Genomic DNA, 267,791 nt, shown 5'->3' on the forward strand with positions numbered 1-267,791 from the left:
CTTAGAGACCCACGCATTCCCGAAGTCACTTAGGTCAGCACCTTCCCTCACCCCTTTCAGTGAGATGGTCTCAGCTACAAACTGTGGTGCTGGAGAAGACTCTTGAGAGTCCCTTGGACAGCAAGGAGCCCAAACCAGTAAATCCTAAAGGAAATAAACCCTGAATATTCAGTGGAAGGACTGATGCTGAAGCTGAAGCTCCAATACTTTGGCCACCTAATGTGAAGAGCTCACTCATTAGAAAAGACTCTGATGCGGGGAAAGATTGAGGGCAGGAGGAGGAAGTGGTGACAGAGGATGAGACAGTAGGATGGCATCATCGACTCAATGGATATGAGTCTGAGCAAACTCCAGGAGATAGTGAAGGACAGGGATGCCTGGCATGCTGCAGTCCACGGGGTCCCAAAGAGTTGGGCATGACTTAGTGACTGAACAACAACAACTTGTAATGTAGCTGGATTCTTCTGTCATTCCATCTGGAGATCCCCATCTCTTAAATGATCCCTTTAAATTTGCATACCTTAAGCCTCATATAGTCTCTGGGTTTTAACAAACGTACACTTTCATGTGTCCACCATTACATTACCATACAGAGTAGTCTCACTGCCCTAAAAATCCTCTGTCCTTCAGCTCTTCTTCCCTCTCCCTATCCCCACCCCTACCCTTGGTAATCATTAATCTTTTTGCTTTTTTCCAGAATGTCATATAAAAGGAATATACAGTATATAGCCTTTTCACACGGACTTTTTTCAATGTAACATGCATTTATGATTTATCCATGCTTCGTGTGACTTGACAGCTTGTTTTCCTAAATAATATTCCATTCTGTGGATGTTTCAGTTTTTTATCCACTCATATAGTGAAGGATATCTTGGTTATTTCCAGTTTGGGGCAATTATAAACGAACTTGTTAAAAATATTTGCAAGAAGGTTTTGGTTGGATGTAAGTTTTTAACTGTTGGGTAAATACCTGTCTGCATGCCTTGGTCCAGGCTGCTACGACAGAACACGCAGACTGGGTGGCTTAAGAAACAAACATTTATTTCTCACAGTCTGGAAGATGGATGGCCAAGATTGAGGCGCTGGCAGACCTGGCGTCTAATGGAAGCCGCTTCCTGACTTGCAAAGACGTCTTCTTGTGTCCTCACTTGGCAGAAAGCAGAGAGTGAGAGTGAGCTCTCAGGCCTCTTCTTAGAAGAGCATTGATCTCATCAGGTGCTCTGCTCTCCTGACCTGTTGTTGTTGTTTAGTTACTAAGTCATGTCCAACTCTTTGTCATCCCTGGAGCGCAGCATGCCAGACCTTCCTGTCCCTCACCATCTCCCGGAGCTCACCCAAGTTTGTGTCCATTGAATCGATGATGCCATCTAACCATCTTGTCCTCTGCCGCCCCTTCTTTTACCTTCAGTCTTGACCTACTCACCCCACCAAAGGTCCCACCTCCTCACACCATCACACTGGGGGCTAGGATTTCAACATAGGAAATGGCATGGGCGGGGGGGGGGGTGGGGCGGGGGGGTGCAACATTCATTCAATAGCAGGGCATGACAGCTGGATGCTGTAGTCTCTGGGCTGGTCTTGGTCTGAGCCACCATACATTCTCCAGCCACCAGTACTATAGGATTGGGGGCATGATTTCCCCTGGTCTTCTGTTTCTACTGTGCTGACAGCTTTTTAATCAGTAACAAAATAGACTAAATCTGTTCAAGACACATGTCAAGTGCTTTTCTGTCCCTATCAATTTATTCATAGAATCTTTCTCCTTTATTTATGGAATGAATTTGGATTGATGTGTTTGGTGTTAAACTAGAGAAACCCAGACCATAAGGTCTATTTCTCACTTATAATCATGAACTTTGTTCATTGGCTCCACCTCGCAGCATGTGGGATCCTAGTTCCCCGACCAGGGATAGAACCCACTCCCCCTACGATGGAAGCACAGGTTTTTAACCACCAGACTGCCAGGGAAGCCCCCTATAATTGGGCCGAATATTTTATTTCAGATGTTTTGCACCCACGTTCCTGAGTGAATGGGCCTCTCGTTTTCCCTTCCCATTTGTCTGGTTCAGAGCCAGACACAGTGAGCTGGACGCATCCCACACTCTTCCACTTTCTGGAACATTTTGTCCAAAGCAGGAATTAACTGGTCCCTGGAATCAGGGTGGGACTCAACTCACAAAGCAGCCTGACCTCCAGACTGAGAGAGAGGAGGGCATGGACCATCACTTTTTAGTTTATTGCTGTTTGCCCTTCTTTTTGTGATTATATTTTTTTTCTAAGATTTATCTACTTCATTTAGGTTTTCAATTTTATTAGTTTATGAGTGTCCCTAATTCTATTATTTTAAAATCTGTGTTGTGTCTGCATTTATTCCCTCTTTGTATGTTTTATTCGCAGTGTCGTGCTCGCCCCTTCTTTCTTGCCAGAGTGTCTTCATGTGATTGTTCTTCCAGAGAACCAGCTTAGGGTTTTGTTTATCTCCGCTCTTCCTACTCTCTCCCTCCTCCACTGATCTCTGCCCTTTCCAATTTCTTTTTGTGTTTTCTCCTTCTTGTTTCTTGGGCTTGCCATGAGTTAAACTGCATTTCTGGAAGCCATGCTTGGTTGGAGCAGAGATGGTCCTGAGTCAGCTGCCCTTCCCACCCCATCCCTCTCTCAATGTCACAGAGATTATTTCCCACAGTCGTGACTGTTGCCCTTTCCTGGGGTTTGTGCATCCTGCGTACTGCAAGACCCTGCACCACATTCTCCTCCACCTCTGCCCTGTACTCCTAGGCAGGTGTCCTCAGCCTCATTTGAGAACACTCCAAGTCTAGCCTTGATTTGACCCCAGAATCCTCAGCTCTTGTCCCAGTTCCCAGGGCACCCCTCCTGGAGGCCTCCCAAGGGAACAGGTTTCAAACTGGCCAGGGTTGGGTCATTCAACCAGACACCTTCTGCCAGCTGAGATGGTGGGGTGTTCTGGCTGGAGGGCCCCTCTGATGTCAGAGGCCCCAGCCCCCACCCTGTCAAGGACTGTGCCATGGAACCTTCCAGGTGTGTGAGGCCCCAGAGGAAGGGGTGTTCTGGACGTGCTTGTGGTCACCAGCTCACTGGTGGCATCCATAAAGGCTTTGCCCACCTGGGGCAGAATCTCGGCCCAGTGACTCACTACCCAGTCACATAGCACAGCTGGAGATGCAGAGGTTGGCAGGCGAGGGGTCTGGGCTCTACCAGCTGGCCTGTCCATGAGGCACACAGTGTGCCCACAAGAAAGGGGAGACCACCCGAGGCCAGAGAAAAGCCAGCAGCTGCAGCTCATCAGAAAGGGGATTTGAGGGTGACCCCAACTTCCTTCTGTCCAGGCTAAAACCACAGGTGCCTCAGCCGTGTGGGCATCACTCCCTGCCCATAGGCTGCCATTCCTGGAAGCTGGGACAGCATCTATAGCCCTGCCCATCCCCAGGGTGAGGAGGAGAGGGCTCTTGAGGGAGCGGTATGGACAAGTAGGGGCAGGAGCTGGTCTAGACCCCAACTAGAGGACACTCTCGATCTGCCTACAGGAGATGACTGTGGACAGAGAGTGGTGGGGTCAGGCTCTGGGCCAAGAGTAGAGGTGAGAACCCAGGAGAAAGGCCTCCTGCAGAAGGGGCTACCTCCAGAGACCCTTCTACTCATGCCAGGGCAGGGTTGGGGGCCAAAGGGGTGCTGCCCTTGGACCCCCGAGAGGCTGTAGGGACCTGCTTCCTGTCCAGGAATAGGGCTGGGGACCACTTTGGGGGAACCCTCTTGCATCCACTGACCTTGGGTGACAGCAGTGCGAGCTCTGGGAAGTACCTGCTCTTTACAGGCCTGCCTGAGCCAAGGATCCAGGCTGGAAACCAGCTCCCCAGGCTGAAAAGTAAACAGGGAACCGCAGAGAGCGGGTGGGGAGCTTGGGCTCAAAGGTCAGTGTTGATTTGCTTTCAGAGCCAGGTTGCTGCCTCAGCGCCTGCAGGCTCTCTGTCTGTCCTGTCCAAGTGCTGAGGACCTGTTGAGGCTGTGTAGCCAAGTCCCTGCCCTCCAGAGAGGCTGGGGCGGGGTTGGGGCGCTCCCGAGCTGGGCCTGCTAACACAAAGACGGAAGACATGACCCATACCCAACCTAGGTGACTGGTCGCCTCTTGAGTGTGCCCCTCCCCACGCCTCCACAGAGCTGAGGCTCAGAACTCCAAATGTCCAGTCCCCTGCCTTACAGAGAGAAGGGCAACACACTTGTGGATGTCCTTGAGCATGACCCCCACCCCCACCAGAGGCTGGCACAGTAGAGCCATCCATCCACCAGGCCTCCTCCAAGCTCCCACCCTCACCTAGCCCAGGTAAAGGACCCACGTGGGAGTCAGTGGGCAGAGATGCTAATCAGGCGCTGGGCTCCGTCTAGGGCAGGGAGCTCTCCACCTTGGCCCCTGAGACGCTTGGAGCCAGATCATTCTTACTGGGGGGTGGGGGGTGTACACTATGCGCTGTAGGATGTTGAGTGTCCTCCACCCATGAGGTGCCAGTGACCCCCTGATTGTGATAACCCAACACTGCCAAACGCTGCCCCACCACCACCCCATCCCCACACCAGTTGAGGCCCCTGGTCTCCAGCAGCCCTGCCCAAGAGAGCTTTCTGGAATGATGGAAATACTCTGTTCTATGCTGTCCAATCCAGGCATCACCAAGCACATGGAACATGGCTAGTGAGACCAAGGAACTGGGTCTTTATTTTACCTCATTTTAATGAAGCTAAATAGCTATGCATGGCTAGTGGCTGCCTCTACAGCAAATACCCCTCAGTCCTAGCCCAGCTCTGGCCTCCACCCCAGTCTGGCCTGGGCCTGGGCTGACTGTGGGAGCTTGGTTGGCGGCATGAACTCACTTCCGTTTCCTTCCTGGTGTGGGTCAGGGCTGCACACCTCTACCCGATGAGTCATGAGGCTGTCACAGAGCACCCAGAGCCTGGAAGGTTGTTCTGTCCAATCCCAGGGGTCCTCTGTCAGGCCGGGGACCCTGGATGACCCCAGTATTTTGTGGAGTTTTCCTTGGCCGGTGGCTGCGTGCTAGCTGTTTGGGAAACACTCACACATACACACACACACACACACACACACACACACACGCTGCTGGAAGCCAGAGACCATAGCCCAGTGCCCTGCTATGCCCGTCTGGAGCCTGTCTTGGAGCTCCACAGTTCACTTCCCAATGGTGGGTTCGGTCCCCTAGATAGGGATTCACTGGGCAGGTTTGGTTAATTACGTGGGGATGATAATACTAACTGGCGGCAAGGGGTGGTCACAGAACCTGCACCAGGATCTGAGCAGGAGGCTCCTGAGGAGGGCCTGGCCCTGGACTGAGATGCAGAAAGCATCCCTGCCTGGAGGGCACTCTGCTGTCTGAGATGCCCCAGAGGTTGGGAGTCAAGGATGCAGCTGGAGAAGCCAGGCCCAAAGCACAGGCAGAGTGGTTGCACTCTGGGCCTGGTCTGTGGCCCCTGAGGCAGGCCCTGCCGTGGTCCCCATGATCCCCATGCTAGCCCTACAATCATGCCCTAACCCCAGGGTCTCCTCTTGCTTCCAGGGAGAAGCTGTTAGCAGAAAAGACATGCCTTTCAGTAACAGGGAGCAAAGCTCTTAAAGTAAGGGAAGGGGAGAGGCTGAGAGCAGGCTGCATGGTGACCCCAGGGTGATGGAGACAGTCCAGGCTCTGGACCGCACCCCGGGAGAGTCGGAGCTTGGAGCAGAGAGTGAGAGGGCTGATGTGTAGGCCTACTGTTTAAAGGTCAAAGGTGGTTTCCATCAGCCAATGTGTGTGTTCCCACGAAGGAAGCACAGCTTCACCTTGGTCTCAGGGAAGAGTGAGGAAGTGAGCACTTCTTGTGGGCTGATCTTCCCCTCCCCCTCTACCCTGGGAGCAAAAGGAAGGTTGGTTGTGCTTGTCCTGGTGGCAGTGGAACCCTGGACCCATTATGCCCTCAGCTAGCCCAAGGGGAGTTTCCTCCCCACTAGGAAGGCCCAGAAGAGCAGCTCTCAGACAGCTCTTCCCAATGCTCAGATGAGAGCCCCAAGAGAGAGTTCCCAGCTCTTGGACTGCACGCCGGGCCCCTGGATGGGGAGGGGCCACAGTGAATTGTGTGTGGAAGTGGTACTCCCACCCCTGCTGACCCACAGAGGTCTCTTCATGTGCTCTCCCTTTTGAGAAACCGGCTGCTTCATCTCTCTGGGCCTGTGAATGACTGACAAGCAGAGTCTCCTCCCAGCCATGATGGGGGATAAGCAAGAAACTCTTGCTTTTTGTCCCTGGGGGCTGAGGTCTGGGGGCTGTTCGTTACTCAGCTTATCCATCCAGGCCTGACTGAGACAGTCTGTACCTATTTGATCTCAAAGTATTCAGGGCTGGGGACTGGAAGGTGGCTACCAGAAAGGGGCTGGGAACTTAGGAGCACGCCCCCCTCCCCAACTCAGGCAAGAAACACTGGTTCATTGTGGGGACTCAGGAGAAGGTCGGTCAGAGAGCAGGTGTTGGTGGGTGGCATACCCAGCCCCACAGAGAGCACTGAGGGTCCAGAACTTTGCCCACTTTCCCTGTTCTTCCTCCAGCCCCAGTTCAGTTCAGTTCAGTTGCTCAATTGTGTCCAACTCTTTGCGACCCCATGGTTGCACACCCCCCTGCAGCACACCAGGCTTCCCTGTCCATCACCAACTCCCGGAGCTTGCTCAAACTCATGTCCCTTGAGTCGGTGATGCCATCCAACCCATCTCATCCTCTGTCATCCCCTCCTCCTCCTGCCCTCAATCTTGCCCAGCATCAGGGTCTTTTCCAATGAGTCAGTTCTTCACATCAGGTAGCCACAGTATTGGAGCTTCAGCTTCACCATCAATCCTTCCAATGAATATTCAGGACTGATTTCCTGTAGGATGGACTGATTTGATCTCCTTGCAGTCCAAGGGACTCTCAAGAGTCTTCTCCAACACCACAGTTTGAAAGCATCAGTTCTCCAGCTCCAACCACCAGGGTAAAAAAGCAGACACAGGAGATGAAGGGACTCCAGTACCCAGAGCTGTAGGCAACCTGGGCCAGCGAGAGACTGGACCTGGGATCTCTGGAAGGCTGACTACCTTGGGGTTGTTGTTTTTTATTGATTTTTGGCTGTGCTGGGTCTCCGTCGCTGCTTGGGCCTTTCTCTAGTTGTGGCGAACGAGTGCTACGTTCTAGTGTGGTGCCCAGGCTTCTTACTGCAGTGGCTTCTCTTGTTGGGGAGCACGGGCTCTAGAGCTTAAGGACTTCAGTAATTGCAGCCTCCAGAGCACAGGCTTAGTAACTGTGGCACATGGGCCTAGTTGCTCAGAGGCCTGCGGGATCTTCCCAGACCAGGGATCAAACACGTGTCTCCTGCATTGGCAGGCAGATTCTTTACCAGGGAAGCCCCCTGGGACTTAGGTTTTGATAAATTAAGAGGCCAGAAACCACGGATCTGCCCAGAAAACCCATCGGGCCTGGAAAAGCAGTTTTCTCAGAGGAGGCTCGGGACAGTGGGGAGGAAGCTGCAGCTGCTCTTTGCTCTGGCCCCCAGATTCAGGCTGCCCAGCCATTCCTGGCCCTCCCTGCTCCTTCCTCTCCCCACATGGGCTCCCCTGCACTCTGCTGCTGCCCTGGAAGCCCTGCAGTATTTTCCATTCATCCATGATGTTCCTTCCCCTTCCTGATGTTAATAAGCACAGTTTTTTTTTTTTTCTGCTGTTATTTGAAAGGAAGACACCAACTATTTTTCTCACCAAGACGCTCTACTCCTCACCCTGCACCCCATAACAAGATGAAATCTGTGGAACAATCTTTCCTGTTTCCCCCTCCTAATCACATATCATGAGACCTGGGGAGGAGCCTATTCCCTGACCCCTTCCCCTCAATTTCAGATCTGGTAGTGCTAGCCTACTGATAGCGGCTTCCCCAGTGGCTAAGTCGGTAGAGTCTGCCTGCAATATGGGAAGCCCGGGTTCAATCCGGGGTCAAGAAAATCCCCTGGAGAAGGGAAGGGCTACCCACTCCAGTATTCTTGCCTGGAGAATTCCATGGACAGAGGACCCTGGTGGACTACAGTCCCTGGGGTCATAAAGAGTCAGACGTGACTGAGTGACTAACCTTCACTTTCAGTCTGCTGATAGACTTCTTGGCAGCCACCTCTATGTATCAAGGATCTTTATTTTTAACACTTACTTCCCCCAGGTCCCCAGATATGACCACTACCTATTTTCCAGCTATATGCCAGCATGCATGCGAATATATGTATGCAAACCACATGTATGTGCACATGTGTATCTGGGCACACATCTGCATGTATGTCTGTGCACATGTGTGCGTGCAGGTACACACGCATCCGTGATTGTGGTGTGCATATACACACACACCTATGTACAGGTGCACACACGCAGGCGCGCACAATGCGTCTGTCTGTGCGGGCATGCATATGTACGGATACGGGGAAAGACAGTTCAGCACAGCTCTCGTGGTTCCTTTATGTCTCCACCCAGAGATCTGGCTCTGTCTCATTCTTGTTTACCAGGAGGCCTCTCTGGGCCCCTTTCTGGTTGGGCTCAGGTTGTCAGGTGCCGGCACATGAGTTCTGGGAGTGGTCCAAGCTGTTCAAAGATGCTCTTCCCCCGCCTCTGCAGGTTTCCGGTCACATAAGGAGCCCAATGCCACTGACTGTCTTTCCTTTGTCAGCAACCTCTTTCTCAATGAAGCTTTGAAAATCTCTTTACCCGTGGGGTTTAGGAGTTTAACCAGGATGTGGCTGGGTGGGGCCTACCTTGGCCTGCCCGGAGCTCGCCAGGGCTAGCATGCCTGCAGCCTTGGATCTTCTGGGATATGTTCTATTACCTACCCAGTGCTCCTGGTTGCACTGACCACCTGTTGCTTTTGCCCCTCTGGGACTCCATCCACAACTGAGGTCTAAGCCTTTCACCTTTTCTTGTGTGCTTTGCCTCTCCTTACATTTTCCCTCTGTGATATGAGGTGTTCCTTCTACCTGGACATCCAGGTGTTCTTTGATAGCCACCTCTCCTTCAGTTCATTTTTCTAGTTCAGTTACAGGGAGTCCGCTCTGCATGTGAGCACACGTGTGTGTGTGTGTGTGTGTGTGTGTGTGTGTTCAGATGTGTGCACACAGGTTTTCTTCGTCGGAGCAGAGGGGTGGGATGTTTGCACGGCCTCCTCTGGCAGATCTTCCTCTTTGACTCCTGGGCTCGGGTCCTTGTCCCCCTGCATCGTTGCCTCATTGGTGCTGGGTCTGATGGGAGGGGATGCTGGTCTCAGCATCTGTGGTCCCACCAGCAAAGAGGACGAAGCCACCATCGTGTCCTGGACTGGTGGCTGCCCTGGGCTGGCTGCCCTGGGCTGGCCCACTTGCCCCCTTCCTGGCACCATCTCCACGGCACCTGTCGCCTCATCCACAGTCTCGGTTACAGAGTTAAAACACAAACGAACAAGCAAGACCCGAGCACACAGCACGATACTGTTGCAGCTGTGTGAAGCTCTTGGCACCCAAGTGAGGAAAGCAAGAAAGACTGGAGCCATCAGAGTTACCGCGGGCGGGGAAGGTGGGTGGGGCTGTGTGCAGGGGAGGGGTAAGAAAGAGCAGGTGCTGAAGGGGGCAAGCCTTCTAAGATGAAGGGTCCCAAGTCCCCTGGAACCTCCTCTGCCCCTCTTCCCCTCTGTCTCTTTTTCAATCCATGGATTTTTTTTTATGTGTTAAATATACATAGCATACACTCACCATTTAAACCACTAAGCGTACAGTTCAGTGGCATTAAGTACGATAAGTACATTCATGCTGCTGTGTAACCATTACCACCGTCCATCTCCAGACTCTTTTTCACCTTCCTAAACTGAGACTTTGTCTCCATTAAACACTAACTTCCCCTCTCCCTCCTCTGGGAACTTCTACTTGACTGTCGCTATGAATTTGCCTGCTCTAGGGACCTCATGTGCATGGAATCAGACTGTCCTCGGCCTTTTGTGACTGGCTGATTTCATTCAGTATAATGTCTTCAAGGTTCATCCGCGCTAAGCACTTGTTGGAATTTCCTCCCTTTTTAAAGGCTGAATGATATTCTATAGTACGTACAGGCACACCTCATTTTCCTGTGCTTTGCAGATATTGCATTTTTAACATTTATTTTTATTTTTGGCTGCACTGGGTCTTTGTTGCTTTGGGCAGGCTTTCTCTAGTTGCGGTGAGTGGGGGCTACTCTTCCTTGTAGTGTGCGGGCTTCTCACTGTTGAGAGGCTTCTCTTGTTGCCGAACACAGGCTCTAGGCTCGAGGGCTTCAGTAGCTGCAGCAGGCGGGGTCAGCAGTTGCAGCTTGCAGGTTCTAGAGCCTGGGCTCACTAGCTGTGGCACAGAGGCTTAATTGCCCCACAGCATGTGGAATCCTCCCAGACCAGGTATTGGACCCATGCCCCTGGCATTGGCAGGCAGATTCTTATCCACAGTGCCACCAGGGAAGTCCTGCTTTTTTTTTTTTTTTTTTTTTTTACAAATTTAAACATTTGTGCTCTGTGTCGAGCAAGTCTATGGACACAATTTTTCAACAGCATTGTTTTAAAATTAAGGTATAGGGACTTTCCTGGCCATCAGTGGTCAAGACCTCGCACTTCCCCTTGCGCTTCCAATGCAGAGCGCGCTGGTTTCATCTCTGGTCTGCAAACTAAGATCCCACATGCTGTGTGGTGTGGCCAAAAGATAAGTAAAATTTAAAATAAAATTGGGGTATTTTTAGCCATAATGCTTTCATACAATTAATAGACTATAGAATAGTGTAAACATAATTTTTGCTGAAGTATAGTTGTACATTATTATATGCTACAGGTGTACAATACAGTGTTTGACAATTTTTAAAAGTTATACCCCAATTGTAGCTATTATAAAATAAATGGCTATTATTTTACATTATAAAATAGTTGGCTACATCCCCTGTGTTGTGCAATATATCCATATTTCTTACTTTATACATAATAGTTTGTATTTCTTAGTCCCCTACCCCTATATTTTTCTTCTCCTTTTCCTCTCCCCACTGGTAATCACTAGTTTGTTCTCTATCTCTGTGGGTCTGTTTCTTTTTTCACTAGTTTGTTATATTTTCTAGATTCCACATATAGGTGCTATCTACAGTATTTGTCTTTCTCTGTCTAACTTATTTCACTTAGCATGATATCCTCCAAGCCATCCATGTTGTTACAAATGGCAAGATTTAATTCTTTCTTTTTTTTTTGTTATTAAGTCGCTCAGTCTTATCTGACTGTTTGCAATCCCATGGACTGTAGTCTATCAGGCTTCTCTGTCCATGGGATTTTCCAGGCAAGAATACTGGAGTGGGTTACCATTTCCTTCTCCAGGGGATCTTCCTGACCCAGGGATTGAACCTAGGTCTCCTGCATTGCAGGCAGATGCTTTACCCTCTGAGCCACCAATAGTCCGTTATACATATATACATATCTTCTTTTTTTCCAGTTTTATTTATTTATTTATTTTACTTTACAATATTGTATTGGTTTTGCCATACATTGACATGAATCCGTCATGGGTGTACATGTGTTCCCTATCCTGAACCCTCCTCCCACCTCCCTCCCCATCCCATCCCTCTGGGTCATCCCAGTGCACCAGCCCTGAGCACCCTGTATCATGCATTGAACCTGGACTGGCGATTCGTTTCACATGTGATAATTTACATGTTTCAATGCCATTCTCCCATATCATCCTGCCTTTGCCCTCTCCCACAGAGTCCAAAAGACTGTTCTATACATCTGTGTCTCTTTTGCTGTCTCACATACAGGGTTATCATTACCCATCTTTCTAAATTCCATATATATGTGTTAGTATACTGTATTGGTGTTTTTCTTTCTGGCTTACTTCACTCTATATAATAGGCTCCAGTTTCATCCACCTCATTAGAACTGACTCAAATGTATTCTTTTTAATGGCTGGGTAATATTCCATTGTATACACATCTTCTTTACCCATTCATCTGTTGATGGACGCTTAGGTTGCTTCCATATCTTGGCCACTGTAAATAATGCTATGAACATTGGGGTCCCTGTATCTTTTTGAATTTGTGTTTTCATATTCTTTATATTCTACACCCAGAAGTGAAATTGCCGGGTCACATGGTAGCTCTATTTTTAGATTTCAGAGAAACTTCCATACCGTTTTCTACAGTGATTGCACCAATTTATATTCCCATAAACAGTGAACCGGGGTTCCCTTTTCTCCACATCCTCACCAACATTTGTTATTTGTATTCTTTTTGATGATAGCCATTCTGACAGGTGTGAGGTGGTATCTTGTTGTGGTTTTGCTCGCATGTCCCTGATGATTAGTGATGTTGAACATCTTCTCACTTGCTTGTTGGCCATCTACATTTCCTCTCTGGAAAAAGTGTAAACACAGCTTTCATATGCACTGTTGTTGTTCAGTTGCTAAGTCATGTCTGACTCTTTGCAACCCCATTGACTGCAGGATCCCAGGCTTCCCTGTCCTTCACTATCTCCTGGAGTTTGCTCAAACTCATGACAAATGAGTTAGTGATGCCATGTAACCATCTCATCCTGCCCTCAATCTTTCCCAGCATCAGGGTCTTTTCCAATGTGTTGGCTCCTTGCATAAGGTGGTGAAAGTATCGGAGCTTCAGTTTCAGCCCCAGTCCTTCCAATGAATATTCAGGGTTGATTTCCTTCAGGATTGACTGATTGGATCTCCCTGCTGTCCAAGGGACTCTCAAGAGTCTTCTCCAGCATCATAGTTCAAAAGCATCAATTCTTTGGCACTCAGCCTTCTTCAAATGCACTAGGAAACCCCAAAATTCAGGTGACTGACTTTACTGTGATATTTGTTTTGTTTTGATAGCCTGGACCTGAACCTGAAATATCTCCCAGGTGTCCTGTCTATCTATGCTACATTTTGTTTATCCCTTTATCCATCTTGGGTTGCTTTTGTCTTTTGGTTATCCCATCCTCTCTTGAATCTCTTGGCATTTGTTAAAATCACAGAGACGTCAAAATTGCAGGTGCCCTGGAAAATCTCAGAATTTTAGTCAGATGGCCTCTCTGGGCCTGTTTCTGCATCTTGTAATGATGTAATGATGATCTCTAAGGGAACAACATGAATCAGCATTCCTATGGTTTGTTGACATGTAGCAGAAAGGAGGAGAATCACTCCTGGGTGCTCCGGTAGGAGCCAGTCAAGGAAGGTGGTCATCAGGTCAGCCTTCCCTCCAGGGTGTGAGCCTGGGCCACAAAACCCCTCCTTGGTGACCCTGGGCCGCCCCAAGCTCTGACCAAGGGGAAACCACAGGTGGATACAATTTGCAAATAGCCTTGGCCCCTATGATAGCTTATGGTGAACAAAGTCGGATTTGTGATCTCTGAAGAAGATTTAGCTTCAGGACCAGGGACCAGGCTGATCACTCAAAAACTTTCGTGTAGCAGAGTTTTATTAAAGTGAAAAAGGGACAGAGAAAGCTTCTGAGGACAGAAAGTGCTCCCACTTACTAGTCTTACCAAGGCCTTGTATACTTTACCAGACCCACTCCTACAACATACATCTTAACAAGATCAGAACTAACAGAAAGGTCTTACCAGACCCACCCCCACAACATATGTCTTAAGATAACAAGATTAGTCAGAAAAACTTGTTAAGGAGAAGCATGTCCTTGAGAAAGATACATTGGTATATTGACTAAAACAAAGCAAAGTAGAAAAAAACCTTTTATCTTCATGACCCAGATAACCACCATGGTATGATTACTGGGCTAGAGCCAGACATCCTGGAATGGGAAGTCAAGTGGGCCTTAGGAAGCATCACTACGAACAAAGCTGGTGGAGGTGATGGAATTCCAGTTGAGCTATTTCAAATCCTAAAGGATGCTGTTAAAGTGCTGCTTTAATATTTCAGCAAATTTGGAAAACTCAGCAGTGGCCACAGGACTGGAAAAGGTCAGTTTTCATTCCAATCCCAAACAAATTCAATGCCAAAGAATGCTCAAACCACCACACAATTGCACTCATCTCACATGCTAGTAAAGTAATGCTCAAAATTCTCCAAGCCAGGCTTCAACAGTACATAAACCATGAACTTTCAGATGTTCAAGCTGGATTTAGAAAGGGCAGAGGAATCAGAGATCAAATTGCCAACATTCATTGGATCATCAAGAAAGCAAGAGAGTTCCAGAAAATTGACTATGCCAAAGTCTTTGACTGTGTGGATCACAACAAACTGTGGAAAATTCTGAAAGAGATGGGAATACCAGACCACCTGACCTGAGCAATTTGTATGCAGGTCAAGAAGCAACAGTTAGAACTGGACATGGAACAACAGACTGGTTCCAAATCAAGAAAGGAGTACGTCAAGGCTATATATTTAAATAACCCTGCTTATTTAACTTATATGCAGAGTACATCATGAGAAACCCTGGGCTGGATGAAGCACAAGCTGAATCAAGATTGCTGGGACAAATATCAATAACCTCAGATATGTAGATGACACCACCCTTATGGCAGAAAGCAAAGAAGAACTAAAGAGCCTCTTGTTGAAGTAAAAGAGAAGAATGAAAAAGTTGGCTTAAAACTCAACATTCAAAAAACGAAGATCATGGCATCCGGTCCTATCACTTCATGGCAAATAGATAAGGAAACAATGGGAACAGTGACTTTACTTTGGGGGCTCCAAAATCACTGCAGATGGTGACTGCAGCCATGAGGTTAAAAGACACTTGCTCCTTGGAAGAAAAACTATGACCAACCTAGATGGCATATTAAAAAACAGAGACATTACTTTGCCAATAAAGGTCCATCTAGTCAAAGCTATAGTTTTTCTAGTAGTCATGTATGGATGTGAGAGTTGGACTATAAAGAAAGCTGAGGGCTAAAGAATTTATGCTTTTGAACTGTGGTGTTGGAGAAGACTCTTGAGAGTCCCTTGGACTGCAAGGAGATCCAACCAGTCCATCCTAAAGGAAATTTATTGGAAGGACTGATGCTAAAGCTGAAACTCCAATACTTTGGCCATCTGATGCGAAGAACTGACTCATTAGAAAAGACCCTGATGCTGGGCAAGATTGAAGACAGGAGAAGGGGACGACAGAGGATGAGATGGGTTGGATGGCATCACCAATTTAATGGACATGAGTTTGAGCAAGCTCCAGGAGTTGGTGATGGACAGGGAAGCCTGTTGTGCTGCAGTCCATGGGGTTGCAAAGAGTCGGATATGACTGAGCGACTGAACTGAAAACAAAGCAATGTAGAATAAAACATCTGTCTTTTTCTCCTTGAGAGCCCCAGACCCTTTTCTCCTCCTTGGGGACCCTGGACTTCTTTTCAACCTACCTAGGAATTGACTCTCTCACCTAACCCATTAATTGACTCTTGCCAGTGACCCGTGACCTGGGGCAGAAAAAGAACCAAGGACCAAGAGCAGTCAGTCAGCTGAAGATGGCACAGCAGGGTGGTCAGGGGAGCTCAGGGACAGAAATTACCTGAAGCCAGAGCAGCTAGCCAGAGGAGGAAGGAGAACAGAGGCAGTGGCTGGGAGGTATGGGGCTACAGTGAGATACAGCAGCCAGAGGACCCAGAGCATCTCCCAGATCCTACCCAGGCCCAGGTCAGGTGTCCTTCCAAGCACACAGGCACATTCATATGCCTCGTGTCTCTGGAGACTGCGGTGTGTATCTATCCCTCTCCCTCAAAAGGGTCTGACAACCCACAGCATGATGCCAGGATGGGATAAGGGAGGTGTGTGCTCTCAGGGGACAGGAAAATGCAGACCTTTGCAGCCTGATGTCAGCCCTGGTCTGACCTCAGAGAACACAATGGCTTCATTCATGCATGGGACATGCAGGAGTAGGTGTGGGGTATGGGCTTCTTTTGGGGGTGATGAAAATGTAAAATTGACTGTGATGGTGGTTGCTATATACTAAAAACCACTGGACTGTGCATGAATTGTATACTCCGAAAGGGTGAAATGCGGTTTATCAACTCGATCTTGATAAAGCCACTCACAGAGGCGCACAGTCGTACCCAGCAGAAGCCCAGGAACCCTCTGCATACCGAAACACACAAGGTCTCAGCTTGCTTCCTTCTCGCTCTGCTTTCACGTGAGGGCAGAGGACAGGCTGGGCAGCCCCCTCCCTCAGAAGCTTCCTCACCTACCCAGGAAGTCACAGGGAGTTTGGGTTAAAGCAAAGGGGACCACGTGTTTGGAAGTGCATTAAAACTGCAGTGCCAGGTGGAGCGGGGATGGTCTGCACAGAGAGACGCAGGGCTCTGACAGCGACACGCAGGGGATGGAAAGCAGTGTCAGGGACCCATGGGGAAATCTGGGCAGCAGAGAGGGGCCAGGAGGGAGAGGATCGGGTGAAAGGCCTCCAGCCTTCCAGCCCCCACTCCCCAGCCTTTTGGATAAGACTTTCCTTCTGCAGTTTTAGATTAAAATAAAAAGACGCTGGGCAGAGGCAGATGGGCCCCCAGCCCATTGAGGAACACACCTGGGGCAACCTGAGTGTGAGTGAGTTTTTGCGGGGGAGTGCTGGTAAAGTCAGTGTCCCTGCTGGAAGCAGAATCATGAGTCTTGGAGGGGCGCACTGAAACCCACCCTGGCTGTGAAAGTGGGGTCTGAACCTGGCAGTTCTGCTTGGAAGTGGCCTGGCCTAGGAGCTGGAAGTTCATCCATGTGAGTCATTCATGAAGTCAGGGTTTACTGAGTGCCTACTATATGCCAGGTGCAACCTGGGTGTCAGCTTGGAATCAGCCTGAGCTGGGATGCTAATGAGGCCATTTCCAACAAAAAGAACACTCACGTATGTGGCAGACTCCAGGCCACATGCCAGCTTTCCGGCCATGTTATTCCCGGTCCTGATACCATGCCCCAAGGGAGGGTCTAGGGCACTGACTTTCACCTTCTCAGGGTCACACAAGAGCAGGGATAGAGGGCAGAACATGAGCACAGAGAGCATTGTGATTCCCAAAGGTGTATTAGGCCCCGTCCCAGGAGGCCAGAAGTGGGGAAGCAGCTCTCACTGCACAGCCTCTGCAAGCCCTGGCCCGTGGAAGGGTGCTTCACAAATGGGAAACTGAGGCACACACAGCAGATGGCCATGGGATTACCCTGACCAATTCTGGGGGCGGAGGGAAAAGGAGAAGCAGGCAGAATCCTGGGGCATGAGAGGAGCCCAAAGAGCTGCAGCTTCTTGTTGAGAAAGGACACTGAGGCCCCAGCAGGGGACTGCTGACCAGCAATCAGCCACAGGGCAGCTAAGGGAGTGGCCAGTCCAGTATTTCCAGGAAGCTGGGGCCAGGCCCCTTTCTGTTTCTAGCCTGCACTCATGGTTTCTCTGATGGGGGGACTGGGCACCTCAACAGCATATTCTGCCAGCAAGGCTATTTTTCACTAGTTTGCCAAAAATCTTCCCAACCCCCTAAGACTGAGAAACTAGGTTCACCACTGTGCATGGATATGACATGGTCCTGATTGCCCACCACTCATTAGTGGTTGACCCCAGTTTGCCTTGAAGCCTCTCATACTGTCTTCCGGCACTACTATGTAACATTCAGGAACTGATGCTTGCTCCTCCAACCTGACCACCAATAGTGTTCAAACAGGGGCTGCACTACTGTGGCAGAGTGGTGGAGAGGGAAGACTTGAGAATGGAGAGACCAGGCAGTTTCCTCCTCTGCAACTAGAGATGATGATCCAGAATCAACAGCCTGTGCAGCTATCTCACTCACACCTCTATGTAACCCCTGTGCTCAGAGTAGTATGTCTGTTGGCTGTCCAAAAATATGCAATAACAGCTTGTTCATGGTTCCTTCTTTTTGGTTGGGGTAGGAGATAGGCCGAGAGAAGAATCCAGGTGAAACTCATTTCCTTTTGGTTCAGGGGCCTCTCTGAAGAGCCAAAGCAGATTAAATGAAAACGGAGATCCAGTTTCCAGGAGACAGAACTGGAGAGGCAGGCGATGCAGGTCTCATCCTCTGAACCACGGTAACGTCAGCTTCACCTTTCAGTCTGACGCCAGAGGTCCTAGGACTGCTCCTCCTTCCGACAGAGGCTTGAGCTTGCTGTCGGCCCTTGAGCCTGCTGTAGGCCCGGGGCTTGGCTCATAGGGTGGGAGGGGAACTGCACAGTGCACGCCCTGGCCAGCCCAAGAAACCTGTGCACACTTGTGTCCCGGCCTGTGTCACTTCCTGCAGGCACCTGTGCAGGGAAGGGCGTCCCCACTCCCACCACCCCAGCCGCCGAGAGTCCCAAAGGCGTGGGTCTGGGGCCTGGAGAGACAGGCTGTCCCCTCTCTCCCTCCGGCAAAGGGCAGTGCCTGGAAGCCTGTCCCATGCCTGTCGCGAGGAGACGCTGGCTTCCCAGACACCTGCGGGGACAAACGAAGTCCCTGCGAGAGCACGTGGATCCTGCATGCGGAAAGGGACCAGGCAGGGGGCTCTCGGCCAGGGACTGCTGGACGGGGGTGGGCAGGGGGCAAGGAAAGGGGAGGACTGAGACACCCGTGAGTCGCGACTACGCGACACAGCACTGGCTCCAGGCCCAGCCCTCACCCAGGCTCTCTCCCGAGGCCCCGGCCGCGCCCCTAACCCCGCCCCTAGCCCTGCCCCTAGGCTGCGCGGTCTCGCCGCCTGCCCCTCCGCCCGAAGCCGCGGCCCCGCCCCTCGGCCAGCACAGCCCCGCCCCACTGGGTTGCTAGGGGAAGTGACGTCACAGCGCGATGGCGGCGGCTCCTTCAGGCAGCTGAAGGGAGATTTAGGCCCGGGAGATCCGAGTCCATCCGCGGCGGGGAGAGGGCGAGCGGGGCCGGCGGGGGCCGGGACAGGGGCGGCGGCGCTCGAACTGTCTCATCCGCCCCGTATTGAGGCGCTGGGAGCGGCGGGGCGACCGAAAAGCGATGGTGAAAGCGGGGCCGTGAGGGGGGCGGAGCCGGCAGCCGGACCCGCAGTAGCGGCAGCAGCGGCGCCGCCTCCCCGAGCTCAGACCCAGGAAGCGGCCGGGAGGGCAGGAGTAAACCGGTCCCGCCGCCGCCGTCATGGAGCTTAGAGTGGGGAACAGGTACCGGCTGGGCCGGAAGATCGGCAGCGGCTCCTTCGGAGACATCTATCTCGGTGAGGCGCCCCTCCCCCCGGCGCGGGCCACCCCAAACCGGCGTCCGCCGGCCCCGGTTCCGCTCCGGCCTCCGCCCCGGCGACCCCGCCCCCGACGACTCGAACCCCAGGCCCGACCCTCTTCGCCGCGGGCGGTGAGCCGGGTACCCGCTGGTTCGGATCTCCCAGCTCCCCAGGCAGGAACTTCTGGCCTTTTTGACCCTCGCCCCTCCACCCCACCACCCCACTCCGAGGGCACCTGCTTAACCTGAGCTCGCGGCCTCTGAGCAGTGGCCGGGAGCCTCGGTTAGGCCCTCGCTGCCCGCTCTGCCTGCCCCGCCTGGTGTCCGCTCCCAGTGGCCCCCCCAGGCAGACAAAGGCCGTCGGCTAGTGCGGCTCCCACGTCCTACGCCCGTGCGGCGGGCACGAGAAGAGTCCGGGGCTGGCCGAGGCTTCCTCGGCGCTCCTCGTGACGGTGCGGCCTCAGCTGACCAGCCCCTCTGGCTCGGAGCCTGGGTCGTAGACCGCAGGTGGCGCACAGGGTCGCCTGGGGGCCAGTCGAGTGGTCGTAGAGAACATGTTGAGCATCCAAGTTCCGTACTAGGTACCTCGGCTTAATCGAGAATGACATTCAGGTGATTCTGGACAAAGTCAGCGTTAGGGTGTTGGCAGACTTAGAGGCAAATAAAGTGGCAAAGGTCTACTCATTAGCTTACCCTTTTGCTATGAAAATTCTTCCAGGTAGACGAGGGGAAAGATTAGAACGTTCCGGATGGCTTCAGATTTCCAGTGAAAGAAAGCGCATATACTTGTGTGTAATAAAAGGTGGTCTTGAGTCTTACAGTTGAAAGTTTAAAAATACCTTATTGGGTTTTCCCAAAGGAATAATTGTATATAAGTTACTCCTACCCCCACATTTGGGGACGTCCAGCCTGGCACGCGGTGCGTGTGCAGAGGGACTCTCATTGCGCAAGTTTGGGGGTAAACATGCTCTGTGCTTGCGCAGCCCGCTCTGGTGTTTTTGTTTGGCTGGTGTCAGGGAGGGTCAGGAATAGCTTCGTTTGTCAGTAATGCTTCTGGGTTATGCCTTTCAGATGGTCCCAAGTCCGTGTGCTCACTGCCCCATCCTTGGCTATAGTTCCCAAAAGGATGCACAACCTCCTGGGCTGACAGTGTAAGAGGAATCAGCACTTAGGGGAGTTCCTAACTGTTTTTGGTACCCTTACCATACAGGGAAACCTGTCACATCCGTGTGTGCTGTACTGCCCTGCTGAGTAGAATACACTTTAGAGACACTTGGGTTTTGCTGTTTAAATATTTATGTCCGGTAGTCAGCAGTTGCCTTCTCAGCAGTGTTTTGGGAGGCAAAGTGCTGGGTAAATGCATGCTGTTTGCCTTATTTATAGAACAATAGATTTTGGCAAAAGTTTTAACCTAGGATCTAGGAGCCATACTGAAAAGCCAATCCATTAGCCACCTTTACACTGATAGGAAAAAGTCAGTGTTTTGAAACTTTGTGTTCTCTGGTCTGAAACCTTGCCAGACAGCCCTCTGCTTTCCAAAACTTTGTTCAGTCAGAGTGTGGAACACTGTCACCAGGTCATTCACAAAGAAGTTGAGAGTTTTGCAGGAGACCCTGTAGGCTTATTCACAAGTGTGTCCTTTGGGCCTCACCTTGTTCTGGACACACCAGTGGTGCTTGATACAGATCATCATGCTGACTGGTCCCAGAGGGATCTGTCTTCAGTTTTCTCCTTCACATTTATCCTAAGATGGATTGACTGTGCCTCTTGAGCGCTAGTTATGAGTACCCACATGGCCCAGCCATTGGAGTACACTTAGAGTTACTTGTGTGCAGTTGGATACAACCAGTTATTTTCATCAGCCTTGGCTCTTGGCACCATGTAGTGGTGGCTTCAGGCTACATGCTACCTCACTGAGAAAAATGTGACATGGTCTTGTTAGATTGAGATGTGACTGGAAAAGTGGGTCAGAGGTGGTTCAGTCGCTAAGTCGTGTCTGACTCTGTGACCCTGTGGATTGCAGCACCAGGCTCTCTGTCCTCCACTATATCCCAGAGTTTGCTCAGAATCATGTCCATTGAATTGGTGATGCCATCGAACCATCTTACCCTCTGCTGCACCCCGTTCTTTTGCCTTTAGTCTTTCCCAGCATCAGGGTGTTTTCCAGTGAGTTGGGTCTTCACATCAGGTGGCCAAAGTATTGGAGCTTCAGCATCAGTCCTTCCAATGAATATTCAGGGTTGATTTCTTTTAGGATTGACTGGTTTAATCTCCTTGCAGTCCAAGGGACTCTCAAGAGTCTTCTCTAGCACCACCATTCGAAAGCATCAATTCTTCAGCTCTCAGTCTTTTTTATGGTCCAAGGACCATGGGATGTATTGAGTCATCTGTACCACTGTTGTTTCTGGGTTTGTTGGTTTTTTTTTTTTTTTCCCATTTTTTAGGCAATTAATTAGTCATTAGTTGAGGAATGAGGAATTTGGTTCTCATCTTAAAATTATGTCCCACAAATTATAGTATGATGACAATTAAAAGTTGTTCCAATTGCTGTCACTTTGCTATAGGTCAGATCACTCTGGACGACTCCTCCTCCACCTTGCTTTGAGTGTGGGGTTTGGGGTCTTCTTGGACTTTGTAGCGCTTTCAGATGTTTGAAGCTGAGGGTTAAGAGCTGTCCTTCAGCTTGCTAAATGCCTTATGAACCAAGAAGGCCCAGAGCTGGCCTCCCTTCCCAGCAGCCTGCTGTGCTGACATGCGCACTCAGCACAGTGCCCTGCAGTTTGTTCCAGTCTTTCCCAAACTGTGAGCCCCCTGTTCTCATGGAGCTCTATTCTTGTCCATGTTTGGCTTGTAGAGGTGATTACAGTACCTTGGACCCACCCCGCTTTGTGATTGGTGTAATGGAGGAGGTTTTCTTCCTACCAGCTGTTGGCATTTGTACTTGATCCTGACAATCAGTTTGTCAGAGGATGGCCTCATCTGTCCAGTGTTCAACCCAGGTGGACTTTGCAGTTTGACTTTATCATATACACAGACACTTTGGGGGAGCTAAAGCTTAGTAACCTCTTCATACTTGTTTTCATGTTTTTTCACTTCTCTGACTTTCATTTTTCTTCAGTGGGGTGTCTGGCACGCAGTAGAGGTTCCAAAATGGTGGCTGACTGGGCAGGAGAGGAAAGCTGTTGCCAGTATGCAGCTCTTGTAGTCATACGCCTGTGTCCTTTACGGTGGTGGCTTGAGTGTTTGCAGATACCAGGTCAGCTGCTTTGTCAGTGGTTGTCCTGCAAGAGTAACTTTTGACCTGCTGTTGAGAGGCCTCTCCCTATTTCTTAAGATAAGACAGCCATCAATGTGAGTTAACCTTTCTCTTCCAGGAAAGGGCTAAGCTTAGAGTTAAGTTCACTTCATTTATTCTCTGTCTTTGCTGTCAACTTGAGGGACATAATTTTGTTTTCCTAGGACCAGCATTAACCTGTGTCTAAACATAGACTAGTGAGAGGGAACTCTTGTCTGACCAGCAGTGGAACTGCGCAAAAGAGCTGAGGTTGTTGGGGGATAAAACATCTCACTATAAACAAACATTAAGAGTAATCATGATGTGCCATTTGGTTTTGACGTGCTCTGAATCTAGAACCCAGAGCTAAGTAATACCTTTCAAATTTTTTTGTTCCCCATCTAGAAATATTTATAAAAGTTACCTGTTGTGGAAGAACCAAGTTTTGTCATTTCCAGTTGTGGCAGATGAGCACTTTTGTTAAATAAGATTAAAATGCAGCAGTGTCATGTTGCCATCAGAGCTCTTGGGTGCTTCCTCACTATCCTGTATTTCCCCTTTGTGGATTCGTGGCAGTTTGAGGACAAGACGTGGGCCAGCACTGGTGGTAGAGCACAGCGGCTGCTGTCAGCCAGGGGGGTTGGGACAGGACTGCAGGGCTCCAGGGTGGTTCACCTCAGTTTTGCTCAGGGGTCTCTCACGTTTAGTTCCCATGGAACATACAGAACTTGAAGCTCTGCTTCTTCACCCAGCGGTGAAGACCTTTGAGAGGAGACAGCCTGGAGTGGGTGCTGCCCTCAAGTCTGTTTGGCAGAGAACCCATGTCCAGCCTTTCCTCTTTCAGTCATCAGACTCAGGGCACCGTTCACATCTGTGATGCTGTAGAGGGCTGACTCTGTTGCTGATATGATCGTGGCGGGGATGGACTCTGTGTCCTGGTGTAATTCTAGGGCAGGCTGACTCTGTTTGCTGGTGTAATCATAGAGGAGGTGAGCTGTTTCCTGGTGTAATCTTAGGTGAAGCTGACTCTTGCTCTGTGTGGTCTTGGGGGAGGCTGGCTTTGTTGCTGGTGTGATGTTAGGGGAGGCTGGAATTCAATTGTGTTTCAGAGTTGCCTGTGGTCATTTGTCAGTATTGCAGGGTGACTCAGATGTTAGCTTTATCAACCATGATACAGTGGAGCTAGAAGTGTTCTCAGCCTTCTTGAAGGTGCACGTTCAGTAGGTAGCCTGTGCAGGCTCAGGCTGTGTTGTCATTGAGATGCCTCTTGGCAAGGTTGACAGAACAGACACAGTTGAAAGAGCAAGAGTGCTATAGTCAGAGACTTTCTGATGCTCCTGCTTTGGGAGAGTAGCTGAGGCAACTAGAAAGATGAGTCACCCCTTCCTCATGGGCTGGCAAGTTCAGTTCAGAGTTCCAGGTCCTCACAGGAACTCAGAGGTCATTTTCCATTTACACAGTACATTTTAAAATGACATCATTTCTCTTGTGATTATGTAAATTATCCCAGTCTGAGGCAGGAAGCACAAAATGTATTAACTATCTTTCTTCGCAGTGCCCAGGAGTTTTTGTGGCATGTTAAATGGAGTTTTTCAATTCAAGGTGGTCACTGACAGTGATCAAATGGTAGTTATTCCCATGGAACCCCAGCACTGGTGACCAGCTTTGTACCTAGGGCCACTAGAAATGGATACATTTCAAGTACCTGTCTGAGCAGACTAGAGGAGAAAGTTTCTCTTTCTTGGGCATTTACTGGGTTCGTGAATATCAAGCAGACAACTCTCCTGCAGGTCTTCATTGTTATAGTGCTTGCTGACCTTACTCTGCCTTTTGTCCCGGAGTCTCAGTGTGCTTTGTAACCAGCAACCCATTCATCCCCACAACTCCAAGAAACAGACTCCTGGTCTCCCCTCTGAACTCAGATGGAGAGAGAAACTTGAGTTCCCAGGGACAGGCAACATTGCTTTGCCCAGCGTGGGTCTAGGTTTCGTCTGGGCTGCTGGAGCCAGTGTTAATTCCTTCACAAACAACCGTACTTCTGGGAAGAATTAAAGTGCTTTAACTTAGAACTGGTGAGGAAAGCAAGGGGAGACCTAGGTATGTGCTTTCTAAGACTGCTTTTCCTATTCTCTAGTGAATGTGCCTTGGGAGGGCAAGGGGGGTCTTGCAGCATAGCTTTGAGTCAGACTGGCACTCAGGAACATTTGTGTGATAAGCCTGCATGGGTAGTAGTTGTCACGTATGTAAGTCCACATTGTAGTAAAGAAGAGAATGGGATCGTGAGGTTAAACCTCTGATCTTCAGTCATGGGCTGGTGATCAGGAGGTGTGAGCAGATATGTTGCTAGTTTGTTTGCACAAAATTGGCAAAAGATGAGTGACAAGTATGTATTGCATTGGTGTGATTAGGGCTTTGAGGACAAAACCCAGTCCAGATCCAGTGTCTGTAGGAGACACAGAGCAGTGTTCTGGTCCCTGGGAGGGAAGGGATGTGCTGGGTCTCCCTGGGCCTGACCTGTGTTGGGCAAATGATGGCTCCTGCCGTGTCGTGGGAACCAAGCCCCCTTGAGAACCACCCTGCTGTTTGTGGCTTGGTACTTGGGCCGCATGGACTGAGATGGGCTTAGACCATGTGGTTATTCAGTGGAAACCCAGCTTTCCCTCTGGAGAGAGGATTGTACACCCTTGAGGCCTCTCAAGGAAGCATGGAGAAATGGGGTCGACATGAAATGTGTTGCCCTGGGACTCCCTATGGTCTAGCTTAGGATGGGTGAATGCAAGGCTGACCAGCAGGCTGGGTGAGAAGGTTCAGACCAAGTAGAGGTCCTGTGGAGAGAACTGTACAGCCTGTCTCCGGGTCTCTGGTGATGAGCGGAGGACCATATGGAAGTGGGTGATGCAATGCCATGTAAGATTTTTCTATACATGTTACATACTCCTGTTTTAAAAAGTGAAAATAAGGTGATTTTCCCACAAGGATTTGTCTGCTGCTGACACCATTTTGTAGTAGAAAGAGGAGTACATCCATCAGCTGGTTGTCCTCAGAAGATTCTCATAGCACTGGTTTCTCCAATGTGTTGTAACATTGGGTTAGGTGGGAGATACCAGATGATTAACATTTGTGTTTTTTTTCCTTTGCCAAGGTACGGACATTGCTGCAGGAGAAGAAGTTGCCATCAAGCTTGAATGTGTCAAAACCAAACACCCTCAGCTCCACATTGAGAGCAAAATCTACAAAATGATGCAGGGAGGAGGTAACGATTTTTACCTATTAAGAAAACCAAGGTGGTGTTTGATAAGGGAGATGGCAGATGTCATGAATCACAGTCTGGTTGATTTGGAAAGGGTGCAGGAACATTCATACCCTTGACCCCATCCTGTGGCTTCCTTCAGATACCATCTGAGAGGCCTGCAAAGGGCCTCACTCGACCAACATCATTTAATGCTCTTTGCATGAATATTCCCTTTCTTAGGTTTTGTTATGTACTGGTGTCTTTGAACACGAGCTTATGTCAGCACTGACATGAAGCTTCCTGCTGATCCTCCTGTGCTGTCTCTGTCACGCTGGCAGCTTTGGGATGGTCCACAGACTCTTCCTCCTGAGTGAGACCCCTTCCAGCTCAGTTACTGTCTCGCTTCTGTGAAACCTCTCCTTGGGCTTGAGGGTATCTGATGTCAGAGAACACCCATCCTGATTTCAGAGTCTCCCTTTTAGAATTCTCTAGACTTTGAGGATGTTTGGCTAATAGAGCAGGAAGGGGTCTTATTGGGGGTCTCAGTCCTGAAGACACTGCAGCATTTTGAAGGGTGTGCCTGTGCTGCTCCCCAGAGAGCTTGGAAAGCCTTGGCACAACCCTGAATGTCTTGAATTTCTCTGGGGACAGGGCTTTGTGTATGAAGAATAGCTCTGTTATTCCCTTCAAGGCAGAAGCCCCCATGATACTTTCAGAGTTGGGGATGGGGGTAGGCTCCTAGGGCTTTGCCAAAGGAAAGCTTGTCTTCAGAGTCTGTGCTGGCACTTTTGTCAAGTGGAAAGGGAGGACTGGTGAGGTGACTTCTTGGCATCTTTGCTTCACAAAGCAGTTTAATCTGTGCTACTACTACCAGAAACCAAATCTGTGCTACTACTACCAGAAACCACCATATCTCTGTTGACATAGCACAAGGAGTCTCTCTAGCAACATATACATCTTAAACAACGTTCAGAGTCCTGTGAGATGATTGCAGAGGGGGTGTCCAGTGCCTCTTGTCCCTGGTATTAAGAGACCAGAAAAAGCTGTAGGTTCTCGGATGGCACATAGACAGGAGACTCCCTGGCCCCTCCAGTGCCCAGGAGAAGTTGACAGAGGACCCTACCGGTGTGTCTACCCTCTGGAGGCCCTCAATGAGCTTCTCAAGCACCAGGTGTGGTCTACACAGCTTTTAAGGTGGTTCTGAATAGGAACAGGTGACTTGAGATATGGCCTTCATGGTGGAAGGAGCTTGGTGATGGGGATTGGATGAAACCTTCTGACTGAAAAGCCTGTGCATTTGAGGAGCAGCATCTCTGGGAACTCAGAAGCTGGGTGCCCAGGGACAGAGGGAAGGAGAAGAACTAATGTCAGGGAGGAGCTATGGAGTAGATTAAGACTCAACAAAGGGAATTCCCTGGTGGTCCAGTGATTAGGACTCTGCTTTCTCCACTAAGGGCACAGGTTCAATCCCTGGTCAGAGAACTAAGATCCTGCCTCAACAGAAAAGAGTTTATTTGGGTTAGAACAGGGTCTCTCCTCCGAAGCATTACTGTTTACAATGGAAGCTGTCTCCTGCATGGAGGACAGAGAGCAGCATCCTAGGTACCAGTAGGCCCTCACCCCCTCCCCCAAGTTGGGGTGATCAGAAATGTCTGCAGATGCTGCTAAACGCCCCTGCGTGTACTTTCCGCTTAGACCCCCTATTTTAGAATGCAAAAGATCACTTACGTTAGTCTTCCCATGCCCTTCCCGTAGGATCATGGAAACCCACCAGAATTCTAGAAAATATATTCTTCTGTCTGACCCTAGCCACACGTAGATCGGGTTTTACTCTTGCTTCAGATATACACTTGGTGAATTCTATCAAGATGTAAATGTTTGTTTTAGAAAACTGATTCTGTCCGGGAGCAGAGAGCTCCATGCTGGTACTGTTTTGTGAGCTTGTCCTAGCTGGGATGGCAAAGGAGATAGAGGCCTCTGCCTGGAAACCTCATAGCTCTCCTGTTGGCCAGCCTTCTGTATCCATCTTAGGTGGTGCATCTCTGATATGGTTTTTTTTCTTTTTATGCTGAGCTCTGGGCTTCTTTGCAGACAATTGATAAATTGACAGCATCATAGGAGAAAACTTGTAGCCCAGGGCTTGCTTTGCCCTCTCTAGCTTGTAGTACAGTGTTGCCTGGGTTGCTGCCTGTTAACAGTGGCCTTGCAGTACTCCACTAGAGAGAGCTGCTGTGCTGGCTCACTCAGGCCACTTAGGGGAGGGGTTGGCATTTAAAAACAACAACAACATGTTTTGGGGTGTGGATGAGGTGGGTGAAAAGTTTCAGTTGTATGGTAGCATTTGGTAACCAGATTTACAGTGGTGATCATCTTTTATAAGTGTATACAAAGATGAAATTATACACTTTGAAACTAATATGTTTTACACCAATTTTACTTCAATAAAAGCAAAAGCAAAAAAAAAGACACACTAGTGTCAGGTATTGTTGAAAGTGTTTTTACATGTGCTGGCACGTTCTCCACCACAGTCCTGTGCAGTAGGTATCATCACCCTCATATAATGAATGAAGAAACTGAGGCTGTTTCTAAAGAACACAGATTTGAACATGAACACTGTAGCTCCCAGACCACTCCTACAGAGCAGCCCTCCATGAGGGTCAGCAATCAGGAACAAGCCCCAGATCTAGTTGGTGCAATAGATTAAAAAACTTGAAATAGCAGAAATAATTTTAAGTTAATTATGTTGGTGAAGGACTTGGGTGGACACCCAGTTTTTATCAAAACAAAGTGGACTGCCAGGCAGAACCTAGAGGCTGACTGCACTTTCCAGTCCTAAGAACCCCACAAAGTATATTTAGACCACATTCTCCTTGGGAAACCTTCGAGTGGAGATCTTTTGTTTAGGTCAGAGCTACTTCTGGTCGAGGCTTGTGGCGGGTTGGGAGGAGAGGGTGGGCCCTTTGTATGAGAATTCAGGCCAGGGGTAAAGGGTGGGAGCTCTGCACTGATGGTGGGTGAATGCCACCAGTGACTTGGCAGTAGAAACAGGTGGCCTCTCACCCAAGTTCACTCTCATTTTACATGCCTGGTCAGTTCCCACAGTATATTTAAGACAGTTATGATCTTTTTTATTAGGAAAGGTTTTACAGTACCTAAGAACATGTAGAGCTCGTGGCTATTGGAATACTAAAACGAACCCCCAGAACTCCCATGTGCTTGAGAGAGAGAGCAGGAAGGCCTTCGGCACCTGTGTGCCCACCCCAGGACTTCTCTACAGCTGCCCAAAGCCTGTCTGCCCTTGCTTAGTGTGTTTCTATTTTTTTTTCTCCATTATCCTGCAAGAAGTTAGTTTTTTAAAATCTAATGACATTGCCCAGAAACATTTGGCCATTGTATTTACAGTTGTTTTAAGGTTGAATTGCCAAACACTTCATGAACAATTGTATTTGCATTAATACTGAGTCCCTATGTTTACATTGAAACTTTCCACAAATCCAGTGGAAAGCATTTACCTAGCGGTATCCCTCGTTTTTCATCCCCAGGCATGTATTTTGGTTATCTTTGGACTGAATGAGGGAAAAAGTTTTAAGTGTCCAGACCTGCACATAACAGTCCAAGTGACCCATTTCCCGTGTTAAGGGTGAGTGAGCAGGGGCAGCTGAGTGTCCCTGGCGTGGCTGGTCACCAGGTGGCACTCCCGTGGCTGTGTCTCTCACCTGCAGCCTCACATGTCCTGCCCCAGCCCCAGGAGCGGCACTCTGGCATCCCAGGTGCGTTTCAGCTTTCTGGTCTCGCTGCATCACACCTCTGAGGTCATGGAGCAGCTGTCTGTGCACAGGGAGCGGGGTTATTCTTGTGAGTGGCTTTAGAGTTGATTGTTGCCTGGACCTCAGTGTTTAGTTTGCAAGACAGTCTGCTAAGGGTGAAGCAGGCTGCGTAGCATCTTCCTCTCTGGCCAGGGAACGGAGAAGAGGAGCACCCTGCTTCTACTGCGTCTTATCCTAGGGTGATAAGGTGGTGTTGGTGTCGCCAGTAAGAGACGGTGCTGCCAGTGAAACAGACCCTCAGAGCAGATGAGTGGCAGGTCCGTGCCCCACGCCTCCCTGGTTCACACGTTTCTGAACATGAGTAATACAGTCTTACTGTGTGTATTCTACAATTTTCCTCTTGAACCTGCTGTGTTCCTGAGGTTCTTCAACGTTGACACAGTTGTGGTTCGATGGATTTCGTTGCGGTTTATAGGCTCTTGTGTCTCCATAAACAGACCTCCCTGTGTTGAGGAGGAGCCCTGGCTGGCTTCTAGGGTTTTGCTCTTAAGCATGGAGCCACAGTGACTCCCTTGCCCATACCCGCTGGTGCAGAGCCTATTGGTGGAAAGGCATTCTGTGAAGCAGCCAGGTGCTCGGCCTGTAGGGTGGCACCCCAGCCACAGGGATGTGTTCCCAGGTGGTTACCCACATTTGCCTTCACCTGGACAGTCTCAGGGGGCTCCTATTAGATCCACATCATCTTCAACCTTGCCATTAATCATTTTTCTCCAGTGTGACTTGGCATGTCTCAGCTAGCAGAGAAGGGGGAAGTTTCAAAGAATAAGGATGGAGAAGAAAGAAAGAAAATTTACTTGTGCATGATCTGACTTCCTACGTAGGAAACGAGCAAGACAAGTTAGAGTGGTGAGCCAGACACTTCAGATCAAAGTATAAAATTAGTTCTCTTATTACACCAACAACAGTCAGATAGGAAATATAATTCTTTTTCCCCTCAATGCAAGCGAGTCTTTATTCTTTACATTTGACAGGGAAAAGAGCCAGCCCATGTGACAGGACATGGCGAGTGAGAAAGGAAGTGGGGGCACAGCAGAGTCAGCCACTGAGTCTTTGCTTTCCAGGGGTGAAGTCCCTGCAGCCCCAAGGCTGAAGTCTCCTGTAGCTGGAGAGTAAGGGGAAGGGGAACCAGGAGAGGACAAACTACTCCTTCCTCATAAATTCAAGATTTCAAACAAAGCTTTGGTGTCTAACAGAGAACACGGAGTTATATTTGTTTCCTGTTGAACAGTCATATTGAAAAGCAGAGACATTACTTTGCCAACAAAGGTCCATCTAGTCAAGGCTGTGGTTTTTTCAGTGGTCATGTATGGATGTGAGAGTTGGACTGTGAAGAAAGCTGAGCGCGGAAGAATTGATGCTTTTGAACTGTGGTGTTGGAGAAGATGCTTGAGAGTCCCTTGGACTGCAAGGAGATCCAACCAGTCCATTCTGAAGGAGATCAGCCCTGGGATTTCTTTGGAAAGAATGATGCTAAAGCTGAAGCTCCAGTACTTTGGCCACCTCATGCGAAGAGTTGACTCATTGGAAAAGACTCTGATGCTGGGAGGGATTGGGGGCAGGAGGAGAAAGGGATGACAGAGGATGAGATGGCTGGATGGCATCACGGACTCGATGGACGTGAGTCTGAGTGAACTCCGGGAGTTGGTGATGGACCGGGAGGCCTGGCGTGCTGCGATTCATGGGGTTGCAAAGAGTCGGACACGGCTGAGCAACTGAACTGAACTGAACTGAGACAGTCATGTGGCCACTTGGATAGACGTTTCTTATACTTGCACAAAAGCTCTTGAGTGACCTTGAGATACATACATCTTCCCCTGAGTGGTCTCCCAACCTCACTTTCTACAAAGAAGCCCCCCCACCCACCTTGCTTCTCTCTTGCCTAGGATTTGAGATTAAAGTAGGTTTGATCCATGCAAATTCAGCAGTGCGTTTGTCATGAATCATGTCAAGTAACAGCCTTGACTTGGAGTTGGGAACAAGGAATGAAATATTTCTGGCTGCTTCAATACTTCTAGACAAACATTTTGAGTTGTGGAGATACCCCCACAGACTAAGGTACAGGTGTGTTGGTAAGGATGGAGAAGGGAGTAGGAGTCAAGTTTTTAGTACAGAAGATTTGGTCTGAAATGGGGGAAGGGAACATGAAAGAAGGTCTTAAGACCCGTTTTGAGATGGGGGTTGGGGACCCCCAGATTTGTGTCTCAGATCCTTTGCCTGGTGCACAGCCTTTTATCTGGCTCTTCTTTGAATACAGTAGGAAGCTTGCAAACAACAAAACCCCAGAAGAACATGGGAAAAGGCCACTGCCTTATATCTACACCAACTAAGCTACCTGGTGTTATTTCCAGATCAGTGACTCATGAACTCCTGTGAAGCCCCAGCAGAGAGTGAGTGGAGGGGCAGACACTGGGGCGACAGAGCCCAGCCTCAGACGCGCATCCCTCCGCGTGCTCCAGTGCAGCCACCCCGTTCCAGCACAGAGAGTCCCGGCTCGGGAACTGAGCCCTTTGCCTTCAGCTGCCACAACACTGACCACTGCTGCTGGGGGCAGGTTGCTGACACCGGACACTAGGAAGAAGCCCTTGCCTGTGGTCTTGAGAAGCCAAGGCAGGAAAGCTCAGCATTATTAAAGCCTAAGGATTTTGCTTCATCTTCACCTGGAAGCTCGAGCTGCGTATAGATAGAGGTACCCTTTGAACCCACTTTTTACACACACAGGAACCTTGATGAAGGCTCAGGGAGGTGAAGCAAGTCTTTGCCTGGGATCGGAGGTCCGAAACGGGAATCCCTCATCACACGTATAGACAGCCCTTACCCAACCATGGTTTCCTCTTGGTGCTGTCACCTGGTCCTGCCTCTCCTGACCCGTCTACACCACATTTCCTGCTCAAACTGATTTCCACATGGGGCAACAGTTAAAACCTTGTCTCCAGTGGAGCATTGATGGTAGAGAATGGACTGCTCGAGACTGAAATACACAGTGGAGCATTTCTATGAAGGAAAAAGTTAAAATGCAGATGGTTCATTTGCACATAGCTAGTGCAGCTTGGCATCCTGAGAAGGTGGGCCCTGGGGAGCAGTAAACAAGTGGTGCTGGCTTCGGTGGAGGGACAGGGCTAGCAGGTCTGCAGCTGTTGCCAGCCGCCTCTGCCTGTCCTCAGTCCCGTGTCCTATCCCAAGAACAGGTCAGGAGGAGGCCGGCGGAGGAGGCCTGCCTCAGCCCTGAGAGAGGGGTTCCCAGAGAGAGTGGCGTGTCCTGTGGTCTTGTGTTCAGCCTTCTCTGATGCAGGAAGTGTTATTACTACATAGCCTTCCACAGGAAAACACTTCCGTGTCTTGGCCACTTGCAACAGCTGGAAATTTGGGAGTGGAGACCAAGAGATATGCAGGTTCTGGAGGTATGTCCCCCCAGCCCGCAAGTACTTGCCCAGAGCGTTCTTCCTCTGTCTCACCCCTCCCCGTGCCAAGAAGGAAGTGGGGGGATGCCATGAACCCTGCCTGAGATCCATGGCAGTGTCCCTACTCACCCTTTCCCTGCTTTTGCCACTGTGCTCCTCAAACCTTGGATTGCAAAAGGATAGCCCCTACCATGGCTGCTTTCAGCCCCCTGGTGCCTCTCACTCCACCTACAGAACACCTACCAGGACTGGTGACTGGAGAGACTCCATTCACTTGGGGGACTTCTCAAAGGTCAGCTCCACTGCTTTGCCCTCCTTCAGGTTCCATAAGCCCTCTGTGTACAGCTCACTCTAGGGCTTAGAGACATCTACTTGGAGGTCAGGTATGACCCCAGGGGTCATGGATGGGAAGCTAAACCTGGCACATAGTGACCCACTGGCACCTTGGCACAGCCACCTGCAGACATCTTATTGGACAAAGAACCTAGATCCCTGGTCAGGTGGCTGTTGGCCCCAGAGAAGTCCAGAGGCCAAAGTGTTGTTCTTACAATACTGTTTACAGTAGTGAAAGACAAACCATAAGGTACAGAGGAATAAATCCTAAGCCAGGTGTGACCTGTATGTAGAAAATGCATTGGGGGATACTGATGAGGACTCAAGCAAGCGGAGACATTCTGTTCACGGAGAGGATGACTCAGCAAGATGTTGTGTCCCAGAGCTGCTCAGAGAGAGGGCTCAGGGGATTCTACTCACAGTCCAGCAGGGCCCTCCTCCCACAGGACAGGCTGACAGATTTGAAGAGCAGTGAAGGGCCAGGTTGACCGAGAAGTAAATGCCACACACTCAGCCGGCACCCAGATGGCAGCTTCTAGTATCACTCCCCACCAAGAGGAGCCCAGATTCCAGGGTGAGACGGGAAGAGGGACGGTGAGTCTGAAGCAAGTGACTGAAAGGAAAGACATGCTTAGCCTCTAACAGGTACTCTGGCAGGAGTCCCGAGGACAGAGGAACGCGCTTGAAGTGGCTTCAATTAAAGCCTCATCATGAATAACGGATTATAATATGTGGAAGAGATTCTCAGCACTTCTATTCAACGTAGTTCTTTTGGACAAAAAAAAGGTATCCGAATTGGCAAGGAAGAGGTAAAATGGTCCTATGTGCAGGTAGGCGTGTAGAAAACCCTGTGTACCGACTTCGCACACAAACTACCAGAACTGACAATGGATTCATCAAGGCAGCAGGGCACAGGCGCAACATAGAGGAGTCTGTGTCGTTTCTTTACACTAACAGTGGAATCACACAAAGGGAAGGTGAAAAGACAGTCCTCTAAGAATTATACCAAATAGTATAAAATGCTTAGGAATAAGCCTAAGCGAGGAGGGTGAAAGACATATGCGGAGAACGACAGAACATTGATAAAGGAAATTGAGGATGAGTTAAAGAAATGGAAAGATACACCATGCTTTTGGATTGGAGGAATGAATAGCGTTTAAATGGCCATGCTACTTAAAGCAATCTACAGAGTGGATGTGACCCCTATCAAATTAACCCATGACATGCTTCACAGAACCAGAACAAATAGTCCTAAAATTTATGTTATACATGGAAGAGGGGAGAATTCATGCATCCACAATACTCTGCACACCCACACACACAAGCCTAAAATTTATATGATGCATGGAAGAGGGACGAGTTCATGAGTCCACAGTGCTCTCCACACACACAATTCATGAGTCTACAGTGTTCTATACAGAGGCGCATGCACAAAGTTAAGGGGCAGAAGGAACAATCAAATGGAAACTCGCCACTTTGTGGACACTGTTTTGTTACTTGATAGGTTTAAAGGGTGATTGAATGGATACAAACATACCAGGTTGGTACAAAAGTAAATAACTGCCAACCCTGAATTTTAAATCACTTTAACTAGGCTCAAAGACATCTTTATTGATCAAAACAGGAACCATTACAATGAACACATTGTTGCAAACAAGAAATAAGTTTGTTTATTCAAATCTGTGGCATAAAAATCTGTGCTTCGGGATTAGACCAACTTTTGGGAAGCGTTTTCTGCCTCTTGCTGGTTGTGGAAGCATTTTGCTTGCAAAAGAAGGTTGTTGAGATGCTTGAAGAAGTGGTAGTTGGTTGACAAGAGATCAGGTGAATATGGTGGATGAGGCAAAGCTTTGTAGCCCAGTTTGTTCAACTTTTGAAGAATTGGTTACACGAGGTACAGTTGGGTGTGTTTTGGAGAATTGGACCCATTCTGTTGCCCAACACAGCCATTGCAGTTTTCGGTGCATCTCATCGATTTGCTGAGCATACTTCTCAGATGTAATGGTTTCACTGGAATTCAGAAAGTTGTAGTGGATTAGACGGGCAGCAGACCACCAAACAGTGACCATGACCTTGTTTTTGGTACAGTTTTGGCTTTGGGAAGAGCTCTGGAACTTCTGTTTCTTCTCAGTCCAGCTACTGAGCTAGTTGTTGCTGGTTGTGGTGTAAAATCCACTTTGCATTGCATGTCATAATCTGATTGAGAATGGTTCATTGTTTTGTAGAATAAGAGAAGATGACACTTCAGAACAACAGTTTCTCAAAATTTTCGGTCAGCTCTTGAGGCACCTACTTAGCAAGCCTTTTCACCTTTCCTATTTGCTTCAAATGCCAAACAACCACAGAATGGTTGACATTGAGTTCTTTGGCAGTTTCTCGTGTACTCTTAAGAGGATCAGCTTTGATGATGTTCTGAGTTTGTCACTGTCAACTTCTGGTGGCCAGCCACTACGCTTATCTTCAAGGCTCTCGTCTCCTTTGCAGAACTTCACATACATTCATTAGCAGTTCCTGGGTCAAATGTGATGATGTTGCAAGTTGTCTCTGCTGCTTTCCGACCTATTTTGTACTCAAATAAGATTGCTTGAATTTGCTTTTTGTCTAGCATCATTTCCATGGTCTAAAATAAATGTAAAATAAATAGCAAGTAATACATTAGCAAAAAAACATAAAGTGAGAAATGGACATTAAAATGATGCGTAGCATAACCGCATTGAAGAATGTATTCCATTATTAAACAGCAACGTTCAGCAATGCAAAACCACAGTTACTTTTACACCAACCTGATAGAAGTTCAAGCATTGACACTGCCCTCAAAGCTTCATCCACAGATTACTTTTTTTCCCCTCACAGATTCAGTTCAGTCGCTCAGTCGTGTCCAACTCTTTGCGACCCCATGAATTGCAACACGCCAGGCCTCCCTGTCCATCACGAACTCCCAGAGTTCACTCAAACTCATGTCCATCGAGTCCATGATGCCATCCAACCATCTCATCCTCTGTCATCCCCTTCTCCTCCCGCCCCCAACCCATCCCAGCATCATGGTCTTTTCCAGTGAGTCAGCTCTGCATGAGGTGGCCAAAGTATTGGAGTTTCAGCTTCAGGATCAGTTGCAGATTATGTATTAATAATATAGAGGGGAATTCCCTGGTGGTCCACTGGTTAAGACTCCGTGCTTTCACTGCCTAGGACCCAGGTCCAGAACCTGGTGAGGGAACTAAGATCCCACATGCCCTGCAGGCACAGCCAAAATAACTTACAGTAACAAAGAAAAAGTACTTTTTGTTGGAGAAATCTGGCAGATTTCCATCTGTCAGGTGATCAGAACCAGCAATCAGGCAAATCCAAAATTGAGGACCATTCAGAATTGACCTGAACTCTTCAAAAATTTCTTCGATAGAAGATTAAAAAACTGTTGTAGACTTAACCATGACGACTGCGTGGCAGTGCATGGTTCTAGATTGTGCCCTAGGCAGGGGGACTGCTGTGAAGGACATTACTGGGACAGGCAGGTGGACCAGTGTGGTGTGGACTGTGTGCACTGTGTCACACATGTCGCCTGCAGTGCCGTGCCGCCACACTCAGCTGCAGAAAGACCCTTGTGGGCACAGGATTCTGACCTCAGTGGAGGAGGTGTAATGGCCAGTGTGGGAGGCCTTGTGAACACACGTGGCTGAGGTTGCTGAAAGGCCTGCCTCCCCTCACCCCAAAATCCACTTCAGATGGCTCAGGTGACTTTAGCATGAAGAGAAAACTAAAACATTCTGGTTTTTTGGTTTGTTTTTTTTTTAATCAGTGTTATTGAGAGGAATCAAACTGCATGTGTTTTGAGTGTGGTGGTTTGAGAATTTTACCATGTCTGTCCTCTCAAGAAACCATTGCCATAATCAAGGTGACAAACATATCTGTTGCTCTTCAAAGCTTGTTGGGTCCTTTTGTGCTTCCTCTACCCCCGCTTTTGTCATCTGCTTCTGTTGCTATAGGTTGGTTTGCATTTTCTAGAGCTTCCTGTGCAACGAGTAGTACTGTGTGTACTTTCTTTTGAGAATTTATGTGTCAATGGTTACTCCTTTTTATTGCTGAGAGTTATTCCCTTGGATGCCTAGTTTCTTTATCCCTGCACCTGTTCATGGGCACTTGGATTTGTTCCAGGTGTCAGGCACTCCAAACAAAGCTGCTGTGAACTTTCGTGTATATATGGACATTCATATCCTTTTCCTCCTGGGTAAGTGATTAGGAATGGAATGGCTGAACCAAAAGTAGTGAATGTTTTTTCTCTTTGAAGAAACTACCAGACCGCTTGTACTTATGTTCCCACCAGCAGCATACAAGGGCTTTGTTGGTTCATATCTTTCAAATAACTTGTTTGTTTCACCTAAGTTACTGAATGTATTGGCATAAAGCTGTTTATATTGCCCCATGTTTGTGCGTGTTCAATTGCTCGGTCATTCTGACTCTTTGTGACCCCATGGACTGTAGCCCCCCAGGCTCCTCTGTCCATGGGGTTTTCAAAACCCTATTAAGAATTCTAGAGTGGGTTGCCATTTCCTACTCCAGGAGATCTTCCCAACCCAAGGATTGAACCCACGTCTCCTGTGTCTCCTGCATTGGCAGGTGGAATCTTTACCATTGAGCCACCTGGAAAGCCTGAATCTAGGGATGTTGCCTCTCATTCCTGTTTGTTTTGTTGTATTTGTTTTTCATTTTGTTGTGTTTTTGGTTGTGCCATGCAGCTTGTGAGATCTTAGGTCCCAGACCGGGAATAGAACCTGGCCCCCCAACAGTGAAAGCACGGAGTGCTAACCAGGGAACCTCCAGGGAATTCCCTCATTGTTGCTGTTGGTAATTCGTGTCTTCTCTGGTTTCCCCTGCAGTCTCATTAGAGACTTATCAACAGTCTGCTCAAAGGACCAGCTTTGGTCTCAGTCATTTTCTCTTGTTTCCTAGTTTTCTGTTTCATTCGTTTCTGCTGTGATCTTTTATTTCACTTCTGATTGCTTAGGGTTTAACTGTTTTCCTAAGATGGAAGCTGAGATCATTGATGTGTTTTTTATAGTATAGGCATTTAGTGGCTATAAAGTTTTCCCCCTACCATAGCAACATCTCAAATCCTGATGAGTTTTCTTTTTCCTGTAGTGCAAAATGCTAATTCCCCTTTTGATCCATAAATTATTTTGAACTGTATTATTTAGCTTCCAGGTATTTGAGGATTTTTTCCCATAGAACTGTTATTTATTTCTAAATGAATTCCACTGTTTTCTGAGAAAATATGTTGTATAACTTGAATCTTTTTAACTTTATTGAAGCTTGTTTTCTGACAAGAATGTGATGTGTCTTGATAAATGCCCTGGGGGGAAAAAGCTTGTTCTGCTGCTGTGAGGGGTGATTGACGTCTCTAGTCAGGTTGTGGGTTTGTCTCTCTCCTTGCAGTATTGCTTCATGTATTTTGAAGCTCTGTTGTTAGCTGTGTGAACACTTAGAATATATGTTTTCTTGATTAGCTGTTGCCTTTATCACTGAGATGACTGGTAGTGTCCCTGGACAGACTTCTGCGCAAGTCTGCCATGGCTGATGCTGACACAGCCCTTCTCGTCTGATGCTGGTGTGGTGCACTGTCCTCCTTGTGACCTAGTTGTACCTGAAGAGTGTTTGGTGTGGGTCCTTTCTTTTCCGTCTAGTCTGAGGAAGTGTGCCTTACCTGTGGGGTTTACATTCAGTGTGATTAATGACAGGATTGGCTTTGCTGTTATTTTTGTGTCATCTGGTCTTTGCTTCAGTTTCCTTCCTTTTTAACCTTTTTTTGAATTGTTTTTTATGCTTTTTTTTTTTTCAAACATTTCTAAATGATTTTTCTTGTGATGACCTCCTCTGTTGAATTTTTTCACTGTCTTTGCTCTAGTGATTCAGTTAGGGTCTGTCATCTCCAGCAGGATGCAGAGGAACCTGACCTTGTGGACTACTGCCTTGCCTGCCTGTGTGATAGTGTCATGTGTTTTATTTACATGTTGTAAACACTGCAGTGCATTGTTATTTTTGTTTAAGCAGTCATGTCTTCATATTTTATTTTTTGCTGCTCTGGGTCTGTGTTGCTTTGCGTGGGCTTTCTCTAGTCGAGGTGAGCGGGAGCTGCTCTTCATTGCCATGCGTGGGCTTCTCACTGTGGTGCTTCTCTTGTCGTGGAGCACAGGCTCTAGGTATACAGGCGTCAGTAGCGGTTACAGAATTTTGGGCTCAGTGGTTACGGTGTGTGGGTTCAAGGGCACTTTTGAGCTTCAGGAGTCATGGCATACAGGCTCAGTAGTTGTGACTCCGGGCCCTGGGGCATGGGCTCAGAGGTTGTGGCGCGTGGGATTAGTTGCTGCTTGGCAGGTGGAACCTTCCTGGAGCAGGGATAGAACCTGTGTCCCCTGCATCGGCAGGCAGGTTCTTAACCACTGTGCCACCAAGGAAGTCCCATAAACAGTCATACTTTTTAAATTTAAAAAATTTTTAAGGTACTTCTGTTGTTAGTTCCAGTGCTCTTCATTCCTTCTGTAGCCCCACACTTCCATGTGGCATCGTTTGCCTCCTGCCTGAAGGACATCCTGTTAACATGTCACAGTGCTGGTGATTGATTCATCACCCTTTGTATATCTGAAAATATCTTCCTTTTGTCTCTGCTGAGGTTTTTTTCGGCAGATTGTCAGTTCTTTTCTCAGTTCTTGGAAGATGTTCCTCCACTCTGCTTTTTTCTCTGGCTGCCTTCAAGGTGTTCTGTTTGTCACTAGTGAGCAGTTTGTCACGTATGTCAGTGTTGTGCTCTTTATGGTTCTTGTGCTCGGGGCCTGTTGGGCTTCTGTGTTCATGATAGGCCACAAGCTTTTGTCACATTATGCCTTATAACCTATGGACTTTGTTAAGTTTGTTCTCATGTCATGTGTAAAATGTATTTTTAAAATATTTATTTGTAAAAGAGAAAAGTTGCCCTGTTGATATCAAAATCAAAAGTATTTAGCATCTTACAGTGCCAGAAAAGAATGCAGTGCTCAAAACAGCCTGCAGTGGTGGGGTATTAAAGGGCCCCAGGAGCTGCTCGCTGAGAAGCAGGCAAGGCTGGGATGCTTGGAGCAACAGAATAAGTGATCCAGTGTTGGAGTACAGACCAGAATGTAACACAGACACTCGTGGGCTCATACTGATGGGAAAAAATAGCAAGTAAGTAGATGAGAAGAGACACATCTGTGTGGAAGCATTCCAAGTCGTACATATAAATGCTCTGCCCTCTGGGAAGGGAGCCCAAAAGCCCTCATAAGTGAGGGCCACGTGTGATGACATCTCCGCAGGGAGGATGGCATGGGCAGGGGAGGAAAGAGGAACTCCCCAGTGGAGACACATGACAGACGCACCTCAGCCAGGTGACCAGGGGTACAGCCATGGTGAGGAGTCATGTCGACAGCACAGCCCTGGCGGGACGTGATGAGAAGGGCACTTCCCCTCTGTGGTCTTCCTCCCCAAACCCACAAGCCCAGACTAACAACGAGAAAAACAGGCAGGCCAGCAGAGGGACAGCCCGTGCATCACTGCCCAGCCCTCCTCCAAACCATTGGGGTCGTTCAGACCAGGAAAGTCTGAGAGACCCTCCTGGCCAAGAGCAGCTGAAGGAGACATGACGACTACTCGTCATGTGAGGTTGGGACAGGTCCTAGAGCGGCCGGAGGGCATGAGGTTAAACCTGAGGAAGCCTGAGTAGTATACACTTCAGTTAATGACAGTGTATCGGCATTGGGTCATTAGCTGTGACAGCTTTACCATACTGGTGCAGGATGTCAGTCGTAGGGAGACTGGGACCCGGTTGTGGGAGCCAGTGAGGCTCTTCCTCCTGAGCCCCTCACTCCACCCCCACTGTGAAATTGGCCTTCCAGCCTCTCCCCACGTCACTGCTCACTGCTCCTGCCCAGCCGCCCCCCATCAGCATCACAGGCACGGGCATCCTCAGTGCAGATGCACGGGAGGCGGACTGACGCAGACTTTCTTGCAGTGGGCATCCCCACCATCCGGTGGTGCGGGGCTGAGGGGGACTACAACGTCATGGTGATGGAACTGTTGGGACCCAGCCTGGAAGACCTCTTCAACTTTTGCTCTAGGAAGTTCAGTCTCAAAACCGTCCTACTCCTTGCTGACCAAATGGTAAGACTTCATTTTTCTCCACTGAAGGGCAGCCCACGTGCTCAGCACAGGGCTGGATTGATTGATCAGTCTGATGAGGCCTTCAGGGTTGTTTGCTTCCTTTTTGTGCCATGCGTGCATACGGAGAAAACAGAAGCTTGTTAACTGTGCAAGAGATAGTGACCCATGGAGGCCAGGGCATGTTTGCAAGTGGGCCAGGGTTCCCCTTGGTTCCTTCTGCCAGGCTGCAGCCTGGGGTTCAACCTGTCACCCCTGCTTCTCCACCTGCAGATTAGTCGTATTGAATACATACACTCGAAGAACTTCATTCACCGAGATGTGAAGCCGGACAACTTCCTCATGGGGCTGGGTAAGAAGGGCAACCTGGTCTATATCATTGACTTCGGGCTGGCTAAGAAGTACCGGGACGCCCGCACCCACCAGCACATCCCCTACCGTGAGAACAAGAACCTCACTGGGACGGCGCGGTACGCCTCCATCAACACACACCTTGGCATCGGTGAGCCCTCCCGCCCTGGCTGTCCTGCAGCCTCTTGGGGCCCCTGAGGGTTGGTTGTGGCACATTGGGTATGGAGGCTGGCACCAAACCTTCGTAGCAAAGGCTGGCATCTGGGCCTGCAGACCTTGTGAGGCGTGAGGGACAGCATGTGCTGGGGCTTCCTAATGGGTGGCAGTGCATCTCCTAACGGCACAGCAGGGTTGCTTCTGCAGAAGCAAAGACTCCACGTGTCCTTCTCTGAGGCTCTGAGTTTATCCCCAGGCAGCATCTGTGGGGTGTTGCTGTGCATGCTCAGGCACACCACCCTGACCTGCTCTCCTCTCTATCCAGAACAATCTCGAAGGGATGACCTGGAGTCTCTGGGCTACGTGCTCATGTACTTCAACCTGGGCTCACTGCCCTGGCAGGGCCTGAAGGCTGCTACCAAGAGGCAGAAGTATGAGAGGATCAGTGAAAAGAAGATGTCCACTCCCATCGAGGTGTTGTGCAAAGGCTACCCTTGTGAGTGTCTGGTGGACAGTCAGCCAGTTGTAGTTCTGTGGGAGGGCAGGGGCCTGTGAGGTCTGGAAGAAGGACTAGGGAAGCCCCCCAGAGGCTGGCTGTCCAAAGCCCCCTCAGCGCCCTGCATAGTTAGGGAGCTGAAGACTGGGCAGGTGGCCTCCCCTCCGAGTGGCCACAGCCTCTGTCCCTGGTGCTCCTCTGCCTTCCTGAGCCGTAACTCAGGGAGTTTTCCTTTTGTTTTTGTGAGACTTCTCCTGGGATAAGTGTCTCCGATGAAGCTGTTATGCTCTGTGGTGCTCAGTTTTCTCATCCTCTTTCCCCAAAGCATGCCTGATGTTTCAGGCTCCAGCATTCGCAGCCTCTCTCTGTGGCCGTGAGTGGTCAGAGGTTCTGTGGACAGACACCATTCTGGCTCTCAGGCAGGAATACTGCTGGTTACCTCTGAATCTTCTGGTGTTTACAGCTGAATTCGCCACGTACCTAAATTTCTGCCGTTCCTTGCGTTTTGACGATAAGCCTGACTACTCATACCTGAGACAGCTCTTCAGGAACTTGTTCCATCGCCAGGGTTTCTCCTATGACTACGTGTTCGACTGGAACATGCTCAAATTTGTAAGTGTGCCCCCAGCTCACTGACCACTCAGCATGGAAGGGGCTTGCCTGTCAGCAAAAGGCTGCCAGCTGCTGCCATCCCTTTCTGGGAGCTATAGGCGGTGGGGCTTCAGGAGGCATGGCTGCCACATGGGGAGCACAAGGGGTTCTGAGAAGCAAAATGCCAGCGGGCAAGCCAAGGAGGCACCTCAGGGCCACGATGGAGTCCACAGTGCAAGTCTGCCCAGACCAGGGCTCTCATTTGAACTCTGCGGTCCTCAGGATGTTGTGACTGCGCTGGTCTGTGAATTCCTTGTCAAGGGGATGTGACTCCCACCGGGCGGGGTGAAGACATTCCCCTCCTCTCCTCACCTGGCTGTGCTGAGGCCCAGCCTCCCAGGGGTTGGGTGGCCTGGGAGGTACCGTGTCTTAGGTCTCCATGTGGCCTTGTGAGGAGCTAGACCTACTGTTTGGTTTCCTTCGTCACCCAGTTTGTTCATTATTATGAGCCCGTGTTTGTGTGCACGTGCACTGTCGGGGCTCGGGGTGGGATAGAGTGGGAGCTTGGACTTCAGTTTGTTTCCTCTAAAACAGGCCACCTGTCTCTGAGTCTGTTGTAGGAGTTTGTTTAATCTTTGACACTACAGCCAGAATCCCAGTTTTTTGTTTTAATTTGCACTTCCTCTTTCATTAAAAATGTGTTCTGTGAGCTTAAAACAAAAATTGGCACGTTTCTAGGGTGACAAAATCTGATGGAGGAACAGAACCTCCTCCTCAGAGTGCAAAACAGGAAGCCTTATCCCGTGGCCTCACGGGTGCATGGGTGCTCACACGGACCAGATCAGGGCAGAGAACCACAGCCTCCTCAAGCTGGTGCCAGCCCACAGAGCCAGCGTGCCCTGGACCTGGCCCGTGCCATCCTGCCAGACCTCTTTATTAGGATGGCCTTCGAAGGACAACCTTCGGGGGCAGTGCTGCAGGTTCCTTGGAGTCTGCACATCAGGGTGCACTTCCTGCCAGAGCCACTGTAACAAATTCTTTGTTCTTACATCGTCACCCTTTACAGGGATTCGGCAAACCTCTTCTATAAAGGGCCAGACAATAAATGGTTTTATCTCTGCCATCTGTATGGCATTGTGACCGCTCGACTCTGTGTTGTGTATAACTGGACAGCCGCCAAAGCAGTGCGTCAGTGAGCAGGCATGACTGTGCCAAGAAAACTATTTGCACAAATGAGTGTGGCTGCATTTGGCCCATGGGCTGCAGTTTGCAGATTCTTGCCTTACGGCGCTGGTGATTAGGACATAACCTTTACTAGGACAGGTACCCTGGCGTCACCACTTAAAATCCAGGGTCCCTGTGCTTCTCCCTGAAAGTGTTGACTAGCTGTTCTGGGAGCAGCTAGTTTAGCTGAAGTGGTGCCCACTGCCTCGCCACCTGGGACGAGCCTGGTGGCTATTCTCGTCTCATGCACACTAGCAGGATGACTCGAGCCAGGCGTCTGGGCTCTGGTTAGACTCTTCAGCTGACCAAATGCAGTGCTTTCTTTCTGCCTGTCGCATGGGTACCTTCCCCCAGCTGTTGCCACGTTGGGCCGCCTCTGACCATCGCTGGTTCCCATCCCCACATGAATAATCGCAGAGATGAGGGCTGCCAGATGCTGTTGGTGGTTGGGTTCTGAGGAGTGATAAGGCGAGTGGGTAGAGGTTTCCTCTGCTGGGAAAGGAGACAAGCCTGGTTCCGCTCGCCCTCGGTCGTGGGACGGGTCAAGCGCGCCCCTGGAGGGAGGAATGCCTGACTTGTCAGAGGTTGCAGACTTCGGGGGGGCCTGTTACACATGCCCCCGTGTTTTTTCGAGTGGTGGCCAAGGGCCTCAGGTGGTTTTTCACCAAACCCAGTTCAGTTCTGGTGTCGCCCTCTTTCCTCCATAGGGAGCCAGCCGGGCAGCTGACGATGCTGAGCGGGAACGCCGGGACCGAGAGGAGCGATTGAGACACTCCCGAAATCCAGCCACCCGCGGCCTCCCTTCCACGGCCTCGGGCCGGCTGAGGGGGACACAGGAGGTGGCTCCTCCCACCCCCCTCACCCCTACCTCACACACTGGTGAGTGGTCCCAGGGCTGCAGCTCACCCTGGTCCCCGCGCTGCAGGCAATAGGGGTTCTATTTTGTGTGTCGCTTGCTCCGGACACTCCAGTGTGTGACCTCATGGGGTCTGGGCAGTGTGCCTTGTGGGTGAAGCGTGTGCGTCCTCGTTCTGTTCATTTTTTACTTCCGAAATTAGACACGCCAGGGAACCACCTGGGATAGTGCCTTCCATAATATCTATTTCTCAGAAGTTGGCCTGTTGAAGGATTATGTTCCCTGTGAGCTCTGTTGCTTTGCCTCTTGTTCTCATGACACAACATTTAGCCTCTTCCTTGCCTGTCAAGACAGGCCTTGTAGGCAGAGGCCCCAGCCACCCTCCCACTAGACTCCTGGTGCTTTACTCCCAGGGATCAACCTGTGATGCCGGCCTAATCTTAGGGTGCAGTAAGCTGTCCTGTGCCTGAAACTGAGGCAGCTGAGGGTCCTTGTTAGACGTGGTTTTCAAGGAGAGACCCTGTGCTGGAGTGTGGGGCTGCATTCTGAGGCCTCACGCTTGCCCCTGTCTCCCTCTCCTCCAGCGAACACCTCTCCTAGGCCCGTGTCCGGCATGGAAAGAGAGCGGAAAGTGAGTATGCGGCTGCACCGCGGTGCCCCGGTCAACATCTCCTCATCTGACCTCACGGGCCGGCAAGATACCTCCCGCATGTCCACCTCACAGGTACGCACCCCGTGGGCCAGCACCTGAGCTCGCCCAGGTCGGGTGCTGTGGGCCTCTGACTTTTCCACATTTGGTCTGGTCTTATGGGCTCCAAGCAGAGTGAGGTCATAGTTTCAAAGGCATTCCTTCTTTCCTTCCTTCCCTTTCTTCCCATATTCTGGTGTTTTAACTGATGGGGTAACGTTGTACCCCTCAATGCAGCTTGGCCCCTTGGTTGAGAGCCTCCTTGATGAGCTGTGTGAGGTAAGGGCTCTACACCCCTCCCCTCAGGCTGTGCTGGGACGTGCCACAGGGCCCTCTCTCTCCTGCTGCCCTCCACATGACTCCCAGCCCCCGGGCAGCCTTGGAGCCTTGGCCATCTTCCCTGTGCAGGCTGGTGCTTCCAGCCTGCTCACGCCATTTGTTGTGGGCACATCCAGCCTTGAAGACTCTGTCCTCGATCTTGTTGACCAGCTGTTCCCCCAGCAGAGTGCCAGGGCAGGGGTGGCAGGGGTGGTGTGTTGCCGGCCGTCACTGCAATGCTGTGGGCAGAGGCCTTCTAGAGCCCAGCGCTTGGCAGTGTGCTTCGGGGCGAGGGCTTCTGTCTTCTGGTGCCCCTTCTGATGTCTCTTCTGTCTGGCGCGGCAAGTGTGCTCAGAGGTGCAGGGCCTGGTCCCAGGGCCCCCCCTCCCCCCGTATCCTCTTCCCACTGTGGCTTTCCTCGCTGTCCTTCTGTGCTTGCTACCGTGCCTCCCTTAGCAGAGCAGCTCTTTGCCCACATGCGAACGTTTTTCCTCAAGTCGCGTCAGGGTCTCCTGCAGTCAGGGCAGTAGGGGCAGACAGGGGTCAGGAACAACCCAAGTGAACCATTTCTCCTGCTTCAACCAGTGTCCCGTGGGAACTGGGACTACCCCCTGGTGTCTTCTCGATGGGCAGGTGGCGGGTTGAGGAATGTCCGAAGCCCAGGTCCCGGCCGTGTGCTGGGGCAGCGGCCCTGTGCTTCACCACGATGCCTCACGTTTACACTTTGCGTCCTGCCCTCCTCGGTGCTTTCTGGGCAGTGGGCGTAGAACGTTGGTGAATTTGGTGGATCGAGCATTTTGTGAGAACTCCCAGAACCTCAGTCCTGTGGCATCCAGCTGATCTTGTGGCAGAGGAACAAGGTGTGCCCAGGCACACTTTAATCAAGTGAAATAATGTTTCTGCCAAATTTACTAGTAATTTACTAGCAAGTCTACTAGAAATGGGTTTTTCTTACATGGTAACTTTCTCTAAGAGACTGAAGATGCAGGTAGTTCAAATTATGCGGCTCAGTGGGTCAGTAATGAGATTGGACCTCTGAGGACTCCCAGCCCCACAATCATCCTCTGTCACCACAGGGCACAGAAGGGGCTTAACAGGTTTCTTCCCACAAGCCCTGGAATGCATGAGCTAGCAGTTGGAAGCAGGTCCCTGGAGGTGTTCACCATGCCTGGCCAGGCGGGCCTGGTAGAGGGCTCCAGAACACCTCAGCCAGCAAGGACAAGGAAGGGGCAGGCTAACTTCTTTTTTAACACAAGAAAACGTGTTTTGCTTTGCGGATCATTGAGGGAAGTGGAAGAGGCTGAGTCCTGAGAGTGCCAGGCAGTTATGGGTTTTAATCTAGCCTCTTTGCCACCTTGTGTCCATCTTCATTCAGCCCATGACCCCTGAACGTTGACAACACACAGCTTCAAGACCTTTCCTGTAAAATCTTTCCATCACAATTGCATGTCTTTGCCCCCTGGTTCTCTCTGCTTTCCATACGAAGAGGAGGGCCTGAACAGTGGGGTGGGGGGAGCCAGTCTCTGAAGAGATTCAATTTGTGTGTGTCCCTTCCAAAAGAAGCACCCTAGTTACCCTGGGAGTTTCCTTATGATCTTCATGTTGAGGGCAGCTGGACAGCTCTCTCCTTCAGGTTTTCCTGATCATCCCCCAGGTGCTCTTCCTTAAGAGACTCTGAAAGACTGCTGACCACCAAGGGTGTGATCAGAGTTGCTCCAGCTTTTATGACTGTGGGCCTCCATTCACACACCCCACCCCCAACCCCCACCAAAAGATGCAAGCAGGAATAGGGCCAATGACACACGGATCCAGGGGCCAGCACCACGTGTGCACCGAGCCCGGCCTCCTCTTACCAGCTTCCTTTCCTCAAGGAGAGGTTGCATCCTGCGCCAGTGTACCTAGGCCAAGGAGGTAGCTCATCGTCAGCACACAAGCGCCTGGAGCCACTCGGCTGCTTGGGGGACGGCCCTGCTGACCCTCTCCATCTGGGGGTGGGAGGACGTGACACGTCCCTTGCCCTAGCCACCACTCCTCACCCCCTTGTCCTTCTCCAGGGACTACAGTCCCCACACCCCTGACCCCAGCCTGCGAATCTGGCCTCTGTTGCTGGGATGTCATAGAGACTGAAAGGCTTCTGGCGGCTGAACCTGTGTGTGATGTTTCTCTTTGTAAGAAGTGTCTTTTTCATCCAGTGCTGTGAATAGAACATAATGCTGACCCGTGGTGCCAGTTTTTCCTTCGGATGGGCTGACTTGTTTTAATTCTGGCTCTCCAAATAAGGTCCGCAGCCCTGTCCTTTTCCGTGTGTCAGTGAGAAAATACATCCAGTTCTTGTGTCACGGGGAGGTGGTGTCCTCTCCATCTCCCGAGCACAAGCCTCAGGAGCCCCTGATGCCAAGAGCTTGTGGAGGGGCTGTTGTCCGGGCATCCAGTTCTCTTACTGCTTGAGGAGTTGGGAAGGATCTCCCTCATTGGCCTCCCTGATGGATCCATCCTCGAGGAGCAGGGGCCACTCTGGAAAGGTGGGACCCAGTTCCTTGTGTGGTCCCGGGATCCCCTCGAGCAGCCCCAGCCAGGGGTCCTGGACCTGGTTGAGGCAAGGCAGCACTTGTGGAAACAGGAGGGCCTTACATGCTGGTCCAGCCAGTGGAACCCTTACCAACAGCTGTCTTTTCCCCCCACCTCAGAATAGCATTCCTTTCGAACATCACGGCAAGTAGCTGCACGTCTCCCCGTCGGAAGGCAGCACTGGGTGAGTGTGCTCACGGCGGGGCTCCTTGGCAGGCGCCGGGCCGGGTGGGAGCTGCCGCCCACTCGCCGGCCTGAGGGAGCACGCAGTGGGTCGGGCTTGCATGCCAGGTGCCCCAGGTAGAGCCAGGCCCCGGCCCAGGTCGTCTCCTTACGTGGATTCCAGAGCAGCTACGGTGGGCTCTCCAGTCTGGGATGACCCCAGAATCCTTTCCGTTGGCCTTTGGCCCTTGCCGTGGTCTCTAGTCAGGAGCTGGCATGGGGAGCAGGAGCCCAGTCTTGGCTCCAGTGGCCCCAGAAGGCTCGGGGCCTTGTGGTCCCAGGTTGGTCGCCGGACGTGTATTGTATTGTGCTGGCTGTGGGGGCCACGCTTGGTGGGGCCTCTTGCGCTCTTGCTGCGTGAGACACTCCTGATGGTCTCTGCTGTCCTGGCTTTGTCATCTCTCTTCCTTTAGCATTGATTTCTGTCCTCGTTTGCTTTTCTTTTCGAACTTGGTCTCTGCCCAGCATCTTGTCCACGCTCTCGTCTGTATTAACCCATCAGCCACAGCCGCCTGCTCCCTGCCGTTGGTGCATGGCTGGGCCTCCCAAGCCCAGCTCCCCTCTTGGTGGCGACTCTTGTGGCTCCTCCCAGCTGAGGGCTTGCAGCTTCTGTCCACTCGGCACCGCGGGGCAGACCGGCTGTAGTTGTAACGTGACTGCACTCTTGGGGGACATCTTGATGGGAAGCGCTTTTCACGTCTTCCCCCAAGTGGAGTCCCAGTGCCCACTCGGGGCCTGGTCCTCTATTTCAGAACACCAGGCTACTTCCTAGGAAGGGGGCGCTGGGCATCTCTTGCCCGCTTGGACTCCGTCCGGTCTGACTGATCATGAGCTCGCGGCCCCGCGGCCTCCTTGCCTGCATGGCTCTTCTTCCTTCCCCATCTTCCTGTCACTCTTTCTGCTGCACGTGTCCTGGCCTCGAGGGACCTTCCAGAGCGGCTGGGGGGCACGTGTCCAAAGGGGCTAGGTGGCATCTGTCCCTTCCTCCTCCCCGGGCGCTGTCACTGGTGTTTTGTGCTCAAGCCTGACTGGCTCCACTCCTCTGGCCTCACGCTGACCTTCTCCTGTGCTTTGGCTCCGACAGATTCCCGGTCGGGTGGCGTCCAGTGGTCTGCAGTCTGTCGTGCACCGATGAGAACTCTCCTTTTTGCTGAGGGCAGACAATGCATGGCTGATCTACTCTGTTACTAGTGACACGCCCCCGGTCTAGAACCGAAATGTTAACACCGGGAGCTCTCCAGGCCACCCACCCAGCGACGCCCATGGGGGAAACAAAACATAAATCCAACCGGACAGACTCCAAGCGCTGCCATCGCCAGGGGCTGCACTGAGCCCCCATGAACTCGGTTCTAGCGGGGCTGGGAAGAAAGCAGTGAGACGGTTGCAGAGAGAATCAAACTCCCATCCAAGAGCCTTTCAGTCCCCTCCGTGGTGGCGCACCCGTGTCCCTGCCGAGTCTACTGTAACTACCAATCTTCTACTTGGTTAAGACAGTTTTGTATCATTTTGCTAAAAATTATTGGCTTAAATCTGTGTAAAGAAATCTGTCTTTTTATTGTTTCTTTCATGTCTGTTTTTGCGGTCTTAAAGATGCTGACTTAAAGAATTCTGAAGCAGGTGCTGGTGTGGAGTTTGTGTAGGAGTGAGGCAGGGAGCAGAGCACACGTGGGTTTCTGTGGTCTGCGTCTCGTGGTTTGTTATGTGGTCCACTGTGGAGAAGGGATTTTCTCATCAGAAGTTCTGTCACGTATATGCGCGTGTGTAAGTAACATGTGTCCGTGTGCCGTGTGTCTCGTGACTTCATTAATCTAGTTTTGGCTGTCACGCTCCCTTCCCCACTGTAAACTGAAATGCCCGCTCACTGCAGACCCGCTGGGATTCTTGGATCATCAGGGCAGTTAGAAAGTGCTGGCCACACGCACAGGCGCAGCGGGTGCTTCCCGACAGAGCAGCCCATGGATCTGACCTTCCTAGACACGACGAGAAGGAAGCTGAGCCTGAAGACTGCAGAAGCCACGGCTTCGCGTCATGTTGCTGATCCCTCGGGAGAGGATTTCAGAGACTTGGGCTCCTCCCTGGAGTCATGTTTGGTTATGTTGGTGGTGGTTGCCCCAGTGCTTTCGAACTTAGGAGATTTTCTAAATAGGCTGTCGATACTACCAGTGCAGGTTGGCCCCCAGTCTGGGTTAACATCTCTGCTCAAAACCAAGGGCCGTGGTGTCCGCCCTGTGTGCCAGCATTGCCCAGAAAGGCCAGCGGGCCCAAGGGAATCCACTCTGAAGTGCCAAGAAACAGGTGACTCTGACGACTTGATGTCCAGGAGAGTAAAAGATAACATGCTTTTGTGACCTTCCCTGAGACATAGTGACCCCACAGAGGCCAAGAGGCAGAGCAGGGCTGAGTCTCCCCAGAAAGACCCTCCGGGGCAACCAGGCTCCAGGTGGGTTCCTGAGACACCCTCCCTCGCTTTGCAGCAGCAGCAGCAGAGGCATCAGCTGGTAGTGGCGGCTGGTAGACAGGAGCCTCCGTCTCTGGAAGTGAGGTGCAATATATATGTTCATAGGTACTTTCACATTTCTTCCCATCATTGCCCTGCAGTGTGTTCTGTTTAGAAACAGGCACTGGGAAGCTAGGGACCTGAAAGGTGTCCATGTCTGTGTTCTCCCTTCCTGCCCCCAAAGTCCCAGCACAGCGACGCTGGTCCTAGGAGGCCCCGGCGGCTGTGTTGATGGCACAGAACGCAGCTGGTTGCTTCTTTCTGAATCCTGAGCTGGCTACTCTGTAAGTGTTTCGGGGTGTGGACACTTGGCCAGGTGGGGCTGTGTTTCTGGGAGTGTAGAGGGAGCTCGGGTTGGTTGGAGTGAGTGGGGGGCTTTCATCGTGGCCCAGTGCCTTCCTCAGAGGTGGGCGTCCCCCTCCTGGAGAGCTGTTAGCAGCTGCGGCCCTGATGTTCTGCATCCAGGTTTTCACCTGAAATTGCCAGATGGCATTTTAGAAGTGGACTCCAACCCTGAGTCCTCAGCAGTGTGGTTGTGGACAGTTGTGTCCCCCCCGCCCCGTCGCCCCATATTTAACTCCCCATCCTGACTTGCAGGAAACATAGTTGGAATGTCTGTATCAACCTGTGTATCAGTGGCCAGTCTCTGAACTGCGCTTTTGTATGACCACTGTATTTGTGTCCTTAACCACCATGTAAATAATAAATTCATGACGACTTCTGCCTTTCTTCCCTGCCCCTGCCATGTGGTCTTTATTTCATCAGTTTTGAGTTTTGATTTGTGTAGATTAACTTTGTGAAACTAATTTTCTGAGACTGGGCATTCGTGTCTGTCCTTGGAAGCCTGTTGGTGTACTTTCATAAGCTGATCGGGAGCAGGTGGGATGAGCCCCTGGGGCGTGGCGGGGATGTGGCTGAGCTGCTGCGGGTGTAGGCCGTGAGCACACACCCATCCCCTGCTTTAACCACCTCTGTGGGAAGGACATGCTGCCATTCACCTTGTGTTCTCTGGGGAGTGAAGAGCATGGTAGTTGGCCTGTAGCCGTGTTCCTACTGCCCGTGGGGGGTGCTCATGGTACCCATGAAGGGGCCCCTGCTGGGACAGGGGCTTGGGCCCGGCTGTCGTCATCCCAGTGTGAGCACCAGCCTGCATCCCTCACGCCCCAGGTGCTGTCCCTTCTAGTCAGGCAGTGCTGGAAGGGGGCATCATCTCTCCAGCTGTTGGGCTCATGGCCTCCACTTCCCTCTGCCCCCGGAGTTGTTGGAGACCAAGACACCCCTACCCCTGGGAGCTCCAGGCGGAGCCGAGTGAGAAGGTGTGGCCCCGCAGGAAAGTCCTTCCCTATTGAACTGGGGCCACAGATGTGTTCCCATAGATGTATGGTAACTAAGCACCTTCTGGTCCACACCCACTTGTCCTGGAGCGGAGTATGCCAGCCTTGCATGTGCTACAGGGAGAGTCTTGGTGATGCCACCCACATGCATGGGAAACAGGTGGGGCAGGTGGGTCTCCTACCCGCCACTGGTTTGTGTTTACTGCTCACAAGCCAGGTGTGCCAGGCTTGTGCCAGATGGTCCCTGAGGATGTGAAAGAGCCTGAGCTCTTCTTTATGGGTTCCCCCTCCTCCCCTAAGCTTGCTGACACTTGGACTCAGCTGAAATGGTGATGAGGTGAACCCTGAACCACCTCTTGTTCTCCTGCCAGGAGGGAGGTCACAGGCAGAACAGGGACTCTGGCCCCTTTCACTCAGAGCCTGCCTGCCCTGTTCCCCAGCCCCCTCACCACCTCTGTCTTCCCAACATGGAGAACTCTACCCCCTGACCTGCCTGGCAGGCTCCATGCTCAGGAGAGCAAGCTCTGGGTCCAAGCCTCCACCTCCTCCCTGCCCCCAGGCCCTGTCACCTCTGAATGGGGTGCTTGGAGCTCCTCCTAGGGACCATGCCCACCCCCATTGGCTGGGAGCTACGAAAGCAGCACACCCCTTGGCACCACTGTTTGCAGGGATGTTTAGGGTTACAGGGGAGTGTCCTTTGGGGAGCCATGAGGGGGCCCTGCAGGTCTAGGCAGCTGCATCCCAGACTGCCATTGGCAGAACCCTTGGGCAGCCACTGACAGCGGGGTCTGCCTTCCTGCCAGGCTCTCCCAGTGTGGGCCTGCACATGAGTCCCAGGGTGTTCTCCACACAGGGTGGCAGGTGCCCCAAGTTCTGGCAGGGCGCCTGGCTCATGTGCCCCCCACTTCTGATTTAGGCAGATGTGTATGTGTCTTCCAAGGAGCTGCTAAGGGCCTGTGAGAGTGGACTTAGCACACGCATCTGTGTCTTCATGGGAAGCTGGGTGTGAGCCTCCTCTGGTGGGACGTCTGGAGGACTAGGGAGAGCCCTGTCCATTCCAGAGCACTGACCGCTCTCCTAACTGCTTTTAGGGCCATTGGCCGTTGGCAGCCACAGCTTCCTGAGGACATGAAGTTTTCTTTCTCTGTGTCTTGGGCACAGCTGGAAATGCCTGGAACCAGAAAACCAGGCAGACCGAACTATCTGGTCACCCTGTCCCCAGGGTTAGGGTTAGACTGCAGGTCAGTCTCCAATCTGAGCAGAGCCCCTGCATGCTTTAACCAGCTAATGTGGGGGCAGGGGGCCTCAGGTGTACCGTGGGGTGCATGGATCCAGCACCAGACCAGCCGTGGGTCCCACCCCCAGGGGAGGGACTCCCACACCATCTCAGTCACTGAACGGTATACCCAGTGTGGCTGTAGAGGGTCCCAGATGGGAGTAGGGACGAGTGAGGCAGCTTCAGGTGAGAGTGAAGGGGTGGTGGTGTGGAATACAGGGGCCCTGATCACCCCCACAGCTGGTCCCAAGAGACCCAAGAAAACTGAGTGACTGGCAACAGCCAGGCCAAGGTCTTGCCAGGAGAGAACGGGGTGTCGTGATGAGGGCTGGGGGGGGTTGGGGGAAGGGCACAAGCAGGCCACCCACTCGTGCTTTTTTCCCTGCCCCACTCCAGTTCAGAGACCACAGGTGGGGCTGACAAGTTGGGTGCTCATGGCTCAGCTTTCCCAGGGGCTGGCCCCTGCCTGGCCCACCTTGCACAGGGTGAGGTCAGTGGATGCAGGGCTACCACCTGACCCTTGCAGCTGCTTGCACTGCCCACAGCCCAGGCAGAGGGGAAGGACAGAAAGGATGAGATGGGGCAGGGTGCTGTAGGCAGGCGCCCGGCTCCCTCATAGAGCTTAAGGGCCAGATGGAGGAGGGAGCCAGCAGCCCCCTTAGGGCAACACCTCTTGGGGAGGGGGGCCCAGGACGTGAGCTTTTGCTTGCTTTTCGTTTCAGAGGAGCAGGGATGTGGCATCTCTCCGGCTGCACGCGGCCCGCCAGGGTGCCCGCTGCCGTCCCCAGCGCCCTCGACGCACCACCTACTGAGGCAGCCCCAGCGGCCTCTGACCGGGCTCCCAGCCACACAGGCCGCCGCTGGCCACGAGGGCAGGTGGGTGTGAGGTACCCAGGGCAGGGCTGAGCAGGGCTGTTCGAAAAGGACAGGGACCAGACACCAGCCCTGGGCGCTGACCACGTGGGATGACTGTCAGCTAACCAAGGGGTGAATAAACAAAAGCAGGCAGACCATTTTTCTTCAAACACACACCAGTGAACAGAAACCACATGTACATCCCAGCCTAGGTGTCCACATCCCTGCTGTGTGGCCCCTTCCCTGCCGACCACCAGGGTGCTGTGTGAACACGCTGAGCCATTTGAGGTCCAACAGGACAGGGTCCAGAACAAGCAGTATTTAGAAGGCTAACGTGGCTGACGAGGACTGAAACCACTTTGTAAAAATAAGCAGGCTGTCTTTTGAGAAAGACATTTGGGGTCAACGGTTAGACCGCTGTCCCTAAGTAAGAGCAGGTTTATCTCAAACCTTTCAGAGGTGAAGGAGGGAGCTTTGTCCACTAAGATGCTCAAAAAAGGGGTGGGCTGAGGCACACGGGAGACCCAGTAGGACAGGGCACTCATGGGCACGTGGGGAGGCCTGTTGTGGCAGTGCTCGCTCCATAGCTGTCCCTGGCCCCACCCCCTGATTAAAGTTGTGTTGTCTCCAAAGCGTTGGGTCTCTGGGTCCTTGAGCCCAGCGGTGGGCACTGGGCTCCCTGGGGTCAGCAGGTGGGGTCCCTGGTGCAGACGGCTCATAACCTCGCGGCTTGGCTTCACCGCAGATCCGCCTCGGAATGACACGTTCCCACCCCGCCACCTCCCCTGAAAAACACTGATCGGGTGATGATCCACTGCCCGGGCAGCCGGCGCGGAGCCGAAGGCCCCGCCCAAGCTGGTCCTGTTTGTGAAATAAATACGAGCGTTGACGGTCTCTGTCCAGTTCCCTGCACCCCTGCCGTCCTCCCCAGGCTCAGACGCTCGTTTCCGGGGTGTGAACCACCTCCCCGTTCTTCTCAGGCTCCGTCTTCAGGAACTGCTCCACCTCCCGGGAGTCCACCCTCACATCCTCTGGGGGCTTGTGGCGCTCCTCCTCCGTGGCCGTCTCAGGCCTCTTCCTAATGCAGAAGAAGTTACCCAGCACCAGCACGAGGGAGGAGGCCAGCACCTCGGCCCCCGCCAGGATAAACACATACTGGTAGACGTGCGTCGCGTCCAGGAGCTTGCCTGCAGTGCAGGGAGACAGGGTCAGCCCAGGGCTGAAGCTTCCACCCCCAGTCACCAGGATAGCCTGGGACCTGTAAGGCAGCCACCCTCACTGCCCGCCACCCCCCAACCCCGCCCCAGGCAGCAGAGACCCAGAGGCTAAAGCAGAGTGGATCTGACAAGGGTTTAGAGCAGAGCCTTGAGTAGGGGCCTCATCCAAGGCCACCTGAAGAGTCTGACCCTGCTGCCTGTTGTCGCAGTGGCCCTCACAGGAACCACCTGGACCCCAGAAGGACCCTGGGACCCCAGTTGAGGCACCTTCTCACACCAGAACCCTGGCCCCCCCCACCCCAGGCAGGAAGAGTGAAAGGCCCAAGGTCAAGTGGGAGGTAGAGGGCCTACAGGGTTGGCTGGAGAGACCCAAACCCAGGTGCAGAGACTTGGCAGGGCCTTGGCCACGCTGCTCCCACATCCCCACCCCTATCTTCTCAGCTATCAAAAAATAAAGCAAAAGTCCAGGGTAACAGAAGCCAACCCTGGCCTCAGCTCTGAGTGTCCCCGGGGTATGGGGACAGCCAGAAAGGAGGACCAGGACTCCACCCTAGAGCCTGGCTAGGGCTAGGGCTAGCCTAGGGCCTCCACCATGGCTCAGGCCCATGGGCTTCTTCCCACAATGAAACCAAGCGGGTCCTGGGATGTGCAAGAGGCTGTGTTCCCCCACTGAGGTCAGCTGCCCATGTGCAGAGATACATGGTGACTTGGCTAGACGGGTGGGAGCGGTGGTGGAGGCCTTTCCAGCTAAGAGCTCCCCCGGGTGAGTCCCCTCCCCAGGAAGAGCAGGTGTGGAAACTGCCCAAGGGCCTAGCCAGGCCCAGGGAGGGAAGGCCGCTCGCACCCCCACCCCCCCGCACCCCCCACCAGCACTCACCTCCGGACGGCGGCCCAATGAGCACAGCTATGGCCTCCAGCAGCAGCACGAGGCCAATGGCGCTGGAGAACTTCTGGGTGCCCACGATGGCCATGAGCACCTCGAACTGCAGGGCCCCCACCATGCCATAGGAGATGCCGAAGAAGATGCAGAAGACCACCAGCCCACCGTAGTTGCTGGCCGTGGATCCCGTGAGGTCGGCGAAGCCATTGAAGAACATGGCGAAGCTGAAGAGGTAGACAGAGTAGGGCCGCACCTTCTTGAGCCCTGTGATGAAGCCGGCGGTGGGCCTGGCGAAGATGTCGACGAAGCCCAGGATGGTGAGCAGGAAGGCCGCCTGGGTGTCGGGCACCCCCAGGTCCTTGGCGTAGCTCACCACGAACACAGGTGGTACAAAGAGCCCCAGCACCATGATGGAGGCGGCCAGGGCATAGATGACGAAGCCACGGTCCCTGAAGACGCTCAGGTCCAACAGCCGCCGGGGCGGCCGCTGGGGTGCAGGCCCCGAACCCGAACTCTGCCGGGGTGCCTCCAGGGGCCGCATGAGTGCGGCACACACGCAGCAGTTGAGCAGCAGGCCACCCAGGATGAGGAAGCCGCCCCGCCAGCCATAGTGGTCCTGTAGCACCTGCCCCAGCGGGGACAGGGCGCACAGGAACACCGGGCTGCCTGCTGCCGCCAGCCCGTTGGCCATGGGGCGCCGCTTGTTGAAGTAGCGGTTGAGCATGATGAGTGAGGGCTGGAAGTTGAGCGCCAAACCCAAGCCTGGAGGGGAGCAGGCAGGTGAGTCAGGTGTCCCGGCCCAGGTTCTCCCAGGCACGGGCACCAGCCTGAATGATTCACGTGTGGACCTGAGGCATCCAAGTGAGGGGACTCAGTGTGTGTTCAGAGCCCCCAACACCAGCCCACGTGTCTGGGAGAGACGGGGAACAAGGGACAGATGGGCGCCTGGCAGGGACACCCCACAGCTGGCCTCCCCCAGGAGGTCCTATCTTTTCTATCAACAGGAACCACTGCCACCCAGCCACTCCACTCCTGGCGGGGCCTCACTCACCAGTAAGGACCCCTGTGGTGAGGTAGAGCTGGATGATGCTGCCACAGAAGGACGCAGACACCATGCCCAGGGACGCCAAGAGGCCGCCTGCGAGCATGACTGGCCGGCAGCCAAAGCGATTCACACACACGCTGCAGAGTGGGCCTGGAGGGTGAGGGATAGCAGCTAAGGCGCGGGACCAAGGCTGTCCATGCCCAGGGAGACCTGCCCCTCCCCGAGGCCCCTACAGCCCGGCGCAGGAGACACAGGGGCACCGCAGTCGCGTGTCAGTTCCTAAGTAAAGCATGGCTCACAAGGAATGGTCCCCACTGGGGGCATCTCTCCTGACTGGTCTGGGCAGGCAGCAAGGATGGCTCTGGGATCCAGCATGACTGTGCGGATACGGCCCTCTGGACAGGGTCTCAGACAGCTTTGGCCGTGCCAACCTGCCCTCTGGAGACCATAGCCCCCTCGAAGGCTTCCCGCCGGCTGCCTCTAGGGACCAGGGCTGCGGACACTTGGATGCACCACCCAGCCCCCAGCCCCCAGGGCTTTTTGCCCAGAAGTGAACTTGGTGAACTCTCAGAGGTGGTCACCTGGCATGACAGCCCCTGCTCACCTGTCCCGTAGAGCATGGCCAGCAGGATGGAGGAGATCCAGGCCGTGTCACTGTAGCCTATCCCAAACTCTCGCATGAGTTCCTTGAAGAAGACACTGACCGCCTTGGGGAAGGCGTAGGAGAAGCCCGTGATAACGAAACAGCCCCAGAGGATGGCCCACCCCCAGCCCCCATCCGGGGCCTTGATGCCGGTCGGGCCATCGTCGATCACTGCCCCTCCCATGACCAGGAGGGCTGATTCCGCGTCCCTGAGAAAGAGGAAGCCAGGCTGACTCAGTTGTCAGTCACCCAGCTACAGCCCAGCAGCGTGGGGACACAGGTGTAGCTGAGGGCGGGCACCCGACAGGCCGCCCCTCCCTTCAGGCCCTAGCCACCAGTAGGAGCTCAGCTCTGGGCCGGGCCAGCCACCTGATGTTACCTGAGAACCCTGCCTCTGCCCCTCACCTGCACTGGGTGCAGGGCATCAGGGTGTGGGGTGACCAGAGCTGCGGCTCCTCCTCCCTCCCCTGCGCAGGCCTGGCCTGCTCCCACACAACTAGCTCTAAAGGGCAGTAGCTTTTTTGGGCTCAGCCAGGTCTCAGGTTACCTCTTGAGGAGGGCAGACCCCAGTGGGGAAATCAGCCGTGCTCTGGTCTCCTGCCTGACCTTGTGTCGGGAAGCCGCGTGGTGCTAGCCACCAGCACCTCGGGCAGTGAAGCCAGGACTGGTGGGGCCTGGGGCTTGGTCTGTGGTGCTGTCCCTCAAGACCTCAGTCTAGATGTGGCCAGCCTTGCTCTCCCACTCCCAGGAGGACAGGGCTTCCCCGTCCTTCCCACTCTGATCACACTGCACCAGAAGTGAGAGTCTGAGGAGGCACACACAGTGCTGTGCAGGGACTGAGTCGGGGAGCAGACGGGGAGGCTGGGGGTCACTGTGCTGGCCCCGACTTGTCCCATCCTGTTATCACCCACCTACCTCTGTCCGGCCGCTGGAGTTTAGCTCTTCTGGTGAGGGAACGGTGGGAAGAACCGCTTCCATCCAGCCCACCAGAGCAAACCACTGCAGCCCCCAGGCTGCCCAGTGGAAGCTGGCCACACCCACTGTCAGCCCCAAACCCGCGGAAGCCTGGGGTCAACTTCCCTCTTTTAAACCCCAGGAACTTAGCTCATTTGAGGCCCAGGAACTTGATTTCCACCTGGAGATCCTCCTCTCCCCACCCATTTTCATCCCCGATCCTCGCTCCAGAAATCCCCAAATCCCAGAAATCAGCCTCACCTTACAGAAGCTGTTCCAAGGACAGAGTAGGCCTCTTTGCTGCAGGCGTGGGCAAGGGAGGGCTTGGTGGATCCAGCCACTTGCTGCCCACTGAAGCTCCGTGTCTCCCCACCCGTGGTGAGCTATAAGCCAGCTCCCTGGTGGAGGAAGCCCTGATAGGTAGTATCTGCCGATTCCGTGGTGTAAACACTCCTACCTGCGTGATGCCCAGGGACCTCCTGACCAGGGCAGCTACACAGCAGCGCCGCTGCCCTCCTATCAGCCTGCCCGCCCTGATTTCGTAATCTGTCCTGGCTCCACCCCTTGCCCCTTTTCCTCGGATCCTTGTTGACCTGGCACAGCCTTCCAGGTGGCCAGTCCTGCATCAGAGGCTCCACAGAACCTGGGACAGGACTCTGGAGTGAGGACGAGGGCCTCTGTGCCCGGCCTGTCTGAGCACAGCTTCAATGTGCAGAGCAAAAGAATGTGGGGAATAAGACCCACCCACCCCCACCTCCAGCCTGCCCCCCAGCACCCTGGCCACAGGGGCTGTGCCCTCCGGGGCCCCTGATTCAGTAGTCTGGAGGGATCCAGACTCTGATTCAGTATGGGGAAGGGGTATCCAGGTTGCGATCCCGCAGTGGAGTGGGGGGATCCTGGGCTTTGATTCAGAGGGTGTCTGGGCGGGGGCGGGGTTAGGGGCTTTGTAGATGATTGCAAGCAGGAGCTGTTGTCTGAGCACCACCCTTTGATGGTTGGACCCCAGGAGCCAGCTGGCTATCAGGGTGATGACAAGGCAGATATAGCCCACTGGAGCAGAACAGCAGCCCTGCCATCACCCCCATCTGCCAGGTCCACCTTCAGAGCCTGCGCTGCTTCTCAGCTGGGCCAGGGCCACAGGCGCCACTGGGAAACCCAAGAGAAGCCCTCACCTCTCCCTGCACTCAGACCCCGGTGTTCGGAAGACACCTGGACTTCAGTGAGCAGGATGGAGGGTGTGTCTGAGGCCAAGAGGCATGCAGCCATCTGGGGACACAGCCAAAAGGTACACGGGGGCACCCCAGTCAAGGGAGCCCTCATCCTCCCGCAAATGCAGGCACAGCCCCGTGACCCGGTGCAGCCCGCTGGGTGGCCACCTCTGCATCTGAGGCCACACAGAACCTGGGACAGGACTGGAGGAAAGACAAGGGCCTCTGCGCCCGGACAGTCTGAGCACAGCTCCAGAGTGGCCCACCCCAGGTTCTGCAGAGCCCTGCCTTGGATCACATGGCCACATGCCTGAGCCTGGCATGGGACAAGTGGACAAATGTCATCCCAAACTCACTGGGTGCCGTGGGGGCACTGAACCTCTGCCCTTCCCCTTGTGAGCATTAAGTTTAAAGGGTCTCTAAGGTAAGTGCAGCTGAGTGATATTAAAACAAACAAAAAACAACGAAGTATATTCTTAGGAATGTGAATGCTCCGCGATGCAATGACACTAAGGCAGAAAACATAGGAATCCCTGACCGAGGACTCCAGACAGTGGTCGTGATTGTGGTCACGGGGACACTGAGGGATTGGTTGTCCTCAGTATCCTGGCTTGTTTGAGGTTATGAGCTTTGTAAAGTAAATCAAATGGATCATGTGGAGGCCAAAGAGGAGAGTGTGTCTGGGGTGAGCAATTAGGAATAGCCAGACACTTTTAAACCCACGGTTATAAGACAGGGCCTCCCTCTAAGATCTCCCTGGTTCCATCAGTCAGACCGGGGGCACCAGGGGAATCATGGGCACCACAACCTTTGAAGCCCTATTCTCTGCCCGCCAGGGCTGGGTCCTCCCTGGAGGCCTCCAGGATCTTGAGGAGAAAGAGCACTGGGGAGGGTGAGGAGACAGAGGGACAGGTGCCAAGGCCCAGAGGCAGGAGGGTACAGCGTGTTCCAGGACCTGTAGGGGCCAAGGCTCACACAAGGAGGGGGCCATCTCGCACGCCTGGATCAAGGTCCTATATGGTCATCTCTCCCACCATCCCCTGAACACCCCAGAGACACTGCTTTCTCCCGGCTAAGCCCCCAGCCCAGGTTGCAGCCACACTGAGATGACCCCCACCCTGTTCCCCACACCAGATCGTTCTCGAAGGGAGATTTCTAGTGAACTTCAATTTGCAGTGGGGGAGGGTGTGCAAGCAGGGGAAGATGATGGAGAGCAGGGGTCTCAAGGTTGGGGGCAAAGGGGATTCACCCAGAAGTGCTCTGTGTATTTATGGCGAGGGGTGGGGGCAGCTAAGATTTCCAAGAGCAAAATGGCCTCCTCAGGCCAGCCTATCCTGTGGAGGAGGCAGGCTGGGGCACAGGCTGGCTGACACTCCAAGGGAAACCTAGGGTGGGAGGAGCGGCCCCCTCCGGGACTGGTCGGGGACCCTCAGCACAGCACAGAGGGAGGTGGCGCCAGCACATCTGTTGGCGCGTGCCGGCCGGCTGTCCTTTCAGTGACATTTACTCTCACAGGGAAGCACGCAAACCACGTTCCCAGCCCAGAAATAACCCACCCTCCAGGCCTCGGAAAGCTGATCTCCCAGGTGGGTATGTGTGCCCACTTCTGGGTCAGGTGAGGCTCCAGGGGCTGTTCCCAGGTCCTGGCCCAAAGAGGCACGTGTACAGAGATCCCTCTGAATGACCCATCCCTCGTGCCCTCCTACATCAGGGGCCCCTGCCAGCTGCTGCCTCAGGGACCCACTGGCTCTCTGGGTGAGGGTCCTAGCTGGCGTGAGGCTCCAAACTTCCCATGGCATCACCCCTCTTCCCATGGCCCCCTTCTCTGACTACATTCACCAGTTTTGAATGTCCTTGGTGGTGAGGGTGCCCAGCCTCACCCCAACCCCTACATCTCCACCCAAAAAGTTAGTGCAAACCTCATACCAGCGTGTTCCCAACCTGACCCCATGCTCCCACCTCAGAGTCAGCCCTGACCATGTCCTGGTGGCCTCCCGGGCCCCTTCTGCCACTCCATTCCAGCCACAGGCTTGCTGCCCCTTAGGCCTCTATACTGGCAATTCCCTCACCCACCTCGGGTCCTGGGTCTGTGGCCTCTCAGCCTCCAGGGCAGGCCATGAACCAGGAAAGGGGCATTCAGTGTAGGGGGCCTCCAGCCCCAGAGCCTGTGGCCTGTCCCATGTGCTTCGTCGGTGCACTTTCCAGCCTGGCCAGTTACGTGACTGGACCTCTAGTCCTTGGAGACCAGCTCCAGGTGGGCGGGGCAAGAAAGGGGCAATTACATTCCTTCCTGACTCTTCCTGCACCAGGAGGCTTGGAAGACATGCCTGAGCAACAGGGAAACAGCCCAGTGAGGCTAGCTCCTGGCTCCTCAGGCCTCAAGGCCCCTGAAGCCCATGGGGGTGGCTGTACCCTCAGGAGGAGGGAGGGGCTCCCCTTCTTTTGCCTGCCGTCCCTGTTGTGCACAGGTAACCAGAGCATTCAGGACACTCTGATCAGAGTGCCTGTCTCCTTTCCAAGAGTGGGGACAGGATGCATCTCAGCGCTGGTGTTTGGAGCTGTGACTGGAGGGAGGTGCCTGAGGCTTTTTCTGGGGAGGTGGGAGCTGGGCAGTGGGTGAAAGTCTGATCCAGGCCTTCTGAGCCTGGCCTGGGCCCTCCACCCCACCTTCTCTGACCACGCACATGCCCAGCGCTCCCACAAGCTCTCCTGTGGGCTCATGTCTTGTAGGGGCCAGTGGGGTGGAAACAAAGTTCTCATTCACCAGACTGGACACTGCTGCCCAGGCCAGCCCCTAGCTCTGAGTCATTCTCCACCTCCATCACCCAGTTATGACAAGAAGGCCATTCGACAGTGGCCCTGGGGATGTTTTTTTGTTTACCTTGTTGGGGGGCCTCCTCCTCTAGGAAGCTCAGAGGGCAATGGGGAAGGGCCTGAAGGTAGCTGAGCAGGCCCAAGCTAACCCCCCTCAGGCCTGGACCCAACCCTGCCCAGCCTGGCCCTGCCTAGGCTGCCCATCCACGTGGCCACCTTGTCCCACTCAACTTCCTGCAGCGCACCCCCGCCCCAGCCCTAAACTGTCACCTAAGACCAAGGCCCAGAAGGTGATCTCTGTGTCAGCAAGACCCACCAGCCAGGAAGGGACCCTTCCACCAAAACTGGGTTCCTAGCTCCCACCACCACCACCTGGGGGCTTTGGAGCAAGTAGAAGGTGGGGGGTTTGGCTGAGATCAGAACGGTTGGGGAGGGGGAAGTGGAACCCTGGCCGTCCCCCAACCCCACCCCAGGGAGCAGGATGGATGATCCTTCCTATTTCAGCTTCCGGCTGGGCAGGTGGGAGTCCGGCCGACCCTGGGGGGCGCTGGGGGCAGGTGGGGGTGGGAAGAGAGGATGCTCCGGGCGGCCCCGCCCCAGCCCCGCTGCCAGGCAGCGCGCGGGACGTGGGGGACGTGACCGCGCCAAGGGAGGAGCCGCTGCCGTATTGCCTGGAGTAGACGCCCTCCCTGTCCGCTACCGTATTGGCCAGAGCGCAGGGCCAACACGTAAGGCCACCCAGGGTCAAGGAACCCCTGAGCCACACTGGGCATCCCAGCGCGCCAAAGGGGACCCCGTGGTTCCCCCCGGGCGGGGCACTCTTCATTGTTCCCGCGTTGGAGCTGGGCCAAGTGGGCGCGGCCCGGCGCTCGAAACATTGACTGAGAACCCTGGGTCTCCGTGACCGGCTTCCTCGCACGGCCCATCGCACAGATGGAGACTGAAGCCGGGAGGTCTGCGCTCGCCGAGACGACGCCGGCAGGAGCCCCAGGCCCTGTCCGCTCCCGCCCCGCCCCGCCCCGCCCCTGCGTCCGGGCCCAGTGCCCGAAGCGGCGGAGGCCTGATCCCGCCTGATCCCGCCTGATCCGGAGGGGCGTCCAATGGACTGATGGCTCTGCCTGGCTGTCTTCTCCACTGGCTTCCTCGCAGAAGGGCCGCGAGGGGCCCTGGGGTCGCTCTACTGGGCTCCTAACCTCGAAGGGGCGGCACCGGCCCCTCCACACCTGCTAGGTCCCTGCGAGTCCTGCCCTGGAGCAAGGCAGCCTTGTCCTGCAGACACCACCAGCCAGAGAGTGGGGCCCCACAGACCCTGCTCCACACGCTCTCCCTGGTCAGTTTCCTGAGGAGCATGAACGCCTGCCTCTCCTCGCTGCCCTTCAAGCAGAGGTGTCCAGCTGTAGTGAGTGAGAGCTGAGTTACCTTCTGGGTATCACGCCCTGCCCAAGGTCACATGGGGTCATTACAGAGCCTGCCTTGGGATCTCCTTGGGCCTCCCAATGTCCAACCTAGGCACTGACTATACCACAGACTGGGCAGGAAGGTGCCAGACCTGTCTGGGCACTGCCACCGCCATCCTCAGAACCCCTTGGGGGCAGACCTCACACCATGGGAGCAATTCCTTAAGCTGAGCCCAAGCCTCTGTCCATCAGTCAAGGGGCTGAGTCCATCCTCCAGGACACACTCTTCCATAAGCCCGTCCCTCCCACCACCCATCTGACAGCCGAAGACTTCCTGAGCCTTCAGAATGAGGCCCTGGACCCCAGAACCCTCCAACCCCCACGACACCCACTCCTCCTCTTGACTCTGGATAAACCTCTCTGACCTAGGTTGCATAAAGGCCATAGGTCCAGCTGCCATCCTCTGTCCCGTGGACCACTCAGCCTGGCCATGGTCATAACCCAGAGTGATCCTGTCGTCCCAAGCACCTCTGGACATACAGCCTAGTGCCTCTGGGACAGAGAAGCACTTTGGCCCTAGGGGCTGTGCCTGCGCCTCACCCAGAATCCAGGCAGCACTCCCTGACACACCCGGAGGCCATTGCCCCCACTGCTTCCCTCCCATTCACAGGCCTGCTGGCTACTGGCTTGGGCCAGCATCCAGGTGGATGAGTTGTCAACCCACTTTGCAGATAAATAAACCAAGGCCCCGAGGCCCCACCTGGTTTTGCCAGAGCTGGGGACCTGGGAAGGGAGTGAAGTGAGCTCGGGGAGTCCAGTCTGATCCCGGAGCGGGTTCCCTATTTATCTACCCAGGTCTCAATCAGAACCCATTGCCTGAGGGCAGGTGTGGGTTGGTGAGTGTTTAGGGCGGCGGTGAGAACAGGAAGGAGGTGAGCCCTCGGGTACTACCACCCCACCCCACCCCTCGGCCCGGAGAATACGTGCTCCCCGTTTCCCCCCCCCCCCCCCGGGAAGGGGGCCCGGGCCAGGCGTTAGCTCCACCAAATATAGCCGGCGCGCCCAGGCCATACGCAGCGAACTGAGCTATTTATACCCGGAACCCTCTCGTCCGCCCCACAGAGCCGCCTCCTGGCGGTGCCCAGCCCCCGAGGGTCGCTCGACGGAGGGGCGCCCGGAGGAGCCCGGGAAGCCGAGGTCGTGCAACCCAGGTCCGAGGGCTCAAAGGGGTGCGGCTGGCTCCCTGGGCTCCTCAGTGAGGCCCCCCGGAGGTGGGGAGCTCGTATGTGCCCGGCGTGTCCCCAAACCAGAAGGGCAAAAAGCGCGGACCCCCAGATCGCCCCCAGTCCGGAAGCAGACTCAGCACCGGGGCGGCTGGGAGAGTCCCGGTCCCGGAGCCGCGGAGCATCGGGCCATGCCTACCTGCTGCCGCTCGGTAGCCGCGCGCCTCTGCCCGCCTCGCTGCCAGGCGCCGCGCCGGGGGCGACTCAGTGCTCCGGCCGCTCGCGCGGCACTTCCCCAGTGCACGTCACCGCTGCCTGGCGCCGCCCCGCCGGGACCCCGCGGGAGGGGCGACCCAGTACTCCCCGACGGCGCAGACAGCGGCGCGGACTGAGCCTTCTCGCCGGATCAGTTCCGCTGCCGCGCGCCCTCAGACCGGCCCCCCAGCCACGCCAACCCCTGGCGCTGAGCTGAGAGCCCTGGCCCGCAGCCCCCTCCCGCCCCTTCGTCTCCCACTCTGTGCGGTCTCGCCTCTCTCTGCCCGGGCTGGTACCGAGTGCACTGGGTCCCGCGTTCTCCGAGGCACCGACCCCTGTCGCCCCCCGCGCCCGGGGCCGCGCTGACAAGTGAGCGGGCGCACCCAGCCACACCCCACACCACCAAGAGCACGCGGAACCCGTGGGACTCTCACCTCTCAACTCAGCTCTGAGACTTTGCAGGCCACCCTAGCCAAGCCCCCTGGGATTTGAGCCCCCACCGAAACCTCTGCTTTCTCCAAGGCGGGCGGCGCCCCTTTTCCTGGGCTGGGGAGGAGGGAGAAGGCGAACATCGCCCGTCCCCCCACCCCGCCTGAGTGATCTTGGTCAAAGATGTCATCCTCTCTGACTTCCGTTTCCCCTGTGGAGTCAAATACAACCGCTGCTCCAGAACCTGGCTGTGCTGGGGGATGGTGGGGCCCCAAGGCGTGTTCCCCATCACCATACTCCGCAGACCCTCACTTAAGGGGAGATTTAATCGCAGTCGGTCCTAGGCAAGGTGCTTCAAGCCCGCTTTTTCTCATCTGCAACATGGAAAGAACTAAGGTTTAAAGAGGAACCAGAGTGGCCTGGGCCCAGGACACCGCTTGGTGACTGGTCTCAAGTCACAGGACACTTTCCACGAGACACCCAAGTGTTCAGGGACTTCAGGAGGCCAAGCAATGGTGTCTCTGGGGTTTATCTCAAAGATTCCTGTTCATCCCAGACAGGGTGACAGAGTGAGCATCCCTGGGTGCATCCTCTGGAGGATTACCCCCTCCAGAGGCCAGTGGGGTGGCTAACCCCTCTTGGCACAGTAAAGAAGGATGGGCAGAGGGTGGTGTGGGCCTTCTAGCCCAGAGTTCACCATCCAACCACTCCTTTGGAGACACCAAGTCCACTGAGGACTTCTGATCTTTTTTTTTTTTTTTCCCCGAATGTTGGGAGACCACCCCAGCACCATCCCCTGTCCAAAGAGCCCTAGCAATCACAGAGGCTGGGCCAGGTGTTGCTGCCACCCTGGCCTGGGGCCCAACCACCCTCACCCCCACATGCTAGAGAGGTTGCCACATAGGCATGCATACAAGACAGCAGGGAGCCCAGCCCAAGCCCTCCAGCAGCAGCTCTGCGTAGCCCTCCCAGGAGAAGCCCCACTGAGTTGGCCTGGACCCTGGGTGTCTGTAGGGGCCCATGAGAAGGAAGAGGGTCCCCATAGGGTCTCAGGTGATACCCCCACTTGCCTGCACCAACCAACAACGATCACGGGCTTCCTCACAGCTGGAGGTAGAAGGTACACCAACCTGGGAGGGCATCTGTGCGGGTGCAGGGCAGAGCTACAGAAGAGAATCCCACCCCTGTACTGAGACTTCAACCTTTGGGGTGGGGCATCTCCCTGCTCTGCCTCAGATCATTTAGACCCACACCCTGCCCTGCGTGGGCCCCTCCTGCCATCACCTGGATGCCCTACCCCATCTTCATAAGACTTGGGAGCTGGTGCCCCACCACCACCACAGGGACCAGAGCCCCAGGCCTACAGCCCCCAAACCCCCATCTCCTGCCCCCAAATGGAAGAGCTCAGAGTAGCCAACGAAGGGAGACAGATGTGGTGTGGCTGGGGTCCTCCTGACTGCTCCCAGCGCCCCTTAGACTAGGGCTGGGTCTTCTCTGAAATCTGAGACCGGGGAGATCCCCCACCCAGTGCTCTGAGAGAGTTCCTGGGGTCCACCCTTGCTCCTGCAGAAGGAGAGAGACCCCAAGGGTCCATCTGGGAGGGCTGGGGATGGTTATCCAGGGACACTGGGTCCCTGCAGGAGCCCCAAGGAGGGAGAGAACAGTTTCTCAGACCCAGGGCCCCTCAGACATGGAAGACCAGAGGGGAGAGAGGGGGCAGGCTGATCAGGCACCTGCTTACCAGCCCCCGCCCCCTACCCCCTAGCAGTAGGGGGATTGTCTCGCCCAGAGGTTGGAAGTCCCCCTAGCCTTGACTGGAAATGTGAAGGAAGACCAAAGCCGGGTAGCAGTGATGGCTGCTGTGTGTGGCTCTGCGTGGGAAACCAACCTGCTGCCAGTCAGTGGAAGGGCAGAGCAGACTCCTCCCAGGCCCTCCCCTGGACCAAGGCCCTGGAACAGAGGGCCAGGAACCTCCGCCACCTGAGACCCTCGGCCTTCCAAGCCCCGACCTCCCCCTGCATGCTTCAGTCTTCTTTCCCAGACCAGGAGCCTTAAGCACAGGAGGGAAGGAGTGGGTGCCATTCTGCAGTGCAGTGGAGGAGCAGAAAAGGCCAGTGGCAGCCCGCCCCAGGCCTCCTCCAGTGCCTGGCCCCCCACAGTCACCCTGGGCTAGCCCCCACACCAGGCTGCCCCTTTCTGAGAAAGGAGTGGGTGGAAAGGGAAGTAGGTAGGTGACCTGGGGGTGTCCAGCAGCTCCCGGTGAGGTGGGGGACACTCTCCCTCATGACCCAACCTGCACCCTCCCTGCCACGCCCCTGCCAGTGCCCCCACCTGCCCCATCTCCTGGATTCTAATTCTTCTAGTTGTTCCAAATCACAGCTGCAGGTCCCATCAGGCCCTGGAACATGCACCGAGGAGCATCCAGGGCTGCCTGCACCCCCTCCCCAGCTGCTGCAGCTCCTGAGGGGTGGGCTGTGTTCCACCGTCCCCAAGGGGAGAAGAAGTCTACCAGGCCCATCCTCATCCCGGCGTCTGAGTGGGTGGAAACCAGGCTCCATTGTGCCACTATCTCCAAAAATTATCTTTGAAACCTGGAGAGACTTCTGAGGGTCTTAGCAGCAGCACCCCCAGGGAGGGTGTGGGACAGGCCCCCTGCTCCTACAACAGAGCCTGACTGTAGGCAAGGGGAAGCCTTCCTGGGCCTGATGGGGCCATACAGATGGCCCATCCTTGAGCCCTGGGTGCTCCCCACCCGACTCCAGGCCCCACCCAGTCCATTCGTCCTACCCCAGGCCTGCCTGTGCCACCCAGCACTGGCTGCCACCACCCTGTGGTCAGGATCGGGGCCAGTGTAGGCTGGGTCAGTTGAAGAAAGCCAAGTCATGGGACAGGCTTGATGGCTGAGCCAGGGCCCCCTGTTGTGGGGTCTAGCTCCTGTACCGCACCGTCCTTAGGGACCTGGAAACAGGACTGTCACAGCCGGTCCTCACTCAGAGCGCCCCTGGGCCACACCTTCCACGATGCAGGGTGGGGAGCCCACCTTTCCAGAAGACTCGAGGCCAGTGGTGCACGGGCCCCTCCTTGAGGCAGGCCATTCCCCTTCCTCCTTGCTTGCCCCTCAGCTTTTTCTCAGAACAAGAGCCCTGAAAAACTAACCTGTTGACCACTTGGCTGGCCCAGGCTATGGGCAGAGATAGAAACAGGCTACAGAGGCCAGATCCCTGCCCAGTCCAGCCTGATTCATCTGCCCTCCCCACCCAGTGTTGGGCATGGGGGTGAGGGTATGGGTAGGGTTTGGAGGTGTCTGGGGGGGTGGGAATAGCCAACTTACTGGAAAAGACCCTGATGCTGGAAAAGACAGAAGGCAAAAGGAGAAGAGGGCAACAGAGGATGAGATCGTTAGATAGTTCATGTCCAACTCAATGGACATGAACTTGGGCAAACTCTGGGAAATAGTGAAGGACAGGGGAGCCTGGCATGCTGCAGTCCATGGGGTCACAAAGAGTCGGACATGACTTAGCAACTGAACCACAACAAATGGGGTGGGAACGTCTGATGTGGGGTTCTATGGGGAAATTGGGGTGTCTGTAGCAGGAATTTGAGTTGGGGGTTGTGACTGGGGGTCAGGTGGGCTCTGCCTTGGGTCCTGGTGGGTGATCTCCCTGATAGCCATTGACTTCCTCCTGCAGACCTGGCTGGTTGCTGTTCCTTGGGCCAAGCTCAGTCCCAAGAGGGGCCGCCCCATTGCCTACTCCTCCTGACCCTTCAACGGCCTGGAAGGGAGGGTATCACCTGAAAGGTGAGGAACAGCAGCGCATTGTGGGGGGCTGGGTCCAGGCAGGGGTAGCAGGCTTGGGCAGGCCAATGGCCCCTCTCCTCGGTGGCCACAGTGCCCATGCCATTAAGAGACAGGACTGAGATGGGGTAGATGCTGCTTCCAGCGCATTCAGAACCCAAGGTCAGCAGGGCCACTGGGCAGGTGGTGCCCAAGACTCTTCTCGTGGGGTGAAGGGGCCCAGCAGAGAGGGAGCCGCGCAGGTGGCCCAGGTCAACCCTGACACACTCTGGCCTCAGTGTCCTGCCTGTAAAGTGACCACTCTTGGCAGGGCTTGAAAGCTCACCCAGTTCACCTGTCAGGGACATCCCCCTCCTGCCTTGTCGTGCAGCGGGATTGGTTGGGTCCAGGCCAGGGCTCCCATGGGGACAAGCCTGCCCCCCCCCTCACGCACCAACATCTATCTGCTGGGTTTCAGATCGAGGCCTGTCCCAGCCTGGCATCTCCCTCCATTCTTCCCAAAGCTGCCCATCACCCTGCACCCCTGATTCCCACCTCCGTCTCAACTGAGCTCTGCCTTGGGTGGCCAGTGAGGGCATCGAGGTTGGGGCACACACAGGGGGCAAACAGGGGAATTCTTAAGGCCATGGGCTCTGAGGACAGTAGCCTCAGCCTTGAGGCCACTGCCACACCCTGTGGTACCCTGTGATGTTCTCAGGAACTCTCCTCTCCCCTTCCCCCATCATAGATGAGGAAACGGGCTTGGCCCTGTGGGAGGAAGGACTCAAGTGCAGACCTGAGCCCGGATGTGGGAGAGAGGAAGCAGCGCAGGCAGAGGCAGGGCGTGGGGAGTGGGCACAAGGCCACTGGCCTGGCCGGGTATGGATGGCATGTCTGTGAGAGGTAGAGACCGGGGATGTGGCAGAGCAGCGCCCGCCCCGCCCCTGCCAGATTGAGAGGCTCCCGGGACTCTTCCGTCCAGGCTCTCCTCCAGGCCTCTGCACCTCTGCGTGTGCTCTCTGTGCCCTCTTCCAGGGGAGAGCAGTGAGCCTGCTGTGGCGCTGTTACCTGGAATGTGGCTCCTCCCCAGGTGGGACTGGGGCCAGAGCTCAGGGCCCAGGTGAGTGCGGGAGGATCCTGGCCAGGGGGAGGCAGGTCTGAGCTGTCTCAAAGCGTCTGGTACTTAGCCATGCCTTCCCTTCTGCAGGACTCTGTCAAAACACTGGTGTCAAAATGCCCTGCCTCCCTCTGCCCACATCTCTCTCTATATATATATATGTGGAGACTCAGCTCCGGGGTAGATCTCAACAAGAGAAGACAAGGAGCCTGGTGTTGAGGTCCCCTCTATACCCATAGGTGAGAGATGTTGTTATTGTCGTTGTTCCGTTGCTGAGTCGCATCTGACTCTTTGTGACCCCAGGGACTGCAGCACGCCAGGCTTCCCTGTCCTTCACTATCTCCTGGAGTTTGCTCAAACTCATGTCCACTGAGTCGAGGACGCCATCCAACCATCTCATCCTCTGTTACCCTCTTCTCCTGCCCTCAATCTTTCCCAGCATCAGGGTCTTTTCCAGTGAGTTGGCTCTTCAAATCAGGGCCCAAAGTATTTGGACATTCAGTTTTAACATTAGTCCTTCCAATGAATATTCAGGGTTGATTTCCTTTAGGATCAACTAGTTTGATCTCCTCGCTGTCCAAGGACACTCTTAAGAGTCTTCTCCAGCCCCACAGTTCAAAGACATCAATTCTTTGGCACTCAGCTTTCTTTATAGTCCCAACTCTCACATCCATACATGACTACTGGAAAAACCATAGTTTTGACTATACAGATCTTTGTCGGCAAAATAATGTCTTTACTTTTTAATACATTGTCTAAGTTGGTCATAGCTTTTCTTCCAAGCAGCAGGCGTCTTTTAATTCTGTGGCTCATGTGTGTGTTAGTTGCTCAGTCGTGTCCAACTCTTTGCAACCCCATAGACTGTGGCCTGCCAGGCTCCTCTGCCCATGGAATTTTCCAGGCAAGAATACTGGAGTGGGGTGCCATTCCCTACTCTAGGGGTCATCAACCTATAAAACCCCATAAAAAACCCATCCAATACTCATTAAGTCATCATTTCCTATTTCTTCCTCCTCCATCTTCTGGGAACTGCTAACCTGCATTGTGTCTCTGTGAATTTGCCTATTTCACATCCATCACGTAAAAAGCATCGCACGGTATGTGGCCTTTGTGTCTGGTCTCTTTCATTCGGCACAGTGTTTTCAAGGTCCATCCACATTGTTGTCTTTATAACTTCATTCCCGTTTATGAGTGAATAATAACCTACATTTGGTTGCCCATTCATCTGTCAATGGACATTTGAGTCATTTCCAGCTTTTGGAGGTTGTGAGTAATGCCACTATGAACTTTCCTATAAAGTTTCTGTGTGGACCTATGTTTTCGTTTCTCTTGGGCATATACCTAGGAGAGGAGTTGCTGGATCATATGATAATTCTATGTTTAACTCTTTAAGGAGCTGCCAAATTGTTTTCTAACCATACCATTCTACATTCCCACCAGCAATATATAAGAGTTCTTATTTTTCTACATCCTTACCAACTCTTGTTAGTTTTTATGTTTAAAAACTCAAAGTCATCTTACTAAGTGTGAAGTGGTATCTTATGGAAGTGGTGTCATATTGTTTTGATTTGCATTTCCCTATGACTAATGACATCATGCAAAATGCCAGGCTGGATGAAACACAAGCTAGAATCAAGATTGCAGGGGGAAATATCAATAACCTCAGATATGTAGATGACACGACTCAAATGGCAGAAAACCAAGAGGAACTAAAGAGCCTCTTGATGAAAGTGAAAGAGGAGGGTGAAAAAGCTGGCTTCAAACGCAACATTAAAAAAACTAAGATCATGGCATCAGGTCCCATCACTTCACAGCAGATAGATGGGAGGGAAAATGGAAACAGTGAAAGATTTTATTTTGGGGGGCTCCAAAATCACTATGGATGGTGACTGCAGCCACGAAATTAAAAGATGGTTGCTCCTTGGAAGAAAAGCTATGACAAACCTAGACAACGTATTACAAAGCAGACATCACTTTGCTGGCAAAGGTTCGTATAGTCAAATCTATGGTTTTTCCAGTAGTCATGTACAGATGTGAGAGCTGGACCATAAAGAAGGTTGAGGGCCAAAGAATTGATGCTTTTGAACTGTGAGGCTGGAGAAGACTCTTAAGAGTCCTTTAGACAGCAAGGTGATCAAAACAGTCAATCCTAAAGGAAATCAACCCTGAATATTCATTGGAAGGACTGATGCCAAAACTGAATGTCCAATATTTTGGCCCCCTGATTTGAAAAGCCAATTTATTGGAAAAGACCCTGATGCTGGGAAAGATTGAGGGCAGGATAGGAAAGGGGTGACAGAGGATGAGATGGTTGGATGGCATCATTGACTCAGTGGACATGAGTTCGAGCAAACTCCAGGAGATGGTGAAGGACAGGGAAGCCTGGTGTGCTGCAGTCCATGAAGCTGCAGAACCAGACCCAACTGGGCCACTGAACAACAACAATGACTAAGGACAGTGAACATCTTTTCACGAGTTTATTAGCCATTTGTATATCTTCTTTGGAGAAATATCTATTCAAGTCTTGTACCATTTTTTTAAGTGGATTGTCTCTTTTGGTTGAGTTGTAAGAATTCTTTACACGTTCTAGAGCCTTATCATATATATGCTTCTCCTATTTCCTGGGTTGTCTCTTCACTCTCTTATATAGTCTTTTGATACAGAGAAGTCTTATATTTGTTTCTTGGGTTGTTGTGTTTTTGGTGTCATAGCTAATAATTCATTGCTATGAAGATGTACCCCTATGTTTTCTCCCAAGAATTTTATGGCTTTAGCTCTTAGGTGTTGGCTATTGAGTGCTGAGTAGATTTTGTATATGGTGTGAGATGGGGATTAGACTTTATTATTTTGTACACGAAGATCCAGTTGTCCCAGCACCACTTGTTGATCTATTACTTTTGTAATTACAATAATAGATTAAAAAAAAATAAGCCTGCTCTTGTGTTTAAACTGGAGTAGATGTTGCTGAGCAAGGACATCCCTTTGGGTCTAGAGGCTGTCCTGGTCTCCCCTTCCTACTCCTGGGGCAGTAGAGCCTTGCCCCAGTCCTTTGTCCCTTCCAGCACTTGCACTTCGGTGGGTAGATCATCAGTCTCAAGCTGGAGGCCTTAGTGATGGGCATGGAGCAGGAGGCAGGCTCACCTGGGTGCTGCGGGAGGAGTAGCCCACGTGGCATAAAGGCTGTGGGTTGTCTGCAGCCTTGGCCACAGCAAAGGCCAATGGCTCTGCAGGGCTGATCCAGCCTGGGGAAGACAGACCAGGTCAGGCAAGGCCGTCAGAGAGACCCATCTCTCCCTGGGATAGGGAACCAGTGGAGGTGGGGGTACAACCTTCCCCTCTTAGTTCAGCCTTTGGGTCTGGAGGCATGGCTAGCCTTTTGGTCTGGGTAGGGCATGGCTCCCAGGGTTTGTTCTCTCCCTGCCCCTACCTGCTTCCCCACCCCTTTGGATCCAGTCACCACCACCCCCACTTTTCCTCCCACTTGCTTCATTCCACCTGTCCCACAGGTAGCCACTGGGGCTCTGCCATCTCTGCCCCATCCTGGGCTGTGGGCTGGGGGCAGGAAGGGGGTCAGGGCTCCCTGTGGCCCTTCTTGGAACCAATCTAGGTCCTAGGGGTTGGAACTGTCACTTTGAGCTCCCTACTGGCTGGACCACCTCCCGCCCCCCCCATCTCCCTATTTGCTCCTTGTATCCACACACTGCCCTCTCCCTGGGTCCTCCCAGACCTGTGCCCTCCAGGCCCCACAGGCAGCCCTTCCAACCTTGGTCCCCACTACCCATTCCTCCCTCCTTTCCTCCTGGAGGCCACTCAGTCCAGGGACCCGATGGACAGCTCCTCTATCTGCTGCTCGCCGACCTCCCTCCAGGTCCTGTAGGTTCAGGGGTTGCTGCTGTGGGACGTCACCTCCCTGTGCCCCCGCCCGCCTCACCTGTTGCTGTTTGCCCCGACCTGGGGCCTGAATGAGGCGTGGCTAAGAGCAGTGGAGTGGCCAGCCAGGGAAGGACTGGGGGCTGGAAGACCACTGGGGGCTGGCGGAGGGAGTCCCTCTGCTGGTGGGTCTGGCACAGCCATCTCAGCCAGGGGCTTGGAACAGAGCTGGCAACCACACAACCTGTGCTGGCAGCGGCTGCTCACGTGGCCAGGCTAACCTGCGACTGCACCCACTCTCCAGGTGGGGCACGAGGCCCCTTCCCAGGTCTGGGCAGCCGAGGAGGCTGGCTAAGCCCAACACAGCGCAGACTCCCACTCACTTGGGTATCTTGCCTAGGGGGCACCTTGCCCAGGGGGCACCTGGCAAACGCTTATATTCCACACTCCTTGTCCAGTTCCTGACCCCCAAGCGCAGTGGTGCTTTCTTAGACCCCATCCTCTTTCTCTGGCCATCTTGGGGTAGCTCTGTCCCCTCTCAGGGCCCCCGAGACAATCCTCCTGTTCGTGACCCCAAGGCACACTTGCTTCCCAGGCTCCCTGAGGACCCTCAGTGCCCTGGGCCCCTTGCACAGTGGGCCTCCCCCTAGAGTCTCTCTTTCCCCCACTCCCATACCTGAGCCCGGGTAAGTCCTGCAGCGCCTCAGACCTGGGCCATGGCCCCCCAATCCTGGGAGAGCTTTGCCTGCTCTGGTGTCTGGAACGGTGCCCGGAACAGAGCAGGCACTTCATGAATGCAGGTGAGTGAGGACATTCAGGGAAGGGCGCCTCCACACACCGTCCAGCCTCCTCTCCACCCCCGTAGCCCATTTCCCATGCAGCGGCCAGAGGGAGCCTCCCAACCGCCCCCCGCCACACACACCCCGCCCCCGCCCAGGCCTCTATCTCTCTTCATCGGCCACCATTCAGGTCTCACTCAGATGGGCTGCCTGGTGGCCCAGACAACTTAGTCCTGGCCATGCACTCAGCCCCTGACCTTACTTTGGCCAACTCTCTCAATCTTACCCTTGCCGGGGATCTGCCTGCTTGATTAGGGGTGAGCTGGGTGTGGGTTTTTTGATCATTGGTCTTGCTGTCTAGGGCTCCAATTTGGCTCACCTGGGCTGCCTTCTCCGAAGTGGTATCCAGATTTATAGCTCCCCACTCACCCCCTAATCTCAACCTGGAGCATCTCAGCCCCAGGGGACTGAGGTCATGCCCCAGCCCCTGCCTGGCCCCTAGAGGCCTGGGAAAGTCCTCCTGAGGTGGGGGATGGATGTCACAGCCCACCCTGCGCTTGGCTTTCACCAAGCCGGCATGGACGGCTGGAGGACATGGCCAGGTGTTGGCAAGGAGCCAGGCCAGGAGCCACTGAGGGGCTGAGAGAGTGGACCGGGCTTCGTGCCAGGCTGAGCATTGGTGCAGCCACTGAGAGGAAAGGCCTTGCTCAACCTTCCTGCGCCGACCGCAGCCCTCCTCCTCCCGGTGACTCAGCACAGCTAGGCGGAATGCCTGGGGGCGCTCAGGGGCGGGCAGGACACAGCCAGTCCCTCGCCCCTTGAGCGCCAGCTCGCGGGTGGTTTCCAAGAAGGCATGTGAGTGGGTCCTGTCCCCACTCTGCTTGGCCACTCCAGCTCCTGGCCTCCCTCACCTTTGGACTCCTCACTTTCACCCCAGAGTGTGGACCTTATGGTCTCTGGGGGTTTGGTGACTGGAATTCCTCAGCCCAGAACCCCCCAGCCCAGAACCACCCTACGAGCTGCAGTGGACAGCAAAGTGAGGTGGACACCAGCCCCCCAGGCAAGGCAGCTGTGGGAGTCAGTTGACCTGGTGAGGCACACCCCGTCTTGGTTCCCACTCATCGGGCAGCTTGTCCCTTTGACATCGGTCTCACAAGGAATACCCTCCTCTGTCCTGCCCACATCCAGAGCCCGGCTTCTGCCTCCAGGCCTTGACCTCTAGGAAATGGCTACCTTGGGCCCCCTCTCCACTCATCTCTTCCAGGAGTGCTGTGCTTGCCACCAGAGGCCCTTCCTGGTTGTGGGCCATGAAGATGCCCTCCCCTGCCCCAGTTTGCTGCCCAGTTCACAAGGCATCGCTTGTTTGGGGACGCGGGCAGGGACCATCCAGCTGGCTGACCATGGCCTGGCACATACTTGGGGGAGGGGTGAAAGACATCTCCCACAAAGCCCCCACTGGTCCCTATTTCCTTGGGACCACAAGGATTGGCCCAGCCCCTTCTGGAAGTCCACTGGAGCACTCAGAGGCCCAGGCAGCAGGTAGAAGCCTGGCCTTTCCTGCCCTGGGGCCTGTGAGCAAGTGGGCAGTTCATTGGAGCCCAGCACAGGCACCTTCCTAATCTGAGGGGAAAGACTTGCTCAAGGCCATGTGCCCAAGCTGGCCCCACCCAGATCCCTGTGATTTTGGGGACCCCATGAGAGGCCTGCAGTAGGGTTCCCACTGTGAGGTCAGCTCCCAGCACCATAAGTGCCGTGGGCAAAAATTGCAGGAAGGACCTGGAGTCATCGGGCAGTCAGAACGGGGACCTCGACAGGCAGCGCTTTGTTCTTTATGCCACCACTAGGGGGCACTGTCCTGGGAGGGCATCCAGCTGCCAGGCCAGTCTGCCCACACAGGGGTCACTCAATGATCACCCAGGAACAGGACAGGCAACATTCCAGGATCTGGGGGCCAAAGCTCAAGTCCAGCCCTTTGATGGGTGGCCATCCTGCTTTACGCCACCCCACAATGAGCTATCCTGCCACCCAGTGTTGACATCTGCTCTGAGCTTAGGTGTGTGTGGCAGGAGCGGGGCGCCAATGGGAGCAGAATGGCTGACCACCCCCTCCCCAGGCTGGCAGCCTTGGCCCACTCCTGAGGACCCCTGGCCTCAGTTTCCTCATCTGTAAAGTGTGGAGAGTTCTAGAATCACTTGAGCGTGGCTATGAGGGCTCCATGAGATATGGGTGCCATTCCAGATGACATACTGGGAAGCAGGGCCCCTCAGAGCCCACTGGCTTCTCAGGAAGGTCCAGCACTAGCTCTTTGCCAGCCCTTCAGTGGCCCTGCAATGTTTTTATTATCCCACAGGCATTATACCCTCATAGGCTCCCACTGTATGCTTGGGGTGCAGGGGCAGTTTGATCCTGGCTTTGCTGGTCACGGAGGTGCTGGGCAAGGAGTTAACCTAAACCTCCACCGTTCTGTTACCACATCTGTGAGTATAGGGTGGCCTGTGGGGAACTGGCCCTGGATAGCTATCATCCCAGGGGAAGCAGTCTGTAGTGGGTTGAATGGTGGCCCCAAAAAGATGTGTTCTGGTCCCAGTACTTCAGCATGTGACCTTCCTTGGAAACAGAGACTTTTAAAAATATATTTATATATTTGGCTGTTCCAGGTTTTAGTTGCTGCACGCAGGATCTTCAATTTCATTGTGGCATGAGAGCTCTTTAGTTGCAGCATGTGGGATCTAGTTCCCTGATCAGGTATTGAACCTGTGCTCCCTGCATCGTGAGTTGTGGTCTTAGCCACTGGACCATCAGGGAAGTCACTGGAAATAGGATCTTTATAGATGTAATTAGTTAAGATGAGGTCACATGGGAGCAGGGTGGCTCTAGCCCAACAGGGCTGGTGTCTTTGGAAAAAGAACCTGTGAAGACAGACCTGGGAGGAAGGCCACGTGATGAAGGTGGAAGAGAGTGGAGTGATGTGCCAGTGGGCTGAGGGGCAGCAAGGATAGCGCCACTAGATACCTGAAGCTGGAAAGGGTGGGTCAGGATTCTATCCAGGGCCTTTGGAGGGAGCAAAGCCCTGCAGACACCTTGATTTGGGTTTGTGGCCTCCCAAACTGTTGTCTCATGCCCCATTTGTGGTCACTGTGCGGCCCCAGGACAGACACACGGTCCGTCAGCACTGGCTACAGTGTGGATGCAGCAGGCTGGCTGAAGAGTCACCTGCCTTGCAGGGTGGGTAGAGGGCACTCTGGGTGGAAGAGGGGGTCTGGTCTGACTGGCAGGATGGTGGGCAGGTCGGGGGAGACAGACTGGGAGAATGTTGGGTCTGGCCTGACCTGTGGGAAGATCGGGCAGGGAGCTGGGTAGAGAGTGATCAGTGTGTCCCTTCTCCCCTTCCACGAGCATCTACTGAGCTCCTGGACATGGGGCACAGTTAAGAGGCCGAGCTCCAGAGCCCAAGTGGACAAAGTTGCAGGCCCTAGTGGGGCTGTGGGCCCACCAGAAGTGACAAGGCCCTTCCCAGGGTGGTGAGGGCCCACCACCAGCCTCTATCATTCTGTGGGGGTGGGGGGGGGCGCGTGATGTGCAGGGGCAGGGGAGTACTGTCCCTCTCTGGCCCAGCACCCCAAAAGCCTTATTTGGGGCTCAGGTGAGGGAATCAGAGGTTCTGGGATATTGGGCGATTGAAGTGGTAGGAGCTGGCCCCACCATAGGAATCGAGGGCCACCCTTAGGGTTAGTACCCAGGGTTAGGGTCAGGATGGGGTTTATTGCAGGGACAGGGTTATGGTTGGGTGGGTCAGGGTTAGGGGGTAGAATTCGTGTTGGTGAAGTCACAGAGTTAGGGTCAAGGTCAGGGCTCAGGTTAGGGTTAGTGTCGGGGTAATTGGAGGGAGAAGGTCATGGTGGGGTTGGTCAGGTTTCAGAACGTGGATGGTGAGGTACAGAACTCTTGTTTGTTGTTAGGGTTTATTTTTATTCAAAAGTGTGTATCCTCTTGGCCCTTTTGGTTTACACACACACACCCCAGAGCCCCTTCACTGGGGTTGACCCAGCACGCATGTAGTTCATATGTTGTTTCTGATCCTCAAATGCACGGGGAATGGAAGGCATTATCTCTACTTTATGGAGAAGAGCAAACAGAGTCCCAGAAAACTGTAACAAGAGGAGTGGGCCTGGGGTTTGAAGCTGGACTGCCCTTTGAAGCTGGGCTGGGGGCAGTGAGGCTGCCCAGGGCCTATGGGATATAGGTTAAAGGTCATGCGGATCCTCTGTGGCTTCCCCAGGCAGGAAGGCAGGGCTATTTTCACATGGTTTCTGTGCACTGATAGGATCACTTCTTCCATTTTCAAGGAGGCTTGAATTATTGATCTGCCTGATGTTTAATAACCCCTGGACCTCCCTCTAAGAGCTGCCTTTTAAAGCAGAACCTTTCTTACTATTAACTGTGTTGAGAGGTCTGGTAGGAACAGCTTGAGGACTGGCCCTGTGCAGCTAGAATGCCATCAGGGTGGAGAAAACACAGATGGAGAGGAGAGGCTGGACCAAAGACTATGTCCCCCTCTCTGCTGCCACCACTGCCTCTGTGCCCATTACTTCCTGGAGCTCCACGGTGCGATTGCCCAGGCAGGCTGAACATTTGTTCGGACAACTGGTCCTCTTCGGCTCCAGTAGACCTTCAGATACTGGGGAAGAGGATCTCTAAGTATGGGGGCAGTGACATATTGGTTTGCTCGTTGCCTCTGTGAGGTGGTTTTTTTTTTTTTTTTAACCCGTAACTCGGACACACAAACACCAAAGCACACAGGTTATGAGTGCACACAAACATGAATTCTCATAAGCCAAGCACACGGTGCAACAGCGCCCAGATCAAGGGCGCTGGCCAGAAAGGCCAACCTGCCATCCTGAGCCCCGCTAATCCCGGACACGCAGAGCTCACTGCTTGCCCGCCTCTTCTGGGTCCCCCTCGCAGTGTCTGCCTGTTTCACTGCCGGAGGATCCACGCGTGAAGACGCAGTTCTGGTTGTCTCGGACTTTTACTCCGCTCCACGCCCACGTGCAGCCTGGGCCCCTCCCCTCCCAGGTACAGCTCCCCGTAAGCCCCACCCCGACCCGTCAGAGCCGCCAACAGCTTCCGGGCTCCGAGACCGGCGGGATCGCGGAACCCGGCCACCTGCCATCCGATAGTCCGAAACCTTCCTCGTCTGGTGTACCTGCGCGCGGGCGGGGCGCGAAGAATCCGGAACCAGATGTCAGGGCTCCCGTTTCCGGCCGGCGGAACCCGAGCGCTGTACCAAGAGCGCCCGGACGGCGGCCGACAGACTCAGGTTACCATGGCAACGCGGAGGGACAAGAGGCTGCTCGGGGCCAGCGTTCCAGGTGAGGCGCGGGCGCGGGGGCGACGCGGCGGGGCGCCAAGGGGCCTCAGGGGCCGGCGACGCGAGAAGCTGTGGCCCTTTGGGTCGCTTTTCACGGGCGTCGTCTCTTTTCTTGGAAAAACCCGAGACCTCCAAGTCCTGCCAGACGCCGCGCACTCCGTTGAGGCCACCCTGCAGGGCTGTGGGCGCGAGAGCGGTGCCGGGCCCGCGGAGCCCGGTACGCAGAGCCCGCCGGGCTCTTGTCTGAAGCGCGGGTGTCGCATGCGAGGTGGGAAGGCTAGGGCATTCGTTGGCGCCACGCTTTGAGTGCTCTGCGTTGTTGTTCGACTCCTTCAGGAACCTGAAGACGTGGGCGCCGCAGAGATGGGAGAGTTTACCGGTTCCACAGCCAGTGAGGACAGGTTCAGACCCAGGCAGCCTGGTCCAGAGTAACTAAAGAAAAAAAATTGAGATTTACAAAAGAGTTGCAGAATAAGTATAAAGATTGCCTCGGTGCTTTTACCAAGGTGCCCCCAAATGTTAATCTCTTATGTTACCATAGTTCTTTTTAGCCAACTGAGGAAACTTAGCTCATACAAAACCATGATCTAATGTACAGGATTTATTCAGACTCAGCAATTATCCCACGGATGACTTTTCTCTTTTACAAGATCCAATCCAGGACCGTCCGTGTTTTCTTTCTTATTCTTTAATCGGAAGTGCTTCCTCAGTCATTCCTTGACTTTTATGAGTCAATTATTTTGTAGAATGCCCCTCAGTTTGGGTTTTTCTGATGTTCCCTTATGATTACTTTTAAGTTATGCATTTTTGGTAAGAAAAACCTTTCCTGTGAAATTGTGTTTTTCTCTGCATCTTATCAGGAGTCATATAATGTCGATTTGTTCCATTACTGCTGATACTAACTTTGGTCGTTTGTGTTAGGGGATATCTACAAGGTGTTTCCATCATCGAGTTACCATTTTTCCCGTGGGGAGTTACTTTGAAAGTGTGTAAATATATTGTTTAAAATCACTAATTTTAGCATCCAGAAGTGAGCATTTTCTGAAACAATTGTAAGTGTTGCTTTTGCCACAGAGTGATTTTTTCATTTCCATTATTTTTACTTTCAAGTTGGAATTCTACTGTAAGGAAGAACCTTCCATATTTTAAGTTATTCAGTTATTTATCTTGGCGTGGACATTTTAATTTTATTTCATAGGTTATAGACCATTACTAAGGGCTTCCAAGGTGACTCAGTGGTAAAGAATCTGCCTGCCAGTGCATGAGACAAGAGAGATGGGGGTTCAATCCCTGGGTCAGGAAGATCCCCTGGAGCAGGAAGTGGCAACCCACTCCAGTATTCTTGCCTGGAAAATTCCATGGACAGAGGACCCTGGCTGGCTACAGTAATGGGGTTGCAAAGAATCACCCAAGACTGAGCATGCACACACAGAAATCCATTACTGTCATTTATTTTGTTGCTCTGTTGTGCAGATTTGGCCCATTCAGGTTGGCTTCCGTGTCCTTTTTAGCCTATCCCCAACATTTTGAGCACTTCCTTATTTTCTGGTACCATAGGATATTCTGGACTCAATCTTGTGCTTTCCTTGACCTAACCTGGAATCAGAAATTTCTCTGAGGTGTGTTGGTTCCTTTTAATTTAGAAGATTTTTTTTTTTTTTAAGAAACCAAGATCTTTGGAGGTGTGCTCGTTGCTACTGGAGGGTTATTACTTTTTGGCTTTCTCAATGGGCAGCACTAGGAAGCATAAATTTGTGTACACCCTATACATCTCTATCTATTTCTATATCCATATATCTATCTGTATAAGTATTCAAAACTGAGTTTATACCTCCAATTTCAATCCGTCACCACAGGGTTCCTTCTATTAATACCTCCCTTTTTGCTCTCCAACTCCGGCTCCCGTTGTTGCCTCAGTCTGGTCTGGTCTTTGTCCCCCAGTCATGTCTGGCTCTCTGCAACCCCAAGGACTATCACCCACCAGGCTGCCCTGTCCATGGAATTCTCCAGGCAAGAATATTAGAGTGGGTTGCCATTTCCTTCTCCAGGGGATCGTCTCCACCCAGGGATCGAACCCACATCCCCTGCACTGGCAGGCGGATTCTTTACTGTGAGCCACAGGGGAGCCCTATTGTCCTCAGTATGCTTAACGTTTTTGCTCAGTCCTAGACCACATATAGTTTCAGTATTGCCAAGCCATATTTCTGTGAAAAACAAACCTACTTAAGTAGAGTATGATATTTGCATGTGATTGTTTTTTTCTTTAAATATATAGTCAAAATCTATTTTACAAAGTTGCCTTAGTGTATTTATGTTATTAATTTGTAATAAAGTTAGGTTCATTTGTTTCTGGTTATATTTCACTTTGAGTCCTTATTGATTCCACCCCCTACCCCGACCTCCTATGCTGTGCAGTTTGTGGGATCTTAGTTCCCCAACCAGGGATTGAACCTGGGCCCTCGGTGAAAGCACAGAGTCCTAACTACTGGACTGCCAGGGAATTCCCAAGTCCTTATTGATTTTAAGTCTTGGTATGTGAAACATTTATGTGGTTCTAAAAGTATGAGCAGATTATCAGCTCTTAACTACTGACTGTTCAATTTATCACCTATCATTTATTTGCTTTTTTGGGTGGGGTGGGGGAGGCATGGGAATTTGGCAGCTATAAATTCGGATTAAAAAAGCGCTATATTCTCCTCACGTGAGCAGTATCCCTCATCCCCAGCAAGTTCCAGTGATGGAATTAAGATCCATCTGCTGCTCTTCTCAGGTTTTACAAATGGTTGTGGGTACTATTTGGCGGTCAGTGAAGGACAGGAGTCACAGGCCCATAATTTTCACCCTCTCGATCCCCTGAATAATCACCTGTACTGAGCTTGGTTCACTCGGGGGTTCCAGAGGGTGCCAGCCTTGAATCCTTTGTCCCGAATACAGAGATGAGCCACCTCTGGACTTTCTTTCAAGTCCCACAAACGTTTTTCATAGATTGAGCTTATTAAATATATTTACAGAGCCACCAGTAAGACGACATTCTGTATCTGACTTTGAGCCTTTACAAACGGCGTTTTGTGTAACTGCTTAGGTTTAATTGAGGTCATGCAATGTATTTTCAGTTAAGTACTTGTCAATGTTTACTCTAAAACAGTTGCTCCAAGTTTTTGGTCAGATGAACAAAAAGTATGATCAGTTCCATTGTGATGTCTGCAGTCAGGTAGCCTGTGAGTTCCTCTCTGACTTGGACGTGTGTTGCTCTAATGACTTGGTCATCTTGGCAAGGGCTGAGATTGGCAAGGACAGAATCATTCTTCCAGGCTCCTGCCCTATACATCTGGCTCGCAGTCCCAACAGGCAGCATGCCAGAGAGGTGGGGCCCTGCCAGGGCAGAGCAGGGCAGGGCAGGCCCCTCTGCAGAGCCCACTTGGCTTGGAAAGCATTTTCTCTTCTATGGAGCTCCTTTTCATAATTCCTTAGGACTCATCCTTTGCCCCAAACTCTTTTTAAGTATGATACTGGCTGTCAGGAGATGCTTGGCCATGGGTCCTCCTCGCAGCCCTTTCCCTGTTGTTATCCGTGAAGAGACACCTCTGAGTCTCTCACTGCCTGGACACGCCGACTTCTGAGCCTTTTTCTCACTGGTCCCTTTGATCTGACAAGGATGGTCAACCGCTGCAGCCCACTGCTGGGTTTTGGGTAAGAGAGTGAGTGAGTGCCCAAGCTCTTCCACACTGTCTGCTGTCTACTGTGTAGCCTGGCAGTGTCGCTGCATCAGGCGTGCATTCCAACTCACTCAGGACTGAGGTGTTCTTCCAGATGGGGCTTCTGCTGCTTGTGTCTGTCTGTAGCCTGCAAACTTTCCATGTTTGGGAAACCAAGGCTTTCATGAGGAGTAATTTCCCTCTTCCTAAAACCCAGGGGTTTCCAAGTGCCTTTTAGAACTGACAGATTACTCTTCTTTAGATTAAAAAAACAAAAAACAAAAAACGAAGTTTAGAAAGCTCAGCATTTTACAGATGAGAACATCAGAGTGATGAGACAACCTAGCATAGTCGCACTGAGCCCACTGGTTCTCTTTGAAGACCGTGAGTGCCGTGGGCCAAGCTGAGTTGACAGCAGGCTCCCCACCTACCACCTACCAGTTTCCCCAGTTTTGTTTGGTCCCTCCCGGAAACTGGATGTTTGCTGGGGATGCCTGCTGGCTGACAGACAGACTGGGTCCAGATTTTGAATCCGGTGTTTAATAAAAGCCATTCATCTCAGCCTCAGCGCTTTTAGGATTTATAACGGAAGCAGGGCAGGCTGTCTGTGTTGGAGTGGGAAGGAAAGGAGCTCGAGTGCCGGGCATGTCGGGGTGCAGTGGAGCGCGCACAGTAGCAGCTCGTTTTTTTCCGGGGATTTTGTTTAGTTTTTGGCAGTGCTGGGTTCTCACTCTCTGTGGGCTTTTCTCTGGTTGCAGAGAGCCGGGGCTGCTCTCTGGTTGCAGTGTGCGAGCTTCTCATTTCAGTGGCTTAGACTCTTGTGGAGGATGGGCTCTAGGACATGCTGGCTTCATCAGTTGCGACACGTGGGTTCGGCCCACGTGTGACTCGCTGGCTCTAGAGCACAGACTCAATAGTTGTGGCACACAGGCTTAGTTGCTGTGAGGCATGTGGGATCTTCCCGGATCAGGGATCGTACCCGTGTCTCTTGCATTGGTAGGCGGATTCTTTACCACTGAGCCACCAGAGAAGCCCCTTAGGTGTCTTCATATACTGTGCCAAACAGGTTGAACTTTTTTTTCAACAAGGCCATGTGCTGTGGGCACAGTATCACGTGATCAGATTTTTATACTAGAAACGTAATTCCCATGGGTGACTGTGCGATCGGTGCATTTAAGAGGCAAGCCTACGAGAGTCCTCAGAAGAGGGATTCCTATTGACCTCACAGACCTTGGCCTGCTGTCTCCATAAAGAACCATAGTGATGACTCACGGGCACTTCATCAACGATAACAGTAGCATCAGTATCCTTTGAAGTTGTATATTTGCTTAAAAACTGATTCTTTACCTGTTATCGTGCAGAGGTATGTCGGTGGCCTGTGAATGCATGATTTCTGCTGACAGGTGAGTCCTGTGCCAGACCCAGAACTCACTAGGCCACCCACCAGCTCACACTCACACAGCCCCACCATAGGCAGTCGGGTTTGTGCATATGTTGTGGTTTGTGGAGGGCCAGCCATTAGATGTCCAATTAGCGTGGGTGAACCTGAAATTTTGGAGGTCACCGAGTCGCCTTAGTATCTCACACTGGACTTTGCCTGAACTTGGTGGCCAACCTGACCTGCCCGAACCCTGGTTTCCCAGTGGTCCTGAGCCCCCTGCACCAGGGCAGGGGCCACAGCTGAGCAGGATGTGAGCCTTGTAAAGGCTAAGCAGAGCCACTTCCTGCCATTTCCTGCTGGAGGCTGGGGCCTCCAGCCACTCCCAGAAGTTACCTCCTCCTGCCTTTGTTCCCGTGCACCTCTGTCTTGTCCCAGCAAGGATGACAACTCGTTGGGGTGGGGACCTGGCCCCTATGTCTCCAGCAGGTGAAACAGCTCCTGACATGTAGTGAGTGATGAATAAATACTTGTTAAATGAATAAATGAGTGGATTTAAGAGTTTGCTATGTCTGTGCGAATTTTACATTACTTAATATCATGTTTCTCTGGCTACAGTGATACACATCCGTGGAATAGAAGCAAGCATTTGTTCTCTGCTTCAGTGTGCCAGGAATTGGGGAACAGAACAATGTACCGGGGACATACGGCAGGACATACTTGGGGAATCCTCTCAGCTATCTGCTTCGGGGAAATACTTAGCACCTGATTGAACTTGAAGCCAATAACTCCAGCTTTTTTACTGAATTCAAAACTTGTTAAAGTGAATGTTGCTTTTCCTGTAGTTCATTGATACCTCCAATAACACCTGTAAAGCTCAAGTAATTGTCCATCTAGAGTGACTGGAGCTGAAGGGTGAGGGCTGGCGATCAGAATATGGGGGGATAGGGTATTTTGGAATGGGGGAAGCCATGGATGGGGTGGCAGAGGTGGGCCAGGCAAACTCAGTGGATGCAGGGCTGTCCTCTGTGGTGGAGCGCACAGGGCTTTGGGCACTTTAAGGAAGCTGAGCCTTTGGAGGAGGAAGGGTTTGGAAGGCCCCTGGGGAGCAGAGATACCTGCCTTCCTTCAGTTCCTCTGCTCTAGCCCCAGAGCCCCATGTTTATGATTGTCCTGGGATAGTTTTTTTTTTCCATTTAGTTATTTAGTACATACTTTTGAGCGCCTCCTGTGTGCTGGAGTTCCAAGTATGGAATACCATGTGGAACATGTAGGAAAGAATGACACATAAGCAGTAAACCACCGTCTCCTGATAAGTGCCAAGCAGAGAATTTGAATGTGAATAGGGCTCCGTCCTTGCACCAGTTTTGGTTGAAGATTCTATTCGGGAGGATTTCCTGGAGTAACACTTGAGTTGGTCTCAGTGACAGGAAGGAGCCTATATGCCAGTTTCCAGGCAGAGGGGCAGCTGACTGGCAAGAAAGATTAGGCACCTCCCAGCCCTGAAGGTGGTGATCCAGGTGTTGTAAGTGGACTGAGGAACAGGAAGCCCTTGTGGGTGTGTTGGGAAGGGAAGGCTTTTTTTTCCCAACCCATCCCTTTGGTGGCCATAAAAGGGCAGGTGTGTAGCAGAGGCGCCAGTTCAGGGTCTGGAGTCAGCGAGGCTCCAGGTGAGAGATGATGGTGGCTGAAGGGCGGCCTGGTGGGTGAGAGACAGCAGGAAGTCCAGGCTAGTTCTGGAGGGGAGTGCCATTGACAAGCTGAGGGCTACGGGGGCAGGGGCACACAGAATCAAGGGTAGCAGGCCCCGGGGTCTCCATCAGGTGCCTGTGTGTAGGGTGAGACTGCCTAGCAGGAGTGGGCGTGGAGGCTGCAGCTCTGTCCAAGGTCACCCCAGTGCAGCTCTCCTCTGCTGCAGAGCCCTGGGGGGAGGCCACCACGTGCTCCTGGTTAGGCTAGCGCTGTCAGGACACTTGCTTCCTCCTCCCTCCCTGCTTTCAGTCAGAAGGCCTGCTTGCTCCCTGAGGCCCCTCATTGGTGGGGGGGGGGGGGTGCTTCCTCCGCCACGCATCATCAGCACACGCATTATCTTACTCAGTTTCCACACTGACTGCCGGGGATTAGTGTCTGCCCCGTGGGATGCCCATGGCAAGTCCAGGTTGTCGTCTGTGCTTCTCCCGGCTGCTCTGAATCAGGACAGGAGCCCTCTCCTCAGGTTCAGTAATGTCCCAGAGCAGCTCACAGAACTCTGGGAAGTGTTCACGTACTAGATCACTGGTTTATTGTAAGTGGACACAACTCTGAGCGGCCAGATGGAAGAGCTGTACAGGACAAGGTGAGCGGGAGGGGCTGGGAGCTCGCACCCCCTCTCTCCCAGCATGCTGTCCTCCATGTCTCCACACCTTCACCAGCCTAGAGGCTCTCCAAATCTGGTAGTTCAAGGATTTTTATGGGTGCTTTTGAAACCACGCGTAATAATTAGTCAAGCCCGTTCACCTGCCATCACTGATCAAGGTGGTTTTAAGACTTGGATATCCTGCCAGCAACATGTAACCTAAACAATGTTTGCCTGAGTTGTTTTCCGGGACTTGGAGTCAGCTGCATCTAGTTTGAGCTGAGCCAGTTAAGACTGGATAGGATCGCTGACCCTCCAAAAGGACAAGTAGGAATGTCCGCTTGGTGACCTTTTGACGTTGGAGAGTCGAAAACCCCACCCTCAACACGTGCAGGGGAGGACTTCCCTGAGGGTCTGGCCCCTGGTCCCTGAAATTACTGAGCCCGCACGCTCCGGAGCCCGTGCACCGCAACTCGAGAGAAGCCTACACCTCGCAATAAAATACCCTGCATGTCGCAACTAAGGCCTGATGCAGCCACATGAGTTAATGAATTTAAAATAAGCTTACGAAAGCATGCAGAGGCCTGTATCCTAGTGTGTAACTAGGATACTGTGGATAATAATAACTAGGATGACTGTGAAGATTGATTACCAATCTTCTTCTTCTTTTTAATATTGACTTATTTGACTGCACTGAGTCTTAGTCATTGCTCGCAGAATCTAGTTCCCTGACCAGGGATTGAACCCAGGCGCCCTGCATTGGGAGCGCAGAGTCTTAGCCACTGGACCACCAGGGAAGTCCCATTTTTCAATCCCCTTTCCTCACGCTCCCCACACCTCTGACCCCCCTGCCTCTTTATTCCTGATCTCATAAATACCCCAAGCTGCCTCTGGGGAGGTGGATTTGAAATCCACTGGTCGCTTGACTGTCTTGCAAATAAAGACTGCAAACCTTTTTGTCTAAGGGAGTTTTGTTGTATGGGAGCAAAATGAACCTAGTTGCCAGCCAGGAGGTTAAGTCCAGAGGGACTTTTTACCTGTGGCTAGTTGGCCCCTTGCCTGTCCTCAAAGACTGTGGACAAGTCTGAGCAGCTGCCCGGTCTATTTTTTTCCAGGGACTAGCCCCTGAATCTCCCCAGAAAGGTGCTGCTGAGATATGGTGCTTAGTTTTGTTTAGCAGCAAACAGACAGGTTTTGGGTTTTGGGTATCTGGGTTTGGAAGATGTCTTTTGGTTGAGTAACCTCCTTTAAAGAAATGCACTTGTGCCTAGATTGTTTGGCGGCTGCTGCTACTGCTGCTGCTAAGTCGCTTCAATCATGTCCAACTCTGTGCCACCCCATAGACGGCAGCCCACCAGGCTCCCCCGTCCCTGGAATTCTCCCGGCAAGAACACTGGGGTGGTTTGCCATTTCCTTCTCCAGTGCGTGAAAGTGAAGTTGCTCAGTCATGTCCAACTTTGCGCGACCCCATGGACTGCAGCCCACCAGGCTCCTCCATCCATGGGATTTTCCAGGCAAGAGTACTGGAGTGGGGTGCCATCCCCTTCTCCGGATTGTTTGGCAGTCCTATGCAAATCATGGGTTGGAGGCCAATCTGGCAGGATTTTGACAATCCTGACCAGATTATTCAGGCTATTCAGTTCAGTTCAGTTCAGTCGCTCAGTCGTGTCCGACTCTGTGACCCCATGAATCACAGGACACCAAGCCTCCTTGTCCATCACCAACTCCCAGAGTTCACTCAGACTCACGCCCATTGAGTCAGTGATGCCATCCAGCCATCTCATCCTCTGGCGTCCCCTTCTCCTCCTGCCCCCAATCCCTCCCAGCATCAGAGTCTTTTCCAGTGAGTCAACTCTTCTCATGAGGTGGCCAAAGGACTGTTCCGTTAGCCATTGTAATTGATTTCCGCCTCCAGCTCCTCTCAGTTCCCTGAAAGTTGGGAGGTGGAGCTGCAAGTTTCAACCCTCTAATACTGTGGTTAGTTCTGCTGGCAACCAGCCCTCATTCATTGGTTATCCAAGGGCTTTCCAAACTCACATCATTAACTGACTGAGGTGTGGTTGAAAGAGGTTTTTTATGAATAATGGGGGACATCGTTTCATCCAGTTTTTTTTAGGAACTAGGAACAAAAACTCAGTATAACTAAAGATACCTGTTTAGCTCCTGTCATTTAGGAAATAAGGGTTTTAGGAGCCTGATGCCAGGAACCGTGGATGAAGCCCAGTGTTTACATCTGTTACTCTATCGCAGCATCACAGGGCCCTGCGCTCTCCTCCCGCTCTCTCAGCCTCTTGTGCCTGTGCCCTCTCCCTGAGGGGTGTGGCGGGGACTCCCCTCTGTGCCTCCTCTCTGGTGCAATAACCCTGAGACTGGCTGGGCTGGAAGTGCTTGTGTCTCTCCCCCTCCGTGAGCCTGGCCCAAATCCCCAGTGGACACCAGGCAAGAGCTGTGGATGGATATTTGTGTCCGAATTGAGCTCATCTCGGACCCCTGAGGATTAGGGGTGCAATGACCAGTCTTAAGAAATGACAGTATTTGTCACACAGTTGCTGATAAGAGCATCTCCTGTGTAGGGTTCAGGGGGTCAGCACAGCAGGCCATGGGCCAAACTCATGGGCCAGACTCAACCTGCCCATTTTCTGTCTTCTTCGGCTGCTTTCATGCAGAGTTAAGGCGTTTCCATAGAGACCCTGTGACCCACAAAGTCCCAAATATTTACTGACTGGCCCGAAAAGGAACAAAGCTTGCCAGGCTGTGCCCTGCACCATTCGTTGCCCTTATAGGAAGAACTACATAAGGAATTTGTCTAGATCTAGTAAATGCCAGTGGCTTCACCTGGGAGACCGCCTTACTTTTTCCATATGAAAGATGCAAATCCGATGATGGATCCTGTCTTCCTTTGTGCTTTGCCTTCTAACAAGCCGCCCTTAGTACTCAATAATTACCTGGCCTTTATTGCCCAGTCCTAATGTGTTTCATGTTGTGTTTTCTTATTTTATTTTTCTGTTTTCTGACCACTGCTGTGCTCAGCTCAGAGAAACAAATGTCTGGAAAGCTTGTTTCATTTTCCCACTGTCCGCTGGAGTAGCCCAGCACACAGCACACATCTTCCAGAAAACACACCCTTACTGTTTCTTTAGTCCTGACGGAATATTTTGGGAGCCTCTAAATCAAAACCCAGACCATTCTGACAATTTCTCCTTTACTTTTTTTTTTAATATTGCTGCCAGCATGTTATAGTAATAATTTTTATTACAATAATTTTTTGGTGGGGTATGTATGGACTTGTTTTTTGTTTTTTTGTTGTCTTCCTCTAGAGTTTTATGTGTTATACTATTAGTGATCACCTTTCACAGGGCAAAGAGTTCACAACTCATCTACTAAGCAAGGCTTGGGCTATCTGAGGACACAGAACTGTCTGTTTCTGCGGTGCTGGGGGCAGCAGCTCTGCAGGGGTCTGAGTTGAGGTCCCTCAGAACATTCCATCACAAGAAACCTGATGCCATCAAAGCCTTGAACAACATGAAAAGTTTGTCCATTTCTTTCTTACCTCCACTGAGTTTTGGAAAGTAAGGGTTTATGGTAGAACTGTTGTTGGTTTTTGTTAGTAATTTCAGGAGTGAAATGAACTTCATGTCTGAAAAAAGTAGTGTTCTTTCTGGTTCGGGGAGTGTTTACTGTCAATGTAATGCGTAAACAAACAAACAAACAAAAAGACCCTCAGGTTCTCTTGTTCTTGTTTCTGAGTTTGCCTATGGATATTTGCTTTACTTTGACCAAGGGAGACCAGTATTGATGCTGCTGGTACCCCTCACGGGAGGGGCTACATGGAACCTTCACAACCCGCAGGGTGTCTTCACAGGCCCCTGAAATCCTGTTCCTGTTAGAAATCTCCCTCTGTCCAGGAGGAATTCTGTGAATGTGTATTGACCTTGTGGGTTGAGATGGCCTGGGACCGTATGTCTTTTCATCTTAAAAAAAGACCCACTTAAAATTAATCAGACATTTCAGATGCTTTGAGGACAATGATACACAGAAGTTAACGGCCAGATGCCTGTCTCAGACCCCACCTGGACTTTCTGGAAAAGCCCTCTCAGAGCCAGGCATCACTCACATTTCCACCCTCTGTCCCAGAAGATGCTCATGGCACCTGGGCCAGCCTGCATCCCTCTGGGCCTGCTGTGTAGCTGGTGGGGCATGACCCATGGCCTCAGACTCACTGCATAAGTCAACCAGGGAGATATCACTCCCACTCCATTCCCACTCCACGCCCCCACAAGCGATTTTGCACATGAGAATCCACCCCATCTCCACTGGTGCTGGGACCAGGATAGTCATGGAGGTGCCCAGGTGGGGAGCAACTCTCAGCAGCCCTGCCCCATGTGTGGGCATCCTCAGTGGACATGGGAAGCAACAGATCTCCAGACACTTGGAAATTTGACAAGGTGGTTTTATGCTGTTGAATCTAACAATTAAAAAATTGGAGTAGTGTATTATGTATTTTTTCCCCTTTTTTTCCTAGCACTTTATTGTGTTTTTAAAAACATGTCTGTGCACAATATATTGGACCCAAGAGCAGTGGAGCATGATCCTGGATGGTGGATCTCCAGAGCTTCATTCCAGCTCCAGGAGTAGAACATAGGGGTGGGAAGGGGCACTGGCTCTCCGGAGCCACATGGGGCTGGCTGGAGCAGCCTCGGGTTTTTATTTACAAAATAGAGAGAGCACTTCATTAAACTGGAAATGGCAACCCACTCCAGTGTTCTTGCCTGGAGAATCCTAGGGACGGCGGAGCCTGGTGGGCTGCCGTCTATGGGGTCGCTGAAGCGACCCCTCTTTGCCCTTCAGTCGGACACGACTGAAGCGACTTAGCAGCAGCAGCAGCTCTTGTAAGTGAGCAAGCAACACTCCCTGTCTTTCCTTCTCCTCTTCCCTCTGTGATCCTGCACTTCCTGTGTGTTCCCTCTCCTGCAGGGTGAGGAGAGGGTAGAAAGAGCCTTTGGAGTCTGGGTCTGTGTGCCCTTGCCCTGCTGGACCCTAGGGGAGCTGCCTTTGGCTCTCCAGGATTCAGGGTATGACCAGATAGCTGGTAACTAGTCAGAGCATCCTCCTGCCTTGGTGGCAGCAGGCACTAAGGTGGGGGTCTGAGGTGGGTGTTGTGGAGCACAGGTTTCCTAGCAGTGAACCCAGTGCCCACCTTCTCTTTGCTGCAGCTGCTGACATGATGCCCCCACCCTCGGAGCAGGACCTGAACGCCCTGCTGGCTCGCAAGGAGGAGGAGTGGCGAGCGCTGCAGGCCCAGCGCTCCCAAATGCAGGAGGCAGCCCTGCAGGACACGCAGCGCCGGCTGGAGGAGGCTCAGGGGAAGCTGCGGCGCCTGCGGGAGGACTTCATCTACAACCTGCAGGTGCTGGAGGAGCGGGACCGGGAGCTGGAGCACTACGACGCCGCGTTTGCCCAGGCCCGAGGGCTGGAGGAGGCCAGGCAGGCCGAGGTGAGCGAGCTCAAGATCGAGGTGGCCAAGCTGAAGCAGGCGCTGGCCAGCGAGGCCCGGCGGCTAGAGGACCTGCAGCAGCAGTACCAGCAGAGGCTGCAGGAACACCGCCTGGAGCTGGAGCGAGTCCACAGGTGAGGGCCAGCGGACCCCACGCCCCTGCCCTCTGTGGGCCTCCTTACCCACAGGGCTGCCGGGCTCCCACCTGCTCAGTTTTTGTCACAGGAAGGCAGGCGAGGCCATACCTGGATGTTTTTTTCTGGGTCCTAGTGCAGCTGAAATTAGTGGAGGTTGGTTTAACTATTTGAAATTTTTTCCATGAGTTACAAATCTGAATTAGTGTAATAAAACATATTTGAGCTTATAATTACAGTAAGTCCTCTACATATGAATGATATTCTGTTCTGAGGGCCTGTTTGTAAGTCCAGCAAAGTTAGTCCGGGTACAGCCGGTAACTCGTCAGAGCATCCTCCTGCCTTAGTGGCAGCAGCACTTAGGTGGGGATCTGTGGTGGGCGTAGTAGAAGTACTGCTCTACTGTGATTGGTTTATAGTACCCTTCACACAAATAATACATAAAACAAACAAACAAAAAATAAAACATTAAAAAACGTTTATTGTAGTGTATTTGATTTACAGTGTTAGTTTCTACTGTACAGCAGCGTGAATATATGTGTGTGTGTGTATATATATATATATTTTTTTTCCTTCCCATTTAGGTTACCACGGAGCTCTGGTAGGGCTCCCCGTGCTATACAGTAGGCTCTCACTAGATATCTTATACGTAGTGTCAGTAGAGTATATACAGTCAATCCCAGTCTCCCAATTCACCCTGCTCCCTCCGCTTTCCCCCTTGGTATTCATATGTTTGTTCTCTACATCTGTGTCTCTATTTCAGCTTTGCAAATAAAATCGTTTTTACCATTTTTCTAGATTCCACATATAATCTTAATATATGTTACTTGCCTTTCTGTTTCTGACTTATTTCACTCTGTGTGACAGTCCCTAGGTCCATCCATGTCTCTACAAATGACCCAATGTCGTTCGTTTTTATGGCTGAGTAATATTATACTGTATACACGTACCACTTCTTTATCTGTTTCTCTGGCGTTTTTTGCTTGGCTGGCTTTTTGTCATTTAAAATTTTTTTTTTTTTTAACTTTTTAGCTGCACCATGCAGCATTGTGGAATTTTAGTTCCCCAGTCAGGGGTTGAACCCCCACCGCCTGCATTGGAAGCGTAGAGTCTTCATCACTGGACCACCAGCGAAGTCCCTGCCTCTTCCTCTGTTGATGGACACTTAGGTTGCTTCTGTGTCCTGACTATTGTAAATAGTATTGCAATGAACATTGGGGTGCATGTGTCTTTTTGAATTATGTTTTTCTCTGGGTATATGCCCAGTAGTGAGATTGCTGGGTCATATGGTAGTTCTATTTTTAGTTTCTTAGGGAATCTCCATACTATTCTCCATAGTGGCTATATTAATTTACATTTCCACCAACAGTGCAGGAGGGTTCCCTTTTCTTCATCCCCTCCCCAGCATTTATTGTCGTGGATTTTTGGTGATGGCCTTCTGACCAGTGTGAGGGGATACCTCCTCGTAGTTTTGGTTTGCGTTTTTCTAATAATTAGTGACTTTTGAACATCTTTTCTTCATCTGTTTGTTGGTCACTTGTGTGTCGTCTTTGGAGAAATGTCTTACTTAAGTCTCCTGCCATTTGTTTTTTATTTTTGAGCTGCATGAACTATTTTGTATAGTTTGGAGATTAATATTTTGTCAGTTGCTTTGTTTGCAAATACTGTCTCCCATTCTGAGGGTAGTCTTTTCATCTTGTTTATGGTTTCTCTTGCCACTGTTATTCAAAATGTTTTGAAAGTCCTGGCCATGGCAATCAGAGAAGAAAAAGAAATCAAAGGAATCCAAATTGGAAAAGAAGAAATAAAACTGTCATTGTCTGCAGATGACATGATACTCTAGACAGAAGTAGTAGTAGTTCAGTCGCTAAGTCGTGTCCGACTCTCACGACCCCATGGACTGTATGTAGCCTGCCAGGCTCTTCTGTCCATGGGATTCTCCAGGCAAGAATACTGGAGTGGGTTGCCATTTCCTTCTCCAGGGGATCTTCCCGACCTAGGAATTGAACCGGGGTCTCCTGTACTGCAGGCAGATTCTTTACCAACTGAGCTACGAGGGAAGCCCGATACTCTACATAGAAAATCCTAAAAATGCCACCAGGAAACTACTAATAGCTAATCAATGAATTTAATAAAGTTGCAGAATACAAAATTAATACTCTATAACCTTTTGCATTCTTATACACTAACAACAAAAGATCAGAAAGAAAAATCAAGGAAATAATCCTATTTACTGTTGCAACAAAAAGAAGAAAATATCTCGGTATCAACCTACCTAAGGAGGCAAAAGACCTGTATGTACTAAATTAAACTATAAGATACTGATTAAAGAATTCAAAGATGACACAAACAGATGGAGAGATAGACCATGTTTTTGGACTGGAAGAGTCAATATTGTGAAAATGACTATACCACCCAAAGCTATCTACAGATTCAATGCAATCCCTGTAAAATTACCAATGGCGTTTTTCACATAACTAGAATAGCAACAGCAACAAAATAAAACGACAATTTGTATAGAAGCATAAAAGGCCCTGGATCGTCAAAGCAGTCTTGAGAAAGAGAAATAGAGCTGACAGAATCAGGCTGTCTGACTTCAGACTGTACTACAAAGCTACAGCAATGAAGAATCGATGGTACTAGCACAAAAACAGAAATACAGATCTGTGGAGTAGGATCAAAAGGCCAGAGATAGACTCATGCACCTATGGTCACCCAACCTATGACAAAGGAGTCAAGATTTTTGATGGTGGCCATTCTGACCAGTGTGAGGTGACACCTCATTATAGTTTTCATATGCATTTTTCTGATAATTAGTGATTTTGAGCATCTTTTCATATGTTTGTTGGTCCATAGACAATGGAGAAAAGATAGCCTCTTCAATAAGCGGTGCTGGGAAAACTGGACCAGCTACATGTAAAAGAATGAAATTAAAACACTCCCTAACACCATATACAAAAATAAACTGAAAATGAATTAGAGACCTAAATGTAAGGCCAGACACCATAAAGCTCCTACAGGAAACATAGGCAGAGCACTCTGACATAAATTGCCACAATCTCTTTAAAAAATATTTATTTATTTAATTCTGTCTGAGCTGGGTCTTCTTTTCTGTGAGGGCTTTTCTCTAGTTATGGTGAGCAGGGGCTATTCTCTAGTTGTGGTGCTCAGGCTTCTCATGCTGGTAGCTTCTCTTGTTGAAGAGCATGAGATCTTAGACCCGAGGGCTTCAGTATAGTTGCAGCTCTCAGGCCTAGAGCACAGGCTTAATAGTTGTGACACACGGGCACACATGCTTCGAGGCACGTGGGATCGTAGTTCCCTTACCAGGGATTGAACCCACTTCTCCTGCATTGCAAGACAGATTCTTAACCACTGGATCATCAGGGAAGTCCCAGAAAACATTTTTAATCTTACAGTATAGTACCAGCCACATCATCACTGCTGCTTTTACGCTTGCTTCTGGACATCCTGGGGTTGAAATAAAGATACCGTACTACTGTAGTCTATACAGTACCGTAAAGTACCCGAAAGCACGCCACGTGTAGAGGATGCACGCACATGGCAGAGAACGCCAGACACAGGAACTGGCTTATGCGATTGGACTTGCAAACACCTGTTCTCATCTTGGAAAGTTCGCCTCTAGAAGGTTCGTATGTAGGGGACTTATTGTTTTAATGATGTGAAATATATATTAAATCAGAAACTAAGAGCCGACTTGAGGCAGGTCGACTGAGACCCTGAAGCTGTCATCAGGCGCATGGGCTCTGCTCACGATGAGAAAGGACAGGCCTCAGCTGCATGCTCTGCTGCAGTCTTGGCGTGCTTTATATTGTTTAGTGAAGTGTCTCCCCAGAACTTCTGCTCATTCTTTTTCACCACTTTTGGGACATTTTCAACCATTATTTCTTCAAGTACATTGTTGGCTCCACCCTCTTCTTCCTTCCATCTTGGTACTGCGGTGAGGACAATGTGAACGCTACATCTTCTGTTATCATCCCACGGGGCTCTGAGGCTCCGCTCATTTATTTCAGCATATTTCTATCTGTTATCAGGTCAAGTAACTTTTGTCATTCTCTGGTTCTTTTCTGTAACGTGTTCATTCTGCCTTTGAGCCCAACTAGAGTGTCCTTTGTTTTGGTTATTGTACTTCTTAGTTCTCACGTTTCCATTTGATTCTTTGTTATATTTTCTTTTTCTTTTCTGAGAGTTTCTGTTTTCTGTTTGTCCCAAGGCTGTGTGAAATTGCTTGTCAGAGCATTTTTATGATGGCTGCTTTAAAATCTTTGTTAGATCATATCAGCAGCTGTGTCATCTTGGTGTTAGTATCTGTGGATTGTGTGTTCTCATTCAAGTGGAGAGTTCCTGGTTGTTGGTATGACCAGTGACTTTTGTGTTTCTCTTTTCTTTTTTGGCCACACTGCTCGGCATGTGGGATCTTCATTCCCCAAACAAAGAACAAAAACCTGCGCCCCCTACAGCAGAAGCTGTCCTAGTCGCTGGACTGCCAGGGAAGTCCTGGTATGACCGGTGACTTTTGATTGTATCCTGGGCACTTCTGGGATTGTCCTTAGAGCCTGGGTCCCACATCATGTTCTCCTCTGCAGACAGTCACCTGTCCGGATATAGCATGTGGGTCCCCTGGGTCCTGCCAAAGCCACTCCTGCAAAGAAGCAGCATTACCTGTCACCTCACGTTTGCAAAGGAGACCCTGCAAATGTGTAGTTTGGAGACTATTCAGTGTGACTTTTCTTAATGCTGAGCTTTTTTTTTTTTTTTAACATAGTGATAGGAACAGTGAGCTGGATCAGCAGCGGGAGCAGTATGGGAACCTGAAGTGGAAGCTGGAGAGGAGGCTCAAGGAGCTAGACGGCGAACTTGGCCTGCAGCGGCAGGTAGGGTGGGGGATCTGCTTCTTCCTCAGCACTGTTGTTTTGTTGGTCGTATAGTATCAGCCTGGGATCACAGGTTTCCACTTTGTGGTAATCTGTGGTGAAATGTGTCAGGGTATCTAAATCTTCCTCTGTGCTAACTCCCCCAGAATTCTCCTTCCTTGGGAATGAATAAACATTTCATCCTTTATTTATTTGAGAAAGAAGTATTATGAAGTCAGAGTTATTTACTGTGAAAGAGAGCTGGGAACTCAAATTGTGATAATTGTATTTCTTTCAACAAGCAATAAATGACACTAAGTTTAAATATAGCTGTGTCAACTGACAGGAGACACTTAAACCTGTCTCCGAAATTTCTCCTCATTGTCCCTGAAGCTCAGCTTCCACGTCTGAGAGGCTTCGCTATGTTGGAGTTTGGGTGAAGGACATCCTTCATACTTAGGGCTGAGTCTGGCAGGGCTGCGTGTGTACAGCGACATGGGTCCCCTTGTTCTTCCAGGATGTATCGAGCTTGCGTTGTCGTAGCAGCAGCAGGTGTTTATGGAAACTGCCTCATGTAGCTCCTTGTGCATGTGTGTGGATTTATCTGCTCAATACAACAGAGACACCATTTTGTTCTGCATTTTGCAAATAGGGAACCGAGGTCGAGACATTAAGTAACTTGCCCAAGATCCCCCTCAGTAAATCGAGGAGCCGTAATTTGAGTCCAAGACACTTCCAGCGTGTGAACTCTTAGGCACTGTCCTCCTGCCGTGGGTTAGCGACTCACGACTTATTTTTAGACTTGTGTCCGGGATATTGGAGAGGAGCTGGAGCTGGAAGTCAGCCTGGCTGTGTCCCCACTTCTGCCCTCCTTGGAGTGATAGTGACTGAGTGATCCGACCTTGGATCCTGGTCTCCCAGTGGATGTGCCACGGGGCGGATATGAACTTTGTGCCTGTGCTGGCTTGTCCTTTCTTAGCACTGGGGTCAGCAGTTCTCAAGGAGGGCAGACCGGCCAGCTGGTGGACTGAGGCCGAGTGTCAGGCCCTCCATCCCATAGCATGGCGTCAGTGCCCTGAGATAGGACAGCATCCTGATGAGCTGTGCCCATCGGAATGGAAGATACCCATGGACGCAACTGTCCTTATGACCGAGCTTTCAGGCCTGGCCGCATCTATTAACCACCGCAGGCGCAGGAGGAGGCCCTGTCCTTTCCTTCCCCTCTGGAAGCTCGAATTTCATTGTCCACAATGATGCCATCACCCAAACATTCTGTAGAGCCTTTGACATTTCCTGCAGAGGACTTTCTTTTGGAGTCCTTGGGGACCAAAGATCTTTGCCTCTTTTGGGTGGTTTGACTTTAGGAAACATCCGAGGTCACTGAGGGCTGAGCCGGGCAATCTAGAGACCAGCTGTGACTCATCTAGGTCATGAAGTTTCCTCAAGTGGTGTCGGAGTCTCTTCCAGAGACGGAGTTTCAGAAGGGCTCTGGGTGGCGGTGGAATCATCCCTGTTAGCAGGGCAGTCAGTGGCACGTGGAGGCAGCGGTGGCCCTGGTGGGTGTTGTGGTCACTGGGCTGGGTCTCTGGGTGACTTCCCAGCTTGTCCACACTCAAAGAAGTCCTTACTGTGACTCAGGCTTGTTCAGGCTTTGAGCCCCCTTGTCCACAAGGAAGGCCCCTTCAGATGTGCGTTTTCATACCAGCCCTGTCTCTTGCAGGAAGGAAACTTGATGTCTAGACTCTCCAACTGTAGGCTGTGTCCAGGGCTGCTGCTGCGAACCTGGGCAGCCTTTGCTGCCTAGTGTGGTTCAGGGCCAGCTGGGGCCCATGCTAGCCCTGAGGCTCTACTGCCCGTGCCCGACCCTGTGACTGAAGGAAGGGTATTATGCGCTCATCGGCTTTGTGGCTTCCTTTGAGCTGGTTTTCGGTCTCCTTTTTCTGAAGATCTTTGTGTTCATTACTGACTTGTCAAAGGTAGAATTGATTCAATGGTAATGTTGATCATTACCTTGAGGAAAGAAATGTAAGACGACGGGAGCTGAGTTAGTCTGTTTAATGTTTATTATGTCTGCAAGCTGTAGACTATGCACTTGTTTTTTTTGTTATTGGTTAGCAGTCCCAGGATTAGAAGCCTCTAGAGGAGAAACAATGACTTATTGATTTATTCATTCATTTAACAAAGAGATTTCACCAGGCACGTTCCTGGGCCCTGAGGTTAGGGCTGAGCACTAGTCCCACCTGCTCTGGCTGTGAGCTGGCCCTCATTGGGGCTGCAGTGAACACCTGAACAGTATAGTCTTTGGCTTTAGCGTCCTGCGGACATCACCTGTGTGACATGGGGGCAGGGTGAGGTGGAACTGGTCTTTTAATAGGCAAGTCAGGGCACCCTGAGAAGAGAACTTGTGAGCCCGAGTCTGCAGGTAGCAACAGAGTTCGAGTTCAAGGAGGCTGAGGTGAGGGCTATGAGGCCTTCGTGAGAATGACCTTTGCTCCAGGTGAGGTGAGAAACTCTTGGGGGCTTGTGAGCCAAGTCAGTTCTTTAAAAGAGCCTCTTCTGTAGGGTTGAGGACAGACTGTGGAGCTGGGGAGGCAGGGAGACACAAGAGGGCTGCTGCAGCCCTAGGTGAGAGGTGGGGAACTTGAGCCACTGACAGGTTCTGGATACACCTAGACAGCAGAGCCAGCGGACACGCTGATAGATCAGATGGGGTGAGAGGCAGGCACCAAGGACATGCCTGCTTTGGGGCTGAGTGCCTGGCGGGATGACTTGCCATGTACTGAGATGGGGGAACTGCACAGGGAGGATGGGGAGGGCACTTGGTCAGGCTGGGTACAGGGAGGTGGCTCCTGGGCTCCCAGGAAGACATGCTGGGAGGTCAGGGCAGAGAGGGGTAGTTACAAGGTACAGAGCTGGAAGCTTGGGGCTTCCCCAGAGGGTGGCTGTAGACAGAGGAGCCAGCTGTCCAGGCTGAGCCTTGAATTCAAGAACAGCGAAGTTTAGGGGACATCGTCACAGGGCAGGGGTGTGGCCTGGGGACTAGCAGGAGAGAGGCCTCCAGGAACGAGAGGAAGGCGGTCAGAAGGCAGGCCTGAGCCCTGTACCTCTGTGGTGAAGTGGGGACGGAGAGTGCAATGGGTTTCTTGTTTCCTCACCAAGGACCCTAAGTGCTCACCTACTGGTCTGGGCCAGGCTCTGCCTGTGCGCGGGCTCCCTGCCCCCTGGCGGCCACAGCCTGCACAACTGTGAGCAGCAACCAAAGGCTTCAGTGTTTTGTAGTGTTAGCAGTCAAAGCAATGCTCAAGCTTCTCCAAGCCAGGCTTCAACAGGACGTAAACTGTGAACTTCCAGATGTTCAGGCTGAATTTAGAAAAGGCAGAGGAACCAGAGATCAAATTGCCAACATCCATTGGATCATTGAAAAAGCAAGAGAGTTCCAGAAAAACATCTACTTCTGCTTTATTGACCACGCCAAAGCCTTTGGCTTTGTGGATCACAACAAATTGTGGAAAATTCTTAAAGAGATGGGAATACCAGACCACCTTACCTGCCTCCTGAGAAATCTGTATGCAGGTCAAGAAGCAACAGTTAGAACTGGACATGGAACAACAGACTGGTTCCAAATTGGGAAAGGAGTATGTCAGGCTATATATTGTCACCCTGCTTATTTAACTTATATGTGAAATGCTGGGCTGGATGAAGCACAAGCTGGAATCAAGATTGCCGGGAGAAATATCAATGACCTCAGATATGCAGATGACACCATCCTTATGGCAGAAAGCGTAGAAGAACTGAAGAGCCTCTTGATGAAAATGAAAGAGGAGAGTGAAAAAGTTGGCTTAAAGCTCAACATTCAGAAAACTAAGATCATGGTATCTGGTCCCATCACTTCATTGCAGATAGATGGGTAAACAGTGGAATCAGTGACAGACTTCATTTTGGGGGGCTCCAAAATCACTGCAGATGGTGACTGCAGCCATGAAATTAAAAGACGTTTGCTCCTTGGAAGAAAAGTTATGATCAACCTAGACAGCTTATTAGAAAGCAGAGACATTACTTTGGCGACAAAGGTCCGTTTAGTCAAAGCCATGCTTTTTTCCAGTAGTCATGTATGGATGTGAGAGTTGGACTATAAAGAAGGCTGAGCGCCAAAGAATTGGTGTTTTCGAACTGTGGTGTTGGAGAAGACTCTTGAGAGTCCCTTGGACTGCAAGGAGATCGAGCCAGTAGATCCTAAAGGAAATCAGTCCTGAATATTCATTGGAAGGACTGATGCTGAAGCTGAAACTCCAATACTGTGGCCACCTGAGGTAAAGAACTGTCTCATTGGAAAAGACCCTGATGCTAGGAAAGATTGAAGGCAGAAGGAGACGGGGACAACAGAGGATGAGATGGTTGGATGGCATCACCGACTTGATGGACATGAGTTTGAGCAAGCTCTGGGAGTTGGTGATGGACAGGGAGGCCTGGTGTACTGCAGTCCATATGGTCACAAAAAGTCGGACATGACTGAGCTACTGAACTGAACTGAGCAGTCAGTCTCAATGATTTTCATATTCTGATCCCAACAAGGGTTACTCGTGTGACCCCCTTAAACTTCATCTGGCTTCTCAAGGGATTTAAAAAATGTATATTTTCAGTTGTACCATGCAGTGTCTCTGAGGCTCCCAGCCTCGACTTTCAGAGGAGGGGAGGGAGCCTGCCACGCATTTATCTCAGGGAGGAGGCAGAGACACACCTGTTCTTGCCTGCACGCTCTGGCTGAGCCCAGCCTCCGCTGACTCTTTCCTTCTGGTAACTGAGTCTGTCCAGCTCTCTTCAGAAGCAGGGCCCTCATTACTTGGTCAGAAACCTGGAATCCTGCTAGTGTGCTGCGCTTTTCACGCACTGCGCTGGGCGGGCTCAGCCTGTCCTCACAGCTCCTCCATGGGCTGGGCCTCCTGTCTTCCCGCTCTGTGTTAACCTGTGCTCACCTTAACGACGAGCGTCAGGTTATGTCACTGTGATGTTTTAGGCCAGGAGAGATGGTTAGATTCAGACTAACTCCAGGACATGCATTTCAGTTTGACTCTGTCCCTCGCTGTGATTTGTGCGTCTCTATCCAGACCTCCTATTCAAAGGCCACATCAGCCATGCGTGTCTGCTCTCCGGACACCGCTGGAGACAGGACTATAAAGGATTAAGGACAGTGAGAACCCATAGCAGCGGCAGGAGCAGGAGAAGGGCCTCCGCACCCGGACAAGCCTGCGCCTTCCCCGGGGCAGGGTAGCAGGGGGAGGGGACCTGTGGGAGACGCACCCCGTGGACCTACAGACTCAGAAATCGTAGGCCTCAGGATGTTGAGGGCCGTGCGTGTGCAGGTGGAAGTCTGTGTTTGGGGCCACGAACCCCTGCTCACATGCAGATAGAGTGTCCAGCAGCCGGGGAAGTGCCCTTCCCCAGGCAGAAGCTCAGCACAAATTTCCTGAAATGAATTGAATCACTCATGGGGGAAGGAAGGCAGCTGTGTGGGCCCAAGTGCCTGCTGCGTAGGTCTAACCTTAGGGAGACAGCACCCTCAGTCAGCTCTGGCAAGATTCAGTTTCATTAAGCTGTCATTTCCTACAGTCCACGCAACCATATTGTGTGCAGTTTGACAGGTTAAACACAGCCAAGGTAGCAGGGGAACAGCCAAGACAGAACTTTACTGCCACCCAAAGTTCTGTGTGCCTCTGCGATCAGGGAGCAGCGCCCCCAGCCCTGGTCCCACCAGCCTGCTGCCTTCCACTTGCAGTGAGAACTGGCTTCTCAGAGTCCTGTGAGAACGGAGCCTCGAGCTGTTTTCTCTTTTTGTGTGGCTTCTCTCGCCGTGACGTGTCTGAGGTGCGTGGATGTCATGCGGTTGGCGGCTTGCTCCTTCTCGGTGCCTGCTGGTGCTGTGTGCTGCGTGGAGGTGCCAGTAGGCATTCTCTGTCAGCTCACACTTTGGATGCTTGGGTCTTTTCAGTTTGGGGCCAGTTTGAATAAGGCTGCTGTGAGCATTCTTGGCTGTCTTTGAATGGACACAGGCTCCACGACCAGGAGTGCAACTTCTGGGAAGTGTACTACAGCTCTGTCTAACTTTTTGAGAAACTGCTGAGCTGTCCTTTAGGATGGTTATAGGGTCACATCCCACCAGCTGCAGATTAGAGTTCTGGTCACTTCTCGTCCTTGCTCGCACTTAGTGTTGTTAGCCTTTTCCTTTTTAGTAGTCTAGTGGGTGTGTAGCTAGGGATTGAATGCAATTATCCTTGATGATCAGCGTTTAAGCATCTATTAACGTGCTTATTGGCCATTCATATATCCTTGTGAAGTGTCTGTTCAGCTTTTTTGTACTTTAAAAAAAATTAGGTTGTCTTCCTATTATTGATTTGTGAGTTCTTCATGTGTACTTCAGAAATAAGACCTTAAGTATATATTTTTTTGAATATTTTCTCCCATTCTCTGCCTTACCTTTTCCTTTTCATAAGTCTTAATTTCAACATCCTAGTGAACTATTTGTTGCGTCATTCCTGAGTAGGAGTGTATAACTGAGGCAGGATTACAAGACAGAGAAAGGCCAGCAACCCAAGAAGAGGCCCAGAGGAACAGGGAAGGTGATTCCTGAGACAGTGACCCTAAAGCCCATCATTGTGTGATCAGAGCGGGGCAGCAGGGTGGGCCCTGTGGACCCGCCGTGCCAGCTTTGCCTGTGTGTGGTGTCTGGTTGTCCGTGCTGGGCTAGTTTTCTGCACAGGTGGCTCTGGTGCCATGGCCTCCTAGGCCCCGCAGGCGGTGCCAGTGATACTGCAGCTCTCACCAGCCTGGTCCTGGAGGAAGGGTCTGGAGAATAGCTGCCCTCCTGCTCCTGGGGCAGAGGCTGGCTATTTCCCTCCTCCCCACAGGGCTCTTCCTTTGTCCCTCCCCTGAGGTGAGAGTTCCAGTCTGCAGGGGTTGGCGGGGAGGAGGGAGAATGGGCTGGGAACAGGACAGGACCAGCCATTCATCCCGTTGTATCTTCACTTTCAGTGCCTCAAGGCGCATTGTGGGGGCTTCTGTGATCAGTGCCCCCAGGAATGTATTTTGCATCCATAACTCAGGATGCTTGGAGGAAGGGCCAGTCAGAACAAGAAAGAATTTTGACAATTACAAGTACATATAAAGGAATAAATTCAGAAGATAGAAAAAAGACACAGAAAGTCCAACAGAAAATTTAAGAGACGTGGAAGATAAGTCCAGGATTCATCTAACAATATAAAGTCCAGAAACATATAGCAAAGAATGGGAAGGGATCAGATTGTCAAGTGAACGGTGCAGTTGCTTCTTAGGGTGGAGACTTCAGACTGAAACCCCTGCCCGCCCTGAAGGAAAGTGTGTCAGAGAAACAACGAGGAGATGCTACAAACATCCAGAAAACCTATAAGGCAGAGCCTGGCCCCAGCTCCTCCGCCGCAGCTTGGGATAGACTTGAAAAGGCCTTCAGCCCTGTAGGGCAGCGATGCCAGGCCAGGGCCCTGGAGTGGGGGGTGTGTGGATGCCTCGCTTTCTCAGGAGGTTACTGGAGTGTAACTACTGAGTGAGCTCTGAGCAGCACCTGTGGTTCAGGGCCAAGGGCTCAACCTTTAGCTGCCTCTATTTCCCTTCTGATTTTAGAACTTTGAGAACCAAGAGATGGAGGGAGTGGAGAAGGCTGCCGGGAGAAGGAGGGTCTGAGCTGGGCGGGCTCCCTGGATCCCCAGGACGGGGTGGCTCCAGTCACAGGGCCCAGCTGGCAGCCTCACATGGAGCCCATGAGCCTGAGCGAGGTGGGGCAGGGGGTGGCTCCCACTCCCACAACTGGGAGAAGGCCCACTGGGGCCGAGGATCCTGGGACTCTCACCCTGATGCGAGCTCTTGAGGCAGGAAGGGGGCTCCTTTCCTGCAAGAGTACTCGGAGAGAGGGGGAGAGGGCATCGAGGGATCCTGGGGACCTCCTGGGGAGCTGTGAAGAGCAGGCCTGGATACCGGCTGTGGGGCAACCCAGGGAGAGGAACCCCAGGAGGGGAAAGAATCATACTGTGGGGTGTGTCCTGGGAAGTGGACACCACTCGGGAAACAGGAGAGAACCAGAGGAGTGGCGGGGGAGGGGGAGGAGGGGAATTGAAAACTCAGAAAAACGATGAGGTGGGAACCGTCATAATTGTACACTCTTGGGTGTGCAGTGAATCACTACTATAATAATTTAGGGACTTTCGGATTCAGCCCATGAGTGAGGCATTCACAGAGCTAGGGGGTGGAGCCATGACCTTGGGCTAGGGAGTGGGGTGGGGCTGCTCAGGAACCCGGCAGGCAGCATGGAGGACTGATGGGGAAGAATGGCATATTTTTAGAGACATAGACGGAACCAGCAGCTTAACTGCTAGGAGGGGTGGTTCTGGGTTCACCGGCCTCTGCTAACCTTTCCTTGTGGGTTTGCTAGCTGCTCTTTCTGGGCAGAGCCAAACCCCACAGGATCATGGAGGAAACAGACAAACCTACGCCCGGGGTGAAAACACAGGCTCTCCGATGACCTTCATCAGGTGTTACAGGCCCCAGTCCCACCGTTGACCGCGTCCTCCATGAGGCCCTCTGCGTCCCTCCCACCCTCAGCGAGCCTGTGGGCCTCTGCCGGCCCCTCTATGCTCCTTTCGCCAGCAGCCCTTTTCTGTTCCAGGAGCTGCTCCAGGAGTTTGAGTCTGAAATGCAGAAGCGGGAGCATGAGTTCCGCCTGCGGGCTGACAGCATGAGCAGTGTTGTCCTGGCACACGAACTCAAGGTAGCGGGCCCCTCGGACTGTGACTGTGTCCTCGGCATAAGTGGGAAGCCCTTGGCCAGTTAGGGTCCACACCGAGGCCTCCCTCCCCCTTTGTACCTGGGCTGGGGTCTCTATCATGCAGGTGACATGCTTGCCACATGCCCACCGGGGCCCTAGCCAGGAGTGACGGCCACTCTGCCCAGCAGGAGGAGCACCGGTGCCACCAGTCTGGGTCTGGTTGCTCTGACTTTGAGGAAGAACCTCCCCCAGGAGAAACCGCCATCCCACAAACCCTGTCCTTGGCCTGTGAAATCCCGTAACACCTCGGAAGGGACCTGTGAGGAGGTGTCACTCGCCCCCTATTTTCAGAAGGAGGCCTCTCTGCTGTTGGTGCTCCCAGCTGTGGTGCTGGCTGCCGTCCACAAGCATGGCTTCTCTAAAGCACTGACCTGGCCAGGGGACACGTGAGGAGCGCACACACCTGGCCTTTAGCACCAAGACAGGGACCAGCCAGGAGAGGAGGGGGAGGTGTTCAGGGGACAAAGAAACAGGGCTGACGTCTGGCCCAGTCCTGCCACCTGAGCTGGTCACACCTGGGCAGCATCCAGCCAGGTGGATGGATGCTTGCCCTAGTGATATCAAGGTGCCTCCTCCAGGCTGCCAACCTCCCACAGGGCCACAGTCCAAGGGGCAGCCCTGGGCCCTGTGTGACCCTTGAACAAGAGTCTCTCTGACTTCCCCCTGGAAGAATGCTGTCCCTGTCACCCAGGGCCAGCAGGACTTTGAGGCTGGGGCTGCCGCAAGGTGACCCCCATGAGGCCTCTTTGGGGACTTCTGAGCACCAGGGGACAGAAGACAAGCGGGACGCATGGGGCTAACCTCTGCCTCACAGTGGAGTGGGCACACCTGTGGAGAAGAGCAGGGAAAGGTGGGCCAGGGCATGCCTCACTCCCACCTTTAGCTGCCGTGAGACGGTCCTGGTCCCCTGAACACCTGTCCCTGGAGGGCATCACAGCTTGTACACAGGTTATACACAAACTTGGGAGCAGCAGTACCATCACCCCTACGTTATAGTCAAGGAAGCCAAGGCCCCAGAGAAGCTATTTAAAAATTGAGCATGTGGCTGGGATTTGAGTGGGATCACTCAGCAGGCACCCACATTCTTACAATCTCCACCTGCCTCTGTAATTCCAGTATCCAAATCATGGCCTAGTTGGGGTGCTGGAGTACGACTTGGATTCACAAGGGGGTCTGCTCTCAAGGCTGTGAGAGCATGTGAGGAGATTCTCACTGTTTTGTTGCTTCTCAAATTCCGGTCTTTCATCTCTCCTTGTTCTGATAAGATAGTAACACTTAACTCTTAACACCTCTATTTGTTCCACTTACATCCTCATTTTGAATCCTCTCCTCAAAGATTAAACTGCTAAACAAAGAGCTTGCAGCCCTGAGAGAGGCTGGGGCGAAGGCTGCGGAGTCCCTGCAGGGCGCTGAGGTGGCAAATGCGGAGCTGGAAGACAGGCTGCAGCGAAGAGACTGGGAGCTCCGAGACCTGGTGGCCGTGAAGGACGCCCGGTGCGGAGCCTCCCCACCTCCCTGTGGGTGGACGTGGCCGGCGAGCAGTCTGGGCTCTAGCCCCGAGGCATCTGCCTGTCCCAGGTTATTCCAGGTTGGCTTTGCAGTAGCCTCTTATGTGCTTTTTCCACTAACATTTGCTTCTTTTCAGGATAAAAGACTTAGAGGGTAAACTTCACTCTATGCAGCTCACCAGGAAGAAAGAAGAGGAGACATTTCGGAGGAAGTGAGTGTTTTCTGGCTCCAGTGTCAGTGTAGGGATAGAGTCCCCTGACCACCTTGGAGGCAAAGCCCGCCCTTCTGTGGGACGTCAGCAGGGTCAGGCCTGCTCTTCTAGGATCACCCGTCACTTTTCAGTTCTAATGAGCATATTTGTGTGTGTTTGGAGGAATATCAAAACATTGAGAATTATAGGACACGTGTGGTGAAATGACTTGCTGAAAGCCGTCCAGGTTAACGCTAATATACTTGACCCATTGACACAAGTCACAGGAGGAGGGTGCACACAGATGTTTTGTGTCGTCACACTGCATGGCCCTGCAGAGTCATGTGCAGCCCAGGTGGCATTATTTATTTAGCCAAGGTGACAAGGACTCTGTGTTCCCTGCTGTGGGCAGTGGTGTCTGTGCCCTGGAGTCTTGGTGTTTGCCTCTCGAAAATAACTAACCAGTGATCACAAGATGATGCGTTCAGAGATAACTCCTTCCCTTCACTAGTTGTCATGATCAAACACTTTTTGTGATTTGGTGAAAAAGAAAGGTATATCTTACCAGAAACTAACAGGTACAGCAGCTGCTATGTATATATTTTTTTGCTACTAGAAGGTGGAAAATACTGAACAGTTTGCAAGATGAGTAAGATGAGGACTGATCGTAATTGGAATGAAAAGTACATCACATGACTTGATTAAGTAAGGCTTAACCATCTCATCAAACAACGCTGAGGAAATCTGAAGAGAATGCTGTAGAATTATATTTTTTACGGCTTTTTACTTTTCACTGAAGCCAAACAGAATAAAAGCATAAAAAGTCATCATATCAGCATGGTGTTGCATGTCAGCAACACCTGTATTTTCGAGACGAATATCTGTTCCATTGACAGAGTTTCGATAGGTTTGGCATCTCCGACCAAGGCAGACATGCAGCCTGCCTCCCAAGGCCCCCAGTTCTTGGAAGTCTCCAATTCTGGGTTGAAAGCAGGTCAGCAGTTGGGGTAGCTGTGAAGGGAGGGCAGTTTGCGCCTGCATTCTTCTTCCCTAGTCGGTGGGGGTTCTGCTGGTGGTGCTTTGCAGAAGCACCTGTTCTGGATTCTTTTTCCCAAGGCACAAATATCTGCTCAAGTCTCTTTTTCCCAAGGTCTGTGAGCGTGGGAGGGAGGGGGGCCAGTGTCTGAAAATCTCTCAGTTAGTGGTTCCTCGTGAGGAATGAGGAGCAGAGAAGTGGGCAAAAGTGCCTCTAAAAGGACACGTATGCAGCCCTCCAGCAGGACGAGGGAGGTTCTGGGCTCGGGGGTCCGGAACGGGGCCCATGTGAGCTGTTGGGGACCTCCCTGTGTTTCAGGCATGAGGAGCTGGACCATCTGGCCAGGGAAAGGGATGCTGTGCTGATGGCAGCAAAGAGCGCCCACGTGGAGCAGCTACAGGCCGCAGAGGCCAGGGCCCTGGAGCTGCAGGCGCGTTGCGAGAACCTCGAAGTACAGCTCCGCAGGGCCGAGTGGAGGCAGGTGGACGCCGCCAAGGAGAAGGACGCCGCCATTGACAAGTGAGCCCGGGCCAAGGGCCTGGCTGCCTAGCTTCCTGTTTCAGATGAAGGGAAGTGGGCACCGGGTGTTGGGAGTCACCGCTGCAGCTCTCCTGTCACTTTTCTTAACCGTTCTCTTTCCTTTTGTTTCATTTGAAAGCGTGTGTGGACGTATGTATGAATGTGTGCGTCTGTTTATTTATGGTAAAACACACACAGCAGGAAATTCACCGCCTTGGCCATTTTTAAGTTCAGTGGCATTAAGCACATTCACGCCGCTGAGCAACTGTCACTCCGTTCGTCTCCAGAACCCTTTTCTTTGTAAAATTATAGCTGTGCCTCTTCAATAATGATTCCCCATCCCCCTCTCCCAGCCCCTGGCACCCACCATCCCACTGCCCATCTCTGTGAATCTGAGTGCCCTAAGGGCCTCACACGAGAGGAATCCTTCAGTGTCTGTCCTTCTCTGACTGACTGATTCCACTCAGCGTGATGGCTTCAGGGTTCATCCACGTTGTTATAGCAGGCATCAGAATGTTCTTCCTCTTTAAGGCTGAGTAACATCACATTGCTTGCATACAGCTACCTTTTGTTTATTATTTCAGCCGTTGATGGCAATTTGGAGTGTTTCCACCTTTTAGGTGCTGTGACTAGTGCTTCTGTGACTGTGGGTGAGCAAATACCTGCTCAGGTCTCTTTTCAGTTCTTTTGGATGTGTACCTGGAAGTGGAGACGCTAGATGTAACTTTTTGAGGAACTGTGTTCCACAGTAATTACACCGTTTTCCACAAGGGTTCCAGTTTCTCCATAAACTAGTTTCTTTTTATTTCTTTTTATTTTTTAATTAAAAATTCTTTTTGGACTTCCCTGGTGGTACAGTGGATAAGAATCCGCCTGCCAATACAGGGCACTCAGGTCTGATACCTGGTCCAGGGAGATTTCACATGCCGAGGAACAACTAAGCCCCCATGCCACAGCTACTGAGCCCTTGCGCTAGAACCCTCAAGCCACAACTACTGAGCCTGCCTGCTGCAACTACTGAAGCCCGCGCGCCTGGAGACTGTGCTGCACAACAAGAGAAGCCACTGCAATAAGAGGCCTGTGCGCCGCAACTAGAGGAAACCCGAACACAGCAATGAAGACCCAGCACAACCAAAAATTTTAAAAAATTTACTTAAACTATTTATTTGTTTGGCCATGCCATATGGCTTGCAGGATCTTAGTTCCCCAACCAGAGATTGAATCCAGGCCCTTGGCAGTGAAAAAACACAGAGTCCTAACCACCAGACTGCTGGGGAATTCCAAACTAACTTCTTTTCAAACCCAGTTTTCCTTTTGACATCTAAGCCAGGCCGTACACAACCACTCTATCCCGCTGTGTTTGGTGTCTCTGAAGGATCATTGTAACTGAAGCAGTAACTGAACTCAGCCTCTTGGCAGCCAGTAAGGAAGTGATCTTCAGAGAAGCTGTGTTTACGGAAAATGATTAAGACAAATAAGTCATTTGCAAATCCTGCTGTTTAGCAACTGGGTTTTCCCCTTTGTTTGGGAACTATTTCTGTCTCTCTTTTTTACAGAGAATTCTCTACCAAGTTATATTTCTACTGAAGGGGAAAATGGCTTTGAACTATAAAATACCAGGAAGTCAAAGCTTATTAAGGATAGCTTCTTTAGAGTCATGCGTCTTATTGTTTGATCTGTTAAACCTAGGCGGCAATAGCTGGAGGGATGAGGCAGCTCAATCTCAAGGGTGTGTGTCTCCCAGCCACTCCTTGTTTGGTTTGGACAGACTTCTTCCAGGGCCCTGCTCATAGACAGTGACTCAGAGCCCAGGGTCCGGGTGCACAGGCCTTCCTGTGGGGAGGCCTCCTCCTCTGCTCTCTCCTCTTGGCGGGTCCGCCATCATGTTCCTTCCCGCTTCCCCACTGGACAGTCGAGAGGCCGTGACGAGCAGCATCAGTGGGTTCCCAGGAGAAGCCTTAGTGTCTGTATCAGCGTCTTTTCCCACCGAGACGTACTCTTTACAAGTCAGCAACAAAATGGCCCATGTTATGATTTTGTTGCCTCTTTGGGCCTATTTGTGCTGGTTTTCTTGTGACCATTAATTTGTGGATAGCAGGGTAGAGAAATGATGAGCTGAGACCATATTGTGAGAACCTTGTGTGCGTATAACCATGCAGACATATAACCTATCGAAAGGAATATGGTGGGGCCAGAGGGTACTTTAACCTCCTCATAGTCACAGCTCAGACGCAAAAAGAAGTAGATGAAATTAACTTCAATAACATTTTTTAACCCAGTATGTCCAAAATACCATCTCATTGTGTGCTTGTGTGCTCAAGTCACTTCAGTCGCATCCAACTCTTTGTGACACTATGGACTATAGCCTGTCAGCTCCTCTGTTCATGGGATTCTCCAGTCAAGAATACTGGATTGGGTTGCCGTGCTCTCCTCCAGGGAATCTTCCAGACCCAGGGACTGAACCCGCATCTCCTGCATTGGTAGGCCAGTTCTTTACCACTGCTCCACATGGGAAAGTAATTGGTTAATCAGCTATACTGCAATACAAAATTAAAAGTTTAAGTTTGAGAAAAAAATAAGTAATCAATTTAAAAATATTAATGAAGATGGATGCCTAAACTTGCCTAAGCAAATTGTTATTGAGGTATTTTGCATTTTTTGATGCTAAATTTTAAAGGCATATCTCAATTCAGACTGGCCACGTGCCTCGGAGCCCTGAATGGCCCTCGGCTCAGTGCTGGGCAGTGCTGGTCCAAATGCTGGACGGAGGCCAGGACTCAACGAGGGCAAGTTCTCCGCTCTCCAGAACACAGGCCTACTTGTGCTGTCTTGGTCTCGGCAAAGTGGAGCGGGAACCAGGATCCCATTCATGGCCACATACAAAGCCCCTGCTGTGTGCAAATCATCTCGTGAGAATTCAGTAGAAATTAAGAAGAAATAAAAATATGGCTCTCAAGCTCCAGCAACTTCTCTTATAGTTGTGGAAGCCCAACACATATGGAATCATGAAAGATCAGGTCAGGGACTATAACGGGAAGCTCAGAACAGACATCCTGCTTGATGCATGGGGCCCGGGCAGTCGACTTCCCAGGGCTGTCAGCTGCTTCCCTTTCCTTGGACCTTGGAGCAGAGTTGGCGAGTGAGTAGGTAGAGGGGAAGCAGTGCTTTGGAATTCCAGGGCAGGCTAGGCATCTCATGTCCTTTTGTCTTTTAGTGACACGCAGAACAGAGAAGAGCCTCTCATTTCCCTCTGTCATGTCAGACACTGGACACTCGAGGCTCTGAGGCTAAGTGTCTGGTGGGACACTGCCAGGGTAAAGCCCGGATTCCATGAGCACCCTGCCCGCCTATACATCCTGCCCCATGTGGTCTTGGCTCTAGGTTGGCTCATGGGGTTGGGGGCAGCTTTGTTACAGGCTCTTGGGCCCCCTGATAGCTCAGTTGGTAAAGAATCCACCTGCAATGCTGGAGACTCCAGTTTGATTTCTGGGTCGGGAAGATCCCATGGAAAAGGGATAGGCTACCCACTCCAGTTTTCTGGGCTGGAGAATTCCATGGACTGTATAGCACATGGGGTTGCAAAGAGTTGGACACGACTGAGTGACTTTCACTTCACCTGGGCCCCCACCTACTACTTTTATCACCCCAACAACTACATGGGACCAGAGCAGGCACTGCCCCAGAGAAGGGGTACTGGGTGGACCGGGAGAGGAACAGCTGCAGCCTCTATTCTGACACCAGCGCTGTGTCTGAGCTGGACGTGTTCTCAAGTTTCCAACGTTTTGTAGCCCCCTGTGTTACTAGGATGAGCTGGTTTATTTTAGGTAAGAGATCAGTATGAATCTGGACATACTAGAAGTAATTTGTTTAAATCATACTAAGAAAAATGACTTTTTCTAATAGCTAAGAATAACACTGGAAATCTCACACTTGACAGGTCTTAATCCTTTAAGAATGTGACACTTTTATTACATACTGTATCTAGGCAGGTTCAAAGAGGGTGCCTTTTCCTAAGTTAGTAATAGAGCTGAAGAATCCTAATGCTTTACCGAGCAGCATGGCTTTCCTCTGGACTGTGGGGTTTTGTACATTTCCCCATACTCATTCCCCTTCTTCATTCCCACCTTGGTCTTTAAAGGGTTTTCCTAAATGAGCTTCACTGCAGTACTTTATGAACAGAGAACTCTGCTACTCAGAGTGATGATAATCCTGGCTTGACTAGGACTGAGGTTGTGGGAACCCCTCACACCAGCCTCTGCCCACTGCAGTGGGCTTTGCCTGTGAGCAGAGAGCCCTACCCAGCTACCCGCATGTCTATGCCCAGCGTGCGAGGGCACTGGGATGCCCGAGAGAGGGGAGAGCACAGGGTTCCTCAGGCAGGGGCTCATAGGCCTGGGGGTCACAGGCCAGGGTAGGAAGAGCAGAGCAGAGCCGTCTCATTCCTGTGGGGCTGGCTGACCCTTTGCCAAGGGCATTTTAACCAGCACACCAGCCTCTATGTTGAGGCCTGTTTAAGCTGAAATGTTGAAAGAAGTTTCCCATGAGGGCAGCTGCTCCTCTCTCCTTCCTGTCTCTGCCCCTGTTTGGATGGAGCTTTTTTAAGTCTCAAGGCAACTGCAGTCAGGACTTTGGTCTAAGACCTTGTAGACTGATGGCCATCTGCCTTCCCATGGCTTGTCTACCTCTGTGCTGCAGTCCATGGCCCAACCATGGACCTTTGGCTCTGGGCAGTGGCCAGTGCATGACCACAGTATTTACCCCACAGCATGCTGAATGCAGCTTAGGAGGGAAACAGGCCGGAGCTGCAAATAGGGTGACTACCCTGTAAGCTTTGAGTGGTTAATATTATAGCTACTCTAGTCAATATCTCTAGATGTTTTTCTCAAGTTTTGCTTCTTGGGAGATTTATCAGATTTTTCGAGATTCTACCAATGAATGTAGAAGCTTATCTTACTATTCAGTTTGGAGATACGTGTTGAATGTCTCTATGGGGAAGGACTGGGCTAGGCATGGCAAAGGGTGCCCAGGTGTGTCAGACGGTGCTGTCTCAGGATCTCTGGCTCCAAGAGACATCTCCTGGCCCCTACTTCCTCACACTCGGTGTGGGCTTGGCGTGCTACAGGTGTTAGTCAGTGCCTGGGCCGGTGGGAGGGATGGGTAGATATTTCTTCTTGGGTAGGACTATTTCTTAATCTAGGCAGGGAAGTCTGTGCCCTGATGTGTGTAGAAGAGACCTTGATCTGCAGCATTTCCTCTGAGGACTCTGTGTGTGTGTGTGTGTGTGTGTGTGTGTGTGTGTGTGTTGTAAAAGAGAGCTTGGGTGAGAACCACGCCCACATTCACATCGCTTCCCTTCTTGGTTTAGACTTCGGGAAGATGCATCAGCTCTAAAGTCTAGCTGGGATGCCCAGATTGCTCAGCTATCCAAGGAGATGATCTCCAAAGACCTTCAGGTTCAGTCACTGCAGGAAGAGGAGATGAAGCTGAAGGCACAGCTGACCAGATGCCAGCAGGATATTGGAAGGTGTGTGTGATGGAGGAAGGGGGCGAAGATGGGGGCGGCAGGGTGGGTGGCCAGAGGTGGTCTTTCCCACAGAGCACAGTTACCAGTCTGCACCAGGGCTATTTCGTCCTGTGTCAGGAATCATCTCTGAGTTCTGATTTGTTCTAGTGTCTTGGTGTCTTTTCCTATCAGCCAGAACACTTGAGGAAAGATAATATTCTCTCTCCTAAGGAATCATTGAAATATAATAAACGTACCCATTTTAACTGTACAGTTGATGAATCTTGACAAGTACACACTTAAGTATATGGTACAGTCACCATGTAAAACCCTTCCATCGCCCAAAGTCCCCTCCCTCCCTGGCACCCTGTGGACTGCTCTCTGCCACTGTGGGCTTCTCCTGTTCTGGAGTTTCATCTGCATAGAATCCGACGGCGTATACTCTTTTGTGTCTGGTTTCTTTGGATATTTATTTGAACCTTCAGATTTTCTATTTTCTATTTTGTGCGTGTGTCACTTGGTAATTTGTCTTTCAATGAGTTTGTTCATTTCATCTAATTGTTTACTTTACTGACATGAAATTGTTTATAGTATTTCTTTACTGTCTCTCTAATATGTGTAAAGTCTGTGACAAGGTCCTCTCCCCTTCTTCATATTGATGATACATATTTTCTCTTTTCTTCTCATCAGTCTAGCTAGAGATTTATCCATTTTACAGATCTTTCCAAAGAGCCAGCATGTGGTTTCTTTGACTTTTTTCAGTGGTTTTTTGGTTTTCAACTTCAGTATCTATTCTTATCCTTATTATTGTCTTTCTTCTCTTTTCTTTGCTTTAATCTGATGTTCTTTTGCTAGCTTCAAAGACTTTGCCCACAAGGTCTCATCTGCTAGAAAGACTGGTGAGGGGTTTTTTTGCGGGGGGTTGGTATTTTTATTTATTTATTTGGCTACACTGGGTCTTAGATGCAGCGTGCAGGATCTTTAGTTGCGGCATGTGTGATCTAGTTCCCTGAGCAGGGATCGAACCCGGGCACCCTGCATTGGGAGCACAGTCTTAGCCACATGAACCGTTAAGGAAGTCCCAAAGCTGGTGAAGTTTTTATTTCACACATTTTACTTTTCATTAATCTCCTCACTGTGTGTGTGGTTGCTTTTAATCTCTGAAGATATTTACAGGAGCTGCTTTACACATGTCACAGCTGTCCATGGCTGTCAGATATGTGGCCACTGTGTCAGCAGGCCTCTAGGTTGGTCATCTTCCTTTCATAGGCCCCCGCTCCTCAGCTGTAGGTAGCTAATTAGTTAGTCCCACTGAGAGCTCGGAGAAGGCAATGGCACCCCACTCCAGTACTCTTGCTGGAACATCCCATGGATGGAGGAGCTTGGTAGGCTGCAGTCCATGGGATCGCTAAGAATCGGACACAACTGAAATGACTTAGCAGCAGCAGCAGCAGCGGCAGAGCAGCTTAATCATTTAAAGGTTGCTTTAAATCTTTGTTATGGTGGCTCTAGGGTCTCTTTGTGACTCAGTGGTAGAGAATCCACCTGCCAATGCAGGAGACACGGAGATCTGGTTCCCCCAGTCAGATCCTTGGACGAGGAAATGGCAGCCCACTCCAGGATTCTTGCCTGGAAAATACCATAATCCCGTGGATTGAGGGGCCGGGCAGGCTGCTGTCCAGGGCCGTAGCGAGTCAGGCGTGACTGAGCACACACGTGCACGTGAGATCTCCCGCGAGGGCCAGTCTAGCCCTTGTGCCACACGCACGCCAGGGTCTCCACTGGGCGCCTGGACATCCTCTGATGATTCCTAAGGACACTGTGCTCCCTGGCGGACCCTACCAGTTCCTCCTACTTGCGTGGTTCTTTCCTCCTTCCATTCTGATCTCTCCCAACCCCCAGTAGATGGACACTGAGTTACGTTTGACCTTTCAGCTTATTGTTGACCCTCCAGCTCTGTGTGCTCTGCTGGGAACCCTCCCGCACTTCTCTAGTGTGGCTGTTTTCTTGTTTGTTTGAGTTTGCTGGCTTTCTTCCTGTCTCTTACTGAGTTTGACCTCATCTCCTACGGTGCTGAGTTTCTCAGGACTGGGGGGCCTGGCCGCCTGCTCCCCTCTGAACCTGAGCCTGTGTGAAGGTGTCGGCTGGGCCAGGGAGCCCAGGAGGGACACCTCCCATCTCAGCTACATCACAGCCCAAAGGAACCTCAGGACAGTGTTAATGTTGGCACTTTTTACCCCCGCAGATACAAACAGCAGCTGTCTCTAGCGGTAGAGAGGGAGCAGAGCCTGGAGCGTGACAAGGTGCAGCTAGAGCTGGACTGGCAGCGCCGCTGTGAAGGTGTTGAGCGGGAGCAGTACCAGCAGGCCGAGGACCTGATTCAGGGCCTGACCGCAGCCAGAGATCAGGTCTGCACTCCCCTGGGCTGTCTGACTTCTTTCTGCAGAAGAAAGGGCCGGGTATGTCCACTGCAGCATGGAGCTGGCTTGGGCCCTCACCAAGTTATCCTTTGCACTTGAAGGCACTTGGCCTCACTGAGCAGTTTGGTTTATATCAGCAGGACTTGCAATGATGAGTCCCTGCCCACAGCCTGTCTCTAATGGCCAGGCAGCTGCCTCTGGAGCTGGATGCATAGGTGGCCCCAGCATTTGCTGGGCTCCTCTGGCTCTGACGGCCACATATTTCCTAGGGTTTCTCACCCTCGTGTCTGCCCTCTGCTTCCCAGCAGGGTAGGGAGCTGGTCTGGACCTTGAAAGTGGCACCGCTCCCTTCTGATCCTCCCAAGATGAACTGAGTCTGCATTTTCCCCAGGTTGTTGCCAAGCTCCAGGAGACGGAGCGGCGGCTGTGTGACCGAGAGGTGGTGCTGAAGGCCGTGACCCGAGAGAGAGACCAGGCCCTGCAGGCTCTGCGGACACATGGGCTACTCCCTGAGGAGGAGGCGCAGGTGAGGGGCCGCCCTCCTCCTGAGTCTCCCTTGCAGCTCTTCCTCCCGGGCTCCTTGGAGATACCCGCTACCCCCGCCAGAGGGGAAGCACGCCAACCAGAATCAGCACTGGAGGTAGATCTTTGCAGCCATGTTTCTTTTAAGATGACTGTTCACACCAGGTGAGACCAAAGCTCAACCAGCTAATGGGAATCTGCACTCAATCTTCTTTGTGTCTTTAGTATCTGAAATATCAAAAAACCTCAAATTCAGATATTGTACCATGGCAGACGGTAACACAGAGAACCAAAAGGTCAGAGCTTTATCCCAAAACACGCTTCTACACATGTGGTGACTGAACCATTCGATATGTAACGATGGCCGTTCCTCTCAAAAAGCACAGACTCCCGTGCTGCTGTGTGCCAGCCAGAGCCTGACACTGGCTATGGGACGACCCCAAGGTGAATGGTGGCCCCGAAAGGCGTATTCTAGTCCTGGTGCCTCAGGGTGCAACCTTCCTTGGAAATAGGGTCTTTATGGATGTGATTAGTTAAGATGGATGATTAATTAAGATCACATGAGAGCATCCCAGCAGGCATACTAGGCTTAATGCCCTAGGGGTCAAGCTCCCGAAGGTGTGTCTGTTAACAAACCTCTGGGAAGATTCACACTCAGCCAGTGGTCAGGCTTGGGAGCACTGGTGTTCCCAGGAGGAAAGGAGGGGCCAACCCTAGTCTCCAGGGTCACCTATGGTCCTGGGGACTCATCGCTGGTGGTTTTTGCATGGGTGCCTTCTCTAGGTAGAAAACAAATGCTTCTTTTTTGTTGTTTTTATTAATAAGCCTCCCTACCCAAATTTTTCTTTTTTGTATTTTACCGCCAGGCTGACAATTAAAAGAAGACATTTGTCTCCAAGCACCAGCTCCGCTGGTCAGGGAGGCCTGTCAGTACCTAGTTGCCTTGTTAAGTGAACAGGAACCTTAGAAATGGCTGAGGGGTCAGAAACAAGTGCCGCATGCAGAGTCGGGGGGATGTGCACCTCTGTTCTGTACAGGGGGCCCTGGAGGCAACATGAGGGGGCGTGGCAGAGCAGCACCTCGGGCACCAGTGAAGGTGAGCTGGCCTGGTGGTCTTAACACAGAGATGTGGCCTCCTTACCAAGCAGGGACCTGGGGTGGTGGAGGATGCTGTGCAAGTTTCTGTTGACCCAGAGGAGTGAAGTCTGGAATCCTCTAGATAATAGCAAAACACCTGTGTCCCCCCTTCAGGGCCTTAATACTGTGACCAGGTTAAGGGTGTGGCCGGGTAAGGCGGCGGATGTCGGCTGGCAGGCGGCGGTTGGTGCTGAGTTCTGTAGAGGTGGGCCCTTGGCAGACACTAAGTAGGAGCAGCAGGGGCGTCTGTCGTGCACTGAAGCCGAGACAGAGGCTGCTCAGGGAGGAAGACATGGCGCTTCCTGGGAAGCGCTGAGCCCACCACTGATTGCACTGCACAGACAGGCAGCCTCTTGGCTGTGGCCACAGCTTCCTCTTTGCTTGGCACTAGTTTCGATGATGGCGCATCGGCAGGGCCGGAGTGATCACCCCACAGAGACCAAGGCACCACCGCCAGGCAGGCTGCTAGGGTAAATGCAGCCACAGCCACAGGGACAGAAGATTCACCTTGGGAATGGGCTGCACTGCAACTTTGAGGTGGATCCTGTTGTTCAGGACAAGGAAGCTGAGGCCCTAAGAGGGGTAGTCCCTTCCCCACAGGTGGCAGAGGGGGAATGTGAGCAGTGCCGGCCAGTTGGCACAGCCCTGACCACTCTACTGTCTGCCTGAGCAGGTGCAGCCTAAGGCTTTGCCGCAGAGAAGGTGGCGAACAGCCCAGTGGGCACAAAGAGGGAGGTTGGATGTTTGCAGGAGGAGTAGTAAGGCAATAGCAACCCACTCCGGTACTCTTGCCTGGCAAATCCCATGGACGGAAGAGCCTGGAAGGCTGCAGTCCTTGGGGTCGCTAGGAGTCAGACACGACTGAGTGACTTCACTTTCACTTTTCAGTTTGATGCATTGGAGAAGGAAATGGCAACCCACTCCAGTGTTCTTGCCTGGAGAATCCCAGGGACGGGGGAGCCTGGTGGGCTGCCATCTATGGGGTCACACAGAGTCGGACACGACTGAAGCTACTTAGCAGCAGTGGGGCCAGAGCAGTGGCTGGAAGGAGGCAGGCAGGTGCATAGCGGAGCCAGAGGTGGCTTGAAAAGCTGGGGACTAGCGGTAACAGAAGAAATAGCTTCACTTTGGAAACAAAAGTAATATATACCACTGCAGAAATTTTACATTAGTTCACCCTAGTGCTCTCTGGAATAAAGCTGACCCAATGTTCACCCCAGCTCAACTCCATGGCCGGACCTCTCGGCGTGGTATCTTAGTGGGAAGTCTTCTAGGTTTCATTGGTTCTTATGAGAAGTTGGCAGTTTCTTTTATTTGTCCTTCCGCAGGAATGTAATGTGCCCTTTTTCCTCTGGTGGTTTTTAAGAGATTTCCTTCATCCCTGTTTTTAAACAGTTTGACCATGATGTGCTCTTTGGTGTGACTTTCTTTGTGTTTATCTTACTTTGGGTTTGTTGAACTTCTTGGATCTGTGGACTCAGGTTTTCATCAAATTTGAAATTTTTTTGCCAACACGTTCTGCATCCTTCTGCACCCCCTCATTGATCTGGGTTCGTGTATGTCTGCTTCCCATTGTTCTGCAGTCATTAGGCTCTGCTGTTACTTGTTCTTTTGTCTTCCACTCTGTTCTTGAGCTTGAAGGCTTTCTACTGCTCTGTGTTTATGTTCACTTAGCCTTTCCTCCTGTAGTATCTTATCTGCTCTTAATCCCATCCTATCCAGTGAATTTTTCCTTCAGACAATGTATTTTTCATCTCTGTAGATGCTATTTTGTTCTTTTTGATATCTCCCATTTCTGTTTTTTCATATTTTTCTTTAAATCCTGGCATATATTTATGCAAACTGCTTTTAAAGTCCTCGACTATCACTCAGCATGATGTTTTCATGTTCCATCCATGTTGTAGTGTGTGTCAGAACGTCATTCCTTTTTATGGCTATATAATGTTTCATGCTGTTAACTTTGTCCATCGTCTGTTGGTGGACATTTGGATGTTTCCGTTTTGGCTACTGTGATTAATGCTGCTCCAGACACGTCTGCAGGTTTCTGTGTGGATCTGTGTTTTCACTTCTCTCGGGTCTGTACCCAAGAGTGGACTTGCTGGGTTATGTACTAGCTCTGGGTTTACTTTGTTGAGGAACAGCCAGATTGTTTTCCACAGCAGCTGTACTGTGTTACATCTCACATTTAGAAACCACTGAGTACTTTTACCTTTTACAGTGTACAAGGGTTCCATTTTCTCCACATCCTCACCAACACTTGTTATTGTCCATCTTTTGTTATATTTATTTATTTTATGTGGTTGCACTGGGTCTTAGTTGCACCATGTGAGATCTAGTTCCCTGACCAGGGATCGAACCCAGGCCCGCTCCATCGGGAGCACAGTCTTAGCCACCAGACCCCCAGGGAAGTCTCTCTCTCTCTCTCTCTCTTTTTTTTTTAAATAACTGCCCCTCTAACGGGTGAATGATGAGTTTTTTACTAAAAAGAAAGAGTCCCCAAATCTCTCAATAAAAATTATCTTTGAAAAACAGTGGTCTTGTCTTTATGAAACATAAAAGAAAAAGCATTTTCATAGTTCTGCCAACATTACCCACCTCCAGGACAGATGAGGGGCAGCAGGGACAGGGGGGCTGGAGGGTGCTGGCAGACACAGACACAGCCAGCCTCAGACGCACAAGGCAATCACTGGTTCTTGGCTCTAACCATTTTCTTTTTCTTTTTTCTGTATTTGGCAGAGGCCTCTAAGGTATCAAGGAGAAGAAATCAATAAAAGTTTTCCGTCTAGTGAGATCCAGCAGCTAAAAGAGCAGAACACAAGTTTGCGAAATGTTATTGCACAAATGAGGAAAGAAATGGAAGCTCTAAGTGACCAGATTCTTCCTTCTGCCCGGTTAGGAGGGGAGCCCTCACAAACAAACCAGCCTGACCCAAAGGCAGCAGCAGATTCTGCGGTTCCTGGTGAGCAAGGGGGAGAGGGAAGATGAGGAGTCATCTCTACTGGGTCCATAAATAGGCTTCACTTGGAGTCTTAAAAATGAGCATCCTCATTATAGATTATGCCAAAGTATGACAGCTGCTTTCCCTCCAAGAGAAAGGATCTTAAGTCATATTTTTTATGTACGATAAAGACTTTGTATTGGTTCGTGGAGGGGGAAAGGGAAGGATGCACACGTGACACAGCTGGAAACCAGAGACAGACTTGGGCCAGGGGCTCGTTGGCACTGCGCTCTCCTGGAGGACCAGGCCTTTCCTCGGGGAAGCGTCCTGAGCCACAAAGGTGGCCTCGCCTCCTGCTGTTCAGGGCAGGGACTCAAAGGATGGTGAGTGGAGGGGCAGCACCTCTGACGGCTGCGCTCAGGATGGGATTGTCACGTCTGCATCAGGGATCGCAAGACTGAGGGCTCCTGATAATGGGGCCCACTCGGAGAGCATGGCGAGCTGGCGACAGACAGCATGGGACAGTCTTGAGGGTTGGACTGGGGGGCCGCAGGAGGTAGATAAAGGGTGAGAGTGTAAACGCCCCTGCCTATGTGTTTACTGTGTTTTTTGGAAGGTTACGTTCTGGCCCTTGAAGCAGAAATGCAAAATCTAAAGCATAAATTTAAAACACTGGAGGAGCAACTAGATGTGTTAGAACCTTCGAAGACATCCTTGTCCCGTGCTTGTGCTCAACCCAGCGTCCCGGCCTCCGCAGATACCACCGGTGAGCGTCCTCGTCTTGTGTTGTGTGCTCTAATGACTTCCCAGTAACACAGCCCAAGAAGACGTTACAAAGGTGCCGCCCCAGGAGCCCCACCTCCTCCTGCCGAGCCAGCCACTCTCCTGACTCCTCACCCTATGGCTGAATTTTCAGATAAGTGGAATTACAAGTGTGTATTCTCGTCTGACTTCTTTTGAGCAGCAGCATGTTTTGGTTGATGGTCAGACCAGACTGTTCACATGATTTCCTCCCCCATTAGCAGCTTTTGAACTGTGGTGTTGGAGAAGACTCTTGAGAGTCCCTTGGACTGCAAGGAGATCCAACCAGTCCATTCTAAAGGAGATAAATCCTGGGTGTTCTTTGGAAGAAATGATGCTAAAGCTGAAATTCCAATACTTTGGCCACCTCATGCGAAGAGTTGACTCATTGGAAAAGACCCTAGTGCTGGGAGGGATTGGGGGCAGGAGGAGAAGGGGATGACAGAGGATGAGATGGTTGGATGGCATCACCAACTCGATGGACGTGAGTTTGAGTGAACTCCGGGAGTTGGTGATGGACAGGGAGGCCTGGCGTGCTGCGATTCCTGAGGTCACAAAGAGTCGGACACGACTGGGCAACTGAAAACTGAACTAGCAGCTGAGAGAGCCATTGCTCTGGTTCCTGCCCACACTGCACAATGAGCCATCTCCTGTGCAGTATGTCCTTGTATCTTACTTACTTTATACATAATGGTTTGTACTTCTAAATTCTCTACCATTATCTCACCCTTCCGTGTTTCCCTTTCCCCACATTAAGCGTTATTTGTGTCTGTGAGTCTGTTTCTTTTTCTTTATATTATTAGTTATATTTTTTAGATTTCACACATAGACATCATACTGTGTTTATCTTTCTCTGACTTATTTCACTTAGCATAATGCCCTTCTGGTCCATCCATGTTGTTGCAAATGGCCAAATTTCATTCTGTGATCAAGGAATCAAGAATATGCAATGGGGAGAAGAAAGTCTCTTCAATAAGTGGTGCTGGGAAGACTGGATAGCTAGCTACATGTAAAATAGCAAAATTAGAACATTCTCTAATACCACTTATAAAAATAAACTCAAAATGGATTAAAGACCTAAATGTGAGGCCAGAAATCATAAAACTCCTAGAAGAAAACTTATAGGCAGAACCCTCTGCATAAACCTTAGCAGTATTATTTTGGATCCATCTCCTAAGGCAACAGAAATTCAGAGTGTTTAAGACAAATTTATTCATCAGTCTGTTCCTCTATGGTTGGTCCAGCCTTACAGGCTTGTTCTGGTCTCCACTTCCATTTCTCTTAGCTTCCTTTTCCAACGAGAAGCCTGGCTCCTTGTCCTCCATACGTTACTTCTTCCATCCAGTTCTTGGGTGTGAGCACCCTCCCTTGCATGGACGGAGGCCTTTTCCCACATAGAGGCCCCACCCTTTGACCCAGGCCCACCCTGACTCCCAGGCTGCCCTCCATCCCAATTCCCTCACCAGCTGGATTGCAGCTCTCAGGCAGATCAGCCCCGGAGGGTAACTTCCAGCCGCCCATCTGATGATTTATGGGCTCGATTGTTCAGGAAGTAAAGAAAAAGGCAGGCAGGACACTCTGCGTATATAGTCATCTTGTCCCAGGTAGTGGAAGTCTTACTTTTGGCTTTTCCAATGCTGATATCTTTTACTTTCTTTTTTCTTATATTATTTTCCCCTGACTGAACTCTTTATTATGATGTTGATCATAGCTGACTTTCTTCCCGATCCCAGAGAAGAATTTTCAACACTTTTAAGTTTAATCATTACTTTTTTGTGTCAGATTAAGGAAATTTCTTCCTATTCCTATTGTAATACGAATCTGTGTTGTTTGTCATGATTCTGCCTCCACTGGGTTCAGTTCAGTTCAGTTCAGTTCAGTCACTCAGTCGTGTCCGACTCTTTGCGACCCCACTTGAACATTATTTAGTGTTCTATTTTGATCTGGTTTTTTGGTCTATCTCTTTAGGTACTTTTTCTAGTGTTTTCCCCAGGAATTACAGTATGCTTACTTATCACGGTCACCTAGTGTCAGCACTTTGCAATTTCAAGTGGAATGTGGGGATCTTACCACCAGTCAGGCCTAAACAGCCCATTTCTTGTTGCAAATACCACCCCTGTGTACATCGAGAACCACATCAGACAGGATTCTCATTTTTGCTTTCAACTGTCAAACATAATTTTAAAAACTCAGGAGGAGAGGTATGGTCCGTTCTTTCCTTGAATCCTTATCCTTTCTGTGACTCTTTCTTCATTCTAGGTTCCTTCTGTCTGAAGCGCTTGTTTCAGCAGATCCTTTTCAGCAAGGCTGCCATGATGGACTCACAAGGTTTTCCTACATCCGAGATGTCTTTGTTTCACCTTCATCCCTGAAGAGTGTACTCCCTGGTATAAAATTATGAGTTTATAGTTCTTTGCTTTCAGCACTTAAACCATTTTCTTCTGGGGAGAAATCAGATGATTGTTTCTGATGAGAAGTCTATTGCCTTTCAATCATTTCTCTCTGCGTGCTTTCAAAGTTTGTCTTTAGTTTCAGAAATCTGATTATGATGGTCTGGGCATAGATTTCCTTGGCTTATCCTTTTGGCATTGAAACTGAACCAAATTTGAGAAGTTTTCAACCATTACTTCAAGTATTTTTTCTAGCTCCACACTGTCCTTCCTTTTTGGACTCCAGTGGCAAGAGTATTAGAACTTTTGTTTTTCTCCCCGGGTCACTGAGGCTCTGTCTGTCTGTTTCCAATCTGTTTTCTCTATTGTTCAGATTGGAAATTTTCTGTTTTTTCTTCAAGTTCACCAATTCTTTCTTCTGTTGAGCCCATCCAGTGAGATTTTTATTATGGTTTCGGTGCTAAAATTTCCATTAAAAAAATTTTTTTTTCATACCTTTGCTGAAACTTCCAATATTCCATTTGTTTTGAGACTGTATTATATTCCCTGTTGGAATTGCTTTAGTCTGTCTTCTTGATATGGACTTTTATCATTCAAGGTACAATCTTCCTTGTTGTTGGTATAACGAGTGATTTTGGATTCTGTCATGGATGTTTTGAGCATTGTGTCATCCGCTGTCACACACTGTTTTGTGTTTCCTCAGCATCTGCCTCTGCTGCTAAGTCGCTTCAGTCGTGTCCAACTCTGTGCGACCCCATAGACGGCAGCGCACAAGGCTCCCCCGTCCCTGGGATTCTCCAGGCAAGAACACTAGAGTGGGTTGCCATTTCCTTCTCCAATGCATCTAATACTGGCTTATTCTGTCCTTTCTTCTACCTTATTTGCTTTTTCCCTCGTTTTTGAAATGGACATTCAGCTCATTTATCTTTCATCCTTCTTTTCTAAAAAAATCTGCTGTGGCTGTAAATACTTTTGAAAGGACAGCTTTAGATGCATTCCTTAAGTTTTGATAAGCCGTGCTTTTATGGTAATTCGGTTCAAAGTAATTTCTAATAGCCACTGTGATTTCTTCTTTGACCTGTGGATTGTGTGGACATTTTTGTTATTCCTAGCCAAATGACTAGGAGTCAACACAGGTCGGCCTCTAACAGACACTAGCTGGTAAAGCTGGATTTTTCTTCTGCAAAGACTCCTACTTTATTGGCATAAAGTTTGTTCTTCATGTGCATCTCATCTCAGTCCTTGTGGGCACCCAGCTGCATCCACTTAGCTTTAGAATGTCTTCAACGTCCCAGTGGACCAGCAGTGACAAGTAGCCATCCTTGGAGGAGGGCAGAGAAGAACATACCTACGCACCTCTGCCCTGGACACCACAGATGTCCTTCTCGAGGCAGTTGGAAGCTCCCCCAGGATGGTAGGAATGTTATTCTGACAAAATCGCTCTTTCTGCAGGAGCTGTGCCAGTCGATAGAGCGTCCATGGGACTGGCACTCAGAAGGCTTGGAGACAGAGTGCATCTCCTGAGCTTCCTGGTAGCACGACTGAGACAGAAGGTATGGCCACCCTCTGATGCTCGACTGAGTAGGTCTCCCAGCTGAGGGCACTGCCGGGGCGGCAGTGAACCCCAGGAATCTGCTGTGGCCTCCCTGTGCCTCCGGCTCCCTGTGAGGACGGGGTTATTGCTGGGAGCAGCTGGCTCGCCTCTCATGTGTCCCTGGGAGGCACACAGTGAGGACCGGGCAGACGACAGAGGGGAGTCCAGGGCAGGGGGGACAGTGCTGACCGTTGACACGCAGGGCCTGTCTCTGCCCACCCAGGGTGTGCTGGGCGAGTCCAGGGACCCACGTCAAGCCCCGGCACCGAGCTGAGGCAACAGCATGTGCTGGTCACCACTGTCTGTGACTCCAGATGCTTCGCCCAGCACCGGCCCTTGCAGTCCCCTTGGCCCTGCCTTCTCGGGGACAGGTTGTAACCAGGCGCTGGGGTGACCCACTCCTTCCTGTGGAGGTGGGACAACTGGTCAAACTCCAGTGCATCTCCACCCTGGCACCTGGGGCTGGTGACCCAGCCTGCGCTTTATTGCTATTATCTCATGATACCTCTTTTGTTTAGTGTTTTTTTTAAAATTCTGGTAAAATATACATAACAAAATTTGACATTTTTGCGTGTACAATTCAGTAACATTAAGTATATTCACGGTATTGTGTACCCATCACCAGGGTCTATTCCCAATAGGACATTTTTATCGTTCGAACAGAAACTCTGTCCCCATGAAACTCTTAACTCCCTGTTTCCTGCCCCCAGCCCTGGTAAACTCTACTCTTCCCGTCTCTGTGAAGCCGGCTCCTCTGGGAGCCTCCTATGAGTGAAATCACTCAGTGTTTCTTCTTCTGTGACTGGCTGCTTTCACTCAGCATAACGTCCTCAGGGTTCATCGATACTGAAGCAGGGGTTGGAACTTCCTCTTGAGAACCCCACATTCGGTGTACCCGCTCATCTGCCAGACACTTGGGTTGCTTCCGCCATTTGGCTGCTGTCAATGTGGTGGACTCCTGTCTGTCCAAGTGTCTGTTTCAGTTCTTCCAGGTAGACGCAAAGGAGTGGAATCCCTGGTCGCAGGGTAATTCTACATTTAACTTTCTGGAGACCCACTAAACATTTCCACAGTGGCTGCGCACTTTCCACTCCCAGAAGGTGCACGAGGGCCCCCGTGTCTCACATCCTCACCAGCAGCAACTGCTTTCTGTCTTTTTGACTCTAGCCATCCTAGCAGGTTTGAGGTGGACCTCTCTGTGGCTTATTTGCATTTTCTTGATAAAAGAAATGGGGTGGCAAAGAGTCGGACATGACCGAACAACTGAACTGAACTGATAAAAAATGACGTTGAGCATGTTTTCATGTGCTTATCAGCCATTTGTATGTCTTTTTTGAAGAAATGTCCATGAGTATCCTCTGTCCATTTTTAATTGGGCTGTTTGTCGTCTCACTGTTGAATTATCAGAGTTCTTTGTATTTTGGGGGTTCGAGTCTCTGGTCAGATACGTGATTCGCAGACTTTTCCTCCCATTCCCTGCCTTAGCTTTTCATGGTCTTGATGATGTCCCTGGGAGCACAGCTCTTACTGCTGATGTTGGTGGTGTCACACCTCCATGTTGCCTTGTGGTGTTTCTTTCCCATGGGGCCCTTTTCCCATGTCCTTTCAAGTCCATAAGTATGTAGGTTACACCATCCTACAGACTCTGCATCTTCTGTGGAACAGGACTCCTGGCTAGTGACAGACATTGCTCGGAGCTTTCTGTCTTCTGTGGGGAGCGGGCAGTGCCTGGAAATCAGATGCCTTATCTTGACTGAAGAGCAGTTGTGCTATTGCAGTGGAAATGAACTTGACAGCTTTTCTCTTTCTGGGATTGCAGACCTGTGTCACATATGAGGGCAGGGGTCCTTCAGATCTGTGCCCTTTCCCAGTTCTGCTCCACCATGAGGATTTCACACACCCCACAAGCTACAAACAGAAAATAAATATGTAAATAAGAACTTTTGATTTTGTCTTGGTAATCACAGATTATTTGATTGTCCTGAGGGAAAAAGTCTACCCTAAAGTGTTTTCTATTTGTTTTTACTTGGACACGACTGAGTGACTTCACTTTCGTTTTTCACTTTCATGCGTTGGAGAAGGAAATGGCAGCCCACTCCAGTGTTCTTGCCTGGAGAATCCCAGGGACGGGGGAGCCTGTGGGCTGCCGTCTGTGGGGTCGCACAGAGTCAGACATGACTGAAGCGACACAGCAGCAGCAGCAGCAGTGTTTGTTTATCAGATGATCACCTTTTTTGGTGTATGTGACAAAAAGAATAAAGTATTCATTACAAACTCGCTATTGAAATCCCTGGAACAGGAAAGTGTTAGTCACTCAGTCATGTCCGATTCTGCAATCCCATGAACTATGACCTGCCAGGCTCCTCTTTCCATGGAATTCTCCAGACAAAAATACTGGAATGGGTTACCGTTCCCTTTTCCAGGGAATCTTCCTGACTCAGGGATTAAACCCAGGTCTCCTGCACTAAGGCAGACTCTTTACCAGCTGAGTCACCAGGTGGAAGCCTGGTGGAAGCCTCCAGAATAGGAAGATGGTATCTTATCTTCCTGAGAATAAAATGGGAAAGTTGAGGTTGTAGAGAAGTGTGTCTTTCTTTTTGCCTGTCTTTCCCCCTTTATGCCGGGAGAACAGATGTCCAGAGAGGCAGCCGAAGGACAGGGTGGCCCCAGAGCTCTGGCCTGGACTCTGCTCATGTACCTCCTGGCCACCCTGCAGCTGACCCAGGCTGCTCATGCAGAAGTGCAGTGGCTTGGTTGCAGGGGCGCAGTCTTATGGAGGTTGGAATCAAGCCAGAGAGGGGAGGCTGACCAGCATGTGTCCTTCTGATCTTTCTGGTATTCCTGCCACCTAGTACCTCCCTTCTCCTGCTTCCCAGTCCTCCCTGCTGATCTGTTCCAGACCCCCTCCCAGAGCCTGCCTCCTTCCTAACATTGCCTCTAAAATGGCCCCCCAGGTGCTGCAAGAACCCCTGGACGTGGACACCATCCAGCGAGAGCTTCCCCACGAGCTGGACCAGGTGCACGTGGAGGCTCTGCAGCTGCAGAAGCAGGTGGCCGAGCTGGAGAAGCATCTCGGGTCAGCTAGGAAGGAAAGTGGGGGCGCTGCCGGCAGGCAGCAACCAAAGGCCTCAGATACTGCAGCTGTTGGAGGAGAGGTGGGTGCCCCGTGGTGCTCTGCATCCTGTGCGGGACTGGTCTGGGGTGCGGTCTTGGCCAGTGGGGAGCCCTCCCCTCCCTCCCTCTTCTTCCCTGGCTGGGGTGGCTTTGTCTGGGCTGTTCTCTGCAGACGCTGTAAAGGGCTGCCACCATGCCCTTGTCCTGCGGGTTGCTGAGATCCCTCATTTAAAACTATGTAGGGAGCCTGCACACATGAAGGGGGCCATTCTGTGTCCTCTGAAACAGGAGGCCTTGACCATGTGCTTCAAGGGCCTAGGAAGCCCTGAAATGGATGTAACAAGGTGACTTTTCCTTCCAGAGGACCCCCGGGGTGGACCCTGTGTATCTCATGAGCTTCTCAGAGTGTTTGAGATACTGCCTGGAGCACTGGCCAGCAGGCCACCTAGTGCCCTGGTCCCGGTCAGGCCCTTGGCACCCAGCCCCCCTCCAGTTCCGTGGTTGGGTTTAGGCCAAGGTCCCAGGCCAGGGCGTGAGTTCTACCACAGCACGTTTTCCCTGCGTGCCTACCAGACAGGCTACTTGACCACTTCCTAAACACTGTTATAGAAATGCTGCAAAGAATGGCTTTTGTCACAGGACATCACGTGACACACGTCCTGAGACCTGTCAGGTACCTGCGATCACAGATGGTGACCTGCAGTTACCCGTGTCACCTGTTTGCAGATGGTGACAGTCGTAAGTGGGAGGTGTTAGGGACAATAAGATGAAGGTGCTGAGAGGCCTCAGGCAGAAACAGCATTGACTGTATTCCCCACCCACCCCACCCCCTGCTGAGTAGCTCTCATCCCACAGACCAAGCTAGGAGAGTGACTTAGGGACACACAGGGGACCCGACTCCAGAACCCACTATCGGGGGCTGTGAAGGGCCTCGAAGGGAGAATACGCAGCCCAGGACGCTGTCTGGCCCAGTGAACACGGTGGGGGGCCGCTGTGCCTTGGCGGAGGCAAACATGAGGAGTGGCTTTAGGGGCTGGTGAGGGGGAGGCTGAGGGAGTCTGAGCTGTGGGGACACTGGAAGTGGAAAGTGAACCCTCTGTGCCACGGGTAGGTGGATGCATCCCCAGGAGCCTCAGACAGCTCCACAGCCCTGCGTCTCAGGAGTCAAGTCCAGTGGCTCCAGGCCCAGCTGGGCAGCAGTCGCCAGCGGTGACGTGTCTGCTCTCCTGCCACGGCCACGGCTGCTCCAGGTGCTGCCAGGGGCTTGCTGCAGCCCCAGTGGCCCTCGTAGCTCCCCTGTTAGCAGCCCTCACAGAACTCACTGACCCCACCCGCTTTGAGCGAAAGAGGAAGAAACCCTGCAAATGAGTGGAAATTAAAGTTGAAGTACTTATCTCTTGGCAGTCAGCCTGGGATCTGAAGCAACTTGAGGCCCACCGCTGTTCTCCCAGGGTGGGTGTTGAGTGAGCTCTCTGGGTCTAGTAGTTTCTGCACAGTTGTCAGGGTCCCACCTCCTTCCAGGTCTAGGTGTCCCATGACCTTGGTGAGGTCACTCCTAGGGTGAAAAATTGGACGTACAGGGAACCCTTGGCCCAGACTAGGCCCACCCAATCCAGGCTCCACTTGTAATTCCCCAGCTGTGTGTTGGGTGCCCAGAGAAGAGGTTGTGGGCATCAGGCTTCCGAGACTTGGGGAAACGGTGGTGGGGAGGGCTGAGGTACCTCTGGGGCACAAATTGGGGTTGGAGGTTAAACTCGTGGGTTACTTTGAAGAAAGGGGTGTTCACACATCCTGGCTCCATCCACTGGGAGCCAAGGAACAGTGGCTCCCCAGGGTGGGTGAGCACACAGCCAGTGCCTAGATCGCATTCCTGAACTTCTGCTCTGTAGAGAAGAACCAGGGTAGGAGGCCGATTCCACTGCCACAGGGATATGACAAGGGGCCAGGAGCCAGCATAAAGGGCTCCCACTGACCAGATCCAGACTAATCAATCATGAAATCACAGTTATAATTTGCCTACCAAAATTTACATTCATGCTGATGCAAATAAGCTGACAAGGGAAGGAAGGAGAGAGGGAAACTCTTTCTTACTTAGAACATCAGCTAAGGATGTGAAGGAAGTGACACCATGGGAAAGTCGTCAGTGGATGCCGAAATTCTGGACAAGCTGTTTATGAGGAGTCTCCCCACAAGTTCTTCTTATTGTGAAGGGAAGACAGTAACTTTCCAGTGCAGCAGCCTGTGGACACCACTTCCAAGGGATCAGCTTCCTTTGCCAACACTGGGACAGACAGACATCGTGGGCCAATGGACAGGAGAGGGACAGCCTCACTCCTGACTCCCAAGTATGAGATTTTGGACAGATCCTGAGCGAGGGACTCTAAACATGCAGCCTGTCCATTCTGTCAAGGACTAAGGGGACCCAGGACATGGACCCCAGGCAGGAGAAACAGGCCATAAAGGATGTCCTCTGGGCAGCTGATAGAGGTGCCTGTGGACTGTGCATTAGGTCATAATGCCATGGCCCTGTAAAACTTCTGCCATGTTCCTATAGAGGAGGACCAAGCCTAGAGAAAGGATGGCCTAGCCACTCCCCCACCACCTCAACCTTTGCACCCCTAGAGGCTGTGCAGCTTTCAAGATGGGTTGGGTCAGCCATCTGGGCAGCTTTCTTAACTGATTACTAAGAGAATGTCCCTATTTTTAGAAAGTACCAACTGAAGTATCGGGGCATAAAGGGGTGCAATGTCTCCAACTCACCCTCAGATGGTTCAGAGAGAGATGTATGTGGAGAGGGGAGGAAGCACCAGCAGTGAGACAGGGGCATGGGGCCTTAGGCCACCCCTGCAGCCTCTTCCTGGGGATGAGATTCTGCCACATCAAGTCCAGACTTCCAACCCAGAAGGGCCCTGCAGACGGCGGAGCTCCCCTGAGGCTGCATGGTCACACTTCCCTGTTTATCTGCTCACCGAGACCCCTGCCTCCCGTGGGCCCCTCTGCCCAGACCCCGAGATGCCTACTGGGCTTCTCCCGGCTTCGACCACTAGGGGGCAGTGCTGTGCTCTCCCTCCTGTTGGAGCCCCGCTGCTTCTCCCTGGTCCTCAGTCTCCCCACAGGGCTTCTCAGGAAGGGGTGGGGGGCATGGGGGAGCCCAGGCACTCCCTTCCCTGGGGAACAGAGTCATTAGGAATCCTCAAGCTTCCCCTCTGCTGCGTGGATTCTGGCCAAGATGCTGGGACTGGCAGCCGAGCAAGGTAGGGGCAGGCGGATGTGGCCTTCACAGGGTGGGACCTTGGCCCCTGAATGTAGCAGTGTAGAAGCTCCTAGGTGTTTCAGGTCATTGTTAGCATTGTGTCACTGTGGGCTGAGGCTGTAGAGTCATCAAAATAAGCTTCATCTTACCAGGAACTGAGCTTAGGAGCGGGGGCCCCAGCTGCAGCCCCCCGCTCATCGCATGCGGTCACTGTGTGAAAGAACATGGACCATTCAAGATCAGGACTCCCCAGCCCGGAGTGCTGCCACGTCCTGGGCAGCGTTGGTTCCTCGGCTCAGGCCAATGGCCATCTTTGCTGGGCGGGAGATGAGGGGTGGGATGGAGTGGTGGTGCAGGGGTGCTGCTTTTGAAGAGATTTTTAGATTTTTAAGTGTTCTGAGGTTTGGAAAGTCTCTGTTTTCAGGATTTTACTTCAGATAACACAAGATAATCGTACAGCATATCCCTGTAGAGAGGGACCAAGCCTGGAGAATTGACTGGGCTGGTACCCCAACCCCAGGGCTGCACCCCTGGAGGCTGTATGACTTCCCAAAGGGGTCGTCATGTCAGCCGCCTGGGGCCTGTGCAGCCCCGTGTGTGAATTCACACTCCAGGTCTCCCACCAGTCCTGGTCCTGTGCCCTTGAGAGACCCTGAGCCAAGGCCTTTCTCTGATGTTCCCTTTGCCATCTCACCTCCATATGCCCCCTTCACGCCACATGCCAGGCATGTGCTGGAGGCACTGCTGTGCAATCACTGTGGCTCCAAGACCATAGGAGGGCACAGGTGCATGCCAGCCCTGAAAAGACTCACCAGGAAACTGGGCCAGGACAGGGTGTGCTGGTCTGTTCCAGGGACACAGAGCAGGTTCGTCGTTCTGGCACCAGTTCGCTTGGCTGGGTCAACAGTGCAGCTTTTCATAGGTGTTAGCAATAGCCATGCCTAAGTAGGCCACCTGCCTCCCTCGGGGCCTTGGACACCACTGGCTCTTCCTGGGCCCCTGCCCGGCACAAAGGCAGCCACACACATTCTTCTTTTTCCCTTTCTCTTATCCCCATACCCCACCCCGTTCCAAAAACCCCTCTATGTGGGACAGCATGTGTGTGTAAGAGCCATGTGGTTGGACCGTGGGATAGTGGGAAATGGGACAGCTGGGCCAGTGGCAGACTGAAGGGCCACATGGTGCCGCCCGGGCAAGGCCCACAAGTAGCCACTGCTCCTGCCTTTGGCCTCCTTTGCTTTCTCTCTGTACTCTCGTCAGGGTCAGGACAGTGGGAAACCTGGGCCAGCCTGTGATGGTTGAGGGAAGTCTGAAGGACAGGTGGAGAAAGTGAGTTAGGAGTCTGGACAGATTAAGTCAGAGAGGAGGCAGGGGAAGCAACGTGCTGAGCGAGTGAGGGCAGAGGGGGCACTGGAGAGGGGCCCAGCCGCACAGACGTCCAGGGCTGGAGAAAGAGTAACCGAGGCTGGGTTACCTTCACAGGCCTCACTTTGGGTCTCCGCTGGCCCCCTTCCACACCAGGCAGACAGCAGGCACCCAGCCTATGACAGAGGGGCCAGCAGAGGAGGCGATGATCACATGTGTAGCCCTCATGGGTCCCGGGCCTGGGCTGCTTCCTCATTGTCTTTACTGGCAAGACACAGAAGCACTGGTAGTGAGGGGGTGGGGGAGCCACAGAGTAAGCAAGGGCAGGCAAGCCTTGGCCTGGGAGCTTTGACAACCTTCATCACATACTTTCCCCAATTTCCCGCCCTGCCCCGTGCGCCCCCCCACCCCCACCCCAATGAGAGCAAAGGCTGTTGTGGATGCGTGTTGCAGGGATGCAAGTTTGTCTGTTAGGCTGGAGGGACGTCACCCAGTGGTGTGGGTTCTGGGACAGTTGGTCAGGCAGTGGCTCCTGCTGTCCGCACCCTCACTCCCACTTCCTCCTACCACCCCCCAACAACCCCAGGCTCGTCTGATGGTCTCTGCCGTGTGGATTTGTTCGCAGGTTCCTGCAGACGGCGGACCCACAAGGACAGAGGACCATGGGACGCAGCCCCTGCAGGTCCTGTCTGTGCCCCGACTCCAGAGGAAGCTCAAGGAGGCTGCCAGGAAGATCCTGCGGCTGCGCCTGGAGAAGGAGCAGCTCCTGGAGCTGGGAAACCGGCTGCGAGCAGAGCTGGGGCACCTCACCGGTGGGTCATTCCCCCTCTCTCCACCCCTGCTCTGGTGATGGAGGTGCAGGGTGCAGGGGAGGGCTGGCCCGAGGAGGGCTGGGTGGAGGGCTGGGCAGGGGAGGCCCAGCCCAGGATTGGGGTGGGGACAGAAGGAAGAACAGACAGGACTTGGTTTGATCTCTGCAGTGAGAGTCCTGTGAACCCACCCCTCTGGCAGCATTTTATGAGAAAAATGCCACAGGTTAGCGAAGCAGCTGGCGTTTCTATGCGGCTTTGTGGTGGCAGCAAAGGCTGCCGTGTTCCCAGGCCAGCCACAGCCTTGGCCTCCTCAGGATAAAAGCGGCAGTGTGTGCAGTGCGGCCAAAGCCTGGACCGTGGGCTGCAGACGCCCAGGCTGCCCGTCGCGGGGGTCTTGGGTGCTGGTTCCTGAGAAAGGGACCCATGGACCGGGCCTGAGGTCCCACGGTTAACCCACTAGAGCTACTAGACGTTGAGCCTCTCCTGGCGTCTCAGAGCACTAGCCTACCTGCCTTTAAACCCCTTGGTTTTCCTGCAGCCAGGGCACCAGCCCCTTTCTCGCAGCCTCCCCCTCACCTTCTGTGGCTCCTGCCTCTGTCCTTTTCCAGCCACAGCTTTGAGTAACTGTGATGATCTCCAAATCTCGGGTCTTTGGGATTTCACCTTGTTGTTGATGTGAAACTAAGCCACCCCTCTCTCCATGACAGCTCACCAACTTGAGGAGCAAGGTCTCTGACTTGCATTTCCTATTGGAGGCAGAGTACCCCAGTGTGCCTGTAAAGTGCTCAGAGCAACAGGGTATCCACAAAATGCTTCTCTCGGCTAACGAGAGCCCCGGCTTCCCTCCCGGCTCCTTCTCACCCCCGACCACTGCAGTGTCCAGAAAGTACTTCCCACTGAAGGGGAGGAGACGGGACAGAACATCCACCCTGGTCTCTCTCCAGCATTTACCTGCGTGAACGAGAATAGTTGTTTTGAATACATTAATATTTAGCCTTAATATGTTGACTCCTGAAATTACCAAGTGATTGGAAGTTGGACTCAGGAGCACAAAGGAGACTGTGGAACTGAGAGGAGAGGGTGTAGAAGACCCTGGAAAATCTAAGGAGGAGCAGACAAGTCACTTGTGTTTTCAGCAGACATCTTGCTGAGTGGCTGCTATGTGCCAGGTGCCCGAGACACAGAGGTCAACCAAACCATCCATGTGAAGTGATCCCCAGTTGTACTTGGAGACCGCTGTACACATCCACCTTTTGTGGGTAGGGGACCTGGGTGAGACTTCCCTCAGAGGCTCTGTCCTTCTAAGAACCCACCCCTGAAAGAAGGGTGAGCAGCGCTCAGTGTATTTCTAGATGTCATCAGTGTGCAAGCAGCAACAGTGGGCATCTTTCACGGAGCTGGCTCCTTCCCTTGGGACCCGTTGGACAAAGCCCTCCTTCCGTTCAGTCCTCCTTCTGCTCCACAAGTTGAAGGGGAAGGTTTGGCTTTGCTTGTTCCCTAGGGGCACTTCTGGGCCATCTTCTGCCAAGTTCACTAAAAACCCTGTTTTTACTTTTAAAGGCCATGCCATGTATGTGCTCCCCGCCCCACACGCCTGTCATTTCATGGCCTCCATTCACTTACGGCTCCATTTCTTAATTCCACTGCATTCCCTCCCACATCTGAACCTTGCTTCTCCTTGACCTTGGCCTCTGTGCCAAGCCCTGCCACTGCTCAGTTGCCCTTCCAGCCCCCGAGGCTTCCAGAGGGAGGCACAGCCATGCCTCCCTCCCCCTCCGACCTTTTATTCCAATGAACCTGTCTTTCCCCTCATGGTGACTTCCTAGTCTAATCAGCTGGCCTCACAGCCACCAAGTATGTAAGTGAGTCATCCACCTACCTATCTATCCAGCATCCACTCACTGACACATTCACACGTCTCTCAACCCATCTACCCCGCATCCATCCATCCGCCCATCCATCCAACAAAGGAGCAGATCCTCTATTGCCAGGCCTGCCCTCCTGTGCCTCCCAGTGTCAGAGAAAACTACGCATTCCTCGCGGCCAAGTTTGCAGCCTTCTCTGACAGAGACCTCAGCAGAAGAGCCTTCCATGCCTGCTGTTTTCATTAGTGGTAGACTTTTAGTAATATCTTCTGTTTTTCTTCTCTGGTGATCTGTCTGTATGGATTTTCTGCCTCTTCTTGGATCACTTCTGGACATGTGCATTTTGCTGGAAATCTCTCCAAAGTCCCTAGTCTTTCAAATACTGCCATAGAGCAGCACATAGTGGCCTGTAACTGTTTTCGTCTGCGTCTCTGGTTATCCCTCTTTCATTTCCTAAAACTTCCATATGTGCAGGGATGTGGGATTCTGCTCAAACTGCCCTTTCCCCCATTGGCTGTGCACACACTGGCTCAGTTCACCTTTGTATGATGAAGGCTTCCCTAAATAACGGTAAAAAAAAATGTCTAAAACCACCTAGAAGTGAGAAAGGCAAAAATCAACAGAGTTGATGTCATCACATCCTAAAACATCTGTAAGAAAAAGACATCGTACACAAAGATAAAAGACAATAGATGGGAGAAATATTTGCAACATACCTGACAGATAAAAAATAATCAGTACCCAACGTGGGCATTCACTGATGACAGGCAAAGTGCTGGACAGAACGTCCAGGAGAAATCCCCAGACATGACAAGGCTGTGGATGCCACTTGCCTCTGCAGGAGTCTGAAGAGGGCAAGTAAGTCAGCGCTGAGTTCACGCCCAGAATAAAAAGTCCCGTCGCAGGAGCTGTCATTGGTGAAGCGTCTCAGAGGGCAGTTTGCCTGCATCTCACAACTTTTTAAATCATCATACCCTTTGAATACACAAATCTTCCCCTAGAGATCTTTTTAAAATATTTTCTCACAAATCTGAAGAAGATGCATATGCAAGGATGTTTGGCGGTGTTTTTTGTTACAGTAAGAAAGCAATTAGGAAGGTCTGGGGTCCTTGTGTGGGACATTGGAATCAGACCGTGGATGCTGCTTTAACCCTCAGGGGCATGTGGGGTGGACTTCCCTGCTGGTCCCGTCCCCTTGCCAATACGGGGGCATGGATTCAATCCCTGGTCCGGGAAGACTTCACGTGCCACGAGGCATCTAAGCCCCTGCCACACAACTCTTGAACCCGCACTCTGGAGCCCATGAACTGCAACTTCTGAGCCCACACACTGTAACTGCTGAAGCCCGTGCAACCTAGAGCCTGTGCCCTGCAACAAGAGAAACCACTGCAGTAAGCCTGCACGTTGCAACAAGAAAAAGTCCACTCACAGCTACAAAGACCCAGCACAGCCAAAAATAAGTAAGCACATTTTTAAAAAGAGAGCGTGTGGGCCGCTTGCATGCCCACGGGTCTCTCGCACCCCCATCGGGCACCATCTCTGCATGGCACTTCTCAAACGAGAGAGAGAGCCCGTTTTCCCCCTTCAGCTCTAGTCCACTGTGGATAATTATTTTGTTAAGTACAATAAAATGTGACCCTTCCAAATGACTTCAAAACTCCTCACTTTGTGTTGTTTGCTCTTGGGCTTGGACACTTTGGACCAGGCTCAGCCTGCTGACTACATGATGTGTGTGCCAGCCCAGACAGGTCAGCCTATGAGAAGAGCGCCCGCAGAACAGTGTGCTCTGAGCCCAGGTGAACATACACAGTGTGTGCACGCGTGCACACAGAGGGCGGGCTGGCAGGAAGCACCTCCGTCCTAACACTTCGAGGAGGACAGTAGATGAGAGGCGAGGGGTGAGGGGTTTGCTCTATGAACTTGTGCATCATGGTGGCTTGTAAGAATGCCCAGCACAGGGCTTCCCTGGTGGTCCAATGGTTAAGAATCCGCCTTGCAAGGCAGGGGACACAGGTTTGATCCCAGTCTGGGAGGATCCCACATGCCCTGGAGCAACTAGGCCCGTGTGCCGCAACTTCTGAGCCCACATGCTCTAGAGCCCACGTTCCACAACAAGAGAAGCCACCGCAATGAGAAGACCGAGTGTAGCAACTAGAGAGTAGCCCCCAAACTCTCTGCAACTAGAAAAAGCCTGCATGAAGCCATGAAGACCCGGAGCAGCCAAATTAATTAATTTTAAAAAGAAAAAAACTATTTTAAGAATGCCCAGCACACTCCATTGGTTCCCTTTTGAGAAGGCCACCCTCCCCCAATACCATGTGGCGGTAGGTTTCTGCTCTCCCACATAGGGAGACAGCAAAGGTTGTGACCAAGGCTGGTCTGTCTGCATGTTTTTTAACAAAGCTGATTTATCCAGGTCATCAATCGTGTGACTGTGGTCGTTAAGTGGTACAGAGTGACCAACCATGACAGAAGTATGCTGTCATCACTTGACAATATTGAAAATGCGAGACCATCCAGCCAAGGAAGAGCCACGCCCACTTGGGCTCCCTCTGGTTCCAGCACCACCAGGCAGGGTTAACCCCAGGGCTTGTCCTCACCTGTCTGCCTCTGGGCGGACTTCATCTCCCAGGGAGCTAGCGGAGCCGCCCCTTCACTGGTCCTGGTTTCATCCTGCTTCCCCCACGGCCTGGGATCAGGCTCCTGTCCCAGCCACATACCCCTTCTCCAGTTCCAGGCCTTAAGATCTGCATTTACCAGCTTGTGTGATTGGGCATGTGGCCCTGACTCAAAATTTCACTCTCCTATCTCATCTCTAAGTGAGTAGGTAGGTGGCAGTGCTGGGGCGTCACCTGTCCTCAGGTGTCCCAGCCCCATTTGCACTCCCATGAGCCTAGCTGCAGGTGCTCACCCCTCACTTCTGAGACAGAGGCCATCACACCATCTGCTGGGGTAAGGCCAAGACCATGACAGATGCCAGTACAGCCTGAGCCGGCCTGCAGAATGGAAAAGCAGAAAAGGACAGGCCATGAGGCCAGACCAAGTGGACTTCAACTCGGCCCACCTCTCCCCTGCTTTGTTCTTCCTCCTGCTGCCAATTCTCCTTTTCCCCAAAACTGGAACAGCCTGTGATGCTTTCTTAATCCAGTACACAGCTGGGATTCTTTAGAGTGTTGGTTATCAGGATCCTAACATCTGACAATTTTGGAAGACTTTATTTCGGAGGGCAAGTAAGTTTAGATTCACAGCCAAACTGAGCAGAAGACAACAGACTTCCCATACACTCCCTGCCCTGCACACGCATACCTCCCGTTACCCACAGTTACTTGGTGCGGTTTAGTTGCTAAGTCATGTCCAACTCTTTGCAACCCCATAGACTGTAGCCCGCCAGACTCCTCTCTCCTTGGGATTTCCCAGGCAGGACTACTGCAGTAGATTGCCACTTCCTCCTCCAGGGAATCTTCCCAACCCAGAGATGGAATCCAAGTCTGCTGCATTGCAGGCGGTCTCCTGCACTGCAAGCATGTTCTTTCCTGCTGAGCCCACATCCACTCTAGATGGTAGATTCATTGCAATCAGTGAAACTGCCTTGACAGAGCATCACCCAGAGTCCTGCAGTTTTACATCAAGGTTCACCTTCATGGTGTATGTTCTGTGGGTTTAAACCTTGTGCGCTCCACCTGGTCACCTTCTCTCTCTCCTGCCCTCTGACAACCACTCATCTTTCCCCTGTCTCTGTAGTTTAGCCGTTTCCAGCATGTCATAGAGTGGGGATCACACAATATGTATTCTCTAATACCTAACATTTCTTAAAGGCTCTTTTCCCGCCCCGCCTCCCCCCCCCCCCCGCCCCGATTTTGAAAAGGCTACTTGCTCACTATAAAAATTTAAATGAATGCTGAGAGATAGTTAATTTACACTGGAAAGCACAAATTGCCAACTAGAACCTGTCTGCATTTTGCTGCATGTGTGTTTTATTGTTCACGCTGACACATGCACCCTTATGTTAAAACTGAGTGATTCCTGCCTAGCTCTGCATACCCTCCCTCGGGGCCTTCACCGAGCTGGCCCCAGAGGAGACTCCAGGCACTGGACTGTTGCTGTCACATGTCTGTCCATTGGGCTCTGGCAGACATGCTCCAACCAGCCTCTCAGGAGAGTGTGAACTGTTCCTCATCTTCCCCTACCCCCACCCTGCCCCCAGGGAAAGTGCATTTGGGTGTTTTTTTACAGTAGTGAAGTGCCTATTTGACCACAGCTTCACAGAAGCTAAAAATTCATTAGAAATTGGTTTTTGCCAGTTTATTTAGGTAAAATTAGTTCATTGTTTTAATTTGTATTTCTTGACATTTCTGTGTGTGGATGTGGGTGTGTGTGTTGGCCATTTGTATCTCATTATGTAATTTTTCTGCTGAATTTCTTTTGTGCTCTCCCCTAACTTTCTTGCTGCTGAATCTTTGATTCATCTAGAAATGATTTGGTAAAATAGAAACAAGTTAGGGATCTAGCTTTATTTTATTTTTTCCTAGGTGGTTAGCTGGTTGACCCATTACTGTTTATTGGGAACACATGCATAAATAGGAAAATACCTCTTTACATTTAGTTTATTAATTATGATTCCACATGTGCATCTCCAGTCCTGTAAACGATATTAATTGAGAAGCAGTGATTTTCGGTCACATTTTATGAATTCTTGGTGTGTTAGCCCCTTGCTATCAGCACCCTGCCACACTCTGCGTCTTCGAACCCCTGGAAGCCCTGGGTCATGCACAGCTTCACGCGTGTGATCTGAGGGCCTTGGAGGGAAAGGATCTGATATTCAGGGATCTGTTCTTTCCTTCAAGAAGGGCCTGTGGGCAGTAAACTTTGTCTTCATAAAATGATTTCATTTTGACCACTTCCTAGAACGATGGCATAGCTGGAAGGTGACTTCTGATTGGCATTTTCTTACAACTTTCTTATCAGACAGTACCCTGCTGTCTTGTGAGAAGCCAGCGTCAGTATGAGCCTCTTCCTCGTAGGTGGCCTGCCTTTCCTCTGTGGCTGCTTTAAGATTTTTCTTCCAACCCATTTGTGCTGTTCTATCATCCTGTGTCTACATGAGGGTTGTTCTGCTTTAATTTAACCTGCTCTGGAATCAGTATTTTTTTTTTTTTTTATACATCTTAAGACCTACGGTTGGTTGGGGTTTTTGGGTTTTATTCCGTTCTTTAAATTTCTCAACTATTTGTCTTTTTTTTTTTAAATCGGTTTATTTATGGCTGTGCTGGGTCTTCGTTGTTGTGCAGGCTTTTCTCTAATTAAAGTACAGGGGCTTCTCATTGCGGTGGCTTCTCATGTTGCGACGCACGGGCTCACAGACTTCATTCAGTAGTTGCAGCAGGTGGGCTCAGCAGTTGCGACTCCCAGGCTCTAGAGCACAGGCTCCGTGGTTGTGGCACTTAGGCTTAGTTGGGCTTCCCAGGTGACGCAGTGGTAAAGAATCTGTCTGCCAGTGCAGAAGATGCAGAAGACACGAGAGACACGGGTTCGATCCCTGGGTTGGGAAGATCCCCTGGAGTAGGAAATGGCAGTCCCCTCCAGTATTCTTGCCATGGGAAATTCCATGGACAGAGGAGCCTGGCAGGCTGCACTCCAGTGGGTCCCAAAGAGTCAGACGCAACTGAGCAACTAAGGGCACACACACACAGACTTAGTTGTTCGCAGCATGTGGGTTCTTCCCAAATCAGGAAAGAGGATGTGTCTCCTGCATTGGCAAGCAGATTCTTTATCACTGAGCCACCAGGGAAGCCCAGTCATTGTTTTTTTAAATTCCACATCTTCCCATTTCTTTGTGATGTCTCCTAGAGCACGTTAAATGTGTTTATTAACGTGTGTGTTTTAGAATTTCTTTGCTTCCTTCCAGGGGGTTTCCTCAAAGATGACTGCTTGGAGTCAATGGGTGGTTTTCTATGTCTTTATCAGAAGTTTCCATTTTATTTTTATTTGTTCCTTTCCTTGGGTTTATTTTATTGTTCTTTCCCTGACTTCTTAAGCATTTATTTTATCCTTTCTTGTTTAGTAATTGCATAGTTTTAAGATGTGAATTTCCTTTCTGAGTATCAATTTTGCCATGTCCCAGGGTTTTGCTTTTTTTTTAAATTTGGCTGCACTGGGGCTTAGTTGTGGCACAAGGGATCTTCAGTTGCTGCATAAGGAATCTAACCTGGGTCCCCTGCATTGGGAACACAGAGTCTTAACCACTGAACGACCAGGGAAGTCCCACCCCAGAGGTTTTGAGGGATAATATTATCAGGATGACTAGTTGCTAGATATTCTACCACTACAGACTCAGGTTTTCTATTTCACTCAAGTTGATTAAGAGTATTCACCTAAAAAACAAAAGGCCAGTTATTTTCCCAGAAGAATGAGTTTATTTGGAAATAACAAAGAACTGCAGTTCGAGACATGCAATTATGGTGAACCACATGCAAATCCAGTAAAAAAAAAACAGAACTTGAGTTTTCTCTCAAGTGAAATAGGAGTAATACAAGAACCACTGTAGGGGATAATGAGGCCCTGAGCCCCAATAGCCTCTTCTGTTACAGACTTTATATGTTGAAGTGCTTATTTACTTGGGGAGGGCATTTGAGGGAATCTATTTGACTCTTGATGGGAGGATTTTGCCAATATCAATTGGACAGTTTGCCCATAAGGAGGGCGGTAGCTGATTCAATAGAGACAAACGATCAGTGTTTCAGAAGCAGCTCCAGTACTATCAGAGACAGAGCAAATAAAAGAAGTCACAGGGTGGTTTAATTCACCTGATTGGTTATTTTGATGGCAACTGTCAAATTTTAGAACTGTTTCTCCCTTTTTGGGAGAAAGAAATTCCAGCATGATACTTTTCTAAGAAGCCCTGGCCTTATAAATTAATAGGGGTGGAGGAGCTAAGGAGAAAAGGGTGTGTACCTCTTAAATGGTCTAAGCAAAAGGGAAGAGGTTCAGAAACAGGACCCTGTTGAGGTTCATTAGAGACCTCACTATTTGGACCATTTTAGTATTTTTCTTTATGGTGGTGGGGGTGAGCACCGAGAGTGTGATCTGGGGTCTGTAAAGACAGAGATTCGTTCACAGTCTGGAGAGTGGTTTCTTCAAGCTGATTCAAGGAGAGGATTGAGAGAGCCCCAGTCATTCCTCAGAGCCCCTCACAGGGAGTTAAGAGGATGTTTGAGGGTCTGGTTAGAGGGTTAAAGATGCCCAGAACACACTTTTAGCAATCTTTCTCCAGTGTCCTGGCTCTTTACAGTAATAACAGAAACTAGAAGTGTTTTGTTAAGGCGCCTTCATTTTCAGAAATTAAAGATTAAGAATTTAGTGGTCTTGACTCACCTAGGATTCGAGTCAGCTGATTTGCCAAGTTAACTAAACCTAGAGTGGACATAATCTCCCATTCCACCCTTGTCCTTCTAACTAAAAGAGAATGATCCTGGTTCATCCCATTGGTGAGGCGATAAGGGCTATCCAAGTGATTTCAACATCTGAAGGAAGACCAGCATTTTCTTTAAGACAATTTGGAGTCAATTAAATAGTCACGAACAGGTTCATCAGATTTTTGTGTGCAAACTTGAATTTAGTTCCCATCAACAGGCTTGGGAAAGGCAATTGTAACTGCTGTGGGGGTTTTCACCAAACGTTCTGACCTCTTAACAGAAGCTGTGGTGGTCTAGTCATTAAATCACGTCTGATTCGTGTGACCCCATGGACTGTAGCCCTCCAGGTTCCTTTGTCCATGGGATTTCCCAGGCAAGAATATTGGAGAGGGTTGCCATTTCCTTTTTCAGGGGATCTTCCCAAACCAGGGATCGAACCTGTGTCTTCTGCACTGCAGGCAGATTCTTTTACTAGAAGCTAGGAGTTTGTTTTTCTAAAGGCCTACCCAGGGTGATCCCTTCAGTCTAATTTTATTCAGTGTTTGGCTTGCCGCTCAAAAAGCTTGTGAACTAACTGATATAAATCTGAGAAACCAGACTGGTAGGTTTGAATAACTATGCTAAATTCTCCGGCAAATCTACCAAGGTCCTCAGTTACTTTTGGAAACTTTTAACTGTGTGTGGCAATTCAGCCTTTGTCAAGGGAACATAAGTAATGGGTCTTACTTACATAAGTAATGGGTCTATTTGGACCCTCAGAAGATTTCTCTGTATTTTTTTAGTTAATTATTTTATTTATTTATTTGTGCCAGATCTAAGCTGCAGCACTCAAAGGTCTTTGATTTTCATTGTAGTATGTGAGACTTCAGTTGTGTTACTCAGACTCTTAGTTGCTGCATGCAAATTCTTAGTTGCAGAGTGTGGAATCTAGTTCCCTGACCAGGCATTGTGCCTGGGCCCCCTGCATTGGGAAAGTGAGGTCTTACCACTGGACCACCTGGGAAGCCCCAGAAGTTTTCCCTTTAAAGGGCAGTTTCTGATAGAGGGTGGCAGAGACTGAGACAAAGAAGCAAGGGGAGGGGGAGTCGGGGGATGCATGAGCTGACACCAGGGACAAAGAAGTGGGGGGGATGAGCCTGAGGCTTCAGAGCCATTTTGTCTTTGTTTGCCTCGGATGGTATAATTATTGTATTTGCAGAGAGACAACTTTAAATTCCTGATAATGTTTGGAAGCCTCAAAATAGCAATCAACAGAGGCACCCAATTTAATTTTGATAATTTCAGAGTCATGGCTGTCTAGTAGTTTTAAGAAAGGGAAGCTTGGGGAGTCTGAAAGTTCTCCATAATGGCCAGTGATGTTCTAAATTACTTTGGGTTAAAATTTGTCCATTTCTTTAGAAACATGCATGAGAAGGGACTGTGGTTTTTAAACATAAAATCAGACAGGGTCTTTAAATGTGGGGTACCCTCAAGACAGTTTAGATAACTGGGATCCCGTTTTCTGGAGGTTTCTTTTTTTTCTCTCTCTCTAAAGCAAAGGGAGCAATTCTTAAACAGCCTGCAAGCCAAATAGCAGCACAGTTCCCGTTGGGACAGCTTGATCCCCAGAGAATCAGGCCAAAGGCCGAATGGCACAGTTCCAAATAGGAACAGCCCAATTCCAAAAGGAATTGGACCAAAGGCCAGCACAGTTCCAGTTGGGACAGCCTGATTTCAAGTAAGGCTGAAGTGCCAAATGAGTGCTCACAGACAAAGCAAAGCCTTAACAAAAAGGGTAAAGCCTTTAAACATATCCCAGATAAAGCTTTTGAGAGTTCTAAATGCACTAAGAGTGGAGCTCCAATCCAGGAGAAAACCTTCCCCTTAAACTCCAGGGGTGACTAGAAAAATAGTAAGCCCTGTAGACTTAGTGAGTACACACCCTTTTGCTCACCAGCCCCAGGGTTGTCAGGAGTCTGCTGTGGATCTCGGTGGGACCACCAGTGTTAACCTAAAACTTATTTTTTGTCAGCAAAATGAGTTTATTCAGGAGCAACAAAGAATTCCAATTTGGGACATACAACTGTGGTGAACCACATGCAAGTCAGTGAGTTCAGTCTCAGCCGTGTCCAACTCTTTGTGACCCCAGGGACTGCAGCACACCAGGCCTCCCTGTCCATCACCAACTCTCAGAACTTCCTCAAACTCATGTCCATCGAGTCAGTGATGCCATCCAACCATCTCATCCTCTGTCGCCCCCTTCTCCTCTTGCCTTCAATTTTTCCCAGCGTCAGGGTCTTTTCCAGTTAGTCAGTTCTTTGCATCAGGTGGCCAAAGTATTGGAGCTTCAGCTACAGCATCAGTCCTTCCAATGAATATTCAGGACTGATTTCCTTTAGGATGGATTGGTTGGATCTCCTTGCTGTCCAAGGGACTCTCAAGAGTCTTCTCCAACACCACAGTTCAAAAGCATCAATTCTTTGGTGCTCAACTTTCTTTATAGTCCAACTCTCACATCTGTACATGACTACTGGAAAAGCCCTAGCTTTGACTAGACGGACCTATGTTGGCAAAGTAATGTCTCTGCTTTTTAATATGCTGTCTAGGTTGGTCATAGCTTTTCTTCCAAGAAGTAAGCGTCTTTAAATTTCATGGCTGTAATCACCATCTGCAGTGATTCTGGGGCCCAAGAAAATAATGTCTGTCCCTGTTCCCATTGTTTCCCTATTTATTTGCCATGAAGTGATGGGACTGAATTCCATGATCTTTTGTTTTTTGAATGCTGAGTTTTAAACCAGCTTTTTCACTCTCTTCTTTCACTTTCATCAAGAGATTCTTTAGTTTCTCTTCACTTTCTGCCATAAGGATGGTGTCATCTGCATATCTGAGGTTATTGATATTTCTCCCTGCAATCGTGATTCCAGCTTGTGCTTCATCCAGTTTGGCATTTCACATGATATACTTTGCATAGAGGTTAAATAAGCAAGGTGACAATATACAGCCTTGACGTACTCCTTTCCCGATTTGGAACCAGTCTGTTGCTCCATATCCAGTTCTAACTGTTTGTTGCTTCTTGACCTGCATAGTCCTGTAAAGCAAATAGTCCAAATCTGGTTCTAACTGTTGCTTCTTGACATGCAAGTCAGATAAAGCAAAAGAGAGAAAACCTTTTTATAGAGGAGTAGGGGACATTGTGGGGAGCTGTTACAGAGTCCTTTGGAGGAAACTGGGAGTTCAAAGTGTAGTGATTTTTCATTGGCTGAACTGTAATGATCTCTCATTGTCTGGGCTGCTGCCAGACAAAGAGAATATCTTCCTTCTCCTTGTGGCAGTAAGGCAATGTCACGTCCGTCTGGAGATCCATAGTCTCTTCTGTTAGGATCTGTATTTACATGAGTGAGGTTAAGAATAAGGGCTCCGCTTCTGGCCTCCTGACTCCTGTCTTAGTGAGTTCAGTTCAGTTCAGTCGCTCAGTCGTGTCTGACTCTTTGTGACCCCATGAGTTGCAGCATGCCAGGCCTCCCTGTCCATCACCAACTCCCAGAGTTCACTCAGACTCACGTCCATCGAGCCAGTGATGCCATCCAGCCATCTCATCCTGTCGTCCCCTTCTCCTCCTGCCCCCAATCCCTCCCAGCGTCAGAGTCTTTTCCAGTGAGTCGACTCTTTGCATGAGGTGGCCAAAGTACTGGAGTTTCAGCTTTAGCATCATTCCTTCCAAAGAATACCCAGGGCTGATCTTCTTTAGAATGGACTGGTTGGATCTCCTTGCAGGCCAAGGGACTCTCAAGAGTCTTCTCCAACACCATAGTTCAAAAGCATCAATTATTCGGCGCTCAGCTTTCTTTACAGTCCAACTCTCACATCCATACATGACTACTGGAAAAATCATAGCCTTGACTAGACAAAGTAATGTCTCCGCTTTTGAATATGCTATCTAGGTTGGTCATAACTTTCCTTCCAAGGAGTAAGCGTCTTTTAATTTTGTGGCTGCAATCACCATCTGCAATGATTTTGGAGCCCCCAAAAATAAAGTCTGATACTGTTTCCACTGTTGAGTTACCCTTGGTTAATTTTCACAAGAGAGAGTTTCAAAATTGAAGAAAGAATTGAAGTCTACTTTTGATTGTATTCTATTAAGCAGCCTTTTTTGAAAAAAAAAAAAAAAAAGAATACAGTTTTATTAAAGATGCTGAAGAAGACCTGGATAAACAGAGATATAGTATTTCCACTGATAGGATATCCATACTCTAGTATGTCTACTAGAGTTCACTTTTTTGAGGACATCCAGTTCTCAAATAGATGAAAATTCTAACATTTTTTCGTGGAGCTAGACAAACTGGATTTTAGGTTCATGTGGATGAACAAATGAGCAGAACACCAAAGGTGATCCTGCTGGTCTTGGAGGGTCTCTGGGGAGGTGGGAGGCTGCTGTGGCTCTCTGTGGGGACAAGGACACTGGTGGCGGAGGTACTCACCAGGGTGAGCTCTCCTGGAGGCCAGCCACCACCCCAGCACCAAGACCCAGCCCCACCCAACAGCCTGTAGGCTCCAGTGCTGGGACACCTCAGCTTAAATACAATGATTAACACTGTTTCTAAACTTTTGTATACTCATCAACCTGAAATGCCAAGAATGATTTTTGCGTTAAAATCTTGCACTGTTCTTGTATTCTGTCCATTTCTCCTTCCCTTCCTTACCACTGTGTTGTGTCAGTTTTCACGCCATGTTACTTAGAGCAGAAGTGCTCATGCCAGTTATAGTTCATCAAAGTTCATATTAGTCAGTGTCCTTTCTGATATCTGATAACATTTTAATAATATTTCTTTAACAAGTGTTAAAAGATAATCTTCAGGGAGAAGTAAGATATGACTGTCAAACAGATATGAAAGCCAGCACATGTTTTAGAATTTTCCCCTGTTCATTGAACAGTGAGGAAACCAGTCAAATGTTATAAACAATTCAAGGAAAAATCAAAGGAGCAAATGTATATGGAGTAAAGGAATTGAATTGCAAATAGAGGCAGAACCAGTCTCTCTAAAGGGAGGAGGGGGAGCCCATGAAAAAGCCAAGGGACAAGGCATAGTCTGCATGTCCAGTGGCTTCCAGAGTTGTAACTCAGGCACCGTGAGAGGCAAGACCCTGATAGCTCCTCAGGATGTGCAGTAGGCAATGCAGTTTCCATAGTTTTTTTTTTTTTTTTCCCCCTTTAGTTTCTCAGCTTTTGATAAAATTCATCTGAAAGATTATTCTTGATCACGAAACAAGGCTGGTCTCATTTGGCCTGATTGTTTCTGTATGTGCAGTCAGAGTGTTAATCCATCATGTTGGCCCTCTTGAGTTTGCTTTGCTGGAAGTTCCCGTCAGGATTTCAGGTTGGACTTTTGAAAGCGTCTTATTTGTTGTCCTGAGTCCAGGAAGCCAAGAACCCACCATGTTTCACCAGAGATTATTTCAAGCAAATTCCTTTTTTCTTGAGGTTTCCAGAATATCCTGAGGCTCCTGGACCTGCTAGGAGATGAACTTCCTTATCCCCCTATAAGGCTGGCACCTGGCAGTTTTCCAGGGAGGGCCTTGTGAGCCTCGATCCCTGAGCTGCAGATCCTTACACATGCTGGGTTCTGGTGATTGAATGAGTATCATTCTTCCCTGTGGCCACCAGGCAAGGCCTTGGCTGCACAATCCATGTTGCCAGTCAAATCCAGGTAGAAACAAGATTTCCTTTGAACCTACGCAAATTATTATATTGCCAGGAAAGGAAGAATACTCAACAAGAGTTAACAAGTTCTGAGAACTTAGACTTAAGAGACCAAGATACCACTTAGAAATGTTTCATTTCAGTTTAGAAAACCAGAGGCCACTAAATTTGTATGGACTACAGATAGCTTAAGGGTTTCCCAGGTGGCTCAGTGGTAAAGAATCCACCCGCCAGTTCAGGAGATACAGGATACACGAGTTCAATCCCTGGGTCAGGAAGATCCCCTGGAAAAGGAAATGGCAACCCACCCCAATATTCTTGCCTGGGAAATCCCATGGACAAAGGAGCCTGGCGGGCTACAGTCCATGGGGTTGCAAAGAGTCAGACACGACTTAGCCACTAAAACCACCACAGACAGCTTAAGGGGAAAGAGAAAGGGTTCCTTGTGTATCTAGAAAGAGCATTAAAGTCACATGAACAGTGTTCCCAGCAGCAGCTGCATTGTCCCTCATCGGTCCCTTCAGTCCTAGGTGATTAATCCTTATTCCACTCCGTCTTGGTTCTGAAATCTCAACAATCCATCTGCTTCTTTACTAGAGTTCTGGAAATCCTGAGTCAGGCCACTGGCTGGCCTCACGGTGGTCTAAGCAATGCCCATGACACAGTGTTTTCCCACTGTGCTGGCCTGACTCTCTTTTTTCTTCTTTTTTTTTTCTTTTCATTAAAGTAAAACAAACTCTTTGTAGCTGTTCACTGAAGAGAAAATGCACAATCTAAAAGTGGAGAATTCAGTTTTATTCAAGAATATTCCTGAGGACTACAGTCTACTGTTGCTGAAGCTGAAGCTTCAATACTTTGGGCACCTGGTGCAAACAGCCAGCTCATTGGAAAAGACCCTAATGCTGGGAAATATTGAAAGCAGGAAGAGAGGAGGACGATAGAGGATGAGATGGTTGAACAGCATCACTGATGCAATGGACATGAACTTGAGCAAACTCCAGGAGATGGTGAGGGATAGGGAAGCCTGATGTGCTACAGTCCATTGGAAAGAGTCAGACACGACTTGGCAGCTGAACCACAACAGTCCAGGAAGGCAGCCTATCTGATGGCTCTGAGAGACTGTTCCAGAGAGGTCAAGGAGAACAGGATATGAAGGAGATTTTGCTAAAACAATATATATGTAGCCAAGCATCGAAGGATTACTATTAATCACAAAAAAACCAGACATCTCAAGGATTTTAGTGCCTTTTTATATATGGGAAGATGCAAGAATCTGGGCCCGTTGAAACCGTTCCTCTGACGTGCATCTGAACTATCTAGGGCCAATATCCTGTTTTTGTCCATTCTGAATCCCATTAGGGTGCACAGTTGGGACAGCTGCAGCGGCTGATTGCTTGGTGGCAGGCAGTATTCTCTGTTGATTGAAATGGCAGACCACATTTTTTTTTGTCCACATGGATGACAAAGACATAATATGGCCGTGGTTAACTTATACTACTGATAATTTTCAAAAGTGAAAGATCTAATGGGAGTTCATAACAATAAAAGTGCCGCTGAGAAGTTATATTTGGTTGTTTCTGTGCAGTGCAAAACAAAGCCACGCCCCGAAAAAAGTCTAAGATGTTTATGCCTGTTTTTAAAGAAGACTGTGAACACTTTATCTGATTTCTAAATATCAATGAACATAATTTTTATAGAGAGAAAATTCCTGAGATATAACACAAAATAATCCTGAAACATAATGTACCATGAATATACCAAGAATATCAAGCAGAGAGTCAGGAGTTGTGGGGCAGGTCCTGACCATCTGCATATTAACTATGAGATGTGAAGGCACAGCTGCAAACTCCTGGCCTCCAAAACGCTGGATTCAAGTTAAAGAAGTAAGGTTGTGACCAAGTAAATATTTAAAACAGTGACTGAGTCTGCCAACTTTTAAGCTCTATGTCCCTGTTCCCTCATGGCACTGGGCAGACACTTTAGGACTCTGATGGAGAAAAACCTGACAGGCACCCAGGACCCTGACAGATCTCTAGAAAGTTCCTCAAACACATGATATGAACAACATTTTACCAACAAATATAAAATGGGATTGGCTGAACATTTTTTTGGACTCAGCAATTCTTCTCATGAAACTCATGGATAATAATACTTCAAATAAACCTAATTATTTCTAACACTTCTATTATAAGAACAAATCTGTGATTTTTCCAAGGCACAAAGATAATTTTAGGTGAGAAGAGTATCCTGGAAGTTTTATCTCATTTTTACCCCTAGGATTCAGTTTGAAAAGGAAAATTATCAAAGGCTATCAGGAGATTTGAACACTAAAATAGGATCATGGATGCCTGGGAAACAACAGTATTTGTCTACTCGAGTGAAAGTGACAATAAGCATTTAAAATAAACACAGAAGTTAATGTCATTGAAAGAACTTTAGCTCTCCCATAAGCGAGATAGCTTTGTTTATTTGTTTTTAATAATGAAACTTAATAAAGTCAACATAAAGTAAAGAAAACTATTCTGGTCTTCTAGTACTCTTGCCTGGAAAATCCCATGGATGGAGGAGCCTGGTAGGCTGCAGTCCATGGGGTCGCTGAGAGTTGGACATGACTCAATGACTTCACTTTCACTTTTCACTTTCATGCATTGGAGAAGCAAATGGCAACCCACTCCAGTGTTCTTACCTGGAGAATCCCAGGGATGGCGGAGCCTGATGGGCTGCCGTCTATGGGGTCGCACAGAGTCAGACACGACTGAAGCGACTTAGCAGCAGCAACAGCAGACATTTTATGTAAATGGAAGCATGCATCATGTGACCTTTTATGTCTGGCTTCTTTCACTGAACATAATGTTTTTGAGGTTTGATCACATTGTAGTGTGTATTGGTGCTTCATTCCTTTTTATGGCTGAATAATATTCCCTGTGTAGACAGACTACACTCTGTTTATCCATTCATTAGTAATAGACGTTTGGGGTGTTTTGTTCTTTTTTCTGTCTTTCGGTTACTGTGAATAATACTGCTATGAAAATTCTTGTACAAGTTTTTGTTTAGACTTGTTCTCAGTTCTTTAGATACATACCCAAAAATGGAATTGCTGCAGTGACACGGTAATTCAATGTTTAACTCATTGAGAAGCCACCAAACTGTTTTTGACTGTAGCTGCATCTTGCTTTCCCACCAGTAATATATAAGGTTCTGATTTTCCACATCCTCAACAACACTTACTTCCTGTCTTTTTGTTTTTGTGTGTTTTTTGGCTGTACCTGTAGCATATGGAACTTCCCTGACCAGGGATTGATCCCGTGCCCTCTGCAGTAGAAGCACAGATTCTTAACCACTGGACCACCAGAGAAGGTCCTCTGTCTTTTTTATTTTAGCCATCATAGTAAGTGCGAAGTAGTATCTCACTGTGATTTTGATTTCGCGTGTCTTTAATGACTAATGATGTTGAACATCTTTTCATTGGCTTGTTACCCATTTCTGTAACTTCAGAATTGATAACCTTTAAACTTAGGTATTATAAACTAAGGAAAGTATATTCATTTCCAAATATTGTTCTTCATACGTCTTTCTATCACCTGGAAAAAACATACATTACTTTAGGCCTTATCTCAGAAGGACCATGGTGGCAAAACTAATTTCATAACTACTCAGATGTTAATAACACGCAGTATGCCCATCGTCGTTATCTTTAAATGAATGGGGAAATAAGCTTTTGAAAAATTTCTCTGCTTCAGTTTCCAACATTGTAAATAGCAATAGTTATTAACCAAAAACAGTAAAACAACCAGTAATTTTACCCACCAAAAGACTTTATTTAGGAGCATCAAAGAATTGCAATTTGGGACATGCAGCTACAATGAACCACTTGCAAGTATGTTGAGGCAAAGGAGAGGAACCTCTTTTATAGAGAAGGAGAAGTTGGGAGGAGCTGTTAAAAACAGAGTCCTTTGGAACAAATTGGAACTTCAAAGCACAGTGGCTTTTATTGGCTGGGCCATTGCCAGGCAGGGATAAAATCTTCCTCCAGCTGCCAGCAGTGTTACTTCCTTCCAGAGATGCAAGGTGGTCTCTTCTGTGAGAGCTCCCCTTCTGGCCTCCCAACTCCATTTTAGTGAGGATCCCATGATTAATTTTCACATAAATCACACACACACACACACCAAAAAAAGAAAAAAAAAAAGTCGGGGTCCTCAATAACCTTGTATTTAACCAAATTAATTCATTATTCTGAAAAACTTATTTCAATGGTAATTTCTCTCGTGTAGTATGTCAGCTTAAAGATAAATTTCTAAGGTTTTCAGGTAACATGACCCAAACTGAGTTAACAAATGAATGTTCATTTGATGCCTAGGTCATATCTGATTAAGGCAGACTGCTGAAGCATTGATTACAAGAATACTCCTCGAGCATACACGTGTAGACTTTTGCTTCTTATTTTTCCATGCTGCAGAGAGGGTATGTCTTTGGGTCTGTTAATGGATGTGCTCATGTCTGCCACTCTGAGAAGCTGTGTCAGGCTATGTGCCTTTGTGGAATATTTCTGTGTGTTCTGGAGTCTGCTGAAATGCTGGCGTGTGTTGCACAGTTCACACGTGTCCATTCACCACCCCCACCCAAATTCTCTTAAAAGAGAAGTGACTTTGGTTTTAAAGATGCACATGCTGTTCTTCTTGAGTATTTGTTTTCAGCATGGGAGGAACCCAAGTGATAGGCACACAACGGATAAACTCCCTTTCCCTCATTTCGTTTATAGGGAAGCTGCCTCATCACCCCTTCCGCACCCCTGAGGCGCAGGGCTCAGGTGAGGCTCCTGATGTATGCTTGGGACAGTGGCAACCCTGCCTCACAACTCAGGTAACAGTCCTTTATCTAAGAAATTTTTTCTAATAAACTTTTTACTGATTGCTCAAATACTGCATTTTAATAACAGAAACTTTAGAATACGGTGAACACAATTTTAAAAGCTTCCAGTTTTCAGCACTTCAGCATAGTTAGCAGTAACTTATCAGTGTATTCCGTTCAGTTCAGTCACTCAGTCGTGTCCGACTCTTTGCGACCCCATGGACTGCAGCATGCCAGGCCTCCCTGTCCATCACCAATTCCCAGAGTTTACTCAAACTCATGTCCATCGAGTTGATGGTGCCATCCAACCGTCTCATCCTCTGTCCCCTTCTCCTTCCGCCTTCAGTCTTCTCTGGACAGATTGATGGGCAGAGTCTTTTCAAATGAGTCAGTTCTTCACAGCAGGGGGCCAAAGTATTGGAGTTTCAGCTTCAGCATCAGTCCTTCCAATGAATATTCAGGGCTGATTTCCTTTAGGATGGACTGATTGGATCTTGCAGTCCAAGGGACTCTCAAGAGTCTTCTCCAACACCACAGTTCAAAAACATCAATTCTTTGGCGCTCAGCTTTCTTTAGAGTCCAGCTCTCACATCCATACATGACTATTGGAAAAGCCCTAGCTTTGACTATACAGACCTTTGTTGGCAAAGTAATGTCTCTGCTTTTTAATATGCTATCTAGGTTGTTCATAACTTTTCTTCCAAGGAGCAAACATGTTTTAATTTCATAGCTGCAGTCACCATCTGCAGTGATTTGGAGCCCCCAAAAATGAAGTCTGTCACTGTTTCCACTGTTTCCCCATCTATTTGCCATGAAGTGATGGGACCAGATGCCATGATCTTAGTTTTTCAAAGTTATGAAGTATATCGTATATGTATTTTATTATATAGCTTTACCTACCTAGGTATTGTTTTCTAAATCTTTACCAATATAAGAGGTTTAAAATGCATCTTCTAAACATTTCTTATATCCTGAGAGTGTTCAAATTTTTAATCTGTTCATCATCCATTTGTATTTCTTCTCTTGTGGGTTATTTATTCATGTTTTATGCTGATTTTCTACTTGGGTGTTTGTACTTTTCTTTATATATACTAATCCTTATCTGTTGGATGACTTGTACACTGTGTAGTTTGTCTTTTCAGTTTATTTAAAATAAATAGTCAAGTAACAGATAGATGGCCTGTTACACCATTAGATGACATGTCAAGCTCCATCCTGGGTAAGAGGCGCAGGTGGGTGAGGGTGGGATGAGGGGCTGGTAAGGAGGAGTGAGGCTGGGATGGTGGCTGGATCATAATGGGTGGGAGTTGGGCGCCATGCGAGTCAGGATTCCCTAAAGAGTTTGAGGCCTGGGCAGCAGCTGGGAATGGAGATTTGATGGATGGACTTAAATATGAGATGATCCTTTGCCATTCCCACGCCTACATTCAGTCTGAGCTCGCACATCTAGATGTGGAGTTTGAGAAAGAAGTCTTCAGCAAAGTGCAGGGGTTCTCAGTCACTAGCACAAGGTCAGCCAGGAATGGGTCGGGGGGACAGAGAAGCCTAGGGAGGCAGTGTGCCAGACCAGGAGACACTGGCCTGAGAAGCAGAAGGGCTGGCTCTGAGAGGGGCCCAGGAAGCCAGTGTTTCCCACCAGCAGACTCCTCCACTGACAAAAAGCCTGTGGAGGATGTATTTGGGAAGAAGGAAAGAGCATAGAAAGAAGAAATGCAGGATCACTGAGGCCTAGGCACCCTGGGCTGGGCCTCACCTGGGCGGGTCTGCTGGAACCTGATAGGCTTTGTTCCAGACTCCTCTCATGTGCGTGCACACAGACACTCAGAGTCCTTCCCTCTTCGCCATTCATGGAAAGTGGTAATAAAGCATCGAAGTAGCTGCCTATCTGAGCTGCTTGTACCTTTCAAGTCGTCTGCATTAATCTAATTTAAATTAATTTAATTAATTACAGTCTCTAAATGTGTGTTATTAGAAGAAATCTCTCCCAAATCATCAAATAAATGTGCCTGCTACCCTCTGTGGTGAAACACGTATACTCTTATCTAGACCTCCATTTCTTTCTAGTAAAGTAGTTTATTAAACTTTATCAATCTCTTTCAAACTACAAAGCTATTCATTACATCCAGTGAAATAACTCATCTTAAAATTCGAGAAAGGAAAACTCTTTGAGATCCTCTTTTTTTTGGTTCCTCTTTACTTCTACTAGTAAATGGTGCTGTGTAGGAAGAAACAGGAAGAACGTACAGAAAAGAATGCCTATAGTTCAAGAAGAAAAAGACAGATAACCAGTAGAAAAATAAGCAAAGGATAACAATCAGAAGGGGCTTCCCAGGCAGCTCAGTGGTAAAGAATTCACCTGCAAATGCAGGAGACGCAGGAGACACTGGTTCGATCCCTGGGTCGGGAAGATCCCCTGAAGGAGGAAATGGCAACCCACTCCAGTATTCTTGCCTGGAGAATCCCATGGACAGAGGAGCCTGGCAGGCTGCAGTCCATAGGGTTGGGTCACAAAGAGTCGGACACGACTAAGCATGCACACACGCAACGTTCAGAAGCCATTGAAGAAGAAACTCGTTGAGTCAGTCAACAAACATGAGAAAGTTGCTCACTATCACTGCCAGCCAGACACTGAAAGTTAAAACCGAAAGATATGCGTGCATCACTCAGCTCACAATCCAAACGTAAGCTTGAGCAGGAGAAGCGGCCCCCGCAGGTGGCCCTCTGCACCGGGCCCTCTGCACAGTCCGGGGCTTCGGTTCTCCTCAGCTCCCCCTCCCAACTGCTTTTCCACAGGCCTCCCCTCAGAGGGCAGATGTGAGTGTTCAGGCCGCAGGGGGCCAAAGTGGCCTCAGCTGTACATTGAAGATGTGCCACAAATGAGAGCTGCAGGGCACCTCACCCTGTGCCCGGCGGGGCACCACAGGAAGGTTATGTGACTGGCAGGTACTTGGAAAGGGACTTGGATCACCATCTCAAGGCCTGTTAAGTTTGTACTGGCTGGTGGAAGCACAAGCACGTTCTCCACTTTTGGCTCATCACAGAGCCGACTCCCTAATATCAGAAATGTGGGGAAGGTGTTTCTTCCTAATCCTGAGGGAAAACCCAGTAACACACCCCATCAAAGCCCCACAAACACTGAGAACTCAGTAACACGCCCCATCAAATCCCCACAAACACTGAGTTTCTTGTACTTAAATTTCCACAACAGGACCCTAGGAAAGCCAAGAAAGAATGTTTCTCCGAATGCTCAGGAAAGAGCCAAGCCCGCCTGGCACAGACAGTCTGCAGAAAGGATGCTCGGCCAGGCTGCACGGCAGGTCCAGGACTGGTATGCAGGACCCACTAGGGCCAGCTCTTCATGCGGCCCACATCTCTGCTGGGGAAGCACCCAGAACTGGAGCATTTAGTGTTGCAGAGAATGGCCACTGCCTGAGTGTCTTCACCTCAGGGCCTTGGCCCTGATTTCCAGGCCCATCTCCCTCATGATCCTGTTTCTTTGGCGGGGAGGTTGGCCGCACTACATGGCTCGTGGGGTCTTAGTTCCCTGACCAGAGATTGAACCCAGGCCCTTGGCAGTGAAAGTCAGGAGACCTAACCACTGGACCGCCAAGGAATTCCCCATGTTCCATGTTTGAATGTACAGAGCTTCTTGGGCCAGGTTCACTGTCTTATCACCCCGGGAGGGCAGGGAGAGAGCGTGGCTTTCAAGGATAATTCTCTTTACTCTCTTTCACAGAGACAGCACAGGAGCTCCACAGTGACTTGCAGATCAGCTCCTCAGAAAGAAAATCGGTCCCCAAAGCCACGCCTGGCTCAAGAATTCCAGGAGGAAACTGGCCACCACACCCGGACGTCCTCGTCACTCGCCAGCAGTTCCCTCCAGGACACATGGAAGTTGTTGGACCTGGGATCCAGCCCTTCTGGCCTCACTTCCCAGGATGACTTACCTCCAGGTAGGCCGCTACTCTGTCAATCCAGATACTGGCCATGAGAACTGCAGTCCTGTCCTCTTTTACCTGGTGCCTGAGTGTCCCCCAGGGAAGGCGTGTGTCTCCCAGGCCCACATCCAGCTGACCACATGACCGCATCTACTGAGAGTGGAGACCACGGGTCACAAGGACCCTCAGCCTGCAGGGGGTGGGTGCAGTGTGGTTCATGTGTGATTCTAGAGGGGGCAAGCATTCTGTGTTCTGCTCAGCCTCAGGAGGCCGGGCAGCCCATGAAGAGTGTGTCTTTGGCCCCCTGGAAAACTTGCTCCCGCTAATGTCACTGTGAGGTAATCAGGAAAATTCATCTGAGGGGCCACCACCTTTGGGGGAACTGCGTGAGACTGAGGTGTAGCAAGCATGGTGGGTGAAGGGGAGGCTGTTTGAAGACGGGTAGGGGGAGTGAGCTTGGAGCCCCTTGCAGATCAGTATGCAGCTAGCATCCTCATTCTCAGCCTTGATGCGTGACTGCCTCCCACTGTGCCCAGTGTGCCAATGGGCATTTTAGGTTATTCCCGATCTTTTGCCATTACAAATAATGTTACAGTGAATTAGCTTGTACATGCTGTAATGCATGAATTAAAGTATAAATGTAAATTCCCAGAGAGGGGATTGTTCTGTCCAAAGGTATGTGCATTTCTGGCTTCCCTGGTGGCTCAGCAGTAAAGAATCCACCTGCCAATGCAGGAGACACAGGTTTGATCCCTGGGTCGGGAAGATCCCCTGGAGAAGGAATCCAGGGGATCCAGTATTCTTGCCTGGGAAATCCCATGGACAGAGGAGCCTGGCAGGCTGCAATGCATGGGGTCGCAAGAGTCAGACACAACTTAGCAACTAAGCCACCACCACCACATGTGCCTGTCTAGTTTGGGAAGATGTTGTTAGTTGGGCTCCATCAGACAGTAGCAGTTCACACCCACCCAGCAAAGGCTGAGAGGGTGTCTTTCTCCAGACCATCTTCAGCAGTGTCATTGAACTGTAATCTTTGCCAGTCTGATAGGTATCGATTTACTTCGTATTTTACCTGTTAGGAGGTTGTGCATCTTTTCACATGTTTAAATTATGTCTTTTCCTTTTCTTCAGCTCTCTGCTTATTGGTTTATTGGGTTTATAATCTTTTTCTTGTTGATTTGTATGAGCTCATTATATTTAATGGATGTTAGACCTTTTCTGAGACATAAATTGCAAATATTTTCCTACAGTTTTTCATTTGTTCTTTTACTTTGCCTATGGTGGCTTTTTGTCATGCACATTTTTTTAAAATGTAGTCTAACTTATGTTCTTGTTTTTAATCCTTTCTGGGGTTTTTGCTGTACCTAGGTCTTTTCCATTTCAAGATGAAAGATTATTCTGCCACGATTTCTTCTAACACAGTTATAGTTTCCTTTTTTCATATCTAAATCCATGATCCATTTGGAATTTTATCACACTTGTAGGTTATGAAATAGGAGCCAGATATCTGGCAATTCAGATATCTTCCCCACCCCCAGCAATTACTGAGTAACTCACATTTCCCCACTTGTTTGCAATCCTACTTTCACTATAATATTAAATGTTCGTGTGTACTTGAGTCCCTGGGCTCTTGTTCTTTCCCATGGTTCATTGGTCTCAGTCCGTGCACATGCAGTGCTGTTTGGATTGTTACCACTTCCTGGTCCCTCATAATGTCTACTGACTTTGACTCTCCAATTATGCTTCTTAGAGTTTTCCTGGTAATTCTCACTTAATTTATTTTTTACTTTTCCTGTACAGCCTTTAGTGCCAGCCCCAAAACTCTGTGCGACTCTTCTCAGGATTTGTTAATCTTGGGTCTTGCGTCCGGAAGGAGCCGAGTCCTCCTATTAGTCTGAGTTCTGCTCCCTGGGGCAGCAGTCACCCCTGTGATGCCTTCAAGTAGTCTCCTCCGATGCAGACTGGTCTGTTCTCCTCACATCTCCTGCCCAAGCTCATGAATCTGAGAAGCTGCTGCTTCAGTGTATATATTTTTAAAGCCATACTGTCTTATACGTGTATAATTTTATTTACTTATTTTGGCCATGCTGGGTCTTCGTTGCTGCCTGGGCTTTTCTCTTAGTTGCAGCAAGCTGGGACAGTTCTCCAGTTGAGGTGCCTGGACTTCTTTCTGTGGTTGCTTCTCACTGCACACACTTACTGCAGAGCACAGACTCTAGGGTGCACGGGCTTCAGTAGCTGAGCTCCTGGGGTCTAGAGCACAGGCTTGATAGAAGTGGCACATGGGCTTCGTTGCTCCAAGGCCTGTGAGATCTTCCTGGATCAGGGTTGGAACCCTTGTCTCCTGCACTGGCAGGCAGATTCTTCACCACTGAACTATCAGAGAAGCCATTCAGTACATTTTAAATTCAGGAAAGTTTTTGCTGTACTTTTCATTGACTCTATGGGAAGTTTTTGGTAAATGTTCATTGCCATTTTGCTGGTTTCCTTCCTCCTTTTTTCTCATAGTACTTTTGTACCTTTATTCCCCCTCATCTTTAAAAGAAGTAATTTTCCCTCTACCAAGTATCTGTAGGAAATGTGTGCGGGAAAAGAGACCAGGGACATTGTCCTGTCTAGCAGTTTTCTTATTGGTGGTTTTTAAGTAAGTTTAGCCTTGACTTGTCTTTGCCCATTTTCATGAAGCTCAGCTTCTTTCCCCTCCCACCCAGACATGCTGACTCCAGTAGTTACACACAGGCTCAGTAATTGTGGCACACAGGCTTAGTTGCCCTGAGGCATGTGAAATCTTCCCAGACCAGGGCTTGAACCAGTGTCCCCTGCATTGGCAGGCAGATACTAACCACTGGACCAACAGGGAAGTCCTAGTTAGTGATTCCTAACATATTTGCATTTTGGTTAGAGACTAAGGTCACCATGGTATCAGCTCTCCTGAGAGTACAGTTTTGCTCCAGCTACAGTAACTGACATGCCTGCTTCCGCCAGCGGCACCCGCTTGTAGAAAGCGTGGTGCCCTTTTGTGATTCCTTTCCCTCGGTCTGAAAGCCTGTTTCTGTTCAGTGTCTCCTGCACTTCCGTTACCATGCTCCTGTATCAGCGCTGTCCTCCAACAGCTTAGTTTGGGTTTTGTCTTTAGCGTGCTTTTAAAAGTCTTTATTTCCTCCAGTCTCATCTGGGAGATCACGTTTCCATTGCCTTCTGCCTGTTTTTAAGTTACATTCTCTATGCTTATTCTTCCTCAGTGACTAAGATTCCACTTATTTTCATTTTACCCATCCATTTCTTAAATTTATCAACCTCTATATTTTTCTAATTTTCTATTGATATCAATGAAAGCATTAGCTATTGGGCAGGAGGTGATTGTCTTTTAAACAAAAGTGAATTTGACTAAGTCCTTTATAATTTATCCATATTTGCTTTCCAGCTATCTCATAGTAGCCTCTTAGATGTATTTTTCTTCTTCCAAGGTAATTATAAAAGAGAAGTTTTATATAGGAAACTTTGAGGCCTCTGTGTGACAGAGTATTTTGATTTGTCTCATATTTACATGTTTTAGTTGAGTATAAAACCCCAAACTTCTATTTCTCATAATGTAGCAGGCTGGGTAGCTGGATTAACACTATCACTGAGAACAATTAAAACTGCTGAATAAAAAGTAAAGACACGCTTGTGAGGCATCAGTAAATAGCAAGACGGTAAAGAAGTCTCAAGCAAAGGCTGAGAGGAGCAACCTGAGACTGCCTTTGACCAGGGACTTCAGCCTGAAGTCTTGAAATCTGGTGGTGTCATCTCTCTGGCTTCAGAAAACAGGTGATGGTGATGAAACCCAGGCCCACCCAGGGCAGGAATGTGATGGCGCAATCCCCCCCACCTCCCAAAGCAGAAACTCCAAGGACCATAGTCTCTGTGTGCAGGTGGACAGGTAGACCCCCACCGCCATCAGGGGCCAGGGACATGAGGACTGAGGACGTGATCTGGCACTGAGTGACAAAGGGAAGATTGTTACGTATGTTAATAATTTGCCACCAAGAGTCAGTCCTCATGGCTTTGTCCCAGTTAACCCTTGGGTTCCTAGAACTTTCATTTCAAGTGATTGTGAGCTGGTGGCATCCCCAAGAACTAGCAAAAGCAAGTGGCAGCTCACTTCAAGGGGAATCACCTTTATCCCAGGCCGTAGAAAATTTGCACAGAGCAGATTCCTATGAAAAATAAGATCCCAAACACAGGGTGCAAGGCACCAGGCATGAGGCCAACAGAAGCAGACCTGGGATGTCAGGGTATAAGTAACTGTGTTTCATAATGAAGTAAAACACCAGCAAGAAAATACATTCAAGAAGCCAAAGAAATATAAAGAAAGACCAAGCAGCCTTAAAAAAAGAACCAAATAGAGGTCTAATAAATGAAAAATTATAATTACTGAAATTAAAAATTCAGTGGATGAGCTTAACAGCAGGGTATGTACTACAGAATTCATGAAATGATGTTATATGTGAATAAATTAGCCAGAGACACACAGATTTTTAAAAAAAGAAATAGAAAAGAAAGAAAAACAGGTCAGGAGCCTGGCAACTAGAGTAAGAACGTCTGACTCATGTTGGTCAGAGCTTTAGCGGGAGAGAGAAGATGGGCAGGGGCCACATTTGAAGGGATGGGGCTGAAGCAGTATGGCAAGATACTAATTTCAACCCCAGGAAGTTTATCAAATCCCAATCCAAATAATTGAAACCCACACCTGGATCGGTCCTAACAAAGCACCAGAGGTGATGAGATTGTTTTGAAAACTGGCAGAGGAAGTAGACAAGTTACCCTCAAAGAGATGTGCCTGAGGAATGCTGGACTTCTCACCAGCCACAGTGGGGAGCCTGAGACAGGGAGACAGTATCTGTCTGAGCTGAGGGAAGACAGCTGTCACCCTAGAATCCCACTAAAGAGGGCAAAACAAAGACTTTTCAGACACTAAAAACTGAGCAACTTTGCCCACACATCCCTCACTGAAAAAAAAAAAAAATCCAGAGTAGGCATCAGGAAAGTTTGTCGTGAAGGAGGGCCGAATGGTGAATATTTTTGGCTTTGTGACCCAATGGTCTCTCTTGCAATCTCCACCTGCAGCTCAAAAGCAGTTGCAGACAACATGTACGTGATGGGCATGGCTGTGTACCAATAAAACTTCATTGACAAACACAAGTGATAGTAATGCTGTTTCTCAAGCTGAGTACACAGGTTTTTGTTTAGTTCTTTATTTTTAAAAAATTCTTTAAACAATACATGTATATTATATGTGCTTGATGTAGTTTGGGTATCTTTTATAAAGAAAAGTTTTAAAAGGGAGGGGGTGGTCAACTGGGCAGAGAGGTCAGGGAAGGTCAGGGCAAGAAAAGTGTTCCATGTCACTGTGGCGGTCTTAGTGGAGTAGTGGAATGGTCATCCATCCTCTTCCTAGCTGAAGAGGCTGGGGAAGAATAGGTGGACTGCTTACTGAAGAGGTCTTGCTCTGAAAAGCAGCAGTTAAAAAAGCAACATTGGGGCTTCCCTCGTGGCTCAGTGGTAAAGAATCCGCCTGCCAATGCAGCAGACAAGGGTTCAATCCCTGATCTGGGAAGATCCCACATGCCACAAAGCAACTCAGCCCGGGCACCACTACTGTCAAGCCTGTGCAGCCAAGAGCTGCAACTACTGAGCCCACATGCCGCAACTGCTGAAACCCTCTCAGCCTAGAGCCCGGGCTCCACACTACAGCGAAGAGTAGCCCCCACTCTCTGCAACTGGAGAAAAGCTCCCGCAGCAATGAAAACCCAGCTCAGCTAAAAATAAATAAATAAATGTAGTTTTAAAAAAGCAACGTTGGAGGAAACTGTGAAGGTGTGGCCTGCCTGTATGCAGGTGGGGACAATGGGAGAGACAAGCGGATGCTTGTGGCTGGGGAGGAGGGCAAACTCAGGAGAGAAGCGAGGTGTACTGAGGAGCTCGGATTTAATAGGACACGCCAGAGGCAGGAAGGCGATGGACACCCAGACTGGGAACTTTACTGACCACACCTGACAAGCAAGTCGCCACAGCCTCATAGACGCCTGCAGAAGATGAGGAGGACTCGCCACTTGCAGCACAGCAGACAGCCAAAGGGTCTCCTCAACCCCTGTCCCACGGGCCAGGTCAGGAGTCTCAGCTGAGTGGCCCCAAATGGACAGAACCCGAATCTTTTCTAGTGGGCTACAGGCACATCTGCCCTTTGCCCCAAAGGGAGTGGTACTCTCATCTTCTGAAGCTGTCAGCCATGCAGACACCCAGTGAGAGAGTCCAGAGCAGAAGCCTGCAGGGGCTGGAGGAGAACCATCCCGACAACAGGTCTGGTGGTGGGAAGAACAGGTCCCCACTGGTTCCTTTTATTTCCTCCTTTCAGTTCAGTTTAGTTCAGTTCAGTCGCTCAGTCGTGTCCGACTCTTTGCGACCCCTTGGACTGCAGCACACCAGGCCTCCCTGTCCATCATCAGCTCCTAGAGTCTACCCAAACGCATGTCCATTGAGTCAGTGATGCCATCCAACCATCTCATCCTCTGTCATCCCCTTCTCCTCCTGCCTTCAATCTTTCCCAGCATCAGGGTCTTTTCTCAGCTCTTCGCATCAGGTAGCCAAAGTATTGGAGTTTCAGCTTCAACATCAGTCCTTCCAAAGAACACCCAGGACTGATCTCCTTTAGGATGGACTGGTTGGATCTCCTTGCAGTCCAAGGGACTCTCAAGAGTCTTCTCCAACACCACAGTTCAAAAGCATCAATTCTTTGGCACTCAGCTTTCTTCACAGTCCAACTCTCACATCCGTACACGACCATTGGAAAAACCATAGCCTTGACTAGACGGACCTTTGTTGGCAAAGTAATGTCTCTGCTTTTCAATATGCTATCTAGGTTGGTCATAACTTTCCTTCCAAGAAGTAAGCGTCTTTTAATTTCATGGCTGCAGTCACCATCTGCAGTGATTTTGGAGCCCAAAAAAATGAAGTCAGCCACTGTTTCCACTGTTTCCCCATCTATTTGCCATGAAATGATGGGACCAGATGCCATGATCTTCGTTTTCTGAATGTTGACCTTTAAGCCAACTTTTTCACTCTCCTCTTTCACTTTCATCAAGAGACTCTAATTCTTCTTCACTTTCTGCCGTAAAGGTGGTGTCATCTGCACATCTGAGGTTATTGACATTTCTCCCAGCAATCTTGATTTCAGCTTTTGTTTCCTCCAGCCCAGTGTTTCTCATGATGTACTCTGCATATAAGTTAAATAAGCAAGGTGAATATATACAGCCTTGACATACTCCTTTCCCAATTTGGAACCAGTCTCGTTCCATGTCCAATTCTAACTGTTGCTTCCTGACCTACATACAGATTTCTCAAGAGGCAGGTCCTCCTTTCAAGTACAGGGCAAAGCCCCGGACTCTGAGAGGGGGAGGAGGTGGAGGAGGAGGTAGAAAGAGAAGTGCAGAACTATCATCTGACAGGGCCTTCCCTGGTGGCCCAGTGGCTAAGACTCTGAGCTCCCAATGCCAGGGGCCCAAGTTCCATCCCTGATCAGGGAGCTGGATCCCACATGCCGCAACTGAGAGTTCACATACCACAACTGAAGATCCCCCGTGCTGCAACTAAGACCCAGCAGAGCCAAATAAATAAAATAATAAATATTAGGGGGGAAAAAAAAAAAGAAGGGTCCCATCTGACAAGAGAAGCAGGGACAAGTAAGGGTGGTGCCATCAGCCCAGCAGGGCCTTGTGGACAGCAGGGCCTGGATCAGGACAAGAACAGCTCACTTGTGGCTGGAGGTGAAAGTGATGACCGTGATGGAGTGAGAGGAGCGTCACTGCCAGTGCCAGCCCAGAGCAGTGGAATTGGCCTGGTAGGGAGGCAGGGGTTGTGTGTATTAGTTTAAATGCTTTTGGCTTCAAGTTACAGCACAACCTGATGAAAGCGGCATTAGGCATCTTCGCAACCGTTATCTCATCATGGCACCCGTAGATAATCACACATGGTCACTGAATGAGGAGGAGGAGCCAAAGCAGCTAGCATCTGCGTAGCCTTTCTGACAGTGTGCACGTACAGCAGCAGGATGTCAAGGCCAAAGTAAATGGCTCCTCTTTTTCAAAAGCTGACTTCTCTGAGGCGCTTTTCTCCTAATGGTTTCAGGATGGCTGCAGCAGTTCCAGGCATCACATCAGAAGACCTATTTCTCTCTTCCTGCTTTTCTTCCTTTTAGTTAGAAAGGGATACGTTTCCCTAGAGCTCCTGGACTCGCTCTTCCATCTCACTGGCTGCCGGGGTCATGTGGCCTCTCTTGACCAGTCACTGGGAGACTGTTTTAGACCCTGAGAACTTGCAGCGTAGAAGTAAACAGTGTCAGGATTCCTTGGCAAGAAAGCTGAGAAAGGGCTATAAGTGGGCTATAGCTGAGTGCGCAGGGGAAGGTGGTGAGACACCTTCCCATAGCAGTTGAAGTTGCTACTTCTTTTTCTTTGCAGTAAAAAACTAGGAATGATTACTGCCTAGGCTTTTGGTTCACCCTGTGAAAGATTTGGTTTGATTTGGAAGAAAGATTGAAATTAATGCAGTTTAGCTGTTTTAAGCTCCCACAAAGCTTCTTTATGCTCTCCTTATAATCTTGAATGTTTGAGCATGCATAACTTAACTACCTGTGATATGTCTACTTTGTAAAGAGTACTTTTTAAAACCTTATTGGTGACTCAAATGATAACCACAACTTTGGTTAAGATGTAAGCATGTTAGCATTTATGATAAAGGATGGTGTGGGTATTGGTCCTCAGTCAAGCAGTCTGGAAGCTCCATTCTGGAAAGTGGAATGTCTTGCCCTCTGCTTTTTTTTTTTTTTTTAACATTTTCAGCACATTGTGAATAGCAGACTGTGAGACCTAGCAGTCATGAACAGAGTTAAAAGTGATAGTGAAATAGTTTGCCAAGTTGTGGCACCTGCATTAATAACATGAAGAACTATATGGTATTTCTCAGGACGGAGGGAGGTTTTCATGCTGAAAAGCCACACTCCTCTTGGTTTTGAAGTGAGACCAGAGCTGACCCTCCCACCTCTGCCCTTCCCCTACCTGCCCTACCTGTCCCCGCCACCCCCCACCTCCCGCCACGCCCCTGCCTCGCCACCTCCCCGCCCCGCCTTTGCCCTGCCCTGCCCCACTCCATCTCACCACAAGCACACAGAGCTGCCACTTGGCTGCAGCCTGACACCCTGGGCCTTGCCACACCCCAGACCCCAGGGCCACTATAACCTCCTGGAGGCCTCCAGGGCCTCCATCCTCCTGGATCTTGGATCTGATGGGTGTGGTCTCTCCATGCCTAGCCTCCTCTCACGTTCCCCACCCCTTCTTCCCCCACTTCACTCCCTACTCTCTCCCTCCTGCCCCCCACCATTTCCTGCCCACTGTGGCTCTGGGACTCTGACCCCATCTCCCCTCCTCCCCAGACGCAAGCAGCCCAGCTCCCTGCTGCACCTGAGGATACCACCCCGCCCCCCACCTTGTACAGGCAAGCAGCCCCTTGTGCACGTGGGCTCCACCTTCCTCTCCCTAGCAACCGCCTCTTCTCCGAAGCCCTCCCTCTTCACCTCCTCCAAAATTCACCCCCTGCCTGCCTCTTGTCTTCTTCCCACTTAATGCTAGTCCCAGATCACTTGCTGTTTTTCTCATTTAGCTTGAGTCTGTCCTCCTCTCTGCTGGAAAAATGTGGAGGTCGGGGCAGCTTCCTTGATCCTTGTCCCCTGGCCAGCACAGACAGGTAGGTACACAATAGGTGCTCAGTCAGGATGTGCAGAGAGATAACTGCGAAGAATAGGAGTCCAGCAAGGCCTTGTGTCCACAGCACAAGGATCCAGAGGCTCAGGAAGTGTGTGTGATTAGAGAAACCACCATGCATTGTCTAAGAAGTATCAGATTTGAAAGACAGACTCTTCTTGGATGGAGTATTAAATGTTATAAAGACAGCTGTTTTCTCCTAATTGAAGTAAACAGTTAGTGTAATTCAATGAAATAGGGACAGAATTTCTCTTGAAGCTAAAGAAGTGGGTTTTCAAGTTTGGGAGCAATAAAATGCATGGGGAAGAGGGAGTAGGGAGACCCAGTCTGCTGATAGCTGGGGGGCAGGCACAGAGCAGAAGCCCTTCCTTCCAGAGTCTGCAAATCAGAGCCCCAGACACAGCAGGTTGGGGATGCAGCATGCTTCTGTCCTCACTGCATGCATCCAGACCATGCAGTAAAATGCAGCCCAGGCCCAGCTAAATGCCTTAAATCAAACCTAAAACTACATCGAATTATAACTATTTACAAATGACTATATCAGTTGTAAAATCTTAGATGTAACTTAAAAATCACAGATTTCTAAGATATTTCTTTTTTAACTTCAAAAATAACCCAACTAGAAAGACATTTTGAAGCAATATGACGAAAGTCAGCCATGTATAAATAACTCATCCAAGTTGACCAGATATATGCACGGTGGCAAAAACACTCAGCCAAGGCAGTACCAGAAAATACGGGCATCTGACCTGCCAGCAAAGCAGCCCTTGGAGAGCTGACCCCGGGCCTGGAGGGGGAGGCGCAGCTGCCTGGCTTTCTTGGAGGGCATTTATTGGTGACTGTCCCAGGGGTTGTTGGAGTCGTTGGCCTCCCTAGTGTCCGTGCTGTGTGTGCAGGCAGCCCAGCTCAGCACGACACCGTGGCGTGTTCCCTGAAGCAGAGGGGCTCCAGGCCTCTTCCAGCATGAGTGGCACTCTGTTTGGCTAAGAAATAAACCAAACAGCGTAGAGGGCTTTCAGTGGAAATCAGCCCTCTCCGCCACCCCTCCCCTGCCCACCTGGCCTTCTGTCTGGTTCCCTTGCTCTTCTCCAGCTTTGTACTCTGTGGCTATGGAAGCTTATATTTAAATGTGTGTGTGTGTATCCTCTTGCTGCTGTTTAAGTCTCTGTATGTAGTATTTCTCCATTTTGGTTGACACTGAGCTCACAGATCTTTTCAGTAAGTAGTTCAGTGCTCCTGAGTGTGAGTACTTCCTTTTACCTGTCTGACATTCATGGACACTTGGGTCACTTCTAGTTTTCAGTACTGCCATGAGTCTGCTGGCGTGGGTGGTTGCTTATGGGAATGTGTAGTCAGGGGAGTGTCTAGGAGTGAAATCTCTGGGTCAAAGATGTGAGTGGTCTGAGCTCTGAGAGGTATTACCAAATCACCGTCAGAGAGTTGGTGCAATTCATGTTCGTGGCCACAGGGTATAAATCACGTCACCTCATACCTGTACTGGTAGATTTTTATCAAGCTTTTTTTTTTTGCCAGTCTGATAGGTTAAAAAAATAGTATTTCAGTATGGGTTTTAGTTTGCAGTTTTTAAATTGTGGGTAAGATTGGGCATTTTACGTGTGGTTTGTGTGTTGTTCAGTTTTGTGCCCTTTTTTAAGGTGACCATGAAAGGTGGCAACAGAAGAAAACACGTATTCATTGTGGTCTTGAAGTCAGAGCACCAAGGGTAGAAAAGTGCTTTAGAAGAGGCTGTGGCCCCTGCTCTGGGGAGGGCATGGGGTGCAGGATGGGGGGAGGAGCTGGACATGATTTTTACAAATAAATGCAGTCGGAATCTTTTTTTTTTTTTTTAAGAGTCCAGCTAGAAGCAAATGTTTGTTGAGTGCCTGCCAGGTGCCCACCTGTGCTAAGGCAGCCACTCCCACCATAAACCCATGCCATCTAGTCAGTGGGTCCTCTTTCCAAAGGAAGACTCCAAGACCTCTGGCAGTGAGTCACCGCTCAGGCCAGCGTTCTCAAGTCCCAACCCTCTCCCCACCCTCTGGAATTCCAGAGCAGAGACGCCTGACCTTATCCTCAGGCAGATGGTCCAGAGGGGCCAAGGTTGTCCCAGGGGTCACACAGATAATGGGCAGAAACTCCCAAGAAATGCAAACATTCCTTCAGAAAGGGAGGAGCCGCCTTTCCCTGCCCTGGGGGCTGGACACGCCTTCCCCCATTTCAGCATTCTGAGCGCTGCCAGCCCCGCCCAGCGCCCCTGTGGCACTCCACAAGTTTCTACCAGGGGGTCTTAGATGGTCCTGAGCAGTCCATCTGTGAGCCCTACGTTCTCGTGGGTAGAGGCTCTTCCCCCTGGGTCCTCCCCACTCACTGAGGATGAACGAAAGGGGACAAAGCTTTTAAAGGGTCGGGGGTTTTTTTCTCTTTAAATGTTTGTTCTTTTGAAAATCATATTAGTTTCTCCTGAAATTAATTTTTTTCCTTTAACAAGGGTTGCACAAGATTTTAAGATGAAGCATGCATGAGCCTGTTAACTGCTGCTAATCCAAAGTTATTTTTAAACTCTGTGTAATGAGAACATTTCTATGCAGATCTCACCGTAGAGATGGCACCTAAATCCTAGTTGCCAGGCTGTTCTGAGGATCCAGGAAGCAAGTAACCAACCACTTCCTGTTCTCAGCTCAGTGTCTGCTCACACAGGGCCCAGTGCTGTCATCAGCCCAGATATCACTCTGCCCGCCACCGTGGATCCTTTCCCAACAGCTCCTGGAGGCTGAGGTTTGACATTCAGATGACGAGACCCAGGCCCAGAGATGTTAACGCTGCTTGCTCAAGGTCACACAGCCCCCAGTTCATGAATCAGAATCAGAATCCAAACTGTCCAACTCCTGCCCGTGAGCCCACAGAACTGAAAAAGGTCCCAGATGATAGTGCCCTGGGTGCCAGGCAACATGTGGCTGAGTGAAGGGAGGCAGGACCATGTTGACTGTTGGGCAGTACTTGGCCAGCGGGTCGTGGGGGCCTGAACAGCCAGCCTGTCCAGCAGAAGCAGTTGATGATGCTACCCCATGGCAATCCCTGCACAGCAGTGCGGGTTCAATAAACCAGATCTTCCCATTTTTTAAGAGGTGTTAGAAGTCTTGTTTTTTCATATGGTGTTTAGCCACTTAGTCGTATCTGACTCTTTTGTGACTCCCTGAACTATAGCGCCCCAGACTCCTCTGTCCATGGAATTTTCCAAGCAAGAATACTGGAATCGGTTGCCATTTCCTCCTGCAGGGGATCTTCCTGACCCAAGAATCACACTCATGTCTCCTGAATTGGCAGGCAGATTCTTTACCACTGAGCCACCTGGAAAGCCCCATTTTTTTATATGAAATGTTTCAGCTTGTTAATATTGGCAACTAGTTAAAATATACAGGCCAAATTGCAGCTCAGTCTGTAAGCTACAGAAAACCCTGGGAGCCAGATCCAGCCATGCCCAGTGGTACATGGTCTGTGTGGCCTCCAGCTCCAGGAGACAGCCTCCAGCAAAGCGCCTTCCCAGACCCAGAATAAAGTGACTGCCAAGCAAACTGAGATTCTCCTACTCTGAGAGTCATGTGTGATTGACTGCAGAACCAACATACAGGTCCCTTTGGTCTCATCCTTGTGGTTAGTGAGCCATTTTGCAGGGTGTCACCAGTCACTGAATAGGGTTGAGTGGGCCCTGAGGATACCAGCTTACCCTCGTATTGTGTATTTTTGAGTGGAGACTTTTCCAGGCCTCCCCTGAAGGATGCTTGGACTCAGAAGCAGCGTTTGGGACCTTTCTCTGAAGGCAGACTGATTCAACCATGGGTCTGCCAGCTTAGCCGTGCTCTGAGGACGTACAAACATACTCTGAACACAGGACCTTAGAGTCACCTTGCCTGCATGCTCTCAAGACCAGGAGCATCACCATCTGGCCTCCCCACAGAAACTTTATGTTTCTCAGTAAACCCAGGGGCTGAGTGAGGAGAGCAGTTTCAGGCACCCCAGCATTGCACTGAGTGAAGGACGGAAGGAGCAGCCACTTGTGGTTGGATTTGTGATAAGAAAAGGTGAAAATCTCAGGGCAGGCGACCTCTGAGAATAGTCAGAGAACAGGGCAAACACACCTGGAGTGTTATATTCTCTTTTCCCCATCTGTGGTCCTCATACCTGTATGCAAACCAGGGACTGAGAATCTGTACTCAAAAGTGGACATCAGGCTTCTAGTGTATCACAGTGAGATGCAGACCCAGCTCAGAGACGGGCAGACCTGACGCATGGGGACAGAGGCCAGCGTGAGACTCATGTGACAATGGGAACACAAGCCGTCAGAGCGGCTCTGCCCATGCTCTCAGCAGCCACTCTCACAGTGACCTTGTGGAGCGGATGGCGATGGGAGCTGCCCAAGGGGGCACCACCAGTGGCTCACTGAGCACGTGACCAGGACTCCTCCAGCATTCGCTGGGGAGCAGGGGGGATCGAAAGGGCCCTGCCCTGTTTGCCAGCATCACATTTATCCTTTTGGCTGTGCACATTACTACTCTTGCACCACCCTTTAGCATCTTCTGTAACTGCAGCCAGAGAAGTCTAAGAACCAGGGTTCTGGTCCAAGAAGGGAGCCGTGCAGTATCTTGAATTAGGTGAGCAACTCCAGCTTCTCGCCTTTCCTGCTTATTATAACCTGAGACTTTTTAGGACGTAGAGTATCCTCTAAACTTTTTGAGAAATACATAGTCAAATAAGAGCTTCCCAGGTGGCACCATGGTAAAGAATCCACCTGCCAAAGCAGAAGATGCAAGAGTTGTAGGTTTTGATCCTTGGTCTGGGAAGATCCCCTAGAGGAGAAAATGGCAACCCACTCCAGTATTCCTGCCTGGGAAATCCCATGGACAGAGGAGCCTGGCAGGCTACAGTCCAGTGGGTTGCAGAGAGTCGGAGACAACTGAGTTTGCACACAAACGCTCACACACACATACACACACACACACAGTCAAATAGATCTTTGTTAGCTCTTTTTTGAAGTTGTTATGATGAAACAGCTTTTCCTGCCACTTGGGAAAAAAACTTGTGTTGAAATAACTTTTAAAACAAAGTAAATACTTTGATGTAGCCAAGTTGGCGTCTACTTCAGTGCTGTTTTTTCTGGGGCCACAGCATGACTGGCACTCACTCCTACTCCTGGCCAGGCTAAGGACTATACATTAACATCCACCCCTGCATAGACGAAATATATGAAACAGCTGTTTTCAGACATCGGAAAATAGGTAGCAGAGGACCTCGATCCTTGAACGAGGAAGACAAGTGAGGCACCTGTCGGGCCCCCTGGCTTTCTGCCCCAGGCATCTTCTGGGCTCAGTCACAGGGATGGGAGCACCAAGCAGGGCGCAGTGCCTTCTCTGGTGGAGGAAGCAGGAACAGGCGTCTGGGAAGGCAGAGGGGCTGGAAGTTGCAGGAAAGATTCTCGGGGAGAGGGTGGTGTGGGGGGTGGGGTAGGCAGAAGAGAGCTCCAGAAATCTTTGTAGGAATTGTCTTGAGTCTTTACCTCTTTACCGTCTTTACCTCTTTACATATCCTAGTTCACTGATGTGCAGAATAAAACTCCACAAATTCAGGCAAAGGGAAGATAAGCAGCTTGTAAGCGTAACCATTTCGAGACCTCTAAGATGATGGGGAGATAGTCAATCTCCAGCCTTCATTCATTGGAGACTCAGAGAAGGCACACCTTGATCATAGAGCTATGTGTCTCTGAAGTGCAGACTCATCTAGACTTACCCTAGAAAAGCTCAAAAACAGTCTTTGAAATGATGAAATGAGAACCTAACAGCCTGTAAAACAAAGCTCAACATTCTTAAAAAGACAAGATTACAACACAATACCTAAAATGTACAATAGCCAGTTAAAAATTTCAAGACTTGTGAAGAAGCAGGAAAATGTGATCCAAAGCCAAGAGGAAAACCATTAATGGAAAGAGGTACAGAAATGAGAAAACAAGCAAACAAAGATGTTGAAATGACTGTTACGACTATATTCAGGTATTCAAAGGGAAACAATGATAAGAACTGAAACTATAAAAAAGAACCAAACCCCACTTCCAGAGATGAAAAATACAGTATTTGATAAGGAAAACACATTGGTAGGATTAACAGTAGAATAGAGATAGCAGAAGGAAAAACAAGGAACTTGAAGACATAGCAACAGAATCAACCCAAAATGACACACAGAGAGAAAACATAGGGCATAGAAAACAGCTTTGGCAACCTAGAGGAGAACACCCACCAGTCTAACAGAGAGGAGAAAGAGGGGCAGAAAAAGTGTTTGAAGAAATGATGCCCTTTTTCCCCCCCCTAAATTTGACAAAAACTCCTAACTCACTGATTCAAACAATTTGTCAACCCCAAGCACCAGGATAAACACACAAGCACAAATTCAATCCAGGGACTATCATAATCAAGTTTCTGAAAATCACCAATAAAGTAAAATCTTAAAAGCAGTCAAAGAAAAGACACGTTACTTAAATATGAATGAAGGTAAAAATTATGAGAGACGTCTCTTCAGAAACTATAGCTACCAGGCGACAAGGGATCATCGATCATCTCTAAGCTGAAAGGAAAAGGAGCTCACAAAGTAGAATTCTGTATCTAGCAAAAAGATCCTTTAAAAATGGAGGCAAAATAAAGACGTTCACAGACAAACCAGATAGAATCCATCACCAGCAGACCTTCACTACAAGAAATAGTAAAGGACGTTCCTCAGGCAAAGGAAATGATGGCAAATGAAAATTGGGGTCATCAGAGAGAAATACAAAGGCAGCAGGTGAGTTTGTGGATAAATAATGGAAATAGGCTTACGGTTTTCTTTGGAAGATCACTGGCTGTTTAAAGCACACGCGAAGACAGTGTATGATGGGGTTTGTGACACACGTACGAGTGAAATGTGTGACAAGGCGGCAGAAGTGATGGGGAAGGGAAAGGAAAGTACACTCCTGTCGGGCTCCTGTTCATGAACTTGTATAATACTACTTCAAGGTAGAATGTGACAAATTAAAATGTATATGCCATAAACAACAAAACAAACAAAAAGCACAAAGATGTATAGCTAATAGGGTTGTAGCAGAGATAAAATGGGGTTTAAAAAAAACACAAATTCAAGAGTGGGTAGAAAGAGACTTCCCTGGTGGTCTAGTGGCTAAGACTGCGCTCCCAATGCAGGGGCCCCAGATTTGATCCCTGATCAGGAAACTAGATCCCACACGCTACAGCTAAAGATCCTACATGCTGAAACTAAAAAAAGATCCTGAATGCCACAGTAAATATCCAAGTTCCTGTATGCCACAACTAAGACCCAGCATCACCAAATAGATAAATATTTAAAAAAAAAAAAACCACTATAAAATGTCTAGAAGAAATCATAGGATATCTTTGTGACTTTGGGATAGACAAAAATTTCTTAGGATAGAAAAAAGTCTCAACCTTAAAAGAAAAAAATCTAATGGATTGGGCTTCATCAAAGTGTTAAAGTTCTGCTTTTGCAATGACACTCTCAAGAAGGTGAAAAGATAAGCTGGGAGAAAATATTTGAACACATATCAAGGACCTGATCCAGAATATATAAAAAACTTTACAACTCAGTGGTAAATAAATAAGCCCAATTTTTAAAATAGCCAAAATACTACAGAAGACACTTCAAAAAAGAAGAGATACAAATGGCCAGCAAGCCCATGAAAGATACCCAGTGTTAGTCATCAGGGAAATGCAAATTTAAACCACAGTGAGGAGGCCTGGCATGCTGTGATTCATGGGGTCGCAAGGAGTCGGACATGACTGAGCGACTGAACTGAGGTGCCACTACACAGTCGCTCAGACAACCAAAACAATAACATGGCGATATCAAGGGGTAGCAAACACATGGAGCCACTGGAACTACACTGCCTGAGAGAACGCAGGGTGGTCAACTGCTTTGGAAAACAGTTCGGCAGTTTCTTAAAAAAAACAAACTTGCAGCTGCTCTCGCCTCTTCAGAAGGTCCACGCTGTGTCTGTGGAGTGTGTTTCTCTTAAAATAAATCCACTTCTTACCTATCAAAAAGCAAAAAACGTGCTACACGACTCAGCCATTCAGTTCCATGGTAACCATGCAAGAGAAACATCGACGCCCCAAAGGCCTTAACACGAATGTCAGACTGGAAACAACACAAACATGCATCAGTAGATAAATGGAAAAGCAGGTCGCTGTGGAGCAGTGTGACGTGCTGCTTCTCCGTTTATCCGTTGATGGCCAGTGGTAAAGAGTCCGCCTGCCAATGCAGGAGACGAGGGTTGGATCCCTGGGTCTGGAAGATCCCCTGGAGAAGGGAATGACAACCCACTCCAGTATTCTTGCCTGGAAAATCCCATGGACAAGAGGAACCTGGCAGGCTACTGTCCATGGGGTTGCAAGAGTCGAACACGACTGAGGGACAAAACAAGTGTGCTGAACTACTACTCGACAAGCAGAAGCACTACCAGTACACGTGACAACAGCAATGAACCTGAGAAACATTGCTTTGATCTCTGGAAAAACCAGACATCAAGCAGTCCCTAGTGTACTTTGTGTGTGTGTGTGTGTGTGTGTGTGTGTGTGTGTGTGTGTGTGTATTTTTGGCCGTGCTGGGTCTTTGTTGCTGCACGGACTTTCGCCTAGGTGTGGTCAGTGGGGGCCGCTCTAGCTACAGTGCACGAACTTACTGCAGTGGCTTCTCTGGGGGAGCACAGGCTGCAGAGCGCAAAGGCTCAGCAGCTGCAGCTCTGAGGCTTGTGGACTCTGGCTCAGTAGTTGTGGGGCACAGGCCTAGCTGATCCCAGATGAGGGATCAGACCTGTGTCTCATACGTTGGCAGGTGGATTCTTCATCTCTGAGCCACCAGGGAACCCCCCTAGGGTACTCTTTTTTTATGTGAACTTCTAGAAACGACCTGCTGCTGCTGCTGCTGCTAAGTCACTTCAGTCGTGTCCGACTCTGTGCGACCCCATAGACGGCAGCCCACCAGGCTCCGCCGTCCCTGGGATTCTCTAGGCAAGAACACTGGAGTGGGTTGCCATTTCCTTCTCCAATGCATGAAAGTAAAAAGTGAAAGTGAAGTCACTGAGTCATGTCCAATTCTCAGCGACCCCATGGACTGCAGCCTACCAGGCTCCTCCGCCCATGGGATTTTCCAGGCAAGAGTACTGGGGTGGGGTGCCATTGCCTTCTCCAGAAATGACCTACATAGTTAGTAATGACAAAAAGCAGATCGGTGGTTGCTTCAGGCTGGGAGTAGGGATGTTTGGAGTTGAAGGAAATGTTCCATAGACATAGATGTATAGATTTTATACAGCCCATTGAAATGTACCCTTAAAATGGGTGTGCTTTATTGTATATAAATTATAGCTCAATAGAAGTTATTTTTTTAAAAAAACAGCTAAAGATCTCCTATGTTCAGCATCACCCAGACAGCAGCTGGGAGCAGCGTATTCTGGAGAACTCTGGCCTTCTGCTCTCGATGTTCTGTCTCCCGCTGCATGGTCCCTCTTGATCTTGGTTTCTAGTCTGGGTTATCTGTGTCTGTTCCAGGCAAAATCAAGAAGAGCCAAAGTAGGACAGACACCCAGTGTCAACTTGCCTCATGCCACTGCAGATCCTTGCAGAATTCTTGTAATTCGTATCAATTTACTCAGGCCCTCTTAATTATCCTCCAGTGGGCACTCAGGACTCCTCAGGGAGGTCATTACTGTCAACAGTGCCCTCCCAGCAGGGCCCCAGAGCCTTTTGGAAGGGCCTCAAGAGCCCTGAAGGTGGGAGGGGTAGAAGAGCCTTTGGCATCCTACAGTCATCCCAGCCAGGGCTATCCTTTCCCGCAAGCCTGCACTCGAGATTTTGTTTGAAGAAATAGTAACTCAACTTAAAAAAAAAAGGTATAGAATCAGTGTATAGAGCAAACCCACCCACTTCTGTTTTTGTTTTCTTCTTATCCATAAGGGGTTATTTGCTCTCTGGAGAAGACTGCACATTTCACAGTTTGTGAAGAGAGGGGGGGCCCCCAGGCGCTCGTAGCAGAAGCAGCAGTGGGAAGAGCAGCCACCCTCTGGCCGCAGACAGCCATGACGGGGCGCATCGGGCTGTGTTCCAGTGAGACTTCATTTTCAAAATAGGGCAGGCTGACTTATAGAGTTTTCTTGCGGTTTCCAATACTTTATCCTATTTGCTAGAAGGTCACAGTTCTTCAGAGAAGTGCTCTGTAGTACACAGCAGGCTCATCTGTCCATCCTCCCTGCTGAACTTCCTTGGCGGTGGTGGTGTAGCCACTAAGTCGTATCCGACTCTTGCGACCCCATGGACTGCAGCCCGCCAGGCTCCTCTGTCCATGGGATTCTCCAGGCAAGAATACTGGAGTGGGTTGCCATTTCCTCCTCTAGGAGGTCTTCTTGACCAATCCAGGGATCGAACCCGGGTCTCCTGCGTTACAGGCAGGTTTTTTACCAACTGAGCTATGAGGGAAGCACGAACATGTCGTCTTGCAGTGCTTTTTCCCCTAAGTGCGTGATCCTGCTATCTTCAGTCAGTGACCGTTTCTTCCCTTCGGTGCTGGCAGTCCTGTTTCATTTGATTTCTTTACAGAGCTGGTTGGGGCCCTGAAACTGTGTTAACAGGAGTGTCATCAGGGGCATCTTGTCTCATTCTCTGACTTGAAGAGATTGAGGCTCATTTTGCACTAAAGTGATTGCTGTGAATTTTTAAATATAACCTCTATCAAGTTAAAAAATTTCCCTTACATCCTTGATTTACCAAGAGTTTTCATCATGAATAAGTGTTTTCACTCATCAGATGTTTTCCTGCATTGATTAAGATAATCATATATATATTTTTTGCTTATTGTGATGAAATATGGTGGTAGATTTTCCGATATGGAACCTGCCTTGCATTACTGGGATAAACTATACTTGATATATTTTTAATACTAATTTGGCTTGCTAATGTTGATATATATAGTTTTTATAGCTACATTTATAAGTTAAATATTTCTGTGATTTTTTTTTCCCCTTGGGTTGTCTTTATCTGGTTTAGAAATGTAGATTACCTCATAAAATGAGCCCTTTTTCTACTTTTCTGAGTAATTGGAATAAGATAGAAATTGACTATTCCTTGAAATTTGGGTCTCTTCTTTTGAAAATTCAGTAGAACCTCCTGTAAAGCCATCTGAGCCACAAGTCTTTGGGGAGGGAAGTTTTTGATCATCATTTCAATTTTCTTATTAATTATTGGATATTTCAAGTGCTTTTTTTTTGGTACTGGTTTTGGAACTTTCCATTTCATCTAGATTTTATTAACTTACTGGTGAATAGGTGTTTATAACATTCATTTTTACCCAGTTATTTCCCTGCCATGTTCATTTTCTCTCCCTTTTTTTTGGGGGGGGGATCCATCTTGGCAGAGGTTAATCTTATTCATCTCTGCAGACAACAGTTTGAGTTCTGTTGACGCTCTGTGCCGCTTGTTTTCTTGGAGTTTCCATTTCACTGAATCTTGCCTTTAATGCCGCGACTTCCTTTTTCTTGTTCCCAAGTTCGTCCTGTTCCTTCTTCTCCAGTCTCTCCCCCTGAAGGCTAGCTCATCTCCTGGTAGATGGAACGGTAGTATTTCCAGATAAGTGTATTGGCAGCCGCTTGAGCTCTGTCCTACAAATTCTGAGATTCGATTCTAAATATTTTTTGAATTCACCATATGGTTTCCTACATAATTCAAGGATTATTCAGAAATAAGTTAGTGTCCAAGCAGAAGGGATCTGGGGAGATTTTGATGTTGGTTTCTAATTTTATTGTATTAATATTCTATTTGGAATGAATGGAGATTTGCCCTGTGGCCTGAGGGGCTTTCCAGGTGTCAGTAGTGGTAAAGAACCTGCCTGCCAGTGCAGGAGACATAAGAGATCCCTGGGTCAGGAAGATCCCCTGGAGAAGGAAATGGCAACCCACTCCAGTATTCTTGCCTGGAGAATCCCATGGACAGAAGAACCTGGTGGGCTACAGTCCATGGGGCCGCAAAGAGTATATGTGGTCTGATTCTGTGTATGTTCTGTGTTTGGCAAAAAAAGAAAGTGTACTGTCTGCCTACTAATTTAGACATCTCTGTGTCTAATAACTCAGACTAATTAATTCCGTTGACTAAGTCTTTGCCATCTCTGTATGGGTTTATGATCAATAGGGGTGATTAAAACCTCCACCTACCTGTTTTTGGATTATCGACTTTGCCTTGCAGCTCTTTCAGATGTTATTTGGTATGTTTTGAAGTTGTCCCTTCACCAGAACTCAGAATTCTTTACACCTTACAACAGTTTGTGCCTAATTTTATTTTTTTGTTTGTTTGTTTTCAATTTTTATGTCTTTTTTGTTTTTGTTCTTGGCCATGCCACCACAAGTCATGTGAAGTCTTATTCTCTGACCAGGCCCCCTGCAGTGGAAACAGAGCCCTAACCATTAGACCACCAGGGGATTCCCTGTCTTTTGTTTTAAATGGGTCTAAAACATCTTTACACATCTTGCTGAATCTTGTTTGTTTGTTTTGAATAAATCCAATTTGAGAATTTTTCTTCATTGGTGAGTCTAACTCATTTATTGGGCTTAATTCTCCATGGTATTTATTTCTCATCTGTTTACTTTATTTCTGTTTATTTTTTCTACATTCCTACCTTTCATTGGAGAAATCAAGTTTCCTTCTGCTGCATTGTAAGTTACACATTCTCCTTTTGCCCAAGGATAATCTCACTCACTCACACGTGTTTACGCAGCCCTATTGATTTCTCACACTTGTTACCACTTCCGGGTTTCCCCTCCATAGGCATGTTCTCTATGCGCTCCCTTTCTCCCCACATCTGGCCATCCCACCCCCACCACAGCCACAATGTCTGGAATTCTCATTTGGGGTTGTTGTGGGTTTGTATAGGTTTGATTTTCCTATTTCTCAAGTGTCCGGCACCTTCTTCCATGTTTGTTTTTCTCCATATGGAAGCACTTCTCCCAAGAGTATTCTCAATGTGGCTCCTTAGACGGAACCAGAATTTTTATCCCACTTGTTTGAGAAACCCTCCTGCCTGCATCCCTGTAGGGATTTTAAACTTTGTGTTTAACAGAGTTCAGTACAAAGATGTAGAAGTTTATGTGTAAGTTTAACATATCCAAATTATGCCCTCCGTTAACATCCTATAAGAATGCCATTCATTCTTCAAGTAAGCACAGTAGCAATGAAACATGCTGGGAAATGAGGGGTTTGTTTTATTTATTCTTACTTCTGGCTGCGCTGGGTCCTCTGGGTCTTTGTGGCTGCACATGGGCTTTCTCTAGTCACGGGGACCAGGTGCTGTGCTTTAGTTGTGGTGTGTGAGCTTCTCCTTGCAGTGGCTTCTCTTGTTGTGGAGCACAGGCTTGAGGATGCGCAGGCTGCAGTTGTGGTGGTATATCAGGTTAGCCGCCCCGAGGTGTGTGGGATCTTCCCCGACCAGGGATCGAACTGGTGTTCCTTTCATTACAAGGCAGGTTCTTAACCACTGGACCACCAGGGAAGCCCAGCGTTTGCTTTTTAACTTGGGAAAGATGGTGAAAGATTTTCTGTGCTTTGCATATGTGGCTCTCATTGGCCTGGTTTCTTTTGATTCAAAAGTTCGACCACGAGTGCTTTTGGTACCATCACACACACTACTCCGTTTATATCTGAGTTTAAAATAGAGAGCCAGTTACAATCCTGAACGACAGATGTCACACACGAGTGAGCAGGAGATCTCGTTGCATAAAATTCTGTTCAACTTTCCACGGACCCTGCTACAAACCTGCGGGTTTCAGGATTCACTCTGCAACCAGGGCTGAGCCTTCCTTGGTCCATGTGGGGACTGAGGGAACCCTGCAGAAAAGCCAGCCATCCACAGAAGGGGTGCCCGACTCAGGGCGGGGGACGCAGGTCAGGCATTCAGAGCTCCACGGGAGCCCTGCTCTTGGCAGTGCCTGAGGAAGGCCTGACAGGGGCAAGAGCTGCGTTCTCACCTCCAGCCCAGAGGCTGCAGGTTGACTGTCCTGGCCTTTTGCTCTCAGCCCAGCTGCACCACCCCTGTGTCACGCCGGGGGCCCCCATATGTAGGGCCCGGGCATGAGGTGGCTGTGTGTCCAGGAAGCTTTGCTAAGGGCTGGGCCTGGCACCGAGGTGGCACTTGGCACATGTCGTGCTTGTGTCCACGTGGTCAGTTGTTCTGGGCCCAGGCCCCTGGAGGGGCTTCCTGGCCTCCTCGCCAGCCTCAGGCCCCCCACTTGAGCCGAAATCAGACAGCAACAGAGAAGCTGTGGGCAACTACGGGGCACACAGTAGGTCTTTGCAAAGCTCACCCCCAGCCCTGAGTGCTATGTGCCTGCTCTGCAGGGCATATCTGTCCTGGATAAGCAGTGAGAGGATTGGGAGGGGGTTCCCATAGCAGCCCACAGGGTCCTCAGGGTCGTCACTTGGGGCCTGGAACAAGACCTGCAGCTACTGTGCTTGGGGCCAATTGGCAGCCCTCCCAAGGGGGCACATTTCTATGGAAAGGAAGAGTGTTGCCTCACTCACAGCGTCCCCCCTGCCAAGAGGAGCAGAGGGCAGCCCCTCGAGGCATGTGTACTGCCAGTCCTCACCCTGGCAAGGTGCAGAGGTGGGTTGCCCCTCCATGGGAGGACCCTAGGATTCTTGGGTTCCTGGTCTGACCTCCTGAGGGGCAGAGCCTCCACGAGCCCGTGTGAAAGTGCGCCTTTTCATGAGTCACCTTGTTCATCTGGTTTCCGTTGTTGGATCTCTATGGAAAGAAGTGTGTTAGTCGCTCAGTCACGTCCAATTCTTTGCGACCCTGCCAGGCTCCTCTGTCCGTGGGATTCTCCAGGCAAGAATGCTGGAGTGGGTTGCCGTTCCCTTCTCCACGGGATCTTCCTGACCCAGGAATTGAACCCAGGTCTCCTGCATTGCGGGAGGATTCTTTCCCATCTGAGCCACCAGGATAGCCCCTCTATGAAAAGAAGGCAAATCAACATCAACCCACACCTCGAATGGCATCATGCCCTCCCTGCTGTGTCCCCACACCACCTTACAGAGGACACACGTTGTCTGGGTGCAGCCTGGGCACTCAGTTGCCCTCCACCCTCCCAGTAGGGGAACCAGCCAGGCTTGGAGGCCCAGCCACTGCTTTCCCCCGCCTCCCCGTCCCCAGCCCCCACCGTCCTGACCTCTGTCCTGGCGCTGTTTCCCCCTCCCCCACTTAGCCCCTGCACTCAAGAGCCTGCCCCCTCTGCCCACCCACCCGATGTGGCCTTTCCCAGCCCCTCTCCTCTGAGGAGCTGGGCCCCAGACAGGGCCTGAGAGGGGGTAGGGTCACGACGGAGGCAGTGCCGGCTCTCCTCTGCCACAGAGCCTTTCCCCTCTAAGTCCCCTGCCTGAGGCACTTCCTGAAGCCCAGGAGGGGAGCCACGCAGGGCCACACTGAGGGGCACTAGCAGACAGTCCTGGGTGAGCCCAGAACCAGGGAGGAGGTACCCCCAAAAAATGATGGTAAGAAGGAGCAATTAGGGGTTGGCGTCAGGCGTTAACTTCAGGAAGGTGGGGGGTAGGAGTGGTGATGCTGGTCTGTTAACCAGGGCTGTCTGGTCAGTGCCCCCAGCCCACGGCTGGGAGTGGCTGCAGGGCCCTGAGGATCTGGCATTTCCTGCCTGCCCCTCCTCCACGCTGCTGAAGGGAGTCAAGCCTGGAAGTATCAGCCCAGAGCCTCTGCACCAGGGGCCTGCAGCAGTTCTCAGGCAGGCAGGGCTGCTCAGGACAGGCTCAGGGGTCCATGTCACTCACCATCGACACCTCTCATACACTGAAGGCTTGGGGCTCTATCCCGCAGGATTTGTGGCGGGGACTGTAACAGAATCTAACTTTTAACCACTGATTCACAAGGATGCCCAGAGTGAGGGTGAGGAGTCCTAGTGGGTATAATTCCCCCAACTTGAGAAATGTAGAACTTGGGGACTCAAGGTGCTCCCAGGGAAGCAGGAGAGAGGTCTCAGCAGAAGCGAGGGGCCATCAGCACCCAGAGGGGATCACCCTAGAGTGGAAAGGGAAGGCCCAGCAAGACCAGCGAGACTGAAGTGAGCCTGAGGGGGTCCTGCCCCTTGTGGCCTAGGCTACAACTGGGACCTGAGTCTCAAGTAGCGCCCCAGCTCCACGGAAGGTTCTGGAGAACCAGGGTGGACATGGCTCCATATCCCCTTTCTCAGGAGCTCAGGGAGTGCCTTTCCAGTTGCCTTTAGAGGCCTGACGTGCCTGTGCTCAGAGCCACCCTGATGGGCAGGCAGATGGGAAGACAACTGAGAAGGGAGCTGGGCAGCAGCTCCAAGCAGCCAGAGAGCTGAGACTCCTATAGGCCCCTGTGCGCAGAGAGCCCCAGGAGGCCCCAAGACAGGAGACTAACCCTCCTCCCTGCAGGGCTCTGGTCCATGAGATGTGCCAGGCTCCAGGTTAGTAAGGGAAGGTCATAGGGAAGACCACCCACCAAAAGGGCAGGCCCACAACCCCCTCGACTCAGCCAGCCCCTGCCGGGCCCCCATCCTGCCCCCAGGTTCATACTGGGAGGTCTTGGGCATTTCACTGAACCTTCTCAAAGGCTGGGGCTGTACCAGCAGCCCGTAGGAGGTAAGTGCTATGCCCCTAAATGTCCCTGAAGCCTCATCAGAGCCCAGAGCAGAAAGAGAGAACAGGTCAGGCGAGGAGGAGACGGCAGAGAGCACCACGGGGGCCTTGCTTCCCCACCCCACCTGCTAAGTGAGGTCTGAGTGAGGGCACAGATCACTCAAGCAGAGACCACCACTCGGGCACAGGAAGTGTCCTAAGGTGAGCAGGCCTGACTTGTTCAGCTTCATGCCTGACTTGTTCAGCTTCATGCCTGAGCCAGGACTGCCATGCTCTGGACGCCTGTCCTGGAGGAGCCAGTCACTCCCTCAGGGCGACTTTGTAGAGAGAGACAGAAACCAGTGCCCTGCAAGCCTGGCTGTGCCGTCCTTTCAGCTCAGAGGCCCTGCTCCTAGGCAGACAAGTTGGTCAGCCTGGCCTGTGCTTCCAGCAGAAACATTGGAACCACCTGCTTGGCATCCGGCTGAACTAGCAATCAGCTTCTAACCACTGGCCACAGGGAGCACGGCCTCCCAAGCAAAGGTCTTGGGCCCTAGGCTGGCCCTTTTCCCTACGCCTCATCCCCCAGGCAGACAGTGGGATGGACTCAGGTTATGCCCATGAACCCTTGAAGGGGCTGGTCCCTTAAGTTGTAGGGAGGGACCCCCAGCATCGCAGTGGTCAGGCTCCTGACCCTCCCCAATGGCAATGGCCTTCCAGGAGGAAACCAAGTTAGCAGGATAGGGCTGACCAGAGATCCCTTTATAAGCACTTGTAAAGGCATCTAGGGTGAGAAGGTCTCTGTGTAGAGAGGAAGAATTCACCCAGGGTTGAAGAACCAAAGACATGGGTGCTTTCTCAATGAGGGAGGAGCAGCCATGGGCACAGGAAGTAAAGGGAAACCTGGGGATGTCCAGGGACCCCCATCCTCACCCCACTCCAGGACCTGGCGCTGGCAGGCTGGGGGCAGGGGGAGAGCAGGACCTGGCTCAGCTTTGGGTCTGAGGGCACAAGGCGAGGCCACTGGGTGTGACCCCCGAAGCCCCCAGGAAAGGAGAAGCAGCTTCAGACATCTCCAGAGGCCAGAGGAGCAGAAAGGGCACAAGACGAGAGAGGGGACCAGGGCCTGGGTGCCCCTGGCCAGTGCCCAGCTCGTGGTGCTAGAGTCAGTGCAAGAAGCCTGGCTCACAGCCCTGTGTGTGCTTTCCAAGTCCCGGCCTTTCCTGCCACCCAGCTCCATGCCAACCCTGTTCTTTCCCTCCAGAGGCTGTGCGGCTGCTCTGCTGGCCTTTCCCCAGATGTCTGGGCCAGTTTGGTCCCTGACGTCCACCTGTGCAGCTCGTGGCCATGTGCTGGGCGGACCCCTCCAGACTGCTCAGTGTCACACCGCCAGGCCCAGGGTGGTGGGCTCGGTGACACTGGGCAGATGGTGTGTGTCCCTGAAGTGTGTCTCACATGTGTGAGATGCCAGTACCAGGCAGCCAGGCCCCACCTATCCTGTCTTGACGCCCTGTGTCAGCGTTCTTTTATTTTTTACATTTTATTTTTTTGGCTGAGCCACATGGCATGCGGGATTGCGACCCCAACCAGGGATCGAACTCATGCCCCTTGCATTGGAAGCACAGAGTCTTAACCCTGCATGCTGGGCCAGCCCAGGAGGGAGAGCTGCCGCTGAGCTTGCATCATCTCACCACTGCTTTTTATTTTTTTCATTTTTTATTTATTTTTATACGGCTTTTAAAGGTTATGCTCCATTTACAGTTATTACAAAATACTGTCCATATTCCACATGTTGTACAATACAGTCTTGTAGCCTCACAGTTGCTTTTTAATAACATCTGCCTGGTATATTTTTTTAAAAAAAGAAGTACATTTTTAGTTTTAAAAACTAGGAAAACAGTGAAAAGCTCAAGGGACTTTTCAAACATCACCTAGAATGCCCTCGTGCAAAGACAATTGTTGCCAGTATTTTGGGAGGGCTGCCCTGGAGCAGTGGCCCACACTTAGAGCATGTGCTATAGCTCCAGGGTCCTTGGCCTGGGCCTGGCCACGCGCATCAGGGCTGCTGTGCCGCTGGAGATGCTCGCAAGCATGGCCAGAGGGCACAGGGTGGATGACAGCCTGGGAAGTGCCATGAGTCAACCATTAACCTCGGAACCTCCATGGGACCCGTTACGAAATGATCACGACAGGAGATGTTTTCACAGCCAAATATCCTGTGTGCCCAGTGGAGGGGCAGGTCCAGGTCCTGCAGAACACCTGGAGAGCACATGTCCACGCAGACCCTCTGTGCGGGACACCAGGGCCAGGACCTCCAGATAGAGCTGTTGCCCCGGAGGACACTGGCCTGCATGGGCTCCCACAGGAAGCTGGCACGGGATCTCTGGTTCCTGCTGGTGGGAAGCTCAGTCAGCACTCAGTGAACCCAGCTGTCCTTGCACACTGCATCCTCCTGCCCCATGATGACTCACCCTCCTTTCTCTTTTCTCTTCACCTGCTAGAGCGCCCAGTACCGACAGCCTGTAGCCTCCGGCACCCCGAGGGGAGCCCCATCACAACGTGGGCAGCCTTTGGTGTTGAAGGGATGAAGATGGAAGCCCAGACAAGGGGAAAGCCTGCTAGACACCCCAGGGCTCATCCTCCAAAACATAAAGGCTGCCAGCGGCCCCCCAAGATTCGGAACTACAACTCCAAGGACTGACCTCCTCGCTGCCCCACCCCACGCCGCCCTCTCCCCATTCTGATCCCCTCCTTTCTCCTCTCCCCACCCAGCGCCTTCCCTTTTCCCCTCCTGCTCCCTTCCATCCAACCTGTCAGTCTTCTTCCCGGCCGCCTCCTCCTCGGTGCTTTTGTCTCCAGGTCAGGGCTGCGCGCACGTGTGTGTGTGTGTGTGTGTGTGTGTGTGTGTGTGTGTGTGTGTGTGTGTGTGTACAGTGGGGGTGGTGCACTGCTAAGGCACCTCACAGAGTGACCACCGAATCCCAAATTCTTCTTCAAACTCGGGAAGGACAGTAAAAGATTCCCAGGGCTTTGCACATGTGGCTCTCATGGCCCGGTTTCTTGTGCTTCAAAGATACGACCATGAGTGCTTTTGGTACCATCACACACCCTACTCCGTTTATATCTGAGTTTAAAATAGAAAGTCAGTTACAGTCCTGAAATGGACTGATGTCACAGACAAGTGAGCAAGAGATCTCGTTGCATAAAATTCTGTTCAACTTTCCACGGACCCTGCTACCAACCTGCGGGTTTCAGGATTCACTCTGTGACCAGGGCTGAGCCTTCTTTGGTCCACGTGGGGACTGAGGGAACCCTGTAGGTGGGCAGAAAAGCCCAGCCATCCACAGAAGGGGCGCCCGACTCAGGGCGGGGGACGCAGGTCGGGCATTCAGAGCTCCACGGGAGCCCTGCTCTTGGCAGTGCCTGAGGAAGGCCTGACAGGGGCAAGAGCTGCGTTCTCACCTCCAGCCCAGAGGCTGCAGGTTGACTGTCCTGGCCTTTTGCTCTCAACCCAGCTGCACCATCCCTGTGTCACGCCGGGGGCCCCATATGTAGGGCCCGGGCATGAGGTGGCTGTGTGTCCAGGAAGCTTCGCTAAGGGCTGGGCCTGGCACCGAGGTGGCACTTGGCATATGTTGTGCTTGTGTCCACGTGGTCAGTTGTTCTGGGCCCAAGCCCCTGGAGGGGCTTCCTGGCCTCCTCGCCAGCCTCAGGCCCCCCACTTGAGCCGAAATCAGACAGCAACAGAGAAGCTGTGGGCAACTACGGGGCACACAGTAGGTCTTTGCAAAGCTCACCCCTAGCCCTGAGTGCTGTGTGCCTGCTCTGCAGGGCATGTCTGTCCTGGACAAGGAGTGAGGGGATTGGGAGGGGGTTCCCAAAGCAGCCCACAGGGTCCTCAGGGTCATCTCCTGGGGCCTGGAACAAGACCTGCAGCTACTGTGCTTGGGGCCAATTGGCAGCCCTCCCAAGGGGCACATTTCAGTGGAAAAGAGCGTTGCCTCACTCACAGCATCCCCTCTGCCAAGAGGAGCAGAGGGCAGCCCCTCGAGACATGTGTACTGCCAGTCTGCACGCTGGCTAGGTGTGGAGGTGAGCGGCCCCTCCACAGGACAGTGGGGTGCTTAGCCTGGCTTACAGAGGGGCAGAGCCCCCCATAAGCCCCTTTGAAAAGCATACATTTCATGAATGTCATCTTGTTTATCTAGCTTTCAGGCTTTGATTTCTGTGAAAAGAGGGAAGATAAAAATCTACAGAGGCACATTGACGTCCTAACCACTGATGCACTGCTTATCCTGGGCACACAGTGTTTGGGGAGCTGCGGAGAAAATGGCAGGTCTCTTCCAGTGTGCCAGGAAGGAGCATGCCAGGAGCAGCTTTGCTGCCGGGTGGCAGGGTCTCCATACTCTGTTTTGTCTGGCACATGGCCATGTAAGTGAGATGTAGCCATGTGACTTCCTTTAGCTGAAAAAGTGAGCTGTCTCCTTTGCTAGAAACAGATCCCGTAAGTCCCCATCCCTCTGTGGTGCAAACAAGGGTCTCGAACTCAGCCACCCAGCCTGCAATCGTCCTGTCACCTGGGCCCCTGGTAGACTGCAGTGAGCAGAGCCCCACTGACCAGCGGGAAGTAAGCCTGGGATAGTTTAAGACACCAAGAGTTGAGGGTGTTTGTGCAGCATGGTCTACCCATTCCTGATCCAGGATACCGGGTGTCTGAAAAGCTCTTAAGTAGGAAGGAAAAGAAAATCCCACAAAGTTATTTGGGACAGCAATTGAGCTGCGGGATATCCCTGCCCTCTCTCCTTTTTTCCTGTCTTGCTCTTTCTTTCAAACCAAAAGTGCAAACCAGAAGTCCCCAGTGATGACGCCAAGAGGAAGACAAGAGGAGGAGGGATGAGCTGCCACTGGAGCACTGTAGGGTTTGAGGGAGGGGCACCTGAAGCCAAGTTACCTGGTTTGGCGGGGCAGTCCCCTTCTGTCCTGCCCAGAACATCTGTGGCCAGTGCCATGCTCCACAGTCTTCAGTTTCCGAGACAGGGGAGGAGAGCAGCAGCGTTTGATTACAAGAGGAATCGGCCGGGCACCTCTGCCAGGGCTTTTCTGACCTCACAAGGGTCTATCAGTGGTCCCAGGAGATAGTAAGGGCCGTGCAGGGCGTGGCCACCAGGCCGTCCTTCCCGGGCTCGTGATTCCCGATCCGTGTTGTCTTGTTTGTTTTCAGTCTGGAAAGTCAAGGATTTGTGTGTGTGTGTGTATAAAATCGATAAACGTTTGAGCACGGGAATTACAGAAGGAGGGTGTGCGGGCGAGGAGAGAACGCACTTCCATTGGTTCGTGTGCGTGCCGGTGGGTGAAAGTGGCCACGTGCGCGCGCGAGTGCCTCTGCCCAGGGAGACTCCTTTGTTCAAACCACACCAAGAGGTGTCCGTGCATAGCCCGCTCGCCAGATGGCCGCGCCCCGTCCCCGCGGCCATCTGCGGAAGGCCCCTGCAGGCCTCGGAGCTTCCCCCGCGTTCCCGCACTCGCCCCGCGAATTTCGGCGGCGAGGCAGGGAGGACCGGAGGCGCTGTGCTGCAGTGACCGACAGTAACCCCGCACAGGGCACCCTCGGCCGGGTCAATGACCGCGCTCGCTCCGTTGCGGCCCGCGCAGCTCCTGGGGCAGCCCGGCCCATCACCCTATCACCTAGCAACGCCCACTCGAGGGGCGCCATTGGGCCAGCGCGCACGCCCCCGGCCCCCAATTGGCTGTGGCTGCAGAGAGAGCCACGCCCCCGGCCCGGCCCCACGCAGCCCGGACGCGGGCTGGTCAATTCGTACGCCTGGGGGTCCATCTAGCCCCCAGTGTTGCCCTAGTATGACCCTCAGAGTGACCGAAGTACGCCCGTTCCGTTTCCACCGCGCGCCGTGCACACGTGGCCCCCGCGGTCCCGGGGGTGGGGGCGGCCCCGGGAGGCGTGGAGCACGGAACGGAAGTTGGGGGGCGGGGGTGACACCGTGCCCCGCCCCGGAGCCCCCCGAGTCCGGGGCCCCCAACCCGGCGCCACCCGGGCGCGCCCCCGCGCAGGGTCCCGGCTCCCGGCGGCGGCGCGCCGCATCACCCCACTGGCGGCGGCGCGCCTGGTCCCGGGGCGCAGCCCCGACGCTCATTGGCCTGGGCGGCGCAGCCAAGCTGTCAGCCCATGTGGCGTGTCCGCACGGGGATGGCCGCGGTTAAATAGCGCCGGCGCGGGCCTAGAGGGAGCCAGAGAGACAGTAGCGGCCTCCCCTCCACCGCGCGCTCCATCCTCGCTCTCCTTCAGCCGTTCGCAGAGCCGCCCGCGCCCATACCAGGTACAAGCGGCCAGGCCGGGCCGGGGTCGGAAGTTGTGAGTTGGGAACCCGGTCCTGGGGCCAGACTGGATCAGGGGCTGGGGCGGGAGCAAGGCGGCCGGGCTCGAGGGGGCGCCGCCGGCCCGCATCCTCTGGCCTTGGGTGCGCATGGTCCGGCGCGCTGATGGTGAGGGCTCATCTCGTACAGCCTGCCCTGGTCTCGGGGTCCGAGCCTCCGGTCTGTATGTTCGAGTCCCACGAGACCCCCGAGGCTAGGCGGCGAAGGGCCCTCGCGCCGTGCCTAAGCCCGGCGGGGCAGGTGGGCAGATGGCGAGGGGCGGACGCCCGGGAACGCCGCGAACAGCCATTTTGGTCTTGGGCTGGGCCGGGAGGCTGCAGACCCTCGAGGGCCTGTTGGAGCCCCCAGCCGCCACGCCCTGGAGGGCCTCCTTTTCCGGCTTGGCCGCCGAGCCCCTCCACCCGCGGCATCCCGCTGCCTTCGGGTGCAGGATAGCCGTCTCGGCCGACCGGAGGGCCTGAGAAGAGGGGAAGGACATGGATGGAGGAGGCGCAGGGCCGTATAAGGACGGCTTCTCCACCACGTGGGCTCCGTTTGGAGCCCCCAAAGTTCCGGGGGGAGAACCACTCCTGCCGGGTACAACCTCGCGGCGGCGCGCGCGGTTTCGCCAGCGCCGCAGGGGTCTCCACCCTTTTGCTTCGTCCTGCCGGACTCCGCGTGAATAGCAAGTAGGGGGAGAACAGAGCGGGCGCTTTCTGGAGAAGCAGCCGCCCCGGGAGCTGGTGCTTCTGGGCCGGCAAAGGGCTCTTTATTCAGCGCTGGGGGAGGGGGCTCCCTCTGCCGGGACGCCAGGGCGATCAGGCCACCCAAGGAAGACGCTCTCCACTCCTACTTTCCCATGCTCAGAGAAACCCTAAAGGGCCGGTAGTTGGCGAGTTCACCAGTCATCGGCGCCATAAGGCCCTGGAGCCTTGGTGGAAGTTTGCAGGACCAACCTTGGCCTTGCCCCCTTCCTCAGGGACTGCACAGGAGCCCTGGGCCCACAGGCTCAGGGTAGACGAAGTTCCCTCGTTGGTGCTGGGAGACCTGGGTCTGGGTGGACAGGCAGGCTGCTGGATCAGGAAGTAGGCAAGCGCGGCCCTGAGGCCTCGACCTGTGCAGATGTGTGGGTCTGGGTAGTGCTTGCCTGGCAGCTGACCGAGAGTGGTTCTCCAGGTTGGAGCCTGCTGGAGGGGCCATACAGGCTGGGGCTGCCCACTGTGAGACAGGGACCAATTTTTCCCCAGAGCCCCTCCAGGTCTTGGCACTGTTGAGCCCAAGCTGTGGTTCCTGCCTGGAGGGCAGCTCAGGATGCTGAGCGCAGAACCAACTAGTCAGTGTGGGCACTTCTTCCCACCCCCATATTTGCCCTTTCTCCTTCGCCTACTAAATTCCCTGGGCCACCTCTTAACAGGATGGCAGCCAGGCAGTCCTTTCCTCAGAAGGGTTTGGGCCCTGCCTTCCACTATGGGGCCCCTCCTGAGTCTCCTGCAGCAGGGCAGTGGTGGGGTCACCCCAGGCCAAGGCCAGTGCCCAGAGAGCCCAGTGCGCGGTGTCAGCAGGCTGGACCAGAGTGGACTCCCCTTTCCCAACCACCATACCTGCACTTCACACACGTGCACACACAGCGTCCCAGCAGGGGCACAGCCCCAGAGCCGGCCATGTGGATCTTTGTTGCAGGGCTTTCTGAGCTGCTGTTCTCAGACCCTTGGGTGGGCCAGATGGAGGAGGGGGATCAGGAAGCCAGGGTTGGGAAGCAGCTGGGTCTCCAGCGAGGCTGTGGACTGGCAGTGCCCGGGCGCAGGCTGACCAGTGTCCGGGCCCCCACGCCACCCTCCTTGCAGAGAGAGCAGCCATGGAGGAGGTGGTGATCGCTGGCATGTCCGGGAAGCTGCCCGAGTCGGAGAACCTGGAGGAGTTTTGGGCCAATCTCATTGGCGGCGTGGACATGGTGACAGATGATGACAGGCGGTGGAAGGCGGGTAAGTGGGCCTGGGGCTCCCCGCCTACTTGAGAGGTTCTTTTCTCACCGCTTCTGTGGACGCACTCTCCCAGGTTACCAGGCAGGCCTGTTTTGGCCGGCACTCTGGTCCCAGTGGCAGAGCCAACGGTCACCTAAGGTGAGGCCATGTTATAGCCTCTTTCTGGAGACGGTACCAGAAGGCTCTGGGCTAGGGGAACCTGGGACCTCTGGCCAGTGGGCTAGGTACTGTGGGAGTCTGGAGTTCCCTGGGCGTAGCCTTTGTCCCTTTCACAGACCAGGAGCATTGCTTGGGGGTGGAGCCAGGGCAAGGCCAGGTGGGTGAACACCTCCGGCCAGCCACTGCCCGCCCACGTGCTGTCCCAGGCGGTCAGATAAGACATCAGGCTCCCCCGGGAAGCTGGTTTGACTCCCTCACGCCCAGTAGGTTCTCCCGCAGAGCGGCTCCACCTGATCTACAGGGTGTGAGTCAGTGTGGCAGAGCCTGGCTGGCCTTAGCTGCCAGGCTGGGATGGGGCCAGGCAGAAGGTCTCCAGCCAGGTCAGGACAGCAGGAGGTGGGAGGAGGCAGCGCTGCCCCCTACAGTGCTCTGCTCTGGGGCCATCACCCATGAGGTTCCCCCTGCCCCAGGGCCCCTCTCAGAAGTGGGCCCACCCATCCCAGGGAGCTTCAGCTCTCTGTTGCAGCAGGGACTCCCCCGCAATCAATCACTCGGGGCCATGATGTCCTATGACTGATTTCTCCACCTGTGTGTGTTCCCTAGGACTATATGGCCTGCCTCGGCGGTCAGGCAAGCTGAAGGACCTGTCCCGGTTTGACGCTTCCTTCTTCGGTGTCCACCCCAAGCAGGCGCACAATATGGACCCCCAGCTCCGCTTGCTGCTGGAGGTCACCTACGAGGCCATTGTGGATGCAGGTGGGCCATCTGGGAGGCTGCAGAGCACCTGTCCCTGAGTTTCCTGCTGCCCTTCTTGAAAACCTCCCTTTTTGCTTATAAAAAGCATCGTGTATTCATAACAAAACATCCAAAATGGACGGTACTGAGGAGGGAGCGGAGTCCCGGGCTGGGGCCAACGGGGTGGGGAGGTGTGGGCCTCAGGCAACTCAGGTTTCACAACTGCACACCAGAGGTATCCTGGACATGTCCTGTCGCCCCAGTTTCCTCACTCCCCATTGCATGGCTGATCTTGGAGGCGAGGGCAGGACACCAGTGCCAGGCAGAGCAGGAGGAAGGATCTGGCCCCAGGACTCTCACCCTCCACTCCCCTCTGCTGGGTTGTGCCTAGCCTTGGAAAAGTGCTTCAAGGGCACAGACTTGTCCCGGGGACACTGGGGAACATGGAAGTTGTGCTGAGTGGGAGAGGGAAGGTTGGCCATGGGGTTGAGGCCCCTCAGCAGCTGGGCGACGGGGCAACCCAGGACCTGCCTACTGCCACCTGTGGTTTGCAGGGCGGGTACCCTGGCCTTACAGGTCTCTTGTCCTGCAGCAGATGCTAAGTAGCCCCTGGGGTTGACCCTTGAGTGTGACATGGGACCCTTGAGTGTGACAGGGTCCTGGACAGGCACTGCTTGGGGGGAGGGGCAGGGAGGCGGAGGCCTTCCCACTGCCCAGGCCCCACCCGGAGACCTTGTATGCTGCTCTCCAGGGGCTGGCCAGTGCCCCTCGCTCCTTCCCAAGCCTGGACACTCGGCCTTTTGTCTGTCTCTGTCTTCTTATCTTGGCCCGCCCAGGGCAGGCCGCTCTCAGGGCTCATCAGACCCTGCCAGCAGTACCAGTGCCCAGGGGAGTAGCCTTGGGGACAGTACTATCCTCTGTCCCCACCTCCGGCTGTCTCTGGCCTCTGCCTGACCCAGAGACCGGAGCACCATCTGGCACCCCGCCTGTCCCCCTGGCCCCAGTTTCCTGTGACCTGATGATCCGTTGTCAGCCCTACCTGGGCTGGCCACCCCACTCTGGCTCCACTGTCTCTTCCCTGACTCCCCAGCCACTCGAGTCAGGTGAGGTGGAGCTCCTCTCCCCTGCAACGTAGGATCGAACCCTGGGTTCGATCCCATGGAGATGGGAACAGCAACCCACTCCAGTATTCTTGCCTGGAGAATCCCATGGACAGAAGAGCCTGGGAGGCTACAGTCCATAGGGTTGCAGAGAATTGGACACGACTGAAGCGACTTAGCATGCACACAGTCACCCCAGCCAGAGAGGCCAAGGGGCAACGCCTCACCTCCCAGAGCTCGACAGCAGGCTGGGCACAGCACAGCTGCAAGTTTGACTTCTGCCTCCCACAGGCATCAACCCAGCTTCCATTCGGGGGACAAACACCGGTGTCTGGGTGGGTGTGAGTGGCTCTGAGGCTGCAGAGGCTCTGAGCCGAGACCCTGAGACCCTCGTAGGCTACAGCATGGTGGGCTGCCAGCGTGCCATGATGGCCAACCGCCTCTCCTTCTTCTTTGACTTCAGAGGTAGGTGCCCACACAGCCCTTTTGTTTCTGACTCAGGCCCGGGGTCGGGGGAGGCAGGCAGGGGCCGGATGACAGCTGAGACCCTTCCAGACTCTGACCACACCTTCCCCGGGAAGGCTAGCAGGAGCAAGGTCCTGGTGTTGTGGGTTCCCCATGGAGAGCAGTCAGTAGAGCTGTCGGAGCCCCAAGGTGGTGGGGGGGGGAAGGCGGTCCCACAGCTGCATTGTGTCCTTGCCTGCAGGGCCCAGCATTACCTTGGACACGGCCTGCTCCTCCAGCCTGCTGGCCCTGCAGAGGGCCTACCAGGCCATCCAGAGAGGGGAGTGTGCCATGGCCATTGTGGGCGGCATAAACATCCTGTTGAAGCCCACCACCTCGCTGCAGTTCATGAGGCTGGGCATGCTTAGCTCTGAGGGCACCTGCAGGTCCTTCGATGCATCAGGTGAGGGCATTGGGCATGGGGCCCCGGGCAGTGCCCCCACCCTCGATTCTATCTGGCACCAGCCCCTGAGCCCTTGCCTGAGCTCGTGAGCCTGAGGTGCCCTCCGCCCCCAGGGGATGGCTACTGCCGCGCAGAGGCTGTGATGGCCGTCTTTCTGACCAAGAAGTCCTTGGCCCGACGGGTGTATGCCACCATCCTCAACGCTGGCACCAACACGGATGGCTGCAAAAAGCAAGGTGGGAGCTGGCCTGGGGCAGGCGAGAGTGGGGCTATGGGTAGTCAGGCGGGGCTGGGAGTGCTGAGGCCTGGCCCTGCCCCCAGGCGTCACGTACCCCTCCGGAGAGGCACAGGAGCAGCTCATCAGCTCCCTGTACAAGCCGGCCGGGCTGGACCCGGAGACCCTGGAGTACATTGAAGCCCATGGCACCGGTACCAAGGTGAGACCCCTAGCCCTGCTCACATCCCACATCCCATGCCAGAGAGGCACCAGGGCAGGGTCCTGACCTCCCTGAGTTCCCCACAGGTGGGCGACCCCGAGGAGCTAAATGGCATCGTGCAAGCCCTGTGTGGCAGCCGCCAAGGCCCTCTGCTGATTGGGTCCACCAAGTCGAACATGGGACACCCGGAGCCTGCCTCAGGGCTCGCAGCGCTGGCCAAGGTAGGCAGGCGAGTCTAGGGCCATCTTGTCCCTGCCCATCAGCTTCTTACGGCCTGCTGGGGGAGGGTCCCTCCAGGCTGTGCTGTGGGATATGGGCCAACTGAGGCCCAGAGAGCGGGCCGCCAGCATGTGGCCAGCCCCTGCCCGGCTTCCCAGGGCCAGACATTTCACCCAGCACTTGCTCCACAAGGGGCCAGCCAGAGGGAGCAGAAGCAACAGGGCAGCCTACCTCTCCAGGCTCGCCCTCCCTGTGGCCTCCTGACCAGCTGGTAGCTTGGAGGACCCAGGTCACCACTGGTTGAGCTTCTGGGTGTGATGGGAGCTTGCTGGTGGTCTCAGCTGCCTGGGCCACCACAGCCACCTGTCTGCAGCTCTTGGCTTGGGAGATGGGGTGGGGAATGGCTGAGGAGCCTTTGTCTAGACCCACAGCCAATCAGGCCGGGAGGTGGCAGGGCCCGGGTGAGGCCTAAGGCTGAGAGGAAACAGAGCGTGTGGCTTGGTCACCATACCTCCGCACTGGAGCAGGGCGAGCTTGCAGGGCAGGGGTAGTGGGGAGGAGACGAGGTTGCTTGCAGTGGGCGGGGCCTCTGGGTTGACACAGAGGGTCCTCAGGAGGGGATGTACCTGAAGCCCATCCCGACCAGCAGGGGCAGGGAGCCCAGGGCCGGCCGCCCTGCTGACTGTGAGGCACCCACAGGTGCTGCTGTCCCTGGAGCACGGGCTCTGGGCCCCCAACCTGCACTTCCACAACCCAAACCCCAAGATCCCAGCGCTGCAGGATGGGCGGCTGCAGGTGGTGGACCGGCCCCTGCCCGTCCTCGGGGGCATCGTGGGCATCAACTCCTTTGGCTTCGGTGGCTCCAACGTGCACGTCATCCTCCAGCCCAACTCCCAGCCACCGCCACCTCCTGGCCCACATGCTGCCCTGCCCCATCTGCTGCTGGCCAGTGGGCGCACCCTGGAGGGTGTGCAAGGTCTGCTGGAGCTAGGCCTCCAGCACAGCCAGAACCTGGCCTTCGTGAGCATGCTCAATGACATCGCGGCCCCCTCCCCAGCAGCCATGCCCTTCCATGGCTACGCCGTGCTGGGCAGCCAGGAAGGCAGTCAGGAGGTGCAGCAGGTGCCAACCAGCAAGCGCCCACTCTGGTTCATCTGCTCCGGTGAGCCCCGACCCCACCCCACCTCACCCCACCCCAGGTCGTCCCCGAGGGCCGCACGGGCTGGGACTGCACAGCGCTGCCCTGACATCTCCCTCCGGGACAGGTATGGGCACACAGTGGCGCGGGATGGGGCTGAGCCTCATGCGTCTGAGCAGCTTCCGTGACTCCATCCTGCGCTCAGATGAGGCCGTGAAGCCTCTGGGACTGCGGGTGTCACAGCTGCTGCTGAGCACAGACGACATCTTTGACGACATCGTCGTCTCCTTCGTGAGCCTCACTGCCTTCCAGGTGTGCCCCTGGGGTTTGGGGTGAGCCAGTGGGCAGGGCAGTGAGCCTGGGGTCCCCGGGACTGGCCTGACCCATCCTGTTCCCACCCCACCCCCAGATTGCCCTCATAGACCTGCTGACCTCCATGGGCCTTCGGCCCGACGGCATCATCGGGCACTCCCTGGGTGAGGTGGCCTGTGCCTATGCCGACGGCTGCATCTCTCAGGAGGAGGCCATCCTCTCTGCCTACTGGAGGGGTCAGTGCATCAAGGAGGCCAACATCCCGCCCGGGGCCATGGCGGCTGTAGGTAGGTGCTGCCCTCTGCTCCCCCATCCAGCTCCACCCCTGGGCCTGAGAGTCTCTGTGGGAGGTGGTCATCGGTACTGGCACCTTTCTGTGTTGGCGCTGGGCAGAGGCCAGGGCCTGGGGGCGGCTTGCCAGCCACTGTCCTCACCACGGGGTGAGAATGACCCAGACAGCCTGCCCCGCTATGCCCCGGGTGGCCTTGGAGCCCAGCATACTTGCCCACGGGTGTCAGTGGAGGCCAGCGTGATTTTCACATGAACTCCTGGTGGGGATGCTGCAGGCGGAGGAATGGGCCTGCTCACACTGGGGACAGGCAGGGTTGGGGACGGGAGGAGACCAGAGAGAGCCGGAGGGGCTGCTGGGAGAGTGAGGCCAAAGCCCTCTCTGGTGGGCCAGGCGTGGGACCCGAAACTGGCTCCCGCCCGTAGGACAGCATTAATGACACCTCCGCCTGAGACCAGACAACGGCAAGGGTGAAACTGCCTCGTAAAGGTGCCACTCGGCAGCTGTCATTAGGGCCACCCAGGCAGCATTCCCCTCCCCGGGGAGGGCTGTGTGAGGGTGCCTGCTCCCCATGCCACCCTTTGAGGCTCTCTTCTGCTCCCAGGCTTGACCTGGGAAGAGTGTAAGCAGCGCTGCCCCCCTGGCATCGTGCCTGCCTGCCACAACTCCATCGACACTGTGACCATCTCAGGACCTCAGGTGGGCCCTGGGAGGCGAGGCCTCGTCCCCAAGTCCCCTCCCACCGCCCCCCCCCCAGGGCGCGCTCTGCGCGGGGAGCACGGCACCGGCCCAGACCCAGACTGCCGTCAGCGCCCCCGTCCTTCCCTGTCTGCGCCCCCCCAGGCCTCCATGTTGGAGTTCGTGAAGCAGCTGAAGCAGGAGGGCGTGTTCGCCAAGGAGGTGCAGACGGGCGGCATGGCGTTCCACTCCTATTTCATGGACGCCATCGCCCCGACGCTGCTTCAGCAGCTCAAGAAGGTGGGCGGCTGTCCCCGCGCTATGCGGCAGGGGCCCTCCCTGAGGATGGTCGGGGAAGGCAGGCCCCAGTTCCCTCGGGCTGACCCTGCCCGCCCCTGCGCGTAGGTGATCAGGGAGCCCCGGCTGCGTTCCCCACGCTGGCTCAGCACTTCCATCCCCGAGTCCCAGTGGCAGGAGAGCCTGGCCCGCACCTTCTCGGCCGAGTACAATGTGAACAACCTGGTGAGCCCCGTGCTGTTCCAGGAGGCACTGTGGCACGTGCCCGAGAACGCTGTGGTGCTGGAGATTGCGCCCCATGCCCTGCTGCAGGTACATGTGGTCCCGAAGGGCCGGCAGGCTGGCCGGGCCTGGGGAGCTGAGCGGGGGGCCAGTGGGCACTGGTCAGGGGGAGGCCCAGCTTGCCTCTACCTCTGCAGGCCATCCTGAAGAGAGGCCTCCAGCCCAGCTGCACCATCATCCCCCTGATGAAGAAGGACCACAGGGACAACCTAGAGTTCTTCCTCAGCAACGTAGGCCAGCTCTACCTGACCGGGTGCGGCCGCTCTCCCTGCTCAACCTGGGAGGCTCCTCAGCAGCCAGGCCACAGGGCGGCCTTGAGATGGTCCCCAGGAAGCGGGCCTCTGGGTGCTGGGCCACCTCCACCCCCCCCCCGTCATGCCCCCCCCCCCCCCCCCGTCTCGGCCATCTCCGGGGTCTAGGGGAGACGGGTTGACCGTGGGTCAGCGTGGGTGGGGCTGGGCAGTCACAGCTCCCCTCTCGCACCCTCCAGCATTGACGTCAACCCCAACGGGCTGTTCCCACCCGTGGAGTTCCCGGCTCCCCGGGGCACCCCCCTCATCTCCCCCCACATCAAGTGGGACCACAGCCAGACCTGGGATGTGCCCGCCGCTGAGGATTTCCCCAACGGCTCCAGCAGCTCCTCTGCCACTGTCTATAAGATTGGTGAGTCCTTGCGATGCAGGCGGGCAGGGGGGCAGAGTGGCTTCCCCCTCCTCAGAGGTGGCACTAAGGCCCAGGCCCCACAGACATCAGCCCCGAGTCCCCTGACCACTACCTGGTGGACCACTGCATCGACGGTCGCGTCCTCTTCCCGGCCACTGGCTATCTGTGCCTGGTCTGGAAGACACTGGCCCGAGCCCTGGACCAGGACATGGAGCACACACCTGTAGTATTCGAGGACGTGACGCTGCACCAGGCTACCCTCCTGCCGAAGACAGGTGAGGAGGGCGGCTCAGGCTACGGGGCGGGAGGGCCAGCCTCCGACCCCTGCAGCTGATCTCCGCTCCTGCTGCCCACAGGGACTGTGCTCCTGGAAGTGCGGCTTCTGGAAGCCTCCTGCACCTTTGAGGTGTCTGAGAAAGGCAGTCTGATCGTGAGCGGTGAGCAGGGGCCCCGGACCAGCCTACAGGTCCCTGCCGGGGGTCTCTGGATGGACCTTGGCTGCCGGCTCAGCCCTGCCCTCACTCAGGCCCTTCTGCCACCCCGCCCACAGGGAAGGTATACCAGTGGGAAGATCCCGACCCCAAGCTCTTTGACAACCGGTATGGTGCAGAACCTGCGACCCCTGTGGACCCCACAACTGCCATCCACCTCCGCTGTGGTGACGTGTACAAGGAGCTGCAGCTGCAGGGCTTCAACTACGGCCCCAACTTCCAGGGCATCCTCGAGACCAGCTCTGAAGGTAGGTGCAAGGGAGGCCCCACTTTGTGCTTTGGGGCCAACTCCTGCTGCCTGGTGTAAGGGGGCCATGAGGGGCCCCCCAGGTTGGGGCACACGGAGGAGAGGGCGCACAGCAGGAAGAGACCCAGCCTGGCTGAACCAACAGCCCCTTCTCCCCAGGCAACATGGGCCAGCTGCTCTGGAAGGACAACTGGGTGACCTTCATGGACACCATGCTGCAGATGTCTATCCTGGCCCCGGGCCAGCGCGGCCTGCGCCTGCCCACACGCATCACCGCCATCTACATCCACCCGGCTACCCACCAGCAGAAGCTGTACACGCTGCAGGACGGGACACAAGGTCAGCCCTGCCCTGGCCCCGCACGCGTGTCTCCCCGTGCCAGGCCCTGTCCACCCTCACCCAGCGTGTCCCCACAGTGGCCGACGTGGTAATGAACAGGTGTCTGGACACCACGGTGGCCGGCGGTGTCTACATCTCAAGGATCCACACCTCGGTGGCCCCCCGGCATCAGCAGGAGCAGCCGGTGCCCATCCTGGAGAAGTTCTGCTTCACCCCACACGTGGAGAGCGGGTGCCTGGCCGGGAACCTGGCCCTGCAGGAGGAGCTGCAGCTGTGTGTGGGTGAGTCTTGCACCCAAAATCCTCATGCCGGGGTCCAGCTCCCAGTTCCTGGGCCCGTTATCCCCTCACAGCCTCTCCTACGTGTGGGGTCTACACCCGCCTTCCCCTGTGAGTGCCCCTGTCTTCCCCCAACCTGGAGCTGATGTCTTCAGAGGGGCCTCGGCACAGAGGTGACAGATTTCGCCCCTCTTGTCTGTGCCAGCAGCCAGCTGCTCAGGCGTGAGACCACCCCCTACCCAGGGCTCACACCCAAGCTGAGGGGTGCGGGATGGTGGTGGGAGCTGGGGAGGGGCAGCCAGGGCCGGCAAAGCACGGAACCCACCCTCTGAGGAACCCACACTCTGTGGGGCTCACACCTGCATGGGGGGCAGGGTCCCCTTTGCCCATCTAGTGTACCAATGGTCAATGCCAGTTTCCAGCCCTGGAGGACTGGACAGTCCACTCCATCCCTCTATTTTCCATCAGTGGACAAAACCAGGTAGTGGGTTCTGCTCCAAGCAGTCACCAGTTCCTGGTGGGGGGAGCTTCAGGAACCCCAGCCCAACTGAGGCTCTTCCCTGACATGCGACTCTCCCCTCCCCAGGGCTGGCACAGGCGCTGCAGACCAAGGTGGCCCAGCAGGGGATAAAGATGGTGGTTCCTGGGCTGGACGGCACCCAGGCTCCCCAGGAGGCCCCACAGCAAGGCCTGCCCCAGCTGCTGGCCACCGCCTGCCAGCTGCAACTCAACGGGAACCTGCAGATGGGGATGGGCGAGATCCTAGCCCAGGAGAGAGCCCTGCTGTGTGACGACCCACTGCTCAGTGGGCTCCTCAACTCCCCAGCACTGAAGGCGTGCGTGGACACTGCCCTGGAGAACATGACCAGCCTCAAGATGAAGGTGGTGGAGGTGGGTGCCCCGCACAGCCACAGGCCCAGTGCACAAGGACTCAGATACAGGCAGTCCCGAACCTCAGGGAGGGCCAGGGCCTCTCAGACGTGAGGTCGCCCAGCTCGTGATGGTGCTGAGGCTGCCCAGATACCAAAGGGGAAGGGGGCTCTGGGAAGGGAGGGACTGGTTCCAGGGGTGTGGTGGGCAGGGCAGCCCTGGCCAATGACCTCTGCAGAGTCGGTGGGCGGGCCTTTCTGAGAAACACCCAGCTGAGGAGGGGGGACGCCTGCCCAGCGGCAGTTGATCCGAGAAGATACTCCATCCCAGGTGCTAGCTGGTGACGGCCAACTGTATTCCCGCATCCCCGCACTGCTCAACACTCAGCCCCTGTTGGAGCTGGACTACATAGCCACTGACCGCCACCCCCAGGCCCTGGAGGCTGCCCAGGCCAAGTTGCAGCAGCTCAACATAACCCAGGGCCAGTGGGACCCCTCGGACCCGGCCCCCAGCAACCTGGGTGGGGCCAACCTCGTGGTGTGCAACTATGCCCTAGCCAGCCTCGGTGACCCGGCCACGGCTGTCGGCAACATGGTGGCTGCCCTCAAGGAGGGAGGCTTCCTGTTGCTGCATACGCTGCTCAGAGGACACCCCTTGGGAGAGACTGTCACCTTCCTCACCTGCCCTGAGCCACAGCAGGGCCAACGGCACCTCCTGAGCCAGGTGCTGGCGGGGCTGGGATTGGGTGGACGGGGGTGGGGGGCAGAGGGGTGGGGCCGGGTTGGGGGGCGGGGCCAGGGCAGGGTGGGCGGGGCCAGGGCAGGGTGGGCGGGGCCAGGGCAGGGTGGGCGGGCCAGGAGGCTGCCGAGCCCTGACCCCCTCAACTCACAGGATGAGTGGGAGAGCCTGTTTGCTGGCACGTCCCTGCACCTGGTGGCCCTGAAGAAGTCCTTCTACGGCTCGGTGCTCTTCCTGTGTCGCCGGCTGGCCCCACGTGACAGCCCAATCTTCCTGCCTGTGGAGGATACCAGCTTCCAGTGGGTTGACTCCCTGAAGGTCAGTCCTTCTCAGCCCCCACCAGGCCGGGCTGACTCGGCTCCAATGCTAGGACCGGGGGAGCCCACCCCGTCAGGCAACCCTTCCCTCGTCAACCCTTTCTTCATCCTTCTACAGAACATCCTGGCCGATTCCTCCTCCCAGCCCGTGTGGCTCATGGCTGTTGGCTGCACCACCTCAGGGGTTGTGGGCTTGGTGAACTGTCTCCGGAAAGAGCCTGACGGGCACCGGATTCGGTGAGATGTCCACTGTGCCACGTGCCCCTTGCCCCCAAGACCCCACCGCAGCCTCCCCTTACCTGTCTGGCTGCCCACAGGTGCGTCCTGGTGTCTAACCTTAACAGCACGGCCCCCATCCCTGAGATAGCCCCGAAGTCCTTGGAGCTGCAGAAGGTGCTCCAGAGTGACCTGGTGATGAACGTCTACCGTGATGGGGCTTGGGGAGCATTCCGCCACTTCCCACTGGAACAAGGTGAGCCCCCCGGGACTGCCCTGCTCCTCCGGGTTCCTCGCCTCCCAGGTGGGTGGACTGAGGAGAGGGCAAGAGGACTCTGGCTGGAAGCCCTGCTCCAGGTCAGGGCCATGTGCGATCCTAGGGCTCCACTTCCTGTCACCCCCTAGACAAGCCCGAGGAGCAGACGGAGCACGCCTTCATAAACGTACTCACACGAGGGGACCTGTCTTCCATCCGCTGGGTCTGTTCCCCTCTGCGCCACAGCCAGTCCACGGGCCCTGGCGTCCAGCTCTGCACCATCTATTACGCCTCTCTCAACTTCCGCGACATCATGCTGGCCACGGGCAAGCTGTCCCCCGACGCCATCCCAGGTACAGGCAGCCCACAGTAGGGGGACCAGAATAAAGCCCGCCCCTCCCCGGGGCCAGGGCCTGGGACGAGAGGGGTCCTCGCCCCGCAGTGCTCAGGAACCTGGGAGGCTCCTCCCAGTGAGGTCAGGGGCTCACTCACCCGCCATCTGCTCCCAGGAAATTGGGCCTCTCGGAACTGCATGCTAGGCATGGAGTTCTCTGGCCGAGATGCCAGCGGGAAGCGTGTGATGGGGCTGGTACCCGCCGAAGGCCTGGCCACCTCCACTCTGGTGCCTCAGAGCTTCCTGTGGGACGTGCCTTCCAACTGGTGAGTCACCAGGGCTGGGACCTGGGGCCCGACGTGGACGTGGCCAGGCATCAGGCCAGAGCTGATCCCTGCACTGCGCCCTTAGGACCCTCGAGGAGGCTGCCTCGGTGCCCGTTGTCTACAGCACAGCCTACTACGCGCTGATTGTCCGCGGGCGCATGCAACCAGGGGAGACCGTGCTCATTCACTCGGGCTCTGGCGGCGTAGGCCAGGCTGCCATCGCCATTGCCCTCAGCCTGGGCTGCCGCGTCTTCACTACTGTGGGTAAGCCTCCAGCTCTTCCCAGAGCCCACGACTGTCCGCCTGGCAACGCTGCCAAAGCCCAGACTCACCAGGTGTGCCTCTCTCTGCCAGGGTCAGCTGAAAAGCGGGCATACCTCCAGTCCAGGTTCCCCCAGCTCAACGAAACCAGCTTTGCCAACTCCCGGGACACATCCTTTGAGCAGCATGTCCTGTGGCACACAGCCGGGAAGGGTGAGTGGTCCCCATCACCTACCACCCACCATCGACCTGTATCCTCGGCCCCTTCTTCCTTCCATCCCCCACTCACCAGCCAAGCTGGAGGAGACGCTGGCCCATGCTGGGACAGGGTCCAGCCCTTCAGACTTGTGTTAGGTTGGCCGGGCTGTGATCTTCACTATGGGGACCCTGCTTGCTCCCCTCTCCCAAGGTGTTGACCTCGTCCTCAACTCCCTGGCGGAAGAGAAGCTGCAGGCCAGTGTGCGGTGCCTGGCCCAGCATGGTCGATTCCTGGAAATTGGCAAATTTGACCTTTCCAACAACCACCCTCTGGGTGAGATGGGGCAGCAGGCCTGGTGGGCGGCTGGGTGGGCAGGGGGCTGTTGGCAGAGTGGGGATCTGCAGGGTGGGGGGTTGTGGGCTATGTGGTGAGGCCCCCCTGCCCGCCCACCTGTCCAGGCATGGCCATCTTCCTGAAGAACGTGACTTTCCACGGGATCCTACTGGACGCACTCTTTGAAGAAAACAGCACCATGTGGCAGGAAGTGTCATCGCTGCTGAAGGCGGGCATCCGGGAGGGTGTGGTACAGCCCCTCAAGCGAACAGTGTTCCCCAGGACCCAGGTGGAGGACGCCTTCCGCTACATGGCCCAGGGCAAACACATCGGCAAAGTGGTCATTCAGGTGAGTGGGGTGCCCTGGGGGTCTCTGGCCCCTGCCCCTGCCAGCAGTGCGTGAACAGGGGCCCTGCTTGGGCTGCAGGTGCGTGAGGAAGAGCAGAAGGCAGTGCTGCACGGGACCAAACCCACCCAGATGGCGGCCTTGTGCAAGACCTTCTGCCCAGCCCACAAGAGCTACGTCATCACTGGGGGCCTGGGTGGCTTTGGCCTAGAGCTGGCCCACTGGCTCGTGGAGCGAGGGGCCCAGAAGCTGGTGCTGACCTCCCGCTCTGGGATCCGCACAGGTGAGTGGCCCGAGGGTGGGGCAGTGGGAAGGGCCTTCTTCAGACCTCTTTATGGTGCTCTCAAGGCACCTAGACTTGGGACCAGACCTTCATTTGCCCATCCCTTCCCACTGTCTGTGTCCCACAGGCTACCAAGCCAGGCAGGTCCGTGAGTGGAGACGCCAGGGTGTGCAGGTCCTGGTGTCCACCAGAGACGTCAGCTCACTGGATGGCACCCAGAGGCTTATCACTGAGGCCGCCCAGCTTGGGCCCGTAGGAGGCGTCTTCAACCTGGCCGTGGTGAGGACGGCTTTAGAGGGGCTGGAGCCGGCTGCCCAGGGAAGGGCCCCTCCCAAGAAGCCCTCCAAAGGCCTGGGGCCGAGGCAGGTGCTAAGATCCCCTCACCCCAGGTCCTGAGAGACGCCATGCTGGATAACCAGACCCCTGAGTTCTTCCAGGACGTCAACAAGCCCAAGTACAATGGCACCCTGAACTTGGACAGGTGGGCTCCTCCCTTCTCCTCTCCCTCCTTCTCCCTGCACAGCCCTCACACTGGTGACCTGGAGACCTGGCCATGGGCCTCTGCTGGGGTCTGACCGCAAGTCCAGGGAAGGGGAGGCAATATGGTGGACAAGCAGGAGTCCTGGGCATGACAGCCGGTGGGCTGGGGAAGCCGGCTGGGGGTGACTTAAGAACCCACAGGGTGACCCGGGAGGCATGCCCGGAGCTGGACTACTTCGTGGTCTTCTCCTCGGTGAGCTGCGGGCGTGGCAATGCCGGCCAGACCAACTATGGGTTCGCCAACTCCACCATGGAGCGCATATGCGAGAAGCGTCAGCACGACGGCCTCCCAGGTGGGCCCACCCACCACTCCCCGACTCGCGCGGTGCCACCCTCACAGCTACCCTGACTCACCGCGGCACCACTGCCCACCCACAGGCCTCGCCGTGCAGTGGGGCGCAATTGCTGATGTGGGCATCCTCGTGGAGCTGAAGGGCACTAACGACAAGGCCATCGGCGGGACACTGCCCCAGCGCATCACCTCCTGCCTGGAGGTGCTAGACCTCTTCCTGAACCAGCCCCACCCCGTCCTGAGCAGCTTTGTGTTGGCAGAGAAGGCTGCATCCCATGGCCCCAGCGGCAGCCAGCAGGACCTGGTGAAGGCTGTGGCTCACATCCTGGGTGAGGCAGCATCCTGCCCCCTCCCCACCGGCAGCCACTCCCGAGTCTGGTCTTCCAGGCTGCCAAAGGGGGGCGTGCTGGGCTTGCTTATGGAGAGAGAGGCACAGGCGGTCTGCAGAGCTGGGTGGGGGCTGTGGGTCCCGTGGTACAATCTGTTCAGTTCAGTCGCTCAGTCGTGTCCAACTCTTTGCGACCCCATGAATCGCAGCACACCAGGCCTCCCTGTCCATCACCAACTCCCGGAGTTTACTCAAACTCATGTCCAGGGTACAATACCCACCCAGGGCCCCTCCCGCATTGCCAACTGAGCTGCCTCCTCACCCCCCAGGCATCCGTGACTTGGCCACCGTCAACCCGGACAGCTCGCTTTCAGACCTTGGCCTCGACTCACTCATGGGTGTGGAGGTGCGCCAGACGCTGGAGCGTGAGCGCAACCTGACGCTGTCCATGCGGGAAATCCGGCAGCTCACCATCCGCAAGCTGCAGGAGATTTCCGCACAGGCTGGCACGGCTGATGGTAGGTATGGAGGGGGTGTCCCCGAAGCAGCACTGTCCGCTCAGGGCTCTTGGCCTCCAAGCAGGTCAGGGCTTGTCCATCTGGCCCCTTCCTGAGAGCCCTCCTTGGGCCCCCAGTGCCCTGGCCACCCGCGGCCGACAGGTGTGCGTGTCTGTGTGTTTGTGGCAGGGGACCCTATGGTATCATCCCTGGTATCTGCCCCTCTTCACAGAGCTGACGAACTCCACACACAAATTGAGCAGCCCTGCCCAGTCGCAGACGCAGCTGAACCTGAGCACCCTGCTGGTGAACCCCGAGGGCCCGACCTTGACACGGCTCAACTCGGTGCAGAGCTCCGAGCGGCCCCTGTTCCTGGTGCACCCCATCGAGGGCTCTACCACCGTGTTCCACAGCCTGGCCGCCAAGCTCAGCATCCCCACCTATGGCCTGCAGTGTACAAGAGGTATGTCAGGGGCCTACTGGGCTGCCCCCCAGGGAGTTGGGGGTGGCAAGGCACCTGCAGACAGGGCTAAGCCTCATGCTGTGCCCACAGCGGCACCCTTGGACAGCATCCAGAACCTGGCTGCCTACTACATCGAGTGCATCAGGCAGGTGCAGCCAGAGGGGCCCTACCGCATCGCCGGCTACTCTTACGGGGCCTGCGTGGCTTTCGAGATGTGCTCACAGCTGCAGGCCCAGCAGAGCGCCGGCCCCACAAACAACAGCCTCTTCCTGTTTGACGGCTCCCACACATTCGTGATGGCCTACACTCAGGTGAGGGCGGCAGCGGACGGGAGTCCCCGGGTCCGCAGGCCCAGCCCTTGTACCTGCCACTGCAGCACCTCCTCCTCCCTTTGCAGAGCTACCGGGCCAAGATGAACCCCGGCTGCGAGGCAGAGGCCGAGGCCGAGGCCATGTGCTTCTTCATGCGGCAGTTCATGGAAGCGGAGCACAGCAGGGTGAGTGGCCCGGCCTCCCGATGCCCCGGCGCTCCCCAGCGCCACTCGCTCACTGTCCTGTCCTACAGGTGCTGGAGGCCCTCCTGCCCCTCGGGGATCTGGAGGCGCGTGTGGCAGCCACCGTCGAGCTGATCGTGCAGAGGCACGCAGGCCTGGACCGGCACGCGCTCAGCTTTGCTGCGCGCTCCTTCTACCACAAGCTGCGCGCCGCGGAGCAGTACGCGCCGCGGGCCACCTACCACGGCAACGTGACGCTGCTGCGCGCCAAGATGGGTGGTGCCTACGGGGAGGGCCTGGGTGCCGACTACAATCTGTCCCAGGTGTGCGACGGCAAGGTGTCTGTGCACATCATCGAGGGCGACCACCGCACGCTGCTGGAGGGCAGCGGCCTGGAGTCCATCCTTAGTATTATTCACAGCTCCCTGGCCGAACCTCGCGTTAGCGTGCGGGAGGGCTAGGCCACCGGCCGGCCTCCCACCCGCCGCCCCTGGCACCGCACCCCGCGTGCAGGCGCCCATAGGACCAGCACCCCCACGCACAAACACACACCCCACCCCGCGGCTGCCCTGGGCGCGGGGCCGAGACCGGCGCCGCCGACTCGGAGACCTGCCTGGTCTGTGAAGAGTCGGCTGAGCCGCTAGCCGGGCCGAGCTTCCAGAACCGCACGGGCTCTGCCGCACTGGTGTGGTTGTCGTTTTTCTGTTTCTCCTATTTATTGCGTTGCCATGGGGGGCGGGGGGTGGGGAGGGGAGACGCTGGTCGATCCATCTGTGAGGCCGGCGCCGCGGGAGCCCGGCCCAGGGCCCCATGATGCCGGAGGTCGCGCGGAGCAGCCCTGGGCGCTGGGCACCCACCCTATTTGTCTGTGTTCTTTTTTCAAGAAATAAGGTTCAAATTGCTGCGTGGGCTTTGAAATTTACTGTAATTGTCTGTGTAAAGAACCATGTCTGTATTCTGTTTCATTTTTACACCAACCCGGTAAAGATCTTGTCTCCCATGATTAAATCCCTCCTTCGCTCTGGCGTCTGGGTATCCTTTCATCCTGCCTGCTCATCAGCTCTGTGAGCCTCCACTGTCCTGACGCCCCAGGGAGTACCACCCTCTGCCCCCCACAGGAGTGTTGGGGGGTGGGCGATACCTGGCTCCAGGAAACAGGCTGGACACCTCCAGGGAAGAGGCCCTTGATCAGGGACACTTGACCAGGAGGAGACAGGCAGGCAGTCTGATAATCGGCTGGCATAATTGTGGAGGACCCCCCCCCCCCGCAGGGTAGCCTTGCCAGAATTTCTTCTCTCTCAGGGAAACCTTGGGTTTTCTCTCCTTGACCTCACCTGAGTGCAGGATGCCCACCCACATTATTGAGAGTAATTTTTACTTGAAGTCAGCTGGTTGTAGACCTGCACCACATGGACCAACTACCTTCACAGCAACACTTAGATGAGTGTTTGCTTAACTGGCCAAGTCCAGTGGAAGACTGACCGTCACTGACTCACACAGGTTTCAGTTCAGTCGCTCAGTCGTGTCTGACTGTGCAATCCCATGAACCATAGCACGCCAGGCCTCCCTGTCCACACAGGTTTAGGAGAAATGAAGGCTGGATGAGAGGGAGTAAGAGGGGCAGGGAGGCCCTGGGGAAGGCTGAGCCCTTCCAAGCCAAGGGAGGAGGTGGACCCGCTGGGCTGGAGGCTTCCGGGCCAACAGAGGTGAGCTGGAACAGGGAGAAGATGGGCCCTGCAGTGAGCCAGGACTACATTGGGCAAGGAGAGTAGGCCCCCTGCTAGACTCCTATCAGAAATTACAGATGTGACTCAACTAAGATTATACATATATTAAAAGGCTAAGGACTTTGCAGTGGTCCAGAGGTTAAGCCTCTGTGCTATAGCAAGGGGTGTGGATTCAAACCGTTGCCTGGGAACTAAGACCCTGTGTGCTGCATAATATGGCCAAAAAGAAGGCTAATCAGGTCAGTCGTTCAGTCATGTCCGACTCTGCGACCCCATGAATCGCAGCACTCCAGGCCTCCCTGTCCATCATCAACTCACAGAGTTCACTCAGACTCACTCCCATCGAGTCAGTGATGCCATCCAGCCATCTCATCCTCCGTCGTCCCCTTCTCCTCCTACCCCTAATTCCTCCCAGCATCAGAGTCTTTTCCAATGAGTCAACTCTTCGCATGAGGTGGCCAAAGTACTGCAGTTTCAGCTTTAGCATCATTCCTTCCAAAGAAATCCCAGGGCTGATCTCCTTCAGAATGGATTGGTTGGATCTCCTTGCAGTCCAAGGGACTCTCAAGAGTCTTCTCCAACACCACAGTTCAAAAGCATCAATTCTTCGGCCCTCAGCCTTTCTCACATCCATACATGACTACTGGAAAAACCATAGCCTTGACTAGACGGACCTTAATCGGCAAAGTAATGTCTCTGCTTTTGAATATGCTATCTAGGTTGCTCATAACTTTTCTTCCAAGGAGTAAGCATCTTTTAATTTCATGGCTGCAATCACCATCTGCAGTGATTTTGGAGCCCCCAAAAATAAAGCCTGACACTGTTTCCAGTTTCTCCATCTATTTCCCATGGAGTGATGGGACCGGATGCCATGATCTTCGTTTTCTGAATGTTGAGCTTTAAGCCAACTTTTTCACTCTCCTCTTTCACTTTCATCAAGAGGACTTTTAGTTCCTCTTCACTTTCTGCCATAAGGGTGGTGTCATCTGCATATCTGAGGTTATTGATTTTTCTCCCGGCAATCTTGATTCCAGCTTATGCATCTTCCAGCCCAGCGTTTCTCATGATGTACTCTGCATATAAGTTAAATAAGCAGGGTGACAATATACAGCCTTGATGCACTCCTTTTCCTATTTGGAACCAGTCTGTTGTTCCATGTCCAGTTCTAACTGTTGCTTCCTGGCCTGCATACAGATTTCTCAAGAGGCAGGTTAGGTGGTCTGGTATTCCCATCTCTCTCAGAATTTTCCACAGTTTATTGTGATCCACACAGTCAAAGGCTTTGGCATAGTCAATAAAGCAGAAATAGATGTTTTTCTGGAACGCTCTTGCTTTTTCGATGATCCAGCAGATGTTGGCAATTTGATCTCTGGTTCCTCTGCCTTTTCTAAAACCAGCTTGAACACCTGGAAGTTCATGGTTCATGTATTGCTGAAGCCTAGCTTGGAGAATTTTGAGCATTACTTCACTAGCATGTGAGATGAGTGCAATTGTGCGGTAGTTTGAGCATTCTTTGGCATTGCCTTTCTTGGGGATTGGAATGAAAACTGACCTTTTCCAGTCCTGTGGCCACTGCTGAGTTTTCCAAATTTGCTGGCATATTGAGTGCAGCACTTTCACAGCATCATCTTTTAGGATTTGAAATAGCTCCACTGGAATTCCATCACCTCCACTAGCTTTGTTTGTAGTGATGCTTTCTAAGGCCCACTTGACTTCACATTCCAACACTGTCTGGTTCTAGATGAGCGATCACACCATCATGATTATCCGGGTCGTGAAGATATTTTTGTAGAGTTCTGTCTAGTCATGCCATCTCTTCTTAATATCTTCTGCTTCTGTTAGGTCCATACCATTTCTGTCCTTTATTGAGCCCATCTTTGCATGAAATGTTCCCTTGGTATCTCTAATTTACTTGAAGAGATCTGTAGTCTTTCCCATTCTTTTCTTTTCCTCTATTGCTTTGCATTGATCGCTGAAGAAGGGTTTCTTATCTCTTCTTGCTATTCTTTGGAATTCTGCATTCAGATGCTTATATCTTTCCTTTTCTCTTTGGCTTTTCGCTTCTCTTCTTTTCACAGCTATTTGTAAGGCTTCCCCAGACAGCCATTTTGCTTTTTTGCATTTCTTTTCCATGGGGATGGTCTTGATCCCTGTCTCTTGTACAATGTCACGAACCTCATTCCATAATTCATCAGGCACTCTATCTATCAGATCTAGGCCCTTAAATCTGTTTCTCACTTCCACTGTATAATCATAAGGGATATGATTTAGGTCATACCTGAATGGTCTAGCAGTTTTCCCTGCTTTCTTCAGTTTCAGTATGAATTTGGTAATAAGGAGTTCGTGATCTGAGCCACAGTCAGCTCCTGGTCTTGTTTTTGTTGACTGTATAGAGCTTCTGCATCATTTGCTGCAGAGAATATAATCAGTCTGATTTCGGTATTGACCATCTGGTGATGTCCATATGTAGAGTCTTCTCTTGTGTTGTTGGAAGAGGGTGTTTGCTATGACCAGTGCATTTTCTTGGCAAAACTCTATTAGTCTTTGCCCTGCTTCATTCCATATTCCAAGGCCAAATTTGCCTGTTACTCCAGGTGTTTCTTGACTTCCTACTTTTGCATTCCAGTCCCCTATAATGAAAAGGACATCCTTTTGGGGTGTTAGTTCTAAAAGGTCTTGTAGGTCTTCATAGAACCGTTCAACTTCAGCTTCTTCAGTGTTACTGATTGGGGCATACACTTGGATTACTGTGATATGAATGGCTTGCCTTGGAAACGAACAGAGATCATTCTGTCATTTTTGAGATTGCATCCAAGTACTGCATTTTGGACTCTTCTGTTGACCATGATGGCTACTCCATTTCTTCTGAGGGATTCCTGCCTGCAGTAGTAGATGTAATGGTCATCTGAGTTAAATTCACCCATTCCAGTCCATTTTAGTTCTCTGATTCCTAGAATGTCGACGTTCACTCTTGCCATCTCCTGTTTGACCACTTCCAATTTGCCTTGATTCATAGACCTGACATTCCAGGTTCCTATGCAATATTGCTCTTTACAGCATCGAACCTTGCTTCTATCACCAGTCACATCCACAGCTGGGTATTGTTTTTGCTTTGGCTCCATCCCTTCATTCTTTCTGGAGTTATTTCTCCAGTGACCTCCAGTAGCATATTGGGCACCTACTGACCTGGGGAGTACCTCTTTCAGTATCCTATCATTTTGCCTTTTCATACTGTTCATGGGGTTCTCAAGGCAAGAATACTGAAGTGGTTTGCCATTCCCTTCTCCAGTGGGAAGTGATGAAAGTGAAAGTAAAGTCACTCAGTCGTGTCCGACTCTTTGCGACCCCATGGGCAGTAGCCTACCAGGCTCCTCTGTCCATGGGATTTTCCAGGCAGTAGTCCTGGAGTGGATTGCCATTTCCTTCTCCAGGGGATCTTCCCAACCCAGGGATCGAACCCGGGTCTCCCGCATTGTAGACAGACGCTTAACCGTCTGAGCTATCCGACCTCTCCACCATGACCCGCCCGTCTTGGGTTGCCCCACGGGCATGGCTTAGTTTCATTGAGTTAGAAAAGGCTGTGGTCCTAGTGTGATTAGATTGACTAGATTCCTGTGAGTATGGTTTCAGTGTGTCTGCCCTCTGATGCCCTCTTGCAACACCTACCATTTTACTTGGGTTTCTCTTACCTTGGGCGTGGGTACAAATGACTTTATGTCAGATAACTGGACGACTTAAAAATGAACAAATTCCATGAAAAACAAAGTCAAGAAGAAATAGTTCAGTTCAGTTCAGTCACTCAGTCGTGTCCGACTCCTCGCGACCCCATGAATCACAGCACGCCAGGCCTCCCTGTCCATCACCATCTCCCGGAGTTCACTCAGACTCACGTTCATCGAGTCCATGGTGCCATCCAGCCATCTCATCCTCTGTCGTCCCCTTCTCCTCCTGCCCCCAATCCCTCCCAGCATCAGAGTCCTTTCCAATGAAAGAAGAAGAGATAGACAACCTGAATAATCCTCCATCTATTGAGGAAAATAAATTTGTTTTTAGAAATCTCTCCACAAAGAAAATTCCAGGACTGAATAACAAATTCTACCACTGTTTAACAGGAGTGAGTGACAGGGATTTAACAAGAAAATGTTACCAGTTCTATTCAGACTTTCAGAATTTTGGAAAGGAAACCAGCCTCAATAATTTCAAAAGAATTCAACTTATATAAAACGTTTTGGGGTGTCCTAGTCTCGGGCGCCATAACGAAATCTGTAGACTGAGTGGCTCACACAACGGGAATTTGTTTTTCTCACAGTTCAAGATGCTGGGAAGTCCAAAATCAAGGTTCCTGCCAATCTGGTTCCTGGGGAGCGCTGCCTTTTTGCCTTGCTATGTCCTTTGGCAGAGTAAGCACAAGCCGTAGTGTCTTTCCCTCTTGTAAGGACATCCATCCTATTGTATCAGGACCCCACCCTCATGACTTCATTTAACCTTTTTATTTCCTGCTAGGCCTCACCTCCAAATACAGTCACATTCAACTTGAATGGGGGAGGGGAAGACCCAATTCAGTCCGCATCAAGGGGATAATTTACAACTCTTCTGTAAGGCCAACATTACTTTTGATACCCAGACCTGACAAAATATTATAAGAAAACTACCAATATCTATCATGATCATATATGCAAAAATTCTAAAAATAATTTTAGCAAGTAGAATCATAGTATAATAAGACAAAATGGGATCTTCCTAAGAATGCAAGGCTGGTTTAACATTCAAAATTCAATCAATATAACTCACCATATTAATTTTGAAAAATTATTATCTCAGTGGATGTAGAAAACATCTATTGAATGCAGATGTACAGAATACAAAACCATTTATGAGCAAAACTCACAGCCAGCTAGGAACAGAAGGAAACGTCCTCAACCTGATCAAAGATTTCTATGAAAAGCATACAGCTAACCTCATACTTAATGGTGAAAGATGATATATTGTCCAAGATCAGGAACAAAACGTTCCCAGTCTCACCGCTGCTACTCAACACTGTATTGGAAGTTGAGCCCAGTTCAGTAAACCCAAGAAAGGAAATCAAAGGCATATGGATTAGAAAGGAAGCAATGAAACTTCCCCTATTTGTAGATGATGTCATTGTTTTCAAAGCAAAGCTGATGACATCTACAAATCTAGAACTCATGAGTGCATTTAGGAAAAGCACGGGAGAGACCAATATACAAAACCCAGTCGTAGAGCTCCCTCGATGGCTCAGTGGTGAGGAATCTGCCTGCCAGTGCGGGAGACACAGTTTCGATCGCTGGTCTGGGAGGATCTCTCACGCCACGGAGCAGCTAAGCCGATGCACCACATCTTCTGAGCCTGTGCTCTAGAGCCCAGCAACCACAGCTACTGAAGCCTGTGCACTCTAGCGCCCATACTCTGCAACAAGAGGAGCCTCTGCGACTAGAGTAGCCCCCACACCCCACCACTAGAGAAAGCCCATGCTCATCAATGAAGACCCAGTGCAATCAAAAATAAAAATTTTAGAAAACTTATTGTCACCTTATATGCAGTTTTAAACTATTAATTCTACCTCAATAAAGCTGTTAAAAAATTATGTATATGTATGTATGAGAGTGCACTTGATCACGTCTGACTCTGCAACGCTCTGGACTGTAGCCCACTAGGCTCCTCTGTCCATGGGATTCTCCAAGCAAGAATACTGGAGTGGGTTGCCATGGCCTCCTCCAGGGAATCTTCCCAACCCAGGCATCGAACCCACATCTCCTACATCTTAGGCATTGCATGTGGATTCTTTACCCATTGAGCCACCTGGGAAGCCCATCCATATACACAGACGCCAGATAAAAGTCGCTGAGAAGCCTAACATACAATAAGACACTTAACTTCTTTTATTCTAAGAAAAATGCAAAATATAGCCACACTGGACTATTTCATTCCTTACCCATCAGACAGACAAAATTTCAGAGACCACCACCTACATTCTTGGCTGGTGAGGCCAAGAGGAGACAGGAACTCATGCATGCCTGGTGGCAATGCAGAACAGCACAAACCCTCTGGAAGGAATTTGGCAATCTACAGAAAGATTACCCATGCTATTCCATGTCTTGTATTTTATCCTAAATGTGCACCTACAGCAATATTTATAGAAAACAGAACACATGTGCACAAGCAGATTCATTGCAGTATTATTTGAAATTGCAAAATATCAGAGATCACATGTCCATAACGATTGTGGCTCAGATCATGAACTCCCTATTGCCAAATTCAGACTTAAATTGAAGAAAGTGGGGAAAACCACTAGACCATTCAGGTATGACCTAAATCATATCCCTTATTATTATACAGTGGAAGTGAGAAACAGATTTAAGGGCCTAGATCTGATAGATAGAGTGCCTGATGAATTATGGAATGAGGTTCGTGACATTGTACAGGAGACAGGGATCAAGACCATCCCCATGCAAAAATGCAAAATGGCTGTCTGAGGAGGCCTTACAAATAGCTGTGAAAAGAAGAGAAATGAAAAGCAGAGGAGAATAGGAAAGATATACCCATTTGAATGCAGAGTTCCGAAAAATAGCAAAGAGAGATAAGAAAGCCTTCCTCAGCGATCAATGCAAAGAAATAGAGGAAAACAATAGAATGGGAAAGACTAGCGATCTCTTTAAGAAAATTAGAGATACCAAGGGAAATTTTCATGCAAAGATGGGCTCAATAAAGGACAGAAATGGTATGGACCTAACAGAAGCAGAAGATATTAAGAGATGGCAAGAACAGACAGAAGAACTCTACAAAAAAGATCTTCACAACCCAGATAATCACGATGGTGTGATCACTCACCTAGAGCCAGACATCCTGGAATATGAAGTCAAGTGGGCCTTAGGAAGCATCGCGACGAACAAAGCTGGTGGAGGTGATGGAATTCCAGTGGAGCTATTTCAAATCCTAAAAGATGATGCTGTGAAAGTGCTGCACTCAATATGCCAGCAAATTTGGAAATCTCAGCAGTGGCCACAGGACTGGAAAAGGTCAGTTTTCATTCCAATCCCCAAGAAAGGCAATGCCAAAGAATGCTCAAACTACCGCACAATTGCACTCATCTCACATGCTAGTGAAGTAATGCTCAAAATTCTCCAAGCTAGGCTTCAGCAATACATGAACCATGAATTTCCAGGTGTTCAAGCTGGTTTTAGAAAAGGCAGAGGAACCAGAGATCAAATTGCCAACATCTGCTGGATCATCGAAAAAGCAAGAGCGTTCCAGAAAAACATCTATTTCTGCTTTATTGACTATGCCAAAGCCTTTGACTGTGTGGATCACAATAAACTGTGGAAAATTCTGAGAGAGATGGGAATACCAGACCACCTAACCTGCCTCTTGAGAAATCTGTATGCAGGCCAGGAAGCAACAGTTAGAACTGGACATGGAACAACAGACTGGTTCCAAATAGGAAAAGGAGTGCATCAAGGCTGTATATTGTCACCCTGCTTATTTAACTTATATGCAGAGTACATCATGAGAAACGCTGGGCTGGAAGATGCATAAGCTGGAATCAAGATTGCCGGGAGAAAAATCAATAACCTCAGATATGCAGATGACACCACCCTTATGGCAGAAAGTGAAGAGGAACTAAAAGTCCTCTTGATGAAAGTGAAAGAGGAGAGTGAAAAAGTTGGCTTAAAGCTCAACATTCAGAAAACGAAGATCATGGCATCCGGTCCCATCAGTTCATGGCAAATAGATGGGGAAACAGTGTCAGGCTTTATTTTTGGGGGCTCCAAAATCACTGCAGATGGTGATTGCAGCCATGAAATTAAAGACGCCTACTCCTTGGAAGGAAAGTTATGACCAACCTAGTTCAGTTCAGTCGCTCAGTTGTGTCCGACTCTTTGCAACCCCATGAACTGCAGCATGCCAGGCCTCCCTGTCCATCATCAACTCACAGAGTTCACTCAGACTCACGCCCATCGAGTCAGTGATGCCATCCAGCCATCTCATCCTCTGTCGTCCCCTTCTCCTCCTGCCCCCAATCCCTCCCAGCATCAAAGTCTTTTCCAATGAGTCAACTCTTCGCATAAGGTGGCCAAAGTACTGGAGTTTCAGCTTTAGCATCATTCCTTCCAAAGAAATCCCAGGGCTGATCTCCTTCAGAATGGACTGGTTGGATCTCCTTGCAGTCCAAGGGACTCTCAAGAGTCTTCTCCAACACCACAGTTCAAAAGCATCAATTCTTCGGCACTTGGCTTTCTTCACAGACCAACTCTCACATCCATACAATGACCAACCTAGACAGCATATTAAAAAGCAGAGACATTACTTTGCCAACAAGGTCTGTCTAGTCAAGGCTAACGTTTTTCCAGTGGTCATGTATGGATGTGAGAGTTGGACTGTGAAGAAACCTGACCGCCGAAGAATTGACGCTTTTGAACTTAGGTGTTGGAGAAGACTCTTGAGAGTCCCTTGGACTGCAAGGAGACCCAGCCAGTCCATCCTAAAGATCAGTCCTGGGGTTCACTGGAAGGACTGATGTTGAAGCTGAAACTCCAATATTTTGGCCACCTGATGCGAAGAGCTGACTCATTTGAAAAAACTCTGATGCTGGGAAATATTGAGGGCAAGAGGGGAAGGGGACAACAGAGTACGAGAGAATGAGATGACAGAGGCATCACCGACTCAATGGATATGGGTTTGGGTAAACTCCAAGAGTTGGTGATGGACAGGGAAGCCTGGCGTGCTGTGGTTCATGGGGTCGCAAAGAGCTGGACTTGACTGAGTGACTGAACTGAACTGAACTGAACGGTTGATTGACATACTAAGCAGCAGCCCGTTCCCACTAAGAATGAGGGAGATCATTATGGTATTCTGGACATAGTACTATGTGAGAAAGTGTTAAATAATGATATCTCTGTATATTTGAGAAGGAGAAATAGGAATATACATGTGCACCTATGCTTATTTTTTCAGAAAGGAGCAAGAAGGATGAAGGAAACCCAGGGGCAGTTGAGAAAGGGTTGGTAGGACATTTTTCCGAGCTAGTCTTTCCATATGGCTTTGACTTGGGGGATTACATTAATATTTTATATATTCAAGAGTAAAATTGAGGCTCCCCTGGTGGCTCAGTGGTAAAGAATCCACCTGCCAGTTCAGGAGACGTGTGTTCGTCCCATCCCCGATCCAGGACAATCCCATGTGCCACAGAGCAACCAAGCCCACGAGCCACAACTACTGAGCCCGCAGCCGCAGCTGCTGGAGCTCGTGCACTGCAGAGCCTCTGCTGTGCATCTAGAGAAGCCACCGCAGTGAGAAGCCCATTCACCACAACTAGAGAGGGACACTCACTCACCGCAATTAGAGAAAGCCCTGGGAAGCAATGAAGACCCAGCACAGTCATGAATAAGTGAATTTTTCAAGTCCCCAAGGGCACAGAGCCCATGGCGGAACAATTATTCAGGAAAATCTGCAATGACTTGAAAGAAAGTTACAAAACCTTGCTGAGGGGAATTAAAGAAAATCTAAATAAAGGGGGAAATGTGCCTAACTCATGTATTCAAAGAGTCAGTATTGTTCCTATTTCTGCTCTCCCCAACTTGATCTATAAATCCAGCGTAATCTGATTAAAAGTCCCACAGGTGTTTTTTCGTTTTTGTTTTTAATGTGAAAATTGAAAACCTGATGCTAAAATTTAAGTGGAAATGCAAAGAACCTAACATGGACGAAATAAATTTTGGAAAGTACAAAGCTGGAGGAATTACACCTTTGATTGTAAGACTTACGATAAAGTTATATTAACTAAAACTGTGTGATATGGGTGTAAAGCTAGACATATGGATTAATGAAACAGAAGAGAGACTCCACAAAAACACACTCACATATACAGATGCTTTTTAAAAAGGTACCCATCACACTGATAATTTATGGGGTAAAGAGTCCTTTAACCAGTGCTGGAACAACTAGAGGTACGTGTCGGGGATGGGAGGAAACAACCACAAGCACGTCCTGTACAAAAACTAATTCAAAATGGATTATATCCTGGAAATGAAATCTAAAACTATAAAATTTCTATAAGAAAATATAATAGGAAATCTTCAAGATCTCTGCAGAGGCAAAGATTTTTTAGGCCATAAAAAGGGCTAAACATATGCTTAACTGGTTATCATCAAATTCATCTGCTCCTCAAAAGATCCTTGTTGTTTTTGGAAAACAAAACTAGAACCAACCATCACACTCAGAGGAACTATACAGCATTCCTATATCTAACAAAAGATTTATATCCAAAATTATATAAAGAACCATTAGGAAGCAGTAACGAGACAAATGGGGCTTTCCAAGGGGCAGAGTGATGAAGACTCCACCTGCCAATGGAGGAGACGCAAGAGACACAGTTTCGACCCCTGGGTCGGGAAGATCCCCCGGAGAGCAGGAAATGGCCACCCACTCCAGTATGCTTGCCTGGAAAATCCCATGGACAGAGGAGCCTGGTTGGCTACAGTCCATGGGGTCGCGGAGAGTCAGACACGACTGAGCGACTGAGCGCAGTACGAACGTAGCACAGCACAATGAGACAAATAGTTCAATGTTCTTAATGACAAAAGAATTGAACGGTCACTTCACAAAATAAGATACACAAACATCCCAATAAACATGAATATAGGCTCAATATCTTTAGTCACTGGGGAAATAAAAACTGAAGCCACAATGCCTTTCTGAAATATTGATTCTATATTTGGCTGTCATGGGCCTTGGTTGCTGCACGGGCTTCCCTCCAGCTGAGGAGGGCTGTGGCTGCTCTCTAGTTGTGGTGCAAAGGCTCTCCTTACTGAGGTTCTGGGGCTCCAGAACACAGGTTCAGTAGTTGTGGTACACAGGCTTAGCTTCACCATGACACGTGGGGTCTTCTGGGATCAGGGACCAAACCTATGTCTCCTGCATTGGCAGGGGGATTCTTTACCCATGAGCCACCAGGGAAGCCATCACAAGGCCTTTTATTTCTTTTTCTTGTCTTATTGCACTGGTTAGAACTCCTAGTACTATTTTGGATTACAGTGGTAAGTGTTGGCATGCTTACCTTTTCCTGATCTTAAGGGAAAAGCTCAGTCTGTCACCACTGAATATGATATTAGTTGTAAGTTTTTTGTAGATACTTGTTATCAAATTGAAATTTTCCTTCTATTCCTAGTTTATCAAGGTTTGTTTTTTTTTAATCATGACTAGCTCTTGGATTTTGTTCTCTGAATTTATTGAGACGATCATGTGATTTTTGCTTATTTAACTTATACACAGAGTACATCATGCAATTGAATTGTGTTGGAGAAGACTCTTGAGAGTCCCTTGGACTGCAAGGAGATCCATTCTGAAGGAGATCAGCCCTGGGATTTCTTTGGAAGGAATGATGCTAAAGCTGAAACTCCAGTACTTTGGCCACCTCATGCAAAGAGTTGACTCATTGGAAAAGACTCTGATGCTGGGAGGGATTGGGGGCAGGAGGAGAAGGGGACGACAGAGGATGAGATGGCTGGATGGCATCACTAACTCGATGGACATGAATCTGAGTGAACTCCGGGAGTTGGTGATGGACAGGGAGGCCTGGTGTGCTGCGATTCATGGGGTCGCAAAGAGTCGGACACAACTGAGCAACTGAACTGAACTGAACTGACATCATGCAAAATGCCAGGCTGGATGAATCACAAGCTGATGACTGCTTTCAAGATTTTGTGTTTTTCTTTTAGCAGTTTGACTGTCACGTGTCTAGGTGTGAATATCTTTCTATATATCCTATTAAGATTATTGGATTAGTAAATTGTTTTTCTCATCAAATCTGGAAAGTTTAAGGCCATTACTTTTTCAAAAAACCTTTTCCTGCTCTTTTTCCTCTTTCCTTTCTCCTGGACGTGCATGTATTATATGTGTATTCTTGATGGTATCTCACGGGTCTCTGAGGTGCTGTTCATTTTTCTTTATGCTTTTTTTCTTTCTGTTCTTCAGATTGGATGTTTACTGACCTATCTTCAAATTCACTGGTTCTTCCTTTTGCTAGTTCATGTCTGCTGTTGAGGCCCTCTGGTGAAATTTTCATTTTCTTTTTTTTTGAAATTTTCATTTTAGTTATTGTGTTTCCAATTCATAATTTCCATTGGCTTTTTAAGAATCATTTAAAGATATTGATAATCTTAACTTGATGAGTCACCATCACATTTGAAAACAAAATCTTTAACCATGGTTTCTTTTTGTCCTTTGGACATATTTACAATAGCTACTTTAATTCTTTGCCTGCTAACTCCATCATTTGAGCCCCCTCAGGGACAGTTTCTAGGAACCTTTTTTTTTTTTTTTCCTGTGTATGTCCTAAATTTTTTGTTTCTTTGACTGTCTTATAAAATTTTTTTAAATACTAGGCATTTATAATATGTTGTAGTAAGTAGCTCTGGACTCTGACCCCCTCCCTGCCTTACTGTATGTGTTTATTGATGTTGGTATTTGTTTGCTCAGTTCCCAACCTGGGTGAATTCTATACAGTCTGTTTCCCCTACAGTGTGTGGCCACTGGTATCTCTACTGGATTTTTTTTGGTTTTATTGGCCACACTGAGGCATGTAGGATCTTAGTTCCCTGACCAGGAATGGAACCTGTGTCCCTTGCACTGGAAGCACAGAGTCTTAACCACTGGACTGCCAGGTAAGTCCTCTACTAAATTTTTAAAAAATCTTTTTTGTTTTAGGGAATTCCTTGGTGGTTCAGTGGTTAGGATTCTGTACTCTCATGGCAGAGGGCTGAGGTACAATCCCTGGTTGGGGAACTTAGCTCCTACAAGCCATGTGGCAAGGCCAAAAATAAAACCTTTTTTTTATATGCAAGCCTGGTTTCCTAAGACTTATCCCTGGGCCATTATAGTTTAATGGCCAGCCAGTTATTAGTTAGTGATTATGCTTAAGTCTACTGAACTGGTAAGGCCTCCACCCTTTGCAGTTAGCAGTTTATTGTTTGGGCCCGCCTTTTTCCTTGCACAAAGCCTCTTTCTTCTTCAGTCAGACAGGTGTATTTAGCTGTGGCCAACTCTGGTCTTTCCTTGCTATACGCACAGCCTAGCAAATCACTATCTTATCAAGACCCATCATGGCTAGCTCATCTACTGAATTTGTTAAATTTATGGCTGGAATACTGCTTTCTCCAACCAGTATCAGGCAGCCAAGATACAGGTTTCTACCCAGTTGTTTGGGGCTTCCCTGGTTGCTCAGACAGTAAAGAATCTGCCTGCAATGTGGGAAACCCAGGTTCAATCCAATCCTTGGGTCAGTAAAATCTCCTGGAGAAGAGAAAGGTTATCCACTTCAGTATTCTTGCTTGGAGAATCCCATGGACAGAGGAGCCTGGAGGGCTACAGTCCATGGGGTAGAAAAGAGTTGGACTTGACTGAGCAGCTAATACTTTCACCCTGTTGTCTGCTATGTGATTACAATTGTTCTCTGGGGCTTTCCCTAATTTCCCAGTCAAGTCAGATCTCTCCAGAGTGTGTAGGAACTAGGAGCCCTCAAGGCCTACCAGGCTCTGGTGGAGTTACCAGTGGAAGGGAGGAAATAAAAGTTGTACAATACTGAAATCATAGACTCCCACTGGTCTTCTCATAGATGTGCGGTTCTTTTTTTTAAATAAGTGCTTTTCAAATATGGTACGAAATTTGATCAACTTCCAGAGTCCTGAAATGGTTGCTTTTAACAATTCTGTCCTTTTTTTTTTTTTGTCCAGTTTTATCTTTGCTTTTTTGGGAAGAAATTTGGTGAGTTCCTCAATCTGCTGTGCCACAAATCCCACCCACGTATGTAAATGTAAAATTTCCAGTAGCCACATTTCAAGAAAGTTAAAAAGATAAAATTAATTGCAATAATATATTTAACCTGAAAAAAGAAAAAAAGGAAAAGTGTTAGTCTTAGCCTCTCAGTCCTGTATGACTTTTTATGACCCCATGGACTGTAGCCCACCAGGCTCCTCTGTCCTTGGAATTCTCCAGGTGAGAACACTGGATTGGGCAGCTTTCCCTTCTCCAGGGAATCCACCCAGGGATCGAACCGGTGTCTCCTGCATTGCAGACACATTCTTTACCATCTGAGCTACCAGGGATTTTGCCATATTAGGCACTCATATGTAACCTAATGTAATATAAAAAATATAATTTCAACATATCATTAATATTTTTTAAATTATCAATTAACTTTTACTTTTTTTCCCCTAAGACTTTGAAACCTGGTGTGTCTTTTTCCTGTTATAGCACGTCTTAATTCAGACCACATTCCAGCACTCAAGATGTGACAGCTGGCTGCCATACTGGACACACAAGGATGGATATTTGATCTTAGGACATAGGGATTTTCAGGTGTGTTAATGATACTGCTCTAAAAATTCCTGTCTTTGGGGGATACTGAGATACTTAAGGATGAAATGATAAAATGAAACTTGGTTCTGCTAAAGGAAAAACTTTCCCTCTTCCCTTTTGGGACTGTTTAGGGGTCCTGCAAATTAAATTGACAAAAGACAGGTGAACAGGAAGAAAGTATATTCACAACCCTCTGGCGGATACAGAAGACCGACACTCAGTAATCAGAGGTAGAGGTTTCTGTACCAAAGGTAATAGGAGAAAGGGAGGGAGAAGGGGGAAACGAGGATCAGTCGGTTTCTTTAGGACAGGGAAGCGAGTATTTAGGAGAATGAGCAGGAGGTAAGGTTGTTATTATATTCGCTAACCCGGTGGCTCTCGCACGTCTTAAGTTTACCATGAAGAATTCTGTGGGTCTGGGAGGCCGAGCGCGGCGCTTTGGGGGCCGCGGGACAGGAATTTCACGCGGTGTTTGCTTTCCGAAATAAAACAGAGATTTTTGGTCCTTCGAAGATCTTTATGAGATTCCGCGTGGGGGCCGAAGAGAGGACTTCAGCCCCGAGCATCTGCTGGGGAGGGCGGGAGCTCGGGTACGGTGGCACCGGGCGATAACCAGCCCCCGCAAGCGAGGGGAGAGTCCCGGCGGCCCCTGTCCGGCCCTACCTCTGCGAAACTGCCCCGCCGCGCCGGGAGGAGTGGACTTCTAGTCTACGACCCCGACTCCGCACACAGCCCCTCCGCCGCGCGGCGGGCCCTTCAGCAGCCGGGCGCGGTTTCCCGGGAATGCGTTTCTCGCAGCACCGCGGGCCGCCCGGAACGGCCTGGCGGAGCACCTCCCGGCGGCCCCAGCGCGGAGCCCTGGGCCCGGCGGCGGCCGGGTGGCGGCCCCAGCGTGGCGGTCTCAAGTCGCGCTGCGAGCCCAGGATCCTCACTCCGCGGTACCCTAGCCGCATCCCCGGAGCTCCCGGTGGGACCCCTAGTGGGCCCCTGGCTATTCCCCCCTGTTCCGAAGGGCCCAGCTGCGTAGAAAGGAGCCGCGACCCGGTTCGGGCGCTCAGGTGGCTCGGCTCCGCCCAGGTAGGTAGGTTCCCTTCAGGTTTGACCCGCGGTTCTCTGGGGCCCCGGGGGTCTTCCTTCGGGTGGAGGTGGAAGGCCCCGCGCTCGGCGCCTCGTGTCCAGGCCTCTGTGGGCATCATCTTGATTTTTACATGTAGCTTCACAGTTCCCGAAAATAAACCCACAGCTGGGCGCTTAGGCAGTTGTTAAGCCGATGACCCTGCTTAATAACTCCCAAAGTAGTACAGGAGGTGGGTGTTCTCTGACAGTGAGCCCCTCGTCACGATCTGTTCCTTTGGGGTTTCGATTGTAAGCCTCAGGCTACCTACCACCTGTTAAGTCACTGTAGGGAACAGTGTCTCTGATAAGGTCGGCCAGGCATGGGTAAGATAAGCCAGAGGGAACGTCCTCGTAGTGCTTTTATACATCTGACACCCAGAGGAGGGCAGAGTGTCCAGGTGACTGCCCTGTGCCCCTTGGTGGGGTCGCCACAGGGTGGTCCTGCCTTGGTGGGGGTCTCCAGGCCTTGTGGGTTGTAGCTGCCTTTTGTGATGGCCTCCCCTGGGCAAAGCACTGACAGGACATCACTCACTGTTCCATTTATTCTTCATGCCAGTCCTGCCAGGCAGACATCTTAATCCCGCTAAGAAGTGAGAGGTTAAAGCGCAGAAAGTTTGAGTAACCTGTCCACGGTCTCCACTGGAAGGCGATGGCAATGAGGCGTCAGTTCCTGTCCTGCATCAGCCGACACCCTTAGCACCCGCATTTGTGACCGTCAGGCAGCGCTAGAGCAGCCTTGAGGGGGTCACCTCCTGCACCTGCGCTCCACTGGCTGCGGCTGAGCCCGTGGTCTTGCCCTTCAGTGTGAAGGCAATGCCAAAGCTGGAAGGCTTCGAGTTCTGGAGCCGCACCCTTCGGGGGGCCCGCCACGTGGTGGCCCCCATGGTGGACCAAAGTGAGCTGGCCTGGAGGCTTCTGAGCCGCCGACATGGGGCCCAACTGTGCTACACACCCATGCTGCATGCCCAGGTTTTTGTCCGTGATGCCAACTACCGCAAGGAGAACCTGTACTGTGATGTGTGCCCTGAGGACCGGCCTCTCATTGTACAGGTTAGCGGCCCAGCCTCCAACGCTGGCCGAGAACCCTTTCCTGGGCTTTTCCAGAAAAGGCTTCCCGACTTTCCGAGATCAGAGGGGCAACAGCAGGCTGGTTCTTGCAGAGGTTGACCTCTCCCCAGTAGCTGCCTCAGACTTTTGGCAAATGGATGGCTTGGGTGCCGGGGAAGATTTGCAGGCCCTCCCTCCCGCCCCCTTGACATCACCCCAAGTGCCCCCTCTTTATCAGACAGACAGAACAGCTCTGCTCTTGGCAAAGTCAGTGATCCTGGCTTTCTGCTACATCTGGGAGGACTGTGTGAATCTGTAACTTGCCCTGCTGGTGGTATGGGGGTGCATCCTAGCTTGGTCACGTTGCCCTTTTTTTTTTTTGTGCCACACTGTGTGACATGTGGGATCTTAGTTCCCCAACCGGAGATTTGAACTCGTGTCCCGTGCAGTGGAAGCATGCCATCTTAACCACTGGACCACCAGGGAAGTCTCTAGCTTGGTCATATTGTATACATCTAAGATAGGATACCATCCTGCAGTCATCCGCTGGGGCCACACCCTCACTGGGTCACCTATGAACCCCTGGGCAGCCCTCGTACCAGGGCCTGGCTGGGGCTTGTGGCAACTTTCATGTCTCTTCCAGTTCTGTGCCAATGACCCAGAGGTGTTTGTCCAGGCAGCTCTCTTGGCTCAGGACTACTGTGATGCCATCGACCTGAATTTGGGCTGCCCACAGATGATCGCCAAACGAGGTAAGAGTTCCTGTTCTGGGGTTCTGCGTTGAGTACCGGCTTTTGGCTAGCGCAAGGCTTGGAGTGCAGAGATGCCAGGTGTGTGGGTGAGCTGGCTGAGGGCCTGGCCCTTCCTCTGGCAGCTTTCTGACGTCGGCCCTTTCTTTGCTCCTCCCTCTGCAAGGCGGCCCTTCTCGGTCGCTGGGGGTAGGGGGCAAGGTTCACCTGGCCGTCAGGGGCTGGCCACTTCCTCCATGCTCAGGAAGTTGCTGGGCTCCCTCTGGATAAATGTATTTTGCTGAAGAGTCCCTCCTCTACCTTTGTGCTGCCTCGGGCACCAGTGGCCACTGCCCTGGCATCTCAGCCTTTCTCCCTCACTGGCCTGAGGAGTTCCTGGTTGGTCAGAGACCATGTGGGGTGGGCACTCAGCTCAGCACCCTTGAGCTCAGGCCGCCCAACTGAAAGAACGTGGCCAGGCAGGTGGAGGCCAGTGTGGATGCAGGGGGAGGGAGCAGAGGCTGTGCTTGTTCCTCGCAGGTCACTATGGCGCCTTCCTGCAGGAGGAGTGGGACCTGCTCCAGAGAATGAGTGAGTTGGCCCTGTGCTGCCCTCGGGGACTTGGGGCCACATTGTGGTTGGGTGGCAAGCCTGAGACAGCCTAGCAGGGCTCAGGAGAGAACAGTAGCTGGCAGAGTCCTCCTGGCGGTGTGCCCTCCCCCTTCCTGCTGTAGAGGGCGGCTGTGAAGTCGCCTGTCCCATACCTGTTGCCCTCCTTCGAACCAAATAAGACTGCACTAGAGGGAGGCATCCTTGCCTGGACCACCTCTTCCAGTGTTGTCTGAGGCACAACTCACAGCTCCCTGTTAGCAGTGCGGGGCGTCTGCGGAGCCTGTGTTCTTTTGGGGCTTAGCCATGGGTCCCCACAGCCTGCTTGAAGGTGGCAGCACAGTTCTCTCAGGAGCCGACTCTGCCCTTCCCCAGTTCTGCTAGCCCACGAAAGGCTTTCTGTTCCTGTCACATGCAAGATCCGCGTCTTCCCAGAGATTGACAAGACCGTGAGATATGCCCAGATGCTGGAAAAGGCTGGCTGCCAGGTGAGGACTGTGGGCTTCCAGGGCTCCATACTGCTTCTGAACCTCCAAAAACGCCCCTTGAGGGCTTGCCCCTGGGATGGGCAGGAATCAGTGACCTTTAGGTGAGGCCTGATGCAGGCAGCGAAGTCCCATGCTTGCGTCCAAGAGGCCAGTATTGCCTAGGGGTGGTGCTGGGCCTGAATCACCTCCCCACCCACCCCCACCAGTCCTGGGGTCAGGCTGGTGCTTGTTCCTCCCTCACACCTTTAACCTTGGCAGCAGGAGTGTTGCCACTGCGGAGAGGACTGGCCCTTGAAAGGACAGAAGGACAGCTCTGACATGGGAGTCCTAGGCAGCACTCCCAGGGCGTCAGCTGGCCCAAGTGTGGCCCAGAGGAATGAGGGAAGCCGATGCCCGAAAAGCCAAAGGCAGGGGGTACGCTGGAGTGTTGGGGGCTGCAGTTGCAAGTGGAGCTGAACCAGGTGCTCCTATGCTCTAGTTGCTGACTGTCCACGGGCGCACCAAGGAGCAGAAGGGTCCCCTGTCAGGCACCGCGTCCTGGGAGCACATTAAGGCTGTGCGGTGAGTGGACACAGAGTGAACCCAGGGCGGGGAGACAGCCCAGCCCCCAGGCGAGGCCCTCAGCCCTCTGGGCACGAGATGAGGGCACAGGGCCTGAGGGTGAGCAGCACAGTGGGAGGATGGAGTTTGGGGGCCTGGTACTGCCCCCAGGGTTGGGGGAAACAGCATCCTTCTGAGTATCTGCTCGTCCTGTTCCCTGACAGGAAGGCGGTGGCCATACCTGTGTTCGCCAACGGGAACATCCAGTGCCTGCGGGACGTGGAGCGCTGCATCCAGGACACAGGGGTACAAGGGGTCATGAGTGCAGGTGAGGCTGTGCCCTCGCCTGCAGCTGGTCCACCGTCAGGTGCTTGGGGGGTCCGTCCACATCGTGGCACCACTGGCCCAGCTGAGGAGCCTCCATCTGCCTGACTGGCCAGCACTCTCAGGCCAGTGGCCAGCCTTGCCCCGGGAATGGCCAGGCACGGGGGCCCCTGAGCCTTGCGTCACCTTCCCCTGCAGAGGGAAACCTGCACAACCCTGCCCTGTTCGAGGGCCGCAGCCCCGCCGTGTGGGAGCTGGCCGAGGAGTACCTGGACATCGTGCGGCAGCACCCCTGCCCCCTCTCGTACGTCCGGGCCCATCTCTTTAAGCTGTGGCACCACACGTGAGTCACCTCCCATGGCAGAGGCTGTCTGATCGAGCCTTGCCTGGGGCCTTTGCGGTTTTTAAGACGAGCTGTCCACATTCACAAAACCCCCACCTGCCACCAGGTCAGGTCTGGGAGGACCACAGTGACGTGGTGAGGTTGGGTGGGAGGAGAGATTGTGCCCCTCTGTGCCCAAGGCTCAGGGTCAGCAGTTGGGAGGTGGGGGCTGAGCTGGCTCTCCGATGGGGCGTCTGTATCAGGCTGCAGGTGCATCAGCAGCTTCGAGAGGAGCTCGCCAAAGTGAAGACCCTGGAGGGCATTGCTGCAGTGAGCCAGGAGCTGAAGCTGCGGTGTCAGGTAGGTGCTGGGCCACCGTGTGGTGCGAGAGACTTGGTCTCGGGCCTCTTACTGAGGGCCCTCTGGGCTTTTCCAGGAGGATATATCCAGGCAGAAGGAGGGAGAGAAGCCTTCAGGAGGCTTGCCTTTTTTTCATTGGATCTGCCAGCCCTACTTCCGGCCAGGGTGAGCCTCCTGCACATGGGCTGACCTGGGTGGGAGGTGTTACCCGGAGGAGGGGATTCTTCTGCCTGCTGCCCAGCCTTGGTGGGCCTGTTGGAGGCTCAGCTCCATCCCTTGGCAACTAGGGGCCTCCTTCCTTGTAAGCCTGTGCTGTTTTATTTAAATCTCTTTTTCCATATGAGGCTTCTCTAAGGTCCTCTGACCCTGAGTGGATTTGTCCTGGGATCAGCTAGACCCTCTCTAGCTTCATCTGGACTTTCTGAAGTGAGGCTGGGCTGTCCTCTGTAGCCACAGCCCTAGCCAGGGTTCAGACACTGGTGTCCCAGCCTCTGTGCTGGCTGCTCGGGCCTCAGCAGAGTTGCACATGCATCCTCATCTAGGGACTGTGACTGGTGGGCTGCCTCTCATGGGTGTCCCTCAGCTCTGCCCATCATCCCCACTTTCAGGCCCAAGGAGGGGAGCAAGGAGAATGGAGGTGCCCGCAGCAAGCGGGCCCTGGAGGAGGAGGAGGGCACCACGGATGTCTTATCCAAGAACAAGCAGAAGAAGAAGCTAAGGAACCCCCACAAGACCTTTGACCCCTCGCTGAAGCGTAAGTGGCTCCCACCACTGGAGTCTGGGGAAAAGGCCAGCCCCTAACAGGTCCCCCACGGTCGGGTGGCTCTGCTGCTTCCTAAGCTGTGGGCAGTACAGCAGGAAGGGCCCTGCAGCCCCTAAGGAGACTAGTGGGTTCCCCGAGGCCACAGCCAGCCAGCGATCCTGCCTGCCACAGTCCCTCAGCTGTTGCCCTAAGCAGCTCGAGAGGCAGGAGTAGCGCTAGGGGCTGCCGTGCCCAGGAAGGACCTTCAGGTGGGAGGCACACAGCACGGGGCATGGAACCCATGGGTCCTGGGTGGGTGGGATGAGGTTTCCCAGCAGGACCATGTATGCTGTGTCCTCTGCCCGTCCTAAGGGAGCAGGGACGCCTATCCAGGGCTACATGTGAGAGGTGGCAGTGGTGGGTGGCCTCGCCTAGTTCAAACAGTGCCTCCTTTTGCTCTTTTCTCAGCAAAATACGCAAAGTGTGATCAGTGTGGAAACCCAAAGGTGAGTCCATCTGTCCTGGCTGTTAACATCTAGGGAAGGGCCCAGCCCCAGGATGGGTGGGGACCTGACGGGCAGTCCTTTTTCGGTCTGTGCTGATGGAAGTCAGGCCACAGCCCACAGTAGGGGGGGCTTCTTTCCTGTAAAGTAGCTGTGCCTGGCCTCAGGACAGCTCTTCCATGCTCCTGGCTACTCACTCAGGCTACAGGGTGGCCAAGGAACGGGTATTAGCCCCTGGCTCACAAGCTTTTCTGTGTCCAGGGCAACAGGTGTGTGTTTAACCTATGCCGGGGCTGCTGCAAGAAGCGAGCTTTCAAAGAGACCGCTGACTGCCCAGGTGAGGAGCGCCTGCCGCCATCAGCACCACCCCGTTCCCCAGTGGGCAGTGGAGCCTCAGCCTCCTGAGCCCCATTTCCCTCCTCCTGCCCCTCTGCCAGGTCACGGACTGCTTTTTAAAACCAAATTGGAGAGGTCTCTGGCCTGGAAGGGTGCCCAGCCACGGCTGCAGGAACCACAGCAGGCTGGGCCTGGAGAACCAGGTGGCTTCCCTGAGGTTGTGGGCAGTGCCCTTGCCTAAAAAGGGCAGCTGTAGCCCCATGTGCCACCCCCTCAGGCCTGCTGCTGAAGCCTCAACCCACGTCCCACTTAAGGAAACGCCTTTACTCAGGGAACCTCCTGCTACTTCACACGGAAGGATAAGCTGGTCTTCCCTTCGGCCCATGCTGGGGGCCCGGAGATGCTGCACCGAGGAGCAGGCTCCCAGGCTGGACCTGCCCATCCTCACAGCCCGCGTGTGTTCAAGATGAACAATAAACCATTTCAAAGATGGGACGTTTTTGATACCTGAATATTGAGGCCAGTAGGGGCCGACCTTAGAACAGGGGAAGTGGGCAAGGCACCGCCTGCCTTCATCTTCTTAGCCATGGAGACCTGCCTAACGGAGGGCCACGCGCTGACCTCAGCCCTGCAAAGCCAAGTAGAGTGTGAGGAAGGGGGCCCCACGGAGACAGGAAGGAGTGGTGCCAGGGGCTGTTCTCAGGCTGCCCTTTAATGGACTAAGATTCAACAACGCTGCAACCTCAAATGATGTGCCCACATGGAGGCTGGGAGGCCGCGCTGCCAGGTGGGGGGCCCAGGTGCCATGTGGGTGAGCCCTGTCAGCTTCTCCTTCACAAAGCCCACCTCCTCCCCAGGGCCCCTGACAAGGTGCAGCAAGGGGGAGGGGCCATGAGAGTCTGGGCACATGAAAGCCCAGGCGGGGGCGCCAAGGACTAGCGTCATCTGCAGCCAGACCCCTGCAGGTGGGCCACAGGCAACACCTCCGGAGGTGCTGCTGGAGCAGGTGAGAGGCCCAGGAGTCCGAGGGTGGGGGTGGGCAGGGTGGGGGTGCGCAGACCATCCTGGAGACAGAGGTTGCTCTTACATGTTGGTGCTCATCCGGGACTGGCTGTTGGCCGGTGTCAGCTCCCCTTGGCTCCCTTCCCGGGGAGGGGACTGCAATGGACACAAAGGCTCAGACCAGGAAAGTGTGTGCACCCGTCCCAACCCCCAGTCCCAGGGCTGTCCCTGCCCACACCTTGACGTGGATCTGGTTGCGCAGAACGGCCGCCCGTAGGATCATGGCTTTGGCACGGCGCTGGAACTCCTTGCCCATCAGCAGAGACTTCTCAAAGGTGGTGCTGCGTTGATCTACGTCCCGGGCATACAGGATCTGTGGAGGTGCAAGGTTCAGTGGGGCCCAAGGTCCCCCTCCTGCACCCCACGGCCCTGAGTCTGGCCACCTTGCTGTGGGAGTCGATGCGGGCATTGATGAGCCCTTCCAGGATGAGCTGCGTCAACTCATCCTCCAGCGCTGCTACTGTGGTGTTGAAGGCTGTGGCCATCTTGCGCATGTCAGCTGACACGTAGGGGCTGAAATACTGCAGAGCAGAGGGGACATGAGTTACCCAAAGATGCCTTCGTAGCGCCCTGCCTTGGCCTCAGCCTCCACCAGAATGCTCACCTGAATGAGCGCCCGGTTGCGAATCTGCGTGTACAGGGTCCTGACGTGGGGAGCCAGGTACATGTCTAGCAGCAGATTGTCCTGGCGAGGACAGCCAATCAGGGACAGCTTGCCCCAGGCCTTCTGAACTTGCCCACCCTCCCAGCCAGGCCAGGCCAGGCCCCTCACCTTCATCTCATCCAGCATCTTCAGGCACGAGGCATACTTGGACTCGTAGAATTTGAAGATAATGTCCCGAACCTGTGGCTCCAGCTCCAAGAACAACTTGAAGGAGCTGCAGATGCCAGATTCCTCAGAGCTGGCCCTGCCCACCCACCCGCCCTGGAGGCAGCCGGGAGCACAGGAGCGGGGCTGCAGGGCCCAGCACTCCACCCTCCACCCACCTGCTGGAGATGACGTTGCGCTGCAGCTCCTGCCGATCAAAGGTGGCCAAAGCGCACAAGCCGCCGTACACGGCCACGTTACTGGCGGAGAGCAGCTGCGGAGCAAGGGAGGTGATCAGAGGCCTGGGGCCAGCGGCAGGCGGCACGGAAGTCTGGGCCAGGCCCACCCCAGCTCACCCATCGGCCCCTCAGAATGCCCAGGACCTCATGAGGATAAGCCCCCAACAGAGAGCCCAACTCTTGAGCCCTCAGCCTGCTTCCCAAGTCCCAGTGAGGTCTCCCCAGACACCCTCACACCCCTCACCTCAGGGAAGTCGCAGTGGTCGAAGGAAGCCAGCAGAAAGCACTTGGCAGCCTGCTTGTACTTGCGTGCTGCCAACTCAGCCAAGCCTGGGGGGCAGCAGGGGGAGGAAGGATGAAGCCCAGAGGAAGCTGCCCATCAACAGGCGCACCTGGGACAGAAACGCTGGCGAGGGAGAGGCAACCTTGTCGGCCAGCATCAGCAGCTTTCTGGGAGAGCAAGGCACCCAAGGAGGCCGAGCAGCTGCTGTTACTACTGCAAAGGGCACCCGAGCTGTTCAGCTGACGGGGTGGGAATAGTGGTGACGGGGGGCACGGGGATGGAAGTGGGGGTAACCAGCCAGGATGGCAGCTATCAGAAGGCAATGCCTGTACCCCCAACCACGGGTTACTACCCCCGACCTCCCCGAGGGGGACGTGAGTCGGGCAAGTGTCAGGTGTGTGCAGCACAGGTTTGGGGCTTATGTGCTTCCTGGGCTGGGGTCAGTTGGGGTGCCCTCCTGCCCCTATGCCCCAGGGTCCTTACCTGCCGCACACTTGAGCTTGGTGAGGATGGCCTGAGTCTGGGTGTCACGCTCCCCACGCTGCTGCAGAAGGTGGCACAAGTGAGCGACCCATGCCCTCCATACCCGCATCAACTCCCAGGCACCCAGTTCCAGCCTAAGAGGAGCAGAGGCAGACTCCAGGAGGATGGGGCCCACCAGGGTCAGTAGTGGTCAGGGCTCCTGGATCAGGGTTTGAGGGGTGGAGAGCTATCTTTTTACCTCGGCGATTTCCGGGGTGGACTCTGCCTTGCTGACGTAGCTCAGCACATGAGACCAATTCTGCAAGTAGACACTGACCTGGCAGGCAGATGGGATGCACTCAGCCTGGGCGCCCCCTCCTGGCCCACTGGCATTGCTGCCCCAGGGCCACCCACCCTGGGCCCACCTTGATGACATTGAGGCACATGTTAATGACATGCTTGGCGCTGGTGCAGTAGTCCCGGGCCCGGGAGTAACACTTGAGGGCATTGCTGAGATCCCCACAGTCCAGATAGTGGTCACCCAGGTCATCATGTCCACGCCTGTGGGTCCAGGCACAAGTGGTCATTGGCTGGGCCATAGGACTGGCTGTCCAACCCCCAACTCCAAGGGCACACCTGAAGCTCTCCTGATGAAGCCCACCTCCCAGCCCCCTGGGCATACCTGATGCTCTCCTTGATAGAATTGCCCTTGTAGTTCTTCAGATCTGTGTCCAATTTCTCCAGCTTCAGCAAGGCCTTCTTTCTCGTGGCCTCCACCCAAGCTGTGTCCAAGGGTGGGGGCTCCACGCCACTCTCGGGGATGGCATCAGGCGCATTCTGCAGCTCCCTGAGGGAGGACCTGGCCATCAGGGGCCCACGTGCAGGGGGGGCGGGTGCCTCCCAGCGGCCCTCACCCCCATCGGGAGAGCGCCCAGTTGGCACAGGGGCAGCTGTGACAGCAGGAGCCCGCAGCCTGGCGGGAAAGCCCAGCAAGAAATGAGTCACACGGCTGTGCCGAGAAGCAAGAAGCTGCCATCTCCACAGGCTCTGCCCGGCGTCAGAACTGCACACGCGCACACACGCGTGCAGATGTGGAGAGAGCCTGAACGCCCAGCAGGGAGAGTGAGAATCTCGCCCAGTGAGCCGTTCCCCACCCCCTCCTGGCTTTTCAACAAGAAAGCCAGATCACTGTGTTCTGGAGCCAAATGCTGCAGGAACACAAGAAAGGCCCCTGCCTGGGCTGGCCATACACTACACCCTGTCCCTGCCCCACCTTGCTGAGCCCTGGCCTCACCTGGCAGCCTCTGAGAGCTTGCGGTGGATCTCCTCATACATGTCCACATTGAAAGTTCTCTGCACAAAGGACAGGGCCATCTTCAGGGCCTCCACTCGCAGAGAGGGGCAGTGGTCAGCAATGAACTGCAGTCGCTCGATACGCATCAGGCCACTATAGCTGGCCGCATACTGCTCCAGATCCTGGGGGCAGAGGTGGATTGTGCAAGCTGGGACCCTGGACCCCAAGCCCCTGCCAGTGGATCAGGAGCCGGGATATGTGGACACCAAATCAACCACTGTCTGGGGTCCGAGGAAAGACCACTCAGGATGGGCCAGTGCATGGGCCTGGAGTAAAGCTCTGCCCTGGGGGTGAATGGTCACAGCCATGTGGGTGAGCAATGAGGAGGCAGGGCTTCCCAAGGTGGGCCCAAGGAAGACCTGTCCTCACAATGAGACTTGACCTTCAGAGGCCTGGCGCAAGGTGCTTCTCCATGTGGGGGAGAAGAAGCTGCAGGGTCTGGAGGAGGCCAGCAACCCATTAAAACGGGCAACTAGATATTTCAGTCCATTTGGTGGCAGAGTCAGACACGACTGAGCAACTGAACAAGAGTCTAAAGGTTTCTGAGTTAGAAAAAGATGTGGTCAGGGAGCCTAGCCTGGGACTTCCCGACAGGACTGACACTCCAACCAGCCCCTGACCCACCCCGGAGGAGAGCCCGCCAGACTCCATACCAGGGTGGGGTTCTCCACCACGTAGTTGACATCGGGCGCATTCTGCGGGTCCTCCTGGGGGTCCACGTCAATCTGCATGGGCTCCACGGCCCCCTGCAACATGGGCAGTCACCTTGGCACATTGAGGGGGAGAAGCCCAGGGAGGGCGAGAGGCCCTCACTGTGCCCAGCTCAGCTCTGCCCGCCATCTCCCAGGCGGGCGGGATTCTGTCCCAAGACCTTCCCCACTGCCCACCAAGTCCCGCGCCGCCACACCAGGGATGGGGTTCCTGGCCAGACTGTTGGCTCAAGAGCTGAACGCTCGGCCGGACCATGATGGCCCATCTCTGGGGCGGGAACCAGATGCCGGAGGACCACTGCCCAGGGACCCCCAAGGGTCGCTACGCGCTCCCAGCCACCATCCTGACAGCAGCCTCCTCCAAGCCACGGGCGGCCTCGACCCCGGCGCGGCCGAGCAGCCGGAGCCGCAGCGCCGGGCAAGTCCCGCGGCTGGACCGGGCCGCAGTCGCGGCCGGGAGGCGGGAGTGGGGCACCTGGGCGCCCTGCGCAGCCCGGCGGGCGGGCGGGCTGGTCCCGGCCCCTGTCCTGGAAGGTACCTCATAAAGCAGCGTACAGGCCGACAGGCTGGCGCTCAGGCTGAAGTCCCCGGCCGTGCCCGGCAGGAAGAGCTCTGACCTACCGCTGGGAGGGGTGCAGTGCACATCTGCCACTGACGACGCGGCCGCGCGGGGGGCCGGGCCACCCTGCATTCTGTCCTGACTCTCTGCACCCCCCGACCCTGACACAGAGCTGGCTGGCTGCTGAAGGAGAGAGAGCGTTAGCGCGCCGGGCCTGCCGGGGCCGACGGGAGGGACGCTGCGGCCGGAGGCCGGGCGCGAGAAGGACGCCGCGCGAGGGGCGCGCACGGCCGGCCCCGCTCCGGCCCGGCGGAGGGGACGCGGAGGGGCCGCCGGCCGCGGCTCGTTACCTGCAAGTTAAACACCTGAACCGGCAGCGGCATCTTCGCCCACCCCGCCGCGGCGCACAGTCCACTTCCGGGGCAGCGCGCCGCGACTTCCGGGTCGCGGCGTGGGAGGGGCGGCTCTTAAAGGGGCCGCGGCGCGCCTGGCCGGGCGGTGCCCGCGCGTCCCGCGGCCGCATGAGCCGCGCGCGGAGGGCACTTTGCCGGGCCTGCCTCGCGCTGGCCGCGGCCCTGGGTGCGCTGCTGCTTCTGCCGTTGCCCCGCGCGCCTGCGCCCGCGCCAGCCCCGACCCGGGCCCTGGCCCCCGGATCCGGCCCGCGCGCGCCCCCTGCCCGGCCCGCCACCGCCCCCCGCCTGCGGCCCGAAGACGTCTTCATCGCAGTCAAGACCACCCGAAAAAACCACGGGCCGCGCTTGGGGCTACTGCTGCGCACTTGGATCTCCCGGGCCCGACGGCAGGTGGGTCTCGCCCGGGGACCCCGCCGACTCCGGAACCCCCGCTGACTCGGGACACCACCCCCCCGCCCAGCCCCCGCCTCTGGCAAACTCGCACGCCCTGAGATCCCCACTCCTTCATCCTCAACTTGCACCCTGCCCTGGACCTCACCCAGGATCCACCCCAAGACCCCCTACCCACAGATGTGTCCCCAACATGGCTGTCAGGCCCCATGCCTGAGAACGCAGGGACCCAGGACCCCCAATGCCCACCCTCTCCTGCCCCTTCTCAGGCTCTAGTCTTGAGTGGGTTCTCCCAGCTGACACTGGGCTGAGACCCCAGAAACTCCTCCAGCAAGAGCAAGCCTGGCCCTGGCAGCACTGGGGATGCTGCGGGTAGAGCAGGTTCACCACCCTCCCTTCTCCTGGATCCCCAAGCCCAGGCTTGCCTGTCCAGGTTCATTCACCCTTGCTCACCAGGCCAAGGCCCTGCCAGGCCCAGAGTCCCTGGGGTGGAGGGCTGCCCCTTGAAACCTCACAGGCCATCTCTCTACAGACGTTTATCTTTACCGACGGGGACGACCCTGAACTACAGCTCCAGGGAGGTGAGTGCCCTCCCCAGCCCAGCCCAGCTGCCGTGTCTGAAGGGTCTCCTCAGCTATCTCTCGGTCCAATGCCACGCAGCCCCCTGCTGTGTACACAGGTCCAGAGAAATTAAGGCACCTGCTTAGGGTCATACAGCTGGTAGAGAACAGAGCCTGGCATCCAGGGTCCACCCTTCCAGCTGCGCTCTGGTTACTGGCTGACTTCCCAGGGCCTCTGGCTGGAGCCACGTCCCCTGAAGAAGGGCCAGCAGGGAACCATGCCTTCCAGGCCTACCCTGATGGGGATGGTCCAGCCTCTCAGTCCTGTTTCCTGGTGGGTTTGCTTTCATGGGATTCCAAGTGGTTGTCATCTGCCTGGACCTCAGATGGCGGCAACAGGGTCAACTGAGCAAGGCCAAGACAGGACTGTGATTGGGTCCGACATCATGGTCTTGAACAGGACAGGCCCCGTGCCGGCCAGCCAGCGGCATTTAGCCCAACTTTAGTGGGGTGTGCTGGCAGCAGGTCTCACCCCAGCCCTCAAGCTTCCGTTTCTCCAATGGGCAGGTGGCCACGTCATCAACACCAACTGCTCTGCCGTGCACACCCGCCAGGCTCTGTGCTGCAAGATGTCAGTGGAATACGACAAGTTTATTGAGTCCGGACGCAAGTATGTGGTGGCCCAGGGCCAAGGGAGGCTGGGCCCCAACATGGGTCAGGGGCTTCCCTGCCCCCACCTTCAGGGCCCAGCCTGGCTCCAGACTTCTACACGTTCCCAGGTGGTTCTGCCACGTGGATGATGACAACTATGTGAACCCCAAAGGCCTGCTGCAGCTGCTGTCCACCTTCTCACCCAGCCAGGACATCTACCTGGGGCGGCCCAGCCTGGACCACCCCATCGAGGCTACCGAGAGGATCCAGGGAGGTGGAACCGTGCGTGCTGGGGCGAAGCGGGGAGGGGCAGCTGAGAGTATAGAGACCCCAGCAAGGAAGGGCTAGGGCTGATGCCCAGTCCACCCAGATGGGGTGTTTTGGGAACTGGGGCAAGACAGGAGGGGCTGGAGCCTCAGGCAACTGAGTTGTGGAAGCCCCTGTCTTCTTGTGCCTTGGGGAGCTTCTGCCCCCGGGCCTGGAAGCAGTTAAGGGACAGCTGAAGGACAGTTCTCAGGGTGTCCAGATAAAGAGTTAGGGTGAGGGACCCTGACTAGTGGCTCCCTCCTTTTCAGGTGACCACGGTCAAGTTCTGGTTCGCTACCGGTGGGGCCGGGTTCTGCCTAAGTAGAGGCCTTGCTCTCAAGATGAGCCCATGGGCCAGGTGACGGAGGCGTGGCGGGGGGGACGCAGGTGCTGGCTGCTGTGGGTTGGGGGTTGGGGTTCCCCAAGGCTGGAGAGTCGCTGACCTGTCCCCCCTCTGCTCCCCAGCCTGGGCGGCTTCATGAGCACAGCCGAGCGGGTACGGCTGCCAGACGACTGCACGGTGGGCTACATCGTGGAGGGGCTGCTGGGCGCTCGCCTGCTGCACAGCTCGCTATTCCACTCCCACCTGGAGAACCTACAGAAGCTGTCACCCGACACCCTGCTCCAGCAGGTAGGCCAGCTGGGCCCCTGCCGCGTCCATGGCCGTCCCTGCACGGGGGCCGTGGCCCCGTGGCTCCCCCCAGCTGAGCAAGGGCTCAGGGAGAGATTCTGGTGAGACAGCCGTGGGTCCCAGCATGACAGCAAAGTTTCGTGGACCCTGAATCCAGGCTGCTGGGACCCGGAGTCCCAGCCATGGGGGACCCCCAGGCTCACATGAGGGCCTGTTTGTAAGGAACAGCTGCTGCACCTTCCCAGAGGGCAGCCCTGGGTAGCAGGGCTGGGGACAGTGGTCTGGGCATGACTAGTGTTACAGACCTGGCCCAGGCAGGGGGTTCAGGACCTCTCGCCCCTACATGTGTGCCAGCGGCCTCCCCCAGGTATCTGCTGTGCTGGCCACACTGCTCAGCCCCCATCAGGCCCCATCACCTTTCCGTGGTGTTTCTGAGCTTGCCCTAAGAATGCTGACTCCGGGTGGGGCAGTGGGGTCCCTGGAATCCAGGAGGCCAAGCACCGTCTCTGTTGGAGAACAAGATAGGAGGCGCCGGCCCTGAGAGTGACTCTGCTTCCTCTCCTCCCCCAGGTCACCTTGAGTTACGGGGGACCCGAGAACCCACATAACGTGGTGAACGTGGCTGGGGGCTTCAGCCTGCAGCAGGATCCCACGCGGTGAGCGGGCCGTGGGGAGGAGTGCTAGGGCCAGCGCACCCCTCCCGCAGCCTGACCCCCACTTCCCTCCCAGGTTTAAGTCCATCCACTGCCTTCTCTACCCGGACACGGACTGGTGTCCCGTGCAGAAGCAGAGCGACCTCGCCCCTCGGTGATCCCAGACCCGAAAGCCTGGCTCTGCCCCAGGTGCAAGTGGGCGAACAGTGCTGGAACAGTGCTGCCCCCTCCTGGGCTCAGTTGGCTACTCCAGGCGGCGACGGCCGGGCCCTCATCCAGGGAGATACGGGCGCCCAGCAGGCCTCCCCACAGCCCCGGGCGGGCCCGGGTGACCTGGCGCTGTGGGAGAGGAGGACAGTGCTGGGCGTCTGGGAGGGGGCTGGCATCCGCCTCCCAGGGCTCCATCCTGTTCCTTCACCTGCGGGAGACAGGATTCTAGGCCAGGGTGGTGTGCGAGATGCTGCCCCCTAGAGGTGACTGCCGGACGCCTTACTTACTGTTCTCTTGGGATGCCACCCTTCCCACTGGAGCCCAGCCAGGGCCTCTGCCTCCACGGGGAACTGCACGCAAGGCTGCAGACCCTCTGGACAGCTGTGCTCTTGGGTGCAGCTTACTCCTAGCCAGGTTGTCTCCATTCAGAGGCCACCTTCTCTTGGCTGAGAGGTCCTTCCTGAGGGATCTCAAAGACACTTTTCCTCCGCTCTGACTCATTGCTCAGTACTTTCCATCCTTTCCCCGTCCCGGGGGCCGCAAGTCCATGAAACGGCAGGAGCCTTTTGTTTGGGGCCCCCTCTGCAGTGAGACATCCCCATCCCACCAGCTGACCCACGCTGACCTTGACAGTGCCTTTCCACAGGAGGAGGGAACAGAACAAGGGGAACCAGCACCTGCCTTCTGGTCTCTCGCGCTGCTATTGCAACAAGTGAATAAAGGCTGGATTGTTACTCTCTGTTGGTCATTGTGTTAATTAACCAGTGACACCTGGCAGCTCAGCTCCAGGCAGGGCCACACAGCATCTAGCTCCTTCCCATGAAGGCACTGCCCGAGACCAGCTCCCTCCCAGGCAGATCTGTGTTCCTTACAGCCTTGCCGGCCCAGCTGAGCCTAAAGCTGCCCACTGGGCTCTTCAGTGTGAGCTGAAGAGTATGTGGGGTGTGGAGGTGTGGTTCCTGCGGGGAATGATGCAAGCAAGACAAACCTTGCTCCAGAAGGCAGACTGCCTGTTAAGACTTGCCTTTTCAGCATACTGTGGAACTATGTGTGTGTGTGTTTGTGCCAGCATGAACAGACGCACACATGAGTGCGTGTGCCTGTGTGCATGGGTGTCCACACGTGTACTTGCATGTATCTGTGAATTGCTGTGTAAATGTGCGTATGTATGTGGGTATGAATGCACGTTGCTATATACATGTGGGCAGGTGTACGTGCGCAGCACAGGCCAGCAACACCCGGTAAGCAGGTTGGAGTCAGCACTCACTGGTGGTCAGGCCGAGCGAGGTTACTTGAAGAAGGGTGTACAGCAGGTCACTAGGAAGTGTCCATGTGCAGCAGCCACCCCCTACCATCGTGTTCCCAGATGTGGACTATGTAACAGCCCTAGACACGCACTGAGCCCGCCGGACCCCAGTCCACTGGGCATCCACAGCACAGAACCAGGACAGCATCAGTTGGACCAAAATGTCCCTCCCCTGGCTGAGCCACTTCAGGCCTGGATCTCTGGGCGAGGGCCACCTCAGAGGTACAGACTCCTCTCTTACCGGGTCCAGAGGAACAGTCACCCCCAAGCCTCCGAACCACCTCCAAGGAGTGGTGGGACTGGCAGGCATCCCGAGGCTGCAGCATGGTCTGCCAGAATGGGTGGTCCATGTGTTGTTCAGACAGAAAAAAGCCTCAAAGAAAACACAAAAATGTTTATATGTGATTGTGCCTGAAAAAAATGCAAAATTGGTAAAGATGCTCTTTTCCTCTTCCTTTGTTGTTCAGTTGCTCAGTCGTGTCCCACTCTGTGACCCCCATGGACTGCAGCATGCCAGGTTCCCCTGTCCTTCACTATCTCCCAAAGTGTGCTCAGATTCACATCCATCAAGTTGGTGATGCATCTGTTTCATCCTCTGCCACCCACTTCTCCTTTGCCTTCCATCTTTCCCAGCATCAGCGTCTTTTCCAATGAGTCGGCTCTTTACATCAGGTGGCCAAAGTATTATAACTTCAGCATCAGTCCTTCCAATGAATATTCAGGATTGATTTCCTTGAGGGTTGACTTGTTTTCTCTTTCTATTTTTTGATATTTTACCAGTATCAAAATATGTTGTATGATAGACATACACTATGTATAATCAGAAAAAGTTAAAAGTTTGGTAATTAAGGTTCAGAATTAAATTGTGTGTACTTAGCCCTTCATCTGACATTTTTTTGGAAAACTGTTTGCTAAGCATCAGTCCATCCCACATCACTGCATGCCAGAGGAATGATGATCTGCAAAATGAACCAGCTCTCGAGGCTGGAGAGAACCGGGTGTATAGGATGTAACCGCTGACGCATATGAGCTTCCTTTGAAGTGAAGTGAAGTGAAGTGAAAGTCGCTCAGTCCTGTCCAACTCTTTGCGACCCCATGGACTATACAATCCATGGAATTCTCCAGGCCAGAGTATTGGAGTGAGTAACTGTTCCCTTCTCCAGGGGATTTTCCCAACCCAGGGATTGAACCCAGGTCTACCTACATTGCAGGCAGATTCTTTTTTGCAGGCGGATTCTTTACCAGCTGAGCCACAAGGGAAGCCCTGAGCTTCCATTGAAAAGAGTCAATCCTCTTTATACTCCGTGTTTCCAAATTCACTCACATAATAAAACTTATTTGTAACCCTCAAACCAATACTTATTTTCCTGGTCATTCTCAGACAAACAATGGTGAAAATTTTGAGTCATCAGATGCAGCCGTCCCCAACTGAGGTTGAACTAGGTGAGGCTCCACCCCAGAGATACCCAGAGGATGAAGACAGCAGAGGGCAGTGCAGAGTAAAGCAAGAAACTCAATGGGACCTAACTTTATTCTAGAATTAGATTTTGGTGATAGTTACATAATTTTGTCAATGTAATAACAACAACAAAAAAAAAACTCTAGTGAATTATACACTTCAAAACTGTACACTTTTTGATATGCGAGTGATGTCTCAATAAAGATTTTATTTAAAACGTAAACCAAGATGAAATTTAAAATTGAAATAGTCCTATATTTATTACATAATTTGAATTTGACAAAAATAGTCCATAAAAAATCTCTAGGATCAGATGGTTTCATTGGTGAATTCTATCAAACATTTGGGGGAGGAATAACATCAATCTTAACGATCTTCCAGAAAATAGATGAGAACAGTTCCCAGATCATTTCATGAGGCCAGTATTACTCTGGTACCAAAATCAGACAAACACACTACAAAAAAATTGACCAGTTGAATCTAAATTTTACACGAGGGACTTCCCCTAGTGGTCCAGTGGCCAAGACCCTGCACTCCCAAGGCAGGGAGCCTGGGGTTCCATCCCTGATCAGGGAAATAGATCCTGCATGCTGCAAAGAAGATCAAAGACCCTGCAACCCACAACTAAGACCAAGCTCAGCCAAATAATTTTTTTTTCAAAAGCAAACTTGAAAAAGAACAAAGTTAAAGGATTTAGCCTGACGTCAAAACCTACTATGAGATGTTGATGAAAAATTAATCTCTTGATATATGAAAGAAATGGAAATTTTTTTTGAGCCAAATTTGAGGATTATAACCCAGGAAGAGCATCTCAGAAAGCTCTGAGAGCCATCTGTTAGATGTCAAGGCACAGTTATATAAGTTTTTGAGACAGAGGGCCATACATCCAATGGCATATTTTTAAAATACTTATTAACTAGCCAGTTATTCGGCTGCATCGGGTCTCAGCTGCGGCATGCAGAATCTCAATTCCGTCACGCGGGGTCTTCTGCTTGTGGCACAGAGACTTTCTAGTCCTGGCTCTCGGGCTCAGTAGTTCCAGTGCTCTGACTTAGTTGCTCCACTGCATGTGGGATCTTAGTTCCCTGACCAGGGACCAAACCCGTGGAGCTTGCATTGCAAGGTGGATTCTTAACCACTGCACCGCCAGCAGTTCAGTCACTAAGTTGTGTCCGACTCTTGCGACCCCATAGACTGTAGCCTGCCAGACTCCTCTGTCCGTGGCATTTTCTAGACAAGAATACTGGAGTGGGTTGCCATTTCCTTCTCCAAAGGATCTTCCCAATCCAGGGATCAAATCTCCTGTGCTGCAGGCAGATTCTTTACCAACTGAACCGCACCACCAGGGAAGACCCCCAAATGATGTATGATTGACAGTTCACATGATCCAGATCTAAGTGTCATGCTAGTGAGTCACGTGACCCCATACGAGGTGGAGAAGGAGTGCCGTCTCTTCAGGAGTTGTCTAGTTGATGCTGGGAGAATGTTGCTCTTTGTAGTTGAGCCGGTATTCCTGCTGATGGGGGACGTTTGCGTGATGCCTATTGCAGACACACGATGCACAGTGAGGGGAGAAGGTAGGCCAAAGGGCCGAGAAGATTTTTTGTTTAAATATCTCTGGTCTTGCCATAAAAATATGACTTTTATTTCACAGAGCTACGGTATGGAGACTGTGGTGCTGGCACTGGGACCAACAGATGGATCCATGGGACATGCAGCAGAACCCAGTCACAGATACACGCTTCTACCATCATGAGCTCCCAATAGAGTCATCAGAGCAATTTAAGGGGAAAAGTCTTTTCAGCAAATGGTGCCAGCATTAGTTTACTAATTAATTTTCTATCATTAAAAAAAAGCCAACTTAGAGAAAGTATTAGTCAGAATGAGCTAGGCTGTGCTGCAGAAACTGCTAAGCCCTCTAAGGAAATTTGTCCATGTCACACTGTGATATGTACGGGCGGCTCTCTTCTAACTGGTGAATCAGGAACTCAGGCTGCTTCTATCTTCAGAGCCCAGCATCTTGTAGTTTAAGTCCCGCTCAGACTGTCCAGGTGAAATGGAGGAGAAAGCGGAATGAAGGCACCAGATTCACACCACCTAAGCCCAGAAGTGACATTAATTTCTGATATTTCACTGGCTGAAAGAAATCACATGGCCACCATAACAGCCAGGGAAGCTGGAACATGCAAAGAGACCCATGGGTTTGCTGAGCTCTGTGGCATTGATGTTACAGAGGTGTATGACTGACCTCAGTCAGTTCAGTTCAGTTCAGTTGCTCAGTCGTGTCCTACTCTTTGCGACCCCATGAATCACACCACGCAGTTGGTGAATGTCCATCACCAACTCCCAGAGTTTACCCAGACTCATGTCCATCAAGTTGGTGATGCCATCCAGCCATCTCGTCCTCTGTCATCACCTTCTCCTCCTGCCCCCAATCCCTCCCAACATCAGGGTCTTTTCCAATGAACCAACTCTGCATGAGGTGGCCAAAGTATTGGAGTTTCAGCTTCAACATCAGTCCTTCCAATGAACACCCAGGACTGATCTCCTTTAGGATGGACTGGTTGGATCTCCTTGCAGTCCAAGGGATTCTCAAGAGTCTTCTCCAACACCACAGTTCAAAAGCATCAATTCTTCGGCGCTCAGCTTTCTTCACAGTCCAACTCTCACATCCATACATGACTACTGGAAAAACCATAGCCTTGACTAGATGGACCTTTGTTGGCAAAGTAATGTCTCTGCTTTTGAATATGCTGTCTAGGTTGATCATAACTTTTCTTCCAAGGAGTAAGCGTCTTTTAATTTCATGGCTACAGTCACCATCTGCAGTGATTTTAGAGCCCCCCAAAATTAAGTCTGACACTGTTTCCACTGTTTCCCCATCTATTTCCCATGAAGGGATGCAATGATCTTCGTTTTCTGAATGTTGAGCTTTAAGCCAACTTTTTCACTCTCCTCTTTCACTTTCATCAAGAGGCTTTTCAGTTCCTCTTCACTTTCTGCCATAACGGTGGTGCTCCTGGCAATCTTGATTCCAGCTTGGGCTTCTTCCAGCCAAGTGTTTCTCATGATGTACTCTGCATATAAGTTAAATAAGCAGGGTGACAATATGTAGCCATGATGTACTCCTTTCCCAGTTTGGAACCAATCTGTTGTTCCATGTCCACTTCTAACTATATCTTCCTGAGCTGCATATAGGTTTCTCAAGAGGCAGGTCAGATGGTCTGGTATTCCCATCTCTTTCAGAATTTGCCACAGTTTGTGGTGATGCACACAGTCAGTGTCAGACTTTATTTTTTTGAGCTCCAAAATCACTGCAGATGGTGATTGCAGCCATGAAATTAAAAGACGCTTACTCCTTGGAAGGAAAGTTATGACCAACCTAGATAGCATATTCAAAAGCAGAGACATTACTTTGCCTACTAAGGTCCATCTAGTCAAGGCTATGGTTTTTCCAGTAGTCATGTATGGATGTGAGAGTTGGACTGTAAAGAAGACTAAGCACTGAAGAATTGATTTGTTTGAACTGTGGAGTTGGAGAAGACTCTTGAGAGTCCCTTGGACTGCAAGGAGATCCAACCAGTCCATTCTGAAGGAGATCAGCCCTGGGATTTCTTTGGAAGGAATGATGCTAAAGCTGAAACTCCAGTACTTTGGCCACCTCATGCGAACAGTTGACTCATTGGAAAAGACTCTGATGCTGGGAGGGATTGGGGGCAGGAGGAGAAGGGGACGACAGAGGATGAGATGGCTGGATGGCATCACTGACTCGATGGACGTGAGTCTGAGTGAACTCTGTGAGTTGGTGATGGACAGGGAGGCCTGGCGTGCTGCGATTCATGGGGTCGCAGAGTCAGACACAACTGAGCGACTGAACTGACTGACTGACACAGTCAAAGGCTTTGGCGTCGTTAATAAAGCAGAAATAGATGTTTTTCTGGAACTCTCTTGCTTTTTCAGTGATCCAGAGGATGTTGGCAATTTGATCTCTGGTTCCTCTGCCTTTTCTAAAACCAGCTCCCTGCCTTAACTACTGTTTGAATCAGTGGTTTGGGGCTCAAGGATACCAGGCCAAGGAGGCTGAATGAAGTCTATTTCCTACAAACAAGAAACGGGGAATAGAGAAAGGATTTGTACCTGGGAGGGCCCCACAGGATCCTACTCTGTTTGAGGGAAAGATACTGGGTCTCTGATGTTGCTGGTGCCAGATACTCATTGTGCACTTGTTATTATGACAGAAATATTTCAGCCAGTGTTAGTCACCTTGTTTGCAGCTAGAATCACTCATAACTTATATGGAATGTGAAACAAGGTCCATAAGTGTAAACTGTTTTTGGAAGGAGTACTAAGGGGAGACACAGCTTTCCAGGTGGCCCCAGTGGTAAAGAACCCACCTGCCAATGCAGGAGACATAAGAGACATGGGTTCTATCCCTGGGTGTGGATGATTCCCTGGAGGAGGGCCTGGCAACTCAATCCAGTATTCTTCCTGGAGAATCTCATGGACAGAGGAGCCTAGTGGGCTACAGTCCATAGGGTCGCACAAAGTCGGATACGACTGAAGCAACTTAGCACACGCACTAAGGGGAAGAAGAAAAATTAAATAAAAAAGGTGTTGGGTTGTATTCCAAAGGCCTAAGAGCTGTGCTTGGCCAGCTTCAAGACAGAAGAGCCAAGAGTCAGCAACAGAGCCATCAGCGGTTTAACAGATTGGGGAGCTTCCAGGTCCGAAGTAACACCCTACCATGTGCAGCTGACAGAGAGCAGGAAATGGTGGCAGACTTCTCTCCTGGGGAATGGGGGGAACAGGGAAGATTGCCAGTTATAGGGGAATTGACAACAGACGGGCTCATTAGTTACCAGGGAAACCAGTAAAGGGGCATGCCCCTCACCAATCCTTTAGTAAGAACAATCACTAGCTGAAGCCTGGGGCAAGTATGTAGGAAGGTCAGTCTTGTGTTAGGTTATACGTGAAGCAGGCACTGGTTGGAAAGGGGATGTACAGAAAGCGAGAGAACAGTCATCTTGAGTGGCCTGACCATACAGGAGGAATATAAAAAATAGAGAAGATATGGAAGGTAAGCCCCTCAGCTTGAGAGGGTGGCTCTGAGTCCAAGCTTGAACTGCTTGCTGCACAACAGGCCAGTAAATTGAGAGTAAGGATTAGCAACTTTTCTCAGAAAGCCGACAGACTGAGAAGCCAGTGGGCTACTGTCCCAAAGAATCATCTTTCCAGAGTTAGAATTCAAGCTTCTTAAACTGAAAGGGGAGGGAGAAAGTTCTGGTTGTGGCCAGCCTCTGGAGGGGATGTGTTAATTTCTTCCTGCCTACAGCCTTTCACAGATGGGCCTAGTTGGGATATTTTGTGAGAGTTACACAAAAGTATTTTAGCTTCATGCTCTTTACCTGGGAGGCAGGGTTCCCAGAGATGGGCCATTACGTGTAATTTAGTTAATAGGCAATATGCCTTAGGTAATTGATTTGTCAAAGGATACAAGGCTCTTCCCTATTATAGCTCCTGGGTGCTGCACACAGTTATAGGGGAAAGTCATTATTTTAATATCTTTCAAGAGAAGGAGGGAAAAGTATTTGCACTTTGAAAAATCAGCAAGGGCAGAAGACCCTTTGGAAGTGTTACCAAGTTCGAGCTCACTCTGCTCACTGCAAAACAGGTTAATGAATCTACAGGTGAGGTGTTGAGACAAGGAATACGACTTTATTCAGAAAGCCAGCAGACCGAGAAGATGGCAGACTAATGTCTCAAAACAACCATCTTTCCGGGACCCGGATGCCAGGTTCTTTTGCAGAATAGAGAGGAGGAGGAAGTGAGGAAGTAAAAAGGCCATTAATCTAGCAAATGTCTCCTGACACGGCCACACTTAGGGAGGGGATGTATTAATTTCTTCTTTCTGTAGCCATTCACAGGTGGGCAGGGTAAGATTATCTCTCTGTGAGCTGAATAAAGGCACTTCAGTTTAACAGGCAGAGTGGCAGGATTATGAGGCAGGCCATTATGTATGATTTTAACAAAAACAATGGAAAGCAAAGGTTAAAGTCAAAGAAACAGATCCAACATGGAGTCAAAATTGGCTCTTCCCTGTAACAATCCTCCACTGTCAATGTCCATTCCACGTCTTGTGGAAAAAAAGAGTGACGATCATTCCAACTGCTTCGTCAGATGGATCTTTCTGTTATCAATGCCAGTGTTCCAAATGTTGAGATTTTTCTTCTTTTATTCCACTTTGGAAAGTGTCTACTTTATAACTGTAGACTTAAAAATATTCACAACCTAAAAGTTGAAATTTTTTTGGACTTCAAACCTAGAAGGCAACATCTCAAGTTAAGGAATTTAGCACTTTTCTATGTATGGTGTCAACTAAAAGGTGTACAACATAAGAGTTGCGAGTTAAGTTTTATCTGGGGCAAAAAGGGGACTGTAGCCCGGGAGACAGTACCTCAGATAGCTCTGAGAGACTGCTCCAAAGAGGCAGTGGGGGGAAGGTCAATGTATAAGATTTTGATAAAGGGGGTATTCAATACAATCAAGCGCTTATTTTACAAAAGGTTTTCTGCTAATCACAGGAGCTGATGCCACCATAAAGGGATCTAGTGCTTTTCTAGATACGAAGAGATTCGAGGATTGGGTTCATGAAATCAGTTCCTGAAAATATCGAACTATCTAAAGACCTGTTCCACCAGTTTCCCTGGAGCAGAGCGTGCCTCACTCTCCACCCTGAATTCCCCTCATGGGTATCGAAATTCTGCAGCTGCAGCAGCACAGGGTTCAATCTCTGCAGAGGCAGATGGCAAAGGCCCTTGTAGTTGTTCAGTCACTGGCAAATGCTCTTGGCAAGTGCTGATTTGTAGTTGACGATGGGAAGATTCAAGAGTCAGGGCTCATTGAAATCATTCCCTTGATATGTACCCCTGGAAAGATTCCAATATATAATTATTTCTCAAAGCTCACCCAAAGCTCTTATCTCTTTTCTTTCCTTGAAATTTCATCACATCAAGTTACTTTCCTTACTGATAAATTTGCATCATCAAACATTAATACCAGGTATTAACTTAATATTGTTTCCCAGCTCACATGAACCTGAAACTCATTTTTGCTTACTTTCTCTTATATTTAGGATTGTTTGATTTGTAAGCACTTAGTTTTCTTTAAACCAATTAAATAGAGCTCTTCTACAAATTAACCACAGCAATAATATCCAAGGCACATTCTGAGACATACATACATCCAGACAGACACAATGAGAGATCTCATCGCTTCACTGTCCAAACTTAGTCATGAATCAAATATCACAATATAAAACTCACTAGTTTATAAGTAACAATTTAAATTAAAAAAATTTAAGTTTCTTCCCTTTTCACTGATACTTATGGAAAACAATTCAAGTTCTAAATTACTTGACCCTCTTTTCAAAGTTTGCATGTTAAAAAGATGGCAGAGGGCTTCCCTGGTGGCTTAGTAATTAAGAATCTGCCTGCCAATTCAGGAGACATGGGTTCAATCCCTGGTGCAGGAGGATCCCACATGCAACTAAGCCTGTGCTTCCCGACTATTGAGCCTAAAAAGCTATTGTGCTCTAAAGCCTGGGAACTGCAGCTACTGAAGCCTGCCTGGAACCTGTGCTCTGCAACAAGAGATGCCACCAATGAGGAGCCTGCATTAACAGGGAAGGTTTGGGGAGCTATAAAAGGACTGATGGCCTTTGCATTATTCTTGGAGTCACACTTCTGGTCCTGCATAAAGACTGCATTTGTAAAACAAGGGCAGTTTTGTTTTTTTCTTTTTTCAAATAACCGAGTGGCTATCTCAATGATATTGAAGGACTGAAATACTCATATACCTATGTTGGAGAGTTTTACTTTTCCTCACTTATCTCCTTTTGGTAATCTACTTACAAACACTTTTGAGACTCTTCCCTAGGCTTCAACCAGTTATCTAAAATTTCCCAAGGACGATAGTGGACGACAGAGAAACCTGGCATGCTGCAGTCCATGGGGTCACAGAGTCATGACTCAGCAACTAAACAACAAAAGGGCTCCCAGGTGGGAGTGGAGCCTGAGAGGACGTGCTTCCCATTTTAGCTTGAGCAGTTAGTACCAGATGTCTATGAGTTACCAAAGTAACCAAAGGAAACCAAAACCTCACCAGCAGAAAAGTCACATTCAAAGTCAAATGGCAAAATGCCCCAATGTGACTTCCCTGTCCCATTAGATCTGTCACCTTTGTCCAAAGTGCCTTATGAACAGAATTTCCCTTCATAGGAGAGGACTTCCCAAATTGGAACCGAAGTTCCCCAAACAGGAACCTGAGGTTCCCCAAGTGGAACCCAATTTCCGCAAATGGAAGCACAATTCCCAAATCGACAAGGTCAAAATGCCCCGGTAGAACCCTAATTTCCAGCTGTTCTGGTGGAAAAAGTTACTTGAGCATTTAGCTACAAAGAAGATCTTATCCCCAAAAAGGGGATTGGACACTCTGACATATATAAGAAGCTATGTTGCAGGGTGAAATCCCCTAACTGGCATTCTAGAGGTTATAAAAGCAAATGGTTTTTTAATTTCCCCAGGGACTCCTGTGACTGGCATAGACTAAGATGTTTTCTGGTCCACACTGATGTTTACCATGGAACAAGTGGCACCTGTATCTATTAGAAAGTCAATCAATTTGTTTTCCACTGTCAAAGTTACCTGAGACTCCTCTGGAGAAATTAGAATCCAACACCACAAGTCCAAGGGTGTCACTACATTTATTATCAGAGTGTTCCTCTCTTTTCCAAAATGCTTCTAACTGCAAGATCATATCATAATTGAATGAGCCATTCAGGGGCCATCACTGTTTTGACCTTAATATATCTAATATATGCCCCCAAAGGATTTTTTCTTCTGGATAAATGGGGTATTTCTCATTTTATAAGTTTGATAACACCAAAACACAAAAGACGTAGACAAATTCCAACACAAACAAACTCCAGCATCAATGCACACAAAATCAAAGAACTGGTTCCCAAATGAAGTAGACTTACCCTACAAATCAAAGAACTGTTTCCCAAATCAGGAAGACTTACCCTACGAAGCCAATGAACTGGTTCCCAAATGGGGTAGACTTACCCAGCAAAAACAACGAATTAGTTCCCAGTGAACCAGTTCCAACTCAGGTACAGTCCAAAAACAATTCTCCTCTCCAACAGGGTACCCCAACCAAATTGGCTTGTCCCATAAAGGAAAAGCCCAAACTGAGGGGCGAATATGTTCCTGGTGTGCACACTAGAGCAACTTAACCTACAAAATCAAGCCTGTCAACTCACAACACAAAAGGATACACAAAACCAAAACAAAACCAAGACAAACAAATGAGCTGGCTACTTAATTGGGTAGGCTTACCCTATAAGACTGAACCAGTCAGCTCGCAGAAATTTGTAGTTCCCTTGCTTCAACTGCCAAGCACTAGGGCAGTCAATGCCACTGCAGGGAGTTTTGAAGGGAAGATCCTCAAGACAAATGGTCCCAGAAGCTGCTAGGGCCTTGCCTCAGTAGTCCTTGACCAAAGCCAACTATCTATGAGCAGCAAGCCTCCTGACTGGCTAAGCCAAATTTGTTACACTCTGCTCACCACACAACAGGTCAGTGAATCTACAGATGAGGTGTTGAGGCAAGACATACAACTTTATATGGAAAGCCTGCAGACTGAGAAGATGGCAGACTAATGCCTCAAAACAACCACCTTGTTGGGGCCTGGATGCCAGGTTCTTTTACAGAACAGAGAAGGGGAAGAAGTGAGGAAGTAAAGTAAAAAGGCCATTAATCTAGCAAATGTCTCCTGGAATGGCCAACTTCGGGGAGGGGATGTATTAATTTCTTCTTTCTGTAGCCATTCACAGATAGGCAAGGTTAGATTGTCTCTCTGTGAGCTGAACAAAGGCACTTTAGTTTAACAGTCAGGCAGAGTGGCAGGGTTCCCTGAGGAAGGCCATTATGTATGATTATAATAAAAAACCAATGAAAAGCTAAGGTTAAAGTCTAAGTCAAATAGCTGAGGAAAGAAGAGAAGAGAAAGGCAAAGCAGAAAGGGAAAGATAGAATGTAGAGTTCCCAACAGAATGTAGCCTTCCAGAGAATAACAAGGAGAGATAAGAAAGCCTACTTAAATGAACAATGCAAATTAACAGAGGAAAACAATAAAATGGGAAAGACTAGAGATGTCTTCAAGAAAATTGGAGATAACAAGGGAACATTTCATGCAACGATGGGCACAATAAGGGACGAAATGATAAGGACCTAACAGAAGCAGAGAAGATTAAAAAGAGGTGGCAAGGATACATGGAAGAACTGTACAAAAAAAGGTATAACCACAGTGGTGTGGTCACTCTCCTGGAGCCAGACATCCTGGAGTGTGAGGTCAAATAGGCCTTAGGAAGCATTACTAACAACAAAGATAGTGGAGGTGATAATTCAGAATTAGCTCAGAATTCCAGCTAAGCTATTTAAAATCCTAAAAGATAATGCTGTTAAAGTGCTGCACTCAATATGTGAGCAAGTTTGAAAGACTTAGCAGTGGCTACAGGGCTGGAAAAGGTCAGTTTTCATTCCAAGCCCCCAAAAAGGCAATACCAAAGAATTTTCAAACTATTAGGGGAAGCACACTGACTGAAACCGCCCATCCTGGCCAGGCATCATAGTAACCATTTGCATGAGTTGTTTTATGACAGGAGGTCCTGGTAAGAAACACAGAACTAACAAGCCACCACCAATCGGAAGATTCAGGGAAAGTCAAAAGGAGACACCACATGTCTGACCACCTCCCAGAATCCTCACTGGCATCCATCTTGGCTGAACAAGGTGTCCACCACCAGGAAGCACTCTGAGTCAGAAAGATTGGCTAAAGATAACCCGGAAACTAATCCCATCACCATAAAAACCGAGACTGCAAGCCATGTGACAGAGCTGTTCTCCTGGGTTCCCTTACCCTACTGCTCTCCACCTGGGCGCCCTTTCCCAATAAAATCTCTTGCTTTGTCAGCACATGTGTCTCCTCAGACAATTCATTTCTGACTGTTAGACAAGAACCCAGTTTTGGGCCCTGGAAGGGATCCCCCCTTCCTGCAACAAAACTGCAGCACAAATGTGCTCATTTCACATACCAGCAAGGTTATGCTCAAAATCCTTCAAGCTAGGCTTTAGCAGTATGTGATCTGAGAACTTCCAGATATACAAGCCGGGTTTTAAAGAGGAAGAAGAACCAGAGGTCAAATTGTCAACATTCGTTGGATCACGGAGAAAGCAAGGAAATTACAGAAAAACACCTACTTCTGTTTCATTGACTACACTAAAACCTTTGACTGCATGGATCACAACAAACTGTGGGAAATTCTTAAAGAGATGGGAATACCAGACCACCTTACCTGTCTCCTGAGAAACCTGTATGTGGGTCAAGAAGCAACAGTTAGAACCAGACATGAAACAACGGATTGGTTCAAAATTGGGAAGAGAATATGACAAGGCTGTATATGGTCACCCTGCTTATTTAAACTCTATCCAGAGTACATCATATGAAATGCTGGGCTGGATGAATCACAAGCTGGAATCAAGATTGCTGGGAGAAATGTCAACAACCTCAGATACTCAATGATACCACTCTAATGGCAGAAAGTGATGAGGAACTAAAGAGCCTCTTGATGAGAGTGAAAGAGAACAGTGAAAAAGCTTGCTTGAAACTCAATATTCAAAAAACTAAGATTATGGCATCCAGTCCCATCACTTCATGGCAAATAGGAGGGAGAAAATGGAAGCAGTGACAGATTTTCTTTTTCTGGGCTCCAAAATCACTGTGGAAGTGGACTGCAGCCGTGAAATTAAAAGATTGCTTGCTCCTTGGAAGGAAAGCTATGGTTAACCTAGATAGCATATTAAAAAGCAGAGACATCACTTTGCCCATCAACTTTCATCTAGTCAAAGCCATGGTTTTTCTAGTAGTCATATATGGATGTGAGAATTGGACCATAAAGAAGGCTGAGTGCCAAAGAATTGATGCTTTTGAATTGTGGTGCTGGAGAAGACTCTTAAGAGTGTCTTGGACTGCAAGGAGATCAGTCAATCCTAAAAGAAATCAACTCTGAATCTTCATTGCAAGGACTGATGCTGAAGCTCTAATACTTTGACCACCTGGTACAAAGAGCTGATTCATTGGAAAAGACCCTGATGCTGGGAAAGATTGAAGGCAAAAGGTGAAGAGGTGGCAGAGGATGAGACAGTTAGACAGCCTCATTGACTCCATGGCCAATAATTTGAGCAATCTCCGGGAGATTGTGCAGGACAGAGGAGCCTGGCATGCTGCCGTCCATGGGGTCACAAAGCGTTGGAGATGACTTAGTGACTGAACAACCACAATAACAAGGTCAAAGAAACGCATTCAACACGGAGTCGAAATTGGCTCTAACAGAAGTTGGACAAACTGGAAGGTGTTGAGTCAGGGTGACTCTTTTCTACACGTGGGCTGGGTTCCAAATCTCATCCCAAGCTGTCACTTCCATCTAATTTCACAGATCCATGCTGGGCACCAGGTTCGCCCCATATCTAATCTCTGCACCAAAGGCTGGCCGCTAAGCCTGCACCAGAGCCAAGCAGCACGCCTTCTTCCCTCGCGCTTGAGTTAGCACTCTGGTTCCACCTATCCCTGAGGCCACTTTCCCTTTCATTCATTGAATATATTTATAATAGCTACTTTAAAGTCTTTCTTGGTAAAGCCAGATCCATTTTTAATTGGTTGCTTCCCCCCACCCCGACTTTGAGTAACATTTTCCTATTTCTTTTCATGGCTAGACGATTTTCATTGTATATAGGACATTGTGGATGACATGCCAGAGAGAGTCTGGATTTTGTTATTTTCCACTGAAGTGTTCATGTTTGTTCTCCCAGATAGTTTAATTACTGAGCAATCACTTTGTACTTGTCTGGGCTTGGTCATGTGCTTCTTTGGGATAATCTGTGGAAATTCTATGGCGTTCCCAAGGGCCTCTAACTTAGTGGGATTCAGCCTCCAAATTCTTGTCTCCTCGGTGCATTTTATCAAGGTCTCGGGGATTACGACTGGAGCAAGTTTACCTCAACTGGTCCTGAATCATAAGGATCAGACTTTGGAGGCCTCAGCTGGATGTGTAGAGAGTAGACTAGTTGTTAATGAGCTGTGTTCAGCTCTGGAAGGTGGAAATCCTGAAGGTGGGGCCACAACTCCTGGGCCTCCAGCCCTTTATCACCCCTAGTAGCTCCATTCTGCCCTTACTCTCTCTTGGGTCATCTCTCCCTGCATACACACAGCTCAGTCCTCAGCTATTGACTCAAGGAGCTGGCACAGACCTTTGGGCATGGCCTCCTCTCTACTGCTGTGCCTTGAAGATTTCAGCTCCTCGAGCCCTGATCTGCTTCCGCTGTTCGGCAGGACCATGCATTCTGTTTGGACTCCAGTTCCCCGTCCCTCAGGGCAAGCGTCATCTGAGCTAGAGCATCTGAGGGTCTCATCTCAGGGTTTCCACCTTCCAGAGCTGGAAGTCTTGTGATGCTTGTTATCTATTTCCTGGGAATAACTACTGGGCCTCTGATGTCAAGATTCATGGTTATTTACAGCAGGGAGGCTACTCTGGGTGCCAGTTACAACATCCCCACTGGAAGCAGATGTCTGCGCACGTATTTTTAGTTTACAGTGAGGAGAGTGTGTTGTACACCTCAGTCTGTGTTTTGACTTGTTCCTCAGCTCCCAGGGAGCAAGTTATAGCAGTTCCTGGGGAGCCAGTCCCACAAGGAGGCACTAGCTGGTGGGAGGGTCTGGTGGAGCCTGGGGAGGCAGTAATGCAGCTAATCTGGGCCGCTCCCCAGGAACATCATCGCCTTGAGGAAGGGGTCACCCTTTCCCTGTGTCTGTGAGAGGCCAGGGTGTGGAGGGAGCAGCCAGAACTGCTGAGGACTGAGTGATCTGAACTGCTGTCGGAGAAAACCCTCCTCCCTTGCCTGGAGAGCAGGGTCTTCAGCTCTGGGCTCACAGTACTTGGGACCTTGTGCCTCCAGGCTGGGGTCAACTTCCCCGTGAGCCGCTGACTCCAGGAGAGTGTGGGGCCCCTGTTCCCCATGGTGGGGAAAGGGAAAACTGCTTGCCAACAGGAAACTTGACAATCCCTCCCTAGCTCTGCGGCTCTCGCCACTCAGGCCTAATCACCCTGGGAACAGCCAGGGTGGCTTTTCCCAGAGGTATCACCTTACTTCTGAAGCTCTCTTCTCCCAGGAGTATTTCCTTACCCAGAAGAGCTTAGGAGAGCTCTTAGCAAGGTGAAAGAGAGCAGGGCCTATCCCAGTCCACACCCAGGCTATAATGCCATGATGTTATGGGCAGAAACCTCAGGCCCTTTCCCATCAGAGAAGCTTCTGTGGGTCCTAGGAATCGAGGAGCCGTTGGGAAGTGGAATTCCTGCACAATAACCCAGGCACTTAAGCCTCCCCCTCATTTCTTCAAAATCCTGGTACTGAGGTGGGAACAAGTCAGCTTCCTGGAGGACAAAGCCCCCAGAGAGGGGTTGGGGCTTGCAGGAGATGGCTGATGTGGGGTAGAACAGGGGCACATCCTGAGAAAGACTGAGACTCAGCAACTGTGAGTCTTCCCCCCATCCCATCAGGTCTGGGCACAGCCCCTTCACCCCTCCCTGCATGTTCCCATACCCTCTGGCTGTCCCCTCTGCCCCAACAACACAGGAAGGACTCATCCTTGGGGGTGAAGAAAAGAGTCACCAGGCTGACATGGGAAGGACCAGAAACATCATGGTCCAACAGTGACATTCCACTTGATTGGAGGTGGCCACAAACACTGGCCTGAGGTCCACAAAGGAGGCCTTCGGGAAGCCCTTTCTGTGTGGTGTCTGTGGGCTTGAATGCCCCCTGCCCCCAAGAGGGTGCTTGCAGTAGGAAAGGCTTGGCACTGAGCGCACAGACACTCCTAGAGGCAAGAGGCCCCTAGCTGGGCTCCTGGGGTGGCCTGAGCCCCGGATTCCACTCCTAGTGGTGAATACCAGAGGCCTGCACCCGGGATCTCACCTGGAGTGCTATGCCCCTTCCTGATCAGCTTGGTACCTTGGCCCTTGCCAGCTGCTGGCCAGGCAAGGGCTGTCCGGAGAGCCAGAAGGACCAGTACAGTGTTCAGGAAAGTGGAGGGTCAGAAGGTCTTATTAGGTCCTTTCAATCCCCTCATAGTCCAGAAGAAAACAAAATATACCAATGAGATGGACTATTTTAGCCCCCACCTATGGTGACCGCAGGACCGGATCTAACTCTCAGAATCCAGTGTGAATCTGGCCCAGCAGGATCCCCAGGACCCTCACCACAGCCAGTGTGCTGTCAGTCATCCTTGCCCAAGATCCAGCCAGTGTGACTGGTTCCAGGGAGTGCCAAGATTCTGTCTCCTCCTTCGTGGCTGCCCGGTAGGAGAACCCTAAACACAGTGACAAAGACACAGCCCAGCCTGGCTATTGGCTCAGCCCAGCATCAAGAATGAACCCGCTGGGACGTCCCTGGTGGTCCGGTGGCTAAGACTCTGCCCTCCCAGTGCAGGGGGCCTATGTTCAAACCCTGGTCAGGGAACTAAATCCTACATGCTGCAAATAAAGATTCCATAGGCCTCAAACTCCCCACCCCCCCCAAAATCCCGCATGCCGAAATTAAGACCTGGCTCAAGTAAAATAAGTAATTTTTTTTTTCCCTGAATGAAGAAGAACGAACTTGCTGACATTCAGGTCCTCTTCATCACGCCAGTGGGACGAACGTGTGCTCGTGTGTGTGTTCATGTGTGCCTACACCTATGTGTGTCCACGTGACTACACATGTGACTCCCTGTGTGTGTGCCCATGTGCATGCCTGAGTGCATATGCTCACACTTGCATGTGCCATGGGTGCACACGGGAATCGTGAGAGGAACGATGACCTTCAGCCAGTGACCTGAACAGGTTTTCTCTCCCTCCCTTATGGTCACGCTCAGCTGCACCAGCTTCTTGCTTCATCCAAAAGGTTCCCTGAGCAGCCTCTTAACCTCCACTTAAGGGTTTATGCCCTGTGTCTCGGAGGCCACACTGTCAGCAGTGCTCTCTTGAGAACAGTCCTATTGGCAATAATAAAGCCACTTTCACCCGTCTTGGATGTGGGCCTAGCAGTGAAAGACTTCATCACTATTATTGCAACTCGTTTCCCTGCTCCTGTTTCTCCCCACCCACTCAACCGCAAGTTCCCTGTGCAGGTGTAGGTCATGGCCCATGTTCTGTGTGGCTACCAGTTGGCTTCACCAATTGTTTTAGACTATGTCTTTCATTCACTTGTTCACTCTGTAGACATGGGTTGGAAGAACACTCTCTTCCAGGTGTTGGGGAAATGGTGATGGAGAAAGCACCCCTGCCTTCTGGGGCTTCAGGTGACTGCAAGTGAGAGCACAAGGAAGGGGAGAGCCATCTCAGGAGCACGGGAGCCCAGAGGGCTGACCCGTGAGGGAGCTGACGCATGAGCGGGGCCCAGAGCCAGGAGGCGAAGACAGGCCAGCAGGGAGGCTTGCAAGGCTAAGCAGGGCAGGCACTGGGCAATGAGCGGAGCTGACCTGGCCTTTGGGAGCGAGACACAGGGACCCAGGCAGTCAAAAGGCTCCTCGTGTGGTAGAACCAGTGAGCCTTGTGCAACCCAGGTGAGTAGTGGAGGAGGAGGAAAGGTCTGGAGCAAGCGACGGCTTTGGGCTGAGCAGTGGGCAGTGCCGGGGCCACAGCTGTGGCTCTGGGTGGGGTAGGAGACAATACAGCTAAGTGAGGAGTGATGGCTCAGCCTAAATAGCAAGAAGACGCAGTACCTGGATGAGGCATGGGGGAGTCCCACTTACCCATGACCCTGGCTACACCTGGCACTATTTGGGAGAAAGTCTTGATGTCCAGGTCCAGAGGGTTCAGTCCATCTCCCAGATGTGGAATTTTCTACATGGCATCAAGCCCTGTCCAGCCTGGGCTGCAGGGTGGGGCCTGGCACCCTTGTCATGTGCCTCCTGCCCCTATTAATTTGGGTGCCCAGCTCTCCCTGAAGCCCCTGTGGCCATTCTGCCCAGACCCTGGCCTTTCTCAGTGGGCACCCAAAGGCTGACCCTTTCGACCCTGGCCTTTCATAGTTCAGTTCAGTTCAGTCTCTCAGTCGTGTCTGACTCTCTGCGACCCCGTGAATCGCAGCACGCCAGACCTCCCTGTCCATCACCAACTCACAGAGTTCACTCAGACTCATGTCCATCGAGTCAGTGATGCCATCCAGCCATCTCATCCTCTGTCGGCCCCTTCTCCTCCTGCCCTCAATCCCTCCAAGCATCAGTCTTTCCCAATGAGTCAACTCTTCACATGAGGTGGCCAAAGTACTGGAGTTTCAGCTTTAGCATCATTCCTTCCAAAGAACACCCAGGGCTGATCTCCTTCAGAATGGACTGGTTGGATCTCCTTGCAGTCCAAGGGACTCTCAAGAGTCTTCTCCAACACCACAGTTCAAAAGCATCAATTCTTCGGCGCTCAGCCTTCTTCACAGTCCAACTCTCACATCCATACATGACCACAGGAAAAACCATAGCCTTGACTAGACGGACCTTCTACTGGATGGTAAATAAAGGCAACTGTCCTTGCTGTTCGGGGTCATGGACGCGTGTGGCAGGCAGAAGAGCTCCCGTACAGGCGTACCCAGACTGTTCATTCTGTTACCGCAAGTGTGGATTGGCTGCTCTCCACTCTAAAGCCAATAAAGAGGCAAGGCTGGTGGAAAAGAAAGTCTGCTTTCTTTAGGAGGCTGGCAGTCCTTGGGGTGAAGGCAGACTCCTATCCACAGGTTGACTCCTCTGCACTGACGATCAATTGGCAAGAGTTTTTATAGGTGAAAGGAGGAGCTACATGCAGAAGCAGCGCAGTCAGCTCTATTAGTCTTAAGTACACTTAATTTTCAGTTCCGGGGTAGGTTTGTTCCCATTTCTTTGAGGCCAGCGCTTGGAACTGTGGCAGCTTATGTTATGGTTACAGTCTGGTCATCACGTAGTTAACTTCTTTCACCTGGTGAACATTTTAGTATCTATAAAACAGCTCAAAGGATAATGCTCAGAGTAATCTCTTAGCTCTTGAAGAGAAACTAAAGAAACTAAATTATGCTTAATGAGTAAACTATTACCATCTAGTCTCATTGGATTCTTTTCCTTTGTTTCTGCCTTTTCTTACTTCTCTGATTAAACTGACTCTTTGGTTAAAGTTTTTCCACAGACAAAAGACAGGCTGAGGACATGGGGATGGGGCAAAGACCATAGGGTCCCACTCCACTTCAGCACCACAGGCTTAATCCTCAGCGACAACTTGGTCACACTTGCCACAATGGTGTGTGTGTGTATTAGTTGTTCAGTTGTGTCCGACTCTTTGTGACACCATGGACTGCAGCCCGCCAGACTTCTCTGTCCATGGAATTCTCCAGGCAGAAATACCGGAGTGGGTAGCCATTCCATTCTCCAGGGGATCTTCCCGACCCAGGGATCAAACCCAGGTCTCCTGCATTGCAGGCAGATTGTTTACTCTCTGAGCCGCCAGGGAAGCCATGCCACAATGGTAAGCAGACCCAAAGCAGTGATCAAAATGTTGTACCCTAAGAGATCTGACTCTACCTGGCAGAGGAGAACAAAAGAATATTGGGCAGGTGGACTCCCTGGTGGTCCAGTGGTTAAGAATCCACCTAGCTGTGCAGGGGATTTGGATTCAATCCCTGGTTGGGAAACAAAAATCTCATGTGCCTTGGGGCAACTAGGACCACTTGCTGCAACTACTGAGTCCATGTGCCCCAACCAGAGCTCCCACATGGTGCAAGGAAGATCTCAGGTGCTGCAACTAAGACTCAATGCAGTCAAATAAAATAATTAATTTTTTTAAAAAAGAATATGGAGCAGCGTAGAAGATAAGCAGTAGTTATGGTCATGTGACCATGTGACCAGCTGCGGAAAGTTCAGTCGCTCAGTCATGTCTGACTCTTGGCTACCCCATGGACTGCAGTGCACCAGGCTTCCCTGTCCATCATCAACTCTCAGAGCTTGCTCAAACATGTCCATCGAGTCAGTGATGCTATCCATCCATCTCATCCTCTGTCGTACCCTTCTCCTCCTGCCTTCAATATTTCCCAGCATCAGGATCTTTTCCAGTGAGTCAGTTCTTCGGATCAAGTGGTCAAAGTATTGGAGCTTCCGAATCAGTCCTTCCAATGAATATTCAGGACTAATTTCCTTTAGGATTGTCTGGTTCCTTGCAGTCCAAGTTGCAGGAAAGAAAACTATAATTATCTCATCCTCCTTTTGACACAAATATACTTGTTGTTGTTGTTCAGTTGCTCAGTCGTGTCCGACTTTTTGCAGCCCCATGGACTGCAGCATGCCAGGCTTCCCTGTCCTTCACAAATAACATTTGTGCACATATTAACCAATTTTTTTTTCTCTTCTCCCTCTCCCTCACTATCTACCATAATATGTGTTAATAGTGGTTATCCTTCTAGGTCAACAATCAAGTTACAGAATATACAAGAGAGTGTGGCTCCACTGGAAGAAGAATGAATATCACCCAGAGATGGATAAAGGGACTTCGTCATCTAATGGTCAGAGGGTAACATGCATTTGGTTGTGTGTTGGTGGTTGCATTATGTCAGGCAGTCTTTGCTATTGACTTTACTTGGAATTGAAGTTAGAGGGACTGGGGTGGATTTGTAATGGTCAGTGTATATTGTGCAAGGTTGAACCTAGGGTCCCATAGTCCTTTCTCTGCATGGTTCTGAGCTGGTGTGGAACACGGGGGACATTCTGCCTGGGATTTGGGGGAAACAGATGTGAAGCTACAGCAATCATGTTCTTTTTGCACCTGGAAGGGAGACACAGTGATTAAAGTGGTGTCCTAGTGATGTCTGCTTCCATCCTGTGATCGGATTTAACATCACCAGCGATGGGACCAATCAAAATGGTGCCAACCAGTGGGATGCTGTAAGGATGCTTTGTCACCATGGTGCTCATGACAGAGATACACAGCCTGCATGATTACAGAGAAACACTGGGCAAAGCGAAATCGAGCAACTTTCTAAAAATAACTGATCTATATTCTTCAAGAGTATCAAGGTCATAAAGATCAAGGAAAGACTAAGGAGTGTTCCAGAGTGAGGGAAACTAGAGACAGGACCTCCAAAGACAATATATGAGCCTGAACTGGATGCTTTGGCCATAAAGAACTGGAATGGGGAGTCTCAGCTATGCCAGACAAGCAGGTTGTAGAGACCTGTAGCTCACAGTTAGTACTAACCAATGGGACTCTGTGTGAGGGGGGTGCCCTCACCACAAACACAAAACCAGTGTGCAGGGACTTCCCTAGTGGTCCAATGGTTAAGACTCCATCTTCCAACACAGGGGGTGTGAGTTCAATCCCTGGTCAGGGAGCTACAATCCCACATGCCTTGGAAGCACCCTCAAAACCCCAAAAACATACAGCAGAAGCAATATTGTAGTTAATTCAATAAAGACTTTAAAAAATGGTCTCCATCAAAAAATAATCTTAAAAAATCAACGATGGGCACAAGGAAACTTGAGGGT

At 51.6% G+C, this 267,791-nt stretch overlaps 7 protein-coding genes across 34 annotated transcripts; 5 read left to right on the plus strand and 2 right to left on the minus strand.

Moving 5' to 3' along the window:
* The first annotated feature begins 18,701 nt into the window (after positions 1-18,701).
* Positions 18,702-58,259, plus strand: CSNK1D (casein kinase 1 delta). Of its 7 annotated transcripts, XM_069543759.1 has the most exons (11): positions 18,753-19,151; positions 25,570-25,680; positions 37,370-40,411; positions 41,235-41,383; positions 41,654-41,882; positions 42,213-42,383; positions 42,847-42,995; positions 44,906-45,077; positions 45,639-45,778; positions 48,748-48,812; positions 49,935-52,076. In XM_069543759.1, coding segments are annotated over exons 3-10 (1,044 nt in total). In that variant the 5' UTR covers positions 18,753-19,151; positions 25,570-25,680; positions 37,370-40,410; the 3' UTR covers positions 48,781-48,812; positions 49,935-52,076. The 7 variants fall into 7 exon arrangements, with proteins under 7 accessions (XP_069399857.1, XP_069399856.1, XP_069399854.1 ...); XM_069543756.1 differs by lacking the exon at positions 37,370-40,411 and having other exon boundaries at positions 18,702-19,151; XM_069543753.1 differs by lacking the exons at positions 37,370-40,411; positions 48,748-48,812; positions 49,935-52,076 and adding exons at positions 54,680-54,833; positions 55,558-55,706 and having other exon boundaries at positions 18,722-19,151.
* Positions 54,946-67,078, minus strand: SLC16A3 (solute carrier family 16 member 3). Of its 7 annotated transcripts, none has more exons than XM_069543747.1 (6): positions 66,883-67,078; positions 59,813-59,949; positions 58,559-58,806; positions 57,961-58,104; positions 56,907-57,671; positions 54,946-55,999 (listed from the first exon to the last, which is right to left on the minus strand). In XM_069543747.1, the coding sequence occupies exons 3-6, from the start codon at positions 58,779-58,781 to the stop codon at positions 55,746-55,748; spliced, it is 1,386 nt and encodes a 461-aa protein (XP_069399848.1). In that variant the 5' UTR covers positions 58,782-58,806; positions 59,813-59,949; positions 66,883-67,078; the 3' UTR covers positions 54,946-55,745. The 7 variants fall into 7 exon arrangements, with proteins under 7 accessions (XP_069399848.1, XP_069399846.1, XP_069399852.1 ...); XM_069543745.1 differs by having other exon boundaries at positions 66,393-67,074; XM_069543751.1 differs by having other exon boundaries at positions 58,559-58,661; positions 66,883-67,065.
* A 4,386-nt stretch (positions 67,079-71,464) lies between these two features.
* CCDC57 (coiled-coil domain containing 57) lies at positions 71,465-190,898 on the plus strand. 2 transcript variants are annotated; one of them, XM_069541881.1, is made up of 21 exons: positions 71,465-71,772; positions 71,860-72,008; positions 81,384-81,790; positions 94,411-94,825; positions 99,612-99,720; positions 108,389-108,490; positions 109,884-110,041; positions 110,193-110,267; positions 111,601-111,801; positions 117,167-117,325; positions 119,550-119,712; positions 120,116-120,250; positions 124,120-124,342; positions 124,938-125,087; positions 128,965-129,065; positions 132,061-132,261; positions 137,464-137,650; positions 157,364-157,464; positions 160,661-160,780; positions 161,189-161,405; positions 190,365-190,898. In XM_069541881.1, the coding sequence occupies exons 3-21, from the start codon at positions 81,661-81,663 to the stop codon at positions 190,562-190,564; spliced, it is 3,147 nt and encodes a 1,048-aa protein (XP_069397982.1). In that variant the 5' UTR covers positions 71,465-71,772; positions 71,860-72,008; positions 81,384-81,660; the 3' UTR covers positions 190,565-190,898. The 2 variants fall into 2 exon arrangements, with proteins under 2 accessions (XP_069397982.1, XP_069397983.1); XM_069541882.1 differs by lacking the exon at positions 71,860-72,008 and having other exon boundaries at positions 71,506-71,772.
* A 3,210-nt stretch (positions 190,899-194,108) lies between these two features.
* FASN (fatty acid synthase) lies at positions 194,109-212,902 on the plus strand. The gene is made up of 42 exons (XM_069541880.1): positions 194,109-194,195; positions 196,077-196,214; positions 196,977-197,129; positions 198,500-198,673; positions 198,915-199,115; positions 199,229-199,351; positions 199,437-199,552; positions 199,639-199,773; positions 200,471-200,933; positions 201,037-201,221; positions 201,319-201,508; positions 202,115-202,209; positions 202,354-202,488; positions 202,594-202,797; positions 202,905-203,020; positions 203,258-203,430; positions 203,514-203,705; positions 203,787-203,867; positions 203,981-204,169; positions 204,328-204,507; positions 204,585-204,788; positions 205,372-205,676; positions 205,986-206,378; positions 206,547-206,711; positions 206,829-206,947; positions 207,028-207,182; positions 207,332-207,535; positions 207,692-207,842; positions 207,928-208,106; positions 208,197-208,316; positions 208,513-208,635; positions 208,761-208,984; positions 209,063-209,264; positions 209,392-209,543; positions 209,654-209,745; positions 209,946-210,097; positions 210,183-210,425; positions 210,754-210,942; positions 211,154-211,384; positions 211,475-211,695; positions 211,782-211,880; positions 211,949-212,902. The coding sequence occupies exons 2-42, from the start codon at positions 196,088-196,090 to the stop codon at positions 212,336-212,338; spliced, it is 7,545 nt and encodes a 2,514-aa protein (XP_069397981.1). The 5' UTR covers positions 194,109-194,195; positions 196,077-196,087; the 3' UTR covers positions 212,339-212,902.
* A 15,425-nt stretch (positions 212,903-228,327) lies between these two features.
* Positions 228,328-235,584, plus strand: DUS1L (dihydrouridine synthase 1 like). 8 transcript variants are annotated; one of them, XM_069541892.1, is made up of 14 exons: positions 228,328-229,054; positions 229,650-230,143; positions 230,784-230,892; positions 231,409-231,459; positions 231,853-231,965; positions 232,444-232,526; positions 232,730-232,833; positions 233,028-233,172; positions 233,415-233,511; positions 233,588-233,676; positions 234,120-234,265; positions 234,722-234,759; positions 235,018-235,093; positions 235,194-235,584. In XM_069541892.1, exons 2-14 carry the CDS (start codon positions 229,907-229,909, stop codon positions 235,331-235,333), a joined length of 1,428 nt encoding a protein of 475 aa, XP_069397993.1. In that variant the 5' UTR covers positions 228,328-229,054; positions 229,650-229,906; the 3' UTR covers positions 235,334-235,584. The 8 variants fall into 8 exon arrangements, with proteins under 8 accessions (XP_069397993.1, XP_069397997.1, XP_069397994.1 ...); XM_069541896.1 differs by having other exon boundaries at positions 228,548-229,054; positions 233,028-233,133; XM_069541893.1 differs by having other exon boundaries at positions 228,777-229,058.
* A 202-nt stretch (positions 235,585-235,786) lies between these two features.
* On the minus strand, positions 235,787-241,183 carry GPS1 (G protein pathway suppressor 1). Of its 8 annotated transcripts, none has more exons than XM_069541890.1 (14): positions 240,920-241,183; positions 239,954-240,046; positions 239,241-239,422; positions 238,629-238,793; positions 238,372-238,507; positions 238,206-238,283; positions 237,968-238,028; positions 237,446-237,531; positions 237,142-237,236; positions 236,927-237,032; positions 236,759-236,839; positions 236,538-236,675; positions 236,333-236,467; positions 235,787-236,250 (listed from the first exon to the last, which is right to left on the minus strand). In XM_069541890.1, exons 1-14 carry the CDS (start codon positions 240,950-240,952, stop codon positions 236,176-236,178), a joined length of 1,464 nt encoding a protein of 487 aa, XP_069397991.1. In that variant the 5' UTR covers positions 240,953-241,183; the 3' UTR covers positions 235,787-236,175. The 8 variants fall into 8 exon arrangements, with proteins under 8 accessions (XP_069397991.1, XP_069397992.1, XP_069397987.1 ...); XM_069541891.1 differs by having other exon boundaries at positions 237,968-238,025; positions 240,920-241,025; XM_069541886.1 differs by having other exon boundaries at positions 237,968-238,025; positions 238,629-238,919; positions 240,920-241,025.
* Positions 240,636-245,117, plus strand: RFNG (RFNG O-fucosylpeptide 3-beta-N-acetylglucosaminyltransferase). The gene is made up of 8 exons (XM_069541901.1): positions 240,636-241,372; positions 241,905-241,953; positions 242,500-242,602; positions 242,712-242,865; positions 243,159-243,247; positions 243,355-243,520; positions 244,091-244,176; positions 244,250-245,117. The coding sequence occupies exons 1-8, from the start codon at positions 241,091-241,093 to the stop codon at positions 244,329-244,331; spliced, it is 1,011 nt and encodes a 336-aa protein (XP_069398002.1). The 5' UTR covers positions 240,636-241,090; the 3' UTR covers positions 244,332-245,117.
* Positions 245,118-267,791: the final 22,674 nt, after the last annotated feature.

Source organism: Ovis canadensis, chromosome 11 (assembly GCF_042477335.2).
Source record: "Ovis canadensis isolate MfBH-ARS-UI-01 breed Bighorn chromosome 11, ARS-UI_OviCan_v2, whole genome shotgun sequence".
In the NCBI taxonomy this organism is placed as follows: Eukaryota; Metazoa; Chordata; class Mammalia; order Artiodactyla; family Bovidae; genus Ovis; species Ovis canadensis.

Bases quoted from the DNA above. Each gene is read 5' to 3' on its own strand.
- FASN (XM_069541880.1), top strand. From the start codon at position 196,088: ATGGAGGAGGTGGTGATCGCTGGCATGTCCGGGAAGCTGCCCGAGTCG. The intron at 198,674-198,914 runs GTAGGTGCCCAC...CCTTGCCTGCAG, and splicing joins CTTCTTCTTTGACTTCAGAG to GGCCCAGCATTACCTTGGAC. The intron at 207,183-207,331 runs GTGAGCCCCCCG...GTCACCCCCTAG, and splicing joins CCACTTCCCACTGGAACAAG to ACAAGCCCGAGGAGCAGACG.
- CSNK1D (XM_069543753.1), top strand. From the start codon at position 19,076: ATGGAGCTTAGAGTGGGGAACAGGTACCGGCTGGGCCGGAAGATCGGC. The intron at 41,883-42,212 runs GTGAGCCCTCCC...CTCTCTATCCAG, and splicing joins CAACACACACCTTGGCATCG to AACAATCTCGAAGGGATGAC. The intron at 42,996-44,905 runs GTAAGTGTGCCC...TTTCCTCCATAG, and splicing joins ACTGGAACATGCTCAAATTT to GGAGCCAGCCGGGCAGCTGA.
- CCDC57 (XM_069541881.1), top strand. From the start codon at position 81,661: ATGTCAGGGCTCCCGTTTCCGGCCGGCGGAACCCGAGCGCTGTACCAA. The intron at 108,491-109,883 runs GTAGCGGGCCCC...CTCTCCTCAAAG, and splicing joins TCCTGGCACACGAACTCAAG to ATTAAACTGCTAAACAAAGA. The intron at 157,465-160,660 runs GTAACAGTCCTT...TTTCCACAACAG, and splicing joins AACCCTGCCTCACAACTCAG to GACCCTAGGAAAGCCAAGAA.
- RFNG (XM_069541901.1), top strand. From the start codon at position 241,091: ATGAGCCGCGCGCGGAGGGCACTTTGCCGGGCCTGCCTCGCGCTGGCC. The intron at 242,603-242,711 runs GTATGTGGTGGC...ACACGTTCCCAG, and splicing joins TTTATTGAGTCCGGACGCAA to GTGGTTCTGCCACGTGGATG. The intron at 244,177-244,249 runs GTGAGCGGGCCG...CTTCCCTCCCAG, and splicing joins CTGCAGCAGGATCCCACGCG to GTTTAAGTCCATCCACTGCC.
- DUS1L (XM_069541892.1), top strand. From the start codon at position 229,907: ATGCCAAAGCTGGAAGGCTTCGAGTTCTGGAGCCGCACCCTTCGGGGG. The intron at 231,460-231,852 runs GTGAGTTGGCCC...GCCCTTCCCCAG, and splicing joins GGACCTGCTCCAGAGAATGA to TTCTGCTAGCCCACGAAAGG. The intron at 233,173-233,414 runs GTGAGTCACCTC...CGTCTGTATCAG, and splicing joins TTTAAGCTGTGGCACCACAC to GCTGCAGGTGCATCAGCAGC.
- GPS1 (XM_069541883.1), bottom strand. From the start codon at position 240,701: ATGCAGGGTGGCCCGGCCCCCCGCGCGGCCGCGTCGTCAGTGGCAGAT. The intron at 236,840-236,926 runs GTGAGGGGCCTG...TGTCCTCGCCAG, and splicing joins AGATGCTGGATGAGATGAAG to GACAATCTGCTGCTAGACAT. The intron at 236,676-236,758 runs GTGAGCATTCTG...TCTGCTCTGCAG, and splicing joins GCAACCGGGCGCTCATTCAG to TATTTCAGCCCCTACGTGTC.
- SLC16A3 (XM_069543747.1), bottom strand. From the start codon at position 58,781: ATGGGAGGGGCAGTGATCGACGATGGCCCGACCGGCATCAAGGCCCCG. The intron at 58,105-58,558 runs GTGAGCAGGGGC...CTCACCCTCCAG, and splicing joins GGCCATGCTCTACGGGACAG to GCCCACTCTGCAGCGTGTGT. The intron at 57,672-57,960 runs GTGAGTGAGGCC...GCTCCCCTCCAG, and splicing joins CACCACAGGGGTCCTTACTG to GCTTGGGTTTGGCGCTCAAC.